The 246,096-nt window shown below is 35.9% G+C and overlaps 5 protein-coding genes across 5 annotated transcripts; 1 reads left to right on the top strand and 4 right to left on the bottom strand.

The window, feature by feature from the left end:
• Positions 1-6,909: 6,909 nt before the first annotated feature.
• LOC129245521 (uncharacterized) lies at positions 6,910-8,534 on the bottom strand. The gene is made up of 3 exons (XM_054883722.1): positions 8,350-8,534; positions 8,096-8,274; positions 6,910-7,481 (listed from the first exon to the last, which is right to left on the bottom strand). Exons 1-3 carry the CDS (start codon positions 8,411-8,413, stop codon positions 7,188-7,190), a joined length of 537 nt encoding a protein of 178 aa, XP_054739697.1. The 5' UTR covers positions 8,414-8,534; the 3' UTR covers positions 6,910-7,187.
• Positions 8,535-10,214: 1,680 nt separating this feature from the next.
• LOC129246142 (uncharacterized) lies at positions 10,215-13,317 on the bottom strand. The gene is made up of 5 exons (XM_054884711.1): positions 12,008-13,317; positions 11,636-11,919; positions 11,334-11,566; positions 10,870-11,269; positions 10,215-10,807 (listed from the first exon to the last, which is right to left on the bottom strand). Exons 1-5 carry the CDS (start codon positions 13,194-13,196, stop codon positions 10,298-10,300), a joined length of 2,616 nt encoding a protein of 871 aa, XP_054740686.1. The 5' UTR covers positions 13,197-13,317; the 3' UTR covers positions 10,215-10,297.
• A 5,703-nt stretch (positions 13,318-19,020) lies between these two features.
• LOC129243717 (activated Cdc42 kinase-like) lies at positions 19,021-44,374 on the bottom strand. Its single transcript, XM_054880962.1, has 12 exons — positions 44,002-44,374; positions 42,783-42,852; positions 42,330-42,723; positions 41,964-42,265; positions 41,757-41,897; positions 41,511-41,670; positions 41,118-41,440; positions 40,896-41,049; positions 40,053-40,834; positions 39,756-39,996; positions 22,296-24,260; positions 19,021-19,874 (listed from the first exon to the last, which is right to left on the bottom strand). Exons 1-12 carry the CDS (start codon positions 44,003-44,005, stop codon positions 19,680-19,682), a joined length of 4,731 nt encoding a protein of 1,576 aa, XP_054736937.1. The 5' UTR covers positions 44,006-44,374; the 3' UTR covers positions 19,021-19,679.
• An 882-nt stretch (positions 44,375-45,256) lies between these two features.
• Positions 45,257-48,723, top strand: LOC129244702 (alkylated DNA repair protein alkB homolog 8). The gene has a single exon (XM_054882490.1). The coding sequence runs from the start codon at positions 45,355-45,357 to the stop codon at positions 47,284-47,286; it is 1,932 nt and encodes a 643-aa protein (XP_054738465.1). The 5' UTR covers positions 45,257-45,354; the 3' UTR covers positions 47,287-48,723.
• Positions 48,724-60,253: 11,530 nt separating this feature from the next.
• On the bottom strand, positions 60,254-206,386 carry LOC129244190 (uncharacterized). Its single transcript, XM_054881803.1, is given in 9 exon segments — positions 60,254-61,525; positions 61,631-61,962; positions 78,755-79,790; positions 91,113-91,307; positions 93,583-93,665; positions 93,774-93,854; positions 99,373-99,512; positions 152,736-152,877; positions 206,144-206,386. Coding segments are annotated over 9 exon segments (2,757 nt in total). The 5' UTR covers positions 206,190-206,386; the 3' UTR covers positions 60,254-60,823.
• Between the last annotated feature and the right edge of the window lie 39,710 nt (positions 206,387-246,096).

Consider the following 246,096-nt stretch of genomic DNA (forward strand, 5'->3'; position numbering starts at 1 on the left):
TCCGAATCTGCTAGGAACGATGTTGGATATGAAATTGACTCGCCCTAACATATATATCATATAACAACTTTAAAACAGAAATGAAATACTCACTCAAAAATATTAAAAAAAGTAATGGCCCTCTAGGCGGCTTAGGGATTTATAGGTTTTGAAGAAATATGTAGGTACAGTTGCTTTATTTTATTATACACAGTTTCCTTTTTCCACAATTTTACACTTTTAGAAGTTTCATATCTTTATTAACCCTTTGCCGCATGTGGACCAGTATATGGTATTGTAATTTTGATTAAATTTTATTTCCAAATTAAGTATTATAAAATAATTCTAACTATTTTTATCTATTAAATATACATTTAGCAATACTAAAACGCAACAAAATTGGCTATTGGCGAGTGATTTATTTTCAAAACACGATAACAGAGTAAAACGTAAGTACTTTTTGAAAAAAAAAATATTATATTTTCATGGAGGCAGTATACTCATCTTTCTCGACGAATAATATTTTTTCCACTTTGTAAATGTTTTCTATACTTTTCAACTAGTTTTTATATAGAGTTCTATAAGCTGATGGCCTAGTCGCTAATGCTTTTAAATTCATTGTGATTGTAATTCATTACTTTTCCAATTTTTCAAATAAAAAAAAAATATTGTAAAACGTTTTCATTACTTTAATTTTAATATGTCTTATTGATAATTAAATAAATCATAAATTAAATCGTATTGATAAAAAATAAAAATTGTTCAACGCTTTTATTAAATCTGCAGTTCTATTCTAGTCTTCAGAAATACATCCCTATAAAAGTTTGAAAAGCGGCATTTCTTTTTACAGACGGAGAGTTTGAAGTGAAGAGTTGGAACTGAATCCGCTTTTTTGACAACATCTTTTTGCTTTTCATTTGTCAATTGAATTTGCGACAAAACGAAATTGGCTGAGGTGCCTTACAAATCGTAAACACCCCATTGACGACTCATCAGCACGTCGTTAAATAACACATTTATACACACATATGGGTATGTATGGATGTGTATGTCTATTCACAAACTCCTGATAATAACGCTAGGTACGTTTTTCTAGTCATGAAATGGACTTCGCATGGTCTGTGCCATATGACACATCATATTCAATAAGTACTACCTGACTGGCTGACTAACTCACTGACTTTCGTAGTATTTTTGCACATCGACTTGACCAACGCGTCGCTTCAATTCGTATGCGACGTGCATTTTACGATGTTGAAGACAATAAAATTTTATTATTTTAGAAATTACTTTGTCACTTTTTCAGTCATACGCCAAGGCAGAGTTGATGGGTTCAACAGCCGCTGGGAGGGTATTTCCAAACGGTGTGCCACGTTTTGTCAATGAGAGGAGGGTAGTAAAATTATTTGCCGCACACTGTAGCGCTTCCAAGAATAAATAGAGGGGTGAAAAGTGAATTTGTTGGGCAACTCATTTACTTTTCATTTGCTGCGTCTCTGCCCTGTTTGTTTACGTTCTTGGTTTATGTGAAGTTGTTACCACTTTTTATTGTATATTTTCTCATTTCCTTACTGAGATTTTCTTAAGCCACATAAACAAATATGAAAGCGCGCACGCACACATGTATGCACAGAAATTCACATACACACACATACACACACAAATCAAACACTTACCGGCCACACTTGCACTTCAAAGGACTCTTGGACAAATCCTTCCTATCACGGTGCGCCCCTTTTCTACGAAGTTTACGAGCTTCCTACTCGAACACTGCTGACATTCTTCTGGTGCTCGATTGTTATCTTGTTGAGGGCTGCCCCCCACCGCATTCGATCTGCCAGTGCACTCGTTTGCTTTCGATTGTCCGGGCCATTGCAATTACTTATGTGGCAAGAGACACAAACAAACGTCCTTGTTTGTTTTCGCCACTTACAGTTAAACAGCTGAACATATGAACGCACATTTAGAGGTATGCGTATGTATGTATGTAAGTGCATTTGGTTTAATATAATGGAATATAAGCACATTGTAAATTGGTTTGTAATTTTCGGGATTAGCAAAGACATGCAACATACAACATACCACACATACCCACATACCCCTTATCTTACTATATGCTGCATGCCACATGCCACATGCTCAACACCTACTTCCCTTGGGTTCTTTGTTTTTGCTGTATTTGTTAGTGCAAGTGTTCCCTGCTATTTTATTGCGTTCTGAATTGCTTGTTTTTCTCGGGGTGCATAGTTTAAAGTGACTAGGGCTAGTGCACTCGAGTTGCGTTGTAAATTCAAGTTAACTACCATACACACACATATGTATGTACGTATGCAGGCACATATGTATGTATGTATGTATGTATTCCCAGAAGATAGTCTGTCTCTGGCTTGTGCCGTGGCTGTTGATTTGACCAACCAACCAACAAGATGTTGTCGATAACGTCTTAAAACACGAATCTAATTTACTTTCCAAAAGAAATATTCCAATTCCACAAACACATGCGGGTGGTTCGAAGAAGCGGGTGATTCGCGTGTCATAAGCAGGAAAAATGTAACTCCTGACCTCCGTATGAAATATTCCAACACTAAAGACCAATTGGCTCAAGCAGACATCAAGTTGGGGCCAACTGATTTTTAGTCTAGTGAATGCAGATCGCAAGTTTTGGTTGAGGGCAAAAGCTGTGCCTTCCCTGTTTTAGACGTTCTCTGGTTGGTCCTATTCTATACCTCTGCATAAGTATAAAACGAACCGTTTTTAAAGTTCAAACCAATAAATGAAAATAAATTATTTTCGCTATGAAAGAGCAAAAATTCTCTTTTTTTTGGTTCAATGTCTGCCAGTTTTCTAAAACTCTGATGAAAGTTTCTGGCTCTATTTCACGAATGGCTTGCTCGATATTCATCTTCCGTATCTGAATCATAAATGACTTTTTCGCCATCAAATCTGCACTCCACAAAAAAAGTTTAACTGCGTCAAGCCGTAGCTCTGAGTAAATCGTGAATCGACATCGCCGAGATGGCTGAAAAAATGTTTACGGAACTAGGCGCGCAAAAGATCGATTGCAGCATGGGGCGCCATCTTGCTGAAAGCCAAAGATCGTCCAAGTTCAGGTCTTCAATTTTTGGCGGCAAAAAATAGTTTATTATGCCTCAGTAGCACTCGCTGTTGATCAAAATGATGTTTCGAGCAGCATTTCACACAAAAATGGGCCAATGATGCAACCGCCTAAAATCCCCACCAAACTCTACAAGGTGCATAGGTTTCTCAACAATCACGCGCGAGTTGCGGCTTGTTAACAAAGCCACCGAGATGAAAATACACTGCATCAGAAAATATCATTTCGACTTCTTTTGAATAAACGCACTGCTTGGGCTACACAACATTGACATTGAAAATAAATTTACAAGAAGGATTAAAAAAATACTGCATAGACGCACTGTATACCTATATGTATAATTGGCACACCCTTTTTTGGGTGTTTAGAGGAGCTCCTCTTCCAATTTATGTTGTGTGTCTTAATGTTTACCACAAATGCAAAGGCCCACAGTTTAACGCAGCCTCCCAACGATGTTTGCCCGTAAGAAAAGAATAGCGAAGCAATAAAGTCAGAACTTTTCTTTCCTACCTTCTTTACTTAATGTTGTCCAAACTCACCGGAATACTCACTAATTTTTGTGTGAGCAGCTAAGGTGTAGATTAGAAATTGAACAGGAGTGCCGGTCCATAGGTAATTTGTGTAAGCTTTCCAGTAAGGACACTTTCCAGTAAAACGGAGAATATCACAACAAAAACTATTGAAGGAAGTGTCAGTTCTGACACTGAGGACCAGTGAGTTTTGTATATACTTATAAATGAATTTATTTTCTATCACAAACCTAGTACCAGCCATAAATTTGAACTCTCCAGAAGATGTCATTTAATAAGGTAATACATGCTGAGGTAGTCGAAAGTTACAGACGAAGTTCACCTGAGTGAAAGCTAAATAACACTAATTTCCGCAAAATTTTGGGTGGATGATCAGCAAGATAATGCAACCTCGACGCAACATTTCCGCAAGCCTTTTCTCTGGCATTTTGCAACTGCATTGTGGTCATGTAAGCCTCAAAGTAGTTCAATAAGAGTTTAATGGTTGCCAGTATGTGTAAGGATTTTCAGACCAAAAGTTGGCACACGGGGAAACCGCGCAGAATACTCCAGGTGCAGCTTTCAGCAGCAGACGTAGTTCGTACTACTTATTAGAGTTCATGCGACGAAGATACGACGAGGAGAATCCATGAAAAAAATTTGTTTATGTAAGCATTTTAGTTTCTATTTAATTTCATGATAATCAAGACCTGCTGATAACAAAAAACCTACTATTTGTTAGTCCAAGTATATCTCTTGCTCAGAAAGCCACTCTAATCAAAATTGCCCGTATTGTATTGGAATAAATTTAAGAGCGCAGTTCAAAGAGTTGGAGGGGAGCGGTATAAAATTTAACTCGAAATGACTTTTTCTTTCAGATACCTATATAATATCGAATTCATATTTCGTTAAGGCAATCACAATATGCACAGGTTTCCCTTCGTCATATTTTCTTTTTTGGAAATAATTATAAATAATAATCTAAAGGAGCTAAATCTGGACTATGGGAGGATAGTTGAAGGGGCACTCGTTGTAACGTTAGTGTTGTGAGTAGGCGTATCGTCGTGTAAAGAAAGCACACTTGGAGTCCATTTTTTTCGTGGGCTCTTTTAGTTTTCCTAAATATTATTACTTATATATAAAGTATTCTCCCGTAGAAGTGACAGCTTTTAAAATTATATATAACCAGGTATTAAAATGCATTTTAAATTAATAAAAAACAGTAGCCACTTATGTATTTATTTCCAGTCAATTTTGACAGCATTAACCTCTGTATTAACTTTCGCCATTTGTTCATTATTTCCCGCTCAGTGATCAACTAGAAATTAAAACAAGCTCTTTTTCTGAGTGGCACCACTCAGCCACTCACAGATCGCTCATTCTGTAGCCACTTCAATAGGATTTCATATTTATTTAATTTCGAGTCGCTCATTGCGTGGTCTCGGCTTAAGACGGTGTTTCCTAATTGTTTGGTCAAAAGTTTAGACTGCTTATTAAAACTCGCCAAAACATGTATCACGAACTATGTTTAACACGACTCCAACAACACTGGTAAACCTATGGGCGCTTGGGCACCTGGGGTGAGATATATTCAGATCAGCCAGATATGCCTAACCTAACGTAACTTTTTGGGCATAGACCTCATTTTAGACTTTGACTCATAACATTGAACTATTGAGCAAATAATTCCTATTGAACTCAAGTCTCATCCCCAGTAGCAATCCGGTTTAAGAGCTCATCCCTGCTCTCGCTACACATACTAGAAAGCACGCGTATGGACACTTGGCGCGCTTATATTGCTTTTGAAATGGTGTGAAAATTATCGACACACATCTCGGGCAGAGTTTTGAAATGTACGTAGGTGATATAGCAATTATACCCGCGATTTTTTCTCTTTTCAAATAAGCAATTTCCAAGATGAGTTCCTAATTTTTTCAACAATGCCTCCAATTCAGCGTCTTCCAAAGTTTTTGGCCTTCCTTCACGCAGTCGGCCGTCAATATTAAAATCACCGTCTTTGAAGCGACGGAACCAATTTCGGCACGTTGTTTCACTAAAGCAGCATAAACTTTTTGTAGCTCTCGAGGCGCTTCAGCCGCCGTTTTTTTCGAATGAAAGAGGAAAATCAACACTTCCCGCAAATTACGAGTATTCGGCACAAAATTAGACATTTTCACAAAACCAAAAGTATATGATGCCAAAATAAAATCACTAATGTGTCGAAGCAGTTTGTTTACCATATGTCTAAGCTTGGTTTATGACGTTTAGGTTATGTTAATATAGAATCGACTACCAAACACTGCTGGCGGCATCTATTGACAAACAGCGGGAACTTAGTTGCGCATCTAATAAAAAATACTTATTTAGTCTTTAAATTTATATTTATAGTGAATTGCTGATTAGTGATGTATAAAAAAAATTTTGTCTCCCCACTAGAATCAATTCACCCTGCGTAGTTTTTGACCTCCCGTACTATTGAATTTTTCGTTCCAACCCAAGTATTTTAAACAAATGCAAGTTTGGCTTAATCGCCCAAATGTATGCAACGCCAGTCAACCCTTCAATTTACAAACTCATGGGGCCTCACATGCCACAGCCATAAATTTTCATGCATACGAGCATGTATTCATATAAACAACTGTAAAAGTAAGCAATGAGGGGAGTTGATTGGCAATACCCATTATAAACATGTCGCCAGCTGAAATTTTGTCTAGCTAATAAAAAGTACATACAATTTGCGACAAACCGGAAATAACTCACACCACTCATTCATACATACAAAGTATGTGAGTGTGTGTACGAAGATATTGTTTATAGATATGCATATAAAAGTAGGAAAGTGTTAGACATATGAATGGATGGGAGGAGTAAGTCGAATCGCAGAGCAACCAGCGGCTAAACCAACGGAAATTGCATGCATGCGTCAAATTCACACACAAGCCTTACAAGAAGAATGGGGCTTCAAGTTGGGTAAAACATTTTCAAAACCATTCAAATGGAGTTAATGCAGTTGGAATGAGCCAAGCGCTGTTGGTGTTCAAAATTGGGCTACCCTGAAATGCTGAGTTTGTAGTTTAATTAAAAATTTTAACGGCCCCGGCCAAGTTAAAATAGGCAAGGCAAGTGTCGGCGAGGGAGTAATTAACGGAACTACAAAATACGCGTACTTACTTGCAACACGACATAGTTTACTTACCTTAAAATGTTATACAAGAACACATATTCTCGTAAGGGATTTAGTACTAGACTTTAATAAGTAGGGAGGTACTTTATTTTATTATTAATTTTTATTTTCTAGTTTTTTGTTATCACAAAGGTGTTTGGCTACAGATTTGAATAGGAAAAGAATCTCAACTACTTCATAATTAATAATACTTATACTTATAATTGATTTCTATATTTTGTTTTGGCGCTTGTAGGAGAGTTTGCTTTCGAGCAGACCTTGAGCTTATTAGTTTGTTGCATAAATACCATTTGCTATTACTTTCAGTGCAGTATAGCCTTCTTATTCTTCTTTAGCCAACTTCTATTTAACTTTGTCTAGCTACTGCTTTCTTTGTTCGATATACCTTTTCAAAACTTTATTAATGTGTGTGATTACTCCGCAGGAGTAGTCGTTGCAACATTGTTGCCATCACTGCCGCATACCAACGCGTACCAATGCCTGTCTCTATGCGCTGAAAAGTGCTCATTGCTCGTCCACGTCCCGTATTGCAGAGAGACTTTTCACAGCAAGAAGTACAAGCGTATAGCTTCGTCCTTTCGCCAATCACAATGCAGCCCGCCTCACAGTTGACGGCACAGCGACGATCCAGCGACCACATTTTGGGGGCGCTTGTGGAATTCTCCGTGCTGGTAGTGTAGGAAAAACGTTTCACCTGCAAATGAAATAGAATGTTAATAACACTATGCTCAGATTTTCAACTTTCTTTGAGCAAAGGTCCTGGTAGTTGGGTCTTGCCAACTGGAACCTTCAAAATTCAACGGCGTGCCACTTGGCAGGTTGACACTAGCCTTCAACATAGATCACATGACAGAGAGCGCATATAGAAACAATCGTACATCATAAATTTTATATGGAATAATCTCTAATTTTTATTATATACTACATAATGCAGAAAACTATTTAATTAATTTGTTCTTAATTTTTTTTTAATTTCTTTCTAGCAGATTTGCTTAGTTTTATTATTTTTTTAAATAACTCAAACAGTTTTACAGCTAGACTGCTGAAACTGTGCACAGCACTAACCTCAGTTGCTTCTGAAAACTATTAAGATCGAATCACTTTTGATTATATTTTCAAAAACCATTATCTCGAAATCTGTAGCCAATCTAACAAACGGGAGACGCTATTGAATTTAGAAAATCCAAATTTGTACAATTTTTGAGCTTGCACAGTGTAATTAGAGCTGTCCGAATACTTGGTAACCACTCTGTAACTACTTTCATTACCAATTAGATATTTCTACACATAACTCCCCTTCACACTTACCATACAAATAAACTCCTCACCCTTGCATTTGCGTATGAAACTCGACAGATTGCGTGTCGTAACATCCACACACGATTCGCCATGGTCCATGGTATCGCATTCGTAACAGGATAAGTCATTGATGCGCTCCGTCGCAGCTTGGGTGCGATGCACTGTATTCGAAATCGATTGTCCATCAGCTGTAAGAAAGTGTGCCAATATTTATAGTATATTGATTTTTTCACCGTTCCAGGACAGCTGTGTGGCACGTTTACCTGGCTGCAGCACGTCCAGCGCGAGGCAAAGAAAATATATCGCTATTTGCTGTTTGTGCGGCATCTTTGTGCGATTTCATAAGATTTAGGAGATATCCTTGAAATACGTTTCACGTCTAAGTGTTACCAAAAACCAATTTTTCTTGAAGGTTTTCTATTTCAGGTGTCCTTTTCCCCGTGTATTATTTACACACTATATGACACTTCTACTTTTACATGGGAAAGGTTGACACAAGCAGCGAATGTCAAAAGAATTGGCAACGGGGCAAGCGCATGCGCACTAGCGGCTCGGTGCTTGGAGTAGAGTTTGAATAGGAGACAGAAGTTTGAATAGCTCAGAATTTAATTCATTTTAAATAATAACGATCAACAGTAGCAAAAATAAATTAGCGAGTGTTAATTGACTCTGGAGTGTAAGTTTCGTGGAAATTAAGAACATACATACAGACTCCTACCCATAACTAAATGCCATCAAATTTTTTTTTTATAACAATGCCGGTGAGCGAAATCATCTATTCGTTATTTAATTATTAATTTCACCTTAAACCCTAACTACTCCCAAAGAAGGGAGATGAGCTTGGGCATTAACTAAGACTCTTTCGACTGCTAATAAGATAATTCCACATCGAAAGCTAAGAACTCTGAATATTAGCCACGCAAAAGCAATCTAGCAGAGGAGACCACATGAGTGCTTCGAATTTACGTAAATTGAGTCTCACGCGACTATCTTCCACGCGATTAAGGCGCCCATAATTAACAGGAGTTGTGACATTATTGACAAATTTGAATACGCATTTTACTAAAAGGACCTAGAGACCTTGAGTGCCAATATTCTCGCGAAGCTAACTCTAGGCCGACCCATTCGACATCAAACCATAAATAGCCACGGAAACCCCCACTCTCTCTTTTGACGGAGAAATCCTCTTAAGGGTTCCCAACCTACCTACATATCTCATCAGCTATACAGTTTCCCACAACTACAAGAACACTCTGATAAACGTATGAGCCAGATATCAAAGTGTTCAGTGCGGCCGAAAACGCAATTCGAACGGGCTAATTTCGAATATACAGTTAGTCAGTCAGCCTAAAATCACCTGAGTGCCCGAAATAAATGTTTATTTCCATAAAGGGTATGGCATTAGTCAGCAACTAGTAGGCTGTATTTTGCATACCGCCCATCTCCGCTCAAAAATCAGCAACCTATTAGCTCAGAGAGAAGCATCTCACAGAAGGCTTCTACATCAACCTCTTCATCTGCCTTTGAACGATGCGAGAAAAGGTTCATTATGCCCCATTTGCTGAATACTTGCGATTTTGAGGACGCTTTTGATAGGAAGCAAAAGAGCTTTCTGTATGCTCCGTGGTCTGAATTTGGTACTTCAGCAAAGCTTATACGGCTAAGCAAAATTACGCTCGGCCAACAGTTTTGTCATATTTTGAGGTTTCAGTGAATTTTCGGGCAATGGTAGTTAGTCTGTTGTTGGAGAGGTTAATTTGGAACTGAAATACTCATCTTTGTATACAATATTGCACCTTTCCAAGGGCCGTGACTTCTGTGCAGAAAATAAGCAAACAGAAAAAAGAAGACTTAGCCGAATTGAAAGCCAATAATGAGGGAATAATTATTTCACACAAACTTTGTTTATTTTCTGTACTGACGTCACTCAATTGTCAAATTCGCCAAAAACAAAAATGCGATTTTCGGAATGCGTCACCTTCCGTGTTCTCTGGATCGTTGTTAAAATCGACATTTTCGGTAAGATTGAGTTAGGTTACACCACATTCCTACAGCTAGTCCCAGTTGAGCAAAAGATCTATTTTACAAATAACAATTTTTTCTAGAAAATTAATTTTTATTAAGTATATTTATAAAAATATAAACATAAACAGAAGGCAAGATATAAACCGTACCTCATCTCCCAGATAATCAACTTCCATCACAAGGCCCCTAGTACAGTCTTAAATACTGTAGCGCTTGTCGACTCTGAATTGGATATAGTTCTCCGATGTGAAACATCAAATCGACAATATGAGTGGGACGCAGCATACGCCAAGGCATGAATTTCATTGTGCTGTTGTCACAGTGAGGATCCTGCTCCATTTCTACCGGCAGTGGCACTTCATTGAACAATATACGACCATCGACGGCCCGCTGCAGTGTACACGGCAGACCAATTTGATCAGCGAGCGCCTTGAAAAGAATGGCGCGTTCAAACTGGCAACCAGTGCGCACTATACCAATGGGAATGAAGTTACAATGCAACATCCTCGCCAGTTCGGTCAAATGACATTTCACAGTGTGGTTACAGCACTCTTCAGTCGTGTTAAGATCGAGTGGCTTCAGATTATCACTAAGTGCGGCCTCCACAACCTCGGCTAGAACCTTAGCGCGTTTAGCCAAGTTGTCGAAATCAATATAGCGACTCATTTTCGCCGGATTTTGAAGCAAGCCGTACTTCTGAAAGTATGTGGCAAATTTATATATACATATACGTGAAAATACTCATATTTGGTACCTACTTCGAGTTGTTTGTTTAGGTGCGCAAGCATGCGCGGCAGCTCACTATCACCTGGTTTACGGCAGTAACACCATCTCACCCCACCACTGCCCAAGCGCTCCTCCATGGGAAAACATTCGATTGGCACCTCAATAACCAACTCGGGTGGGTTTAGGACGCGATTAAAATTTACCACTAAAATTGGATAGAGCGGTGAAACGTCTTCTTTCAGAATACTTTGGAAAATGCGAAAATCGTCAAATTTTTGCTTGGAAACAAGAAAGTCATTGCCAGCAGTGCTGTCGGTGAAACCGAGATGATTGCGTATGCAAAACTTGAGACTTGGACATTTGGAAAGAATGGCCTCAATAGCGGGTCCCCAAGTGGATACACACATGGCCAGCTTTTGATTCAAAATAAGTCTGCCAAAGGTGGCACACATTGTAGAAAGCGAGGTTAAGGTATATAAATAACTCAGTAACTCACACTTCCAAGACACCAGATTCGATATATTCGTGTACCATCTCGGGAAAACGTGTTGTTTGCATGATGAAATTCGTCACTGACGTCTTTACCAAGTTCGAGCGTGACTTAAGACCGCGTTTCATGGACAGAGCAAGGTAGTGTGGCAATAGAAGCTCACGTACTTGGTCCTCCTCGACTAGCGTACAGAGGCAACGGAAAATGTTGCTCACCAGTTTAGCTGTTGCGAAGGAGTTCTAAATTAAATGAAGAACATTATTAATGTAGAAACTTAGATGGTAGATGAAATTGGGTATAGAGCCCACCTTCAGCATGAGTGCAATATTCGTGGCAAGCAAAGCTGACTCGCCTAAAATTGCACGATACTCATCGTTTTGCGCCAGCTGTTCGATAATATTAAGTAACGAAAGTAAAAAATCAATGGAGATATCGACTTGTTGCTGACCAAATATTCTGCCCAAGACTTCAGAAATTTCTAGAGGCAGCAGTTGATGCGCGGTGGCATGGAATGCGAACTGCAACAAGTTGCCTATCAACTCTGCGGCGTGTTCGCGTGTACGTATGTCAATGCCTGGTTGTGATATGATATCTAAGCAATCAGAATAAATAGAGAAATTAAAAAAAAAAAAATTGTACATATTAACAAAAGAGTGGAAAAACAAAACTCGCACACATACACACAAGCCGCTTTATCACGCCGGCCTCATACACCTGCACTATGCGATTGGCCGCAGTGGCATGTTTCATCATTCGATTCAAACCGGCTAAGACATGTGGCGCCGGCCCATTCGGATCCGCTTGCAGTAGGCAGTCCAAGAGAAAATCTGTCACACTTGCATTGTAAATGCGTTCCAGGAATTGTTCATACTTGGCACTCTCGGCAAATATCCACATCACTTTGCACTTAACACTCGCCGGATAGTCCAACATATGCGCGTTCACATTCTGTATGATACGATCGAAAAGGTTATACTCGAAGAAGATTTGTGTCATCTTCTCGGTACGCATTGCTGTGGCCAATGCTTCGATCGCTTCGCCGCCATGCTTGATGGTGGCATGGTCGCAGAAAAGCTGCGTTAGCTGCTGCAACGCGAATATGCAACGACTAACGTCGGCGAAAACGGAGTTTTCACTCGTGTCTACTACCAGATCTTTAACGATTTTTAGTGCAGCGCTGCGTATTTCGGTAAATTCGTTTGAGAGATCGCAAAGCACACGATCGATGGGGAACAGTAGCAATGTGCTGAATGACTGCATAGTTGGAATGTCCAGTAGTTGCAGCAATTTGTGTATGGCCTCGAAAGACTGCCACAAAATATCTGGATTCTCAGTTCTGGCATTTATTGTGAAGAATTTTTCTAGGAACTCAGTCTTCTCAAGCATCGCATGTGCCACATGTGGGTCATCGAGGCATTTATTGATAATCACCGTTAAATACTCCAGACAAAAGTCGTCTACTTCCTTCATATACGCCTCCATACATGCGTCAAGTATAAACATTGTCTGCTCTGGCTCTAAATCCTGCAGCATATTCATGCTCTCGACTATGGCACAAGCCAGATACATAGCAAATCGTCTTATCATTACCGCTTCAGAAGACATATATAATTTCTTCTCCAACAGCAAATCGAGTAATTTTAGTTTTCTTAGTTCAGCTATATTTTCACTTTGTTGGCGTGCGAACTCTGTGATATTCTTGAATACGGTGGCAAGCACTGAGTCCTCTTGGGAGTGAAGCAAGAGCAGCGCCGTTTCAATGGCTTGTATCGGTACAATCACCTCCTTGAAGGTGTCGCTGTCCTTCTTAGCGCGATCCGAATATGGTGCGCGTGTGCTGTAGATGCTGTTTGTTTTGTTTTTCGACATTACCGATTACGATGTTAAAGCAACTGGTTTAGTCAAAAATAAATTGTACAAATATACCAGTACGTAGGTAAAAATATTTACTAAATCTTGTGTTGCAGTTATTTGCTTTATTTTCGATTTCTGGTTTTCTGGTATTTCTAGTCAATTATACGACAATTTGCGTCAGAAAATTTATTTGAAAATATGACTTGAAGAGTCATTAGGATAAAGTAAAAATATGGTTCTTGATTGTTTGATGGATTTTGATTGGTTACTGTTATATGCCAAGTTCGGGTATTAAATTATGAGACTGGTGCTGTTAAAGAAGTACGAATGCGCCAATCGCCAGTGGCTTACCGTGAAGTAGATATGTTAATTTTGAGATTCGCACCGGTACTATATATTTAGGTAATCACCGTTAGATAGTCATGGTTTTGCAACCACTTATATAAAGGGTGGTTAAATTTCAAGGGCCGATGTTGAATGTGAACCACACCCAAATGTAAAGCTTTTTTCTGCATTTCATTTGATATTTTTCAATTTCAGACTAATTCAATTTGAACCGTGGAACGATACACAATCGAGCAACGCGTTTAAGTTATTCAGACAGTGAATGACCAATTTTCGAATAAAGTCATTTTCAGTGATGAGGCACATTTTCACCTCAGTGGATTCGCCAATAAGCAGAATTTCCGCATTTGGGCAAATGATAATCCAAAAGTGATTGCCGAAAAACCAATGCACCCAGGTGCGGTTTATGGGCCGGCGGCATCATTGGGCCGTATTTTTTCCGAAATGAGGCCGGTCAGGCAGTTACTACGAATAGTGTTCGCTATCGTGAGATGATAACGAACTTTTTATGGCCCGAATTGGAAAATATGGATGTGGACGATGTGTGGTTTCAACAGGACGGTGCCACTTGTCACCCAGCTAACGAAACAATGGTTCTTTTGCGCGAAAAATTTGATGGCCGAATAATCTCACGTTGCGGCGATGTCAATTGGACGCCAAGATCATGTGATTTGACACCGTTGTACTTCTTTCTTTGGGGTTATTTGAAAGGAAAGATGTACGTCGATAAGCCAGCAACAATTCAAGAGATAAAGGATAAGATAATTCGGCACATTAACGGCATAGAACCTCAATTATGCCTCAGCGTCATCGAAAATTTGGACCATCGGATGGAAGTGTGCCGCCATTTGGCCAATATTTTATTCTATACGTAATTGAGCCATACCAATATTATCATAATAAAGAGAAATGACAATAATTTCTTAAAAAAATTGTATTTTATTCAAAATCAACACCGGCCTTTGAAACTTAACCACCCTTTATATGTATATATTTTCCCATAGTTCCTAGATGAAACATAGGCCCGCAATAAACAATTTATAATTTCGTTTGTTTAGAGTTAGATGTTTAATTTGACTCCAGAAACGGCCTGCTCTGTCCGCCTCTGGTGCTACTTGTCGCCTCCATGTGTTGGCTGGTCTTCCGCACCTACGGCTTTCTTGGGGATTCCAGTCTAGCGCTGTGCTTGCAATGTCATCCCGGGGTTTGCGCAATGTGTGTCCGATCCATTTCCACTTGCGACGCAACCAATTAAGTCGAAAAAAATATATCAATATTGATTAAGAGCTCTCCTGTCGCGTAATAAATAAATGTTTTTAAATGTACGTTTCAGTTGAAGTAAATATTTTTTTAATAAAAAATAGTTGCAAGTAAAATTTACAAACAATTTATAAGGGCAACTAGCTGATCTGGCATTCGTACTAAAAGTGAAAATGATTTCAAAAGTAATGAAACCAAATATAATAGAATCAGGCAGGTTCTGTAGTTCACTTCCAATTGAATTTCATTGGCATTTCCTGGTAGCTGCATTAAAATTCACTTGGAAGTGAATTACATAACCTACTCGAAATATTTAAATTTATACGCAGTAAATCACACTGTGCAACAAAAATCAGTTCTTTTGTTATCCAGAAAAAAATTAATACTCACGTGAAACTATAGGTTTTAGATAGTAAAACCGCATACTGAGTTTTTAATTTTCTCATCTATTTAATTTTATTGAAGAACTTTAAAGTTTCAAAGGGGAAAACGAGGTATCCATTGAGTATACTATTTTCGTAGGAGCAAAGCAGAACTATTTTTTACGTTTGTTCAAAGCAATAAGTACCCGAGTTTGATAGCATAAGGCGTTCCTGAGGGAAGTTGGTGTTAGCATCGTGTGCTATCAAACGACGGAAAAATAAATTTCAAACTGATTGATATGTAGTTTAGTTTGGATTTGGCAGCTATTTGACCAATACGTGTTTCGTGATTTTCGCAAAGATGGAAAAAGAGCAGTTCGCTTTTTGTTTTTGGATGGGAAAAATGCGAGGAGATAAAAGCAAAGTTAGATGTTGTCTATGGAGACGCTTCGCCATCTATATGACCCCAGTTAGATATTGTTCAATGAGCGAACAGGACGCCCGGGAACGGTGTTACCGAGGAAATCATTCAAGAAGTCCAAGACATGATTCTCGCTGATCGACGAACAAAACTGCGCGAAGTAACAGAGGCCATAGGTATGTCGACCGGAACGGCAATTAATATTTGACATGATAAATTGGCGATGATAAAATTGTCGGGCCGAAGAGTGTCGCGATTGCTCACGGTGAACTACATACAAACGGATGTGGCTGTTAACTTCAAAGCAGTGTTTGGAGCAATGTAAGCGAGATTCGAAGGAATTTTTGTACCGAGTTGTCACCATTGATGAAACCTGGATCATACTACACTGAGTTATTGACCGCTTTAATTTTTGAACATTCAGAAAATTCAAAATACAAACTTATAGGAAGCGATATTATCGCCTTCAAAGCACTCCCCATCAATTACAATGTTGCCAGCGTTTGATCCAGCTCTTGACACATTTTTTTAACTTAATTCCCGGCATAGCCACAAAGTCGCCTTGGATTTCTGCATTACTTCCTTCCGGCTGTTCAAACGCGTTCCCCGTGTGGTTTTTGGACTCAATCAGAAAAAAATCGCGGGGAGTCAGGGTGAATTCGATGGCTGTTGGATGGTATTCGATTCGTTCTTGGTAAAAAATTCACTGATAATGATTGCATTGCGCGACGTTGCGTTATATTGGTGTTAAATCCACGAGTTCATTTCCAACAAATCCTTTCTTTTTGGCGAATTGCTTCACGTAAACGTCTCATAACGCCCAAATATTAGTCCTTATTAACCGTCTGACCTTCTGGCTTATTAAATGTAAACGACATGGTTTGTTTGGTCTTGGTTCATTCGGAGCCCTCCACTCACTTGCCTGATAAGTCCAGTTTAAGTCCTCTGCCAGCTTTTAATGGTTAATTTGCGGCTATTAATTAAGTTTCATTTCACTTTATTGATGTTTTCATCAGTTTTTCATGTCATGCCACTCGTGAAAGACTGTTTTTTTTTTCAAGTATCATTACCGAAACTATTTCGCAAATGTCTAAGGTTTTCGCACTATTGAATCCATTTTTAACGCGGAATTTAATACAAGCCGACGTTGCCGAATGGGTTGGTGCGTGACTACCATTCGGAAACAGTTTTTTCTAATAGCGGTCCCCCCTCGGCAGGCACGGGCAAACCTCCGAGTGTACTTCTGCCATGAAAAGTCTCCTCATAAAAAATATCTGAATTCGAGTCGGTTAAAACTGTAGGGTCCCTTGTGGAAAAACATCAAGGTGCACGCCACAAATAGGAGGAGGAGCTCGGCCAAACACCTAAAAAAGGGTGTAAGAACCAAATATGTATGTATGTAAGTATTTATAAACACACTTCAGCTAAAACTTATAAACTAAAAGTGAAGTCTAAGTAACTCATAGTCGTAGTTGGAGTTCAGACCCCATCAAGTGAGAGGACGAAGCAAATGATTTTTAAAACACCTTCATTCTAATTTAGCGGAATATTGCAGAAAGACTTTTGACTTATTTGTTGAAAAGATGCAATTAGTTCCGAAATTGTAAGCTAGGAGTAATAACAATCCGTGTCGATATCACTTTTCTGTAAGAGCTTTGAAACAGCTGCAAAATCAAGGCTATTTTGCTCAAAACATCATAATTCCGGATAAAGCGCATTTGCAGCTCAGCTTCTACGTCAACAGGTAAAATTTGGATGAAGTATTTGTTGCTCGAAAACCACAAGTTTGGCGGAAGAGAAACGAATGCATTCTGGGGGTGTGGCAGTTTACTGGGATGAAGTTATTCGCTTATTTTTCTTCGGAAATGAAATCGGCAAAAATGTTACGCTATATTGAGCCTATAAAAGTACTTTCACATATGCAGTAAGTAGCAATAAATCTACAAAATTAATCCACTCGTTCAGATATGGCAGATTACCTGCAAAATTTACAATCAGTTGTCAATACTGTTTTGCAAGGTTTTTCTTCATAGAAATTGCTTTGATGGAATATGTTGGAGTTTTTGGTTTGCTTATTTATTATTAATGCAGAAAATAAGAACAGTCAATGGGAAGGAATAGCTAAATTAATTACACAATTGGCTGCTAGTAATAAACAGTTGGAGAAAATTCGTAAACGACGTTTACTGAGGTTTTAAAAATACGCATGCCAAATTCAATATTATAATAAGTAATAAGAGGACAAAGTGTTTAAGAATTCACGTTTTTCCTGTGCTATAAATGCATAATTAATAATTCCTAACAAAAATTGTATTAGAATTATTTCTACAGACCTGTTTTCTATGCCGGCGAACATTTCATTCAGTTTTTATTTTGATGTTTCTCCTTACATCCGTAATAATAATTATCGATAACACAGGGTTGTATTTCAAAAAGTATAGTTTTGGGAGAAATTGTGTATGGGAAATCTCGCTTTTTAATCACGGATTGGGAGTTAAGCACGAAAAAATAGATCATCTACTTATATGTGAACATATTATAAATTCGATAATCTTGTAATAAGCCGGTTTGGTGTTGCCAGTTGTCCGCCACGGGGCCGCAATGCCGTTAAATATCGATGGTATGCCGGCAATCTAGAAATTATTCAAATTCCTGAACGCAATGCCATTCGCGTTATTGTTGAAATTGGGATGAAAGCCTTCGGAAAAATGCCGCAAGATTGAGTTCGCTAGAGCCGCAGAGCCTGGTCAGGCCCTCATTTGAATTAAATTATATTTTACAATTCATTAGAAAATTTATTCTATCCTTAAACAAAACTACCTAAATCGTTGAATGAATGATGTTTGTTTAAAGCGATTAAAAACAGTCATTTGATGGCCTAGACTTCACAAGCCATCCAAAAGGCTACACTAATTCAGTTATTAAAGTATTACACGACTAGTTTAGTAATTATATTATATTTATTTTTTGTGTTTATATAAATGATATGGTTAAATAACAATTTCAATAGATAAACTTGAAATCATCGCAAGACGTTAGAACAGAAAAGTTTATATTTTTGTGTATAAAGGTAGGTATGTAATTGCTCATATAAAGATGTAAAGAAGTTTATATACTTATATATGTAATATATGTTTGTATTTATAATGTTGTAAATATGTATATTGAATAAAAATTTGTATTACAAATGCAGAGTATTCGAAATATTTTTCTGGATTGACATTAATATTTAATATTAAGACTTTTTGTGAAATATATGTATGTATGTCATGTATATGCACGTACATGTACGCATATATGTATGTATTATTGTAGATATGTATTACAATAAATTTTACACTTAATTAACTAAATGCGTGCTACGCGAAACAAAGGCGAGCAGAGGAATTACAAACAAAATGTTTAAAATATTTAAAATATTTAGTTAAAACAGTTATATGTAAATATATATGCACACATAAATTTAAAGTAAAGATATACATATATTTCTGTAGATAAAGTCGCGTCGACATTATTCATGGTGAAATGCAATGCATGCGAATGCTATAAGTACTTTTGATGAGATACACACTTGCAGTCGAGATGTGGCACAATGGCATACATAAATATAATGTATGTATTGTATGTTTGCATGAGCGAGTATATTATTTAAATATTTAGCGCAAATATTCCAAGGCACACTCGCAGATGTTTTCTTAGTATTCTTCTTTATTTTTAATTTATGATTCGCGGTGGCATCATCTGAGATGATTCAGCGTCGCTTGAAAGCGAAAAGGCACTGACAGACTTTTGATTAAAAAATTAATTATTATTTTTTGTTTGTTTTTCTTTTTTTTTTTGGTGCACACAAATTATTTTAAATGTTGAATGACGCGATTCATTAAAGGTATAGATGCGATTTCCATTAAAGGTGTAGACGAGTTGCGCATTCACATTCAATTTCATTGTTATTACATCTGGTATAAAAAATTAACCAAAAAAGTGGTTTTTCGAGCAAAAAGTAATCACAATCAATTTTAGTAGTCCCGAATATATATGAATAGTAAAAAAAGCTTAGTATTTAAATAAAATTTGTTGCTCTTGCCGATTAGTTCTGGTAGGCCGTGGGATTTAGCGTTTGCTGAATTTCATTTTGAGCGCAGTTGTATGCAAATCCCACTCGTATTTCTGCAACGCCTCCATCGAATCGGCGAAACTCAGTTCTTTTGCAGGCAAAATATTCTGCAGTTTGATAATTTTAATCGCTTTGTGTACATCCCAACCAATGAACTCGAGTGATTGCAGGCAGCGTGTTGGTTGGACGTTCTGTAAGGCAGACAAAATTTTTATTTACAGTACAAATAAATCGTAAGCTCGAACGTATGGGAAATACCTCTAAATATTCATTGTTTTCAAGCATTGTTGGCTTTTTATAAGCATTCATGCAGATTTCTTAAATTTATACATTTCTCTTAACAAAATCAGAACCATTTATTGAAAGAACTTGTGACACAGAACTGTTTTGAATTAAAGGGCAGTTCCATAGGAAAGGAAAATCGTAAACTACATATTTTTCTTAAACTTTCCTCCAATAGAAGATAATGGGAAACATATACAATATATATATATATATATTTGTAGTTTTGTAGTACTTGAGGTGCTAAATAAGTGGAGAAATAATTGAAAACGAAATTGAAAACATCAAATGGTTTTCTGGCTTTTTCTCGATAACAATAAGTCCTACAAGAAAAATTTATTGTGACAAAATGTGACTGCAAATGTAAAATTTTTACGTGGTATCATAAAATTAATTTTGAACTTGCCACAAATCAAAAATGACTCAACCTATTGAGTACTGGTTTTGGCTATAAAACTTTAAAATGTTTGCTTTCACCCTGTATTTATCATATTTTCTAATAATTTTCTTCAAAAAATTGCTGTTTGGCGCATGTCAGACGTTAAATATGTATACTAGGTTGCTCAATAAGTTTTGCGGTTCGATAAGAGCGCTTTGCAACTAACCTAAATTTTTGTTTGCTATGTTGGTAAAGTCTTCCTATGAACGTAGTGAAGTTTCATTTAAATCTGTCAATTCATTCTTTGTTTACAAGCCAATAGAAAAAATCAAGTATCATGCAGGATTGAATTTTTATTTCATTTTCATTTCAAAAACACATTCGAATACGACATTTAGAGCGTTTTCGAAAAGATAAAGGGATTTCGTGCGTCGATTCAACACTATGGATCAGACTTGGATCTTTCACCATGATCCAAAATCAAACCAAGAACTTGATTCTTTGGCTTCGAAATGAGATCGTATCCAGAAATCGGCCGAGAAGGTGTTAGCATCAGTTTTTTGGAATGCGAAAGGAATTTTCTTCGTGGATTACTAGCAAACTGGTAAAGCAATAAACGAATATTATTGTAACCTTTTAGACCAGCTGAAGGAAAAATTCGTGAAAAAATACCGAGTTAAAAAAAACAGAAATTACTTTTTCATCAGGACAATGCACCATGTCACAAGAGCAATTTCACAATGGCTAAAATCCATGAATTAAAGTTTGAATTGTTGGAGCATCCACCGTATTCGCCAGATTTGTCAAGTGTTTGATGTTCAGGGTGACTATACTGAATAATAAAGTGTTTTTCAAACCATAAAATTGTGTTATTCTTATCGAACCGCAAAACTTATTGAACATCCTAGTATATGCATGCACATTAAGGCGGGTCAAATTTTTTTTCTACTGAGTTTCAGCGACTAAAGTATTATACTGGCAATTCTGAACAAAAACGTACAAGCAGGCGTAACTCTAAGATGGATTTCAAGCCACTTTTTTAATTTTAGTAATTAACCTTCAATAAATTTACATATATTTTCTTGCTAAAATAATAATATAAAAAATTACTGGGGATTAATAATTGAAATAAAAGAGGCTCGAAATCCATTTTAGAACAATGCTCTCATGGGCTTTTTTGTCCAGAATTACTAGTAGAATACTACTGTCACCGAGAAAAAGTCGGATATATTTTTGGCTCGCCCTAATGTACTTGTACATACAGAAACATACGACAACGTGTGAATTTTCTTTAACGAGAACTGAATAATCCTTTAACTTGCACAACATGCTGAATAACTCTAAAGATTAAATGAAATTTCTTCTTTTTTTTTTTATTCCTCAAGTGAATGTGCAGGGCTCGCCTTTCAAATTGGAGTTCTTTTTTTAGCAGTATTTTGTTTTCACAGACGATGTGTTAATGGGGATATACACAATTTATTAATCAATTAAGCTGATTTGAATTGAAATTTGAAAAATAACGTTGATAGTCACAAGTATGGCGTGCTTATGTCAGTGATCATCAGACGTTTCCTCCAACAGATCGACATCTGTGACATTTGAAATATATAATTTATCAATCATTTTCATTCAAAACATTTCATTGTTAGATATTTGAATTTAAAAATAAACATCCTGTTTCACATTTTCGGAGCAGATGAAAACAATTTTATATATTGCCACTTAAATTACCAAGCTTGCTACACTGATATTCGTTACTTTACAGTTGGATTATTTTCAGCGGAAAAACAGAAATAAATCTGTAAAAATAACATATAACGAAATAACAACGTTCTTATGAATATCCTGATCTTTCCCTAGAGCGCTAAAACTACTTGGCACTAAATTCAATACAATTTGAAACTGAAAGGAAAACCATTACAAATACTTCAAAGCAATTGTTGCTACTCACATCTTTTCCAAGCACTTTCACCATGATGCGAACCTCATCGGAGTCCACGCCACGTTCACAACCCTTCGGTTTCATGTTGGAGAATTCCAGCAGATCTTCGCAGCTCACAGAGTTCGAGTCCTTTAGACGAGCAGTGGCTGCTGCAAAGTATTCCGCCTCGGTTTGAGGGCGTGTCGTTGCCACACTTGAGACTGAACGCGCAACTTTATGCGACGTAGTGACGTTGCTGCTGCTACTAGCACTGGCTAAAGTGGTAGAGCTGGATGCTTTTTTATCCATAGCTAAGTCAACGGATTCGCGTACCTTCTTAAAGAGAGCATTGCCCGCCAATTCGTTATCGGCAGTAAGACAACTCCTGCCGTGCTTCTCCCTGATAACTGCAGGTTCGGCGGACACTTTTGGTGCAGCGGCGGTTTCGCACTGCGGTGCACTGACAACTGTTGGAGTGGCCGTGGGCACAGGAGATACAACAGAAGCTGTTATTTTTACTGACCCTGTTAATATTGTTGTTGTTGTTGTTGTTGCTACTGTTGTTATTGTTGCTTCTGCTGTCGTTGTTATCACTGCTGTTGTTGTCGTTGCTACTTCTGTTGCTTTTTCTGCTACCGCTGTTGTTGTTGTTGCTTCTACTGTTTTTGTTGTTCCTACTGCTGTTGTCGTTGCTACTTCTGCTGTTGTTGCTACTGCTGCTGTTGTTACCGAAACAGCGGCCGCATCCTCCGAATTTTGTACCGCTGCTTGTGTTTTTGTAGTTGTAGCAGTAGTAACGGTTGTGACGGGCATTTTAGCGGCCTGTTTTAACTTGAGATTCCTTTCGATGTCCATATTGCGCAGCTCGTCCTCATTCACATATAAACCGGAAATTTTATTCGCATCGAAGTCGACTGCTTTGCCTTTGTTGTATTGTTCCTTTTGTATGGAAAAATTGTAGAAACCATCAGTAACGTCGGGTGACTGTAGTACATTGCTCTTGTCATAGTCCGCTTCCAGTATGGATTCGAATTGCAGTGACGCGGAGTCGGTTGCGTTGGTGCCCGCGCTCTCCGCGCTCCCTTTGTCCAAATTTTGATAAGTGTGCCCTTGTGGCTCACGCTGCGTTGTTGATCCTTTTGAAACTGTCACAGCTCCCGTAGCCGTCTTTGAGTGCGACTGTGACCGCGACTGTGATTGCATTTGTGGCTGCGATTGTGCCTGTGACTGTGATTGCATTTGTGACTCTGACTGTAACTGAGTCTGTGGCACTGCAAGCACACGTTGCACCACACCATTACTAAGTGTCAGCGCTGCAACTGGTTTCAAACCATCCTCTGTGGGCGTCGTCTCCGTCACCATGTTGAGCGTTCGCTGCAAGCCATTCACTGGTATAATCAGTGGATATTTGCGTACGTGCCGCTTTGCATTTGTCTTAATGTGTTTTTTACCATCGCGCGGCGGCAAAGGGATCGGATTCGTTGTTTCGCTCGTTGGTGTGCTTGTTGTTGTGCCTGGTTTCGCACCTTCAGGGAATTTATAAAAAGTATTCGTCATGTAGCTTGGACTTTCACAGGGCGAAGAACCATCGTTGGCATCGCCATTGCATGTTGGAGTTGTTGCACTTTGTTCGGCGGACTCATCAGCGGCGCTGATATTAGACGTACTTCCGCCAGGTAAACAATCCAACTTTTTAGCGCGTCCGGCGGCGCCACGCGTTGGCAATGTCATTGGACGTGGCGCATGGTGCAGCGGCACTACAATCGGATCCCCATTGTCACGGCAAGTAATGTTGCGCTTCGGTTCGGTGCGCTCTTGCAGTTGCATGGAACGTCGTGGTAACGTTTTAGCGGTAGTCAACTCAAATTCGTTCGTGTCGAGATGCCGTAACAAGGTCGCGGCGGGACTGAGACCCATATCAACGCCGATACCTAGTGAAGACTTCCGCTCGATTAGACTGTTGTAAGCTTCGCGACCTTCTGCGCCGATAATGGCCTGCAATGAATGAAGCATAGGAGCATGGGTTGGGGAGAGGGTGGAAAATAAGAATATGGATTGATAAAAGTAAAAATTAACTAAATTAAAGCAAAATGTAATTTATGAAATAAATATTTTCAGGAAATAAAGATGAAATATGAAACAAAATATTTAAGCACAAAAGAGATTTTCTGTATATCAAAAACAAATTCAATGCAGAAAAAAAGGTTAAAAATAACGATCGGTATGTAACCGATATTCTTTAACATTTAATAGAAATCCAAAAGAATTCAAATGATGAAAAAGCGCGAGTTCTATCAAAATCGAAACCAATGCTTATTTTCAGGGTATCAACAATTATGGCCGTCTCCAAAGTGAGCTTTACCAACCAAACCAATAAACTATTCATGGCTTTGAAGTGTTTCTTAACTCTCTTCTTTTTGTCAACTGTCAGCTAATGATTTTGCTACAGAAGGGCTGTAGAAAAAATCCGTAATGTTGCTGATCAAAACCAATTGTTTGTTTTTATTGAGACAACCGTAATTAATTTTACTTCCTTTTAGACGCAACTGAAAACTTTAACTTAACAATAAATATATCGACTTGAGAGTTTATCGGTAGGATGAAATGAGCTTTTGACATTTAGTATCAAGCTTCCTATGTAGAAACTGCCAATCCAGAAATCCCCAAAATGTATGCGAATGGTTTAGGCTGTTACAACACCAAACAGCGAAGGCAGAAGTTCCGTATAAATGTATCCTTTTGGTCAGCTACCGTAATCTAACCTTAAAAAGGTATACTCGTGAGAAGTATATATCACAAGTATGTGTGTATCAACCCAACGTTCAAAATATGATATCAGTTGAGTTATTTATAACAGAGACGCATATAACAGAAGAATACAGGGGGGGCTAACAAACGTTCGGTAAGTCGAGAGTATTTTTTATTTGTTTGAAAAATTTTAAAATGACATTAGTTTTAGTCTTACGATGTTTCAATAAAAATTTCAGAAAAATCGGTTAGAATGGAACCGAGGAAACGTAAACTAATTTATACAATGTCAGTAGAAATTCCGCCAACGACACAGCAGGAAATTCGTTACTCAATTCTTAACGGCTTTCGACGTCTACTAAAGCCTGTGGAAATTTTCCATGAGTTCCAAACTGCATACAAAATGGAACTCATCTCTTAAGACTATTTGTAAGTGGTATCAAAGATTCCAGACTGGAAATTTTTCTGTGGAGGACGAGCCTTGAGAAGAGGGCCAAAATCATCGACCGACGAGAAAAATTTAACTCTAATGAAGCGAAAGTCCCACGAATGACATATGAAATTATATGTAGTGACCGAATACTATGGCAGTATTGCGAATATTGCATAATAATTTGCAGTAAACAAACTGATCGATGGGTTCCAAGAATTTCGAGTGAGAGTCAAAGGAAGCTAGAGTAAATTAAGTAGACTATCCCTAGCTACTTTAATATGGCCGTAACTGGTGACGAAATTTGGTTTTTTAAGTTTGACCCGAAAGCCAAACAGCAGTCCAAGTATGGAGCCCGAAAACAGCAAATCCGCCTGTGAAAGCCAGGCCGCAAAAGTGATGATATCAGTTTATTTCACCAGCTTCTTCTCAGGCAGTAACTTCCAAAAGTTTTCAAAAATTTACTTGAAAATAGGAAAAGCAAGGAACTGCGCCGCTACGCTCACACTGCTCAAATGGCAAATAACTTCATTGCGCTTTTTGGCATTGAAGAAATTCGTTCATCGAAAAGTGGTTTCTGATTATTTTCAAAAAATAAAACAAAATGTAGAGGAAAAGTCTTTAGTAGCAATGAAGGTATTATGAAACTGATTAATTCTGAACTTAAGAAGCTGCAAAAACGTGTTTTTGAGAACTGTTTTCAACAGTGGATGTACAGATTAAAAAAAATGTATTGAAATTAATGATGATTATGTAGAGAAGATAAGAAATAATAGAGTTTAAGAATAAAAAAATAAAAATGTATCCTTTTTCGATTCAATTTACTGAACTTTTGTTAGTCCCGCCGTAGCGAATTATAAGCAATTGCTAATGCTGCTGATAAATAATACAAAGATTAGGAGACCTAAAACGCTGTAAGTTTTTAAAATGTGCACAGAGATTATATCTTGAGAATACCTGAATAAAATCTTCACAAAGTCTTTTGTCCAGTCCAATTCTGTATTGAATACCCTAAGCGAGAAATGTAATCTGTTTGATATTTTGAAAGAAACCTGGTATCAGCATATTTAAAACAAAACGAAGGTATTTCAAAAATATTCGCCACTTCCGCAATTGTAATAATTTTGGACACATAATTAAAAACCCGAAAATTTGTTGTATAGAAATACAATAATTTTTTATTTATTTTTTAAATTTTTTTTAGTTCATGCTTTTATTGTTTCTTTCGCTGTGGTTTATTTCTTTCATTATTATTTTGTATTTATTGTTATGTTTTGTAGATGTCAAATTGCAAACAACTGAGCACTTCGTAAACTGCATGCGAACTTTCTGTAATATTTTATTTCAATAGGTTTGAAACTTTGCTGATGCATTTGTTTCATTAAATTTCTTTTATTTTCACTTTTTTGTTTAATTTTAACATTTTAATTAATGCCGAAATTTAGCAACATTTTGATTCAACTCAACGGTCCAACTTGTTTTTGGTTTATTAGTTAGTTTTTCTCCTCAATTTTTTTGTTGTTTGGTTTGTATAATAAACATGAGTAGCATATATGTATGTATATGTGTGTATGCCATTACAGTATTAGTTTGATTATGTATTTATGCTTTTGTTTACTTTTCTTTATAATTTGTTTTTTTTTTTTTTCAATTAATAGAATAGAAAATACTGCAGATGTATATATATATATATATATATATATTGTATATATTTTTAATTCATTATTTTTTATTTTTTTCAATACCCCATATTTGGTTTTCTTTTATGAAACTTCATAAATGCAACCGGCAATGTAATGCATGCAAATACAATACAATAAATACAAATCCAGTTTTGCTTTTATTGCTTCTAAATGAAAATTTTAATTTTGATTTTTTTTTTTTTTTTTTTTTTTGTTTTTTTAAGAATATAAACGTTACGTTTTTTCGATTAGAATTAGATTTAGAAATAGACATTTGGCTTATCACGCAAGTTGTGATCTTTCCGATTTCGTTTTTTTTCGCCAAGAAACCAAGATACGAGTACATGTATGTATGTATGTACAAGTATGCGAGTGTGATGCTTATTAATTAGAGTTTATGTTTGCTCGTAAATTAGCAAATTGATGAAAAAATGCATGAATTTCGAAATTTCACGCATACATACAGCTTTGTGCAACTAATTAGAAACGACCCATGGAAAAGTGTATTAGAATTCGAACATTTAAACTAAATCAAGTAGGCTACGACTTTTCTGCGAATCATTAAGAAAATATTTTTCGCTACCAGAACAAAATTAAGATGAAATGGCGGAACGTGAGAAAAGTTTAATTCAGAAAGAATCAAATAATGGCCCTCTAAAGACAATAAACGAAATAAGAGCGGCTAGTTTCGGGCACAATTGCGACAGAGAGTTTGTAAACGCTATTAACACGTTGGGTGCCATAAGCACATAATAACTCACCTCAGACTTTTTATAATATTCGCAATATTGCTGCATTTTTTCGTAAACTCTTTTAGAAATATCGTATAATCGTACCGTATAACAAAAACCATATAAATCAAAATTCTAACCTTTTGAGAAAGCTGACAAAAAATTAACAAATTTCAAAAAAATTTCATAAACATTTTGAACTTTTTATCAGTATCTTTAGAAAACTTCTGGGTTTATAATAGTATAGCCCATTCAATTTTAGTATAACAAAAGCAAGTTTGAAGTCGCGCAAAAATCGCGTTGATTTTTCACATTTTTTTTTTTTTGTAAATAAAAAAATGTTCAACTTTCTTCCACATAAACAACTTGTGAACCTGTGCTCGGATTTATTGCTAATTTTAAAGAATAATGCTAAAATTGGGGTTCTACAACTAATCATAATTATGGGCCTGGACAATGAAAATTGTATATAGAAATCTGGCGGCACTCAACGTCCTCTGAGGGAATAGCAATTCTCGCGAAATAAGCAATTTCTCCCTGCGAAAAATAAAACAGTCACTTGGGAATCGCAAGCGTTCTCCGTCGGTTAAGAATAGGAAACAACTTCTGTTGCCAATTGAAACGAAGGTCAGTAAAATTTCAACTTCTAATAAAGCGTACTCAAGCCGACCAAAAAAACCAGTAGCTTTGATCCAAAGCGTTCGTCAAGCCAATGCACCTGAACACCTGCCACACTCTCAACTCTGCCGCCAATGTGATGTTCCTAAAAACTATTGCCTTTTCCTTTATATAAAAGTACTGCAGTCCAATCACAGAGTAGATACCTGATGGTTTCTGGCTTTTTTACAAGCCATTGTTGGAAACCCCTCGTCGCTTTGCGCGTCTCATTTGAAGTATATGGCCTATAAGTAGCCCCATGGCTATGGATAGTGCTCTTCTATTTGGCGTGCGTGGCTATAGCAAGGAGGTAGGCCTCCTAGGCGTCGGAAAGATCAGATGGAGAAGAACTTGGTTTCATTTGGTGTGCCCAACTGGCGCCGGTTAGCACGAGAAAGAAACGACTGGCGCGCTTTGTTAAACTCGGCCAAAATCGCGTAAGTGGTTATCGCGCCAATTAAGAAGAAGATGTGATTCGTTATTTAGGTATCATTTTATGATTGCTGTAAATTTGGGATGCCATTAGACGATGATACAAATACCCTGCTTTTCGGGGCACAGCTGCATATTGCTTGACTGACCATAACATTTTCCACATTCATCTGATTTTTGAAGTGAAAACTTCTTTAGAATCGTTGGGAGTGATTTGAGAAAAAGTGAAACGAAAAAAGCGACACTCTTGGCTACGAATATTACATATACACGTAGCGACGAACTAAATAACTTTTAGGCCAGCGCCGACAGCATGGCGCGATAGCCGAGCGGCTAGCAATGTGAGCTTCCGATCCAAAATCCTTGGTTCGAATCACAAGAAAAAAAATTTTTTTATACAGTTATTTTATTTTATTTTATGATATGTTTATGAGGAGCTTTTTTTCATGGCAGAAATACACTCGGTGTTTTGCCATTGCCTGCTGAGGGGTGAGCGCTATTAGAAAAATAGTTTTCCTTAATTTTGGTGTTTTCACCGAGATTCGAACTGACGTTCTCTCTGTGAATTCTGAATAGTAGTCACGCACCAACCCATTCGGCTACGGCGTTTGTTTAATTTTACTGATGCAAAAATGAGGAAAAATATATGAATAAAGTTTGCTTACTGTTTACACAGTTTCCAAAGGTGACGGAGAACCAAAAAAAAAAGTCGATTTTCAAACAAATACGAGTGCATATGTGTAATTGTGTTAGAGTTTCGGTCACGCCCCAGCAAAACCTGCGTGCATATGTGTTTGTAACATTCAAAAAAATGTAATTGTGTTAGAGTTTCGGTCACGCAGGTTTTGCTGGGGACGCTCATAATAGCAACCGCGTGTGTATTTTTATATTCGTAAATATTTTCATTTTTAAATATTTACCGCAATTATGCCGAAAAATAATGCAGAAAAGTGTCGTGAGTATCGACAGAAAAAAAAATCAATAAATAGCATCACGGAATTCATTCACGAAAATTTAATAAAGTATACACCAGAAGTATCGCGGATTCTTAGAAAAGATTACAATAAAGTTCCAATGATTTTAAGTGGCGATTTTAACGTAAATTTTGCATTGGACACAGCGGTTCCTTTAATTGACTTTCTCAATACAACATTCAATTTAAAAATGTGTACCAATCGCACTGAATCGACAACACGATCAAAAACAACCATTGACGCGGTATTTCAAAGACATGTTGACAACATCGAAACCAAAGCATTTGTATCATATTTTAGCTATCATAAGCCACTCGTATTATTTGTTGAAATTGAAAACATTGAGGATGAATAATAATAAAATGAAGAAAATAAAATATGAACTTTATAGCAATATTATAATGAACCTATAATTATCTTGCTCCTAATGCTGCTTTCATCTTATTCTCTCTCAGTTTGTTTTACGGAAGGTTTCACTTCTATCGCGTCTAACCGTTAGACTGGTGTTTTTTTTATATTTAAATTTTGACGAGGCTTTTCCCCGTTTATGTGTGACACAGATTTTGGCAATAAATGAAATGAAATGAAATGTGTGACTCAGAATTTTTGGCCAGGCAGTTGGTTAAAATCTAGTTTGACATATGTACATATATTTCATTCTCGATAATAATAAAGATTTAAAATTTTATTCGGACTTTGTTGCAAAAAAGTCCAGCGCATTGATTGTTTTTTGTTTTTTTGCTACTTAGTCCATCTTTTAAGTGTATTCGATGGGATGTGCTTCTGCCTTTTCTAAATTTCTAAAAAACAATACAGGGCTTTCTGTGATGCAAAGATTTTAACAGAGTCATGCTTCATAAGCCGGGATATCCCGAAAGCATGCGGTGCTACAGCTATTCTGAGTTCAGATTCGGGTTCCGTAAGTGTAGTCAGATTCTTGATTTAGAATTTATTGTTTTCTTTTCTTTTAAATATACAGTGAAGGTATACCTTCTACTCAAATATGAACGAGACGTTATCAATAAAACGGTCCGCAGATGACATATGGCAAAAATAATTTTTTTGTTTTTTGGTAGGACTTTTATAAGCTTACATGGCAAATTTCAGCGTGATATGTCACATAGTTTGTTTTCTGTGCTACTGTAAACAAGTCAAGCTCGAGTGTGTTCTTCGAATTTAACGATGGAAATTCAAGTTGAACAAAGAATTTGTTTGAAATTTTGTTATTCCAACAAAATTTCGGCTTCAGACGCCTTAAAAATGTTGCAGACAACCTATGGGGACTCTGCTCTATCGCGTGCACGTGTTTTCCAAGTGGTACAAATCGTTCAAAGAGGGCCGTACATCGGTTGAAAACTTGCCTCATGAACGTCGTCCAGCAACATTAGTAAACGACGAAAACATTGGAAAAGTAAAGGAAATTGTGCTTGAAAATCGCACAAATCGCAAAATCGGTTTACGCTGAATATTATTTAGACGTTTTAAAGCGTTTGCGCGAGAACATTCGTCTTAATAGGAAGGAATTGTGGGACAACAAGTCATGGTTCTTGCATCACGATAATGCACCAGCTCACACATCACGTCTTGTTCGCGATTATTTCAACAAAAATAATGTTAATATCGTTCCGCAAGCACCGTATTCGCCTGATATGGCTCCATGTGACTTTTTCCTGTTTCCCAAGCTCAAGTTGCCGCTCCGTGGAAAACATTTTGAGACAATTGAAGTCATAAAAGAGAATTCGAAGAACACACTCGAGCTTGACTTGTTTACAGTAGCACAGAAAACAAACTATGTGACATATCACGCTGAAATTTGCCATGTGAGCTTATAACAGTCCTACCAAAAAACAAAAAATTTATTTTTGCCATATGTCATCCGCGGACCGTTTTATTGATAACGTCTCGTTCATATTTGAGCAGAAGATAAGTGTTGTGATTTTTTTGACGATTTATTCCACCCTCTCAAGTCAGATACGTTAAACACCTCCCTCTAACGCGATCGTTGCTAATTAGTTGCAAGAAGATCATTTCATCTTCATCTGCTGTAATAAATATCGCACTAATGCTTAAAAGTGTGTGTGTGTGTGTGTGTGTGTGTGTGTGTGTGTGTAAGAGAGTAATACGTATGTATGTAAATATAAGTTTAATTTTTGCTTAATTACATCGCCAAATATACATACTATATATATATATTAAAATACATATGCAAGGATAGTTGAGTTGTATGTAAGCACATACTTACATACAAACTTTACACAAAGTCAAGTACGAGCTTACACATACTTGTTAGTGCATATGCATGTAACGTGTCAGCGCACTCTAGTAATCTCGCCTAATCAAAGTTTTCGAACCATTAACTTTTCAATCCTACACTAAAAACACTTAAATGTCAAGAGATCAATTTGTTTGTTTGTATATTTCTTTCCTTGTGTAAATTTATGTAGCTTCGAGAGCTGGTATGTAGGGTTCGTTTAGATTCGAGATTATACCTACCAAATTTTTCGTCGCATCTTATTTAGAAATGAACTACTTTAGCATATAGAAATTAGCGATTTTGAGAGCGTATTTTCCAAGAATATTGAAAGTCGTAAAAATCCATTTGTTTATTGTAGTAAAGTAGCATTAAAAATTGTAGCAGGAGGCTAGATTGTATGTACATATGTGGATAGGCAATAAAAGCGATTAAAAGCAGCATAATACACTAGGCTATTTTAAAAAGATTCGTGTTTTTTAAGCTACAGGCACTCAATATGCAGAGCCACAAATTTGGAATGTGCGTCGAGAATTTTTTCTGAAGAAATGGGCACCATTGTGCCTAAAATGCTCTCGGATGTTCCTAATCTCCGTTGGCTCAAGAAACGTAATGTTTAGATAGCGTTAAACCGTATGGACCGAATATATAAAACAAGTTGGTTTTAGGAGACTTAGAGGAGGCGATTAGTGCCATCAAAGATATTGTCAAATGCAGTGCATATATTGAGTATAGATATTACATATGTAAGAGCTTGAGCGTAATTGTGCCATGTCACTCGGATCTCACTTTCGTCTGCAGTTTGATAGTTTAGGGATATATTAATTGACTCTTGGTGAATTTCGTTTAAAACCTGCCAGTTGTCCATTGAGTCTTTGGACTGCTGTACGTACTATCTGACCTCAAAGGCAAGCGCAGAAATGCTTTCAGACATGTCTGTAAAATGGCTCAGCTTCTGTCGGCCGTCCACTATTGCTGTATTCTTTTGCAACCGACCTGCAAAAAGATGCCCGAAATCGGTTATATTTTAATATACATTTACTTACAGTTGCGCCATTTGGTTAACTTTTATTAGTGTATCCAGCTCTGGGACGTTTCGTTTCAATCAAGGCAAATCCAGAGGTGATAGCAGTAGTACAAAACCCAAATTTGGATTTTTTTTATCAAAATTTCTACCAAAATGTAAACAAACCAGCAAAAGAACAACAAAAAAGCAAATGACTTTGAAATTGAAACAAGCAAATCAACTATTCCACTGCTGTTATCTAATATGGATGTGCCTGTGTTTTAAGTGCGTATCCAGCAGTTTGACGTTTACCTGGAATTTCCCCAAGTACTTTCCAGCGGCTTATTCTCAAGCACTTTCAAGTCGGTTATATCAACTCGAGTAGGATATTTTGAGTTGTTGATTCCATAACGTAACTTACTAACTTTCCTAGTCGGATGCAAAACAGAATACAGCTAAAGATGATCACTGCGATAGCATTCATTGGTAATTATTTGCAAAGCATTGATTTATGCGCCTTGAGAGACAGACTAAGTTTTTAACTATATACAGTGACGTTCAAAACAATAGCAGAGTGACATATTGAAATGTTTGACTATTAATTTTTTATGTTATATTTACATATTTTTATAAAAATATGGTTGATACTACAACAAAAACCATACAGATCAAAGTTTCAAACTTGGTACATAATTAAAAAAAAATTTCAAATTTTTTGTTATATAATTATATGGTTATTCTGTAGTATATAATTTTAATAAAAAAAAACATAAAAAAAATAAAATAATAATTTAATCTAAACAGTTATAGTGGCTCAATTTTAACTCATTTCAGAAACTCTTGCCTGCGTCTGGTCGACCGAAATATCAACAAATAAATAAAAGAAAAGGTCTTGAGCCCACAAAATAAAAATTCGAAAATTAAAAAATTAATAAATAGTGAAAACTTCGCTGTATGTCGCGCTACTATTATTTTGATTGGTATGTAGGCTCATATACTCTGTTGAAGAGTTCATAAGGGTGCTATGTAGTTCAGAATCGACCGTCCGATCAACTTATACATTGCCAATGACATTTTCAGGGTTTGGTTGAAAAGTAATGAGCCTTATTTTTTTAAGCAGTTTTATTAAACCTTTTGGCTTATCCAACTAATATTCTTCAAAATAGGACCCTTGAGCGTCAATACACCGCTGGTATCGGTCCTTCCACTGCAGGAAACATTTTTTAAACTCATCCGCCGGAATCGCGTTCAATTCGGCTTTCACAGTTTTTTGGATCGCCTCGAGGGAGTCGAAACGCCTCCCCTTCAGCTTTCTTTTCAGGCGCGGGAACAAAAAGAAGTCCGGAGGGGACAGGTCTGGGCTGTAGGGAGGGTGGGGAAGCACCGGAACCCCCATTGTGGCCAATGCAGAGGTGCAGAGGAAGGCGGTGTGCGCCGGCGCATTGTCGTGATGAAGGGTCCAATTGTTGACGAGGTCGGGCCGAACCCGGGCGACGTGGTTTTTCAGCCGAAGGAGCACTTCTTTGTAAAATGCCGCCTTTACTGTGCTTCCTGGAGGTACAAACTGTTTAATTTTACGCAAAATTTGATCGAGTAACGTTGCTCCAACGATCGCTGCATTTTCGCCACAGCAAAATCCTAACACACTTTTAAAACAGCTTTCACGTGCGGAGCGATGTTGACTGCACCTCTGTTGCCAGCGAACTGGGACCGGTTTCTAGTGGAAGGGGAAGGTCCAACGATCATTTTCCCCCACTAGCCGATTCGATTGATCGCTTGGCAGACGCTCCGCACGGGAAGGCTCATTACTTTTCAATCAAACAGTGTATATTCCTCGGCTAAGCACGAAGTACTACCGGGTGGAGTCTGTGCTTGCACGCGAGAAAAAAGTGTCGGGTTGTTTCCAGCGGTGCGACCGCGCACGCAATAGTAAGCATATTTTTCTTGCGGTTTCTTGCAGTGAAGCGGTCAGAAATTGCGCTGTGATAACAATTTACTTTCGAACAAAATTAATCTGTGTCATAGATGTGCCTACTAATTGCGCAACCGGCAGCAGATGGAGTCAAAAAAACACGCGCTTCTGGCTTTGAGAGCTCGAAATCCTCTTATTAAATGCTTTTAGAACTGATGCGCCCAGTGCCTGTAGTTCAGTGCTGAGTTTCAAAGTTAGATTTTGTTACATAATGGGCTGCTTTACTACTACCAACTGTACAGTATAAGGCCGTTTCACAATCAAGTTTGCTCACAATCAAATCGAAAAGAGCTAATGCTATTTACTATGTAGGTATTTATGTATTTATGTATGTATGCTTATAATTTCTATTTATAAATGCTTGTTAGGTATTGCAACATTAAACTTTGTTTCTCAATTTTAGTACAATATTTTTGATTTGTTAATTTGTTCTTCAATTGTTTGTGTGCATGTGTGTGTGTGGCAACGAACCTGCGATTTTCATATACATTTTTAGTTTATTTAATTTCGGAAGATTTATGAATTCAAAACAAAATTATTTTAACAAGGTTTTGAATAAAAAGATAATCTTTAAGTAAATGGAAATTTTTCATAAGGGTCTAAAGTTCTAAAGTGAAAAAGCGCCAGCCGGTGATAATGTGTAGGCCGCATAATTTTTGTCACCAGTGTATAAATGTCGATTTCGAATGTTATTTCAAATTGGTTGTAGCTACAGGGTGCTTCAAGAAAAGGTTTCTTTCGTTTTAAATGCTGGAAACGAGGTATTATTTTCTTTTTTTTTATTCGTGGTATATCTTTTTAGACCCAGTGCAGTATTTTTTGTCTTAAGAAAACTTCTTTTTACCATAATTGTGGCCCTATGAATTAGTACACATTTCACTAAACCGGTACCGGTTTAAAACCCAAAAAATAAGCTCTAAAAAAATTCAAAAGGATACAAATAGTTGGCGTTATTTTTATAAGTATATTAAGTTAGGTAGAGATTTTTAATTTTTTTTTTGTTTTTTCGTCTGTATTTGAGGAACTTGTCCGTCATGTAGAATACAGGAATATTTTTTTTTTTTGTTCTTGCCTTCGTTTCTCAATTCTCTTCGTGATTATCCTTTGAATATCACTCAATCTTAATTGTGTTCAAAATTTTATTGTTTTTATCGGAGCTACTTAGCTCTTGCGTTATAAAAAGAAATACATATGTATGTATGTATGTAAATGCAAAAGTAATATTTTTTCGTAAAAATTTCATTAAGCTATTGATTGTTGCGCATAAAAAGTCTGCATAAAAGTTGTTTTGCGTTAGGGAACTTTTCACTTTGTATTTCTGTATGATGTAAATTTACATATTTGTGAATTATTGTTTGGATGTTTGCGTGTGAAACCGCGCATTCGAGTTGAGGGTGAGAAAATACAAAAACGAGAAAACCTTACGAAAAATGTTGCGCGTAAATATGTATGTGTGTATGTATGTATTTACGTATGTGTGTTTGTGAGTGGTGCAGAAAATAATTACTCTCGATAAGGCACTCCCTATGTTAAGAATTATCTGCGCTGTAAATATTTTGTCAATGAACCTTTGGGCAACAATTCCCACAACAGACATATACCGAACGTCCGACATAGCGCCGTTGTGACGCCAGTTGCGAACGTTTTGTTTCTTAATTAAAAATATTTCAATTCAAAATCGCGTAGTCTTGAACTCCTACCAACAATTATACAAATGAGTCTTCGTAAACCTGAAAAGCAACAGCTGATTCTGCTGGCTCAACGTGGTCGAGGTTACGACTTTTTCTGCTTACAACACTGAAATTCTGCTTATTTCTAATTCAATTCTTCTCATTTTACTTCTTTCAATTCTTGTCTCCCTTTCTTTGCATCTTTGCGTTAATGCTCATCCGTTAGATTACCAAAAAGTAAATTGAAAAAATATCTCAGCATTCTTCTTAGTTATGGAGCTGGACTTGGTGGAATGTGAGGTATGAATTCGGTGCGAAAAGCGAATTCATCGCTATCGCTGGAAGAACTGTCACTGGTGTAAGTCGGATCGCCGGGTCCACCGCCACCACCGCCTCCGCCGCCCAAACCAAGACCGAGACCGACGCCAGCAGTTGCGCTGCTAACCCGCATGCTGCCCAAAAACGCATTATGGGACTGATGCTTGGACGACGACTTTCCTTGCTGGCGTTGTTGCTGTTGTTGCTGCTGTCTCCACAACAGTTCATTCTGTTTCACCGTTGAGGCATGTATCTTCTCTGGCCAGTGAAATTCCATTAGTTGCTTACCGCTACCCAAATTCGCTTGAGCTGTCGTAACTGTGCCGCCCGTTACTACCTTCTGTGGTGCTGCGGTATTCAATAGTGGCAATGGTGGTAGCGGCAACGATTTAGGCGGTGATGGATGCGCGCGATTGCGTTCCTCGGGCGATGAGTTTGCAAAATTCGAAGTGGGACTTTTGCCAGTCAAACGACTGACATCGAATTCGTGGAAGACAGCGTTGCGCGCACTAATGCCGCTGAGAGCGCTGAAATTCCGTTCTCCTGCGCCACCCATGACTGGGTTGGTAACACCACCACCACCACTGTACGGTGGTGCCGATGATGTTGCCGAGGACGAACCTGATCCAGAGCCACCGGCACCGCCGCTTATACCCAAACCCATGCCAATGCTGCTGTTGCCAGCACAGTCATTACCACCATTCAAATCAAAACCTTTCATTGCGGCCGCAACTCCACCATAATTATTACCCGGTCCGCGCCCGCCACCGAAATCATATATGCGATCTTCGTAGGCAAATTGCTCCTCCAGCTGACGACTGTAGTGGTGCGACACGCTTCGCGTGCCGTAATTGTAGTGCGGCGCCGATTTTATGCTCACATTTGAGCCGTACAATTTTTTCTGTGTTGTCGTGGCTAACTCCGATGCATCATCGTCATGCCAACCGGGCGTTAATAAATTATGTGCAACACCGCTACTGCCACCAGCCGCTCGCCGACGCCGATAGAGTGATGAAACGCGTGTCCGTATGTCGCACTCAGAGCGCGCAATACTAGGATTGCAATCGCTGACCGGTTCATCATCGCTTGAGGAGCTCGAATTCAATATTATGGGATTGTAACTGAGACGTCGCAAAGTACGTGCGCGAATCGAACGTGGCTTATAAGAGGAAGCACTGCGCGTATGCGGTTTATTTGACGTCCGACTACTCATAGCCGAATGCGTTGAGCGGCGTTTCAAACGCTGTTGTGGTTCGGACAGCACAGGCGAAATTGGGTTAATAGGATTTTCAGTGAAAGACATGGAGCGCTGACGATGGGCGCTTTGAGTATACTGCTCCGCATCGCCAACGCCTAAGCCGCATGCGCCCTTCATCAGATTGCTAGAGTAAACAGATGTATTACTGGCATTGAGCGCGACGGTTTTACTTGGCGAAGCGCAGCTGCCGTATTTTCCGGCGCCAAAGCGCTCGGAAGCGAGCATGTTGCTCTCGTCCTTCTGGCCCATGTAACTACTACTGCTGGTGCTAGGGCCCATCGTCACTGTATCTTTGGGGCTGTAGTAGTTCTCTTGCGGACTGTAACTTGATTTTTGGCTGCTGCGACGCGAAAGCGATATGTTTGTATCGCGCGAAGCGAACCCGGTATCTGGTGTGCTAGAGCGCTTGTCTTCGGCCATTTTCTGGTCCTGCATTAAATCACCAAGCACCGATTGCGCTTGCGCATGGTTCTGTGTATTGATATACTGCAAATGCTTGTCCAAATGGCTGGTGGCAGCATTGAAGTCGAACATTGTTTGTACACCATTGCTGTAATTGTAAACGGCGGATTTGAGGCTGCCTGTGGCACTGCTGATTTCGTCCTCTATCGAAGAAACGATATTGGAGAACTGCTCGTTCAGCAGCGTCTCATCCGAGTCGGTTTTGTCCAACTCCGTGTAGGTGTGCATAAAATCGAGGTTAAGCGCTTTCAATGTGTTCTCTATGTCCATTATATTTTCGCTAATGCTTTTCTGATTGCGCGTCGAACGGTGCGATTGCGCATCAAGCGTAGAAATGGGCGGTGTGGTAATTTGAGTTATAGAGGGCGGCGGATCCAAACTCAGCGGACGACTTAGAATTTCACGCGATTTTTCAAAGCAAAAATCCGAACTTTCTTTATCGAAAATCGGTATACGCAAATCGGGCCCATTCACATTTTTTATTTCACTTAAGGAGCGAAATCGCTTTTTTAACAAACCATTGAAAGTGGATTTTAAAGCAAAAAATGTCAAAACCAATTATAAAAACAGAGAATAAAAGCAATCAAATCAAGCAAAAGAAAATGTGTTTTTAAATTAATGAGAGACATTAAGAGGAGAGAGAAGTATATATGTATGAATTTCGTTATTAGTAATATAGCATAGATGGACAACAGATTGTGAGAAATCGCCCCGAAATTCCGGTAGAAAAAGCACTGTCCGAAAACGATTTTCAGAACATTTTCAAATTAATTCTCACCGAGTCATCTACCACATTCTCTTACTAACACCGTTATTTTGAAGCGATTCCGCACTAATCATCTCGTACAGATTTTCAAACACAATTGCAAGTTACCAGATTTAATAAATTTAGCACTTACCTGCAGGTCGGGTATGCTCTCCAGTTCCTCGGTGAAATTCTTTTTTTTCGAGTATGGCGACAAAGATTTTTGAACTGCAGCATTAGCGCTCGCACTCCCACCTGCAGTTGAGCTTCCATTACTTGCTGACGCTTTGTCACTTGAACTGCCACCACTGCTCAAGTGCGGAAAACGGAAACTGAATTTACGTTTTGGACTTTGAGTGGTGGACGTTGGCTCGGAAACTAAATCGTTCATGGATCTAAAAATAAAAAAGAAATTAAATGGAGTCAATTAGATTGATTGGTAATTGCTCACCTCGCACTAATTTCATTTGCGATTTCAATTGCTTGATTCAGTATGCGTTCGTCTTTTACAGATATGGGTTTCACAGTGCCTGCTGACTTCTTTTTGGAGGAAGTACCAAACTTATTTCCATTAGTATCGCCCGAACTTCCACTCTTGCCCACCAATTTCGATGTGATTTCCACGAATTCGTTCTTTTTGTTCGTATGCTCGATATCAGATGGCTTTGGTTGTGCCACGCTGGCGCTGGCGCTGGCACTCATTGAGCCAAACATCGAATTTATTTCATCCAACAGCGAAGGGCCAAAGTCTAACTTATCAGCTGTGATTTCATCATCAGAGATCTCATGGTATTCGTGTTGATCCTCGCTGCTGCCGCCATGCTTTCCTACTTCTCGCCATTGCGCTGCTCCGGCCGCAACTATCTCGTCTTGAAAGCTTTGACTATCCAGACCATAGTTGTTATTTTGCATGGCGTATGAGCTACCAACCAAAACTTCACCATGGTTTTTATGTGTAAAGGGATTAGTGAACGATTTTGGTTGTGATTGCTGGCCAGGAAAGTCAAAAGACGGTTGTCCCCCATTACCGGTGTTGAAATGTTTGGGTGTATTTTCAGTTGAAGATATAAATGTGGGATTCATTGAAGTGCCATGGCCCTCATCGGCGAAGTAGCCACTGGCGGTTTGTAATGAATCCGGACTGGTTGGTGTTGGTGGCAATAAAAGCGGCGTTTGTTCGATATCCTCCGATGGCTTGTAAGGTGTGACAATTTGTCTTGGAACGTGATTATACTGTCAACATATGAAAAATTATATATGTATACAATTTTTAAGTGAAATGAAAAATAATCACATTTTGGGAATTGCCTAGGAAAGCGATGTCGCCAAATGAGTCACCATCAATGCCAACATGTCCAGTGTGTTTGAAATCGTTTTGTGGCTTTGAAATCATTTCCGTGCGCAATTTTCGCTTGCTAATTCGTTCAGTGGTGCGGCAAAATGAATCTCTAAGAGTAGTTAAAACATATTTGGGTCATAATTTTGAAAATATAAAGCTTTCACCTTTCATATTTACCTGTTAGCCGTCGGTAATCCCTCTAAATACGCAACAGTATTTGATGGATTGAAAAACCCCGTCTTGCCAGATGTGAGGACACCCTTCCAGAAGGGTGTGCCCGTATTACGATCAAGTACGGTTATGATATCGCCCTGCCGATACAATAAATGATCCTTTTTAGGCTCCAAACAATGCACAACCGCTTTTAATTGCTCAGGTTTCATATCGGGCAGCATCTCGTAAATCTCGCTGAACTTAGGACGTTTGGCAGGGTCATCATGCCAGCATTTCATCATGAGCGTATAATACTCCTGAGGGCAGCAATCCGGTTGCTCGAGTCGCTGTAAAATTTATCTCGCCAAATGTAAATTGATTCGTTGCATATGAAAAGTCTGCATTTGAAATGCTAACCTGATAATTTGGTGCATCTATTGCTTCAAGTATTTGCAACCCAGTAAGTGCTGCCCAAGGTTGAAATCCATAAGAAAACATTTCCCAAAGGCAAACTCCAAAGGCCCACGCGTCGGAAGAGTTGGTGAAACGCAAATAGTTTATGCATTCCGGTGCGCACCTGAGTGGAAATTTCGAAAAAACAAAATATAATAATAATTTGAACGGTTCGTTTAGTTATAATTTAAAGTCTATTAATGATCTTACCAGGCGATGGGAAGCTTTAGGTTGATATTAAAATTAGTTTTATAATAATCCTTGCCAACACCTAACGCACGTGACAGTCCAAAATCGGAAATTTTGACCTTATCTTTGCTAAAGACTAAAATATTGCGGGCCGCCAAGTCTCTAAAATGAAATGCCGTCGGATCCATTGTACTAAAGAAACTGTTAATGGGAGTAGCCTTTACGCACCTGTGTATCAGTCGTTTATTTTCCAAATAACGCATACCATTACAGATTTGTATTGCAAATTCACAAAGCGTTGGAATTGTAAGAAAGCTGATGCGCAAACCAGGATCTTTCAAACATTCGAGTAGCGAACGCAAATGTGCCAACTCCGTGACCAACATCAATGAATCCGAGGCCAATACAACACCATACAAACGCACAATATTCTCATGCTCAATCGAGTGCATTATGGCAGCTTCTTTGAGAAATTCCATAGGATTCGATTGCATGCGCTCGCGGCATAAGCACTTAATAGCCACTTGTATCTAAAAAAAAATGGAAAAAATAGAAATTGTTCGTGTTTATACTAATAAATGTATATTTATTTACTCTATCTGTGCCATTGGTCCAAACGCCCTGTTGCACAATGCCGAATTCGCCAGTGCCCAATTGCTTATTCACCGTTATAGAATCGGCTGGTATAATGTGCTTATTATTCGGCGCCTTGCTGGGCGAACTGGCTGTATGCGCAGTTGAAGGCGACTCCGTCGCGCTATGCAATGACGCGTTTGAAAGTGTTGAATTGCCTTCACTACCGTCACGCTTGACGATCGTGGCCGGCGCCTGTAGTAAGCGCTTAATTTTGCTCAAATAGCCATGTGGAAAGTGTTTTTCATAAAATTTACGGAGCCTGCGTATTTCCGGACGCGACAGCCCAATGTGTTTCAGGTCTTCATCAGTTGCATATTTCACGTGGGCAGCATTTGTAATTTTCAGTTCGTGTCTGCAAAAATATTTTAGTATTTTTATTAGTGCGACAATAAAATGTTTTTTTAGACTTACTTGATTGCATTGTAATAATGTTGCAGCTCCGCTTCGGTTAGGAATTCATACAAATCAATTTGCGGGCATTCTGGAAAAATTGGAAAAAATTCTATTTTTATATAAAATTTCTTAAACTGGGGCATTAAGTGATATTAGACTCCATTCATATATATGTACACATGGAGGCTGACGTATGTATGTCTATTTTAATTGCAAGAAAGCACCAGTTGGTTGCAACTTTACGAGCCTGTTTGCAATAGCCACACAAATGGACAAAAAAAAGTATTCTTGCTTCAACCAAAGCAAACAACAAAAGCATTCGTTTGGCCATACGCCCGCGTATATCCGTTCCATCTGCCCATGGAGACAAAAATCATTTCTTTTTTTTACTCGTTCGGTTTTTTGTTGCTTTTATTATTATCATTGCCTGCATGCCGCATGTGGGTGTGCAGTGGGAGCGCGCAACAAAAGTCAAGCTGTAGCACAATCTAGCATATGCTAGGCCGGCTGTCATGGCTACGGTGAATGCTTTGCTTTTTAGTGTTGGCGCTGCTGCCATTGCTGTTGTTGTTTGCTGCGAAAGTTGCTCTGGCCTAGTTTATCAGCAATGCCACACACATTCTACAATTTATTGTTCGCTGTGGGAATGACTTAAAAATAGCCAGTGGCGCTTATTCCGAAATATTTCATAGCATAGTATAACGAACGAAAGTGGTAGCAGAGCCCTTGCAGACTTGTTTGCTTACTGTTTGTCCGTTCGTCCCGCCGTGAGTCTCTGCCTCACGTACAGATGCCGAACATAATTACTTATCACACTTGAAATGAGCTGACTCAACCCTCTGTCATCCGGTCTGTTGGTAGATTATTAGTACAGTAGTTGTTTTTGCATTTTCATATGGACTCTGAAGTAGCGACTGCAACTCACATTGCACTCTACTTCACAGCTAGTTCACCCTGAACTATTGTCCGTGAATTCGCCAAAATCGATTCGAGTTAGTCTTTTTAACATTAAAACGGTGAGTGCAAAAATACAACATAACTCTTCAACGCTTTTGTAGAAAGAGCACGATGGTGACGAACAAACACCGTCGCAAAGGCATCAAATTGCAAATGCCTTTGAAACCAGAAATTTACTTAAATTCTTTTCATTTTGCATGGAAAGCATTTTTAATGTCTGTAATTTTCGCATTCACGAAATTTTTCCTTTGTTGCTCTGCTCCATTTATGTTCTGCTTACCCATTGTTGCTGCTGCTTTTGTTGTTGTTGTTGTTGCATTTAAGGAAGCTCTGGTGCTGCAAGTTCCGTCGACAAAAACTCTCCTCCCCTCCCCTCACAGATGTTGGTGTTTGCTGCTACCAGAAATAATCGGCAGCGACGCTTGCTGCTCCGACTAAAATCTCTGCCACTATTCTGCTTAGTATCTCCAATTTAGTGCGAAAGGTCTCAATCATTTCCTAAGACACACTTTATCACTTTACTTTTGATTTATGTGACACACAAATGCAATTTGCAATTTAATATACACATTTTCTCAATTAGTACATCAATTGTGAAGACCTTTTATCAACTTTTTCCGCGGTGCACTTGAAACACGAAGCACACTCTGAAACACAAGTAGACAAATGAAAACGAAAACGAATATATAAAAACAGTCGTAAAGTGTGGCCATACTGATTGACGAATTCTGCTGGACAGCACTAACACTAGGTTCAATACTCTGATTGGTATTTCTGGTACCTTAATCAGATAAATTGCAAGGTAGCGTAGCTTCTGATATATGCATAAAATGTTTTGTCTTATGTATTACATACAGTAGTAAATTTATTAATACGAATGCACACACAATATTACTACTGGTGTACTGTGTACTTATGTAATAATTATTTCGGCGGAATAATTATTTCTGGCCTATATTTTTTAAATAACACTCGTGTTTCTCCATTCCCCACAACTTTAGTGTAACTTACGGTTGGTGACGCATAGCTGGGGATTACCATGTTCGGATTTGTTATTTGAATTTACTCCAACATGTATCTTGAATTAAAGCTTATGATATAGACTACAAACAGTTCGATAAACAATTCCAATTACAAAAAATATTTTCAAGGAAATAATTATACATTTTTTAATAGTTTTCCGAAATTTCTATTTGCGGTACATCGATATATCCGGGACGCACCCAAAAACTTGCGTACTGCCCATTACTATGAGTCATTAATTAGCATACGCATACTTATATTGTTTTTATTTTAATATTTTCGTACTCCTTTCCATCAAAGACTCACTTTCAACTTGCTAATAGAATACATTTTATCATTCTTGATATCCAATTACCAAATTCAAACAAACAAAATACATTTAAATGTTGTTATTGCTCTAGCACCTTCTATGTCACCTTCTATGTTATTGCCTTGGCATTTCCACTTTAAAAAACTGGCAGCACCGCATTTGTTTTCATTCGCTACGAATTGACGTTTTAATTGTAAACAAACCACCCTCACACGTTTTAGCGCTTACGTTTTTATTAATTGGTTGTTGAACTGAAAATTAAAAGTTTTTGTGAAGGAAGTTATCTTTCAAATCTGCAGAATGTCGAAAGATTATAACTCGCGTAAATTGGAGCGCAAACAGCGCAGGTGTGAGGCAATAATACGTGCCGACTTTGGCATTGAGAGTAGTGCATCGCCTACATGCTTTCTTGCTATCTTGAATGCCGGTCTCTCCACAGGGCTCACAGAGGAGGCTGTGTTATGTGCTGCAGTTCAACACGGTTCCGTCCAGCAGGTAATAATGTTGCCAAATAAATCTTACTGCTTTCTGGAATGCAGCAGTGCGAATGCAGCGGAGCAAATCTATAAGAATATGCACGGCCAGGCAGGTTTGGAACAACGTGGTGGTGTTGCCTATTTGTCATATTTCAAATGCTTACCCGCATGCAGCAAGGAAAATATCTGGGATAAGCCACCACCGGAAGGACTGGTTTTGCTGCAGGATTTTGTGACAGATCATGAGGAAAAAATATTGTTGAAAGCTATTGCAGCCGAAGAATCCGAACAAAACGACTTAAAACATCGGCGCGTTAAACACTTTGGGTATCAGTTCATATATGGCGAAAATAACGTTGATATTTCTAAACCACTGAATGAGAAAATACCAAAAGCGTGCGATATACTCTGGCCACGTTTAAAATCAGAGATGGTTAGGCTGGGCCTACCGACATTGGAGTGGGAGGTGCCTGATCAATTGACTGTTAATATCTATGAACCTGGTCAGGGAATCCCACCGCATGTGGACACTCATAGTGCATTTCTCGATCCTATACTCGCGTTGTCGCTTTCAGGTGAAGTGGTTATGGATTTTCGGCGTTGCGTTGAGCGAAAGTCACTAACATTGTTGCGGCGCTCAATGCTGATAATGTCAGGTGCGTCGCGATACGATTGGACGCATGGCATTACTCCACGTACGCTGGATGTCGTGCCTTCGGAGACGGGTTTAACAGTGAAAGCGCGAACACGACGCATCTCACTCACATTTCGACGACTGCGACGCGGACCATGTGACTGTGCATTTCCAACGCTATGTGATACGCGTTTGAATGCAAAAAGCAATGCAGAATCTGTTATAACTGATGCGGTAGCTGTGTGCCTGGAGGAGCTGAACGTACACAGTGTTTATGAGCGCATCGCACCACACTTTAGTGAAACTCGTCATACACCTTGGCCGCGAGTTGCCGAGTTCTTACGCAGCTTTCCGACGGGTTCTGTATTGCTTGATGTCGGTTGTGGTAATGGGAAATATTTACAATGCAACGGCGATGCTTTAAATATCGGTTGCGACCGCAGTAAAGGTCTGCTTAGTGCATGTTTGATGCGTGCTAAAGCTGCCAACGAAAGCAGCAATGCGTGTTTGCCAAGTGCATTTCGATGCGATTGCTTGCAGGTACCTGTGCGCACACAATCTGTGGATGGGTGCATCAGCATTGCGGTAATACATCATTTAGCTACTGCCGAACGCCGTTTGGCGGCCGTACAGGAAATGGCGAGGCTGCTGCGTCCAGGTGGACGCGCACTTATATATGTTTGGGCGAAGGATCAACGTGCCAATAACAAGAAATCAGCCTATTTACTGCAAAACAAAGCGCTGAACAAAAATAAAAGTACTGTAGAACAACAACGACAGCGCGCAGCAGTGGAACTGCAGCAGCAGCAGCAACAGCAACAAGAACAACAGTTGCAGGAATCGGCGGTGCCTGGCGCATTTCAACTGCCCGTACACACAAATCGCACCGAATTTATGCAACAGGATGTGCTCGTGCCATGGAAGCTAAAAGCTGGCCGAACAACGGGAAAAGATAACATTGACGAACTGGGAACTGCCGCATTGCCAAGTACGTACTTGCGGTACTATCACGTTTTCGAAACTGGCGAATTGGAGGCAATGGTGGCGCTTGTACCAGAGGTAGAACTGCTCCAAACCTATTATGATCAAGGCAATCATTGCGCGATTTTCGTAAGACGATGACATGGAAGAAAACGCAATAAATCATATTTACTTTATTGTATTTTAATTTTAATTCCCATTAATTTTATTACAATTCTAATCTAGTAACCCAATGACGGGTCACTAAATAATATATATGTAAGTACATATTAATATTTCATAAGCAAAAGTAATTGTTTTGTAATAAGTCAATTAACATCTAGACATTGTGAAATAATCGTATTTGCAATTGACATTTGATTAATTACTTAAAATCGTGTTTCGGTAGTAAATAATTTGTATAACCGTTACAATTACATTTTCTTAAGACCAATTATTTTTTCTCAAACTAATTACTAACTATATATTAGTTTTTAAAACAGTAACTACTGCGTGAATTCTTAAATGATATTTAATTTTTATTCCTATTTTCAAATTCTTGCAATAAATTCAATGTGAAATACATTTTTGTGTATGTACATATGTAAATATCAAAATATTGGTTTCGTTTCATGCTTTGGCTCGGATGAACTTAGACAACGTGTCAACTAATGTGAAACGGTAAATTGGTATTGTTTGTGGTATTTTCAATTAAGACACTAATTCCTTCAAAAACCGATAGATTTTTAACTGAAGAACAAACTTTCACGTAAAACCATAGGTAACTTATGTATGTATGTATATATGTATGTTTATAAAAAATAGATTTGTGTGAATATGAAATATGAATCTGTGTATGAAATATGTTAGTACTTATTTTTTGGGATCATATAATAAGTATAATAATTTAATTAAATACTAAATTTTCTGTGTAGGTAATTAATTTACACTAAAGTGCTAAATGAATTGTCAGTTTTATCCAAAAATTTTGAATTCAATATTCAACAGTCAAAACATATTTTTAAAAAGCTTTTAAGATGTTTGTTTTAATATCAGGGTAAAAACATGTAAATTCATTTACCAATTAAGGGCAAAAAGTATTGTCTTAAATAATTTGCTATAAATATTTTATGGCATGAATTTACTTTTTTTGCTTGTACAAATTTTCGCGTTATTGAAACCCATCTATGAGGTCAAAGTTTAATTCAGTTAATATAACAAAATCATCATTTTTTAACATCTTCAAATAACTAAAAAAAACTGCTTACGTCTGCTCCTTTTTTGAATTTGAATTACTTACAATTCTTTATACGAGTAACCAAATATTTTAATATTATATAATTTTACATTTAAAATATTTTTACAAAGGTTATGTTGGACATGAGTAAAGCTATTTGGATAATTGTGGGTTCATTGATTTATTCTGCATACATAGCTTACAAATATACCATATGTAAATGTATCTATGTACTCATAAAATACTTGCAAAATTTTTAAAATGACACATTTATTATATATTTGTTATTAATTTGAGTGTTTAACTATTCGTTGAATAACTAAGAGACGGCTTTGTTATTGTTATATTTTACATTTATCATCTGAAAACAAATACGCAATTATTAAAAAATTGCGTAAAATAGAAAAAATTAAAAAAAAAAAAAAGAAAATTTATATATAATAATAATATATAAAATGCAAGAAAATAAAATAAAATAATACATTTTGTAGCTGAAGTTATTAATAAAATTTTTTTTTCTTGGACTTGTATTTATAAAACTTGTAAACTCTTAATTACGATATTAATATGCTGAAACGCACATTTTTACAGTGAATTGACAAATTCGCTTATACTCGTACCGATTGCATTATATTATACAAAATTGAGTATACTCTTGAGCTTAAGAAACACAAACTCAGAAAAATAAAAAAGGAGGTCCCGATCGCTCCTTTGAGTATATTACCGCGAGTATGCAAAAGGCTTACTACTTTGGTAGTCCACCTATCCGCTAGCATGCGCGCTTGTGGTACGATTTTGTTCATTAACCCGGGCGGTTGTTGTTGTTCTTGTAGCAGCATAAACATTCAAAATACCTACATAGGGGGAATGCTGCTGGAGTGACAGTCAGGGTCGTTTCGGTAAATGTGGAAACGATCTAATAAATTGCATAACATGGATAATTGTACTAATCCTGGTCTAACATGGATTGTTTTTGTTTCGAGTCACAGCAGCTTTGTTAGTCTGCCCTGGCATTATTTAATAACTCGTGGCTCAAGAACGTCTTTAAATTGTACATATATTAAATCCACCTTACGATTATGGGTTACGATTTCCCCACAAGCTCTTAGTTAGGCAAGAGAGATCCAGCTTTTTCATAGTGGATGCCTTTCGTCAAGGTCGATGAGTAAGGTTGCCGTTACCCCCACAGTCGGTTCTACGTTACTGGAAGGTTCTTGGTTCTTGGCAAGTAGGAATGAGTATTCGCCGCGCCGTATTTCTGTTTTAAGTCGTAATTTGCGATTAACCAGCAACAAATCATGCCCGCCCATAATCTATCTTGAATATTTGAGCAAATGATCGGTCGATTGCGTTGGAAAATTAAAGTGGTGACGCACTTCGCTTTTTCGGACTTTGTAATTCTAATTGGCGTTAAAAAACTGGCAGAAGGAAAACACGACTCTGTTGAACTCGGCTAAAGCGCCACACAGGGAAAAGGAGAACCCAGGCAGAATTTGGTAAAGCTTCTTTTTTTATATTAATAATTTCGGCTGCCCCCAGATGAGAATAAACTTTAAGGAAACTCTTTATTTTTTATTTTCATTATCAGTAACTATTTCTTAAGCTCAAGTGCCCACTGCATATCATAAGTGTTAATGCACACGATTTTACAGGACCCATTAAAGTAAATATTTAGTTAGATTTGTATGAGTACATTAGAGTTTCATGTATTTTAGGTAGTGCAGTTTCATTTTTTAGTACCTATAACTTTCGGGCCTTTAGATCGCTAAAGAAGTCAATAAAATATTCAATTTCAAAAATATGTATTTTTGGTCTAGATGGATTCGCTGTATGTGTGTAAACTTACAGGTAGGCATTAATCTAATGTATGTATTGTACTATATGTAAACATACACAGCTGCGGTCAAAAAAATGAGTATCGCTTTTTCCATACCATTTTTGAAGGGAAATTCCTTAGGCGTCGTTGGACGAGCGAGAATGGGGAGTAAAATTTCATGGCCATGCAACGTTTTGGGCATTTTCGTTCCGCGAGAGAGAAAAAAGATATAACGTAAGGGAGAAAAGGAGAGAGAGAGCTATATCTTATATATATCTTAGATACATTTTAGGCTATTTTTCCTGAGTTTTTCCTTGTGGTTGCTAATTTCTAGTGAGAAATAACACTGCCTACTTTTTGGCGCTTGGTTGTTGGAGCAAACTTGCAGGAAATCTATTTTTGGTGCCTACTTTTTGGCGTTATATTTCCTTGGTGCCTACTATTTGGGGCGTTTTTGTCCCAATTTTGTTGGCCTTTTTTTGGTGCCTACTTTTTGACGCTTATTTCCGTTTCCTGGTAAGTGCTTGTGCGTACTATAAGTGCCGTTGCTGCGGTGCTAGAATCGCTGCGTTTGTGGCGGTCATAAACGCTCGGAGTAGTGCGCGTTGTTGCCACGGTTTGTGTCCAGCGTTGACCTACACCGGTCGACCCTTCTCCGTTCTTTGTAAATTTTGTCTATTTGTATTCTTTGCAAATATTCTGAATTTATTTAGATATATATTCTTTCTCTCTCTCTCTCATTCTCTCTCAGGTCTCTCCCTCTTTCTTTGTCTGCCTTGAAAGTTTCACTTCTGTTATGTGTTCTACACTACACGCACTTTTTTTGTTTTAATGGCATCTATTGTAAGATGATCACGTCAGTTTGTGTGACGGTTACCTAATTCAGAGACTTCAACTCCAAATTAATACGTAAATTATCAAAGGGTTAAAGGGTAAAGCGTAAAAGGTCAAGTCGGACCAATTAACTGTTTCAAGAGGTCAAGAAGGAACGAATTTGATATAAACAGGGCTCAGCTGACACGGGAATGGAACTTTGCTTGATTTCTCACTTCTAGAAGTTTCACACTTTTCCCTACAAAGTCCAGAAGTTCCGGAGTTAATGATATTACGTCTTGGATGCAAATCGTATTTTTCTAGCGTGACTCAGCAATTCAATTTCCATTGTTTGAAGGATGGAAATTAAGCACCATGCGAGTTAAAGCTGGGCTATGTCAGACGGCGTTATTTGATGTACCCATAGCTGCTTCAACGGTGAAAAGCTAATCCAAACCTGAAAATACTGCAATGGGAAGTGTAGGAAGTGAAACCCGTCGGATAGCCCAGACAAAGCAAAGAAATCCATTATTTTCTCGGTAGATGGCTGTAGTGATCTATATCTCGTAAAGTATCGATCAAACAATATAAAGTTTCTGCTCGTTGCCAAGGTGATACTAAAAAAAATCGTTTGCTGTTTTCTGTTTGTTTCATTCAATTGTGAGTTACAGGGTGTTAGCAAAGGATGTCAACAAAGAGAAAATTCGGTACATTTCACAGTTTTTCTTTGATAAAGGCGAAAATGTAAGCCACTAATTATGCGCCATTTTGGTTTCGTCGATTCCGTTCAGACATTTTTGATGTTAAAGAAAATGTCGGTAATCTTGATAAAATCACAGAAATAATCGAAGTTGACCGGCAGTAGTCGTAGCATCGCCCAGATGCTGAAGATCGACCATAAGACAGTTTTAAACCATTTGCGAAAAATTTTTACTCAAAAATAATGGATTTCTATTTTCTCCAAACTAACGCAAGAAATAGGATTCAAACATATCTACAAGACGGGTTTGGTTTGCGGTTCCCAAGTTGAGGGGAAGGCTAGAGCAGCTAATCAAAACTCCAGGGACCAACACTTCTCTCGGAAATACTGCTCGACTAGATTCAAAGCGCTACATAACGATTTTCGTAGGAGCTTAGTAGATCAGGATATAGTCGAGGTCATTCAGCATCTTCTACGTCCATGTCAAAAAAATACATACAATATCCAGGGACCTCTTTCTTTGGTATCGGGATGGTTGAAGGGTATGTTTTAAAAGGATATGCAGGGATCAGGCTGTGATATTTTTTGGTTTTTCGCTGAATATACAGTAGCGCGCATAAATAAGCGCATGATGATTTTTTTAATATTTACAAAGTTTTTCAAGCAAAAATTTGTTATAATTTTTTTTTTTTGCTTTCAAAATATTGTTTATTCTTCAGTCCATTGAATTTTCGTATAATAAAGCGCAAGTTTTAAACGGCTAAAATATTGTTTTTTTCATTTCATTTCATTTCAATTTATAAAAACTGGAGTTGATTCATTTTAATTTTTCTTGTAAATGGTCTTGTGTATTTTGTTGCATTGGAAATTAATTTTTATACAGAATAAAGTGCAATATGTCGTCAGAAAGAAAAAAATTATAACAAATCCGAACGATATTTTAGGCGCTTAACTCAATGGGCTGTCAACCGCATACTCGAAATTTTTCTAAAAATTCATATTTAAAGGTTTAAAGTTTTCATGATAATGTTTGGAATTTTTTTACTTTTCGTATCAAGTTTGAAAGTTTCATTAATGTAATTCTGGTTAAAGACTGAACAATATTAAAAACAAAAAAATTATATACAAAAAAGTTTACTAACAAATAATCATGCATTCAGTTATGCTCGCTACTGCACAAGTAGGTTTTATTATTTTGACGGCAGCTGTATATATACATTTTTTAATACATTATATTTAGTTGAAAATCAAATCCTTCAGTGGCGTGTTGATATTCTGGGTCTCTAGATTTTTTATGCTCATAAGTATGTGCATACGAGCATCTAGCGCATATACATGCGAATATATGATTTTTACTATTGTATGTATGTAGATACATATGTAATAGAGAGAGTAAAGCTTATACCATATTTTCATTTACATTTCCGTATATGTATGTATACATTTATATAAATATACCTATGTGCCATTAAGGGCCTGATTAGGTCGCTAGTTTCGTTAATACATGTAGACGCATATTGTTTACCAAACATATATACTTATATATGTATAAGTGTGTATGAAGTCGATTTTGATGCAGGGTCCTATTCGGCTTCTAACGATTAAACGATTCAAGTTGAAATAAAAGAGTGATTCGGATGAAAAATTCTATCTATTTCTACATTTCTAGGTAAATGTAAGTGTATACATGTATTAGTGTGCATGTGTAAAACCTATTTACACTTATAATGATTTTTGAAATGCTTGAGCTTTGAATTTGGCCTGCCTTTCGAACCCTGACATTCCAATAAATTCCTCTGTTAGTACGAATATGCATACGTACATATTTATGTGCTTATTAAACTATTGGGATTCTTACAAATTTACATACACATACATACATGAAACGTATATTTAGTTTTATATTTTAATCTTACACTTGATTAGTTACGTTTCTAATTTGGTTGAAATTACCTTAGAACTCTTGCTACGTGCTAAGTAATATGTATGTTTATAGTCTGGCCTACATTTATGTTATAGGTATTTGTCTATGTAGTTGTAATAAAAGGTTCCAAGTCCGTAATGTACAACACAAACAGATTAGACTGTCTGCGTTGCCAGATTTGTTCAGGTTGCCATTATGTTCCTCGTGTCTCTGTACATTTCTGATATGCTCCAGTTGCTTTTGTTTTACTTTTGTGCTGATTCCTAATTACTGTTGTATAATTTTTACTTATTTTTTGTTTCATTGTGCTTTCTTTTTAACCTATACATAGAAACCAATTCTGCAGATCATTCTGGACAAGGATGCTCTTATCTATAAAACTTTGGGAAAAAAAACTCAAACACCAATTTTTGAATATTCAAAAGTTCTTTCAAAAATCCGCAGTCAGATTGTCTCAAATGGGTTTAAAAGTATAAATTCAAATCTTCTTATCATGCAACTTCAAACAATTATGTATTATAACCCTTAACGATACATCGGGACTCATTTTTAACTTAAGTTTTCACAGGTAGAGTGGCACATTTTAGATGAGCACGCATTTCAGAAATTTTCATCTCGCTGATTCAAATATAAAATTTGTTGGTTGGACTGTATTTTGAATTACTTCCTATATTCAACACGTTTCGATAAACCTTTTTTGGATACTCATACAAATGAGAACCGGAGTTAAAAATTTGAAAATAAATCCGAAACCATAAATAACGAAATTCTCGCAAGTTTCATTGAATATATTAAAACAACAAAATTTGTCGGCCAGAAGGATTCGATTTATAAAGTTATAAAAAAGTAGTACGCCGCACACTGGGGATTTTGCGGAAAAAAGTCAAATTTGCAACATACCACCTACGCAATGTTTAATGGTATTTCTAAATTCCTGAATAGAACCAACAATAAAATCAAAAATAATTACTAAACTCCGACTTACAGTTTTTTTTTATAGATATGTCGAAAGTATAATTTTTTTATAGTATTGAACTGACCAAGAAAAAACTTCAAAGCCCAAGGTGGTTTTTTTTCTTTTTGCTTGAGCCGACTTCCAATTTTTTATTTTTCATTTAGGGTACGATATTTTTATATATTTTAGCCGGAAGAACAAAGGCTATAAAGCATTTGATTATCTATTTATAATTAATTTTACGAAAAAAAAAAATCATATTCCTTCATATTCTTGGATCTGCAAGTTGAGCTACATTTACCTACGGTCAGAAACTAGTATCAACGTGTTGCTTAATAACGTCTCTTTCAGTTTTAATCAATTGCAGGTGCCACCAGGCGCCACTGATTATTTTTTGGCAATGATAATAACTAAACGCTTTCTAGTGTGTGCATAATTATAACGAAACACTTTTAATTTTGTTTTGACATTTTGAGGGTAATTCAGAATTATGAACTTACATGTATCCTGTGCGTAAATATTTGCTGGCTTATATTAATAAAAAAAAAAAAAAATTAAAATTTATGAATTAAAAAAAAAAAAAAAATTTTTAATTTTTTTAAAAAGTAGTTTTTAGACATGTTCTTTTCATACACAAATATATACAACTTCGTTAGTAGTAAAAATGTAAATATTTTTTGGGATGTATACTTTTTTCCGCATCTCTGTACAAAAATCCCCAGTGTGCGCCGGCTGTTATTCACACCAACTAAGAATATTGAGTACTCTTCTGGATGAAGATGTAAAACGATTCTGAATTTGATCTGAATGAAGTTTCTTAGCAACTCATTTAATGCTACATAGTAGAAAACTCCATTTATTTGTTAACTGATAAAAGAGAGAGCTAAAATGGAGACCACATAAATTAAATGATTATGGGCCTTTGTGTATTATTGATCCATCCCGAGCACAACATATTTTTTTTGGAAAGAGTGATGGGAATAGGAATGATTGGCAAAATATATTGAATGAGAAGTTCACTAATCCTGTGCGGTTCTTTACTATTTATTCTATTAGGATTTCTAAACCTCATTTGTGAATGGTAATACACTAAAGAGCCAGATAGGAAAATTTAAATTATGGAACTTTCATTGGGGCGCACAGGACAAGTGAATAAACCTATATCAGCATTTTCTGGCCCAGGGTCTGCAGATAGTTAAATGTGTATTTTTGCAATAAACAATTAGTATTTTATTTAATGATGCATTGTAGCCATTGGATAACTATTTTTCATTCGTGATGACATATCTTCTTGGTTACTTGTATGATTGTAGCAGGATGGGTGATAAAAAATATGCCATTTGTATATTAGCTCATTTGGTATTCACGCATTCATTCGGTGCTTACAACTTTCATTTGCAACTCGATTAACATTACTCAAATTGATACCTTTCAAGGATAGTCCCTTTTGGATCATTACCACATCTGTAGACAGTCAAACTTCTGTAACTCGAAAGAGTATTATCTAGTGAAAATGTTCAACTTTTAGAGACTTCGAGTTATAGAATATAACTTTTGTTTAACACGTTGTCTCAGATTAGACCTTATCGTTGGCTTTCGAGCGTCTCACCTAATATTTGCAAAAAAATTATGAAATTTTCCAGTTCCAGTTCCATCATTCAGGGCATGGGACATATAAAAACTGTTAGAAAATCGAAAACAAATTCATACCAACAAGCAGATCGTGAACTAAATACTCAGAAATTAATTAATACTACTTTCACAGCGTTTTCTACCAAGAAAAAAATACACTGTTTGGGCTCTAGTAAAGATTTCCCATAAATCCGCTTGGCACCCAATTTGTGTGTGACAGAGAGAGAGATTACCTCACATTATATAAGATAAATCTTAGTTCAGAGAAGTAGGTTCATTCTACATATATACATACATACTCGTTGCATTGAATAAAAATAATCAGAAATTAGTGACTGAAAACCTACTTCCTTTGGAGTTTCTCTTAAAAAGAGATTCTAATTTGTTCAAAGCCTTATAGTCATCATCAGTGGCAGTGCCATTCATTTTAAAATAGATATATATTAAAGCTTCCCAAGCAATCTTTTACAGCGTCATTGCAAGGCTGGTGAATAATTTCCTCCACTGAACCCTCATCATCCCATTCCATTTTGCTCAAACCTAAATCTGCTGTCCATTCTAAATAATTCGACTTAGAGAACTAATGGAACTAAAATTCGGTGCATATTACTCTCTAAACGCTTTTATATATATAGGTACACAGTAGAAACTCGATACTTTCACGCCTCTATACTTGTAGTATATTATTACTTCCGTACTCAGTACTTGCAACATTAGAAAATTGTTACCTCGATACTTGCAACATTTTTTTGTTTGTCTTTCTCTTTTCCTCCTTTCTGAGAATAAAAGTCGTGAAAGTACCGTCGATGTCATTCTGGTAATGACATTTTTTGAATTGAAATTAGGAGAACTACCGTCTAATTCATTTCCTGATGAAATTACAGTTTCGCGTTAACTTTTGCATGGTGAGGTCTCAAAATGGCAAAGAGAAAATTTATGCTGCTTACAATAAAAGAAAAAGCTGACATTTGAACAAATTAAATGCGTGAATTTCCATTAATGCATTAGATAAAAACTTTTACGTGCATAGAGCAACAATTTTACTCGTATTAAAGCAAAAAATGAGCAGTCAATAAAGAAGTTTGTTACGCGATCTGATTCCAGTCCAAGTAAAAGGAAAACTCTTAAGATTTCTGAGATCCCAAAAATGGAAAAGGCGTTGTCCCATTGATTTGCGGATCAAAAGGTCAAAAACTTACCAATTACAAGTGGTATACTAAAATAGAAAGGCGAAATTCAGGGAAAACCTGGAGGCTTTCACGCTAGTAATGGTTAAGTTGCAAACTTTAAAAAGAGGCATGGAATATGATGACTAAAAATTTGGAGACCAAAATTATTAATTCAAGTCAAACATTTTTAGATAAATTTAACAAAACAATAATGGATTTAAGTTTGACAAAAGAGCAGATACATCTACAATGCCGATGAGTCTGGCTTATTTAGGAAGCTCTTACCCGATAAAACTCTTGTGCGCTCGAAAGAAGCCTCGGCTCCGAAGCGTAAGATCAGTGAGCAGAGAATAACGTTCCTTGCTTGTACAAAAGCTGCTGGAAATTATAAAGTAAAAATTGGTTGTTGGGAAATCGGCGAATCTGCGTTCATTCCAAAACTTTACTGAAGAGCCTGTTGTCTAAAAGGAAATAAAAGTGCTGGAATGACCTTAGCTTTATTTAAGGAATACTTTCACAGAACATTTATTCCATTTGTCAAAACAAAGAATTGTGTTTTAATTAAAAATTGCTTAAATAAACCGGTAAAAGAGTTCCTTAGTGCGCAATATCTTCCTAAAAAAGCACTTCTTATTGACAATGCTCAATGTCATCCGAAAGAAGACGAGTTAAAGATCTAAAATGCCAAATTTGCTTTTTGAATCGGCTATAAAAAAAAAACTAATCAATATTTTTGGGGGCATGCCAAATTTGCTTTTTGAGTGCGGAGTCACACTGTGCGTTTTCACCGGAGCGGTTGAAATGCATGCGTTTTCACCGCACCGGATCGACATGTCACACTGTACGGTCAGTCAGCGTCAATCTGCGTCAGTCTGCTGCATTCTGTAAGCACAACAAGATGTCCCGGAAAATTTTGAGAAAAAAAAAATTGCAATTTCGCTATTGGAAGCGGAAGGATTATTGAGAGAGCCAGTGAATCGCCAACACTGGGCCCATCCATTCTTTTCTCATCGTGAATCAACTGAGAAATTTCGACGGTTTTTCGAAAATATTCGCCAACTTCTATCCACGCTTTTTCTCTTGCATTCTTATCACTATATTCTTTTGCACTTTTATCCCAAAGGGCCGGCTTTTCTTGAATGCAATTTATAAATTTATCCGTATCGAACATGATTGCAAAACGCTGCGTTTGAACCGCACAGTGTGACGGTATTCGTAAGAATACTTGTGTCGTCGATGTCTTCCGGTCTTGCGGTCAAGCCGCATCGCCGCAGCAAGTTGCGGCAACCGTCCGGTAGGTGCGGCGACAACGCATAGTGGGACAACTGTCATACAAACGCGTACGTCATTGCCATCCTTTCGCGCCGGAGCGTTTTCAACGCTCCGGTGAAAACGCACAGTGTGACTCCGCACTGAATCGGCTATAAAAAAAAAACTAATCAATATTTTTTCAAACTTTTTTTTTTATTTTGAAGATTGAACATTGTCATTTATGAATGAAAAATAATATCGTTCAAATGACTGCCACGACTGGCTTTATAGTAGGCCATTCGATCAACCCAATTTTTAAGCACATTTTCGATTGTTTCGAAGAAGACTCACCACTTTGGAAATAGGTTTTCAATATTTCCCAATTTTATTCAAGCGTAAAGCGTCCTCTTTCGTAAATGTCAAACCTTTGAGTAAATTATGAACACATTTGACATGTCATTTGTGTTACCATTCTCAAAAAAATAGGTGGCACAAAAAGCAAACGCTATATGGCCCACCCTGTACTCTATTTGGGTGTTCGGCCAAGCTCCTCCTCCTATTTGTGATAAATGGTTTTTTATGAGGACCTTCTTCATGGCAGATATACACTCGGTTGTTTTCCATTGCCTGTCGAGAAGCAACTGCCATTAGAAAATATTTGTTCTATTAATTGGTGTTCCATGCTCGGGATTTTGAGCCTGTGCACTTCCGAATGGTAGTCACGCACCAACTCATTTGGCTACGGCGTCCGCCACGCTATTGTCATTCGATTTAGTTTGAGTTAAAGAAAGTTCGAGTTGTAGAAAGTTCGAGTTATGGAAGTTTGACTGTACATATAGTATACTTTGTAGTTATATTTACAATATATATTTTATTATTTTCAATACATATGAGTAAAAACTTCACACACACACATATGTAAATACGACTATATTTAACACCTATTTTAGTACACATCTTTTAAAAAAACTAGTTGCTACAATGAGTTTGGATTCGAGAAATAAGTGAAGGCAATTCGAAAACCTACATTTTAAACTCCCTAATTTGTATGCACACACACACACGCATCCATAAGATTTTTTACTTGCTGTTTTTGCTTTTACTTGTTCGATCTCTTATTAAGTTTTACTGTTACCTTATTCTAATTTGCTGGTTTGTTGTTGGCTTTACATACGTGTACATACATATATACATGCAGTACTTACATAGGCATGATTTTATTTACATATGTATGTATGTATTACACTAATAGATAAATAGGTATTAGAGACAAACAAAAAAATTAAATCGCAATATTTACGTTATTTTTAATATTAAAGCTTGAAAGTTCTCAAGTGCCTTGTTAAAGCTTTTTGCCCATCTTCCAATGGCTCGGGTTATAATTTAAGTACTAGTAACTAGTAAAGCCTTCTCCAATAGGGACGGGTCATGTTGACAGCTGTCATATTTCACACTGATTTCTATAAACAGAAGGTCATCGAGGTACAACTACTTCTTAAATTTATTACCCATAGAATTATCCAATTCTAGATACATAGCTATTCAACTGGAAAATTAATTTTTACTTAAATAATATTAGCGTAATTTTTTGTGTTTATATATTTTACTTAATATAAGTCTATAATTGTCTAATCTGTTTGTAAGAATTAAATTCATGAATAAATGAAGTGAATTCAATTTCGTTAGTACTTCACACACATGGCTTGTTTTATACCATCTCAACAGCGACCCGCCCTAATTGGACAACCCTTTAATAAGACTTTACAGTTTTAGTAATAACAGACGTAATAATTGTTAGTTTTTCTAATATTTTTTAACGGTTTATCAGTATTTACGAGTAGTTCAGTCAATTTTGAGATTTTGTTTTGTATAGATTTCATTGAAGGCATATCCCATTAGTTGAGATTACCCCGAGGTTGTGCCAATTATAGCCGAAACATTTGCAAGTTGTGAGTTAAAATCGTGAGCTTGAAGTTAGGAAGAATATAGGACAGAAATTTGTTTGTTTTCCATTACAGACAGGCGCGCATATTTCATATGCAATACATACATATAAGTTCCGCTTCGCCCTCAAATCTTATCAAACTAATCGTCTACCAACCGCCGCCTGCTTCAGTCCTCTTATTAACATTTCTCTCCTACCTTTCATGCCATTGCTGCTTTCACTTTACTTACTTAAATAAATGTTTCGGCTGCCATTTGTTACAAACACTCCGTTGTCGGTTGTGGTAACGGCTTTTCGTGTGGTGGCGATGGTCCCGACACCGATACCATTGGCAGAGCCGTGATCTTTGGTCGTGCATTTTTTACCGGGAGCGATTTCGGGCTTGGGTGTGGTGAAACGGACGCGGTTGAGGAGCGTTGGCGCACCAGCGTACGCTGGCGACTAGTGCTGACAATTTCCGGCAACATTGCCGTGGCAGCGATAGTTGGTACGAGCACTAGCTCCTCAACGGTATCGGTGGAGTCTCGCGAGACAGAACTTTTCGTTGGCATGCCTGCAAATGTATTTGGACGCTGTCGCCTCTCCCCGTTGGGTAGCGCGACGATGGCCGCATTTGTTTTGTTTACTTTGACGCTGATGGTGTCATTGTGCAGCTCATCTTTGATATGCGAAGGTGGAGTTTCTAATGAGATGCTGCCCACTACTACGTTCGTTGCGGACATTGAAGCCGCTGCCGCCGCTGAGGTCGACGGGTGATCGCAGTTGGTGTTGGTAGTGAGCACGGATAGTGTATGTCATTCGGCACTACAGGCACCACTGAAATTGTTGGAGCTGCGACGGCATTCCCGCAGCTCAATGGCGCTACCGTTGCAATCGTCTTGTCTTCTATTCGGCGCGTTCGGATCGCTGTCATTATTTTCATCGGTGCACCATGATGGCTTATTATCCGAGAAGCTCTTCTGTGGGCAGAGCGAGTGTGAGACAAAAAAAGAAAAGGAAAAAAATGCATCAAATAGCAAACAAAAAAAAAAACACCATAGACTAAATTGGTTCTGTTAACTTACTTTGCGTTCATTGTCGGTAATATTTTCTGCGCTGCGCGCTTTCCGGCACAACACACTCTGCGAGCCGTGCCGACGCAGGAATTCAATGGAATCAAATCCTCTACCCTCGGACGACACAAAGATGGCTGAATTAATGCGACTACGTGTGCACCTTTCGGAAATGGACGCAGACCGCTCCTCGTGCATCATGTGAAAATGCTGAAAACAGAGACACAAGAACATTTCAATGTATGAGCGGACATTGTGTGGACGTGTTCTGACAGACGATTTACATGGAACGAAAACAAAGAAGAACATGACGCGTAGACTGACGACAAAAGCAAATGTTGCAACTGCTAACATTTATTGGACGTTTATTGAAAATTGAAATTCGTGCGATGACAAGAAATTTCAGCATTTTGAGTTTGCTTTTTTTCGTTTCTATACAAACAAACACTTCTAAAATAACGTACGCACACATGTTTAATAATTTCTAACAAAAAAAAAAAAGAGAAGAAAACAATTTGAAAAATTGGTGTAAAAACGGGTTAAGCAGGTGTGAGCATTTTAAATTAAAATGTTTTCTTCATTTTTTGTAGGTGTATATCAATGTGTATTAAGGCATGTACAACTGTGCTCGGTGCGATTTTCTCTTTGGCGTGTTTCACATTGATTTGTTCATCTATTATTTACAGTCTTACCAGAATTATTTTTTTTTTGCGTTAAAACTAATTTAAAACACCTATTTGTTTATAGCTGGCGCACGTTTTCTTTTTCTCACAATTTAGTCGCTTTCAAAATTTTATTATAATCTCATTCCATTCTGTGTTTTAATCGTTAAGTTTTTACTACTTATAAATTTTAGCACATTTCCTCTTTAGTTATGCAAATTGAGTACTCTTGACAATTTCTAAAATTATAGCTATGCTGAAGGACTATTTCGATGTCATTTCAAATGGCTACCACATGCCAAGAGTAGAAGGAAATGTGAGCGAGGTTTTGTGAAAATATTTCAAACGTCCCCAAAGTTAATGGTTGCAAAGACAGCTGGATGGACAGAAATGTGAATTTTATTTTTATGAGAGGTGGGAGTGATTTTTGTCAGATTTGAATAACTTTTAAAATAAACTTTTTTTCATAAAGCTAAATGCAATTTGTATGTCAAATGCTGTAGGAATTGTACTAAAGAAGTAAACTAAAAAAATTAAAAAAAGTATAATATTTGGAAAATGTTAAAGGTATTTAAAGCGAAAATATATTCGATCCTTTCTAACATGTTTACAATTTTTTTCACTTAAAACTTTTAAACTAAAAAAATTAAAAAAAGTATAATATTGGGAAAATGTAAAAGGTATTTAAAGCGAAAATTTATTCGATCCCTTCTAACATGTTTACAATTTTTTTCAAATTTTTTACAATTAAAAAAAAATATATAGAAATAAGTTTTTTTTTTAAATGGTTGAAAAAAAGCTATTTTTTATTGAAGCAAATCCTTCAGATTTTTTTATTAACAGCTGAGATTATGCTCAGCAATCCCTGCAAGTTTCATAGTGATATTCTTATAATTTTTGGGGTTATATTCAATTCACCAATTATGCCTATTGTAAACCTTTTTGTTACTCATGCAGCGAGCAGCAATATCCATCTCCACAGTTAAACAATGCCAAGCAGTAAGCAATTAACCTTTTTACACATGACGAGCGTGTGGTGTTTTTAAATTCGAAGAAAGTTAGTTTTCGTATTTTTAAAAAATTTAAATTGTTAAATTTAAAATTAACAGAGGTCGAAGAAACTTTTTCTAGTTTTCTACTTTCATACATGTATAATAATATACATATGTATAGTATAAATTCTGATAGTAGGCATCGAAAAACACCAAATTATCCATTCTTAGCTTATAAAGCTTGCTTTTGTCTTTTTACGTCGTTAAGGGTATAATACGAAATTTAAGGGGTTACATGGGTTTCGTCGAGTAAAAAAGGACCTATTTTCAATTTTTTTTTTCTAGGTAAAAAATTATCTATTTAATTCAAACTTTTTTCTGTCTTATAGATACATATTTAAAGAATAATTTCTGAAATTTTCAAAAAAAAAAAAAATTAAAACTCCTCCATTGTGACGTCATTTCCGGTGACCCCTCGAAAAAAAGGTGCGCCCGCGTTGTCAGCATAACTCCTGACAGGCTCATCAAAAATGAAAAAACAAAAATAAGTGTTTTAGTTAAGACCATAAACTCGTGCTTGAACGAAGGAAAGAAAAATAAGTAAAAATTGAAATTTTGGCAGACATTTTTCCAAAAAAATGAAAATTTCGGTCAAATTTGCTTGACATTTTTTTTTTTAAATAGTTGTAATTGAAAAAAAAAAAAACAAAATCCTTCGTTCAAGTTCGAGTAAATTGTATTTCGAACACCTGTGTAAAATTTCATCAAGATCGGTTGAGTAGTTTTCGAGAACATTTGACAACCGACTTTGAAAACACAGTTCCGAGAAAAACGCGTTTAAAGTTTTGAGTAACAAGTAACAGTATCTCCGAATTTATTATTCGGATCGACTTGAAAATTAAGAATAATATTCCTGAGATGTTTTAGAAATTAATAAGCCAAAAATAAAATAAATCGATTTTTTGAACCAACGAAACCCATGTAACCCCTTGATACGAGAAAATCCATACAAACTTTAAGAAACTACCAAGAATATTCACTTTTCAACATAATTTTGTATTAGTTTATTATAATGTATTGCCCATTTTGATCAATGACCTCTTGCCATCTTTCAGGCAGCATCATAATTCTACGTTCATAAAACTTCTGGTTTTTATTAGCAAGAAATTGAATCAGGTACGATTTGACATCATCATCATTATTGAAATTTTTACCATTCAAGGAGTTTTGAAAAGTTCGAAACAAAAAGTAATCAGATGGTGCAAGGTCAAGACTATATGGTGGATGTGCCAAAACATCCCAACCAAGCTCCAATGATTTTTGCCGAGTGGCCAAAAATGTGTGTGGCCTTGCATTGTCATGATGGAATACAATACTTTTTCGATTTGTTAATTCGGGCCGCTTTTCTTCAACTGCATTTTTTAATTTCGTTAGTTGTTCAATGTAGACAACAGAATTCATCGTTCGGTTGGGTGGTAAGAGCTCAAAGTAGACAATTCCTTTGTAATCCCACCAAACTGATAAGAAAACCTTCTTTTGATGAATATCAGCTTTTGATGTTGCTTGAGTTGGTTCACCTGGCCTTCTCCACGATCTTTTCCGCTTGATATTCTTGTAAACAACCCATTTTTCATCGCCAGTAAGTCGTTTTAAAAATGGATCATTTTCATTACGTCTTTTTAGGAATTCGCAGCTGTTGATGCGTTGCGTGAAATGGGTTTTTTTCAGTTTGTGAGGAACCCATGAATCGAGTTTTTGAACATAGCCAAGTTGTTTTAAGTGATTTTCAATGCATGGAAGTGATACATGAAGCTTCATTGCAATCTCGCGGTTTTCCCTTCGCGGAAATAAAAAAGCAAAATATGACGAAAATGTGCCTTTTGATTTTCCATTTTTCAGCGGACTCCAACGAAAACTACGCAACCGATCAAATAACATTTTTTTACTGATTAACAGCTGAATTGCCAACTACCAAATAACAAAATGTGTTTTACATTTGTACTACGTCTGCAAACCTAAAAATTCAACTGAAGCCATCTATGAGTGAAATCCGCAATTATTTAATTGCCAATCCAATATAATGTTTGTCTCTATTGTAACGAAAAAGCTGCTCATAAAAAACCATTTGCCGTTCGGAGGCGGCGTAAAGCTTGTAAGTCTCTCCATTTGTGCAAAAGCATCAAAAATCACAACAAAAATAAAAGGAGGAACTCGGCCAAACAACCAAAAACAGATCTAAACGCAACTTACATACATACATACACACATACTTATATATACTACATTCATATATGCATATCATATGACTATCATTCGGAATTCAGAGAGAGAACGTCGGTTCAAATCTCGGTGAAAGATCAAAAAATTAAGAAAACGTTTTTTCTAATAGCGGTCGCCCTTCGGCAGGCAATGACAAACCTCCGAGTGTATTTCTGCCATGAAAAAACTCCTCATAAAAAATATCTGCCGTTCGGAGTTGGCTTGAAACGGTAGGTCACTCCATTTGTGGAACAACATCAAGACACACACCACAAATAGGAGGAGGAGCTCGGCCAAACACCCAAAAAGGGTATACGCGCCAATTATATATATATTAGAGCGGGTCGATTTAAAAATCGCTTATTGCTCTGTGAAAATCGTATTCTAGGGATCAAAATAAGAAACTTTGCCGAAGGAATCATACCTCTAAAACGAATTCTGATGTCCCCCAATTTGGGTCGAACGAAAAATCCCACTTTGACCCACTTAAAGGGCTCCAATCGTGCCCAAATATATGACCGACTCCCACCCGACCCGACGGCCGATCCACCGATCCACCCATGCCAGTGGCACACCCCCTGGAACTCCCCTGGGAGGTTCCCCATACAATCATTTCAAAATATCACCATTTTTGGCCTTTACATGAGAAAAGAAACTAAAAAGTTCGACCCAAATTGGGGGACATCAGAATTCGTTTTAGAGGTATGGTTCCTTCGGCAAAGTTTCTTATTTTGATCCCTAGAATATGATTTTCACAGAGCAATGGGCGATTTTTTGCCTCCCCACAAATCGACCCGACCTAATATATATACAGGGTTGGCCATATTAAACTGACCCATTGAGTAATCCTATAACTTTTTACTGTAATTTGAAATCTAAGGTTTACGTCAACAAGCCAAAGACACTAGGCGCACTTAAGGCCAATATCCGACGGGAAATAGCCGCCATATCGGCCGAGACGCTGGCCAAAACTATGGAAAACGCCGAAAAACGGGCACATTACGCTATACGAGCTAAGGGCGACCACTTGCGCGATATCATATTCAAAAAGTGATGTAAACGAATCTCCTTGAACTAAATTAAATGTTTTTCACAATGAAACACAAAAAAATGTTTCTTTTTCCATATTTTTTTAATAATCACATGGGTCAGTTTAATATGGCCAACCCTGTATATGTATAAAGAAACCAAAATTTGGCATTCCAAAGCCAGACACAAAAATCGTGTCAATCGGTGTACAAATTTGATTACAATAAATTGAAAAATAAATAAAGAGACATTGAGACAATGGCATGGATATAATTCGTTGAATTTAACACTAGTTCAAAACGGTCAAAGAAGGGAAGCAAAACACATAAGACCCGTTTTGAACTATAGAAAAAGGAATGGAATGAGTTAAAATTGATATTTCCTATGACCTAGGAGTCAACAAAGCTGTCAACAAATCAACACGTGTGTGGCAAAGTGAGTTTCAACCGATTGTTTGGATTTGTTTTCCGTCTGTGCCCAGCTTAAGGCGAAGGCTGCACACTTCCTGAACGAGCTGACAAAAGAATGCTTTCCAATCGAAAATTCGTATGGAATGTTATAGGTATAGATAGGAAGTGTATCGAAAGTGATGATATGTAAATTTATAACTTTGGCTCTATTGGAGTTATAAATGTCTCCTTTGTGTGAAGTACAAGTGTATAAAATCAAAATATTTAAAAAAGATTTACAACACCAGTATCGCTACGAAATAGCCAAATCTCGAATTTACAACATGAAAAAGTGGCCGTTCGGAGGCGTAATTTTATTTCATTTTATTTATTAAGTCTATGTTTACAAAACCTTACAGACTAGAGGTACTTGACTTAAAGATTAGATTTGAAAATCATTTGATTCCAGCTTAGATAAAAATAGAGATATATGAAGGGCGAAAAAAAGATAGAGATTATTAAAACTTCTATTAATTTCATTAAGAGATCCAGTAATGGGTGCAAAGTTATATAATTTGATTTAAATTTTTAACATACAACGGAAAATAAAAGCGCAATACCCTTTGCAGGATATAAGCTTATCTGCTCCAGTAGTCGGTGAATGTATTATACGTCTTAAATATTAATAATAATACGTCTTTGAATCGATTAACATTCAAGGGGCTTCTTAAGATAGAAGTGGATCGTTCAAATAAAGAGACAAACCGGACAAAGCTACGTAGAACTCTTTCGATTCTTTGCGAATAAATGTAGAAATTGTACCCTAAATTATTAAGGTGTACTCTACCTTTGACCTCATTAAAGAATTAAAGCGTTTTCTAATATAGGGCTTAGTAATAATGAAAGTAATATATATAATAAAGGAAACCCCTGACTTAAAAAAGATCAGCACAGATCCGAAAATTCATTTATAGCGAATAGATGAGCATTAAAATTGGTATAAGTACATAGAGGCAATCGGAGTTATAATGTAGGTTCCTATTTGTGGAATTTAACATAAGCACGCATACCTCAAATGGATAAAGAAAGCGATGAAGGAGTCAGGGTTGAGGTTAAGGAGAGCAGCCCACAAGGCGGGGTACTCTCTCCCCTACTTTGGTGCTTCGTGGTGGACTCTCTTCTTAATGATCTGCAGGAAATTGGATAAATCCAAGCCTACGCAGACGATGCGTGCGTATTAATCTCAGGATGATCACTTGAAGCTATAAACAATAAAATGCAGGTAGCTCTAAATAAGATTGAGTATTGGTGCGACTTGCATGGCCTTTCGGTGAATCCTACAAAAAGTACCATAGGGCTTTTCACTAGGAAACGCATTGTGGAAGGCCTGACACTGCCCACATTGAAAGGGGTAACACTGCAACTGTCTTCTGAGGTTAAATATTTAGGAGTAGTCCTAGATAGTAAGCTTACCTGGAAGAAGCCCGTCGAGCAGAAGGTCTCTCGAACACTAAAAGTCTTCCAGCAGTGTAAGAGAACCTTTGGCAAGACGTGGGGTCTAAGACCGGCCTTGCCGTGGGGTTTAGTATGGTGGAAAGCTACAATGGTTAATTCCAAAGTGAAACCCCTAAACAGGCTGCAGAGAAGTGTGTGCTTGGGTATCACAGGTGCCATGAGTACGACGTCTGGTGATGCCCTTAATGCCATTCTGAACTTGCAACCTTTAGATCTTCAAATTCGAAAGTCGGAGTCGGAGGAAATGAAGTAAGCACTGGCCACTGTCAGATATACCACCAGTTGTCGGAGCGCTGCACACTGTTCTCAATGCCAGTGGACAATCGGGTGCCTGTCGTTAGTTTCAGTAGGAAGTATGATGTTTTGATCCCAGATAGAGATCAATGGTTAAGTCCAGAGAACCTATTAACGGGATATCAGCACACTTTCTACACCGAGAGATCCAAAACAAGTGATGGAAGCGGATCTGAATGGTACTTAGACGAATACACTAAGCACTCCTATGCCACCGGACAGATGGCCACGGTATTCCTTACGGAAGTCTAGGCCTTGAACCCTTTCTAGGTGTCAATTTCGCATCGATTCAACTATGGGTTGTAGACTACATGAGGTCTACCCATAGAGGACGTTAATCTGAGTTGAACTCGTGCAGAGTAGCCAAGTGGTTTATGAAAGAACCAAACAGGAAAACAGCGACCTTTCTCCTAAAACTAAGCAGACAGGACCTGAGAGTACTGGTGGGTGTAATCACAGGGCACAACGTCTGTGGTCAGCATATGGCTACCATGGGGGTCGTAGACAACCCGATATACCTATCATATCTTGAGAATGACGACATTGCAGAGCCTTTTTTCTGTAGCTGTCCTGCATTTTCCAGAATCAGATCTCTTCTGGATCTCTTAAAATTCATCAATGAACCCAAGAGATTTGTGGAAGAGTGGCCTCAAACTAATTTTGCCGTCTTACCACCCACCCTTTGTCTTTTCTATCTCTATTCTTCTACAATGGTCTACTGACTGAGTGCTTGGACTTGTCCAACCCAAATTGGAAAGAAGCTTGTCCAACCCCCTAATAACATAACTACAAATATTCCCTATATGCCCTTTAAAAGTGTTCGAAAAAACTCGCTTGTTCTCTTTCAATTAAATTGAAAGAGAGAGTTTCTTAAAGCTCTTTCCAAGCAACTTCCTTTATAAACTAATAGATTTAACTAAAGGCATCGTCACATTTTAACACAAACTCATCCGGTTTAACCACAGCCCAACAAACTGTTACAATGACCGGTCAGTCTACCTTATATTTTGTTACTTTTGCCGACGATGAGTTGCAGCAGGGCACCGGAACCGAATACTGTAATATTTAAGGACGTGTGTTGTCGTCATCCCTTTTTACTTTCCTGCTAATGCATCAAAGGATCTGACTGCAAGCGCTTTGCATTACATTGGTTTTCTTTAGGAACTGCTACAAAAGACTTATCACAGTGCATTTTGAAAAATGTATAAATTTTTTATGGATGCGAGAATTTTAGTTCTTTAAACTGCAGATGAGTTTTGTATTAAATAATAAATCTGTGAAAGCACTGAACGACTAATTCAGTTGCTGCAAAATAAACATTTACAGTTGCACACATCACACCCAGAAGTCATCAGCGGCACACATGCTGTGCCCACACTGAATGACAGGATGTGGATGCATCCTGTTGGCACAAGAACTACGACGCGTGAAATATTGACTTTGAGTGAATGTGTGCAAAATAGAGCCAACAAAGAAATTTCAGCACATATGTATATGTATGTATGTTTACACATGCACACATACCTACTCACACATGAGTACGGCAATTGACTTGTTTCGGAATGACATTTACTGCTTTTATGAGCATTCATTGGCAAGTGTATAGTATGTACATATGTATGCACATTAGGGCGGGTCAGTTTCCATGGATGGAATGCACAAAATTAAGTTGAACGTTAATTGTATTACTAAGGGGCGTGGATCAACTGGCGACTGTCGTTCAAACAAATTTTGACAGCTCCTTGTTGTTGTCATGTTGCAGTTATTTAAGGATGCCGTGCTTACACTATCTTTAATCAATACGAAAATAAAGAAGGAGCCATAATTTACATAATCATGGTGAAAATATTTTTAGAGGTGTGCTATTTAGCAGACCGTTATTGGGGGTTGAGTGAATTTAACAGAATCAGCTGATGGGCTGACGTCACTTGGGGTGTGTTTAACAAAATTTAGCTTGCCGTCTGCAAATTTCGGCTAGCGATAAGTTTGTGTGAGTGATATACGAAAAAATCAACACAGTCTACACTGATGTTAGTTCGTTGCCATCTGAACAACGGCAGATTGGACGAGTTTGCGAATACATGCTCGTGAATTTTTTTTTTCACAAAAGCTAAATAGCAATCCTGGAAATCTATCATCCTTGTCACATAATGATAGATAGAAAGTAAAAAAAAACTCCTCGTGTTGATAATAAAAAGGATTTAAACTGAAATAATTGTAAATACCTTGTTAGAAAAAAAATTATAAACACAATTTTTAAAATATTGTCAAATTTAATTGTTTGTGTGTTAACAAAATACTTAGTCACAAATATTAAAAAAATTACATCTGCAGTGGAATTGCTATAACCCGCAAGCTCAATAATTATAAAACGCAGCAATTTGTATCGAGTTCCGTTCCGGTCTCGTAGTTCCGCTAACTCGAAAGCCGTGATACAGTATTTTGATGGTCCCTTGTATTACAAATTATCGAAATTCCACTGTAATTTTATGTGTAGTGCCATCTAATGGCTCTTTATTTTTCTTCATATTAACTTGGTATTACTTAGAGATAGTTTCTTTTAAATTTAAAGTTTTAAAATTGACTTTAGAGCTATACTCTATCGGACTTTTTTTCTTAGAATTTTATGTACAGTTAGTAACAGAAGTAAGTATATACCGGATACGTTTCCAATTTTCCCCCAATCGATTCCTTCAAACAACCTAAGTTATAACAAAAATTGTGTTTTATTTACATGAATGAAATACAAAAATCATATTTAATCCAAATAATGACAAAATTTTAAGAAGGAACAAAATTATAGCTTTTTATATTAAACTTTATAAAAATTCATGTCTCAAAAGTAAGTATACAGTTCATCATATTATTAATTTGTGAAATCAAAAACATAATTAAAATCAAATCCTAGTATTTGGTAGGATAACCATTAGACTTTACAATCGCTTTAAGTCGTGATGGCATTGATTTCACCAAGTTTTCATTCCATTCCTCTTGAAGGACGTTTTTCAGTTGTTCCTTATTTCTAATGGGATGTTAACGTACTTGCCGCTTTAAATGTTCCGATAAAGGTTCGATTGGGTTGGTATCCGGGGACTGTGGGGGTGTTTTCAGCTGTTTTCGCACATTGTATAACAGCCAATGTTGGATGTGTGCTTGGGGTCATTATCCTGCTGAAAGATAAACGTTGCTCCAAGGCCCAATTTCGTAGCGCTTTCTTTTAAAATATTTTTCAAAATATTTAAGTAACCATATCGGCCCATAATATTTTCGATAAATACCAAGTTTCCAGCCCCGTTCGCAGCCATACATCCCCAAACCATCACAGAGCCCCCTCCATGCTTCACAGTGCCGGTCATATTGTTTGGATCCAATTCCGCGTTAACTTTTCTCCAAACTTTTTCACGGCCATCAGATCCACAGATAATGAACTTACACTCATCATAAAATATGACTTGGTTCCAAAACGTTTGGTCATATTTTTCATGATCTTTTGCGAATAAAATCCGTTTACTCCGATTGACACTACTCACGAAGGACTTTTTCCTAACATTGTGCCCATGATAACCAGCATTATGCAAAACCAGGCGAATAGTTTGGGTGCTAAATTGTTTTAAAGTCTCATTTTCAACTTCAGATTTCTCTTTTGCTGAATATCTGTATTCTAAGATAGATTGCAAATAAAGTATTTCCATTAAAAAAAAAAAGATTTCAATTTGGGGGCACTTATTTTGGGGTTTGTCCTGATTTTCAGTAGGACTAAGCTTTTTTCTTTGGGACTTAAGAGCGGCGGACGCCCACAACGCTCTTTATTAGTGGTGCTTCCTTCACTTTTATATTTTTTCACAATCTTTTGAACTGTAGCAAAACTCCTCTCTATCAAATGACCGATTTCTCGCAAGGATTTGTGTTCCTTGTGCTATTTTATAATCAGTTTTTTTAAATCATCAGAAAGCTCTTTTCCTCTTGGTGCCATTACTAAAAATGTCGCAAAATTTAATACAAAACGTACTTCCCTAAATTTTTATACCCACTTTAATTATTTCCTTTTAATAGCTTTAACTTTTTTAATCAATACGTATAAATAAATGTTGAATACTGACTTTTGTGACATAAATTTCGCTGGCATCAAAGACAAAGTAAAGCGTTGATAACGGTACTTAAAATTTACAGCTAAATTAAGGCGCATATGAAAGCTTATCCCAGTACACAATTACCATGTGTAAAATATTTTGATTACAAATTAAGGAAAGCATTAGCGTCAAACAATTCCATAAATCAGGCTCCTGTATACTTATTTATGTTACTAACTGTAGAATCCAAATATTATTATTGTTTGCTTCAGCGACGGTTATGAGGCGCATAGTGCCTATTATTATATGCGAATATGCTAGGAACAATGTCAAAAAAAAAATGTACCCACCCTAATGTATATAGTCTAGTATGTACACAGTTATAATATGCGTGTGTACATAGTTAAACCAATTTACTGTAAAACACATTGGACTACTGAAATTTTGTATCACATGCAGATGATAAGCCACCGGATGATGCAGATGGTGCATCGACCAATAGTCCATTGCCGCCGAACAACAGGCAGAGTGGACATTTCAAATTGGAAGAGATGAAAGGGGAGGGAGCATGTCCAGAGCAGGTAGAGGACGTCTGCGTGCGAAAAGACAAACAGTCATCACATCCGTGCTTATCGCCCATTGGGTTGCGTATACCCCTCTCGCAATACACTCTCAGTTGCAAGAAGCGAGCGCGGAAACTGAATTAGCGACTCGATATAGTTCGTCGCATAGGCAATTATGGGATAATAAATCGAGTTTACAACCTTCATTTATATAAATCATTGGTTAATAAAAGCCAATGACGGTGGCAGTGCTACGTTACTCACTTACATACATACTCGTATACCAATGACATTAACTCCATCCTCGGCTATTCATCACAAAATTGAGAGCGCAAGAACGTAAATAATTTGATGTGCGAATTTTTTCAAAGCATTTGCCGTAAATTCTATAATCCCTCTATTTATTTGTTTCCATGCAATTTATTCACAAATACAAAAGAGGCTATAAGCTTATACAAATATACAATTTTATATTTATTTGTTCAGTTTTTCGCCGAAATTCATGTTGTTTATTTAATTTTTGTAGATTCCTGCTGTTTAAATTTTCATTCATCTTCTATTCATTTGCCACTTTATGGCTTTTGTTTATCTATGGATTCGAAATGCATTAAAATATTAGTGCTAATAAATAAGAGCGCAGTTAGTGGAGACTTAATTTACGTAACTTAATATTTTGCCCTACCTGTTTATATGGAAAGCTGTGTTACTGGTTAGTTAAAACTAAACGTAACTTAAAATTTTAAGAAACTTTAGAACCTGTAGATTTCAGGTTCTTAAGTTTCGGCTTTCCGTAAATTGAGAGCGGCGGGAGTATCGGGCTTGCCAATCTTCGATTTTATAATTCTCAAAAATAATGTATGTAGAAATTATTTTCGAAAAGATGTAGCATTATAAGAGGCGAACTGTTAAACAGAAATACTAGAAGCCACAGTCAAACTTCAATACAACGCAGTTGAAAGGGTAGAAAAAAATCTTCTTTATATTTATGTAATATCCAAATCTCGACACAACGAAAAAGTAAAATTAAAAAAAAATCGTTAGCATAGTTCCGCGTTTTTAGTTTTTATTTCCAGATCCCACAATGAAGACTGATCTTTTATTATCAACTATAGAAACTTTGTCACATAGCAAATCGACTTGGCCCTACAGGGAAACTCATTTTGAGAAGAATTATTATCAGATTAACGTTGACCACTCTAAGCACTAAACTTCATTATACAGAGACTTTTGCTGACAGAATTTCGAAGATATAACGAGACTTTAACCGTCAATATATCTCGAAAGTTTTCTTGCTTAAAATTTCTTCGTTACATCTAGCGAGCAATTTTGTAAGGCAAATTTCGAAACAACAATTTTCAGGGGACTAAGCCAAAGTTTTGTTATTCTTAGTTTTTTGTTTTATCAAGTTTCGTTTTATCGAGATTTTACTGTATACAAATAATACACTTGTTGAGTAATCACTGCCAATTGCTTAAGGGGTCAGGGTGGTCTAGAGCTCGAAAATTTAGGGTATTTTCAGGAATTTTTTTTTTAATAAAAAAAATTAAAAATGATATTTTATTAAAATTAAACGATATTTTAATTTTTTAGACTTTTTATTTAACTTCTTTTACATACAAAAAAGAAAAATTTGTTTTTAATTTCAATAATATAAAAAATTGCCCTGAAGTTGACCTTCTCGAAATTGGACCTGGGTGTTGTCCATTTTGGCTCTTCTATTTATCTGGAACCCAAAATCCAAAAAAATTATTCATCAGTATGACTGTAGCTATGTCCCGCTACTATTGGGTTGTCCGGAAAGAAATTGCTGATTTTGTAAAAGAAAGTAAATACATTTTTATTAAAACTTAGAATGCACTTCAATCAATTATATATTTTCCATTTTGTTCGATAACCTTTTGCCGTCTTTCCGCGCTCATACAACTTCTGGCCTTTATGTGCAAAAAACTAACCAAGTGCGATTTTACAGCCTCGTCATTGCCGAAATGCGTAGCCGAATGGGTTGGTGCGTGACTACCATTCGGAATTCACAGAGAGAACGTTGGTTCGAATCTCGGTGAACCCAAATTAATAAAAACATTTTTCTAATAGCGGTCGCCCCTCGGCAGGCAATGGCAAACCTCCGAGTGTATTTCTGCCACGAAAAAGCTCCTCATAAAAATATCTGCCGTTCGGAGTCGGCTTAAAACTGTAGGTCCCTCCATTTGTGGAACAACATCAAGACGCACGCCACAAATATGAGGAGGAGCTCGGCCAAACACCCAAAAAGGGTATGATGGGTGTATATATATATATATTTAAAAATAAATGATATTAAAATATTTTTTTGCATTTGTGCAAATTTTCGCAACTTAATCTTTAGAAATGTAACAATTATCGATATTTGGTCCTTAAAACTCCTCTATTTCCATAGTGCGATGCTATGACTACTAACATGCCGGTCAACTGCGATTAATTCTATAATTTTATCGACATTTTCTTTAACATCAAAAATGCCTGAACGAATTCGACGAAACCAAAATTGCACGTAATTAGCTTTTACAGTATCGGCACTCTCAAATCCCTACACAATTTCAGCGGTCTGGCTTGTATTTTCGCCTTTGTCAAAGAAAAACCGAATTTTCTCTTTCTGGCCATAAACAAAGTACAATTCCCAGCAATTTGTGCATAGATCGCAGCACATACACTGTACACAAATCCGTAAGCCACGATTTCGTTGCGATCGTCGTGCTGTTAACATGCGAAACAAAAAAGCAGATGACGCGATTGCTCTTGCAGTTATTAAGAAAAAAACGAAAAAAGAAAAAACTTGTTTTGAATAATTCACTTTTTATTTGCCATAGGTTTATTTATTTTGAAACCCTATAAATTCTCTTAAAAATTTGTTATTAACACGTCTAATTTTTTCGCTTACACTTATCCCGACAACCGTCAGTAAAAAATGAGAAAATCCACAAAGTGCGCCACACACTGCCAACAAATCTCAGGTAAATGAAAATTTTCAATTACTTTGGATTTGTGTCCGCAATTCGCCATACATGAGCGATTTTCTCCGAACTGCAAAAAATCGCTGGGAATTGCGCCCTGTTTATGGCCAGCTTAACTCACAGCTGAATGGAAGAAACAAAAACACCAAAGAAATTTATTTAGTGTGAAATGTCACCTCGACAACGAGCATAAACTTTAAATTTACGAGATATCGATCACTAAAGCTATCTACCAAGAAAATAATGGGTTTCTTTTTCCCCAGAGTTTGTTCACTATGTTTCTTTATTTTGGTTTACATTTTAGTTTTGCACTAATTTATCTTTCGAGGCATATGCGGCGCTTGCGGCAACGCCTGAAAGCACGGGCTATCTCCAGAGCTTGTTCGAGCTGCAATAATTGTAGCAGTGCGGCATCATCTTCTGCCACTAAATTTCTGCAACAATGGCAGTGTCACCCGTTCTGTGAATGAAATTCTGACGATCTGATAGACAACACTAGCTAATCCAGCGCAATATCAAGTTTTCACTGCGGATTTGAAATGGAAGAGGAATAGTGAGTTTATATTTGATAAACACTACTTTGAAGTTTAATATTGTCTATCTATAGGGTTATTCAATAGGTGCGCTTCAACTTTTTTCCGATAGGGAGGGCGAACGACGCAATATTTTTTATTTTTCGCTTGTCATTTGTAAACTTCATTAGTATACATTTCATCATGGAACGCTACACACTTGAGCAACGATTGCAAATCGTGCAAATTTTTTTATGAAAATAATCGTTCTGTTGCTGCTACTTTAAGAGCATTACGGCCATTTTACGGTCCATTTAACAAGCCGTCCCGTTTTGGGGTTATGTGAAGTCATTGGTCCACAGTAACAAGCCAGCGACGATTTGTGAGCTCAGAGCCAATATTGAACGCGAAATTGCTGGAATTTCGGCCGATTTATGCAAAAGAGTGGTCGAAAATTGGGTTCAACGATTGGACTTCGTAAAACGTGCACGCGGTGGTCATGCAAAAGAAATCGAATTTCATACTTAAATGTATATGTTCAAACTCGATAATAAAAAAAAAAATTAGTTAAAAAAGTCAAACCGTTTGTGTTTTATTCAAAAAAGTTCAAAAGTTGAAGCGCTCTTACTGAAAAACCCTATATTCTTTTTAATCAAGTGCAATTCAAAAATTAAGTGAAAATGCAACTAAGTTATTGGTCTTTTTTTTGTTCAAACAACACGATTCTCGCGAAATAACTTCTACAACAGGCCATCAAAAAAGTAACAGCGTTGTAATATCGCTGTAATTATTGAGTAAGGCAAAAACATCCAAATTGGGCCCTATGAATCGAAAATCACAAAAAATCATGCGGCATCCGCGTTTGGTATATTTGTATATAATATATAATGTGGTTTTCTCCCGTAATACGGAATTTTATGTATCTCAATTATAAGTCATAAACATTTAATAAATCAGAGAATATTGGTTTTTAATCTTAAGGCAAGCACAACTTTTCTAAAAACATGAAAACTTAATAAAATTCACCAGAAAGTTTCAGCAAAATTCAGCAGGCATGAATTTTTAAAATGCTAAAATCAGTCAAAAGTCCTTTATAAAAGCGTAAAAAATAAATGCCCATATATATGTACAAAACTAGAAGTTATAGTAGGTATGAAAATTAAAAATAGTGATAAAATTATGAGCTAATATCTATCTGATATACATAGTTATTAGCTCATAATCATATCATAATCATAATTACAATCAAGTTTGTAAGCTTTACTTCAATAAAATTGCATTAGCGCATAAATTATGAATACAATATTTTCAAGCGAATAAACATCAGCCAAAATAAGAAAAGCGAAAAGAACTGAAGCCATAAACATTTCGTCTCCTAAAATGCAGAACTTTTACGCTAGCGTTAAATTGTATGCTTCAAACTTTTTAATAAAAATTGGAAGTAAGGGAAGAAAGAAATTTCACGCTACCGAAAGATTTTTGCTCCTTCCAACTACAGCGCATCGAATTGGAATACATCGGCATTTGGAAATACAGAATTTTAGCAAGCAAGCAATCAAGCAGGGGTTGGAGGCAACGAGCAGGGGAAGAATTCCTTTTGTGTTGGTTGTTAAGACGGACTTTTGTTTTGTAGCCTTTTGTACGGGGTGCAGTGCAGTGTAGTGCGGTGCTGGTGCTGGTGTCGTAGTCGTTGATGGTATGTTCAAGCGGTTAGATAACTGGATGCCACGTGTAATTTGCGCCTTTCAAATAACTTCTACAACTGGTTGTATTTATGTACAAAGGTGCAACTACTAAAACAACGCTACCAATAAACAGTTGTACAGGGTGCAGCTAGCTGACGGCCAACGTATGTACAAGGCACTTCCTTCGCAAACCGTCGTATGAGTGTCAGGTGTCTGGGTGCTTTCGTTGTGCTTTAGGAAGAGCTTTAAAATGGCACTTACACTACGCCGTCCCATTGGGGAGTAATATTCTATCATTTGTTGTTGCAACACTGCTTGTTCATGCTGATATTGTTGCTTTTTCTGTTGCTGCTGCTGTTGTTGTTGTTGTTGCTGTTGCTGCCGTTCTAGTCGATATTGCTCTTGTTGTTGATCATAACTACCAGTGTTAAACGAATCACTGGCTATCATGCTCTCGCCCTTGTAACGGTGCAGCGACGACGACTCACGACTCTCGCGCGAATCCTCACGCTCGGCACACGAGTACTGCCGCCTGTACTGGCGGCGGCGTCGGAACGCGCTTTGACCCTGACTGCTGTAGCCACCGGAATAATTGCTGTAGGTCGCTTGACCGATCGGCAGCGGTATGGCACGATAGTAGCATGGATCGTAACTGAATTGACGCCGACGCCACTGCTCGTACTGGCGGTAGTGGCTGAAGAGTCGCCGTCGCCGCAATATCAACTGCTTTTTAGCCTCAAGCAGATCCTGCTCTTCCTGGTTGCTCGAACGTTCTGTTGAATTCTTCAAAATGCTGCGCTGCTGTGTGAAACGCTTCTGCCTCTGCTTGTGTTCGCCACCACCGCTAGCGCCACCAACCTTCGATTTTGACTGTGTGAACAGTTGTTGTTGTTGTTGTTGCTGACGCTGCTGCTCGTGCAAAGAGCGATGATTGCATTGCAATCGACTATCTACGTCAACATCGCCATCATCGACAGCAATCTGATCGTCCACATCATTGGCGGCTTCCTCCTCGCTGTCGCTATTGCTATCGCGTAGGCCAACAGCGACGCCGCCATCGCCATCGCAACCACCACCAACTTCATTCTCCAAATGCAAACAACTGATGGCACCACAGCTATGCAAAGGGGTTGCCAATGCGGCAGTGGGGCTGTCGATGCTGCCGACCTTGACGTAGCCTTCCGATGATGCAACGCCATCACCGTGCGCTGGTTGCTAGCTCTCCACATCGGCCTTATGCAGCAGTGCAAATTGGCAGCCGCAGTCGCGTTCCAGCTCGCGACGCGGATACTGGAAGCAGCGATCGAAGAGTCCACAACCCTCGCAACGCGGCAAACACTGAACGTGTGTGCGTGTAAAGATATGTATGTGTGTGTGGGCGTGAGCAGCAGCGAATGGAGATACGCACACAAATGTAGTGGACACGCATACGCACACACGATCACACATATTTACGGCACGAATAGGAAGCGGAAAGAGGCGGAACAAAGAGAGAGAGAGAAAGAGAAGATATATGTAAGAAAGAAATAGGAGGAGAGATGTATACATTTTGGCTGTTGAGTGTTGACGCAGTGAATGCAAAGGACAATGGTTAAACTAATAACTACGTACATATGCATGTTTTGAATTGGTGAAAGGGCACTATTATATTTACTTAAGCTGCCAATAAACTAACGACTTAAGTTTACTTGATATTCATATTTGCCGTGAATTGATAACCAAATAAAGAGGAATATTTTTATACGCAAAATATTATTAGCTATAGTACATAAGTATTTACATACAATTTTTATTGATAGTTGTTCAAAAGGAAGTTTACTAATTTGGAACGAAAATTATTTAGTACTAAATTTAGTTGAAAATACAAGTAATTATAAAAAAAAATTTTTGTATATAAAAAAGTCTGGGAAATAAGCAAAAAATAGAATATAAAAAATTTCTATTTTCGTGGAAAGAAAATTGGCAGTAATACGATTGAGGGTACGATTAGGTATCATGAACTATCGCCTCAAATGCAAACGATACTTTTCATGCGTCTCTATTGAAAGGATTAGCGTGGGTGATTTCTGTAGCTCTCGATGGCAAGCATGCGCATTGAACGAGGCGAGGATAAGCGTGAATTGTTTAATGAGTGTAGTTTGATCGCTTGGAATATACTTAAATACATACACAACTATAATAAAATGTAATATCTGAGCACGCAAATAAGCCAATAAATTTGAATATGTTTTTTATAAGTACGATATACTTGTACTTATAATATTTATTGAACCATAATTTCTGTTAACAAAAGTGATAGATTGATAGAGCTCTAAGTGGTTATTATAATATAATTCCGTGTGAAAGTCATTAGCCTCATAAACTCCATTCTAGCTCGATATGTGCTGACTGAAGCATTAGTAAAATTTATCGAAATATATCATATCTTGATTTTCTTGTTCTTGTAGCAGCCTAAGAAAGCACTGCTCTTGTTATCGAGACTATCTTATTTTATCGAATATTTACCGTTCAAAAAATAATAAAGTCCCAAAAATGATACCAAAAATCTTCTTGTTTTTAAGTAAACCATAAACTCTCTAAACTAAGACTAAACTCTCTAATCAAAACTAAATCTAAAACTCTCAAAAACTAAAAAAAATGTATGCAATGTGTTTTGCACGTTTGTGAGTTAGAAACAGTTTGAAAAGCCTTATATATACTAGGTCAACAAACATGTTCGGAATAATTTTGCCCTTTAGATCGAATATATGTCATTTGCTGCGATAACTTTTGTACAATTCTTAAACAATTTCATAATCCGCGATTGGAAAAATATTTGTCCAGATTGGCAACGAAAACAATGCTGACCTTTTTCGTTTCATCGTCTGCTTCAATTTGGGTAGTTGTTGATAGCAGACGTTCCAATTTAGTGTTTGGCCCGATAGGAAGATCCCATAGTGAATAATTTCCTTACTTATAGCTAAACTTTCTGATTACCTTAGGGCGTGTTGGGAACCGAAGCTAGTGGGAATGAGAACTAAGTTTTTGGTTGAGCTCCTTTTGCGTGTTCATTTATTTTATAGTCATAAGATTTGTTAGCGCTCGTCAGAGCGGTACGGCTAAACACCTTTGGATATATTTATTGAGCCTTGTGACTCAGAGACTCGTGGAGTAGCTCTTACTTGCGGGGGCCCAGTCATCGCGTCACGCGTGTACGCACATGCGTGGTGTATGCTTCAAGTTTCCCAGCCCTTTGAAAGATGCAGCGATCTGCTCGATAAATTAAATGATAAACAAAAACTCAAACTGCTGCAAACTTACAACGCAGATACTTTTTGCACACGTAATACGAAACGATGCAATAAAAGATTTGGAACTTTTTACTTCACCTTATATTATGCTCTTTGTGGATTGTGGCTTATTGAACATTGAGAGCCAAAGCTGGACGCAAAATAAAAGCTATAATATTAGCTATTGGAGTTATAGTCGCCAAACTGCCTGAGAATTAAAAACAAGTGCATACACAGGTATGTACAGTAGGGTGCTCCTTAAATTGCAACTTAAATGTTTTTTTACGCATACCTTCTTAAAAGTTTCGTAATAACCCTATACTGTCTAGAGAAAAATAATAGCTTGATTTATAAGCACTAACCCGTGCCGACTTGCGATTATATGCCGTTATATATGTCGTTTCATACGTGATTATTCAGATTCTTAGAGCTCCATTGTTTAGTGCGTAAACACGTCGGTGGAATTACGGAGTGACTAACAAAATATTTTCCTTATCGGATTGCCTAGCTATCAAATAAATTATGCAAAATTACCATCTAATCGACAATTCTCTCAGTATTATTTTACAATATTCGTCAGGTTAACCTGACTGTTAGTGAAAGTGCAAATCTTGTGATTAGGGACGGCATTTCCTAACTGCGTAAAGAAACTTGTTGATTTATATCAGGTTTTAGAGAGATTCAATCAAATTGTAAGAAAACTCAGGCTACGTTCAAGAGCCGTAAGCACAATTTCAAAATTGATCTTGATAATTTGTTTGATATTGCATATGTTAACGTTTTCGAGAGAATGAAAATAGAGCAAGATAAACTATTTTTAATGAAACAGAGAGAGCCAGGTCGCCCGGAATGTTGAGGTGGTGGCGGACAAAGAAGAAAGATCTAAACGACGACGACTGGAAGAAGAGCAACGGATTGTAAAACAAAGAAAATCACTGACTGTTGTATCTACTTCTAGCAAAAATAACTTAGAAAGTGTAGAAGGATCAGATGAAGAACAGGTCTTGAATTTCGAACTCAGTTTGCCCGACGTTCCCTGCCATGAACAACCTTCAAAAAGAGGTAGAAAGAATCTCATAACACCTAAACTATTCCCAGCTTTAGGTCGATGCCAGTTAAGCATTAGCGACTCCCTTTACATTCTTAATGCGATGCTAGAAGCGCTTGGTCTGAGTAGCGATGATTCCCCTAATAAATCCTCGATTCAGCGAATTCGCACTGAAACTAGAAAATCAAACTGACTTTCAAAACAATGTACCAGGGTTGGATGTACGAAGTTCAAAAGAAAATCGCTTTCCAGTTATTGCTTCGTTTGACGATAGAGAACAGCTTCTTGCAGTGCCAAAACTAGAGAGGTCTTTTGGGAAACATGAAGTTAAGGCCGTCTCAACAGTTCACTTTGACTAAAACCTTCGCGATAAAGTACAAATAATGTGCTGCAACACAACAGCTTCTAATACTGGCCGTTTCAATGGAGCCTTTGCTATTTCGGAGCAAACTTTAGAAAGGTAAATGCTGATTTTCGACTGTCGTCATTATGCTTATGAATTGGTTCTAAAATCTATCTTTGAAACTAATATTGAGCAAATTACTAGTAGCCCAGATATTGCGATGTTCAAGAAGTTCAGAGAAAATTGGAAAAACATCGCACATATAAGAGACACAGAGGAAAAATTAAAACTAAGGCTCCGCGGAGCTATGCATTAGGCACGTTGGATGGCGAGAGCGATCTATTCTTTAACAATATTTTTACTTCAGTCACAATGCCGAATTACTGCGAAGGACAAAAAGGCTCTACAAGATGTTTGGTTATTTGTCGTGATGTTGTATGTTAAAGCTTGGCTCGAATGCACAGTGGCGATCAAAGCACCTAACCAAGATTTGCGCTTCTTGAAGATGTTAAAATAGTACGAAAAAGTGGATGCAACAATTTTTAAAGCTTCTATAAGGAAGTTAAGTCATGACCAGTGGAATTAATGTGAAGATACAGTCATTCTATTACTATTTGATGAAGTTGATAACTAAACGAAAAAAAAAATATTGCCACCTTCAACAGGGACAAACCTCAGATTTTAACAAACGCTATCGCCAGTGGAAGGAAGAGCTGACTTAAAAGTGGTTTGGTAAGTTAAGGTGATTTTTTGCGACATTCTTAAATCTTTTGTTGATTTTTTTTTGTTATTTAACTTATTATTTTTTTTTTTCAGACAAAACACTAGATGATTTTGTCTCGGAGAAGACAAAACAATTTCTATCACGATTGCAGATCGACGACAGTTTTCTAAAGGAAGATGCGTCTTCTTGGGATAATAATGCTGCTTTTCTGGAAGCTAAAAGAAGAATAAGTCATTTGAGAGCTGTGAGTAATACTGCTGAAAGGACTGTTAAATTGATACAAGTTCTTAACGGACTTATCATGACTGAAGAAGAGAATCAACAGTTCTTGCTGCGCTGTGTCCAGGAACATAGAAAATTGTATACGGACTGTAAAAAAATACTCTAAAAAGAAGTTGCCCTGACTGATTGATATTACTTTATGTTTTTAATGAAATATTAATGTTTATATCATTTAATTTTTATTCACTTAATTTGTTGCATTTATAGTGATTTTATAGGATACTGAAATATCAGGACAAAATACGATTTTTACTAAACTTTGAAGCCCGGTCGGCACTGGTTGCAATGGTGCTAGAAAGATGAAATTCTATATTTGAGCATCTTATAGCACTAGTACAAAATGTAGAGGGTATGTGTTTCGAAATTAGAAAAACAAAAATGTTGTCATATAAGGGGCACCCTAATGCACATATTTAAAAATTAATGGAAACAATTCAGAAATTCAAAAAAAAAAGAAATGTAGCATCTGCGTGGGTTTGGCAAATTACCAATTTATGCCATCATTTATAATAAAAATTGCTGTCCAACATAATAAACAGCGAACTTTATTGCTTTAGCATTTTTTCAATATTTATTTTGCTCGTAAGCTATATTTCAGCTGGATTAAACAGAAACCATATGGGTTTGCATTTGAGTATGTAAATATATATATATTAGGGGGCATACCTCTTCATACAAAAATCGTAATTATAAGTTTTATTATATTCTAAGGCATCCGCCAAAATATTCGGGAAAAATATTAAGATTTACCGATTTGAAACTACTTTCAAAAAATCTTATTACTCTTTTTTCTTTGACAAAGTTTTTAAACATTTTTAAGCTTACGCTCTTATATCAGCTGAGGTGACTTTTTAGAAAAGTTATTTTTATTACTATTTTATTATCAAAAACTAATCTTGTCGAAATATTTCCAAATCCTTCCAGCTCTCGTAAATTTTAAAGTTTTTCCAATGTATTTTGGCGGTAGTCTTAAATATAATAAAATTTGTAAGCCCGTTGTGAAACCCCCAAACTTGTGTTCTGAGGCACCTTAATGTGAATACGAATACGCGAGGCTTTCCAATGACTTATTTATATTTATATTGTTTTAGTAAAAAGTTCATACGTAATTGTTGAATATTTGTCTAACAGAAATTATGGTTCCATTGAATATTAAATGGTTTTATATTTGAATTGAACGGTAAATACGCCAAATGTGTAATTTATCAATTTCATTTCGTTTTTATGACTTTGGCAAGCACATTTTATTTAATTGGGTTGAAAAAAATCTTCGGCTAAGGGAGTGCGAATGCGAATTGCCGAAAAAGGAAAACTCGCTAAGCACTAACTACATGTAAATTTCGCATTGCTCGCATATATGTATGTGTGTGTGTATGTATGTAAATGTGTTTCATGATTGATAACTAAGTGGTTATTCACGAGTCAGTATTTATTAATAAAATGCTAGTAATAAAATTAATTGAATTGTATTAAATTTTGTAGATACCTTTACGAATATATCTGGGTGTAGGTTCTAAAAATATATAAAATACAACAACAGTAGAGAAATTTTATTTCAGTTAATGCTGTGGGTTAGTTAGTAGTTGTTTTTTTTTTGTTTGTTGTTTGATAAATACAAATACAGGGGATGAGGTTGGTTGAGCGAGAGAATGGTGAGTGGGTTAAGTGACTATGTACACATTTATACATAAATAGGTATTTCAAGTACAGTGGTGTGTATATTATTAGACTCATATGATTTTTTTCGAAATTTCCTCATTTGCTGAAATTTCTTATTAAAATATGTATGTACACATATGGAAGAAATTATTTACAAATGGTTAATAATTTGGTTTTCAAAACTATTTTTATTTTCCATGCCGAACTTTGTAGGCCTACTAAGCGAATTTTGGAGGATTTTCTAAATATTCGGTGTCTCGTACAGCTTCCTTTGCGTTTATATCTTGAGCAAAAATGAAATACTTATATATATCTAATTCATCTACTGTGTAGCCATCGCAGATAAATTTTGCAGAATAGAAAAATCTAAATAAGCGAACGATCTTAATTTTTAATGAAAAATCTGCTGCTATACACCTTGCAAAGGAAAAAATTATATAAATAAAGGCAAAGGCGGTTAAATATTTCACTAAGAGACTGGAAAGAATCTGGAGTAAAGAGGAGTTGAAAATGGAGTTAAAGAAGTGGAAGAGTTGAAGTCTTAAATCAAGAAGCTATTAAAGGGAACGTCTGAGCTGCCTTCAAATAATGGAAATATAATTAATTTTCGGTACATTTTTCTAGAAAACAAGTTTTTGAATTTTTTTTTGCTTTTATTTCAATGGGGGGAAATCTAATCCATTATTTATTTTAATAAAAAGCTCTAGCATATCAACTCAGGAATTTCTATAAACATTAATAACAAAATTAAAAAAAAAAATACAAATTCCCTAATTTTTTAAGTAATATTTAGCATTCATGTAAATTAACATGATTTGAAATTATTTGACTGGTATCGTGAAATATTATTGAAAAAAATTTAATACAAACTTTCAATTGGTAAATTTTTTTCGAAAAAAAAAATATAGAGTACTCAAGCTACTAAAAAGTTCCTAAAACTTGAAATGATAGGGTTTTTAGTCGTCGCTGATTACGATTTCAAAAATTCAAAACGGCGAATCCAATGTGGCGAGCAATATTTTCTTATCAAATGAATTTGATTGAAACTCAATGCACGCGGATTTTCGGGGACGCTGATTGTAAAGCCACTTCTATTTATCGGAAAAGATAGGGATTAGTTTGTTTTATTTCTAATTGGGTATATTTTTAAATTCTCAGATTGTTGAAAATCCGTTTTTTTATCATTTTTCGAATTAGGCGACCCTTTAGGAACCCCGGAGATGAGAAGAACCGTCAACAGAGCCACCCCTAAATGCGGTATACTGCCTCAACTCATCTGACTTCGGACAATGAATAAATTGCAGAAGAACCTTGAACACACTCTGTGAAATTATGCAGAGCATATTAAGTGAGGTAGACCAATGGTCGACGTCATGTGGACTAGGCGTAAACGCTAGGCAATGTTGAACTGGTTTCATTTACTAGAAAACATCATTTACCGTATGCAAGACCCCCGACATTGAAAAGAATCACCTTGTCTTTCAGCGAAACTGTTCGCTACTTAGGCTTGCTGTTAGATAGAAACCCTAAAGAAAGCCTCAGCAGCACTTTACTTACTTTATACCTCTTACCAATTGATTTATATGGTAAGCAATTAGCTGTCAAATCAACATTAAGGCTCAAAAAAATTGTCCTCGTAAAAATATGGTACTCAGTAAGAGTCATTCGACTATATTAAGAAAATTTCCCACTATTCCATCTACTACAGATTTTTGTATCAGTGTGGAGCTTTATTTAAATAAACTGATTCCCTTCAAAGGAGGACTGGGGTAGTGGTACGGTGGATGAGGAAAATAGAGTCAGTATATTTACTTACGGATCTAGGTTTGTTGAACTGGTAGGTAGAGGAGTTTACTCTGAAAATGAAAGCATCAGTGCATCCTTCCGCTCAACACTCTAATACCCGTTGAAGGCAATCACCTTTCTGTCAACTAAGCAGGAAAATTTGGCCAGAACAGAACAAATGCCATATAAAATAGCTACTGAATCTTAGGAGAAAGGATATGAAAAATACAGAGGGGTACTAACAGGACACTATCTAATGGGAGGTATCCAAATAAAATTCGAATGGCTAAAAAATATGAGAGCAGCGTGTAAAAGCCCTTTTCATTGGAAGCAAGGCCTTTGAAATGAAAGTATTGGCTTTCCTTATAATGCCTCCTATTCTTGGCTAGCACACTAATCACCCAAGAACTTGTGCTCGAGTTCAACAAAGCGCGGAAGTCATTTCTTTGTGAAATACCAATATCAAGCCCGTTCATTTACCATCTCTGTATTAATTTCATGTACTCCATTGAATATTTTCCAGACTTTGTACGACCTGGAAAGCGCAGAAAAGATGGAGCTCCATTACTTCACGTGCTATTTTAAAAAACCTTTGGTCCCAGTACAATATATGGAGGACTCAGAAAGTCCTTTGGACTCCTCGCGGTTTACCGGTCACGGGAGGATCGGCACACATGTGGAAAAACTAGGGTTACCATTTAACATCCATTGCAGAAACTGTGGGTAATGTAAATTTCCAGGTTTGGGTGCTCCTTTCTTCGACAGCCTCGGGCAGTGCGCCAACCTAAATTTTGAAGGTATCATAATGGTATCAAGACGGCGCTTTAGTGTGACCTAAGGAGTGCCAGACTGGAACTTCAACCATTTCACCTACCTACCTGCGGCCTGACCTAACCAGGGGAGCCATTAAACCTTTACTCACTCCACTATGTATATGTTTATATATAGTTCTACATTACAGATATAATCGTACATACTTAGCTCGTCAGGAAGAGAGATTTTTCAGCGTGTCAAGTCACCAATTACTACAATTAGCCACTTCTGTGCACTTCTTCTTCGACTATTATAATATTATACAAAGGCAGGAGTGTCTCGGTACGTCAAAAACTCGAGCATTTACAAAGATCTTCAAATATCCATGGCTCATGACGAAATCGAAAATAGCACCGAAAATAATCCTAAAAAATGCAAACCCATGCGAAATCTCTTGTTACTACTCTCGCGCACACAATCGGCATATCACGTCTAGGACGAAGCAGAAGAGATCGCCCCGCGTAAAACAGAGAACCGTAAATCAAAAAGAGATAATAAACAGTTAAAACAGATTAAGATTTAAAACTTGAAAGTTACAACTGTCATCAGTAAAGTGACCACTGACTGTTTATTTGATGGTAAGAGACTATTCGTTTTTTCCTCGTTCATATTTAAATTCAATCGCTTTGCTTCTTTCCCCAGTTAAAAAAACACAGAAATAGCCGCGTGGTTTTTGACGCTCTTATCAAAGACGATGCCTGAGTAGTTAAGCTTTGAAGATCGAATAATATTCTCTCATATCAGATTAAAGAATTCACTTGTCTAAAAGCACGCTTGGTATCAAAAAGATTTTTCGCGAGCAAAAACTCGAAATAGTTTGAACTCCTTTAACCAGTTTAAACTCCTGAACTTTATTTCATATTGTAGATAATGTATTCGTGTTAGTCCCTATTTTTTGTTGAAGAGAAAATTGCCGATTGAACAGGAAATAGTTGTTTTACAGTTTTTAAAGTGCATCGCTCTATCCAAGAAGCTGTAAAAGTATGAAGCTGCATTATAGTTATATGAGCTTACATTTGTATTGGAAAATAAAACTGGAAGCTCATGTACATATGTGACCGTGTCTGCGAAAAGGAGGCTAATCAGCAAAAAAATGGATTTGGAATTTGCAGGTTATCTTATAAATAGTTTGACACCCAATAAATGCAATGACATCTGTTCTAAGGGAAAAAATATTTTTGTTTTGCAATTACTTACACAAGCAAAAAAAGTTTTATTTTGAATAAATTTTTTTAAAAAAATATGGGTAGTTTTAAGACGAAAATTACTCTTGTATTTCCGTTTAAATTCAAATCTTCAAAAGTTATAAAACTTTAAAGACATTTTTTCTTATTGAAAAGTCGATCGTCGGCATATTACTTTTTGGTACAAAGTGCTGCCTCCGAACCGAAGCAATGATAATATATTAACTAGTTGATTTTCTTTATCGTAATTAAAAAAAAAGCAGGATGTTTGTTTTTCAAACTGATTTGAAATGCTGAACAGATGTGATATAGTATTGAGTTCTATGCGATGTGATCAGTACAAAAGATTTCATGAGAGCCACATTTCATCACAACTAAAGTCTGATTTATTACCAGTAATTTTACTTTATATAAGTTTATATAGTTCCCTAGCGTATTAAAAATCTTAACAAAAATGCTCTAGAATATTAACTAGCTACTACTGGGTAGAAAAAAAAACAATAAAACGCAAGGACCAATTATGCGCTGCTAATATGGGGTGTTGATGTATATATAGAAAATAGGCTTCTTAATCATTTATTCATGTTAAAATTAGTTGGTATATTTATTCGAGCCATACAAAATAATAACACCAATACAGTCGTAATATAATATATTAACAATCAACAGCGAATTAGAAAATGGGAAATAAGGAAATTGGATACTTATCTAATTTGTTTTTGAGTCTAATAATATAAATACCACAGTCACTATGTGGGTGAGTAACTAAGCACATACCTAAATAGATACATAAAAAAATTGGTAGTTAACACTATCTATTTTAGTTAAATGAGTGAATATGTGAAAGCATGAATTGCTCGAATATTTGTTATTTGCAAGGTGAGAGTTTCGCTCTCACAAACTACAAACAAATATTTTTCTTTTTATTTTAAATTCTTCAAGCGCTTATTTCCTACACTACTTGCTTCGCTTTCACACAAAAGCTACCTAATGAAAAGCCCCGTCTGAGCTGCCAAATTAATTGCACTACAACGCGCAAACAGCAAACAAAGCCCAGCACAACCACACAGTGCCTGCTATATTAGTATACTTATGTTGCGTATACGCAGTGTAAGACCAACAGTTGTTTTTCCGCCTACTTTTTGCGGCACCCTGGGCGTAAATATGTATGCATGTAGTCTTAGTTATTTAACATTTCGTGTGCATTAATTCCTTCTTTTTTAATTTCGCTGCACATATTTTAAATTACATATCTTTCAAAGGAATTTTTCCTTACTCAAGTATTCTCGGGAGAAATTCTTAGTGACTGTATTGGGACAAACGTGAGTCGCGCACCTGGTTACGCAATTACGCGTCAGCAACCAAAAGTAATGCAAAACCAAGCTATGAAAGGTGTACTTAAGCGCATAAAATATGAGTACAGAACGTACCTGATGCGAATGTTGGCCATTGCAGCCGGCACCTGTGCACACACCCGTGCCAGGCACCTTCAGCTGCTCATGCTTGTAGTCCGGTTGGTAGGGAAGCAGCATGCGTATTTTGCCCCAACGGTTGAAGAAGAGCGCAATGGCACCAGCCCATACCATCAATACGAGGAGAACAATGCCAATCTCGACGGCGCGTATCTGTGGGTGTGGAAGTGGAAGAGAGAGGGAGAGATAAGAAAAATTTGAATTGGAGGAGATGTAACACTTAATATATAATATTTTCTTATATAAAATATATCGTAATATATCTAATAAGTAATCCAAATAGTAAAGAAAAAAAATATAGGGTTCGATTACTTCACGGCTTACATGAGTTTCACCTATTGGGTTCAAATTCATGAACTCGTGGGTGAGGTGATGGGTATTTTCCCCACACAATGAATGGTTGATATTTTTTATATGAATTTTTAATTCAACTGGGCAACTCCTAAGCAAAAAAAAAAATGTCAAAAATCAAAGTCACTTGAAACTTACACCTTGTTATTCTAAAATACATTAAAATACAAAATCTTTACATAAGATTTTTCTAAAAATTTTGACTGTAAAGATTTACACAACCTTTTTCTAAATATTCTGACTATAAGGATTTTGTATTTTGAATAAAAATTTGCCACATTTTTATAAACTTAGTGCAAAGTTTGAAACTTTACTATATATTACTTTTGTTGTAGAATGAACTATATTTTTTTACAAAATTTTCTACAAAATTGCATAAATAGTCAAAACTTGTCAATATTTGATGTAGACTTTCTTTCGACGCTGAAATATTGTCGAAATTCCAAGCTCCTTTTAAGGTCTTTCGGTTAATGGTTAGTGGTTAATGGTTGATGGTAGTAAAGGGTTAAGGTATGGCCCTTTAGCACTGCGACCATATTGATCTATTGTGCACCCTATGCTGTCTATTGACTGTTAAGTATGCTTATGAATTGTACCAGCTCCTTCTGAGGGAGTGATTGAAGGTTTTCATCTGTAAGCATGAACTTGTTTAAAAACCTTTTCCTTCCATGCGTCAACTCCGGACATTCGATGATAAGATGTTCTATGGACTCCTCATCTTCGCAGCAAAAACTGCAGGTGCTGGTGTTAGTTATGCCTAATTTATGTATGTGTTTGTTGCAGGTGAAGTGTAAGGCCTTTCGGACCTCAATGAATAGTGCAAAGTGAAGAAAACATAGGCGACGTGACAACCAGTATCGAAAAAGACCCAGCAATTTCAATTTGGTGCCGATCAGCCGAATTGGGCACCGTCAAAGAGTCAACACGTAATTGATAAGATTCGGTCCTGCATCCGTATTCGAATGTGCGGAATTGGATCCAGATGATCATAGGAAACACTGTAAAGTCGCTAATTGGGCGCTGAAAAATTGATCGGAGATTCGGAATTTGGGCAAAAAATCGTTAACCATTTTTGGCTCAACGACGGTTTTGCCAGACAAGCGAAGCAACGTTCAAAGTTATGAAGGTGAGTTTTGACAAGCAAACATGTCACCGCAAGCGTTGATTAATTGGCTGCCGCGATCATGCGACTTGGCAATCCTCGTCGCCGCTTCGTTGGGAGTAAAATCATCATAAAGCCATCAAAAATTGGGCCCACTCCCAGCCGTTCCTATCTGTTCCTGTTGTTTCTATCTGGTCATCTTGTACTATATACGCATATACAACGCCTTGTGGTATGATGGCTGAGTTCAGAAACAATCAGCAAAAAAAAAAAAAAAATATCAAAAAATATTTGAAAAGATATTCGATGGGATTCCCTATATCACTCATTTACTTTAATAACATACTAACATAAAATAAATAAATAATTGGCCGATATTGTTCTATAAATGGAGGAACCTACAGTTTTATGCCGATTCCGTATGTCAGATATTTTTTATGCGGAGCTTTTTCAAGGCAGAAATACACTCTGAGGTTTGCCGTTGCCTGCCGAGGAGCGACCGCTATTAGAAACAACTTTTTATTCATTTTGGTATTTTGGTATTCGAATCTACGTTTTCCGAGTGGTAGTATCGCACCAACCCATTAGACTACGGCCGCCACCGTAAACTCAAAAACAAATTTTTAGATAGCAATCCTTGCACTTTTAGTAGCCGTTGAGTGATGTTCGGAAAAATATTTAAAGCTACTGCTTACAGACACAATTGCTTGCGCTTTCCATCTAACTGAAGCTAATCTCAGTGCTTTTGCTCAAGTATCAAACCGCTTTGGGTCTCTTTGTTGAAAAGATTAAAAAGAGAAATTGATTTAAATATATCATTTTGATGTACAGGTTACATGTTTTTCAATGTTAGAAAACATTCTTATTCTTTTCCAATGATCCATCTTTAATTTGCTTTCAATTTTACGATACACTTTATTCACAATCTCACACTCACACACTTCAAACTCTCACGGAATTGCTATTGACACTTACCGTTGGCAATTCTCGCGGCCTTTGTGATAGCGTATTCGTCGCCGTTGATGTTACATCTTCCCCATAAGTGCCATTACCATTTACTGCTGCTGCTGCACCAGCCAAATTACCGCCGATAAGTCCCACTCCACCTCCTCCAGCAGCAACATTACTTCCACCTCCCGCGCCGGTCGTGCTCCCTCCTGCGATACCAGCATTCATACTACCAATACTATTTTGGCCACCTAGCGTGCCAGGCGCGTAGTCCTGCTGCGATGATGTCTTTGGCATATCTGAAGTCGTTGTTTTGATTGAGCCACATATTTGTGGTGTTGTTATTTCGTGTATTGCGTGTCGATCAGTTATATGAGCGATGGCAATTTGTGGTGAAAAGTAATGAAATTACAGAAAAAAGAAAAACGTGAACGATTGAAGAGTGCAGAGAAAGAAAAGCAAAAATTCGATTAGTTTTATTATTGATTTGCTTGTAAATTGATAAAGTTCTCAAACATTCAATTACGGTGATGTAGATAAGTATTTATGTATGTATGTATATGGGCTTGTGTGTATGCACAATGATGGCTAAGGGGCAGCGAAAAAAACTTTTCGAATATGTTCCCAACTGGCAATGGCAGCAAGTGAAATCTGTTCTAGAAAATCTTCTGGTATTTGTTTTGGCGCACTAATTATTTTTTTATTTCAGATAGCCCACTTGGTAAGATCTTATATCTTTCTTTCCCTGAGAAGGGACTCCGTACAGTCTTTCACTAGAAATATTCTAGAACTCTTTCTTGAGCAGTATAATGGCTTTTTATTTCGTTTACTTTTTTCGTAAAATGTATGAAAGTTTGTTAAATTTAGAGAAAAAGGTTGTTAAGTAAATATAGCGCGCTTTTAATTTAGTACCAAAATACATTTAAAAGTATTTGAATGTTTTTAAAATTTTCATAAATTCTATAGAAAAATACAAAAAAAAAATCAAACAATAAGAAAGCAGTAAAAGCAAATTGAACAGAGGTGCATTTGGGCTAAAAACTTTCAATTGAGTTTCTCAAGAAGCCTAGTTAGCAAATCCTTCTGTGTGAAGGTACATCAAAAGACATTGTTGGAAAGACTTTTCTCTGTAATACACTGAGCATAAAAGAAAGCCGTACAAAGCACTAAGCATTTTTTCAGTTCAATAAAAAATAAAATAAATAATTGGCGCTTACAACCGAGCTCCTCCTTCTATTTGTAGCGGGCGTTTTAATGTTATTCCACAAATGGAGGAACCTACAGTATAAGCCGATCCGAACGGCAGATGGTGTTTTATGAGGAGTTTTTTTAGGGCAGAAATAGGCTCAGAAGTATGCCACTCAGAATAAAAAAATATAAGCACGCATTTCCATCATATCCCATCCAATTTTTGTATAGAAAGTTAAGTATTGACTGCAAGTTTGAAGTGCCTCTGAATTCTCGATAAAAACTGCCAAAAATTAAAGAAAATTTTGGGCGACTTCAAAGTAGCTATATTAAAATTTAATGGGCTATAAAATTGAGCAATAAAAATTATTTTTAAATCTTTACAAAATTTTGTCAAATTTTTATAAATATGGTGCTTCTTATAAAATAAACTATTTTTTTTTATAAAAAATAATTGAAATAAATAAATAAGCAACTAGTCAAAAGGAGTCAATATGTGGTGTCTTTGTAATACTTTTTGGAGGGGTGAAATATTCGATTATGGGGTTGTGTTTCGTGCAGTTATTTTAAGTATTGTAAGTATGTATGTGTATAATGTACGCATAGTACGTACAATTAGGGTATTCACATGGCCTCATTAAGGGGTAAATCGTGAAGTTGCAAGGTATAAATATAAATTAAAATAAATCAAACAGTTGAAATGTTAATATATTGCTCGTTTGCTCGAAAAGAAAAATTGTACTAAAAAGATAAAGTCGCTTATTTACTGCAAGAGCATCATAATCAAATGCAGAATTCCGTACTGATCTACATCCCGACTGGAGCTGTTAAGAATAAACGCCGGATGATTATTAAATTGCATGAAAAAGCAAAATCTTGCAGAGAAATCGACAATTTAATGAACAGGACTCACTCTACAGTGCAATACATAAAAAGAATACGCAATAGGTACTCTTCAATTGCTAATAAAAACAACCTAGGACAGGGAAATAAACTTAATGACCGCGAAAACGATGATTTTAAGTTAAAGTTAAACAAAATTCTTTTGTTTCAGTCGTAGAACTTAATAAAATGCTCAAGGAAAATACTAATAAAGTGGTGTGTGATAAAACAGTTCGAAATGTGTAGGAAAATCATAACTTCTGCAGGCGATTGCGCGAAAGATGCCATTTATCACACCAAAAAATAAGAGCGCCGCATGAAATTTGCCATTGAATATATGACTAAGGATGCATTCTTCGGGAAAACGATAGGATATTATAAGTATATAACTAAAGCACTTTAATTTACTCTATTATTTTACGGTAATACCCGAATGCACAGCTGCAAGCAAATATAATTTAAATGGGTAGGCTGGAAAGTGTCATGTCTGCCCAACACTGAATTTGAGCCGAAGAATAAAAAAGCTACTCTGAAGATGGCTACTTCTTCAGGTGGTTCTGTGATGGTGAGGTGTTGTTTTTCAGGTGTTGGAAATATTGATTTTGTAGAAGGCAAAATGAATAAATTCCATTATCTGAACATAGTTAAATCTAATTTTAAACAAAGTGCCAAAAGGTTGGGTGTATTGCACAATTTTGCTTTTTATCAGGGCGACGATCTGAAATACACCTCCATGATTGCCAAGATGTGACTCATCTACAAGTGCACTAAACTACTTCAAACAGCCACTCAATTGCCTGATCTCAATATAATCAAGCGTGTTGTGGAAGAGTTGCTCAAAAAAGTAATAAATTTACTTTGTCGGAACACAAACGCATTAAAGGGAGCTCTGGAAACGAATGGTGCAATATTTCACCTGGCATTTGTAAAAGCTTGGTAGAATCTATACTAAAGCATGCAAGTGCAGTAATAAAGGCCGTAGAATTAGCTACTAAATACTAACCAGGGAGTTTTGTATAATATTTGAGGTACATAAAATTATTTACGATTATTCATTTGGACATGAATTCTAGGGTTTCCCCAATTTTTATTTACTAGTATAAAAATGTTGAATGTAAATATAAGTTTTTATATAAGTAAATGGAGTAGACTCTAAATTAATGACAAATACGTTTATTATTTCTTTCTTTATGTATTTATATATTTAAACGAATTATTGTAATGTAAGATGAAATATTTATAAATAAAAATAATAAGAATACGTTTTTTATCGAAAATTAATTAATTTACTCTACCGAAATTCTGATTTAGAGTTGAACAGTGAGTATGAGTCACTGTAGATATTTGATTACATTTAAGCAGCTCTTGATTTTCCAATCTAATTCTTACAGCTAAGAAACCAAAATATCTAGAAAAACGACTTTAAAGTTCTCAATCTACAATGTCTCCATTACTCATAAAGAAAAATATTTGTAATTTTCTAGAGAACTTAAACTTAAATCTTTGTGTAGGAATTTAAAGCGAAACTGTATTCTTAAGTTCGAATGGGACATAAAATTAATTGCTAGTTCGTTCTGGCGACATGTTAAATCGAGGAAATTATAATGCATCCTTCCCTTGTCTATTATAATGAAACACAAACATATTCTTCTCTAGATGTAGCTAATCTTTTTAAAGATTTCTTCCGCACAAATTTTGAAGTAGACTTAGACTGGATTCATGAGTGTCGCTAGAACAAAAAATCCGCAGTTAATCTTAGCGCATTAACCTTAATGCTTTTTTATGTTAAAGAGGGAATTCGGCAACTTAAGGATAAGCAAAATCTGATGTAGACGGGCCATATTTGTATCTTTTTAAAAACTGCTCTGCAGTTGCCTACCCACTTTTATTAATGCTCAACAAATCCCTTGAATAGGGATAGTTTATAGATGCCTGGAAAGCAACAACTATTAGTCCTGATTCAAAACTGGCAATTATAAAAATATTGCCAATTTAAGCCCAATCTCCAAATTTTCTATGGTTTCAAAATTATTGTGAAAGATAAAATTTATTTTTCCAGTTAACATGGCTTCACGAGATATAAGCAAGTATTTGCATGTCTCTTACTCTAAATCTTCTTCCCTTCTACCAACTTTCTACCACATTGGTGATTCCAGATTGTCCAATCCAATAGAAATTATTGGCTTTGGTGTGGCATTTGACTCTATATTACTTTTTCAAAAGCATTTAAATTGCACCATTTCAAAGTCATATTTCGTATTTGCTTTTGCTCGACATTTTAGTTCGGACTTTGTTGATCCACGTACTCTAAAGTTGTGATACACCTCACTTGCACGCTCCATGCTGGAATATGCTGTCTTTATTTGGAGACCATATCAGGAATGTCATATGAGTATGTTTGTACGTGTCCAGAAAGTACGAGGACTTGTCCGTTATGCCTTGCATTCTTTGCATTTTACTTTTCTAATTCCGTCCTACAAAAGACGGTGATTGCTCATTAACCTAAAATCACTAAATAGTAGAACAACTATTCTCTCCCCTCTCTCTTTGTGTTCGATTTGATAAGTGGGGCGATTGACTCCCCATCGTTATTCGAGACAATTCATTTCAATTTTCTTCAGCGAATCTTACGAAATCTTGATACTTTCTGGTTAGGGACGGTTAGAACTAAATATGTTTCTAATGCTCCGATTTCTAGAACTTTGGGAGAATTTAATATGCTTTCCAACTATATTGATTCTAGATTTTTCTTCCAGTAAATACTACCTCAAAATATTACTAAATGAATTGTTTAGCTAGGTGCTAAGTATTATCTAATATTTTTCTTCTGTAAACCGTAAGACATGTGCCATTGGTTTCACTAAAGTAGACAAGTTAATTATAACATTAATTTATTTTTGATTTAATTGTTTTTCATAGGCTGTAACAAATATTGCATTTTTAGATTATTGACAATTAACCCCATAAAAAACACTCACTACATATTTTCATCTAGTGAGATTCTTTTAATAGATTTCGCCATGAATTTTTTACACCGCAATTTTTTTACCTGGAGTTGGCGCACAAGAAGAGCTGGGACCATTTCTGCATATTTTTATATACATATATATATATATAATTGGCGGGTACACCCTTTTTGGGTGTTTGGCAGATCTCCTCCTCCTATTTGTGGTGCGCGCGTCTTGATGCTGTTCCACAAATGGAGGGACCTAAAGTTTTAAGCCGACTCCGAACGGCAGATATTTTTATGAGGAGCTTTTTCATGGCAGAAATACACTCGGACGTTTGCCATTGCCTGCCGAGGGGCGACCGCTATTAGAAAAATGTTTTTCTTAATTTTGGTGTTTCACCGAGATTCGAACCTACATTCTCTCTGCAAATTGCGAATGGTAGTCGCGCACCGACCCATTCGGCTACGGCGGCCGAATGGGTTATGACATTCTGGCAGTAAATGAGACAAGTGAAAATGAAAAAAATAAAATAAAATATATTATTATATATATATATTACTATATTACTTAAAATAAATAACTGAATATTTATAATGAATGGAACATTCTGGCATGCGAAGATCTATTTTTTATAGCTTTCTTTCCAGTGCGAGCTAGAAATTTTTTGTTTTTAAACTATTGCAATATTTTATGATTTACAACATTTATCATATGAATATATCCTGTGAATACCCTAACTACAAAAAATTGTGTGTTATATGTACGTATGTATAGTAAATCAATTGAAAATATTTACCCAGTGTGCGAAATATTATCTGTCTGCTGCGATATTTCTTTCCAAGCCAAATAGCCGTCACTGCTATGGAGTACTGCGTGCTGGGCGATAGACGATCTAAAATGATTGCCTCGCTATTACCGGCGACATCCTGGACAACCCTGTAACTTAAATTAATTCAATTACCACTCTTTGCCACAAACTACAAGCGCGACACAAAAAACAAAGGATGCAGAGGGGTAGGCGAGCAGACGAACAGACGAGCGGGGAGACGAGCTAAGAAGTTAAAGAGCAAAGAGCAATGGATAATACATAGCCCGGAACATCTTTGTGGCTAGGATGCAGGTGCATGCATCTGTACACAGCTACTTATGTAGGGGAGAATAAATGAATATAAAATGCTAGCTAGCAGGCTAAAACCGTTACAACGCTGTGGCTTTGTAGGGGCAACGTATGCTAGGCGCATGCTGTGCTGGAGGGCAAGGGCTGTTTGGTACAATACTGCTACCAGGTTTACAGTGAGTGCAAAAGAATGCGTAAAAGGAATGCAGGAATAAGTGCAGTGTTGTACGTAGCTATGAATAAAAAAAGTTTATGATTAAGATAAAAAAGCGTCGTGTAACAATGGAGATGTGCCAGTGGATACAGTCGAGAACACAAATATTTATACGCAAATATACTCGCACATGCATACAATACGAATAACAACAATAAAGGCAAAGTGACACAGGAAGTGTTCGGCGTTGGCAGCGTTATTTTATACAGGCAATTGGAAAATTTTCCAAATACCCAGCAGTCAAATCTGCTGGTTGCGAAGTGAAGAATCACAGATGCAATTCGTAGTACATTTAAGGTGCTACCCAACTAATCTATTTAATTTGGATTTACTGATAGCAACCGGAAAACTGAACATAAATTTTTTAAAACACTTGAATGACAGACATTATCAATAGTATTTAATTATAACGTACTAATTCTTTGTAGACAAAACAAAAACTAAATTTAGTGCAAAAGTCACCAATTTCGATAAAAAATGGCCAACAAATATTAATAAAAATCAAGTAAAAAAGTGTTAACATATATTAACGATTCTATATATATAAGCAATCTATGCAAACAGTTTTCTATCATTTTGTGTTGCATGCACGTAGATTCGAATCTATACACTTCGAATGAACCTAGTCACTCACCAACCCATTACACTACGTCGGTCGTTTCTATAAGTGGACTAAAAAATAGAAAAATAATTTTTCTGATAGTTCTGATAATAAAATTCTAACAATAGTCATTCAAATCAACCGAAGCAATGCTGACGAAGCAGTAAGTAACTGAACATCTGCTGCTCCTTGAATTGTTTAGTGTACAGAACGTCGACTGACTATTTTAATTTTAAATAAATACATAACAATTTTAAAATATTAAAAGTTTTAAAATATTAAAAATTCAAAAATATTAAAAATTTGAAAGTAACAAAAATTTTAAAGTATTAAAAATTTCAAAATACTAAAAATTTTAAAATATTAAAACATTAAAAATACTAAAAATTTTAAAATATTAAAAACTCTAAAATATTAAAAATCAAAAAATATTTAAATAATAATAGGAATAATAGTTCTTCATAACAAACCACTGAGTTTTCGTTATTTTTGTTTGTTTTGATAATTAATAATCTCGCAATAACAAATTAATTGAGTGCTCAAGTGCTACAAAAAAATGAAAAATCGGAAACAAAAAAAAAATCATCCCTGATCGCGAAAAAATTGAAATGAACAAATGCATTTTCTGTGTACATCGCAACCATCTGTTTTCCGATATGTCTCCGGATATTCACTATCAATCGCTCAATTTCTAATATTGTGCAATGAAAACTGAAGAAAATAATTCCCAAATGTTGCACTACTGTATGGAAATTACCTTGTTAAACTAACTCTATCTGTATCGCCAAAAAATTGTAAAAATAATTCCATTATTACCGAATTAACCGAATTTCGTTTATTATAAATACGCCTGTTTCTATTATGAAGCCATCTTTTTACAATAAAAATATTGTATCAAGAATTCCTTTGCATACATTTTGTTCATTTTGCAGCTGTTACAATTTTAGTCACCTGAATGCACCAGAACAAATCTAGTTAATAAATTCAGGAATTGCATTTTTTATTCACCACCTCGCATTCTGACCTCAGGCTGTAAATAGGGATGTCATTGCAAAAGGTGTTTGTTTGTGTAATTAAGAATTTAATTAAAACAAGTGAATGAATGAGAATGAGCATTAAATGAGGCGTAAGGCGATGCTCAATGAATTGAAAAAGTTCACTTTGCTGCCAGCGGTGAATTGTGGCCAATTGTTTGCTGAGCGGATGGTGTCGCTTGAATGCGCGCAACACTTTTCATCCCATGAGAACGGACGGGCATTCCCACTTGAAAGCTGCGCGTGGCAGTGCACATCTACATTAAACGAATAGCGAGCATTTATTATTAATATATTATATTATACTAGGGGCTAATTTTGCAATTTAAATTTCATTTTGATAAGTACTTTCCGCGCTCGTGGCGATGACATCTATCAAAGTTAACGAGAATGCTGCTGCTACTGTGGCATTTTTAATGGAATTTGAGTTGCTCGTTTAGAAATGAATTCTATGGATTGCACCGTGCGACAAAAGTATTTTTTTTTGTTGCCCTTTAAAAATATAATAGCACGAGAAATTAAAGATTTTATATAATAGTGGAGCATCTAAAAATTTCATTTTCTCTTCAATTTTATTTTTTACAGGACTTTCAAAGGAAAAACGTAAACAGAGGTAACCATTGCGTATACTTTATTTTATAACGGGAAAGTTCAACTATTTTTTTACATTTTTATAAAACAGCAAGGAGAACAAAGTTGAGGTATGTATTGCATAATATATAATATACATAAGATTTATTTATTTTTTTAAATAATTTGTTAGGTCATTTCAAGAATATTTAAGGATATATTTTTCAAAAAACATTATTGCGCTATATTTGCCTGACGAACGGTAAAATTAATTCTTATTAATATATATAAATAATTTTACAATTTTATTTTTTACAATTGCACCCTTTTTATGGGTTTGACTAAGCTTCTCCTCCTATATGGAGAGTGAGTCTTCCTGTTTTTCCACAAATGGGGAGACTAATAGTTTTACGCCCCCTTCGAATGGTATCAGACGTTTTTTATGAAGAGATTTTTCATGGCAGAAACAAACTTTTTTTATCAATACAGGTTTCGAACCCGGGCACTTCCGATGGAAATTACGCACCAACCTATTCACCTACAACCATCGCTTTATTAATATCTGGATATATGTATATTCTTTAGTTTGATATGCACGTTGATATCATATCATTTAAAAACATTTGTTGAAGATTTAGTCCTTTGAAGCTTTAAAGTCCTTTAAAAACTTAAATTGATGAGCAAACGGAAAACTGAGTATACAGCATTATTATGTAAAAATCGTATATTATTTTACGTGCATATGAAATTTTCCTGGATAATTATCGTAGAGTGTTGTATGCTCCTTGAGGATGTCAATCCCGAGACCCTGGGTATTATCTACAAAAAATTACGAAATTTTCGGGATTTGTAATTTCTCACGAATCATATGAAATGGAAGCAGAAAAAATCCTTTTTATAGCAAAATTCCAAAGTTTTGACGTTATGCCATTAAAACTGTTTGGACATATTTAGGATTGCTAATACTCAAGTATTATGGGAGAAAGTTCAATCGAAATTCTACCTGGATGAAAATAAATCGATTATCGAAAATCAAAAGCCGAAAACCGAATAATTAGTCGAAATGGTCTTGTCAATTCACTATCTAGAAATTATGATTTCACTATGTACATTATCCTATTTTTTGACATATTAACCGCCAACCTTACAGAGGTGTTTGAAGAATTGAAACATGAAATCAATGTTGCCATTAGTGAGATGAGTGGCGAAGATTGTGCGATATAACGCCTTTAGATTTTTTTTTGTGGGGCTATGTTAAAGCTCATGTCTATTCAGACAAGCCTGCTTCAATAAACGGATTGGAGATACTGGCCGAAACATTGGAAAGAGTATGCCAAAATTGGACTAAGCGGATAGACCATTTGAAGCGCAGTCGTGGTCAACATTTGCATAAAATAATCCTCAAACATTAAATTATATGGACTGCTTTTTTGCATTCATTGCATTTTTCTGAATTTTGCGTGCGTTTGCTTGAAAAACTTTCCTATAGCTCTTAAAAAATCACCCTTTATAACGAACTTAACTTGTAACAGAACTTATGGCAGGACTAAGTAGTATTAGTAAATTTATGACTGTGAATACGATCCATATCGATATATACCAGCGTGAAATTAATTTTCATTTCAATCAACAGCATAAAATAAATACCCGCTTAAGTTGAAGCCATTGAGAAAAAAAAAATAAAAGTAAGTTTCTCTTAAAAATTCAAATTTTTTTATCTTTAATTTCTTACTCTTTATCCGCCCTAAGAAGATGGAATAGTTGCAAAACAAGGTGTCTAAAAATAATACATATACATATATAAAATAATATAAGTGGCGCTTACACCCTCTTTTGGGTGTTTGGCCGAGCTCCTCCTCCTAATTTGTGGTGTGCGACTTGATGCTGTTCCACTAATGGAGGGTCCTACAGTTTTAAGCCGACTCCGAACGGCAGATATTTTTATGAGGAGCCTTTTAATGGCAGAAATACACTCGGAGGCTTGCCATTGCCGAGGAACGGCCTCTATAAGAAGAAACGTTTTTTATCATTTGGTGATCGAAGCCGGGCACTTTCGAATGGTAGTCACGCACCAACACATACAGCTACGGCGGGCGTATAAAAATAACCTAAAACTAAAAAGTAAAGTGTCCCCAAAAAAATTAAATTTGAGTCTGCAGTGGTCTGTGAGGATGCTGTGAGTATTCTCAGATTATCCTTGGTGAGGGCTATAAATTTTTTAAACCTCTTTTGGTTGTACTCTCCCAGTAAGGATTTCACCTAGCATAGTCCCATAGGTTGGTGCCAGCCAACCTCCCTTAGCCCTAGTTCTTCACTCCTGAGCTTCTCCTTGATGGTGTGTTGTCTCATGGCAAGGAAGGGCTTGGGTTCTGTTAAAGGCGAGGCCGCAACCTCTCTCGCCAATGCGTCCGCTACTTCGTTCCCAGTTATACCCCTGTGTCCTGGGACCCAAATTAGTCGGATGCAATTGTGCATTCCTAGTAGATTAAGTTTCTTGATACACTCAAGTACCAAAGAAGATTTGATCTAACAGCACGATAGAGCCATGAGTGCCGCCTGACTACCACTCAGAATGGCAATTCGCTCATTCCTGTCTAAGGTTATCTCTGCATATAGACAGATGGTAAAGCTACTCATCGGCACAGACCGTTTGGTTTTGGGGCCTTAACACGTTCCCTGTCCGCTGAGCCACATATGGTTCAGTAAACGTGCGCCTGATATGCACTGATACGTTCCTGAGCCATATGTGCGTCAGGGGGTATATGAACCAAATGTGTTTCATGAACGTGCAGAAGCAAAAATGTCCCTCTACGCTCATGGACCATATGTGTTTCAGGTAGAAATGCCCTACATCCGTTTTTTTTTAATTATTATTATTACTAAAGCTATCCTATGACTACAAAAAAAACAAATTATTCAAAAAACCCTGTTGGACTTGTGGGTCAATTTTGCATTTTTGTATTGGGACAGGGAACGTGTTAAATTCCAACGCCTATGCCTTCTGTGGTCTTCGGGCCACCTGTGTACCAGTGCAGGGTACTCTCCTGGAGTTTCTTTTCCAATGCTGGTCTGCTCTAGTTCAACTTATTGCTCAGTTCAGTTCTGAACTTCTTTTCGAATTTGATCACCTTAGTGATATCACCTCTGGGTAGCTGAGTGGGAGCTGCAGCTTTAGCACTTCCATGTTTTTCAGATGACATCACTTTTCCTTTACCGAAGCCTTCCCTAGTAATATTCAGCAGAGTACGATTGGCTGATTGCCGAATGACTATATGGAGCGGTGACGGCTCGAGCATCACTTCCATAGCAGCTGTAGGACAGGTCCGCATAGCACACGCATGCTAAGCGCTGAAGATTAGTAAGCGCTGCCCGCATCGTCGAGAGAGTGACTCTCGATGCCCAAGCGATTTCTCCATACGTCACCGTTATTATCATCACCGCTGTCTTATTATCATGATGTACATCCATCTGCTAGACGTTTGCAGATCATGAGAACCTTTGTTGCCTTGGACAGGTTACAACGTCATTCGCTTATCCCTGACAGCCGATTTCGTTGTTTGTCGGCAAGTGGTCGTTTACTACTAGGCTCCGCAGGAGGGATGATAAAACTTTCCTTTCAATTTAAAGTGTAACGAATAGAACTCGGAAAAATTAGTAGAGTAATTGACGTGTTTTAGCCGCTTTTTAATATGCATAGAAGTGAGTGAGTCGTAAAACGGTCACAACTACATCGGACCATTTTTACTGAATACTATCTGTGACTGTGAAAAAAAGTTTCACGATTGGTAAATGTTATTCTGCTACAAGTCTTTGCAGATTTAGGAGGGATGTACTGAATAGAAATTTTCAAGAACATTTGTTTCGTTGACCTGCTATTTTGACAGATATCCCTATTGCGAATCGCCTGCTATTAAATAATATAATAGTCCATATAAACCAATTTTTATATAAATGATCAAAAAGCATTTAAGCGCGCAAGACATCTATTATAACTCAATTAAAGCTCCTTCTTCTTGCAATTTAATGGCAATGATGCAGACATTTTCTTTATTTAGAATGCTTGAAAAATTCAGTAATCATTTTATTAAACGATTGTATCAATTAATTTACTCCAAATGCTTTCCAAAATAAAGGCAATAAAAGTAGGTTATGGCAAAATGCCAGTTAATCCCCCAAGTGGCTGTAAAAAATCTACAAGCCCAAGATAAAACAGCCCTATAAAAATAAATAAATTAGAATTTTTCGTAACACATGCATATTAGATTGAATTAATGTGCGTATGCAGACGAATAAAAAAACATTCACATATATACGCACATAGAGACAAGTAATTATAGACGCGCTATAATAAAAATAATTGAGGAGGCAATATGTTGTGGGAAAGCCAGTGACCAGACACAATTAATACACTTACAGACATACATATGTGTATGTGTTCTGCAGCGAAAAGCCAAATTATTCAGCAAATATTATACCATATAATGGTTCATGAACTTTTATTTGATAGAAGTCGTACTAATTCCATAGCGACTAGAACTGAATATGCAATTTCGAAACGCGCACAGCTCGCATAATTTCACAAATACGCTTTCCAATATCAGTGGGTTCTAAATTTCACTCTGTACCTATTATGATCCAATAAGGACCACCTTCGGTATGGTGATGATCAATCGATATTTTCGGCACTCTTTCAATGATTGTGACATCAGTCATCAGAAGGAAAATTAGACGTGAGGATCAATCAACATCAACAATACATATGTTAATCTTATAGTATAGTCCAGTAACACTGAGAAATTTAGTATTAAAAAAGTAAATACAGGAGACATCATTGATTTCAAGGAATGGGTTCAACTATATTTCGAAGCTAATCTTAGTAAGAAGTTACGGAAAGAAGTACCTAAAAATCAAATTGTAAAATTTCAAGCATCATTTTATTATGACTTTTTTAGATCAAAAAAAAAAAAAAAGGTGAGGTAATCACAAAAAATGACATCTCAATCTCATCAATTTTCGTTCCTTCCAATCGGGCTCTCACATTGCCAAAGTGCCTATTAATAACACGGTGCTACAGTGAATTAGAACTTTTGAAGTGACATGATGAGCACTGTAGATCTAGCCGAGAACGACGCGGAACCGTGTTCAAAAAATTTTTAACACCCTCAAATTTTTTATTTTGGGTGTTTTCCGACACTTAAAAATTCGTAGCTCGTCTGCATTTTATTCGATTTCCAATCTTGAAACAGTTTTGTTGAGGTAAATGTTACTCCTTCTGACGTATGTTTTCTATTTTTCACGCCAAGCAAAAATAACCACTGATTTTTCAACACAATACTTAATTTTTAGTAAATTTTTCCAATTTTTGCGAGTTTTACTAGATGTTGTCGATAATATTGAAATGAAAGGTTTTTTTTATTAGTCGAAAATCTCATAGCTGTATATATTCCGAATGTAAAAAGCATTTCATTTCAAAAATAGATCAAAAAGTGTCGAAATAACGGATTTTTTTGTAAAACAAAAAAAAAAAGTAAACTGAAAGTTTTGTTCACTACTTTCATATTTGCAAACTTAATGCGGTTCTCCGTTATTATTCCCGAAATACGTATATAATTAAGTATATTTACTCATACCTCTGTCCATTCCGAATCTAGCAAGCATTATTTCATCAAAATTGATGAGAAATTTTCCAAGTGAAGAACGTTTTTGTAGAAATAAAATAAAAACAGAACATTCTCGAGTTGAACAGAGACCGTAGAAGAATATTATAACGGCAAAGAAAATAAAAAATAATGCAAAAATTAACGCAATTTGCTGACTTACTTCTACAATTTTCTGACCTGATCAGAACCTAACCTAACGTTACCTAACCTAGCCCTAACCTAACTCAATCGATTCTAGTCTAGTACTTTTCCTGGCCTGACCTAAGTTAACCTGATTTTACCCAAACCAAACTAATCTTACCTATCATTTTCTTGGCTTAGCTTAATTTAAATAAGGTTAGGTAATATTAGGCTAGATTAGGTTAGATGCACTTATACTAAGTTTTAATAGGTCTTGATCATTCAAGACTGATGATTTTTTACACTCATTAAATTGTACATGCTTGCCAGCAAATTGCAAGCGGTTCTGCTGTGTCATGCAAGCTTCGGTTGGTCAGTTTCGATTAGGTAAGCTTGGGTTATAATGAGTTTTGATATGTTAGATGTATTCATAGTTATGTAAACTTATTGCTGTCACTCAAAATTAGCCACAATGAACAGTAAAGCACTGTATTCATGCGGTATTCTCTCGCAGTCTCGGTTGAGCTGGATTTTTAAAGATATAGAAACAACTTTTTCAAAAAAAATCGTAACTTTTACAGTTTGCAATGTATGAAGATGAAAAATAGCTTCTTTCGAGCACATTTTATTGGAGTTTAAAAATATGTATATATTTGTGGGGCCCGTTGGAGAATAGTGGCCAAAAAACACTTCCCTTCTGAAGCCCGTATTGAAATAAAAAATCCGCTGAAAAATGGGTTAGTTATGTATTTTTACTTCATCAAAAACACCATAAATCAGTTTTTTAACAATAAATAAAAAAGTTGAGGGTGTTTTGTATTTTCTAAACACAGTTTTGTGTTGTACTGGTCTTGACCTAAAACGTGCACTATATGATTTGAAGAGTTCTTTTGATTTTTTTTATTTTGTAGCACCGTGTAATCTTTAATTTTCAGGCATTACAAAAGCGAAACAATGTGCACCAGCAGAATTTACAGAATGTTAAAACGAAGTACTACAATAACGCACTATCAACGAAAGAGAGCCTACAGAGAAAAAACTAAATTTTATTATATTTTATTTAACGTAGTGTAATACACCTTAAATGGGTATAACATAGGAGCTTATTGTGAAGCTTTGACAATTAATCTCCTAGAAAAATCATATAAATTTAAGTTTCAAGCCTTGTGCAAATTTAAAAAAAAAAATCATCAAATGTTCATCAAAACTTTCTGAATATTTTCGAGCATACAATCTCAACCTGAACTTGTCTTGTTCGCTGAAAACTTGGATTCTCTCTCGTTTGTCGTAACAAAGTTCCATTTTTTAGGCATTTCGACAAGAAAAAACTATTTATATCCGCTTGATAATGTTGCACTAAAGATTATTCACACATTGACTACCAAACTTAAAATGCCAAAATATTTGAAGTATACCTTTAAAAATACAACTTCTTAGACTTTACGCACCAAGTGTGCCATGTCTTTTCCCGCTATTAAAAATATTTAAAAATGAAAACTGAAATTTTGCGTTTCATGCGCGCAGTCATGCACTAATCCATTAAGGAAAATCGATTTTTTTTTGCATGTTATTGTAGTAAAACATTTCAAAAATACCGTGTTAAAATCTTAAGCCAATCCGAGCAAAACTTTTTAAGTTATAGAGCATAAAGCCGAGCCGCCTCAAACATCTGCCGAGACGCAGCAGACTTTAAACGCGGTTTTCTCGAACCTTTTTTTTTAAAGTGCGTAGTCATTGGCATTTGAAAACTACTCAACCGATCCTTTTGAAATTTTGCACACATATTTTACATATAAAAAACCTCCCCCCAACGTTTTTTTCGCCATTTTTTTTATTTTAAGGTGGTTTTACACCTACAAAATGGCGGCATTTTTTCGTCAAAAATCACTTTTTACTTCAAACGACTACCAAATGGCTGAAAATGAAAATAAATCGTCAAAATAAACGTTGGGGGGAAGTTTAACTCATGCTTTAACTAAATTATTCGATTTTTTTGATTTCAGATGATTCTACGCTGAGATATGCTGACTACTGCAAAATGTATTTTTGAAAAGACGTCTACGTAAATGTGCTCTCATTCGCTCATTTTGCAATATTTTTACATGAAAATTTTATCAAATATTCTTGAAATGTTACTTTATAATATGCAACAACTTCTAATAAACTGACTTGAACCGTTTCGCTACAATAAATTCATGAAAAAACTGTTTTTTTTTAGCGTTTATCCCTTTTTAAAAATAAAATCGTATTAAGTCGAAGATAAATCCATAAATGCTTAAACTTTTATTTACCAATTTTTATGTTCCTTTCCAGCTCAGCGAAATCTGTAAATCGCCAAAAAGTGGACTACATTTTTTTGTTTTCGTTATAAACTAGTTAATTAACTAGTGATGTACTGATACAGAGACCGACAATTTCATAGCACATCGCAATGTGACTAGTAGATTTGACTGCAGGGTATGTACATACATACTATGTATGCACATACATACATACGTGCAAACTCGCAATTAATTTCATTCGTAATGTTCGCAATTGAATAGAGTGGCTTTCACGCTTATCCTCAGTCGATGAGAATGCCAATATTTTTGAATTGACTTAATTAACTGGTTGACACCAAATGAAATGTGTGTTAGCCTGGATTATTGTGTTTATTTATGGTTGTGAGTGAGCGTGAAAATTCAATTCACATTTGACAACTATGTTATTTGTATTTGTATTAAGAACTTTCATAGAAAAGTCAGTGTGGCAGCAACCGCAACGGCAGCAATAACGAGGGTTTTGTTCACTGTAGCAACAACTACAGAAGTCTCTATGATAATATGAACTAAAAGCAACTCTATTTTAACGAGAGGTGCTCGCACGTAGCAGGAGAGATGGCTATTACGTTGAAAGGCATCGACTCGCACTTTACCTTTGGGCTGACGTGGTATTCCCCAAGGGCTCATCAGGATGGGTCAGAACATGTACGAGTAGAATGAGTAAATTACTACAGGTAGACACTGGTATTGGCATACATGTAAACCTTTACACATTAACACCAATACAAGTGCATACTTTTATGGTTGCTGGCTTCCGAACAGGTGCGCTGTCTGACAGATGGTTTAGCTATCAAGAGCTTGGTATCATCACCAGACGGTGAAGTGAGGTGTTTACGGCTGCGATAGTAAGCAAATATCTATGTCTAGCTTTGCTGAGGTATTAGTATGTATGCATATATGTTAATTTGTAGATGTGTGCATATTTGTTGGGATTTAATTCACCGTTGGTGAATGCACTTAAGCGCAATTTCCCTAGTGAGAGGGCCTGAGACTTTTGTCAAATGGCGAGAAAACCAAAACCATTCTATACTCACTCACGAAGAAAAGTCGACACTTTGTCTCAAGTTAAAGCAGATGATAAAAGCGCCACAGTAATGGCAGGGTAAATGCCCGCATTACTTTCGTTTACTGATGTTTATGTGTATCTAAATATGTACATATAAAAACTTACATTGTAAAAGAATTTAAGCTTGAACAGAGTAAGCGTCCTAGTGAGAAATTAGGTTGAAGCGGTTAGGTTAGATTAAATGGTAGCTTGAGGCTCACTTGGACGTAACATCGAGTTAGTCTTCTGTGATACCATTGCAGAGGAAAAAAGAGGGAAAGAAATAAGAAAGAGAAAATAGGGTCGGGGGTAGATTGAGACCGAAAGCATAGCGAAGCAGACAATTCGCTACAAATGTCATTAAACTAAAAAATAGTGAATTATTAGTGTTCAAAATGAGCACAGATGAATTGCTGAGAGAGATCAAGAATGATAGGTTACCAGGTTTGCATTTTACCTCTGGTGAAAAAGAAAATTTTGAGAGGAACCTTGGCTGCCACGTCACTTGGCAGATTCCGCACCCAAATTCTGTACGATGATTTCACAGGTATTCACACACTCGCCCAATCAGTCGTTGTTCAGATGGCAAGAAAGTGTCATTGGTTGATGTTTTTCGTAAATCGCTGACCAACTAAATTTTGTTAAGCACATCCCAAGTGACGTCACCCCATCGGCAGATTCTGTTAAATTTACTCACACCTGTAAAAATCTTTTCGCCATGGAAGGAGGATTGAACTGTAAATATTTGTTATGTGCTGACATTCTCATCAAAACGACGTATTAAAATTTAGATTAAGGCATTTTTATGTTAAAATCATTAGAGTTGCATTTACTAAGATTGAAGTACTATTAAAGCACCTAGGTCTTACTCTGTACTACTAATATAAGTAAAATCAAATGAAAAAATGAAATGAAATGTAACTTAACTTTAATTCTGAGATAATCGAAAAAATTCGAAGCATTCGAATTCCTGATATTCTTTGTACTTGCTGCACTTCCAGAAGTCATGGTGAGAAATCGTCGGCAATTTCCTATCTCTATAGTGACCTATTACACTGTGCTACAAAATTGAACTATTTTCATCACAAATGAGGAAATCGATATACGCGCGAAACGGGAGCACCAAAATACTAAATTCGAGTTTTTAATTTTTTCGCAACATGTCTGATTTGTTTTGTTTTTATATGTAAAGGGACTTAAAATTTCAACAAGGATAGTGGTTGCGGAAAAATCGTAAAAATTTAAAATTATGTAAGATAAGGAAATATGGATATCAAATAAAAGAGAACTGCACATACAATCTTATTAACTTTTTTATTCATATTTATTCTACAGAAAACCACTTCAAAAATGTCCTCCAAAGTTTTTATCCTTGAATATCCTTAACGATTTTCATTGAAATTCTTTAACAAAAGCATATTTTGTAAATGTTGTATGTTTTTTGTTGGTGATAAACCCAAGTTTCATCTCTCTACCTTCATTACTCCAGGATATATATAGAGGCTAAGGATCTTCCCAACAAGTGTCACCGTGCTTCATAAGTTCATATGTTTTGTCATTAAGGTATTTTTTTTAAATAACTTAAAGTTTCAATACCTTAATAGTTTTTCAATAGCGGCAGGCTAAGCGTCTAGCCTGTCAGAAATCAAAGCAGATTAACGAAAACAACGTAAGACTGAGTCTTATCGAGGCCCTATGCTCCCGAGAGGAGTGAACAAGAGAAAAAAACAAGTTTTGATAATAAATAGTTGTTTAAAAGAACGATTTTTTTCATAGTCATTCTGCAGCCAAATGCTGCTTAAAGTTGTTATCATTGAATATCCTTGACGACTTTTATTTAAATCGTTCAGTATTTGCTTATTGTCTTATGAAATTATTGTCTGCTGCTGGTGAGTTTCAGTTTGGTTTTAAAAACGTTATGACGAGAGAAGCCTTATTCAGTGTACAGATTTTAGTGCAAAATTGCAAAGAGGTACAAACGGATTTTTTTGTGCTTCTTCGATTACGAAATGGCCTTCGACACAGTAAAACATGATAAGCTGTTTACACATACTGAATATAGACGAAAAAGAAATCTGTTGCATAAAAAATGTTTACTGGAAGCAGACAGCAGCAGTAAAAGTTGATGATCAGCTGACCAGCGAAGTACGCATTTTTAAAGGAGACAGACAAAGTTGTATATTGCCACCCCTACTTTTTAACATTTACGCAGAACAAATTTTTAAGGGGCCTCCCAACGATGGTCATGGCGTTTCTATGGCGTTTCTATAAATAACATCAGATACGCCGATGATACCACCCTACTAGCAAGCAATATCGAAGACTTGCAAAATTTGACGTCGAAAGTAAATAGAATGGAAACTAACTAGAAGAATATGGCATCCAGTTAAACGTAAGCAAAATTAAGTTCATGGTTGCAGTTGCTACCCCAATCAATACAAAAAAAATGTATGTTGCATTCCACTACTATGCTTTAGACGAAATAAGGTGGAAGCAATTAACTATATTACATGTACTACAAAAAGAAGAATCTGGCCGTCGTACAACATACAGAGACGAATTACTCTTTAGGATGCTCTGCTTAAGCATTTCACGCATTACTGCAACCCTTCCAGGTCACTGGAAAGTAGGGGATCATGTAGCTAGACTCAACCTTCCATCTGCAGCAACGGTCAGATGGAAGGGGTGAAAGAAAGTCTTTTCCACTATTTATGCGAATGTCCAGGTTTAGTCTGAACAAGTCTTTGCTCTTTCGGTAAACCTTTCTTACTACAAATTAATGAAATCTATGGCATAGAGACAAAAAATTTCATGTTCTGAGTCTCATGAAATGGATCTGAAAAAAAAACAGTGGTAATAAAACGGCGCTAGTCGCTAATTAAGATTATTCAAGTAGAAATACTCAACCACTTCAACAACAACAAGGGAGTTTAAGTATCTAGGTTGCCGGTTAAATGAATACTGGGATTTCTACTCAGAGATTAAAACAATACTAGAAATCGCACGGCAATCGTTGTGTCAGTACAAAAAAGTTCTTAATACTCGTAGTCATGACTTTAACTTAAATCTTAAAATGTACTTTGTCAAATATTGTGTTTGGTCAATATTGTTGTACGCAGTGGAAACATGGACGCTAAAGGCCGCAGATAAAAACATGCTGGAAGCATTTAAATTTGACTCTTCAGGCGAATATTGATAATTCCATGGACTGATCATGTTTCTAACAATGAAGTGTTATTAGGAATAGGAAGAGACCGAGAGCTGCTAAAAACTATTAAACAGCGCACCCCGGCCATATTATGAGAAATCCGAAAATCCAACATCTATTGGAACTTAATTTGGAATAGATGGTAAGCGTGGCATTGGGAGCAAACAAATGTCTTGGATGCGAAATATACGTCATTGAGAGCTAGAGCAGAGAGATGTTTATAAAATCATTTTAAATAATATAAAATTGGTTAAGTTTTGAACTTTATGTTTATTCATTTAAGAAATGGACTCTGTCGAAATCGAAAAGGCATAATAAAAAAGAAGAAAAGATTCTATCTACAAATATATTACAATACGGCCGCCGTCGTAGCCGAATGGGTTGGAGCGTGATTACCATTCGGAATTCACAGAGAGATCGTTGGTTCGAATCTCGGTGAAAGCAAAATTAATAAGAACATTTTTCTAATAGCGGTCGCCCCTCGGCAGGCAATGGCAAACGTCCGAGTGTATTTCTGCCATGAAAAAGCTCCTCATAAAAATATCTGCCGTTCGGAGTCGGGCCCTCTATTTGTGGAACAACATCAAGACGCACACCACAAATAGGAGGAGGAGCTCGGCCAAGCACCTAACAGAAGTGTACGCGCCAATTATTATTTTTTTTTTAAGTATTCTCATAGTGCACATTAGTTCTACGCTTTCGATTGAAGTTTTGCACCCATTTTTATATATTAGCTATAAAAAAGTTTATAATCCCAAATTTTTCTAGATTCTTGCATACTTTCTTGAAAAATGCTTAGTCTAAACTTATACTTCAATATGTGCTTCACTCCTCTTGTTGATCCCCTGGAATCCCCGTCCCTCCACGTATGAGGGTTAAAAGTCGCCCACGAATGGTAAATAATTTCTTACGAGAAACTTTTTCAGCACAGAAATACACACGCGGATTTGTTATTGTCCGCTGAGAGACAACAACATATGAAAATACCTTTTGCTGCTTAATGTGCCCAGCCCGAATTGAACATATGGCCTACTACTCGCTGTATGTCACTCACAAACACACTAAGACCAACGCCCGGCGATTTTCCCCTCATTTTTCCCCTATTCAGTTCCCACAGGGTACTCTCGTGAATGCTCAATTTCAAAGGCAATCTGTGCATGTGAATGTCAACACTTGTCGCAATCGCAGGAGCAACAACAACAAAGCAACAACACTTCCAGCTGACACATAAATTGTTCATTTTTAAAAGACTTAAGACAAATGCCATATTTTACGAGAGAAGAATCATGGTGTCCAAGACTGTATTGATGGCAACTATGTACATACATACATAACCTGTTAAAAGTGATAAATGCACAAAATACAACAACATACAGCAACAAAGTGAAATTGATGTTCAAACAAATCAACACAAACTTTAAGAACAGCAGTTCATTTACTGCCTTCGAAGATAAAGTGAAAGCTGTATGGTGTGTATCGAAGATGTATATGTATATGTGCATACATACGCATACTGATATGCATATTTTAAACATAAACAAAAAATTATAAGTGAAGAACATTGAACAAAATCATAAAAAGTCGTTAAAAGCCACACACACACGAACTTGGCGTACAAGAATTTGGCTGGAAGGTTGCGAGTGTCGAGCGTTCAGTATTTGCGATAAATAATGTGCCATCAATGGCTTCAGCGACGACGAGTACGAATAAAGCCAGCTAAGATGGTATATCAAAAACATCACTATCAACACCACAAGCAACAAAAAGAAACAACAAATAACACACTGCAATGTAGTATGCACAAGACAACAAATGCGATAAAGAGCCAAACGAGCAGTGAACGCGGAAGGCAATCGTGACACTAGGAAGCGCATGACGATAAAGCAATGAATAATGAAGGTACAGAATCCTCCATGGAATTGCGGAAGTAGGTTGCAATGTACTGAATATTTACTACTAATAGATTCAACATAGCAGAGCTGCTAGGCAAATAAAGGTGTAGGAGCAGGGAGCAAGTGACAGCGTTCAGGGAGCCACATAGAACGATCAAACTCCTGCATGCTATATAAGCCAAGAGCAAACGTTAGCAGCAACGCTGTTGTTTAAGTGTCTGTCGACAAATACACGCGCAAGCTGGCTGGGTGATATGCTGCTGGTTGGGGCTACCCCTGACTTTTGCTTTGCTGCTTACAGCTTGATTGCACTCGGAAATATGGTGACATAAAGCGGAAAATCACTATGTTCCTCATTCGCTGTAACACTTTGCCGCTGCACTTTGCTTGTATGTGTGTGTAATTTTTTGTGTTTGTATGTTTGTAAGTGTTTCCTTGATAATGTTTATTTTATTGATTTATTATTTAAATGGGTTTTTCTTGTAAATTAATTGCATAGCAAATTGTATTGAGTATACGCAATGGCATGCACTCTCTGGGGTATTTACAAATACATACATACAAGCACATATCTGTGCACTTACATTCATACACATATTTGTATATGATAGTGCAGCCCTCAGTGTGAGTGCGCTCGAGCATTCGCAATGCGTTTTAAAAAAGACGAGACGGTTTGAAGGCCGCCATTGCCATTAGAAGGAGAAGTTGTGTGCTTCTGTTGTGTCTGTCTTTACTTTTGTATCGTAAATGCAAATCTGAATTTTGAATTAAATTTATTATTCACAGTGTTAAGAAATAATTTGTTCTGAAAACAAAAAAACATATTTATGCATGCCTCAACTTCACACATTTTTTTTTGCGATGCGGTCATCTATAATCAACTTAAAATATCCAAAGAACAAACGTCTGAGAAACCTAGAGCTTATTTTGTTTTTATTTATTTTAATTAATTTATTTAACCTATGAATTTCAATCTATACAGACTATAGTACAAAAGTAACTTAGTACAAACTATCAATATATTTCATAAATATCAATACTACATATTAAAATTTTCTCGCGAGCATAGCACCTCGACAAGACATTTGCCTTGCGTTAGTACCGTTAATCTATTTGAATTCTGACAGGGTGACTAGCCTGCCGTTGCAATACTACTAGAATACAGAATTCAAGAGATTAAAAAAACTACCCTTCAAAGCGAAATATCAAAAAGAATAGTATTATTAATGGAATCAATGCACGGAAAACGCGAATAATGGGAGCATTACTGGCGCACTGAGTTTTAAAGTTATCCTCATAAAAAGGACCTCCTAAGAGATCACTGCAAAACATTAAATCGAGTTCTTTCCAAAAGGTAAGAGGAATCAATGACTCCAATTATATTATTCCAATTGCACTATAAGTAAAGCACAAGCACAGTATAGATCTACGAATTTTTATGAACTTGAAACTAATAAGCATGAGACGAGTGGAAAAGGATGGCATGGGATATATAAGGTTCATGGACTGAAATGCATATTTGAGAAACATGTTTTGCACAAGTTCGTATCTATTCATGGCTAGCCGACTGCATGGTCTCCAAATAAAAACAGCCTATTCTAAATCAGGCCTAATAAATGATGCATAAGGTAACTTGTTGGTATGGGCATCAGGAAATTGTATGGTATTCTGTCTTACGAAACCCAACATGGAGAAAAATTTGGAAACAACATTTATATAGTTCTTTAAAGAAAATGTATTGTCAAAACAATGCCTAGGTGCTTAATCACAACAACAGACTGAAGCATACAAGACAATGTACCACCTTGATCAAAAAGTTCGAGGAACAACTGCCAGGTGACGCTCTAAATCAATTGATTTGAGTTCTGTTTTTTTGCTAAGTTGCCACATCTGTGATTAACATTCCAACCTAAACTTTACCGCCATTACTTGACATTTGTATTTACAATTTACGCGGTCTTTAGTAAGTCTAACTTTGCACGTGTTTTCGATTTTTTACAGTTTTAAAAATGGCTTGAATTTGCAACAACGAGCTTTGACACCTTACAGTTAATTAAATGTGTTTACGCCGTGTTGCTGCAAAAAAGGGACCACATCGATATCTCCAAAGGCATGATTTCCAAAGCTGAATTTGATCCAACATTCATCAAACATCAAACGCATCATTACTGGAGACGAGACGTAAGTTTATGAGTGCGAGCGATTAGAGAACTCCGAGTGAACCAAGCCCAAAAAGAACACGTTGTTTTCAGTCAAAAAAGAAAACCATCTTCACGGTTTTTATGGATTACAACGGTATTTTATGTTGCAGTATCATCATTATGCGCGATTTTCTGACCAAGAACCAAACGAATACCATCCAACAGGCATCGACTTCACCTGATATGGCTCGCAACAATTTTTTTCTGTTTCATGGAGATAAAAAACCAATACGGGGAACGCGTTTTAACAGCCGAAAGAAGTAATAAAAAAAATCGAGGACAGCTCTGATGGCTATAACGAAAATTGACTTCAAGAAATGTTTTAAGAGCTGGATCAAATGCTGGCATAAGGCGATAATATCACTTTTGAGGAAGATATTTGTATTTTGAATTTTCTGAATATATACCAAGAACTTTTCGATTAAGGTGTTATGGTACTTATTTTCGATATTTTCAAGTAAATCATTTGAAAACACTTAGAGAAGTTCAGCGAAAGACGTAACTGCTGACATTACAAGTAAAGCCTACCAATATTAGCTTAACGGCATTTTTTATCACTGAGAAGATCTCTAAATCTTCGGCATAGAGCACACATTTAGCAAATGAGCAGGATCTTTTGATATTGGTAATATATAGTACAAATAAACGCGTTTCCTAGACACTTCCTTGCGGAGCGTCAGATGAGGCCACAGAGTTTGTAGATGTTACCCCGCAACGTCTATTGCATAAATAAGAATTAATCTATTGCAGAAAATCAGAATGAAGGCCAAGAAAAACTAATTTTATAATTAAGAATATGCGAGAACTTATCGAAAGCATTCGAAAAATCAATGTAAATACAGTCAATCTGGAAATTAGCAGAGAAATACTTAATGCCGATTTCACTAAAAACCGCTAGGTTAAACTCTGTAGATCTATTGGGAACAAACCTTTGCTGATTTGAGCAAATTAAAGATTTAACCGCAAAACATATCGATAAATAAATATAAAAAAAAACAATCTATTTTTTACCAAATTTTAAAGAGAAAGTTTGTACCTCGGTAGACGCCTAGTCAAAAAGTTCGGACTTATACTCATTTCTCTACAATGGCTTATGGGAAGAAGATCAGTGCTGTCTCTAGAAAACAAATTTCTTCTGTAGAAAGCCGTACTTAAACCCATTTGGACTTATGGCAGCTAACTATGGGGAGCAGTGGCGAAAACGAGCATTCCCATCATAAAGAGGTTTCAGACAAAAACACTGCCAATAATCACTTGAGACTCCATTTACTCTAGCAATGAGCTACAGTACAGGTAGAAATAAAGCGATTCAGTGACAAATATAGCAGTCGTTTTTCGAGCAACCCCAATGCGTTGCCATAATTCAGCCAAATACCTACGTACCGCACCTCAAGCGGGGTACACCTCTTCAAACTATATAAAACATATAAAAAAATTATAAAATCAGTCTCAACATGTCACGGCTCTCACTTCATGTTCAGTAAGTTATTGCTATTAAGAGCATGCGGTGGGAAATTCTTTAGGTGGACTGGGGCTTCACCTTCAGTCGCAATTATAAAGTCGTGTTGGTATTGTTGAGTATTTATGCTTTAAAAAATTAGCACTGATCTGTCTGCAATTTCGCTATGGGCTTATGATAATTGCCTTTGCCAAATGCTGCCAAGTCACATGAGTTGCCCAGGAGTAACGTTGTAGGAAGAATTTTCAAAACTGTTTATTGGTAATAGTGTCCGAACGTTTACTGACAAGATAAGAAATTTAGGGTTTTGCTGTGAACTCTTTGCTGAGTTATTCTGATCACATTAATAAAGTTGTTAATAATGTATATGCGGTTTTACGACAGATTAGGAATGTCAGCCTAATTACTACTGTGGGCAAAAAGTAAGGTGAATTTATTTGTCAAACTTCGCGGGATTAAAATTTCGCTCTAGTTATTTTTTTCCTGAGTTGGCAGCACTGTTAATAACATCTGGGCCAACTTTCATGCGAATGTCATTATCAGTAATATATTTACGCTTGTGTTTACCAAACGACCAAGAGTGCATTTTTCGATTTTTACAATGTCTGATTTGATTGAGCAGAGAAGTGCCATCAAATTTTGTTTGCGGAATGAAATTTCGGCTGCGGAAACGTTTAGAATGTTGCAGAAGGCATTTGGTGATTCGACCATGTCGCAGAAAAATGTGTATAAGTGGTACAAAGACTTCAAAGAGGGTCGAGAACGTGCTGATGACTTGGAGCGCTCCGGACGACCATCGACGTCAACAGATGACCAACACGTCAATAAAGTGAAGGAGTTACTGCTCAAAATCGTCGGTTGACTGTTAAAGATCTTACTGATATGATCGGAATATCAGAAGGATCTGTGAAAACCATTTTGAAAGACCATTTGGGCCTACGAAAAGTAAAATCTCGTTTGGTACCGAAAACTCTCAATTTCTTGGAAACAAGTCGTCGCGTTGATGTGTGTGAAACAATGCTTTCAGACTATCAGGACAAGCTCAAATGCATCATTACAGGAGATGAGACTTGGATTTATGCTTACGACCCTGAAACAACCGACCAATCAAGCGAATATCGTGCTAAAGGCGAGGCCAGACCGAAAAGAGCACGTCAAAGTCGTTCAAAAATAAAGGTCATGATGACAGTTTTTTTCGATTTTCGTGGTGTGGTGCACTATGAATTCCTTCCACCTGGCCAAACTGTTAATAAGGAATATTATTTAAGCGTTATACGTCGTTTACGTGAAGCAATTCATCTAAAAGGACCAGAATTATGGGCCAACAACTCTTGGTTTTTGCATCACGATTATGCACCGTCTCACACTGCACTCGTTCTTCGTGACCATTTCGCCAAAAATTCCACGCATATCGTTCCACAACCACCGTATTCGCCTGATTTGGCTCCGTGTGACTTCTGACTATTCCCAAAACTCAAGAGACCACTCCGGGGAACGCGTTTCGAGTCGATTGAGGAGATAAAAGCTGAATCGAAGAAGGTGCTGATGGCTATACCGGAAATGGACTATTTGGCATGTTTCGGGGATTGGAAAAATCGTTGGCATAAGTGTATTTCATCGAGAGGGGATTATTTTGAAGAGGATGAAATTGATTTACAAGAATGAATAAAGATTTTTCATTTTACAACCAAATTCACCTTACTTTTTGCCCACAGTATATATCTTTAGAGACAAGAAGAGAGTTAGCTGCTCAATCAATCTTGCCGGACTTTACGTATTCTAAGCACGTAAAACAGAATCCAGTCTGTTTGATTTCACAAAGTTGTTTCGTTTCAACAATGTTACACCCCGAAAATATGACCCCATCTCTTCTTGAAAAATTATGATTCTTGATGCAGCTGCTCTGATTATCTTGCGACAAAAAATTTTATATTCATGTGCAAACTTATAGAACATAAAACTCCGAAATATCTATACGAGTGCACTTTGTGGTGTGGATCTTGATATTTTTCCACAATTACTGGGAATTACAGTTTTAAGCCATTTAAAAGTTCTTCGTTTTTGTAATATAAGTGTTTTGGATTTCATTATATTTACTAAATGTGGAAAATTTCTACGTCGAAAAAAATTAAGAAAATTGCCTTTTCTTAGCTCATTTCTCTCCCAATTTTGTCGTATGTTCGAGGCTACAAGAGCTTCAGTCCTATTTTGCTTCACACAAAAACAATTTTTTTAAACGAATTAAATAAAATTCAACAAAAAAATTGTCTAAGTCTACAGATATTACAATATTCCAGTCTGCATTGATATCTTAGGTAAGATTAGATTGAAGCGGTTGTCCTGTGGGACACACTCAGGCTCATAGCCCATTGTGATGCCGCGTAGGCAGCTTTCCCGATTTCTCCTAAAACGAGTGTGTGCTTTTCAAAAATTTTAGAATACCTCCTATTTCTGCAGAACTGAGATCTTCCAATTCGTAAAAAAATTGTCTGCCTAGAATAGCAAATCTCCGACTGGATAGAGCAGGGCAATGGCACAAAAGGTGCAAGATTGCCTCTTCCTCTTCCTCATCAAGACAACTTGTACAGTAGTCACGTGCGTGCACACCCATCCTTTGGGCGCGCCTACCTATTAGACAGTGTCCCGTTATGACTGAAATCAGTGTGCTAAGGCTGTGCTTATTTTGGCTTAGCAAAGATTATGTGGGTTTAGCATTGAGAGTCGGCCCCAGCTGACGGGCGATTTTGCAGGTAATAAAGCTACGCCATTTTTCGTTTGCTTTTCTTACGATTTCTTCAAGGATAAGACTCCACCGATTATAGTACTCTTTTTATTTTTTCTATAAAAAAAACTTCGAAATATTTACCATCATCCTGCATTCAACAAATTCATTAATTATTTCTCATTACTACTGAAATTAAAAAAAAAACTTCATACTCGAATGAAGTCTTATACAAATGAATCCCACGTTTTAGCTACTTAGATCAATATCAGCTTATATCTTTTTTAAAATAAAAAAATTCACAGAATTTCATGAGCAGAATGATTGAAAGTGTTAACAAAAGCTATTGTACTTGTGTGCTCATAAAAGTGAAGATTTGAATAGCTCACAAATCATTGAAACCCGTTTTCGCAATTCAGATGAATAGCACCCTAAAGTGTAATTTTACAAGATTGCTGTTGTTTATGTAGACCAATTAAATATAATATATGTATGTATAGATAGTATGTAGAAGAACTATCACAGCCTCGCATATTTTATTACACATCGTATAGATATGTAAGTATGTGTGTACACGTAGATTTAGAAATATAGCACAATATTTAATAATACTGTTTGTGAACACAACGGTTGTGGCGTAATAAGAAAACAAGTAAGTGACAATATTACAAAACCTAGTTAAAACACAATAACAATAGCAATAAACTGACACGTCATTAAACTGACGTCGTAATTATCCCACACCTGGCAATAAATATTTATATAGTACGAAAAATACTTACTTAAATTTAATATTCGGCGAAAGTGAGGGGGGGAAATTATAGTTCTAAGCGTCAACGAAAAAATTATACGAAAATTCACTTTTGGTAAACTCACAAAGTGGTCGTAAGAGCCGCCTACGCCTTGCTAATGGCGACGCACCACACTAATGCCCAACGGCACTAACACTGACCACAGGAGAAAGGTGCATACATACATACCATACGTAGCTTCAATTTTAATGAATATAAGTGTGCATAAACATAGGTATAAACCTTTATAAATTGTGTATATAGCATATGTTTTTAGTGGAAAAACCGTTACTCGTGTCCAGTGGATTGTGCTATTTAGCACCGAGGCAGTTGAATTTACTGTTTTGTTTTACACTAAGTTTTGTTGCTTTTTTTTGTGGTTTGTAAACGGTCGAGTGGGTTCCCATCGGTGCTGCAGGGGTAATTCCAACCGCATTTTGAAATACTAAGAGTGAACAAAATGAGGGGGTAGTGTTGGAATATAACGGCACATTGTAAGTAAGCAGGTGAAGTGTGTGGATGGGATGACAGCAAGGAGCACCGACAGTAAAATGAATTAATCATTCATTACTGCCATAAAAACAAAAAAAAAAAAACACGACTATCAGTCTGATGCAAGGGGAACAGGTGTACAAGTACAGGGTATTTTAATAGAAGCTCTGGAAATTTGCAATGTATAGCGGCCATATTGGTGATATTATAGCTATAAATTTTGTTAGTTATAGTAATCAATGCAGGTTAAATTATTCTGAAAAGTTTTGCTGCTCAAAGTGTGCGCTTAGTTTGAATTAAGTCGAGTGCGATATGTGATTGCGTATTTAGATTAGTGGCACTTTGCGCAATTTAAAGCAAAAATGAAATTGCACTTCTGTGGTGTGCAACTAAGTAATACTGGAGTTTTTGTTCCGTTAATGAAATATAAATAGAAATAAACAAAATATAAACAATTTGGAAATTTTAGTTAGTCATTTCGATAGCAAAGTGCAAGAAATTATTAACCATTACTATAGAATTATTAAATTTAATTATTAAAAATTAAATTATATTCATGGAAATAAAAAAATTTTGCTAAAATAAAAAAAAATAAAAACAGTAAAAGAACCAGCCGCCATTATTCGATGCAAATAATCGGAAGAAAGTGCTGCAATTTTTCTGTTCCAGCTAAGAAACTTAATGACTTTACTCACAAAAGTTAGTGGTCGATCGTGACGATTGGCATCTGCAGAGGTAAATGGTATTCTACACTTAACAAATTTAAAGCTAATATCAGTTAAATCATTCTGTAGGAATATAATGCTGAGCTATGCGAACATAAATTTGCTATGAACGAGATGTAATAATGCTAAAGAGTCACTGAGTTTAATTCGATGTTGCTTGCAAACGACAGTTTAGTACAAAATATGCCAGGACACGTTATAACTGTCAGTACTGAGAAGTGTCGGTTGATGGTACAGGTCAGTCCATAAGTTCGTGCGTTTTTTAAATTTGGTTTTAAAATTCATAAAGAAGATGTTTAAAGTATTTATTAATCAATAATATATTTTCCTTCATTATTTACAATGTCTTCCCAACGTTTAGGCAAATTTTTAATTCCCTGCTCAAAAAATTGTTTGTCCTTGGAGCCAAAATACGCTTCGATGTCCCTTTTTATAGCTTCTTTGGAGGAGTAGTTCTTGTTACTCATATGTGATTGAAGTCCACGGAAAATGATAAGTGATAATCACAAGATGCAATATCTGGAGAGTATGGTGGATGCGGCATTAGCTCCCATACGAGCTCGTTCAGCTTGCTTAATGTTTGCCTTGCGGTAAGAGGTCTTGCGTTGGCATGATGAAACAAAACTTTGCGTCTATTCACTAAAGACGGTCGATTTGTGTTAAGTGCCTCATTCAGGTTTGATAGCTGAAGGGAATAATAGTCCGCAGTTATCGTCTGATTTGGTTCCAGAAGTTCATAATAAACAATACCGGCCATATCCCACCAAATAGACAGGGGAATCTTCTTGCGGTGAAGGCCATCTCTAGGGGTCGGTTCTGGTGCTTCATCTTTATCTAACCATTGACGTTTGCGAACACGATTATTGTAAAGGACCCATTTTTCATCACCGGTAACGATACGGTTAAAAAAAATTTCATTTTCAAGCCGTTACAGCAGCTGAGAACACACTCACTCTCTGCTGAAGGTTGGCGACGGAAAGTCTGTGCGGAACCCATTTTCCCAGCTTTGAAACGTTTTCCAACTGAACCAGGTGCCTGTGAACTATTGCGATCAATTTAACCTCTGAGCTATACATATATCGACTGCCAAATTTGGCTCAGCTTTCACGAGTTCGAGCAAGGCGTCGGAGCTAAAGACTTCAGGACGACCAACGCGCGGGGCATCCTCCACGTCGCAGTTACCACTTCGGAATTTTGAAAACCACTTTTGCGCAGTCCTTACACTCACGGTACCTGTCCGTGAATAGTGTTTATTTCTGCAGCAGCAGTTGTTGCAGTTTTACCACTTTTATAAAAAAAATAGAAAATACGCGTTCGAAGATTCCATTTTATTTTTTAACAACACGTGCTTCTATCCACGATTAAAATCCCTTATTTTTTGTATGCAAAAATCGTACAAAAGTGAAATTATGGGTACGCACGAACTTATGGACTGCCCGATAGATACACGCTTGTGTGCTCCAAATTAGAATGAAAGTCTCCGGCTTCCATTTCGGTAGCATCTGAATAATTTTTTCATCCACAACTCCTAAAACTTCTAAAATCTTCTTTGGCACTTATTTTTCCCCCCACCTTTTTAGTTTAATAGCCGGGCTGTCAGCTACCCATTCAGGTGAGTCAAACTTCTCCCACATCTTTACCCCTAAGAGAGAGATAGGGATTCCAATGATAAATATATCTTACAAGGCTCTGTCAGATGCTTCAAACCACAAACAACAATGGATACATCGCATTAGAAATCTGACATTCGCCCAGGTTTCGTAATTTACTTCCGAAATTAAAATTAAAATTTTCTAGCAATAGCATTCAAATTGACTCGGAAGTGAATTACAGAACCTGTGCGAGTATTTCCAGTTTTAGTAGTTTGAGTTGGTTTTTTTTTTTTGTTGTAACAGCCATAAATAGCTGTTTTAATGCGCCATAATTTTGTTAAGAATGCTGCTGAGGTTACGTAGATGCGACTATCATGGAAATGAACATCAACTGGTCACAGAGGTCTTTGAATATAACTCCATTAGTATATTTCTTATTAATCCAACTTAAATCCCCATTTGATACAAAGAGGCCACCGAAAGTTAGTGTTCATAAATTTCTAAATTTCGTTCATATCCGTCTAAACAATTCTGTCGTCGAAGTGAATAAGTTTGTGGTCTACGTAGTTACTGGCTTTTCTCTGATATTAAATTTCACAATTAAAACAGCAAAAACTAACTTGTGCTTGTGTACAGTAGCTGTTAATAATGGATGCTAGCTCAAAATCAATTTCTTGTTTATGAAATGAAAAATAAAAAATTTATTTAGAATGCATAGGGAGCTCTTTGAAAGGTGGGGGTCACTGAAATTTCCAGAGACACAACGTATGGTAACATGGAAATTTGTATTTATTGGATATTATAGTTTATGGATGAAGTTATTGCATACTTTTTAAAATGAAAAAAGTTAATTTTTTTTACACAAAGATGATTTTGAATTTCAGACTCCTTCATAGGGACACCCTTTACACTTAAACGCAAAGAAGCATTTTAACAAAAAGTGATAAAATATAAACGAAGAAATACTGAAGTCTGCAAGTAAATAACGTAAGAACCAAGGCTCGCTAAAAGAATAAGTGAGCATGAAAAAATCGATAAGCCAAAAAACTAAAAAATACATAAAAAATAAAAGCAAAATGAGAATAACCGAACTGAATGCACTTAAAGAAGGCCAAAAAGAAATATATTACACGTAAAATTGAAGAGCAGCAAGGGGGGAAGCAGTTCATTTTGCTCGTATATCCGGCGCATGCTTTCAGTGAAATGCCAACAGAGTAAAATAAAATAAGATTTATATTTATAATTGCAATATAATTATTTTCAGGCTCTTCATTGAAGTAAGATACAAAAAGGAAAAGAGTAAAATTCTAAGACAATTTTCTTTCCGTTAATAAATTGCTTTCAACGAATTTTACGATTCTACACAACCTTAACCTATAATTAAAATTTGAATACTAGATATAGAGTAGAGTAACGGCCTTTGTAGCTACTGGCAATAACTTGGGTAGTAGAGGGGAATTACATATGAAATACACGAATGGTGGCGTATAACTTCTGATCAAAAAGTACCCAAAACTTGTCAATGATTGTCAAATTACTCTCCATGATAATAAATGCTTCCAACACTTCTTCAATCTTCAAAAAGCTCTTCATAGGATGACTTTTGAACCTCCTTCGGCTAAAATAATAATAAATTTCATTTTATCGTCTCTATCGTCTCCATCAAAACGCTTTCCGCAAAGTGCTAATTACAAGCGTGGATACAGTAAAGAGCCACAACCAACTCAACATGGAGCTTCTGAAACGGTAGAAAAAAGTTTCCACGACAAATAATCAGTTACCACATGAAAATTTCGCATACAATTATTAAGGGCATTACTTTGTATAAAAATAGTAAAGCCTGAAAGAATCTAAAGTTTTAGATGTTTTATTTTAAAACAACATCTAGACACGTCTTTTGACCCTGTTGAGTTCTCGTAAGCTACGCTTAACTTTGTCGGAAGCATTTCTGTCTACTATGCACCGATGGTTGGTTTAAAAAGCTTTCATGTACACTTTATCTGACATACTGGGCCTAAAACTTAGAACGAAAAAACGAGTTTGGATTTTCTCATACGAGAAATTCCTGGTACATTTTGAATAGAAGTTATGTAGGTTAATGTATATTTTTTTATGAAATATAATTGAATTAATTGTTTTATGCACATATGGCTGGGCACATACGGTTGGGTGTGCTCTGAAGCAAGACGCGGACTGTTGCCCAGGAGCGTTTTTCTCACATTACTTAAACATGCAAATGCTTATCGGTACCGTTGCTTAGGTAGTACTGTAAATTAAAATAAAATATCATAAGCAAACTTTTAAATTTTCAATAATTAATTGATCAACTCTTATAAAAAATCGACCTCTTTTATTTTCTAAAGGACTAAATTTTGACTTATTTTGTGAAACGATGTACAAATACTTATGTATCTCTGACCCGTAAGGCTGCCTCAACCACGTATTAAGCGAATTAAATTTGAAGTAGCCTAGCGCATTGAATTTAAAAATGAAAATGGTAAATGTGGCGAACAAAACCCAATAAAACCACCAAAATTTATAAACGTCACTTCTTAGATTAGCAGCTGATTCAACATGCAAAATAAATACAAGTTTTCTGAAATGGACGAGCCACCAGTTGAGATAGACCGTCAGTTGGTGGAAATATGTACGTGTAAGCGCAAAGCTGTTCACATACAGCCATTACAAGTGTTACCCCATAAACATTTGGGTTTGAGATCAATTTGAAATTGAGTATAGAACTATTTTCTGAAATCTCCAACGTTTATCTTCAATAGCACTTCCAATTGTGAATCATTAATTAAAAAAAAAATGTATGGGGCCAAACTTGTGTTTTTGAACCTGAGAGAAAGAGTTCACAACTTGATCTTAAATATATTGTGCAGTTAGTATCGTCATTGAAATTGAGTACAGCATAACTTTTTATTTATTTTCAATCGCTTGCTTTTGACTAAAAAATTGTGTTTGAATTTATGGCCAAGTTCTATTCTATATTAGCCTTCATCGTAGTTGGTTTCCAAAAAAAGGCATATAAAAATGTATATTCTTTCAGCTTCACTATTTTTATTCAAAACACGGCTCTTAACAGTTATATGTGAAAAATGAAATCATTTGAATGTTCATCAGCATGTCTACAGGTAAAATCCGCCAAATAGTCAATTCATGAGTGCCTATTTATTGAGAAAGTCAAGGTATCGATGTTGGAGTTTGTTCAACAATTCTTTGCGCTACGGCAGCAGAAGTATTCTCAACAGAACGTCCAGTTTTTGGTTTGGTAGTTCTTTTTCTATGCTAGAAAGAAACAGTTTGTTGACATTTTTTCACCAACCTTTGAACTGCCGACTCTTTCAGATGATATGTTGTTCTCAAAGATCGACAATTTTCATCGTGTAAAATTGTGTCTTTGTCTACCTGAAAAATATCAAAGCTAACATACAAAAAAATTTGCGTCTAGGAATTATTCAATATTTACATCTAGGCGTCACTTTTAAAATACCTTTACTTTAAAGCTGCTATATGACTTGATATAGGTCTAAGCTGGAATACCATATGAAGTCTCTCTATGGCGATCAAATGACATTTGCCATATTAAAAGGCTTGAATGGGTTCAAAAGTCCTTCGTTTTGCACTTAGCTACGAGTAAATCTTTGAAAGTCGAAAGAAAAAGAAGAAGGTCCAAATGCTTCTTATAATGCTCGACGCTTCATAATTCATTTAAAATCTATTCATAATAGGAGGTTTACCCTTTCACCCTTCTTTGTGTTTGATATTAGAAGTGGAGGATTTGATTTATCCTTCTTGCGCGCATTTATTTTCATACTCCTCAAAGAAACCTTCGATCTAGAGCGAGTTAAGACTGCGTATGCATCTTATATTTTGATATTATGAAGTTCAAAATAAATTCAATTGTTCTCAAATTCTTTGGGGGTTTATCTTTCTTCCTTTAAGCCTACTTTTAAGTTACTATTAAATTAAATATTTGTGTAACTCTTATTTATAAAATGCTTTGTAGATCTAAGAGCATAACATGTAAGAAATGTTGTGGATTTCTATATTATTATTTGAATAAAAATAAGTACAAGAGTAAAGCAATAACAGAAAAATAAATTATATTTTAAGATTCAGTCAATAACCGAAATAAATTTAAAAGAGTAGTAGTACAGTATCTCAAGGATAAAACCACCGTTATATAAGCGGGAGATGCTTATAACTGGGGTGATGATAAGCGGGAAATACTGCATATGAAAATATTTACCTTCATCTGTTTCACTAATCCCTACAAGACAGCTGACTATCATATAAGCACTCATATTATCATCATCACTATCCTCATTGAACTATACATTTTCTTTCTAGCTATGGAAAACTTCTGATCCCCTTGCCGGTTTGATATTCTATCTCTCTTTTACCAATAGAAATTTCTTATAACTGAGAAATATATTTATTATGCTCTCAAGACAAGGCAACTAATCATTTTTATTCTTACAATGTAATAACTGCTGACAATTAAACTTCTCATTGCTGTCATCACAGAGCACTAATAATCATAATTCTCATTTTTGCTATCAAAAAGTAATCAGCACTGATGGGCCAAACTAAGCACTTTCGTTATCAAAAAGTAATCAGCAAAAACTCCTCATTTTCATAAAAAGTAATCAAACTGATGACAAGAACTTCTCATTTTCGTTATCACAAAATGTTTTATTTATAATATACATATAATTGGCGTGTACACCCGTTTTGGGTATTTGGCCGAGCTCCTTCTCCTATTTGTGGCGTGCGTCTTGGAGGGACCTACAGTTTCAAGCCGACTCCGAACGGCAGATCATTTTATGAGAAGCTTTTTCATGCCAGAAATACACTCGGCGGTTTGCCATTGCCTGCCGAGGGGCGACGGGTATTAGAAAAAACTTTTTCTTAATTTTGGTGTTTCACCGAGATTGGAACCTACATTCTCTCTGTGAATTTCGAATGGTAGTCACGCACCAACCCGTTCGCCAAGGCGGAAATATATGAAACTTATATTTTTTGTTTTGATTAGAAAACTTTTACATATCAATTTTTCATACACGGAGATTCGAACTCACGAATTTTCAAATGTTAGCTAAGCATATACTAATTTGGCTATGGCGACCACAAAACAGATACAGCCAAATTTCACACTAGTACTTTTTTCAGAGTAGCCGCATTATAAGCATATAAATGAGTGGCCTTGCCGTTTAAAGTACAGTAGATTTTCACTTTTCTCCAATTTAAACTGATGTTAGTTATCAACGTGAGCATTTGAATTTTCTCAAAGGTTAGAGATCCAGTGAAAAGTGATGTAAGTTATGAATTTGAGCGTTATAAATTTCTCAGATGTTATAGAAAAACCATTTCGGCATTTGTTGGGTTGTGCTCATCCGTCGTATCTAAATGCTTGAGTGGCTTGCGGGTCGGAAGCTTTATTGCTAGAAATTATTGGCATAGAAGTGATGTCCGCCCAAAGCGAACTGAAACAATAAGACTGCTAGCACTTACGAATACATTTGCACACTGCCAATTAATACAACTACTGCCTACACACATCGCCAACTGCAGCTAGGCAGTTTACGCTAAAGTCGCGGCGAATCTTGAGAATATCACACTGGCCGGAAAAGGCAGTTTCGTTAAAGTTCACTGATAAATGGCCGAAACACAACTACACTAGACGCAGTAGTTGGTCGTGGAGTAGCCTCGTAAAAGAGCCGTTTACACGTAAATAAATTGTATCTGTGTTGGTACATACAAACTCTAAATGAATGCCTTCAAAACTACTTTGCAAACGGTTAAGTGGCAGAGCACACAAGCCGGCATATGTATGTAGCTGGCAGGTGGCTAAGGCGGGCGGAAGGTGTCGGAATGTTGCCACGACATTTTTCCATTAATTTTTAAGCTACTGCAAAGAAGCTTTTGCCTGTGAGCTAATTTTTTTGTGTGTTTCTTTTCTAGTTTTACTCATATAACTGTTTATTTCCTATGTCACTTTGTTTCGGTTAAATGAACGTGCCCAGCTTTGGGCTATGCGGCCATTGCTAAAACACAAGTACATGGGCCTTGCGCATATGGCCTTTTGAAATAGTGAAGAGGATAGTTATGCTTATACTATATATTTACACCAACATGTGTAGAACAAATGTATGCTTATAAGTATAAGTATACTCATACACGTACATATTCGCAAATCCTTTCCAAGCTCCACAGCTGCTGCTGGTACTAACCTGTTAGGAAATCCATTGCTTCCAAAGTAGAGACTATGATGCAGGTTACGAGTAATTCGCTTTATCCTTTTTACAATGCAAGAATCTGGTTTACCCTTCTGCTCCAATCTCCTAGCAATCCTCAATTATATTCTTACGCAGCGCTTGCTATCATGGTTTAGTAGAATTAGTAATGCTTAAAATAACCAACTCATGAATATGAAACACCGAAAATTATAGAAAAGAGTGCTTTTTTCACATGGCTGCCGTCAAAGGGCACCTGCATGTTATAGAGGGTGTATTTTTGCTGCCGAAAAGATTCTTGTAAAAGACAATGGCATGCAGAAGTGGCATGTCCCTTACATTGCATGCCTATTATTGATACTAGTATTGCTACTAAAAGTTGCGAGTACCCAAACTCAAAACACACCATTGTCATGAGACAGCAAATGTTAGGTAAAAAAGATTTTTTCTAATAGCGGTCGCCACTCGGCAGGCAATGGTAAACCTCCGTGTGTATTTCTGAAAAAGCTCTTATAAAATACCATCTGCCGTTCAGAGGCAGAGTAAAACTGTGGGTGTCTCCATTTGTGAAAGAATATCAAGATGCACACCATAAATCGGAGGGAAGCATTCAACACATAGGGAACTATTTCGGATAAGGTGATATTTTGCTTAATTAATTGCGGGTGAAGAGAGAGTATATTAATGTTATTGGTTGCCAAATGTGTGTCATTTAACTTTAAACCTTTTCTTACTTAGTAAATTTAGTAAATTTTTTTTTAAATTTAGTAAAGCTTTTACCGGAACCTTTGACTTAATGAATCAAGTTCATGGTGGTAATAATTAAGCCCGTGAAAAAGTTGACGTGTCTGATCGAAAGACGTTGAATAACCAAAATCCGTCGTTTCAGGATATTCTATAAAAAATGTGCCTCCTTTTATCGAAATTCAGTTAAAAGTTTCATTTGCAATTCATGGCCCGGATGATTGTAGTGTTTTCGTAGCGCGACATTGTGCCGGCACTTTAACTCTTTTACATATCATATTTATTGATAACGTGTGTTATGGATCCCCTTGTCTGTTACCAGCATCCCTACATACTTTTCAAGCGCCTATGCCTTAGATGCCACGACTTACACACGAAATGTTGGGTAATTTCCTCGCTACACAACTATCCCAACGGCAGAATCTGTAAAAGGATCCTGGGCACTATCTTACCATTCTTGTCTTGTAGAATATCTGATCATCTTTTTGTAGCAATGTCGGATTTCTCCGAAACACTCCTGTCTTAGTCCTCTTTTTCCGCTTGTGTTCTCATGTCCGGAGAGACCACAGAAAAAACGCAGATACTGACTAAATGATGCATTGAGTTTAATTATAATTTACATAGCTTAACTATTACTCTATGGTCTAACTCTTAACTATTACTGCTCTGTGGTCACTACTCAATTGGTAGCGCAATTTGTCAATACTCTTATATAGCCAGCATTTCTGCTTTGAAGAAACGCATGCAGTTTCCCAAGTGTCTGAGCGACTCCTTCAAATCTATAACGGGTTCAATATCCCAGTGCATCTTCGACCCGTCAGTGTAAAGGGAGATGGTTTATCGACTATTTAGCTTGCATTTTCATCCGAATAGAAAATATACCAAGAAATATTTGTCGCACTATAACCTTGCTAGTGTATAGGTAGGTAGTAGACTATCAAAGGATTATAATGCCTAAAAGCTGCACATTTATTATAGTTTCAAGTAACAGCAGATTTGCGACATACCTAAAACAGCATTTGATATGGTATTGGGCCTCGCAAACCGCTTTTTATAGTCAAAAGGTGACCAGCTTCAATAAAATGTATTATTTACTTATTCTTACAGCATCCCTAAAATTCAAGTTTACCTTGAACACACATTTTTATGCATGCCAAATTAAAAGATAAGCTCGTTCTTATCCTGCTGATGTTGTACAGGTACGTTGTTGAGGATTTTCAAATTAAATAAAAATAGTCTCGCCGACCAGCTCAAATATGCAGCGCTCCTACTGAGACCAGCAGTGAAGAGCAGCAGAGTAGTATTGATTAGAAGAAGTATTAAATATTGCAAAACGAGTGTCAACTTAATATTCCCACACTTCTATAGAAATCTGCGCGAAAATAGTTCGTATCTGCCGAAAAAGCAATAACTGAAATTAATAAATGTGCCTCGGGAGGATTTTCCAATTTCACCTAACATTACAAATATACCTGCATACATACATATGAATACAAATATGTACCTTTTATTTGTGGATTTGTGTGACTTTAATTGAAGAAAAATTGGGCGGCAGGGAATTTATTGTGATTCCTAGAAAATTACATTTTGAAATGTTGCGCTACCAGCTCACAAACGCACACGTATGTACTTACTCCCATTGATGTGCATGTTGTGTTTATCCACTTAAACATACTTACTCGTACGTGCATGATGCGAGTACAAATCGTAGATGACTTTTGCTAGTGGGCTTATCTAACATTTCCATATAGCTCGCCAGTTTTTGAAATTGGAGTTAAAAATCCTCTTACGTGGTTTGTAATTGGATTTTCACGAAATGCCTGTCATCATGATAAATTTAAGTCGGTTATTCCAAGCTTTTTAAAGAACTTAGAAAGGAGAAATGTGCCTGGAAGGAAGCACGGTATTATATTTTTGTACTTCATGGATTTTAAAGAGTTGTGTTATTCAAAACTAACTACATCATATGCGCATATGAACATGTATAGGTATGTTGATGATTAATACTTCAAATTATGGCTTTAAGAAAACATAACTGGCATTTTCATGTTACTGCTTATGATAGGCGTGGAATAAACTTTTTGATCCCGATCCCAAGCAGTATCTCGATCACGGCAATCCCGAATGCTAATTCGTAAAATATAATCTGCGACACTCGTATCGAGTTCGACATTTTTTTTTGCCAAAGCTAGTCCATCAGGTTATTTACTTACTATTGGGTTGGAGAATAAGCTCAAAGCGTTTTTATATTTTATTTTATTTTACAACGATTTGTTTGCTGTTTGGCAAAAGCAAGTAGGTATTCATTCACAGAACTCTTTCTGCTCTACAAAATTATGTTAATTGTATTTTTGAGTTATTTAATTTTTTTATTAATTTTCATTTACCATTAGAAATGGTATAGCCTGGAGGCAAAAATTAGCATTTTCGACACTTGCTCTTCTTTGATTTTCATCGAAGTCAAAAAGCTGCCGAAGTAGCCCGGGACATTTACGACGTACATGGAGAAGGTGCCATCCAGCACGGAAATGGTTTGTAAAATTCAAAAATGGCGATTTTGGCGTTGATGGCACGTCCCTCAGCGGAATGCTTTCTAAATTCCTCTGAGAACGTCTCAAATCACTCTTGAAGGAGAAACGGTCGCCAAGCCAGTCGTGAGTTTTCGGAAAAAATCAACTGCGATCATAAAAAGATTCTCAATCACCTTCACTTAATGGGATTTACCGAAAAGTTAAGAGCATGCGTGCTTCACGAGCTCAACGAAAAAAACAAATAAAGTCGCCTTCAAATTGTTTCTGAGCATCTCGCCCGCCTTCGCGCAACACGCGGCCATAAACAGTGCTCTTTGTACCGAATCATCACGGGAGATGAGAAATGATGCCTATAAATCATAATGAAGCAAAGAAAAGAGTGAATGACTTTTGGAGATATGCCAAAGTGGAGAGTCAAGCCGGATCTTCATCCAAGGAAGTGTTTGGTGGGACTGAGAGGGCATGATGCACTGGGAAATGCTCCAAAAGAATGCAACAGTCAACAAAAAGCTCTACATTGCTCAGCTACATCGCGTGAATGATGCTATTCGACTGAAAAGACCTGATCGAAATGTCAAACCATACTCCTTCACAACAGCGCCATGCCCCAAGTTGCACAAGTCGTCAAAGCCGCTCCAAGAGCTCAAATGGGAGGTCCTTTAGCATCCGCCGTATTCTCCGGACTTGCACCGACCAATTACCACATTTTCCGCTCACTGTCCAACCATATGAAAGGTAACAAAGAGGTCTTTAAAAACTGGCTCAACAACTTCTTTGACACCAGACCAGGCGATTTTTGGCGGAAAGGCATCAAAAAATTGGTTAAAATGCGGGAAGATGTTGTAAACAACGAATACATATGTAATTGATCAACTTATTGATGTAATTATTGTTTTTTGTGTAAATAAAAGTCTTCGGTAAAAACGCTACGAACTTATTCCCCAGCCTAATAAAGAGTTACTATATAAACATGGAGTACAATTTCATTCAAATGACTACCGCGACTAGTTTCGACATTCTGTTAACCCAATTTGTCAGCAGGTACATTTGCGTGACCTTCAGCACTTATCTCACCAATGGAAGCTAAGACTGCATGTTTCAACTCTTGAATCATATGTGGGTGGTAGGATTAACAATGGTGCCAAATCGCAACTTCTATGTTGCTAAAGGTCGGCTTCTTATTCGATTTTCGATATGCGATTTTTATGTTTTCCTACTTTGTTCTAGCTAAAAGCGTCCCATTTTGGAAATACTTAACCATAAACTAAATTTCTGATACATCATGAACCGTTTTTTAGCTGTCAAAGTAAACGAAATCGATAGGTCAAATTCCGAGCGTAAAAATATAGTTCATGTTGCCATAAAAGCAATGAGTTCAAAATTTCAAACTTTATACAGTATTAAAAAAAATTATAAAATCATAACAAAATTTAGAATTGTAATTTTTTTCCTGATATGAAGTTTTATATCTCATTTATTTCTAGTGCGCAAGTGCTAAATTGCTGAAAATCCTCTTTGAATGGTCGTATAGTAGTCGTATTCCTCCATTCTATGCTTCATTGTTTGAGCATTTATAAATTCCGAGTAAAAAATTGAATTGATTAAGAAATGAACTTTCTTGAATTTTATACAAAGTTTGAATTTTCGATTTGTATGGTTTTTATTATACTGAAAACTATTCCATACAAAATTAACGAAAAAAATTTAGCAAGAAAAACATTTTAGATATTGTAAAAGATTCACTGTGTCAAATTTTTTTGATTGACTGTACATAACCTTAACTAGTAAATAGCCAAATTATGGAAAATATTTTTGCGAAATTAAAAATTTCTGGCAAATGTAATAAATAATTATATCAACAAATTAATATAAACCTGTAATAATATTCTTCTAATGAAAGTAAATTTAAGGGGTGCTAGAACCTCCAATCAAATATTAAACAAAAGTTCAATCAACCTTATCAAATATTGATTTTCCCTTATGCCAACTGATGACATTGGGCCACATTTTTTTCTTATGCTTTCTAACGCAGGACACTTTTCCTTTCCCCTATCATAACCAGCAGATACGAGTAACGCATTGAATGCGAGTACTTTCAGGGCTGGAGCATCTGTATTCATTCGCACGACATTAAATAGTCGACCAAAGCCCTGGATCTTAGTTTTTTGTCATACCTTTCGTGTACGCCGAACTTTTCCAAACTTTTTCATAAAGTGTTCCTCATTTAACTCCACAGCCTTACGCTGCCTCCGATCGGTAATTGGTATAGCGAAAGCATTCGAGCCAAATAAGTACGCCCTTTAAAGAAGCTTTAGAAATTTAAGGTGTAAATGATGTCGTCTGGGGTGACCGTAATGTGGCATACGTGCAATGGAAAAGTTGTAAATATCAGCTTTTTGAAGTTAATTATTTAATGGATTTTCCATTAATAAAGCGATTGTGCTTATTTACTTATCCAATTACAAATTCTTTATAACAAGTTACATTTTTGTTTGATATCACCCTTACCCATCTATACATTTCATAAATCCGCTCTCTCTTATTTAATTGTCAGCCTTTCAAGGTCATAATGCTAATAATGAAGCGAGCCAATTACCATGAAATTATCGGCAGTTCATTAACCATGAAACATCGCTTTAATTTTGTGATTAATCAATTATAAGTACTGCAATAAATTTCTCCATAGTTCATCCTGGCGTGTAACCACATAAATGACAACCACAACTTTATCCTCTTTGCAGCGACGCCCGTACGGTGCGATTGCTTAAACCAATGCCCAGCTGGATTATTGAATATACAATTAGGATATAAAACAAATATATTGACACATTTTATTTTGATTTAATGCATATTTATTTATTATCACCTTCAAAATACATCTCACTCCGAACACTATTAACCCACATGCGAATCTTCCATTGTTCGAAACAGTAAAGTGAAAGTATTCTTCTGTCAACTGATGCTATTTTTGCCAGTAACCTATTGTTATAGCAGACAATGTGAAATCAGCCGACGCTTTCTCCACTGCTAAATTTCGAACGAAGCCCATGGCAATACTGATTTGCTTAGAGAAGCGAGAGGCACTGAATTCAAAAGAGAAGTTTCGCGTTTAGTGTATTAGAATTGACGACGGTGACGACAGACACCATCTGTCATATAGTAAAATACCCACATTCTCATGAACGCAATTAGTTTTACGACAGCACGCCTTCAGGCTGCAAAACTGACAATTGTCATTGGCGCCAAATTAAATCAATTTGTAATTTTGCTGGCGACAACTCGCAAAGGAAGTGTTCCCACTGAAGTAGGAAATATGACATTTTACAAAACTGTTTATGAATCTCACGTTATAAAAAATAAAATAAAATAACTACATATACATATACATTTAAATGTGATGTGACTCGATAATTCTAAATATGTATATAAAACAATATTATTTCCTCTTTTAAAATAAAAAATTTTTCTGGAAACAAGATTTTTTAATTTAAAAGAATAGGAATGTTATTATCTGTCATATCATAACAAGTTCCGGGTCGTTCATATTTAATGAATAAAAACGCAAAACTTCTAAATCTTTCTCTTTTGCCTGCTGTTGCCGCTTCCAAAATATTTATGAAACTGGCTTTACAACGATATTTGCAGACAAAAAAATTTGGCTATCGCTACTTCGTGAAGAGCCGTCGTCAGAGTGTTTATACTACATACATGTCTATTAATAGCGCGATAGTTGGTGCAGCGATGATTCGAGAGCAGGACATAAGTACTCCAGTACAGTAATCGATTCGTATCAACAAAAGTCCTAAGAAAATAATTGAGTGGATGAACCGTCTAGCCGCTGCAGAAAAATAAGTATTTCAGCAAGGCCTCGCAACTGTTCTCAAGGAAAATAAGACTCGTGCTAGGTAGCACAGCACTGATCTCTATCATTGGTCGCCAAATTTATGAAAACTTTCAAGCACAGATTACAACGCAATTAATTACACCGGGTTACACACATTCTGTCCTATGAACCAAATATACTTTTTCGGAAAGGGGATAAAAAATAAAAATACACGTGTATCGGCGATTTTCATGTACACGTAACAGTTTTTTTTTTTTTTGTATGTTATAACTTTAAACGAGCAATTCTTGTATGCATATCTGTATAGCCACACGATCTCAGGTTTAGCTTAACGGATTTGAATGAAATTGGGCACACAGATAGTGCATCACATTTCCAGACTTTTCACCTAGGTGTTGCTACTGACAATTTTTCACAGGGTTGCCACCTGTTCGAAAAAAAAATTGCATGAGATATGCCGATGTGGGTATCAAAAGAAAGGTATTTCACTCCGCATTACAATAGAGATATAAAACCCCGAATTTTTTTATTAATTTTATTATATTAAAATTAAAAATTGTTACATTAAAAATTTTAATGCTTTTAAAGAAACTATATTCCACTGCTTAAAGCGTGATGCAAAGAGTTCGGCTGTTCTCTTTGGCAAATTTTCTTCTCGTACAAGGTCATTGAAGTCGGCTTGCGTTACTAAATGCGGCACTGCAGTCCCAAGTTCACTGGGTGTTGGTACAAATTCCGATACTTCTGGTTCCCCGCATCTCGCATTCGATGCAAGAAATGTTGATAGCTTTGTTGATGCTACTGTTGGTTCTCCATCCCTTAATTCGGGAACATCATCAAAAATCTTGAAGCCGCTATACGTTCTTCTGGTGAGTACAGAACCGCTAGAATAACCGATTCTACATTAGCGTAGCGAATTTTGTTGCGGCGAAAGTATTGGTACCCTTTAGTTTGAGTAAAAGTTACGCAAAAGTAGCACAGTTCACTGCAGTGCTCCGTACATGGTAGCCAAATTGTTGGTACAGAGTACTTTATTGTTGACCTTCCATCAGTAAACTTGCATAAATTTCTATAGCAATAGTCGCACACGGCTTCCGGAGTATAGCACAAGTAAGGAACATAAGCAGTCTTGAATATTTTCTGAAACGAATTAACCACTGTTTTCGTAATATTTTTACAATTTTTACTTGGTGCGAATAAGCCACAAACGTAACAAAAGTTATTTCGAGTCGGGCACTGCATTTTTCGTAAGATGAAATATACAGAAAGACGTTTTCGCGCAACAGAACTTAAAACAATTGTCAAAATATACGTCTCCTAGTAGCGCAACTATCAGATGATCGGAACTTCCGGAACTGTAACAAACACACAAACGGCACACAGGGTTAAAAATTGATCCAAAGTTTTTCACACAGGCGGACTACGAGCTCTATATTTTATACATAAAAAAAATTCTGAAGTGTACATGAAAATCGCCGATACACGTGTGCATTAAGTGCATGCCCTGGTTGAAGCAAAGGTTTACGAAAAGCTTAAAAACCGTAAAAACGCACTGAAAATCACCAGCATGGAAGTAATGACCACAATGGACAAATAAGTGTTTACTCTAAGGAGAGCAAGTTATTGTAGCTGACGGTGGGTACATCGAATAAGTTTCTACTATGACATGTGAACTTCCATTGTATCAAGATGCGTTCTAATAGAATTATTTTTAAATGCACATAAATTGGTTTCATTTCCAATTTTAATATTCTGTATTTACCTCAGCAACACTTTTACATAGATATATTGCAATTGCGGCCGCCGTAGTCGAATGGGTTGGTGCGTGACCACCATTAGGAATTCAGAGAGAGGGTCGTTTCGAATCTCTGTGAAACACCAAAATTAAGAAAAAAATTGTCTTATAGCGGTCGCCCCTTGGCAGGCAATGGCAAACTTCCGAGTATATTTCTGCCATGAAAAAGCTCCTCATAAAAATATCTGCCGTTCGTAGTCGGCTTAAAACTGTAGGACCCTCCATTAGTGGAACAGCATCAAGACGCCACAAATAGGAAGATGAGCTAGGCCAAACACCCAAAAAGGGTGTACGTATATTGCAATTAGTTGCTAGGTCCTCTGATATCAGCCTTTTTGAATTCTGAAAGTCCCGAACGCAGTCGATCTAAATCCCGGGATTGTTGAGAAACATTTTCTTTCATCAGATAAAATTAGTCAATTTCCATCCGAAAAATCCTCCTTTTTGAGGAGGCAGAGCTTTATGAGCTTACAAGCGGAGCTTTCCGACTACTTCAGGCCCAGTCTCTGACTAGTCTACCACCACTTGATGTTTTCAACACAATGGGAATTGGTACGGCCCCTGTCCGGCATTGGATAACAGTGTAGCCATGGACTTGACTCCATGCCATCCAGAGTCGTGCTTGACAAGAGATACAGTGTGGTGCTGCCAGAGGCTAAACTGTGGTCAAACTCAGAAAATGAGCCCGGCAAACACTGTTTTCGCATTTCGCATTTTCGCATCACGGATGATTCAAGAACCAAGCACGGCTCCGGCTCTGGAGTTTACGTGGAATTCAGCGGGACAAAAGTGCACTCTGCTTTTGGAATGAATGCATATGTGTTTCAAGAGGAGGCGTATGTTGTTCAAGAAGCGATAAACTTTGTTGTGGAAAACAGATGGAGAAGCACATCTATATGTGTCTGCAGCGACAGCCAAGCTGAGCTCATGGTCTTAGACAACCCCCCAGCCACTTCAAGGGCAGTCGAATACTGTAAATCTAGGCTGAACTATGTCGTTAGACATAATAGCCTAATGCTAACATGGGTCCCGGGATACGTGGGTATCGCGGGTAACGAGATCTTTGACTCTTTAGCCAGAATGGGCTCTGAAGCTAACTTCCTTGGCCCGGAGCCCATTCTACCGTTCTCTTCTGCAGCCATCAAAGCCACAGCTGGCAAACGGGTTACTCTAACCCACAGGCTGTTGATGTTGCCGCTCATGTCCGTCCGACTGTCGCAGTTGCTCCTGTCCCTAAGCAGAGGGGACTGTAGGAGACTGGTTGGACTGATAACGGGCCACTTCGCTCGAATCAGGCTTGAGTTCTTTGGCACTGATGTGTTAAGAAGTGAGGCACCTTGGCACCACAAGATCTACTCAGATTTCGTCGGAGGTCGAGTAGATTTAAAGAAAATTAAAAAGGCAATCCGTGTGCAATACAATAGTCTTAATTGTGTCTGAGTGCTGCACTTCTAGTCTGTCCCGACAAAAAAAAAACTTGCAACACCTTTTTTATAAAACAGCTGAGTTTGTATTTAGCGGAGAATTGTGGTCTTAGCATGCGAAAAAATAACAGCCAAAAATTATCGCCACACACAACAGTTAGCCGAAGGGATAAATTGCATCGGCTTTAAGTAGCAGTTAGCAAACATCAGTTAATAGAGCGGCGTACTAGGTAGTATAATATGCTAGTAGATTAATTAGGAAATTGATCCTAGGTTTGTAGGAAATTGATATTCTTAGTAATGATGGTGATAGATGCTAGCCATCATATCCATTTCTATGAACTATCCAGTCAACAAGTGTTAGAGCAAAACGGTATTTCTCCTATGCTGGCTTTGTATGCAATGCTTTATTTTTTTAAGACCACCATTTAATCGAAACCAACAGTACTTTAATCTCAAAGGTAACTCGCTAACGTAAGATGTATAACTTTTGCAAATGGTGTCGCACGTTAATCAGATTCGACAAATGTGAACTAGACAGTTGCAGTATACAAACAGATAAGCAGTGGCATTTCTAACTGATGCATACATATGTATATTCCTTTGAAGCGGAATCGAAAATCGAAATTTGAAAAGGTCGAGCCAAGGAGCACCAGGAGATTTGGTGGCTCCTGAAACACTCAGGCTAAAGAGCCCATTGTATTTAAAGCTCCTGAAAGGGGGTAGATAGTCAAGGAGGGAAGGAGAAAAGTATCAGAGAAAGAGATAGGAAAAAATAGAGACAGAATTTGTCAAATCTGTAAATATCCTCCAGTTTTAGAGAACGAATAAGACTCATTCTCATAACATCGGAACCCAATACTCATAGCCGTGCTCTAGCAAAGGCAGGACACTCACAGAGAAAGTACTCAGTGCTATCCGCCTCCTCCAAGCATGACAGGCATGCCGGGTCCTCGATGATTCCAATGGTGGTCACATGCTGACCCCATGGGTTGTGTCCTGTAATGATGCCGACCATCAACCGAATGTCTTTCCTTCTAAGTTTTAGTAGAAAGTTTGACAGTTTTCTGTTCGGACTTGTCACAAAACACTTTGCAGTTCTGCAGCGTTCTAGACCGGACCATCGCTCTTTATGTAGATTGCCTACATAATCGCTGATCTAATTCTTGATTCCTGCGGAACTGATTCCGATTATTGGCTCTGGCGCCTGTGGGGTCATCGCTGATCCACGGTTGGCCAATTCGTCGGCAATTTCGTTTCCTTGAACACCGGAGTGTCCCGGAACCCATATAAGTACAAGCCTGTTTTGTCTTGCGACAGAATTAAGCTTCTTCTTACATTCTTGAACAATTTTTGAGGTTTGCTTCGCGTTCTCCAGGGCCTTCAATGCAGCCTGACTGTCACTGAAGACTCCAATCTGTTTCCCACTCCATCTCCTCTCGATTATCCATTCGGTTACTTTTAGAATGGCAAAAACTTCTGTTTGGAAAACAGTTGCCATTCCTCCCATAGCATAGTGATACTTAATACTATCGTTTAAGTACCATCCGTCTCCAGACCCTATTTTATTCTTGGACCCAAGAAAGACTAAAGAAAATGTCTGTCAAACCTCCCCGCATGCATTATGGATTGCTCACGCAGTGAAAATCCGACATCAAATTTTCTTCCAAATGAAAGTGTGGGTATCAGGTCATCTTTAGGTTCCAAAAACAGTGGATACTGCTCCGACAGCAACTTAAAGATTTCTCTGTGTCCCGAATTCCATCTTCGTGCCAGAAACCATATTTATGGAGTCTACACATTGCTTTTATTGCTTCCTGTTGTATCTTAAGATTCAGGGGGAGCAAATCAAGCATAGCATTTAGGGCATCACCAGAGGTTGTACTCATGGCACCCGTGATGCATAAACATATAGTACACTTTTTTGCAGCCTGTATAGTTACCGGATTGTGGACTTAACCATGCTCCGTCGCCACCAGACCACAGTAGCGTAAGTGATGATTGGTCTGATAAGTGCTGTGTATATCCATAGGACCACAGCAGGTTTCAGATCCCAGGTTTTGCCAAAGGCTCTACGGCATTGCTGAAAAATCTTCAATGCACGATTCACCTTCAGTGAAATGTGTCTCCCAAGTCAGCTTCTTATCCAAGATTACTCCTAGATATTTAACTTCGTTGGAAAGACCTAGTGTCACACCTTTCAGTGTTGGAAGACTGAGTCCATCCAATTTCCGTTTTCTTGTAAACAAGACCATGGTTGTTTTGTTCGGATTAACGGAAAGACCTTGTCTCATTGCACTTTCGTGCAAAGCCTCCTTAAGGAACAGCGGATAGTTTTTTTTTACTGATAAACTTTTCCATGGCAGGAAATTCATTCGGTTAAGGAAATCTTAAAAGGATGTATACATTTATACCATTGCTGTCTTTTTTCAGTGTAGCCCACTTCATCACCATTGTGGTGACAAATAAAAACTGCCGGAACCACGGAAAAGTTGAAAGTGTGTGGCAGCTACAATCGCAGGTTAAGATAAATAAGCGTATTGGCAAATATGATTACGAGGATTATAATTTTTAATATAAGAACAGTGATGATGACGAGTATTATGTTGGTGCTTACTAATATATAATTTTGTTGATAATGACTTTATGCATAAATAATACCGAGGAACGATGACGCTGATCATTTTATTGTGCAAAATTGCAAATTGCATTCTTTACTGAATAATAGGTTGTTGGTTGGGTGTGGATGAATACCAAAGAAATTGCATTCAAAATATTTGCATTTTACGGACACCCATCAAACGGCGTTTTGTTTGCCTGTTTGTGCTTGGCCAGCGTACAAGTTATAGTAGTTGCAGGGAGAACCATAGCGTTGAGTGTCCACTCTGTAGTTGGCATAGCTGAACTTTTTTTCGTTGAGGTTTCACTTTTACCTATGTGCGAGTAGTTAATAAGCAACAAAATACTCTTGCTCACCAATAAACTACAAGCGCTTGAATGAAGGACTACGCTTCTTCTTTTGCTTTTGCTCCTAAGTATAATATTTAGCTGCTTTTCTCATATCGTCTTAGTAAATATTGTGTTGCAATTGCAACTAACCAACCTCAAACCCTAACGACATTGTTGTTTTGTTTTTTGTTTGTTTTCAATTCCTTCTTCTATACCATCACACTGCCATTTGTCCCTTGATGGTAGTTAACACAAAACTTTTAAACCCCCATTGTCTGCTCGAACTTTTCGTCTTGTCTCCGTCTGTGCCTTTGTTGTGGCATTTCAGTTCAGGGTCTGCATGAAATTACATACACACATAGAGGACCTGCTAAAGTGAGTCACTAGTAAGTAAACAGAGAAGGTAGCGTAGGTACAAGTGTTTCAAAAATAGAATAAATAATCGGTCACCAGCGAATTGCCCATCATACGCTCATTCAGGCAGGCCAGGGGACTTCAAGTAAAAAGGAAAAATCTACACTAGTAATCTGTAAGCGTTGGTTTCATGCCCACTCAGTACTTTAATTCTCTGTTATCCTTGGTGCAATTTTGTCTTTCTATTATTTGAGTTACTTTGCCTTGTGTGTATGCATGTGTGTGTGTGGGTATGTTTTATTTTTGTTTTCTTGCTTTTTGCTGACTTCGGGCCAACAACTTGGAAAAGTTGTAATGCAAAGCGTTGGAAGTCAAATAGGAAACTCAAATTATTGCATATTGTATGTTCCTCTTTGGGCTTCTGTTGCGTCAATATTTGCAGGCTTTAGATGGGCACAAGACGAAACTTTCAACTTTTTAATTTTGTTCTTTGAGGTCGTGTTACTGCATTGTTGAAGCGATCAGCGGTTGTAAGTATTCTGGGATTTAACTTTTAACAACAAGAACCTTCCTATTTAGAAATATGTTGTCATGTATGGACATTCGTACGAAATTAAAAACATGGAAATTTAAGTAAAAGTAAAAATCAGGGTGGTAATTCTCAAGTGTTACAGTTCGTGTTTGTGCGTGCATAGCGAAATCTAGGTCAAGTAGTCCATAGACACTATTTAACTCAATAAAAGCCCACGTAATAGGATCAAAGTTATGGCAGTTTGATTTGACTGTTTTGAAGTTAAATGGATTTTAGGCCTCTTCTATTCGCCATTTTTCCTCTCGCTATCTTTAAATTCGATTAACTTAACGAAAAATTTGCAGGCGAAATCAACAACAAAGTTATCGAGCAAGATTCGTCGGTATCGAGTATGGCTATAGCTCATTAAACTGGTATAACTCACTGCCTTACCAACTCATGTAATTCAAGGCATCGAGAGGCACTCTCTCGACAGTGCGCGCAGCTCTAACTAAGCTTCAGCGCTTAGCATGCGTATGCATCCCGGGAACAATGTGGACCTGCCCTACAACTGCGACTGAGGTGACGCTTGAGCTGACATTGTTCCATATACATAGTCATTCAGCAATCAGCCAAGCATACTTTGTTGAATATTACTAGGGAAGGCTTCGGTAATGGAAAAGTGATGTCATCTAAGAACAATGAATTGCTGAGTCTGCAGCTCCCACTTACCCAGCTACTAAAGTCATCAAATTCAGAAAGAAGTTCAGAAAGGGCAGTTCAGTCAAGGTAAACTGGAATACATCAGCATTTGAAAGGAAACTCCTTCCCTGCACTGGTACACAGATAGCTTGATGACACCAGAAGGCATAGGCGGTGGAATATATAGCCCCGATGGGTAGTTTTCCAAGAATCTTCCAAGCGCAGGTGTGAGCATCAGTCTGAGCAACAGTCAGGTGGCACTCAAGGCTTTGTCATTCTGTGAGATTAAGTCCTCCCTGCTCCTTGAGTGTATCGAGAAACTGAATCTGTTAGGAACAGACAATCGCATCTGGCTAATTTGGGTTCAAGAGCCCAGGGTATAGCCAGGAATGAAGTAACGGATACATTGGCAAAAGAGGTTGCGGCCTCGTCATTAATAGGAGCCGAGCCCTTCCTTGCTACAACTAATAAAGGTTTAAAAAACTCATAACTCTCTCCAAGAATAAACTGAGAATGCCCACGTTCCAATGATTCTTCTCGCTTCTACGACCAAATCCCAGAAGACTACAATGAACCTTCTCCTTGAATGCAGTGCTATAACGCGGAGAAGTTTGAGACATCTCGGCCATTTGCTGCGGGAAGAAAGGCACATACGTTCAGCCTAACCAAGCTCTATTTTAAGTTCAATAAGGGAACTAGGTCTGGATGAAGTACTGTGATAAGTACGAGAAGAGCGCACAAAGTGAGGTCAAAGTACAAACCTCAAATAAAGTTAAACATCAAAGCATGATTTACGAATGTAAAACAAGAGTCAAATGTCTCGACCAGATCAGAAAACTGTTAAACTTTAGAGCGTACAACATTTGATAAAGTATAAGAGGAAGGAATAACAATCTCAATTTTAAAAAAGGTGAGATGAAAAATATTTCGTTATATTAAGTGAAAGGTTATTTTGGGCACTCGAAGCGAAAAGGTTGCTTTAATTTTGCTGCACTTAAGAAGCATCCGATTGGAAAGTTACTTGCTAAACAGTATTGGAGTAAAAACTCTCATTGGTTAAAACAGACCCCGATGGCATTAATAAAGAGGGAATAGGACCAATAATACTCCGCTGTGGACACTTGAAGAAGCTACAAAAGTATAGGATTTAGTGTATTCAATTGGCAAGAAGAGCTACAGTATTGTTAAAATACCATGAGATTGGTAACTGTGGAGCGCCTACAGACAAAATCATACTGACGCTGGTCTATTATTTTTTTTAGAAAAAACAGTAGTTTATTGTTGACTACCTTATCCAAGAGTTTGGAAATAGGTTTGTAATTTCTAACATCGTTTTTATTTCCATACTAATAGATTAAAAATGAGATTTAATGGCACGTAATTAGACGAGAAAAAATAAGGAAATCCCATCCAGGTCATTTTTCAATTACTGCTGAAGAGCAGCAATGCCATTAATGGTGCCTATTTCAGTCACATATATCGAACCAATTTCGACAGTTCGCGGAACATTAATATCGAAAGGCATGTCAGAAACTCAAAATTAGAAACAAAATTTGACTTGAAAAAATCTGCGAACATAGTTACGGAGTCGCATAAGGTCGCTGAGAAATTCCTATTGTAGGTCATGCAGGTAGGAATATTTATGCAGCCTCTCTTCGAACGTATATACTTCCAAAACGCTTTAGGGTTTGATTTCAGCTCTTCTTCAAAACGTTGTATATATCGATTACATAAAAACTTGAGAATGCGAAAAGTAGAAATGAAAAATGGGCAGAACTTCGCAACATAAATATGTTATTTATTCACTTTTAGTCACTAAAATAATGCACCAATTAAAAAAAAATTCCACTTTTATATATTTTACCTGCTTTTACAACTAGAGATAACTCAATTTTTCCAGTTTAACAAGAGTAAAATTTTTATGCATGATACCATAAGGTATAGACACTTCTTGAGGTCATCTGTTGTCAGAAAACCCTCCTATGAAGGAAAAATCATCTATCGGGATGCGTTGATCGTATTATCTTACCATAATGGGATAAAGACATACGAATGCAAGCGTGAATTTTCAATTCACAATAATTTTTAGGATCCCCAGCGTTTTGGATTGGATTTAGAAATTTCAAGGAAATTGGAGAAAAATTTACGAAGGTACATATTTGACTTCACGCAAAGCAAAATTTAAACCAGTTTTGTGGATTTAACGCTAAATATAGTAAAATATAGTAAATAGTAAAAATTAACACATCCATTCGGTCGCATAGTTAGTTTTTCTTCAGTTAATCTATTCTAATTAATCAGTTTTAGAAAATGGTATAAAAAGTGGAATCAGCCCTAAAGTTCTTCGTAAAAATTGGCTTCTATCATACTACGATATTTATTTTCATCTAGTGCTTTTCTTTGCATTCTCTCTCATTTTAAATGCGTACATGTTTGATTACGTATTAATAGATTGCAGCCACATTGAATTTGAAATAACATTGCACATGGTACCGTTATATAACATAACAGCTGAATTAATTCGTAACATATTTTTTAATAGTTGCGTGTCCGAAAAAATCGTCGCGGAAAAGCCCTAATGCTCGAATATAAGAACAGCGTTACCAAAATAAAAAGTAAATTCGAATAGGTGGCTCCAACGGTACACCCTTTATCATAACAAATGAGAAATTATAGCATATTGGAATTTTTTCCTACTGAAATCTATGCCATGAAAAGTTGAAAAAAAATTTAGATTAGTAATTTTCTGTGAGGCTAGCGAACCCATTAAACTCACCCGGAGCCCAGGATCTCAGCTCAAGAGAAGGATAGCTTATTTTAGAACTTTTTAATTTTTGAATTAATTGAATATTATTTCTTATTTGAATAAAAAAAATTGATATTATATCATTCAAACAAAAGTGTTCATATATTTTTTCAATATTGCGTATTTCATTTATGTGCATAAGTGCATATAAAGTAATAACGAAAATAAAAATAGTAATATATAATATATAAATATTACATTTCAGTTAATAAACTACATAAAACTAAATTTAGTAGCAGTCAAGTCGTCGTTGCGAAATCGCTTTAAGTTTTAAACTGCATTCAAAGCCGTCTCGTTTGATAAAATTTCATTCGATTTTTCGGTAATACTCTCCGTCTCAGTATTATTATCGTCCATAGTTTCCATGTTTTCATCAGTAGCAAAATCCTAGCCGAGATCTAGGTTTTCTATTATTATCTATTCTTATAAATTCCTCACAATTTGAATTAGGTTCCCCAAAAATTTTTGATAACTCAAATGACGAAGCCAGCGTTGTTAGCAGTAAGTCCCCTTCGGGCTTGACCTCAATAGACATTTTTCTGTTTTTGACAAGCCCTGCTTTGTGGAAAGAGTTTTTTATGGTCTCCGTTTGAACCTTTACGCAGAATTCTTTTACGAAATCTATTGCCTCTAAGACATTTATAATTCTTTTAGTCAAACCAGCCTTTAGGCTTACCAAGATATGCTTACCCTAAAGGTTTTGATAGTAAATTTTAAAATTTGGAATCATTTCTTGATCTAAAGGTTGGCAAACTGAAGTAGTACTAAATACTAGGTAGAAATATTAATTTGATATTCTTTAAACGTATATCACAAGAGGAAAACGCTGCGTTGTCCAAAAATAGTATCAAATCACTGCGCAAAGCAAACTAAATGTGTGCATGAAAAAACAACACACTTTACCCGGAAGTTTCTTTTTTCCATTTAGTAAGTATGTATGTAAGTAAGTAGCAGCTCACTCACATTTTTTATATTTTATACGCCTATGAGGAGTTCGCTCAACAGAGGTTTTTGTTTGACTTTTGATAAGATGTGTCAGATGTGTTTGTGTCAATTTTATGAAAAATAAATGTATGCGTCCTGCCAAGAGGGTGTCCACTTAAGAGAGTGTAATTTGTTCCAAAATGTATTCCTAAAACTTGGTATAGGAAAAAGTTTCCACACAAAGGAAATATCCGTCTAATAGAGGTGTTCGTTAGAAGAGATTTCACATTAGATGGTTCAAAAACTCGTTATTTTATTGCGTAAATATTGTAGTATTCTACTATACAATAGTATTTGTATAAAATGTGACATTTGGAAAAATAAAATAATTTTTCTTAGGTTTTTTTCGAAAAAGGCTATTTATTCTAATTTTCTTCAAAGTTTTCTAAATGGACTACATATCCAGCAAAAGAAAGCTCAGTTGTAAACAGAAATGTAAGCATTACAAATATATATTTCTTCTTTTAAGATGGAAATTGTGAACTGCAGTTTCCGCGCTTATTACGAACCTTAAGTAAACAGCAAGTCCAGTTAAACATAATTTTGCTACTTAAAAAAAATTCACTGAAAAAGCTTAAAACTTGGTGACCTCTTTAAATTAGAAATTCACGCACAGTACCCGCAAAATTAGCCAAGCTTACATTATTTCCATACGTGGCACATCAAGGGTTAATCCTGCTTAAACGACTTACATGAAAGTACCAACGCAAAAACAATGCTAAATGGGCATGACATGGTATCCGTTTGGCGTACCTTAAATGCGGCAAGTGGGTAAACGAAGTGAAATGCAATTTAAACAAAATTCGTGCACTCAAGTGCGACAAAGTATTTTCGTGGCTGTCGGGTCATAAAAGTGGCACTCGTGCCACAACAGCCAGTATCAGCGCCAATGTCAAGCCAAACAAATGCCAGCCAACAAAGCCAACAAAATTTGCTGTTTTCGGATATATGTAAGCAACAACAATAATAAGCTTTATATAAAAATATCACAAACGTGTTGCCACTTGTAAATGTCAGAGTAACAAATGAAAAAGGCAATTGCATGCAGTGACGACAAACAACAACTACGACACGCAAAAGCGTAACTACAATAAGGTGTATATGTATATGTATATGTATATGTATGCATATGTACACCATAACAAAGCACGATAAAAAGTGATAAAGCATTGAAAAGTTACTATAACAACAACAACAACAACAACAACGCTGCAACATATTACATGACAAATATAGTAGTGTTAATAGCAGGTGTACCAATAAACGGCTAAGAACAAACGGCGACACAGCACTCTCTACAACACATGCTAAAAATTAGTAAATATTTGGGTTAACTTCACTAGCAATGGCATTTTTTTTTTAATTTTTTTTTTTTACTGAAATACTGCATTTACACGTTGGCCATTTAAAATCTGCATTTCTACGAACTTTCTACATTTCAAAACCAAACAGCTGTCAGGTGCTTTGGGTAAAATTCTTCTCCTTCTACTGTTTGCCTAATTTACATACCTGTCATCCGTCGGTTTATATGTCACAATGTACTTCTCAATCGGATGCGCATTCAAATCGATCATCGTTTGCCAGGATACGCGTACGGTTGTGGGTGTGAGGAAAGTAACGGTTATATTCTCGGGAGTGGCCGGTATGGTGCCTGCAAATTGATTGAAAATAAAAAGACAATTTAATAAAAATTATATTATATTAAATTAACCTCTCAATGTAAGAGCGCAGTAGAAATACCAACACTTATATAAACCGCAATACAAATACAAATACATATAATTTTATAAATAAAACTAAGCACACGCTTAGTAGTTGCAAATAAAAATAGGGAAATTAAATTACTAATACGCCAAAGTGGGTCATGGCTGCAACATATTTACATATACTATACTTGTAGCAGGTCGCCAACGGGTTGTAGGCGAGGCGGGTATGGTGTATCGGTACAATACGAACGAACGAAGTAAACCAATGAGGGAAATAAATAAAATGAGTGCTTAAGCTTGCGCGCCAGTTACTGAAGCAGCGGGATCTGGCTACTTGCGAGGACAAATATACAAATATTTGTTTACACAACAAAAACGCCGCAAAGGACAGAACAAGGAAATCAAGGCAGGACAGCGTAACACAATCCGTTGCGACCCCGCTGAGTATATGCAATTTAATTGGCACAAAAATTGACGCTTGGAAAGTTGAATTGGTGGCCGCATATGGTCAATGCATAAGTGAATGGTAGGTATGGTTGTGTGAAGGACTGACTGCATGGACGAAAATATAATGCGAGCACTTATAATTGCATACATACATACATAGTAAAGTGCATACAAGTAAATGAGTGGTTGTGCGAAAGAAAATTCTGAAATCTAAAAATAACAAATATCTCACATACATCTAAATGAGTAGATATGTGCGTGTATAAGCAGGAAAACTGTACTTTGTCATTTGATTAAAAAAGAACAAATGATTGGCGCTTACACTTCTGGTAAGTGTTTGGCCGAGATCCTCCTCCTATTTGTGGCGCGCGTCTTAATGTTCTTCCCCAAATGGAGGCAAAATATGCTGATTCCGAACGGCCGATTCATTTACTCTAAGATTGTATAAACCTTACAGACTGGATTAACAAATTTGACTAACTAAAAATGTATGACTACGAGTCTAAAGATGCAAGCATTAAACCAAATCGAGACGTCAGGAGAACAGAATCTAAACTAACACTGCTGAATGTTCCATTGAATTCGTTGAGAGGACTTGCAATAGGGCCAAAAAATTATAGTTAGCTTTAATTAACTTCACGATAAATGGAAACTGCAGCGTAGTGTTCGTTGCACAACGTTAAAGCTTATCATTTCAAGTACTTCCGCCCAATCAATGAGATCAGAAATGGTATCATAAACAAATAACTGCAATTAAAGGGTTTTCTTCCATTCAAGTGACTTCATTCCAAAAAGCATACAACATGCAGTATAGATCGGATGTCAAAGGTACAAACAAATAAAGTGGCTTGAAAGCAAAATGAATGAAACTCTCAATTCGATAGGAAAAGTTGGATAGATTTAATTACTGATTATAGAAAACAATTCCAACTTCGATCGCACTAAAGACTTGAATAAAATGTGTCTTGCGTACGGATCTTTAGAGCCCCTACCATAGATTAGAGTACGATTTAGTGGTAACAAAGTTACTCTGTAGGCTGACCGCAAGGGTAATCTGCCTCATCAGAGAACTCCGAACTGGCAGTGCTTTACAATTGCACCATCAGCGACTCATTCAGCCTCAACGCAGGCGTAAGGCAAGGTTGTCCCCTGTCGCCCCTTCTCTTCGTCCTAGACGACGTTATGAGCAAACTGACCCTGCACAAAAGAGACGGACAGACTAGTCACGCTGGCGAGAACTGTCGAACTGGAGGTCAACATCGCCAAGACAAAGGCAATGAGGTCAACCACAATAAAGCAAGATATATAATCGTTGACGGGTGCCCGATGGAATTTGCCGAAAGCTTCTGCTACCTCGGCTGCACTTTAACGACAAACGGCGGAGCAGATGAAGATTCAGCTCATGTGGGAAGTCAGTATTGTTTTACAGAAGTGAAACATGGCTTGTCTCCAACACCATCACATAGAAGCTATAATATTTTGTCAACAAATACCTCCGCATCATCTGTATGATTCGCATACAGCAGATACTTGGAGTGATTTAAAAAAGTTCCTTTATCATTAATAAAAAAAAGAAAAATAATTTGACCAAGAATACTATATTGCGGTACCCCGGATGTGGCAAAAAAAGCATTTTCAATTTTTACAAAAATACGAAAACTGAGTCGAACTTTTCCGTTCTGAAATAATATAATATTACGAACTGCGAAAATGAAGCAAGATTCGTCCAACGTCCATAGTCAAATCCATGCTCTTGCAGGTCTACTATTTCCTTAAAATAATTTCCTTTGACAATTTATTCGAAAATTTTTGAGCAATTATAAAGTTTAGACATGAGTCTATAGTTCGTTACATCGTTTATTACCTGATTAACAAATCCGCGCAATCGGTGCAATCGATGCAACTTTTCAGTAATCTATAAAAACACCTTTAATAAGTGACGGGTTGAAAATGTAATGGCAAGGAGCGTAGCAGCTTCGCCTGAAATCGACCGAAGCTTGGTTCAGCCCTAAAATCGGGGCTCGGTCGCTCTCTCTCTCCCCCTTTTTACATCCGTAACAGTGGTAGTCGCCGTAGCCGAATGGGTTGGTGTATGACTATCATTCAGTAGTGATCAGATTTGAATCTCCGTGAATGAAATACCAAAATGATAGAAACAGTTTTTTCTAATAGCGGTCGCCCTCGGTAGGCTATCGCAAACTTCGTGGTGCATTTCTGAAAATGCCATGAAAAAGCTCGTCATAAGAAACCATCTGCCGCTTGGAGGCGGCTTAGAACTGTAGGTCTCTCCATTTGGGGAACAACAACTAAATGCACGCCACAAATAAGAGGAGGAGCTCGGCGAAATACCTAACAGAAGTGAACGCGCCAATTATTTATTTTTTTTTATAGTTAAATTAAAAATAAAAGTTATTTAAATTAGTTACATTCATTTTGCTACAAGGTTACCTTTTTTACAAAACAATTTTTATTTTTTTTAATTTTTCCAGCGGTACTTTTAAACCTTAAAAAAATATCTAAATAAATTAAATGGAAAACGAATTATAAACTTCTGTGCCGTCTCAACTTTGATAAGTCAGTATTTGTTGCCATACGACTCTAAATATGTTTAAATTTCAACATAACCGGGCATTAGCAAAGCATGCTGCGCTCTGCACCGAATTATATTTTTTTACTTTCCTTTCTAATAATTTCCAAGTTAATTTGGATAAATTGAAAAAAATACTAATTTATTACAATTACTGGAAAATATTTTTTTAAGAGTTTTCTATATAATTTATTAATAACACTTTCTGGTGGACAAAAATTTTGCATACTCCCACCGGTATCGGCACCTACAAATTAACTACCTTGCCAACAAAGTTTTGTCGTAACCTCCATCAACCCTAATTCACAGTTTTCTGTTTATTGGAAACCAGTATTCGATAATGTACAGCCAGGAAGTTGAAGGGGTGGCTGCGCTGGAGTCACGGTAAGCGTCAGTTAGTCAGTTATTGTATGACGGCTACAGGCATTTTAGCATAACTGAAGCTAAACAAAGAAAACTGAATTGAGCGAGTAACTATGTCACGAATGAATGCACAGAAGCGCTGAAATGGGAGCGGGCAGGACTGCGGAAGGACTGCAGAGTTTCCATACTAAAATCACTTAAATAATTCCAACCGCCGGCAGTCAATTCCATTAGCATTTTATGCCATGACAGCTGAATGGTTACAATGTGTGGCATACAATTACACAGCGTTGTGGGTAGACCCAGCAAGCACAGGAAAGAATATCCTACGACGCTTGATATACCTTTAGATTTCAAGTTGAGTTCCAGCGCTCTTTACCCGTATCATTTGATATTTCACTATTTTCTCAAGCCCTACGCCTCTTAGCACTTATATTTATTTCTCTTGCAATTTTATTTTGCATACAAAACTTTTACTCAAAAAAGTATAGATAATTAATTCAAAACGTGGTTAATATTTATTCTAGAGCGTGCCCTACTTGCCTACAGGGTGGCTGATGAATTTTGCTACATTAAAAAACTCAAATAACTTTTTTTTTAGTGTATGGAATTCATTTATTTTTTTTCAAGTTGAAGGTCATTAAATTTTATTAAATGTAGCTTAACTAGTTTTAAAAATAATTGAATTTAAATGCCCCCCATGCTCGTTGACACAAGTGCGGCATCTTAGTAAAAAGTTGTTCATTGCTGCTTTGAGAGTTGCGACAGGAATAGCCGCAATTGTTGCCCGAATGGATTGTTTTAGTTCATCCAAATTTGTTGGCTTTGTTTTATAAACTTCTTGTTTACATAAACCCCACAAGAAAAAGTCAGGGGGCCAACGAAATTCGGAGTTTCTTGAAATTAGTTTATTGGGAAATTTTCGTCGCAACTCTGTCATAACAGTTTGGGCTATGTGAGACGTTGCCCCATCTTGTTGAAACCACACAGAGTTGAAAGGAATTCTCTTTCGGCGTAGTTCTGGATAGAAAAATTCTTTCAGCATTTTCAAATAACGGTCTCCAGTAACCATAACGGTGTGACCATTTTCTTCAAAAAAATAAGGCCCGACAATACAGCGTGAAGAAACCGCACACCACACTGTCACGCGAAGAGGATGCAATTCCGTCTCGTGGAGTATCTGTGGGTTAGAAGTACTCCATATTCGACAATTTTGTTTGTTCGAAATGGGCCTCATCAGACATGAAAAGGCAGTTTAACATGTTTTGGTCTTCTTCCACCATTTGCAGGATCTTCTGGCAAAATTCCAAGCGAATCGGCAAGTCTGCTGCATTCAGTTTGTTAACCATTTGAATTTTGTAGGGAAATAAGTCTAAATCTTTATGCATTATTGTTTGCAAAGACTGTCGGCTGACACCAAGTTGAGCAGATAAGCTTCTTGTTGAAACCCTTGGATTGCTTTGTATAGCTGCAGCTACAGCAGCGATCGTTTCCTCCGTCCGAACTGGTGGGTTTCGATAATAAGGCCTTCTTGCGACTGTTCCTTGCTCAGTAAAATTATTCACCAGTCTCATTATGGTCCATCTGCTCGGGGGATCGCCGCCAAACATCCGCCTGTACCCTCTCTGTACCAAAACTACGGACTCCAGTGCGTGATAGCGGCGGACAATCCAAATTCTTGTTTGCGTGTCCCAGTTATCCATTTTAATAAATTCTAAAGATCAATCTGCAAATTAAAACAAAAATGGAATAGATAACTTAAAAAGAAAAAAAGTTATTCAATTTTTTTTTGGTAGCGGCTTTCATCAGCCACCCTGTATTTCATTTTAATTTTTTTGTGTCATTAAATAAATCTTTTTTTCCGTAACTTATAAGACTTCTTATCAATTAAATACAGCCAGGCATATATGTTTATACATAAATATTTCCAAATGCAATTAATTGAAAAGTAGCCGAAATATTGGCGATACCTAAATCAAATAAAAACGCTGCGCTAGCAGAACCTATTTCAAAAATCAACATCAACTATTTCAAAAATCTTTGAAAAGCTCCTTTATGATCTCATTGAGTCCATACCGACACAAATAAATCACCGGTTCGGATTTTTTTGTTTCGTTTTTTTAATAGGAGGTAAGGGTCAAAAGCCTACTTGGTCAGTTGTCCGCCGGTATGAAACTTTAACTAAAACCACCTCTCGTGCGAACCAGTTCAGAATTAGACGTAGCCATTTGATGATAGAACAAATTAACAACTTACACACAATCAAACTACGATATAGTCTAGAAGCAAGCTATCTTCCTTAATGTAGCCAAAGCCTTTGGAAAAGTTTTGCAACTTGTAAAGGCTTTAAAAGTTGAAAACTTCCCAAATGACTTCTACCAAATGTTGGAAAATTATGTAGAGGACAGGTTATATGTATGTAATGAACGCGGAAGCTCCTCAAGGAAGCGTGTTAGGTCCCATATTAAACTTCATACATATAGCTGCTATACCAAATCTGACTAAAAGAATCAGTATGATTGCTATATTCGCTAACAATACAGTTCTTATTGGTATCAGACAGCACTGGAAGACACGCCACTCAAAAGACACGCCTACAATCCGAGCTAAATAAATTACTTGACGGGCTTAAAAAGTAGAGAATCAATGTAAATAGTGACAAGACGGTCTAGGTTATCTGTAGTAAAATAAAAATTTATAACAGCTCCCTTAAAATATTTAATACTGAGAAATTACTATCGACGCAAAGTTAAATTAGACAATACATATTATTAAAACACGAAATGAGATTAAAAATTACAGACATCTCCGAAGGAAATCAAAATTATTCTTCTTCTTTTTCTCGATTTGCGCGATAACCGCGTACCGGATTTTGGCCGAGTTTAACAAAACTTTTTCTTTCTCGTGCTGACCGCCGCCAGTTGGGCACACCAAGAAAACCCAAGTCATTCTTCCACCATATCAAAGGAAGCCTTCCTCTTCCTCTCCTACCACCAGATGGTACCGCATCGAATACTTTCGGAACCAAAGCGTTGGTATCCAATCGGACGACATGACCCAGTCAGCGTAGCCGCTGGATCTTTATTCGCTGCGCTATGTCTATGTCGTCGTAAAGCTCATACAGCTCACCGTTCCATCGCCTGCGATACTCGCCGTTGCTAACGTGCAATGGTCCAAAAATCTTCCGCGAAATCTTTCTATAAAACATTTACAGGGACGCCTCATCGGATCTTGTCATAGTCCAAACTTCTGCGTCATACGATAGGACGGGCATGATGAGAACCTTATAAAGTGTTAGTTTTGTTCGTCGAGAGAGGACTTTACTACTCAACTGCCTACTTAGTCCAAAGCAGCACTTGTTGGCAAGGGATATTTTCCATTGGATTTCAAGGCTAAGAAGAATTACTCTGTAACTAGGAAAATTTTCATGTAAAAAAGTGCATTTTAAGTTGAAAATACCACAGTCCGCTTGTTGAACTATTTCATTTAAAATGCAGCTCAAAATTGACTTCAATCAAAGAGGTTTGTTGGGTATACGTAAACACATATACATACATATAACGGTATATGCATAGGCTTACAGCGGATATGTATTTTATGAGGCAAATTGAAGAGAAAATGCGAAGATATAGAAAGGATTTCATTTTTCTATTTTTGCCTTATTAATACGTTTTTTTTTTTGAACTATGTAACTTTGTAACTAACTTAAAATTTAGTACCGTTAAAGAAAATTACAATTAGACAACTTAGTCGAAAGTGTTAAATAAGCTAAAGATTTAATCTCTGCAAGTATTAAGACTTTTCAAGACTTACAGAGGCAGTGCAAAAATTCATGCTTTGTTACTTTTTTATTGAATTAGCAGTTGTTACCGTTGCCGTCACTGCATCACGCACGAGCTTACTTTGCCCTTGCCACTTTTCTCCTTACTCCTTCTCCAAACCTTACATTCAATTTTCTACCATTGTTCTTGAACTTATTGTCTTTCGCTAGCAGCTTTGTAACCTTTTTTCCTTGTTATTTTTGTTCCATATTGCTGCATGCTCGTGCCATATAGCCTCTATACACGTCAGCGCGCCCTCGGCAAAAATTCAAATTTCCACAATTTGTATAAATTTGATGAGTTGATAGCTCGTTTTGATGGTTGTCTGCTTGTCGGTTTGCCAGTCATTTTTGTTAGTTTGTTCGTTAGTGGTTTACCGTTGCACCGGTCACCCGTCTCTTCACGTATCCGGTTGTCGGTATAGCGGTTTGGCCATAAGGTTCTGCATAATTTGTGTGTTTAGCAATGTTTTTGATACTCGCTGGCTGTTGATTGCCTTACAAATTGGGTGCACAGTTTTGACATTCCTCCATAGCAGAGTAATGCATGCACATTAGGGTGCGTCACTCTCCATACAAAAAAAAAAGACTTGTATTATGTACAAGTATATTAAAACTTCACCAAAATATTTGGGAAAAATAATGAGATTTATGTATGGTGGAGCGATTTTAAAGTACTTTCAAAAACCTTGTTATTATTAAAATTTAATGCGGACTTTTTAAGCATGGGCCCCTTTATCATCTGAGGTGATATTTCAAAAAAAATATTTTTAAAAACTAATTTTATTTATAAAACAAACCTCGGTTTATGGAAGTAGAAATATTTTTGAGGACGTATAAAATTATAATAAATTCTAATTCCGATAATACACATTTTATGGTGAGGCACTCTAAAGTATATGCATATGTATGTATGTATGTATGTATGTTAGTTTTATAGGGTGTTTTTTTTAGAGGTTAGGTTTTCAAGATGAAATAAAATGTATACAATTTAATGTTATGGCCAAGAATTTAGCTTTATTATAAAGATAAGGGTTTGCCATTATGTTTTAAAAATGATTTCGGGCAAGTGGCCGCCGCGGCTGGCTCGAATAAATTCCAGCCGAGAGGCCCAATTTTCGACCACTTTTTGCAGCAATTGGGGCCGTATGTCAGCAATAACGCGCCGAATATTCTCTTCCAAGACGTCAATCGTCTCGGGCTTATCTGCGTAGACAAGCGACTTCACATAGCCCCACAAGAAATAGTCCAGCGGTGTTATATCGCACGATCTTGGAGGCCACGCCACAGGTCCACGGCGCGAGATAATGCGCTCACCAAAAGTTTCCTTCAATAAATCGATTGTTGCGTTGGCTGTATGGCATGTAGCGCCGTCTTGTTGGAACCAAAGGTCGTCCACATCAACATCGTCCAATTCAGGCACGAAAAAGTCATTAATCATGGCTCTATAGCGCTCTCCATTGACTGTAACATTATGGCCGTCTTCATTTTTAAAGAAATATGGACCAATGATTCCCTCTGCCCATAGAGCACACCAAACAGTGACTTTTTGAGGATGTAACGGCGTCTCAGCAATGGCTTGTGGATTATGTTCACTCCAAATGCGACAATTTTGCTTATTGACATACCCATTCAACCAAAAGTGAGCTTCATCGCTGAACAAAAACCATTATTTTCGAACCGCGCGAACCGAACCATTATTTTCGTAATAAATTTGCACGATTTGCAAACGTTGTTCAGGTGTAAGTCTATTCATTACGAAATGGCAAACCAAACTGAGCATAAATCAAGTGACAGCTGTCAAAAATACAATCTACGAAAAAAGTAGTGCCAACTTGAAAACCTAACCTCTAAAAAAACACCCTTTATATGCAACTTGCTTTGCAGCTTGCTTTCCACATTGGCTTTGTAGCTTTTTCCTTGGTGTTTTAGGCATTATATGGGCCTTCTATATTATGTATATAAAAAAAGAGAAATAATGTACGGCTTCATAATAAAATTTAGATGAGATCCAAACACCAATGCCCCTTAAACATTTTGCGTATTTCTTCTATACTAATATTATAAAGAGGAAAACTTTGTTTGTTTGTTTGTTTGTTTGTAACGAATATGCTCAAAAACTACTGGACCGATTTTAAAAATTCTTTCACCATTCGAAAACTACATTATCCACGAGTAACATGGATTACATTTTATTTTGAAAAAAAATAGGGTTCCGTAAGATATTTGGATTTTTCGGACACAAACTGAAAAAAATCTTATATATAAAATAAAGTCAACTTTCTGTGTGTGTTCGCTAACCGGCCGTGTCTGCACCGAATTAAACCAAACTTACACACATTGTTAAGAAGGTATTGAAGATGGTTTCCGTATAGTTTGGATACCTATTGGTGGATAGGGCTCGAGATATAGGTCAAAACGTGGACCCGGGTAACCTTCGGATGTGTATGTACAATATGGGTATCAAATTGAAGCCGTTGGTGAATGCTTTAGTACAGAGTATTTTTCATGCCGCTCCGTGACTGGGGTCTCGAGATATAGGTCAAAACGTGGACCCGGGTAACCTTTGGTTGTGTATGTACAATATGGATATCAAATGAAAGCTGTTGATAAGTGCTTTAATACGGGGTAATTTTCATACCTATTGATGACTAGGGTCTGGAAATATATGCCAAAACGTGGACCCGCCGTGTCTTTGCACCGAATTAAACCAAACTTACACACATTGTTAAGTAGGTATTGAAGATGGTTTCGGTATAGTTTGGATACCTATTGGTAGATAGAGTCTCGAGATATAGGTCAAAACGTGGACCCGGGTAACCTTCGGATGTATATGTACAATATGGGTATCAAATGGAAGCTGTTGGTGAATGCTTTAGTTCAGAGTATTTCCATCCGCTCCGTGACTAGGGTCTCGAGATAGAGACCAAGACGTGGACCCTAGAATGTGTTTGTACAATATGGATATCAAATGAAAGCTGTTGATAAGTGCTTTAATACGGGGTAATTTTCATACCTATTGATGACTAGGGTCTCGAAATATATGCCAAAACGTGGACCCGCCGTGTCTTTGAACCGAATTAAACCAAACTTACACACATTGTTAAGTAGGTATTGAAGATGATTTCCGTATAGTTTGAATACCTATTGGTAGATAGGGTCTCGAGATATAGGTCAAAACGTGGACCCGGGTAACCTTCGGATGTATATGTACAATATGGGTATCAAATGGAAGCTGTTGGTGAATGCTTTAGTTCAGAGTATTTCCATCCGCTCCGTGACTAGGGTCTCGAGATAGAGACCAAAACGTGGACCCTAGAATGTGTTTGTACAATATGGATATCAAATGAAAGCTGTTGATAAGTGCTTTAATACGGGGTAATTTTCATACCTATTGATGACTAAGGTCTCGAAATATATGCCAAAACGTGGACCCGCCGTGTCTTTGAACCGAATTAAACCAAACTTACACACATTGTTAAGTAGGTATTGAAGATGATTTCCGTATAGTTTGAATACCTATTGGTAGATAGGGTCTCGAGATATAGGTCAAAACGTGGACCCGGGTAACCTTCGGATGTATATGTACAATATGGGTATCAAATGGAAGCTGTTGGTGAATGCTTTAGTTCAGAGTATTTCCATCCGCTCCGTGACTAGGGTATCAAGATAGAGACCAAAACGTGGACCCTAGAATGTGTTTGTACAATATGGATATCAAATGAAAGCTGTTGATAAGTGCTTTAATACGGGTTAATTTTCATACCTATTGATGACTAGGGTCTCGAAATATATGCCAAAACGTGGACCCGCCGTGTCTTTGAACCGAATTAAACCAAACTTACACACATTGTTAAGTAGGTATTGAAGATGATTTCCGTATAGTTTGAATACCTATTGGTAGATAGGGTCTCGAGATATAGGTCAAACCGTGGACCCGGGTAACCTTCGGACGTGTATGTACAATATGGATATCAAATTGAAGTTGTTGGTGAATGCCTTAGTACAGAGTATTTTTCATGCCGCTACGTGACTGGGGTCTCGAGATATAGGTCAAAACGTGGACCCGGGTAACCTTTGGTTGTGTATGTACAATATGGGTATCAAATGAAAGTGCTTTAATACGGGATAATTTTCATACCTATTGATGACTAGGGTCTCGAAATATATGCCAAAACGTGAACCCGCCGTGTCTTTGCACCGAATTAAACCAAACTTACGCACATTGTTAAGTAAGTATTGAAAATGGGTTTCGTAAAGTTTGGTTGTAATTCGGAGCACTGGCAACGGGTACAGCGTTCTTTTGAACCAGCCATAATGTCGCTTACTTTTTTAACGCTTGGGGCGGAACTGAACTGTCAAATTGACAGTGTGAGTTACAATGTGTCAATATTTCTTTCTGATTTGGATGCCATAAGGAAAAAACGTAAGTGCAACATGTAAAAATTGTTTGTGCATTTTTTTGGAGTGGATTTTGGAACAGTGAATAATTTCTTACGAAATTTGAGAATTTAATGTGAAATCCGAATGAAATTATGTATTCGTGGAAAAAACAATTTTTTTCTTTTGTTTTTTTGAAAAATATAAATGGATAATGGTTAAAAAAGCTCCAATGCTTAATGAAACATATAAATTGAAACGAAAAATTCATGGATGATCAGGAAAAAAGACGATTGTTTATTCATATGCGTTGATTTGAAATTTAAAAACAATCTTCTTTTTTCCTGATTTTCAATTTATATTTTATATTTACTCAAAAACAAATAGAAAAAAAAAATATTGTTTATGCCAAAGCGCTTGAATAAAGAATAAAGAAATAAATAATATGAAAACCATATATTTTCTGTTCTAAACCATATCTATTCTATTTTAGTGTGCCCAGCGAAGGGGGCCGGGTTTGCTAGTATATTATATTTCCAATACTACAAGGCCAATTTTTGTGTCTAACTTAAAAAGAATATTACCCGAGAAGGGCGTGCACTCACATTTGTTGGAACTTAATTCAATGCACAATGAGTGTTTTTGTGGGCTGGCTGTAGCGCATCCTGAATTTTGGGATGGAATGTTGGCCAAAAGATCAGCCCATTTTGTGAGTAATCATCTTCATCATGATTCATCATGCAAAATTTAACTTTTTCCTCTCAATTAGGTTGGATTTCATTCTTCTTTTCCCCGTTGCAAAATTTTAGAAGGTCACACATAAGGGTCATGGTTAAAAAACAGTGTCACTATCCAATTCTTTAATTCACGTACAGGAGGGGGGTAACATACAGTGCAGAGAACTGCAGCGGTGTAATGCTACTGCTTACACACCGCTTCAATACTCTGTTTCAACTCACTACTCATACTCAAACGGCAAGTGATTTGAGCTGAAGCATTCATTTCCATGACGGTGTGTGTGCTGATCAATACCGCTATTACCGCGATTGTTGAGTGTATGAATATCTCGTATACTCGGGTGTTAGATTTGAAAGGAATCGTATATTCAACTTCGGCTAAGCGGTGTGACGTGTGAAATCTGTCAAATGAGGAAAACACCGCAAACACCGCGTCGTCATCCCTTGCAAATAGTGAGATTGTCTGCAGTATAATTCATAGCAGCGCACGGAAAAAAAGGATTTTTATACATATGTAGCAGTATTTTTAAATGAAAAGTTTTTTCTTTATCGAAGCAGTGATATTATTTTATTATATTATTGTACATTACTATTAATTATGACAGAAAATAAAATGAACTTTAAAATAAAAATTGAAAACCAAATTCATTATTTTACAAATTACTTATCGTACAAAAACAAATAATAATTTTTCTTTTAACTTACTTCTAAAGATACTTATGTATAAAGATATAAAGAAATTTTCTCAGCAATAAAATTTGAATTCTCCGTCATTATAAATCTTTTAAAAATAAACATATAATCACATGCACACATTAATATACATATCTGCAAGTAGAGTAATGCGTGTCCTTTGTTAATGCAACAAAGATAAAAAAACATAGATAAGAAAGTGGACTCCTTCGAGTGCTAATCATTTATGTATTGAGAGAACGCGCGATGGCATAGATATTTTTAAGCGGTACTCTTTTGCTTGTGTGTTATGATCTATTTGTGCAGGCGGTGTTTTCAGTATTGTTGTCATTCGGTAGCGGTCATATGCAGCACCGCATAGCCGAAGTGATCGAACAAGCGGTAGTTATAAACGAAGCAAAGACTGAACAAAGAAAGACTCGGATGTGCAAACGATATACATAGAACATTTACTGCTCTGTTGCGGTTCTGCTCAGCGCAAACACCGCTTAGTTTGCGTTGGTCGTACATATTGATACCGCTTTTTTTGTGAGTGGATCGCAAGTCAGAAAAATACAACCGCTTGCAGTTCTCTGATACAGTGCTACATTTTCGTTTAAACTCATTGCATTTTTTAAGATTACAACAATAACAACAATAAATATTCTTCCAAATTATTCGTTAAGGTAACAGTAAACCATCGTTGCATTTGTTTCTTATCTATTGCTTTTTGTTGTAAAATAACGGTACAAATGCAACGTGTTGTTGTTGTTATTGTTGTAATCTTAAAACAGTTCTAAAGTAAACGAAAAAAATGCAATGCGTTTAAACGAAAATGAAGCACTGTACATGTGATTTTAATGTTTTTTGTTTTGTTGAATTTAATTTGTTTTTGACAAATACGAAAGTTATACTTGTTTTGGTGTGGTCGGCAATATTCTGCTACCGTAAGAAATGGATTAAAAAATCTAAATTTTTTGGCTAAAAATAACACCGTAATCTTACTTCAACCAGAGTACTCGCCAAACTTCGATGCATGAGAAAAAATAAGAGGCAAATTAAATATTGATCAATAATAAATATTTCTTAAAAAAAGTCCTGATTCCCTTACATTGGATCAAAGGTGTGGCTTAGTGTTACAAAATCATCTTAATTTTTGAACACACCTCCAATATACACGTGGCATTATTTTACCACGCGATATTTAATTATAAAAGGAAGCAAATTATTTATTAAATTATTTTTAACCGAAAATCTGAAATTTATATTGATATGAAATTTTCTGATTTAATTGAAACTTTCAGCATGACAGCTCCTGATGAACAAATCAGATATTTAAAAAAATAACCTAAAATCAAATAATTTCCGAATGCATTTAAAATCACAATCTTATAATCTCAAGTTATTCCTACTTTTACTAAGTACGTTTATGCTTTATTTTAAGTTACTTATATTCAACACGAGCTATTAAACATAAAAAGTTAATTCAACTCGAATTGGAAACTTATTTCCTTTATTTCGCTTAATTTTTCTACGAAAATGCTTTTTTTATTTGATTTCATTTCTTCGCTCGGGCTAAAACTTGACATACGATTTTCGAGTTAAGTTAATTTCCAAATGCGCTCTTCAAAGCAGATATCATTTTATCGTGTACGCACAAGTTTTAACTCGAGTTAAAATTGTTTCATAACTATCAGCTAAATAACTAACACTTCTCAAAATAAGAATAATTTTTTTACCAAATAATAATTATGAATTTCTTATATTTAGAGTTTTTAGAGTCCGGATGATACGCTGCGACGGCATTTTAAACTTCCTCAACCGAAAAAAAAAATTTATAAAATTCCCAAAGTTATCATTAATCGAGAAGAAAAAAATAAATAGGCCAATAATCTTTGCTGCTTAATAGTGCAATATCATATAATAATTTAGAATGATATTTCAAGCAAGTAAATAAAAATACCACAGGCACGAAACAGCAAATGATAGAAAAAAAGTTTTTTCTAATAGCGGTCGTCCCTCGGCAGGCGATGGAAAATCTCCGAGGGTATTTCTGCCAGTGTATTTCTGTAGGTCCCTCCATGTGGGGAACAATATCAAGACGCACACCGCAAATTGGAGGAGGTCCCCAAACAGAACCCCAAACACCCAATAAAGGATATAAGTGCCAACTATGTATATAAAAATAAATAAATAAAAATAAAATAAATAAATAAATTCCTTGATTATGTTGTATGATAGAGCGGCCTGCATTAGTATGTACTTTCTGAAAGTACACCATACTACAGTAAAACCCCAGTTGAGTTTGTAAAAACTAGCTAGAGTTAATTTTTTTTGTCCCTTCAGTTTTATATAACATTTTTTTATCTCCAAGCCATTTTTGCATCACTGAATCTGACTACTAAATTGGATTGGATTGGTAACTTCAAATCTGTTATTGCGTAAATAAATATTTTTATAAGCAAAATAATAAATATTGTATATATAATAATATATTTTTTGTAAATAAATACAATAAATAAATGAATAAAAATATTTTTTGTGGTCAAATTAATAAGAAATTGCAATTTTGACATTTTTTCAGAAAAAAAATAAATGTGTTCTGCTGATATTTCATTTTATCAAAACGTATTTATTATAATATTAATTTTTTCTAGCCATATTTATATATAGCTAATAAAATGGTAGTAACCAACCATATGTTTTATGCAAAAAAAAAATTGCTCACAATTTTTTTGGAAGAAAATCAGTTTTTTTCACTTTAACTTCTCTGACATTCATAGATTTCCCTGGTTCGTAGTTCTGCTTATTTAACAAACAAAAACTTAAAATTTAGTTCTGTTTTTTAAGCCACCATCAACTATGTTTCATGACACAAGGGAATCGAAGGAAAATGGATATACAGTCTGTGTCAGCAGAAAATAACAGTTTTTTTTCTTGTAACTTCAAGATATATTTCGTTCTGCTTTTTGCTGCATAATAGTCCCCCACTCAAGGGCTACGACGCCAGTGCTAACTCAGATTAGTGTCGTTCGAAACTTACCCGTAAACGCCACCAAACAAAAATGGGTGAGAAGTACACGAAGCGTTCTGAGGCGGTATTTTTATGCACGCATTCGAAAGGGCCGAAATTATCTTACAATCGCGGTTCCTTTTTTCTGACACAGCCTGTACTAGCCAAAACAGGCGCAAATCTTCCTGTAGCAAGCACGGCCGGTATACAACCACCTCTCTGCAATCAACGACTGAATATAGATGCAACATTGATTCAAGAAGCGAACTCAAGATATGGAAGAACCAGCTCATGTAGAATCGCGAAAGTCATGCTACACAGGCCCAAAGATATACAAACTATATTTTATATCTTCTCAGGAAAGAGTGTAAATTTGAGAACTCTGGAGCCCATACTCTGTCACTGCCCTGCACTTAGCGAAACACGAATAAACTGCCTAGGTTCTGTATCATTTTCAATCTTAGAAAGCGTGGCAGATCAAAAAATTAAAAGTCTAACTTAAATTATCTAATCTGTGTATTAAAGACAAAATGTAAAGTTCTTGAACTCTCTATACCTTCTACTCAAATATGAACGAGACGTTATCAATAAAACGGTCCGCGGATGACATATGGCAAAAATAAATTTTTTGTTTTTTGGTAGGACTGTTATAAGCTTACATGGCAAATTTCAGCGTGATATGTCACATAGTTTGTTTTCTGTGCTACTGTAAGCAAGTCAAGCTCGAGCGTGTTCTTCGAATTTAACGATGGAAATTCAAGTTGAACAAAGAATTTGTTTGAAATTGTCATCCGCGGACCGTTTTATTGATAACGTCTCGTTCATATTTGAGCAGAAGGTACAAACACTTGGTATCATTATGGATCAATTTCAGGATCAGCCAAGTCCAACTCAACCTAACCATTGTAAGCAAAAATAAAGATGGCTCAGTATTGTCGATAATATACTAATATTTTTTTTTTTTTGCTTTTGTGTGGGCGTTTTACATGTATTAGTGATAAGCAAGGACCAATCAGTGAAAAGTTCTGTTAGGTTATGAAAATTATTTTAATCAAGATTTTATTTTGGATGAACTTTGGGTGCCAATATACATATGTAGTGTGCGTGGCTTACTACACCGGCCTTATTAAATGTATGAGGAAACAGCAAGATTCAATGGCAGAAGGCTCCGGTGACAATAGCACTTATTCATGTGGTGGTCACAATCAGGTATTACCCAATAATACAACCCCGCTCCTACAATAATACAACCACCATCAGACTTTTCTTTTAAAATGGAAAAGTAGTTTCAAACCTAAATTTCATATAATATAATATGTTTTGAACAAAGAAAGAAGTTATAACTTTTAAATACATTTAATACTTTAGCGAAAGAAAATTCAAATTCTCGCAGATCGGTTTTCGAAAAGCATACATGAAACACAAACCAAATATGCTGTCGGCTTTAACCATCACCACTATAAGTGTTTCAGATGTAGGCATGCTGTGTTGTCAATTCGCGAATTGTAACTAAGCCTCCCAAACTTAATTAGTGCACCACATATTTTACGTAGAGTAAGGATTTCCCCGGAAAGTGCAAGGTGGCGCAAAAGTAACCTTGCGATGTTTTTTGGCTGTAATTAAAAAAAATGAAAAACTTTGATTCTTCTTGTGGATTATTTTTATTTGGTCTTTTAATTTTTTTTACATCAAGTCGGGAATATGATGTCATGTAAATGGCCGCCGCCACAGTTGATTGCCATTTGAGCCCTTTTCATGGCATTTTCCATCACTTTGGCCAAAACTTCCGGCGATAGGTCCTCACATTCTTGACGGATATTGTCTTTAAGAGCTGCAAGAGTCTGAGGCTTGTTGACATAAGCCCGCACCTTCAAAAAGCTCCACAAAAAGAAGTCTGGAGCGCTCAAATCAGGCGATCTTGCTGGCCAGTGCAAATCGCCAAAACGGGGGATTAGGCGCCCGGGAAATGCATCCTTCAGCATATCGGTTGTGGCACGTGCAGTGTGTGCCGTTGCACCGTCCTGTTGGAACCACATGTTTTCCAATCCCAAATCATCAAGTTGCGGCAAAAAGAACTCGTTGATCATTACTCTGTAGCGCTCACCATTCACAGTAACCGTTTGTCCCGCGACGTCTTCGAAGAAAAAAGGTCCGAAGACTCCTCCAGGGAAACAGCACACCATACAGAGACTTTGAGCGGGTGTAATGGCTCTTCGTGGGTTACACGCGGATTTTCAGTGCCCCAGAAGTGTAAATTTTGCTTATTTACGTACCCGCTAAGATGGAAATGGGCCTCACCACTCATGATTATTTTTGATGAAAAATCATCTTCCTCTTGGTGGTGATTAAGGATGGCTTGAGCGTATGTTAGACGCGATTGGCGGTCAGCAGCTAACAGCTGATACACCGTCTGGACTTTGTACGGAAACATCTTCAAATCTTGTACCAAAATTCGCTGTAAAGACCGCCGACTGATACCCATTTGCGTGGCACGTCGTCTGGTCGATGTCGACGGCGCTTCCATGACATCCTCGGCTACAGCAGCAATATTCTCTGCAGAACGGCTACTCCGGGGTCTGCCACGCCTGGCAGCATCTCGTGTTGTGCCAGTCTCTTCGAGGCGAGCGGCTAAACGTCGCAGTGTTTCACCAGTAGTCGTTGGACGGCGAGGAAATCTGCCACGAAATTCACGTTGTGCCAAAGTCACCGACCGATTATTGGTCAAATAAATAGTCAGCAATATTCCGTGTTCTGGAGCAGTGTAGCGTAACATTGTTTATTAACGTGTATTTCGCATGTGTTTACTACACAAATGTCAAAACAGAATTGACATTAGGGGCCAATGATAGGAGGATTACTTTAGCGCCACCTGTTAGGTAACTTGAGGTTTTTTCGTTATTTCTTTATAGTTTAATTTCAAGTATTCATCTGTATTGAATAATAAATACAAAAAGCAAAACAAAGCAACATAAAGATATTTTAAAAATCATTTCATTTCAAAATTTATCGAAAAATAAAGGCTTCAATCATAAATTTATAAACAATGTAAACCAAAGCAAAAAAATAATTTAATTACGAAGAGTCTTGTTTATAAGTTTCTGAGATAAAAACAAACAAAAAAAAACATCTGAGTCCATTTCCTTGCCATTCATTAAATAAAAACTATGTAGGTGTACAATTTTAGCATAGTCGAAACTCACTGTATAGCGGCTTTTTATGTTTAATTTGATAATATTGAGTATAAATATTTGAATGTAGCAAGTTTTGACTTTCGCATTGTAACCCCGTAGGCAAGAATTCGAGTTCATTCATGCGAATCAACCAGCGCCTGCTCCATTGAATTTGCTGCTGATGTTCTGTGTGATGGTGTACGTTTGCTGTTTTTGCTCAATCAAGAAGTATGAAAACCTTTTTGTGGCACAGGAAAAGTCTGGCAACAAACTTGTCGCTGTTGCAACTAATCAAGTGGAAAAAGAGGAAGCAATGTAAATAAATTCCAATTCCAAGCAACTGAAATAAATTGGTAAATTGAGATGTTATGCATATGAGTTTTATGCTTTTTTTGAACCATCTCGTACAAATACAATAGAACAAAAGGGAACACGAAAAATTGCATACCAGTGTGCAGAATAAAATTAAATTGACTAGATTTTATTTATTTATTATATTTAAATTGAACTTTGGAGGCTGTACAAATTAAAAAACAAATTGTAAAATAAATAATAATCAAAACATTTCAATTCACATTCAGTTTCGCGCTCTGCTTGAATTTTAGTTTTAGATAAAATGTGACACAAAATTAATCACCCTATCGGTAGATGACTCGTGAAAAGAGATGCTCTGAGGGAGCAGATTGGCGACTTCCCGCCGACCAATATGAGCGGCAAGACGCTTGAACGTGAGGATAACTGGAATGCGGTTAAAAGATACGTTGAAGGTGTATTACGGAAAAAAAGATAAACCTCGACACAGTACAATAAAGCGAAGCCTCACAGACAGAGACATAGGAAGACGAGCCTATAGCATGAATCTGGCTACAAGCATAATCCACCCAGACGTGGGTGAATAGAACTGGTCCATTTCATTGCCGTCGTTCTGGGTCTTCCCGAAGTACTGAAAGAAGTCTCGGCAAGGAAGTATCCCCAGAAGAGGAGAAGAGATTGTATTAGTGGCCACACCACTTGACGCAGTAGACGACGGTCGCTGTAAGTGCGAAAGCATTTTGAACCCTACCTCACCCACCAAATCAAAAAAATCAGTAGATGTTTGCAAATGGCGTGGAACGTCAATCAGTATACCACAGTGTATACAGTGCGTCAAAACCAAAAATGTATACATGCTTATTTGACAATTCGTTTGAATGTATTAGTTGAAAATTTGCATTAAGTGTTCATTAATTAGTTTAGCCCAAATGATTGTTATGATTCCGCGTTCTTCTATTTTCTTGAAAACTAGCTTTTCCTCAGCAAGCCTCTGTAGTGTACCGCAGCTGCTTACTTTTCATATTACCATATAATGACTTCCCTGTACATTTTCCTCTCGAATGGTCCTACTCCAAAGCGCGTGAAACACCTGCAAGCTATAAGCGAACCTCTGCCAGCTTTCGTGGTTTCTGCTACTTCATTACTTGAGGTTGCTTTGCCAGTTTTTCATCAAAACATCGAATGTCAACTGAGTTTACTCTATTTATTTTGCATTTGTGTGACCATATCAACCGCTTTTATAGTGAAGAGCTTTTGGAGAGTGGTGTTAAAAGGCAGCGGAAATGTTATCTGCGCTTCGGGGCAAGCTCGTTTGCAGCTTATGAAGTTCAGCTTGATAGCTCGTGGATTTTGTTAGCGCGCACGAATGTAGTGCAGCTAATTGCCTCGTATCAAATTCATTGAGCCTCCAAGGCTTGGGGGAGTTTTGTAATGAATTATACTCGTAAGCATAGAGCTGTGATATGCATACTAGGATAAAAAAAACAACGCTATGGAAAACAACATAGTCAACTATATTTCCACTTTTTTATTTAATATTTACCCTGTCCCCAACGTTTTAAAATTACCATTGAATTTCCATGGAATAGAAGTGTTTACTATTTATTATAGTGACCCTGAAAGCGCCGAAAATATATAATATAAAGTCAAATATTAAAAAAAAAATAAAACAAAATTAATAATCTGATTTGTTACTTTCCATATTGTCCTATTTTTTAGGAATCATAAGGCATTGTCATGAGATATTCCCTTAAACATATTTCGTTACTTGTATATTTTCCATATAAATAGTCTGTAAGTAAGCATCTGGTTTGTTGCTTAAACAAATAGGTAAATAAATTTTAATTCTTCATCAATACAAATAACTTCATGAGACAATCAAATCAATCAAATCACAGCTGAACAACGCAATTAGTGAAAGGAGAATAGCTGCTTGCAATTTGCCAGCCACTTAGCGAAATGTGAAAAAACCCATAAATGTCCATAAAATAACAAGTCAGTGGTGCATGTTGAGTTATTTTCTGCCAAAAAAAAAATTTAATAAATAAATAACAAAATAAAATTAAAAAAAATTGGTAAGTAATAATAAGTAACAGCTCCCACTACACCTGTTTTTGCACAATATTTTGCTAAAAATTAAACAAATATCATTTTATAGCCACCATATCGACATAACTTGGCATCGTGTGACTTCAGTTTATTCCTTGCCACTCAGGAGTAGAGGGAAATGAAAGAGCGGATGTGTGTGCAAGGATAAACTCTGCGCTGGACCTTCAACGAGCAGTAGAGGACATACGCTTTCCTCTAAACGAATTATACACTGCGATTGACCTGAGTGTAAACGCGGAAACCTATGGAAGGGGGCATCTGACTACTAGCTGTAGGGTCTCCAAAGCGCTCTGAACAAAACTAAATCTTAAAAGGACAAAATGTCGGCTTGGATTCAACGGATCAACTACCAGCGTCCTCGCAGGTGTTACAACGGGCCACTGCACTATTATCACTCTAGCCAGTAGAATGGGTGTACCTTACAATGACATCTGCAAGAGCTGTGGAGATGAAGAAAAAAATAGACGGTACAACACCTCTTCTGTGAATGTCCTGCACTTCGAAGATGCCGTGCCAAATATCTTGGAGATTATTTCTATAAAGGCCGGGGAAATTTGTAAAATGTCTCACTGGAGAGACTAGTGACCTTCTTAAAAAGATCTAAGTGATTTAAGCAACTTAGGGGAAGGAAATCAAATTCAGGTATCACAATAGGCCTGTGTCACCGAGTGGACTTGACTAACCTTAGCTTGGTAAGAAATAATCTGATGTGTTGATATGTTTTAGAATATTTTTTTAACTCAAATATAATATCTTCGTTCTTTTTAACATTTAAACATTTTTAAAATATCATTTGTTAAAACCATCTCCATTCAGATTTTTGTTTTTTTTTTCGTCAATAGCTGAGACTATGCTAAGTAATCTCTGAAAATTTCATAAGTGGTCCAGCACAAAAAAAAAATTCCCAAAAAGTTTTAACAGCAAAAAATACATTTTTTCCAAGCACTTTTTTATCACAATACATTTTGTTCTAGATATGTAGGTGAAATGGTTGAAATATCATTGGCAGCCTCCAAGTAGCACCAAAGCGTCGTTTTGCTACCATTATGAGACCTTCAAACGCAGATATCTAAAGCCAAGAGCTGTTGATGTAACAGAGATGGTTGATTGGACTTAGGTTTGAGCACTGCCCAGGCTGTCGAAGAATGGAGCACCCCCAATGGCCTTAATCGTCCGGCTGTCAAATCCGGACATTTATAGAGAAAGTGCTCCCCCTTCAATGGGGATTAAATGGTAAATCCAGCTTTCCTGTGTGGGTGCTGATCGTCCAATAACCCGTAAGCACAGCCAAAAGTTTGAAAATTGAATGGAGTGGAATACCCAAGACTATCTGGATACTCTGTCTATTGTATTGGGGCCATAGAATTTTCAAAATAGCACACGAAGAAATGGAGCACCATCTGATCTGTGCTCTACGGAGAAGTACTGTAAGTTATCCAATTCCCCTTTAACAGTAGTCAGGGGAATGCCGATGACAGAATGATGGGCTTCTGAGGCGAATTCAGTCGGCCCCTTGCTGGCAAGCTCATCGCCAATTTCATTGTCTGTGTTCCTATGTCCTAGAACCAGATCAGAGAAATGTTACCTACCCAAGATATTTAATCTCCTTCTTACAGGAGTTGACCAATTTGGATCTACACCATGGCGTCGTCAGAGCCTTAATCGCAACTTGACTATCGGAAAAACTGCAATATCTCCACGCTCCCAAGCATTTTGCATGCCTGCAGGATCGCAAAGACTTCTGCCTGAGAAGTACGGGCAGTATTTGACAGTTTTAGGAAAATAGATAAATTGGCTGACTTAGAGAAAAACCCTGCCCTTACTTCCGATTCTATCGTGGAGCCGTCAGTGAAGACAGAGGTACCAGCATCGGTACAGATGTTCCCCTCATTCCAATCCTGCCTACTTGGAAAGATTTCTCTGAAAAAACAACTTATAGCAAAATTTAATATATATTTCTATTATATTCATATATAATTGGCGCTACACCCTTTTTGGGTATTCGGCCGAGCTTCTCCTCCTATTTGTAGTGTGCGTTTTAATGTTGTTCCACAAATGGAGGAACCTACAGTTTAAGCCGATCCGAACCGCAGATGGTTTTTTAAGAGGAACTTTTTAGGTCAGAAATAGACTCACAGGTTTGCCACTGCCTGCCGAGGGGCGATCTCTATTAGAAACAAACTTTTTCTATTATTTGATATTTCATGTCCGGAGATTCGGTAGTCACACACCAACCCATTCGGCTAAGGCGGCAAAATTTAATAGCGTGTCCAAAATATTTGAATCACTTACCACAGAATCACTCAAGTGCAAAAGGGACACATGTTGCTGTGCACATTTGATGCAGACAGAGGATTAAGTTATTCTTGTAATTTCCTTTCAGCTCAAAGTTCCAGCTACCGCAAATTAACTAACAACTTCGATTCAAATGGACATATACGAATTTCTTTGTGCATTGTGGCATATCAACAAAAACCTTTCTTGCTCACATTTTCTCCACTGCGTAGCTTACTCCTTTCTTTTAAACCCTTCGTAAGCTTTATTGCACTCTTCACTTTTCGTTCTTGTGGCAACTTGATTTTCTTTCAGTTCAGTTTACAAATTCTTAATTTAAGCTCCACCAATTCAGCAAAAAATCATTTTCTGTGTGTAAAAAACGTTAAGCAACTTTGTTGAAAACAAGTTTCTTTTTAGCGAAATTACCAAAATAAAACAAAGTAAATGAAACAAATTATTATCGTCTTAATAAATATGTGAAAAAGAGCTTTTTAGTCGCTGCTAATTGAAGCTGTAAAAGTACCGTAAAAGTTATGAATGTTGGTGAAGTGTTTTTGGGAGTGGGTGCCACTCAATTCATGAATATTCAAAATTCTAAACCACTCGTTCAATTATCATCAGAATTTTAGAATTAATTGAATTTTACTTTGATGTTTGCATGCATAATTAATTAAAATACAAATTCTGTTTTTTAGATCAAAAAGAAAGGAGAAGAAATTTCAGCTAAGCTATGAAAATTACTAAACGGGTTTAAATTATTTTTTATTATTTACCGGCGGAAAATGTTATTTCAGTAGTTTTAATGTAATTTAAAGTTTTTTCGCGCTACAACTTGTGGCTATTTTAGCAGTAGTGCCACTATGGCCATAAAATATGAAGATAAAAAATGTCTTCATATTAGTGGTAAACATTCGAGTATGTTTTTACAATGAGAAACTTTATCATAAAAACCAAACCATCTGTCATCAAAGTTGGTGTAAAACTAAATAATAATTATGCAAAAATGACCACCACCTCCTATTTTATGTTACGTAAAAACTTCATGGGGATATCTATTAATAGTAGTTCATTAGATTTAAACGTGAGTTTGCGTTTACTTAAAAACTTTCAAGCCATTTATTTCGCATTTTTAATTTTTAAAGTTATGACCTTCTTCTAGCAAACGCGTCTTAACACCCTTAACACATCAGACTTCAACTTTGAATAACTTTGACTTTGTTGCTCGACTTGCTTCTTCTCTGATGTTTTAGAAACGTCTATGTAGTATAATTTTACTCACCGTGCGGTTGATATCTGCGGCTATGAAATTATGCAATTTTATTTTGAAAATAACTTCAAATATCTTAACTATGCGCATACAAGCAAAAATACCGCAATCGTCTTTTGCCTTCTTCTTCTTAATTGGCGCGATAACCGCTTACGCGATTTTGGCCGAGATTAACAAAGCGCGCCAGTCGTTTCTTTCTCGTGCTAACCGGCGCCAATTGGACACACCAAGTGAAGCCAAGTCCTTCTCCACCTGATCTTTCCAACGCAGAGGAGGCCTTCCTCTTCCTCTGCTACCAGCAGCTGGTACCGCATCGAATACTTTCAAAGCCGGAGCGTTTGTATCCATTCGGACGACATGACCCAGCCAACGAAGCCGCTGGATCTTTATTCGCTGCGCTATGCCTATGTCGTCGTAAAGCTCATACAGCTCATCGTTCCATCGTCTGCTTTTGCCTTCAGTGAACACAATTAAATCTGTTCGAACGAGGCGAATTGTAGCGATTGAAGAGTAGTACAGTCAAGCAATATAAAGACTTCAAGGCGATGTTTAAATATTTTAATTGAATAATACCAAACGGTTTTTTAGTTTAAAAGGAGGGAGGCAGGGACTTCTTTTGCCATCGTTCATCGCAATTGAACTTTTTATGGAGAATTATGAAGAAAGATTTGCATTTGTTTCCCTATAAATCGCAATCGCAATACCTCTGGATAAGGCAATGTACCCTCGGCGAATCATCTCCATAAACGAGAATCTCAAGTGGTCTTCGGCCTGGCTCTAACTTACAGTGGTGGAAATTTCCCTGTAGTCGCTACTTAACGGAAAATTTGACACTAGTAAATCTCATACATGCAACTTTTTGAAGACCAAATGCCTGAAATGCTATAAAATATTATGAAAAAGAGGAAAAGCACAAATCTGCGCCGGTGGAAATGTTGATCCTCTTCTCGATATCGTTGATTATCATAGACCCAATAAACTGCAATATAATGTAAAAATCAAAGAAAATTTTATTCGAAGGAAGTGGAAATTGATGGATTTTTCACTAAATTATTATATTTCTCGTGTGTCAAGTATAGATGGAACGTACTGGGTGAACAAGCTATACTGTGTATATGGGAATGCAGTCGATTGTAACATATCTAACCAGCTAGTTACTTAATGCCATTTCAGCCTGACAGTTGGATTTAATTTAAATCGAAAGGATATCCGAGGGCTCCTATAAAGTACTTCAGTACTCACGTCGCGCTGAATGAACTCATTTGATGCTCAGCTAAGGGCGCAGTATATTTGTGGTCGCTTGAGCGAAGAAATATTCTAGCATTAGAGCTCTGGGTTCAAAGATGCACAGAGGTGCAAAAAGGCTTAGGTAAACGTTTGTCTTGAAATAAATGGTGATTAATTTAGAGGTGTTGGACTTTAAATTGAAATATAACAACGGACATTCAAATTGATTGGGCAATCTTTAATATTTTTTTGTAGAACCATTCACGACATTTATTTTTTAGAGATAATCCCTTTAAAATGTTGGCCGCAACTGCGCCGTAATTCCGCCAGCCGTAAACACCAATTTTGAATGACTCGCTGGGGGACTTCGGTCGGTATCTCGTTAATAACTTTAGTAATGTTGGCTTCCAATGCCTCAATTAAAGCTGGTTTATTCACAAAGCATTTAAATTTTGCATACATCGTAGACTTTATCACACGATTTTGGTGGCCAACCCACTGATCCGAGACGAGGGATAAATTGCTGTTACTTTGGCGCCAGCCTCGTTTTTGAATAGATATGGGTCGATGATTCCTTAAGTCCATAGGCCGCACCAAACTGTTGTATTCAATGGATGTAATGGCTGTTCTTGAATGGCTTCAGATTGTTCTTCTTCGTAATATAATTATACGACTTGTAAACGTTCCATGACGAAATGTCAATGAATACTATAAGAGAATATATATTTAGTTTAGCAGTAGTCACGCGTGATCTGTCAAAAAAACTATATTGGAAAAAGCGCCTCAAATCTGATCACCCTTTACTTCGGTTCAAAGTAAAGTATGAACCTAAAAACTATGGCTTACATATATAAAACTGACAAATTTGGAAAAAAAAACAAGTCTTAGAAATAAAATAATGGTCGAATGTAGATGTTGGTTTGGTTTTACGATAATTTGTCATTAATTTGACATAATCCGTTTATTTAATCCTGATTAATGCACACAATGAAGCGCCTTTGTGCAAACTAACTTACGCATATCCGTATTTTTTACAGCTGTTTTATACCACATGTGTGCGTATATAATATATATATACATATATGTGTATGTATATACACACGTTTGCGAATTTATTAAAATAATACATTGATTCATGGCAAATTATGATTCTCATTATCGCAACCCATAAAAGTGGTTAAACTTTTTTGCCGTGAAAGTTTGTTATTAAACTTTTACGTAACTTTAATTACTTTGCGGTGATTAAAAATTGCTTTACCACATGCATCTATTATAATTTAGCACATAGTTTCATCATAAAATAATTTACTACACGTGAAAAGCAATGCTTCATAGGCAAAAATATCTTTACAAAATTTTAAATTTGGTATTGTGGTAGGCTGAGTATAGGATTTTTTATTAAGAGCGCTCAAACTTTGACATTTTCTTTTTTCTTCCCATAGGTAATCGATGATTTTATGTATGGAATAAAATTTCCGGTAAATGACTATAACAACTTCGCAATCTGGACCACTTTTGGATGACATTTTAAGCTTAAATCAGGCTCAATTTTATGAAGAAGGTGAGTTATGTTGTCCTTCAAGGCGATAATTGGCCAGAATTTTCCCGTATTCTCACAAAAAATAGTCGAGCGATCTAAGTGAGATGTTGATCTCGGTGACCAGTGAAGATCGCCGCCATGCGAGATGACGGTGCCCTCGAACTTCTTATCCAATGAACTCAATGTTTTCTATGCAGCATGACAAGTGGCACCATCCATGTTGTTACTATTTACATATGCCTACAGTTTCATTCATATCTGTTTTTTGACAGATATAAAAGTTAGACGTGTTTTGGTAGGCTCGGCGTTTTACTGCTGCCGGTAAAACTTGATTAAAAATTTTTAATTTTTTGGCCAAAAAAAACGACTCAACAACCAATCTTACCTCAACCACAGTAGACTTACCTTACTTGACTTGAATATTTGCGACTTTTTCTTATTTCCTCAAAAAGACGAAGACTTTCTACAATTGTGGAGATGAAGTCCAGAGTATCGGAAGTGCTAAAGCCTTACCAAAGCGCTTTGTTATCAGAGATTGATCGAGGAATTGAAAAAGTGTTGATGCAAGTATACAGTTTGTCAAATAACTACTTCAATTCAAGTATATTTTATAAGAAAATATGTATATATGATATTTTTTCATGATTTTCTTCAATATTTGGTTTTATTTGACTAACAGAAATAGTTCCTGAGAAAATAGTAGAAAATACAGTAATTACAGTTAATAGAAAAAAAAAGAGGTTGTCTGCAAAGTCGGATTACTGACGATAGTTTAACGTGATAACGTCATAAGAAAATACTGATTGAATGGTTGCATTTTTCAAAAGAAAATTTTAATTTTATTTGTTTGATACATATTTTGTATGGATATAGAGAATGAGTTAACATTAACATAACATATACTTTAACATAACATAACATAACATAACATGACATAACATGACATAACACAACACAACACAACACAACACAACACAACACAACACAACACAACATAACATAACATAACATAACATAACATAACATAACATAACATAACATATTATAACATAACATAACATAACATAACATAACATAACATAACATAACATAACATAACATAACATAACATAACATAACATAACATAACATAACATAACATAACATAACATAACATAACATAACATAACATAACATAACATAACATAACATAACATAACATAACATAACATAACATAACATAACATAACATAACATAACATAACATAACATAACATAACATAACATAACATAACATAACATAACATAACATAACATAACATAACATAACATAACATAACATAACATAACATAACATAACATAACATAACATAACATAACATAACATAACATAACATAACATAACATAACATAACATAACATAACATAACATAACATAACATAACATAACATAACATAACATAACATAACATAACATAACATAACATAACATAACATAACATAACATAACATAACATAACATAACATAACATAACAAATTACCCCGTATTAAAGCACTTATCAACAGCTTTCATTTGATACCCATATTGTACATACACAACCAAAGGTTACCCGGGTCCACGTTTTGACCTATATCTCGAGACCCCAGTCACGGAGCGGCATGAAAAATACTCTGTACTAAAGCATTCACCAACAGCTTCCATTTGATACCCATATTGTACATACACATCCGAAGGTTACCCGGGTCAACGTTTTGACCTATATCTCGAGACCCTATCTACCAATAGGTATTCAAACTATACGGAAATCATCTTCAATACCTACTTAACAATGTGCGTAAGTTTGGTTTAATTCGGTTCAAAGACACGGCGGGTCCACGTTTTGGCATATATTTCGAGACCCTAGTCATCAATAGGTATGAAAATTACCCCGTATTAAAGCACTTATCAACAGCTTTCATTTGATATCCATATTGTATAAACACATTCTAGGGTCCACGTTTTGGTCTCTATCTCGAGACCCTAGTCACGGAACGGATGGAAATACTCTGAACTAAAGCATTCACCAACAGCTTCCATTTGATACCCATATTGTACATACACATCCGAAGGTTACCCGGGTCCACGTTTTGACCTATATCTCGAGACCATATCTACCAATATGTACCCAAACAATACGGAAACCATCTTCAATACCTCCTTAACAATGTGTGTAAGTTTGGTTTAATTCGGTGCAAAGACACGGCGGGTCCACGTTTTGGCATATATTTCCAGACCCTAGTCATCAATAGGTATGAAAATTACCCCGTATTAAAGCACTTATCAACAGCTTTCATTTGATATCCATATTGTACAAACACATTCTAGGGTCCACGTTTTGGTCTCTATCTCGAGATCCTAGTCAGGGAGCGGATGGAAATACTCTGAACTAAAGCTTTCACCAACAGCTTCCATTTGATACCCATATTGTACATACACATCCGAAGGTTACCCGGGTCCACGTTTTGACCTATATCTCGAGACCATATCTACCAATATGTACCCAAACAATACGGAAACCATCTTCAATACCTCCTTAACAATGTGTGTAAGTTTGGTTTAATTCGGTGCAAAGACACGGCGGGTCCACGTTTTGGCATATATTTCCAGACCCTAGTCATCAATAGGTATGAAAATTACCCCCTATTAAAGCACTTATCAACAGCTTTCATTTGATATCCATATTGTACAAACACATTCTAGGGTCCACGTTTTGGTCTCTATCTCGAGACCCTAGTCACGGAGCGGATGGAAATACTCTGAACTAAAGCATTCACCAACAGCTTCCATTTGATACCCATATTGTACATACACATCCGAAGGTTACCCGGGTCCACGTTTTGACCTATATCTCGAGCCCTATTTCCAAAATAAAATATAATCCTTGTTACTCGTGATGTAGCTTTCGAATGGTGAAAGAATTTTTAAAATCGGTCCAGTAGTTTTTGAGCCTATTCATTACAACCAAACAAACAAAGTTTTCCTCTTTGTAATATTAGTATAGATATGGTAAATATTACCATACATTTTTTCCTTCAGATATAATAAAAAAATAATAATAATAACATTAAAACAACAGGTATTATTAACAAACTTGGTTTTATTTGAAATTCTTCAAGTAAATCAAAATAATAATAATCAATAAGAAGGCATATGCCAATACAAATACGTGAATTTATATATGTACATATGCGCATATACATACATACATATATACGCTCACTTAAGTAGGGGAGAGCAAGATGTCGAACGTTGCCGTTCGTTTGCTTTGTTTGCTTTGTCGTTCCTTCCGCTCTTTCGCTTGCAGTTCATTCAATGCAATGAGCAAGGTAACTACATATGAGCAAGGTAACTACATATGAACAGTAATGAGCAAGGTAACACTAATATGAGCAAGGTAACTACATATGAACAGTAATGAGCAAGGTAACGACACATTTTTTCGTGCGTGCAGCCTGTTAAATCGAATTATAAGACGTTATCACGTCAAAAAGGAATAAATTATGTCTGGTAACTGTTGCACACTTTACCCTATTGCATAATTATAATAAATCAGCTGAATCTTCTCAAACAATGCCCGTTTCTCAAGCATTTTAGCGTTTTATACGCCCAGAATATGCCGATCGGCGTCACAAAGTAATTTTTCTTGATGACAATGCACCGTCACATCGAACAAGAGCGACCCCGGAATTGGTGGAGACGTATGATTGGAAACCGCTGGTGCATGTGGCTTACTCACCAGACTTGGCGCCTTCCGATTATCATTTGTTTGCATCGAAATTATAACACACCGTCGTCGTGATTGGAATGAACTTGATTCTTTATTTACAGTTACTCTTTTATATCATTTCTTACGCTTACTTATTACATACTTATATATCTACGTTTATACAAACAGACATAATATACAAAAATAATTGTAAACATTATTTGGTATTTTGCTTATTCTTTTCCTTAATGTTCTACTTAGGTACTAAAATTACTGATAATGCAATATGTCGAAATTGAATATTGGCTTTAGCTTATTATTTTTTTAGCATTGCGTATGCACTAATTTGCAAGTGCAAGCAACTTCAATTGCTCAACAACGGTTTCACATAACGTCTGTACGACTTCCGCTTAAAGTTAGTACGACGGAGTGTGAAGCAGTTGTTGTTGGATTTTTAGGAAGTGTTTACTGTGTGACCTACTTTTTAGTTTCTGCTAACCGTGCTAACTCCCCCCTTCTTAAGCATCAGCGTCTCGCTGATAAAATTGTATTACTTTACGGATATCTGCGGGTAATCTATTATTTGTGGGATAATAAATGAGTTTTTGTTTTTTGGTTTAAGTAGGATATACAGGCCAAGTGATAGAGTTATTGTTATAAAAATAGCTGTCAAGCTCGTGCTTACTGAGATAGTATTGTGTGATGATATTCTTTCTAATTTTTTTACGTTATTTAAGTGAAGTTTGTGTAGGTAGCTGAGGTCTAGCTTAATTTCGTTTTCTGTTAAATTACTTTGAAGGATTGCAGGTAGGACTTGGTAGGAGCTCGTTTGCCAGTTTGAGTAACTAATGTTGTTCAAGGTTATGGTTTCGTTATAAAAATTTACAAGAAATGTGCCATTTAATTTGTGCGATGTATTATTGTAAGTAATATTGCCAATAAAGTTAGAAAGAAATATTGTTCCTTCTTCGATTAATTCAACTATGGGTTTATTTTCATATTGGTAGTCGCATAACGCTTTTTCTCCGCTAAGAATTTGTGAAATGCAATGGGTTTTATTTAATTTCTGAAGTTGATTTCTTTTACATATTGTAATGTCGTCTATTTCAATACATTTCCCAATAATACCATATTTGTCGTTTTGGAATATGAAGAGATTGGTGAATTCTAAGTAGACTCTTTTATTATTTTTTACAGTCGATCGTATAAGTATGTTGCTAAATAAGTTATCTTCCGTTTTAGGTATTGAAATTACATATAAAAGAAGTGAATCTTTGATGATCATTGACGGTTCTGAGTATTTAAGGGCCTGAATCTCGTTTTTGAAAGGTAGTGTACTGGTTTGAGATATTACATTAGCGATATCTTCTTTGTTTAAAATTTGAGAGTGAATAATTCCTTGTTTTGCTAACTGCGCTGCCATGACTATTTTCGCAATTTCGTCTTTTACTATACCTAACTTATTATAAAGTGTTTGTGTGAATAACTTTTTGTCATCCATTTCTTCTTGGTCTATTATTCTATTATAAGTATCTAAAATCTTTGTATTCGTCTTAATGAGATATTGGTTAACAGTATATTGTCTGTCGCCGTTTTCAGCCAGTTCGTCTGTTTTTGAGAGGATTTGATCCCAGTCGGTTGCGTCGGGGTTCCCTGCCAACCATTTCCATGCGGATCCTATCCAGTTTATTGATCTTTTTTGTATGGTTGCGTTCTTTGTTCGTAGCTGGTCAAGTAAGTTGTCTATTTCTGAAAGTTGATGCTTTAGTTGAGGCAATAACATGCTCGTTTTACTGATGTCATGGTTTATAGTAAGTCGTATATTGTTTACTATTTTTTCATATTCGTCCAAGTTGATAGTATGAATAATTTTGTATGTTCCTTCGGTGATTTTCCCTAGTCCTTGTTTAATCGTTACAAGTGGGCTGTTATATTCGTATGTGTCAACCGTAGCGATAGTCGAGTATGGTAAAATGTAAATGTCCGTCAATTTTTTAGGTGGGATTTATGGATTTTCCTATTGTTAGCTGTTGTTATAGTAACCTTATCATTTTTTGCTACAGTTTCTTCTTTGAAAATAGGTTTTGTCTTTCCTTTTATTTGTTTATCCTTTTTTAGGACAATTTCCCCTGGTTCGTAACTTTTTGGTCTCAACCGTTTTTTATTATGATTTCTTAACATATTTTTTGTTTCCTAGCTATTTCATTACGAAGGTCGACATTCACTATGTCTCTAAAATTAGTTAGATTTTGATAATTTATTCTTTGGGTTCTGCCGAAAAAAATGTCGGCGGGTTTTTTCTTCGTAACAGAGTGTATTGTATTATTATACCTATCAACGGCAATATTAATAGTTTCCTTAAGTGAACAATCAGGATATTCTGATTGTAAACATCTAATTATTTCTATAATTGTAGAGTGTACACGCTCGATTGCACCATTAACTTCACTCTTTTGGGGTGGTGCTAAATAAATTTCAATGCCCAAACTTTCCAGGTAATTAAGTGTTATTGGGCTTATAAAACTGCCTTCGTTGTCCATCACTAGGATCCTCGGGACAGTAAAATAATGAAGTAGTTCAATTAATTTATCTCTGATATGTAATACAGACTTATTTTTTATTTTAAAAAATTTTACAAATTTAGAGAATTTATCGACACATGTAATATATTTTTCGCCAGACATTTCGATAATGTCAATGTGCAGTATTTCTGTTGGATATGAAGGTATGGGCGTTGCCTGTATTTCAGGCTTTTGAGGATGGCGATCGTATTTGTTGCATCCACAAGTTTTACATGCTTTTGTATATTTTTTGATAAGTTTACTCATTTGTGGAAAATAGTATTTCTCTAATATTTGCTCTTTATTTTCCCTTTCATTTCGGTGAGCTCTTCTGTGCTCCTGTTCTATTATTTTGAATTTAACTTCTTCGTCAGGAATATCGGTAACAAGTTTCTGTGTGATTCTAATACGAAATTTTGAAAATTTTTCCTGATAAACTTGTTGCAATAAAGAAATATACTTTTCAGGAATTTTGATTCCATTAAGAATATTTGGATTAAGAAATTCTTTAAGATGTTTAACTAATTTGGTTTTATCATAGACTTCGCTTTTAATTCGATGTCTATGATACCTTGGGTGAGGTTCTTCGTGAATAATTTCATCTTTTCCCTCCTGGAATATAATTTGGTTCTTGAATACATTAAGAGGTGCCTCGCAATGAGGTATGAGTTGTGAATTATCTTCTTCCGCACTATGCTGTGATATTTCATCGGAAGATGTCATTGTATTAACTTCTATTGGTAACCGTGATAACGCATCAGCGACTACGTTGGTCTTTCCAGGTTTATAAATTAGTTTATAATTATACTCTTCTATTCGACCTTTCCACCTTTTGAGTTTGGCATTGTTATTACTGTTGCTCAATGCAAACGTTAGTGGTTGGTGATCAGTAAGAATTTTTACTTCTTTTGCTCCATACAAGTAGGTCCTTAGCTTGTCAAGAGCCCAAACTATAGCGAGCATTTCTTTTTCTATTGTCGAGTAATTCTCTTCAGTTTTATTGATTGATCTCGATATATAAGTTATGGGTTTATCTTTACCGATTTCCCCTTGGGAAAGGACTGCTCCAATTGCTGTATTAGAAGCGTCCGTAGTTAAGATAAAAGATTTATTGAAATCAGGAAATGCCAAAATTTCAGAAGACATAAGCATCATTTTTAGGTCATTAAATGATTTCAATCCTTCATCTGTTAATGAAATTTTTACTTTTTTAGATTGACTCGCTTTTGTTTGCGCATTTTTACCCCTAGTCAAATTTGTAAGAGGTTTGGCAATTTTTGCGAAGTCTTTTATAAATCGTCTATAATATGACGATAAGCCTAAAAAGCTTTTTAGTTCTTTAAGATTTACGGGTGCAGGTATATTTTTTATAGCTGAAATTTTCTCAGGGTCAGGTAAAATACCATTCTCCGTTACAATATGCCCTAGAAATTCTACTCGGGTTCTGAAAAACTTAGATTTTTCCATATTTATTTTTAAATTCGCTTTCTGTAGAAGAGCAAACACGTCTTCAATATTTTTAAGATGTTCTTCTTTAGTTCTACCTACTATTATGATATCGTCTATGTAGACATAGCAGGATTTCCCTATGAGAGGTTTAAGGACGTCGTTTATCATCCTTTGAAATATAGAAGGGGCATTTTTCAGCCCAAATGGCAACCTAGTAAATTCATATTTACCATTTGTGGTTGAAAATGCTGTTTTTTCTATGTCCTTTTCTTTCATCCTGATTTGATGAAAACCGGATGTGAGGTCGAGTGTAGTGAAATACTTACACTCCCCGAGGCTAGCTAGAGTGCTATTTATATCGGGTATTGGATAAGAGTCAGGTGTCGTTACTGAATTTAATCTCTTAAAGTCAACGACAACTCTGTATTTCCTTTCCCCAGAAGGACCTGGCTTTTTCGGGACAATCCATAAAGGAGAATTATATGGGCTTTTTGAAGGCCTAATAATACCGTTATTTAAAAGTTCCGTTATCTGTGTTTCAACTTCACCGCGAAGATTGGTTGGATAAGGGTATGATTTTGTATAGATCGGTTCCTCGGTCGTTGTCCTTATTTCTGCTAGCACGGTTGTGTCTATTGTTCCACTGTCAGAGACTGGTCCGAAAATGTCCTTGTATTTATTAAATATTTCGTTAAGTTCATTTTCATAAAAGGTTTCTTCAAGATTATTAACTTGTTTTGAATTTTTCTGTTTCAATGGCAATACCACATCTCCGATAGTTAGCGTATCGTCCTTCCTATTTATAATTGCTCCTAATTGTTTAAGAGTATCATCGCCTATGATACCATCAAAGGATTTTAAATTTGGAAGTATAAAGAAATCGAAATCATTTTTTATACCAATGCTTTTAAAGAATGGTCCTGATAGTTTATGAGTGATTTCTATCTGACCAGCAGCTGATTGAACCTTAAAAGGATATTTTAGTTTTCTGGAATTGTTTGCGATCTTTTCGCAAGCAAAATTTTTGTTGGCACCTGTGTCTACGAGAAATTTTATGATGTCACCGTTTTTTAGGGTGAGTTCTAAATAGGGTAATGTAGACAGGCGTTTGTCATAAAATTTACTTCTTCAATTTCTTCGCCATGCTCGTAATCAGGATCCTGCGTTTCTAAGTTATATAATTTTGGGCTTTTCCTTGGAATATTAGAAGAAACATTTGATTCCCTTACCACTGGCGCACTTACTATTCGATTCATATAATTAACTCTTCTAGAATGAATCGAAGGGTCTACTTCCATTGGGACTGGAGGTTTCGGCTGTATTGGCCTTGGCGGAGGTGACATTTGATTTTCTCTATTCCTATTATATATTTGATTTTTTTCGGCGGGACCTAATTCTCTGGGTGGTGCAAATGCTTGCTTTTGCTTCACTTGATTTTTTTGCACTTGGCTAGGTGTGCTTATGTTCTTCGGGTGAATTGAGTAATTCCTTAAATTTAAATTTTGTATTTCTAAGCAGAAGGAGTACGCCTCCGGTAAGTTCTTGGGGCGCTGGATGACTAGCATCCTCGATAGCTCGCCATTTAGTCCTCTTATAAACACGTCAAGGGCTCTATTCCTATATGTTTCTAAGAGCGCATTGCTCGTTTCTCTGGAATAATCCTGACCTTTTATTTTGTTAATTATAAGGGATAACTGGTGATTAATCCTAGCATAGAATTGATCAACGCTATAATGTTTTTGTGATAAGGATCCTAATTCGTGTTCAAGGGTCCTTAGGTCCCGTTTGTCTGCGTAATGCAATGACAAACAGTTTTTTATTCTTCCCCAATCCTCATCGAATATATTATACGAAATCAAGGCTGTGTCTGCAGGACCTCTAACCTTTTGTCTAATGTGTCGAAGGATGGCCCTGTATATAGGTTTAGTTTTTACTATATCATAGTCTTGCAATATAGATTCAACATTGTGGATCCAGGAAATAAATTGGACGGGATTACCTTCAAAAGTGGGAAGGTTTTTGACACTATCAGGGAGCCTACATATTTCAAGCAGATCTTCCTCTGTTAGAATTATTGGGCTCTGTTGAGTTGCAGGTTCAGTGTGAGGACTAATTCTGGATTCTAGCTGACCAACCCTATTACTTATAGCCCTCATCTGTTCTATTTGTGCATTAATTGCACCAGTCAGTTGTGTTACTGCATCCTGTAATTGCTCCATTGAAGTTGCTTTTTTTTTTTTTTTACAGAATTTTAACTATTTATAAAAAATATATAATTTATTTTTACAAAGGATTAGGTTTTTTTTACAGAATTTTAAGTATATAATTTATTTTTACAAACGATTAGGTTTTTTGCTTCCGTATTGCGAAAAAAAAAATTTTTAATTTTTTGTATAACACTTTAAAACTCAAATTTTTCATTTATTTTGAAAGGTAAATAATTTATATAAAAATATCTTACTATATAAAAATGTCTTACATTATTACTATTATGCTGAAGTTCATTCTGCTTCCGGCTGGTCCGTATTGCTCCGTTTTAGAGTTGTCTTCTTCTCCTACTAAGGTACGTGTACTCAACACAGTAGTCTTCACTCAGGTGGTTTTAGTGCCGTATTTTTAAGCGAAAATCACTTTTTTTTGCACTAAATTGTTTTTTTGGTTAAGTGTTAAGTGTTTTTCTTGCACTTTTTTTTTTTTAAATCTGGTGCTTTATTGTTTGCACTAAAAACTTTGTTAGTGTTTTTTCTTTGCACTTTTTTTTTTCTTAAACGGAATGATTCCTTTGGTGCGTTTTATAAATTGCACTAAACTGTCTTTAAAAAGATTTCCTTTTTTTTAAAAAAATTGCTAGTGTTTTTCCTTGCACTTTAAACGGAATGATTCCTTTGGTGCTTCTTATAATTTGCACTAAAATTTTGTTAGCGTTTTTATATGCACGATATGATTTCTTTGGTGCTTCTAGCACTTAACTTTTTAACCGAAAGCTCGGGCGCCAATTATAACACACCGTCGTCGTGATTGGAATGAACTTGATTCTTTATTTACAGTTACTCTTTTATATCATTTCTTACGCTTACTTATTACATACTTATATATCTACGTTTATACAAACAGACATAATATACAAAAATAATTGTAAACATTATTTGGTATTTTGCTTATTCTTTTCCTTAATGTTCTACTTAGGTACTAAAATTACTGATAATGCAATATGTCGAAATTGAATATTGGCTTTAGCTTATTATTTTTTTAGCATTGCGTATGCACTAATTTGCAAGTGCAAGCAACTTCAATTGCTCAACAACGGTTTCACATAACGTCTGTACGACTTCCGCTTAAAGTTAGTACGACGGAGTGTGAAGCAGTTGTTGTTGGATTTTTAGGAAGTGTTTACTGTGTGACCTACTTTTTAGTTTCTGCTAACCGTGCTAACTTCGATGGGCCACGCACTTTTCGAGCAGCGCTTCAATTCTCACGAAGAAGCCAAAAAATAGCTCGATGATTGGTTTGCGACCAGAGACGGCCAATTTTTTTGGCGCGGCATCCACAAATTGCCTGAGAGATGGGAAAAATGTGTCGCTAGCGATGGCTATTATTTTGAAGATTAAATTTAAGACCATTTTTTGTTAATAAACGATTGAAATTGAAAAAAGTTTCATTTCATAGGTATACATATATAAAATGTTTGCTTTATAAATTACGTACGATTTGACTGATTGACGACTAACTTGTGTGTAGCAAATCAGTGAAATAACGGTATATCAGATTATCTTAGCAAATGATGCCGGAAGTAGACAGAGTGCAAACATTTTTAATGGTGTGTCTAATATCAGACCGTTAGTCGGCTCTCAGCTGAGAGGGCAAATGCGTTTCTCTAAATGCTGTCTGATATCAGTAGAAGTTATAGCATAAAAGACATATTCAACGCCGATCAAACTGGATTGTTGGTCAAAGCACTGTAAGTAAAATAACGATAATGCAAGTGGTTTTAAGAAAAGTAAAGATTGCTTGACGATTTGCTTTTTTTGTAATGCATCGAGCGATTACAAAAAGGCACATGAGTCCGCGATACTTGAAAATGCCGATTTTACCAGTCTAGAAAGATATATGGGCCAAGATTTTACCAGCTTTTGATAAAGAAATGAAACTTGAGAAAATAAAGGTTAACTTATTTGTAGACAATGCCGCACCTCATAAATTGGTGCATCTGAAAAGGTGGAACTGCATTACTTTCCGGCCAACACAACATCTATCCTAGAACCTCTCAATCAAGGCGTAATAAAAATAAAATAAATAAAGTAAATATTAACTGCATAATAATAATAGGGCATACTGCTTTTAAAACCAACCATCGCCAAGCTCTCATGCGAAGGCATGATTACTTTAGAAAGCGGTAAAACAAATCAGAATTTTAAAAAATCATTCAACTTATTGACATCACTGTAAATGATATATCGGGCCTAGTGGTTAGTAAAGCCCGAAACAATAGCCATCGTTTCCAGAAAGGTATGCCCTTCTTGATTTAAATGAACATGGTTTTAAGGTTTTTTTAATATACTTATAGTGCAAATTCATTAAAGAAAATTTCAATGTTGTCGAAGAGGAAGAAGATTTGACGACAGATTTCCAAAACTTTATTCCCATCGATGAAGGCCTGCATTACTGCGGAAAACCAACTGCCATTGGAAAATGCGATAAAAAAGCTGTCCGATATTGATTCTGAAGATGATGTTCCGAGCCATGAATTGAATTGACATTATCCGCAGAGAGCTTAAGCTTTCAAATAAATTTATTCTCGAAACAGATAATGTTGAGCAGTCCTTTTTCAAAATGACTATTGCTAACTTGCAATCCAAAATTACGGTTTTTTTTTCAAATCTAACCAAATGTAAATACACAGAACTCTGTGCGCTTCAAATTTATAGCACAAATATATATATTATATTTATTTCGTTGAAATATTATTAATTAGTATAAATGCATAGAGAGCTCTAGAGGTTTATTTGTTTTATATAAGTTAAGAATGTGTACATACTCCTACTTAAGTGTAAGCAGGTGAATGTATCTTAAAACAGTTTAACTGCATAAGATATTATAGATAAGAGACCCATTATTTTTGTTATAAACGGTTGTAAATTGTTTTATATGCAATTGTTATTCTGATGTCTTCAAATACTTATTTCAATTATACGTGCCCCCCTGTTTCTCAGCCTTTTGTCAGAATTCGTAAGAAAGAATTTTTCCACTTCAAATCTTTAGCAAACGTTTTCTCGCTTGTTGTTATGCGTAATTTGCCATGCACTCCTCTACTAAACTAGAATTGAAAGCTTAGGCAAATATGCCATATTACCAAAATTCGCATCTCACTATTCGATGGTTGCAGGAGTCATGCACAGAACACGTCGAAAGTATCTCTAAAAAGAAATTGCAAGTTTTTGGATTTCATCCCACTGTTGCACCGGGCCAAAATTTACCACGAATAACAAGTTTTTGAAGTGTGAAAGATCCTGATAAATCTCTTGTGGATTTTTCTCGTTCTAATTATTACAATTTTACTTATTTACAAAACCACTTACTACCACCACTTTGCCAGAATCGTAGCTCATCATTTCCACATGCAGCGCACGCAACGTTTGGAGAAAAGAGGACTAGGCTTGATAATAGGCGGCCGCCGTAGCCGAATGAGTTGGTGCGTGACTACCATTCGGAATTCACAGAGAGAACGTTGGTTCGAATGTCGGAGAAACCAAAAATTAATAAAAAAAAAAACATTTTTCTAATAGCGGTCGCCCCTCGGCAGGCAATGGCAAACCTCCGAGTGTATTTCTGCCATGAAAAAGCTCCTCATAAAATTATCTGCCGTTCGGAGTCGGCTTGAAACTGTAGGTCCCTCGGTCCCTCCATTTGTGGAACAACAACACACACCACAAATAGGAGGAGGAGTTCGGCCAAACACTAAAAAAGGGTGTACGAGCCAATTATATATATTTTAAGAAAATGTAGCGCTCATGGTTAAGTTTCAAAACTAAATAAAAATGGACGTTATGAAAGTGTTGAAGTGAAGTAAATTAGTTTGACTGACAATGGATCTGTAGAGAAATCTATGTATATAATAAGGATATGATAAAGATATTCATTATTTTGCAAGAACTTCAGTCGAAAATAATTGCATCAATATTGGTAATCTCCCTTAAAAAAACAAATAAATGGGTTTTAAATATCCTTTTTCATTTAAAGTGAAATTATTCCATTAGTAACAACACAAATATAAGATGATATTTCAATTTATAGGCACATTACTTAAGAGTGTACACACTTGATAAAAAAAACCCAAGGTATAACGAAAAACGCTCAATGGAAAAAACTGACAAACAGAGGAGGCATCTTCCGACTCCCTGTTTTGCAAGACAAAATCGTTGTAATTTGTTTTCAAATTAATTTTTTTCCCCGAGCCGATAGCCTTGAAGCACTGCAAGTTAAATAAATGATAATAACAATAACTTTATTATTTGTATACATAGCCTCTTCATACAGGATGAATGCTAATATTTCGGTCATTTTAAGAGTTCAGCATTTCACACAAAAATACCAACTGATTTTTACACCAAAAGAGTTGTTTACAATATTGCTTTTTCGCTGTAAAAGCCGATTTTTCTGTCTCAGCATTCCGTAAGAAATAACAAATCGCGAAAATCTCGGGATAGTTGACAAATAATTTTGAAATATTTGTGAGTTAAAAAAGAACGGGGTCCCGAAATTGACTTCCCTAGTATTTACTTATTCAGAATTGGCGCACTCCTAATGAATTCAGAATTATAACTAGCTCTTGTACCAGTCTCATTATAAGAATTTGATACATTTTCCACTGCGAAATCCAGTGCTGTAGACACTCAATCCTTCGAAAAAAAATTAGTTATTATTATTTTTTCGTTGATTTGATTTTTTTTTGTATTAGGAAATTATTTCCGTAACGGTTTGCTTATGTTCAAATTATATTTTTTTTTTTTGTAATTATTGTTCTTTGATTTGGAATATCATTTTTCAATCATTCATATTTTAATCCAATCCAAAGTAGCACAGCAGACTATATTTTTGCATTCGAGTGAAGCAGTGAAGTGCTGTCTTAAAGCAAAAACGTACTGCAGCAAAAACACTGCCGTTGTGTGTCGAATCGAGCATTTTTTCTTTTACTTTTTAGCTTTGACTCTTCTACACTTTAAAAGAGAAATCGCTACACTCAACATGTTTATCGACGTAGTTGACGTAGTTTGCAACTGACGAAGTAGTATTGGTGCTTAACTAGAAATTTGTTTCACTGGCTCAAGTTTTTCCTGCAGGAACCGAAGCAGTTTGGCTGACAATTTAAGAAGCATTTAAATTTCAATGCATTTGAATTACTTGGCATTCACTCAATTATAATTAAGCATTATTTGTACTACTGAATTCAAATTCAATTGTGTTGCTCCATTTTGCATAATCTCCTTTGTCTTGCTTCAAAATTATTTAAGTCTCCCTAAGCTTTACAAAACACTTTCAGTTGAATACGATAATAGACAACATTCTAACGCAATGAAATATCTATTCTGTTGTGAGCAGAAATTTATAATCACACAAACGATTTAGATACTTAATATTTGCATAATTGATGAGAATCTTCATAGTTGCATAATTCTTAGAGAGTGTCGAGGTATGCGTAAAACACGCATTCCCTGAGTAAATTCTGAAAACCTTCAAAATTTATTATTTAAAAAAATACTAAGTTTTAAGATCTACGAATCACTTATTATGCCAATGCTAAAGTAGTTTATGGCAATGCAACAGGGTCCATTCGAAAGTAAAATGAAATTATATGAGCTGCATTTGAAAGAATAGTTATCTGAGGAATATAAAGAACTAGTGACGAGAACTGGTGCAAGAGTTTCAACAACGAACTTTTGCAGTTCTAGAAGATGTCTGCTTTTCTTTCAATAATAAATCTGAGCCGTTCCAGATAGACTACACCACATGAAAAAATATAAGACCAGGATGATTATGATGACATCTACTTAAGCAATAATAGAAACATGTCCTAATATCGTTTCATTGATTGTATGTTTAAAACGGTATTTCATAACGGAAATTATTCCGCATTTATTGCTAGTATTTTAGTAAAACGCAAATTCTTATTCTTTAAAAAACGGCATAATTATAAGTCAAAAAGTTATTACGTTAAAATTATTATATTATATTAAAATTGCTTTTGATCGCTTTATCTCTTTCTTACATTTCTGTGGTTGTTTTGGTTTAAAAACAAAAAAATATGCCGCGCGGAAAAACTTTATCTGAATTTGAGCGGACACACATTTTTGCATGGAGTGAGAAAGGCCTTACAATGCGACAGATGGCTTCAAAATTACAAAAAGTGAGTGTAGCGTAGTACACATAACCGAAGTGAAACTTTCAAGGCAGACACAGAAAGAGGGAGATACCCGAGAGATAATGAGAGAGAAAGAGAAAGAAAGAATATATATTTAAATAAATTCACAACATTTGCAGAGAACACAAATAGACAAAATTTACAAAAAACGGAGAAGGGTCGACCGGTGTAGGTAAACGCCGAACACAAACCGTGGCAACAACACGCATTACTCAGAGCGTTTATCACCCGCACAAACGCAGCGATTCCAGGACCGCAGCAACGGCACAAATTACCGTCGGAATAGTACGCACAAGCACTTGCAAGGAAACGGAAATAAGCGCCAAACAGTAGGCAGCAAGGAAATATAACGCCAAAAAGTAGGCACCAAAAATATATTTCCTACAAGTTTGCACCAACAAGCAAGCGCCAAAAAGTAGGCAGTGTTATTTCTCACTAGAAATTAGCAACCACAAGGAAAAACTCAGGAAAAATAGCCTAAAGTGTATCTAAGGTATAGCTCTCTCTCCTTTTCCTCTACGTTATATCTTTTTTCCCTCTCGCGGAACGAAAATGCCCAAAATGTTGCATGGCCTTGAAACTTTACATCTGCGGATTCTAGTTTAGAATACGTAAAACGAGTACCTAAGCTTAAGTTAACCACACGACATAAACAAGCCAGATTGATATTTGCAGAAAAATACTAACTTTGAGAAAATGAATGGCTCCAAATTACTAAGCTCCAAATTACAAACTAACCCGAAGAATTATATTTGTTTAATTTAAATACAGTAACATTGGTCTCATACTTTTTTCTTTCTATAGATTTTACTTTTCTTAATAATTAATTTAAGTTTCGTGACATGTGTGCTTCTTTCTGGATATTTCTAAGTTCTTATTTCTCAATTTCTTATAGTTTTCGCGAAATAGGTTTTGGCAGCTAAAGAAAGGAGTATCCCACAAAAAAAAGGATATGTGGTATACGTAGACATAACGCTCATCACCGCAAGCTCAAAATATCATACAATAATAATATTATTTTTTCCAAAGCAACTGCAAAATGGAAGAACTTTGCCACCTGCAACATAACCAAACTCATATGGCCAGAATGAAACACGAAATTATCGCAGTAGCTGTTCATGCTCAGCAGAAAAGAATTCTACCTAACTTCGCAGCCATATGTATTATTATCGCAAGGTAAGACGAAGCTAATCACGGACTTAGGTGTGCTGGTGAAATACTAACCGCAGATACTTCGATTTAACCCAACTAAAGCAAAGGATTCGTTAAATATTATAATAATAATTAAACAAAAACCCATTCGCATTTGTAATTCAGTGATTGTGGGATTAGCCATACAGTCAGTGAAAAAAGATTTGGCACGGTGATTTTTTTACAATATTCACAATATTTTTCACGCTACATTTTGTTCGTTAATTTTTTAAGAAATTATAATTTTCATTATATTAAAAGCCGTATAAATCAAAGCTTTGCATATTGTTCATAATTCTAAGACAAATTTACAGCAAACGAAGTTATCATTGCAAATGATTTTGCATGATATTAGTCCATAAAATTTAAACAACAAAAAAATTTTACCTGTTTTATTTAAATTTTATTATAAAATTTGAAAGGCGCTACAATGTTTTTGAATGTTTTAAAATTAATATTCAGTATTTTTGATATCGCTTTCATCGCCATTAGAAGATTTACATTTTTTTGAAAGGTTGAGCATACTCAGATGTCAAATATATAGATTTAGCTTTTTCAATGTCAATGTCTTTCATCGGAGCGTAGCCTAAGAAATCAAGAAATGCCATTTTTGGTTGATGCCAGTAAACTTTATGACATCAAACGCGGGGACATAAGAGGGTTGTACAAGTTTTTCCATTTTCTTTCATCCAATTTTTTTCCATTGATCACCTTAACAGTTGGCGTAATTTTGACCCACGACTTGAGTCCTGAAAAGTTTTATATCGAATACATTTGGTTTTGTATTGCTCATATAAAAACTCGAGCCTGTAATGTGTTTCTTCTTCTTAATTGGCGCGATAACCGCTACGCGATTTTGGCCGAGTTTAACAAATCGCGCCAGTCGCGTCTTTCTCCTGCTAACCGGCGCCAGTTGGACATACCAAGTGATCCCAAGTCCTTCTCCACCTGATCTTTCCAACGCAGAGGAGGCCTTCCTCTTCCTCTGCTACCACCAGCTGGTACCGCATCGAATACTTTCAGAACCGGAGCGTTTGCATCCATTCGAACGACATGACCCAGCCAGCGTAGCCGCTGGATCTTTATTCGCTGCGCTATGTCTAGTCGTCGTAAAGCTCATACAGCTCATCGCTCCAGCGATATTCGCCGTTGCCAACGTGCAAAGGTCCAAAACTCTTAAGCTTAAGAATCTTTCTCTCGAACACTCCAAGCGTCGCTTCATCGGATGTTGTCGTCGTCCACGCTTCTGCGCCATACGTTAAAACGGGCATGATGAGAGTCTAGTAGAGTGTTAGTTTTGTTCGTCGAGAGAGGACTTTACTGCTCAGTTAGCTGAAAGTAGCACTTGTTGGCAAGAGAAATTCTACGTTGGACCCCTAGGCTGACATTGTTATAGGTGTTAATGTTGGTTTCTAAATATACGAAGTCTTTTACAACCTCGAAATTATAACTGTCTACAGTGACGTGGGTGCCGATACGCGTGATGTGCTTAGTACGCAGTTTTTACAAAATACCCATAACTTTATCCATTTCCCATAGATAAAACCTTCGAATATTGCCTTAAACAACTCAGCACTTTCCGCGTTCTAATTATATTGAACAGTTGCCAAAAAAATAAAGACCAGATGTTTGCCCTCTAAAGCGTAGATATTATGTATAATTCTGTTTGCGGTAAAATCCTCTGAATTACTCACACAAATACCGAACATGTGGCCAAAGTATGCAAATTTAAGTTGTTTTTTGTAACTGTATTGAATAAAATGCTGCCGCTTGGCGGCCGCCGTAGCTGAATGGATTGGTGCGTGACTACCATTCGGAATTCACAGAGAGAACGTAGGTTCGAATATATATATATAATAAATAAAATGGAAGCTCTTCATTACATTCTCTAAGGTTTCTGCTTTTATCTGCTTGTATCAATAACAACACTTAGATTTTTTGTCAAAATCTTCACTTTGTGGCTTTATGATATTACGTATTTGTTATTGTTATTAATTTCACTGGGCTCTCCATCTTCACTTACCGAAGAAGAATCGACGGTTTTTTCTAAACTATCTCTGACGTCTCTCTTACCCATTGCGTTCTTACTATGTATCAGGCGTGCGACTGAAAAATAAATATACGCATTATTTTTTAACGGCTCCAAATCTATATTTTTTACATCGCTCGGCATTTGATGTTATTGCCTTTTTATTGTTATTAATTGCTTTCTTCCTTCCTCTATATTGGCATGACCATTAGCCGATTTGGCACATGCAGTGTTTTCCAAACTTTCCGGTTTGGGTTTCCATCTAAATAATTTTATAATACTAAGATGGAATTTTCGCGATTTTCTGACACTTTTAATTATCAGATATCATATTTTAGATCTCCCAGGTAGGGTTTAATCTATTACTTATATTATAAACAGCATTTCTTAAGTAAAAAAATATGTTAATTTTAAGAACTTTATAGTTAGCATACAGTCACCGCAGACTAGCTATTCCTGTTAAAAATTAATTTTACCAATTTGCTAATTTTCTCTAAGATAGATTGCAATTAATAAATGAATACAAAAAGAAAGATCAGATTCTAATTTTTGATAGGTTTACATATTTTACTGGTGTGACGATTTTTATGTCGTGTCGCTTTTGCCTATTATTTTCATTTACTTCCTATTTCTATTGCTTAATCATTTTCAGTGATAAAATTCAATAAATATTCATCAGGATTTCGAACTTTCAATTCGTTTTCTGGCATCCAATTTTAAAGCTCATTTAATTTCCAGCAACTTTAAAGCTGCGCATTAAAATTAAATGAGCTATAAAACTTCATACCATTAAAAAATTTAAATGTTGAGTATAAATTGAATATTTCATGAATTTTTGTAATGTTGTATAAAGTGTAAAGCTTTCAAATAAGTTGTTGTTACGTAGTATAAAGTAAATTTTTATACAACATTAGCAAAAAAGAAAACTCATTTGAAAAACATTGTGAATATTGGGCCAAAAAAGTTTTGACTCTCCGTATGTATCAAGATACATATATATATACTGGCGGTTGCATGATTTATGCACATTTTATTTTATGCGTTCTTGAATTTGCGTATCTACATGCCTTTCTGCCTATGTGTCGCTCAAATGTAAAGAGAGGTCATGAAGGATATTCATAAATGTACCAAACAACACTTGATTCCACATATACACTTTTCCAAGAGAATGCCAAATGTACGACTTCTATCGTACAAACAGAAGCATCGTAGTGAGAAAAATCAAAAAGAGGATGAGCTTCTGACATAATGTCGGAAAGTGAAAAGGTGAGATGTTCAGCAGATGAGATGCAAGCACATAAGCTCATAAGACACGAGTTAAAACGCAGATGCACTGCTCGGTTGATGTAAAATAAAAGAAAGACTAATAAAACTGAGTGTTATTTGTGTGCAGTTTTGATAAAACGACAAAACAACTCATGTGGCTTTATAAGATTTGCTTCAAGGCAAATAAAATGTTTAGGTTTTACAAAGAAAATTAATATTTTTTTATTATTTGGATTTATTTGAGACATGGATTCAAAGCCATCAGTGAATAATATATGTACGTAGCATGAATATTGTACTAACCACCCAGCTATTCGGCGCTGAAAAAGTCGAAAGTGCTAAGACGACTTAAGTTATTTTACCAAAAGTGCCCAGATTTGTTTCTTTTTGATTAGTAATGTTTTTTGTATCTTTCAAGCAGCGATATACAAGCGTACAAACACGTACATACATACATATAATACCTGCATACACAAACCTTCGTAAATAAAGCTTAGAGATAATTAATTCAGATAAAATATCGCACATCTAAATAAAGTGGAGATGGAGTGAAGAAGTTTTGGAATATTCTATACATGAAAATTTTATAAAAACAAAGAAAAATCATCAAAAATGAACAAATATTCCACAGAGCAAAATAAAAGTTTGCTAAAACTGAAAATGAGTTTTGTTCGTCTCTACTGGTTGCTTCGTTGTGCATTTGAATGAGTGACTGAGCACATGCAAGTTTGAGTGGATAGCTGACTCAGTTTTGTTTATGTTGATATTTGCATTTTTGTTTTTGTTTATGTTATTTCTAATATGCACAAGTTTGCATGCCGGCAAGCAGGAAGTAGTAAATCTAATTCAAAATAGCTGAGTAAGCCATGAAAGAAAGCACCAAGTTTGCCAGAGTGGCACATTCTTTTGGAGAAAGGTGGAAATTGAAAACTTGGGATTAACCAGTTAAAGGAGAATTCAGCTTTTAAGTCATCAAGCGGCAAATCGGCATATTTTTTCATACACCTCTATCTTAACAAAATATATGCTTGTTGGTTTATGTGGTCAAAGTATAAAATATATGCATCAGAGACTCGAAATAATCACATCTTTAAACTTTCCAATAAAAAAGCATAAGTTTCCAAATATCGTAGAACAAATACGGCACCTGCACCCATATTGGGTATTTGGCCAAGCTTCTCCGCCTCTTGAAATATTTCACAAATGGAGGCACCTCCATACCTCCTTCGAACGGCAGCTTTTTCATGGCAGAAATACACTCTTAGAATTGCCATTGCTCGCCGAAGAGCGACCGCTATTAGAAAATCCGTTTGCCATCATTTGGTAATTCGTGCCCGGTGTTTCAAACCAGTGCACTTCCGAATGATAATCATTCACCAGCCCAGGCTACGGTGGTCGCATATTCTTTATTAATATTTCACGAATATAAATAATGTTATTAGAAACCACATTTTGATTTCAGATCATGATCAGAAAAATAATTTATCGAGCTATATTTTTTTTGTCAAAAATAAAACTTTTTATTCGAGTATTATTTTTTCTCTATGAAACAATCATTCTTTTTCCAGTTTCATTTGTTTTTTTTTTTCATTAAAAATAAAGACTATTTTTTCAGTTCTATTTATTTTTTTATTTTTTTCAAATCGAACCTTCCTTTTTATAGAAGAGAACATCGAATACTATGAACAAAATGATACTATAAAGCATTAACCCAAGCCACTTCAAGCTTGTACTCTGCTCCGTCTCTAAGTACATTAAAAACCATGCTACAACATGTGTCCCAATCCGTGTTCTTAGTTTACCGTTTAAAGCTCTATAGAGCTTATTGTACAGAAGACAGAGTAAAACTCATCGTCAATGAACTGATTGAACCTTTCACGAAAAATGTAGCACTATCCACATTTTCCCAATATGCCCGAAAAAAAGAGTGAAACCTTATTTGAATTTGATTTCCAAGCATAATATATATGATTAAACGGAATAACTTTAGCATAAACCACCAACTTCATTACATCCTTGGTAAGGACGCCTATGCACTGATAGAGAGAGAGAGAGAGAAAGAGAGAGAGAGAGAGAATATCATGTGGCACTAAGAGACCGGAGGGAACTGGTATCAAGTGAATGGAAAGCGAAGAATACTTCAGCTATAACTTTGTTTTTGTAGAAGGTTTCATATATAAGGCAGTATCAAATTGAAGTGACCAGTGGAGTATTTGAGAAAAATTTATTTTGGAAGGTTTGTGTGAAAATATCACGAGCAATAAAATAAGATCTGTATATGCTTTAAGTAACTCAGAGATAGGTAGTGCAGCACAAAACGACTCAGTGCTAGGTCAGGGAACATGACGTGGTTGAAATATTGCAGCTCTGAATGTATTTGATATGGAAAAAATAGTCCGCTACATCTCCAATATAAAGAGTTAAGTGCTCCTGTTAGGTAAAACGAGTATATAGAATTTTAAGAGTCATCCAATGGTGTGGGTAGCTCTTCTGAAGATGCAAGATGGCATTTTTATATGAATCTAAATAACAAGAGTGGGACTTTGAAATATTTACTTACATTACACAGATTCTACAGAGAGCTCAAAGTAGATAGTACTCTTTCTATAACAATAAAATGGGCGATGAGCATTAGGATTCTTACTTTAGAAGCTGATGATAAGCCTCCAGCACTGTTTCAGAGCTGAATCGATGTACAAAGTTATCTGAATTGATGTAACTCCTGATCTATTAAATTTGAGATATTTTTATTTGAGTCTACATTCCCCTCACTTATAAGTTGTTATGGGTTGTTACCCAATCAGCCCTTGAATTAACTTAATCATATAGATCGAGAGATTTAATCTATTTTAATTTAATTACTGAATGCACATACACAGCTCTTCCAGTCTGTTGCATAACACTTTGTTCGCTTTTATGAGACTGGAGCTAAAAAAATTATCTGGTAGGTAAAATCAAAGTTTCCCACGAGACTAGAGAGAAGTTTGGATGCGTTCTTTGACATCGGTGCCCATGAACTGCTTAAAGACCCAGTTTCGCGTACGTCAGTTCACTTCACCGTAGGCAGAATTATTGCAACGCTTTTCACTGCTTCTCTCAATATAGAAATCATAAAAACGTCATAGTGAATTGCCTCTTTTGCTGTGATCTCTTGAATGAGTACTTGAATACATTGGCGCAATGCCTTTCTTGAGTAGGACTCTCGATTGGATAGTTAGATATGTATGTATATAAAAGCTTCTTGCTGGCAGAAATTCACTCAGAGGTGTACCATTATCTGTCTAGAAGCGACCACTACTAAAAGAAACTTTTCCTACAATTTAATGTTTCATACCCAGGAATGCGACCTGCCGAGTTCCCTGAATTGGAATATATCAGAAAGTCTTAACCATGTGATTTCGTACGCTTACGTGAACAGATAGGGAAAAAATTAATGAGGGGCATGAGGTCTGTATAATTGGCGCTTACACCCTTTTGGGATGTTTATCCGAGCTCCTCCTCCTATTTATCGTGTGCTTCTTGATGTTTTCCGCAAACGGCAACTAAGGCCCTCAATTTTCAATTATTTACATTCCAGACTATTTAATTACATAATTACGCTTATGCAAGTAAGAGATATAGAACTACATCTACTTTAGTAGAGTTCGAACCACTGAAAAACAAAAGTTATTTTAATTTAGAAGGGTAAGTACCGGAATCCGATTAGGAAATTTCAAAAAATCGATTTTTTGCTTTTCGAGTATAGTATCTAAAGAAAATACTGTGAAATTTTCATACGGAAATTCCCAATATTATAGCTTCTACAGCTCATTGACTAGTTAGCGAGCGGTCCGCGCGCTCCTGTACCTCTAACTTTAAACTCATTTATCTCGAAAAGACTTTTTCCGGCCTGGTGTTGCCAAAAAAAAAAACTATTCAACCGAATAATCTGAAATTTTAATATGTTGTTCACAATATCAATGGCTATTGCCCACACTAGAATCATATTATTATTTCAATTATTTCGTATTTTCTTATTAAAAAACTGAAAAAACCCGATTTTTAGAGTGCCAAAATTAAAACCGTCAATATGTCAATTTGACACTCTGTTTTATCAAATTGTCAATTTGTTTTTATTTTATTTTGCAGCGATACATATAGTACCTACAGTCATACTGATTAATAATTTTTTTGTGTTTTCTGTTTCAGATAAATAGAAGAGCCAAAATGGACAACACCGTCCAGGGCCAATTTTTGGGGAAGATCAACTTTAAAATTATTAAAATTAAATTAAAATTAATTTTCAAATTAGGAAATTCAAAAAAGAAATTTTCTTTTTCATTTTTGTATGTAAAAGAAGTTAAATTAAAAGCCTAAAAAATTTAAATATCGTTTTCAATTTTTTTATTGTAAAAAAAGTGCTGAAAATACCCTCAATTTTCGAGCTATAGACCACCAGGACCCTTTAATAAAATGAAAGTTTCAAGTGGCTGCGAATCGCGTTGATACTAAATTCATAAAAAACACAGATATAAGTATGTATGTGTGTGAAGACATGTTGGGGGAAAAATATTTAATCATTGTCCTCGTTACGCCCTGATGCAGCGTTATCTGAGATATAAGCTTCAAATAATGCCATAAGAAATGCTTAATATACTTTCAGCCGTACTTACCCGCAATACAGGCGTTCGCAATCAAAATTGTGAAGAGCGTAAGCATTTTTTGTTCCATCACGCTGCTGCCAATGCTGTGGATGAGACGCTCACAACAAAGTATTTTGAGAATATTTTGCATAATTCGGTCGCCGTGTTTGTGTGCTTTAGATTGTGTGCGCGCCACAAATCAAGTTGTTTTTGTTTTCCTTTTGAATTTTCGTTGAAAGCTAACTAAGCAAAATCAGTCTTCTTTAAAATTGTCGTTCAAGTTGATGTGTGGCATTTTTGACTTTCATCGGTCGTAGCCTGATGGAGCTGCTACTTTTTCTACCAGTTTTTTGCGTTTTAAGCTCACCAGGGAGAAGAAATTTTTGGGTTAAAGTTCATTTTTACCGCATTTCATATGCATTAAAGCTTAGTGTGAGTGTTACTGATTTTTTTTTTTGTTTTTGCTGCATTAATTTTTCATGATATTCGCATTTTTATGTTCTTCGTTTCACAGATGAAAAATATGATTGCTTAATAGTTTAGTATTTAAGTTTGGTAAAATTATATATTAGTTATTTAATTTTTTAATTAGTTATGTTTCTTTGTGCAATATTTTTTTCGAAATGTATATTTAGTTGTAAATTTTTATATTATACATTCTTTATTCGACGTTCTCGTCAATTTCAGGCGAGTGATTACTTATGCTTCGCATTACTTAAATTTTTTTCACATATTTTATTTGGTTCTCGTTGATATCTGTTTTTTATTTTTATAACTGATTTCAATTTTTAAAAATATATTTACGAATTTCATTGCATAACTGAAATACTACATTTAGATGTTGTTTATTGTTTATTTATTTACGTTGTTCATTCAGTAGTTGTTACTCATCTGCTGCTGAAAAAGATTGCCGATCGTAAAAAATCTTCATTCATGACTCCACAAGTAAGATAAACCTTTCAGACAGTCTTTATTTTATTTTTTTATTATAAGTACAATAGTATAGTATTCACTATTTCCTAGTTTAACTATTCTTCTCTGATTTCATTTCCACTGATTAATCCATATAAGAATGCATACACTCGCTGCACAGCGCGCAGACAGCAAAAAAAAAATATAGTTCTGCAAAAGTTGTAATTTACACAACACGGATATTAGTACAAAAAAAGAGACTTATAAAATCTAAAAGGATTTTCAGTTTGCTGGTCGCCTTCATACTTTTCCAAAAAAAATTGTATCAAAAGGTGCTCCTCCAAAAATTAAAATTTTTACAGCAGAGAGTTTTCTATCGAACTGAATTATAATTCCTAAATATGAAAGGAGTTCGGGCTTAAGTCTGTTCGATTTGGAAGATATATTTTTTACGTCAGTCAATATTTGAACTTTCTTTCAACTTTTAATGAAACTCACATAAAATCTGGTTAAGAGCTTCATTTGCCTCTGTCTAGAAATTTATATACTTATAATATAGGAGGGCGGTTGGTGTTAGCATCGTATGCTGCCTTCTATCAGACGACGGCAAGACAAATTTCAGACTGATTGACAGGTTAGTTTGGATTTAGTTGCTATTCGAGTAAGACGTGTTTCATGATTTTCGCTAAGATGGAAAAGGAGCAGTATCATTAAGTAAAAAGTTGGATGCTGTCTATGGAGACGCTTTGCCATCTATGACCACATTAGTTCAACGAATTTAAACGTGGACGAACATCCGTTTGTGGAACAACATCAAGACGCACAAACAGGAGGAGGAGCTCGGCCAAACACCCAAAAAGCGTGGAATATCCGTTTTTGATGAGGAGTAACCAGGACGCCCGACAGACGTTGTTACTGAGGAAATCATTTAAAAAGTCCTCGACATGACTTTCGCTGATCGACGACCGAAAGTGCCCGAAGTAACAGAGGCCATAGGTGTGTCGACCGGAACGGCAAATAATATTTGACATGATAAGTTGACGATTAAAAAATTGTCGGTCCGATGGGTGCCGCGTTTGCTCACGGTGAACAACAAGCGGACGCTGCAGTTAACTTGGAAGCAGTGGTTGGAGCAATTTAAGCGAGATCCGAAAGAATTTTTGCGACGAGTTGTCACCGTTGATGAAACCTGGAATCATCATTATACACCAGAAACTAAACAACAATTAAAACAATGGATTTCTCCCGATGAATCTGCTCCAAAGAAAACGAAGACAGTCCTATCGACCGAAAAGGTATTGGCGACGATTTTTTGGGATGCGAGCGGTGTCATCCACATGTATTTTTTTAGAAAAAGGAAGAACGATCACTGGACAATACTACAGTGAGTTGTTGTTGTTGTGTCACCACGATAACGCACCAGCACATTCATCCGGAGTTGCCGCCGCCAAACTGCATGAATTGCTTTATGAATTGCTGTCCCAATCCCCGTACTCACCCGATCTGGCTCCCTGCGACTTTTTCTTGTTCGCTAACATAAAAAAATGGGTCGCAGGAAAAAATTTAGTTCAAACGAGACAGACGCGTATTTCGGAGAAATCGAGAAATCCTATTTTTTGGAGAGGTTAAAAAAGGCCAGAGCGTTGGGAGAAGTGTATCTTTCTAAAAGGGGAGTATTTTGAAAATAAAAATGAAATTTTTTGGAAAAATGGTGTCTTCATTTCTAACACGGGTACTTATTGAACTCCCCTTTTAATTTTATTTGCTAAAATACAGTGTAACCTCTCCTAACGGTCACTTCCGTTGAGCGGACATTTTTTTCTATACATATATATATTATATAAAAAGGCGCGTACACCCTTTTTGGGTGTTTGGCCGAGCTCCTCCTCCTATTTGTGGTGTGCGTCTTGATGTTGTTCCACAAATGGAGGGTTCTACAGTTTCAAGCCGACTCTGAACGGCAGATATTTTTATGAGGAGCTTTTTCACGGCAGAAATATGATACACGCGGAGGTTTGCCATTGTTTGCCGAGGGGCGGCCGCTATTAGAAAAAACTTTTTCTTAATTTTGGTTTTTCTCCGAGCTTCGAACCTACGTTCTCTCTGAATTCCAAATGGTAGTCGCCCACCAACTCATTCGGCTACGGCGGCCGCTAAACTGCCTAACTTAATATTCTGTGCGGTAATTATTTATGTGATTTGAGAGCTTGAGAACTTTAAATAATAATACAAAAAAGAAATATGTTCGCCGCGGCTCGATCAGTTCAATTGTTACTACTTTTTAGAATAATTCTGTATAAAAAAAAAAATAAATAATTGGCGCGTACACTTCCGTTAGGTGTTTGGCCGAGCTCCTCCTCCTATTTGTGGTGTGCGTTTTGGTGTTGTTCCACAAATGGAGGGACCTACAGTTTCAAGCCGACTCCGAACGGCAGATATTTTTATGAGGAGCTTTTTCATGGCAGAAATACACTCGGAGGTTTGCCATTGCCTGCCGAGGGGCGGCCGCTATTAGAAAAATGTTTTTCTTAAATTTGGTGTTTCACCGAGATTCGAACCGACGTTCTCTCTGTGAATTGCGAATGGTAGTCAAGCACCAACCCATTCGGCTACGGCGGCCGCCATTTTTTTCTATACCAAATCTTAATAATCAGAAGAAGTTACCCTCTTTTCAGTGCACACCTCTCTTGGACGGCGAATGTCCAAATTTTCAGCCGGAAACTTCTTCAAAAATTTGTTTGTAGTGAAGAAATTTGTTAGTTTTAGCATTTGCTTTGCTTTCCCCTTTGTACTGATTAACAAACTAGAGCAGTTGATACATTTTTTTGTACGTAAGACGCTATCAGTTACGAAGATCCTTTGAAAAATGCATAAGCTCAGTAATTCATTGAGTTCTATACATTTCGTTATTGTATTTTTTGTTGTTCTTACTAAAATTATTAGCCTATCAACCATTGTATATAATTGTCGAAAATTCACCGATTAGAAATGAAGACTTTGTCTTAGCCAGAGGACGCCCATTTTAAAGGTATAGCTCTAGCATTCTCATTTAGAGATTTGGGGACGGGAGTGTCGTTCACCTGCTGTAATGGCTTCAGTTTAATATAAGATATGGACACCGCGGTTGAATAACATGCCCATTTTCAAAAATTTTCCTTTTCCATTAAGCCCGCCCACAGTGCGCGTCAATTAACAGCATTTAAATTTTGTATAACAGAACTCTAAGTTTGAATTTTTCCGGTAAAACTTTTGTTAAACAAACTGTATGCACAACTTTTTTAAATTTTAGTTCATATTTATTTCAATATTATAGGTAAGTAATAAGCAAAAATTATTTTTACTTACAACTTAATCCGCAGGGAGTGTTCATTTTCTTACATGAAATATTATGCAATTATGCTGCTCCGTAAGGTTTCCAAAAAAATATGAAAATAGCGCTACAATAAAACTATATTTCATTCTATGTTTTTTCCAATACCGATTGTTTATTTTATTTATTTTTTTGTTTTTTTTTTTTTGGGACTTTGAAGATTTACAAGTGCTGACGAAAACTGTTCAAGAGGCGTGATGAGCAAATGAAAGTGTTAGTCCTTGAAAAATGGGGAAAAATCTTACTCAAATTTTCTACTTTTGTATGATGTCTTTTAATAATTTTATTAATTACTTGCTGGTAGACACTTCTTAAAAAGATCTAGGTGGTTTAAGCAACTTAGTTAGGGGATGGAAATCAAATGCAGATATTACAATGGGCTTTAGGGCTACCGAGTGTTTTGTCTCAGACAAACAACCTGGCTAACATAACCTATCCTAACCCTCTATCGACCTCGCATTTCCGACCATTTTCAATTAGAATTTCCAAAAAAAGGGATCTAAACGACTTTTCTGCTCTACAAAATTATTCCTCGTGAAATTTTATTATATGTACCCAAACCATATATTTCGGAACGATACGAATTTTAACCCATTTCCACTTATTTTAAAAACACTTAGCCAAAAGTTTTTCATCTCGAGTTGGAATCATTCTGCCCCCGAAAATGCTATTGCACTGCGTAATACGAGTAAATATTATTCTCACATATATTACATTAATTCGGAACATCATTTCCATCATTTGTTACACATAAATAGGAGGTTGCTAAATTTTATTGCGAAGACAGCTCTTGAGAATAATGTGCATCTCCCTTTTTCAATGGAGATTAAGCAGAGTAAATGTTGCATAAAAAGCTTCTTCGTGCAGACTTCTAATTGCACCGTGTTCGGATTGTCCACTTTTATTTTAGGTAAAGATTTTGATATTTGATCTAACTTAATTGAAGCCTTCTAAATTCAATGGCGTCCCCCCGGTTTGTAATTTTCGAGTTATCGATACTTGAAAATTTCCTTCGAGGACACTGGTTTCCAGATGTGAAATTGTCAGCGGTGGCAAGGGAAATTTTCAAATACCTGTATCCAGAAAACTGGGCCCATTATGGAAAACTGGGAGACGCCAATAAAATAAGTGTGATCAACTATCAAAACCTTTCCCATAGATTCAAAGTTGCATTGGCGGCTCTAGCGACTCACTCCGAAAATAAAGAGCAAGCAGCGATGAAGTAGCAGTGTTCTATCTGAGTGATATCAGAACTTTTGCCTATATCCGCATAAAAAGAATAAACATTGCCTCAAAAATTCCACCAAATTCATGACTTTTTTTTTAATTATTCTCCCTAAAGAGTTCTAAGTACATTAAAAGTTTAATTTCTTTCTCACTATAGAATTTTGCATTTTAAACAATTTGGCACCTGTTTCAGTCGAAAAATAATACTGCAGGCAGACTCAGAGACTGTGAATTTTTTTCATCCATGTAACACCGGGGCTGAAAAGTCCCGCGTCTAACTCATATATGGCATAGTTCTATTGTATTGGCTTAGTTTTATTGCATTCGCCTCTTTTTCAGTTAGCACTAACCCTAAAAAGATCGCTGTTAAAATTTCGTGATATTCTACATATTCATTAGTTCGTGAGTTATTGTGCTAAGAGTGACGCTACTTTTGTTATTTTCAAAACAATGGATTAAAAAGAATTTCGTGATTTAATTTTACACTGCTTCTTGATAGGAAGCAATACCGTTCAAGTGAAGCAATGGCTTGAAGAGTGTTATGAGAACTCTGTTCTATCAGAAACCACAATAAAACGATGGTTCGTTGACTTCAAACATGGTCGTAGAGACACCAAATGAGCCGGTTACACCAGAAAATGTCAAAGAAATTCTCAAAATTGTTTTTAATGATAGAAAAGTGAAGTTGCGTGAATTAGCTGACATCAGAAAGATATCAAAAGAATGTATTTATATTGCGTGAACATTTGATTATGAGAAATCTCTGTTCAAAGTGGGTGTCGCATTTGCTCAAAAACCAGAACGTGTTGATGATTCTGAACATCCAAAACTACATGAATTGAACATCGAACTGCTCAAACATATTCACCAGATTTGGCTCCCAGATTGAAGTGGAAAAATGAGGGGAAATTTGCCTGGATAGAACTAAGGAGAGAGTGCGAAAATAGCGAAGTTATCTCAACAAAAACAAATTAAAGGTTGGGTGAGGTTAATATAAATAAGAAAGATAATAGAAAGGATAATAAAAAAAACATTGCTTGTAAGCAAACAAAAAAGAAAAAGAAATTTTAAGAAAATCTCGAACTAAATACTTCTACTCAACAACTGATTCTGTCAAAGTCACTGAGAGCCAAGTAGCGGCACTGCGATATGCGCAAACTTTTGAAATCTCTCAACCGTACTTGTAACCCGTTTTGTATTGTTTTATTTTATTTTTGTTGTTATAAGCATCTTACAGTTGTGTTATTGTTTTTTTATGTTTGCATTCATTTTGTTATTGCTAGTGTTTACTGTTTACTATGGTACTTTGATAACTTTTTTTTTTGTTGTGCTGTGCTTCCGCTGGCGATTACTGCCGGCGCTTTTTACCAAAGTTTAATTTTATGTTTGTTTTCCTTGTATACCATTTGCATTGATTCTTTGATTTTTGCTTTTCTTCTGTGAGTTTACAATTCCAGCATCAGCCTCTGGTCGTTTTCAATTGCGTTTAAAGAAATATTTGCATTTACAACTTTTTCGTGTTTACATATTCTCGTATTTTTGGTTGCGCTTGACTTTATGAAGAATGCATCTATTTGTATGTACATTCACATGTATGCGTGTATACAAAAAGCATACACATGAAGCATACGTTATGGTAAAATGGATCAATAAATTGCTAATTGTTTATGGAAGCGAGTTACTTGTAGAGAGAGGAATGAGTTAATGTAGACAACGACCAAACATCGATTTTTAGGGCCGAACTGAGTTGATAATTTTCAAGAGCCCAAGTGATAAACCAGCAATGACTTTTTAAAAATTCAGTACTTTTATTTACTTATTTTTTGTACAGAATTAAAAAAATAAAAATTAAATAAAAAATAAAAAAATTAACGTTTAGTATGTATTAAGTCTCAATTACCTCAAAATGAAGAAGATATTAATATAGAGGTTGAAAGCGTAGGGCGAAAGTAAAGGTAATTAAATAAGTGTTCGGACTTAGTGAAAAAGTCTGGAGTTAGAGCCAATTTGAAGCGGTTTAGATTTACATCCTGTTTTAATTTGTTAGGTAAAGAATTCCATAACTGTACAGCCCTAAGGAAAAAAATTCTTGATGCAGCAGAAAACTTGAAGTAAAACAATAAGCTTGCGAGTATGGTCTGACTGTCAAATATTAATATAGTTTAGAAAAATAATACATAACGACTATCGAAATATTTTTATAAAATTTTCAAACGAAATTTTCGTTCAGAATATTCACACAAGGTGTCATAAGTCTACGCTCCTTTGTGGGTAGTTGAAAAAGTAACACTAAAAAATGTTTTAGTTTTTGAGTTAGTTAAAATTTTATTTTCTTATTTTTAAACTAAATATATAACGATATTGAGCTTATTAAATAAAATACATAGTTCATTTAAGATCATACCATTTAACAAATGCGTAATAGATTTTATTTCAACCGCTAAACTAGCAAATTACAAAAGTCTACGCTCATTTATAAAAAAATTAAAATATTCGAAAAACTATTAAAAAATATGCAATATATTGGCTATCCGCAAGATTTCAACACTTTACTGAGTATATTGGGCATAGAGTTTACCAATTTGATAGTCTCTCTCCTCCCATACAAAATCGTTCAATACTTCTTTGCTTGTATTTTGGTGTTTCCTTATATTTCTTTCCAAAAGCGCCCTTAAGTGTTGAATTGGGTTTAAATGAGGAGCCTTTTAGAGCAGCAATAACTTTACTATGCCATATGAGCCGTAGGCTTGGGTTCATTGTCCTGTTGAAAACAGTATTCATTCTATAACTACAGCTACTCAGCGCTTTGCTTTAAATTTTGTTTCAAAATATCGAAATGAGCAAACTTATCCATTATTGAATCAACAAAGTGCAATTTTCCTATGCTACTAGCTGCCTTACACCCCCACACCATCGGCCCAGCACCACCACGTCTCACTATTAATAATAAATTTGCTTTATTCTGATTTTGTAGCAGAGCTCCCCCATACAATTTTTCTTCTTTTGATACCAATAGCTGAAAGCTTGCTTGAGAATCTATTCCATTACACAACAGCTACATAAACTTCTTATAAGATCCCACACAATTGCTCAAAAATCTTTTCAAATTCTCATAATACTGTTCAGGCTTTGAAGGCCTTGTGCTAAACGTGCGGCTTTCATAAGAGTTCACAATCCCGCCGGCTCTCTTGAATATGCGCGAAAGGAACCTATCCAACCGCCCTCTTTCAGTGAAGAAAAGCACACCAGCTTGCAGATATATTTCACTCACTACACCAACTATCAGCCAACTTTGCAATTTCCGACAAGCAGAGCTCAAGAAGATGAGCCTATGACAAAGCTGGCCATAGCATCCGCCTAGGTTTCATGGCATTCTCTCTCTCGTTTGTCTTATCTGTATTTAAAGTAGAAATTGATTTAATTACAACACATTTACATACGCACGCATATGTAAGCATAAACATGTACTTGTAATAATTACCGTTGTAACTTTTTCTCTACTCTCCAAGCAGGTTAATTTCAATGTAAGCAAAGCCCCACGCAGCTGAAACAATTTGTGGAATGGACAGGCTAAAGCAAAAAACCAGAAAAGGAACACAAACAAGCCAATTACAACGCTGATTAAGGTATTTTTCCTTTCGCTACAATCCCAGAAAGACAGAGTCTTCGTAAACACATATGTCTGTGTGTGAGCGTTGCGGTGAAGCGTAAGATAATTCGTATTTAATGCGGCCATCCCTTAGCTCGAGAATTACAAAAGCTTGTTTATAAATATTCTTCCTTTTGTGATGCAATGCTCTGCCGTAATAATCGTTTATACGTACATACATACCCTGTAGTCAAATGTCTTAGTTGCAAACTATCACACAACTGGTATAAAAAGCAAACCCAACTAGTTAGGCCACTGTCTTTCCCACACAAGCAACTGGTATATTTCACATGGCGATGCCCTACGAGATGTGAATTATCACCAAAACCGCTAATTTGAGATTAAAAAGGGTAATTAAAAAAATAAAATAAATTCTGAATTACGCACTAAAAAAACCGTTTCATTAAGTATAATTTAAAATTTTTATTTAGCAGCTTTAGATTTGCTAATAATATCAGGCTTACTTTATTTCAGTTTTGATAGGAAGGAAAAATAAATACAAGAGTATTTCAAAATTCGTATCATTACACAGATTAAATAAAAGCATTTTCCTCATTACACGCTATCAAAAGGAAACGATTTCAATCACATTGAAAAATATGTTTTTACCTCTCCCAATAATTCATATAAAATATGTTTTCGTTAGCGACGTGACGATAAATATAAGTATAACTGCATACTTAATATATAATTGAATTTTGTATGAATTTAATGGTTAAAACATACCCAAATAAAAGTGAATTAAATCGGCACCAATCCGGTATTTTTCGGACTAGTTTGATTACAGTCAATTTTAAACTAGTATTTTTCTGACTAGTTTGTTGTTTCACTGTAGGCTACATACATACCAGCAAAGTTATTTGTTATTAGCTACTCAGTCATAATTATATATATATCATATAAATAAGTAAATATTTGTAAGTGTGCGAAAAGTTTATTTGCTCTGCAGGGAATAATGTCTCTTTTTCCGTGGATCCAATATATGTGACCTGGTCTACGAAAAGGTACCTTACGTGCGAAAACAAGTTTTCGAGAAAACAGCAGTTAAAGTTTAAACTTCTAAAAACCCTTGTAACTTTTTTAAATATTAATATTTTTCAATCCGGTTTGGCTTATTTTCTTCAGCATAGATCACAGTATCAATCAAATCACAGAAGCAGTGAAAAACATTTTTTATATATAAATAAATAAGAAAAAGTTAATGCAAATCGCAGAAATCATTTTAAACAATAAGTTAGCTTTTGTACCGACATCCATGCCAAAAAAAACTTATAAGACCCGGTGGCAAACATTTTTTGAAAACAGACTTCAGTATCGTATTCATTACACCTCAGACTGTCCAGGAATGGTTCAGTTTTTATTTTGCACAAATTATTGTCTTCGTTATTCTAATTTGTTTCATGACAAAAAAATCCATCTTTTTCGTATTTGTACTTTTCTTTTTTTTACTTTTAACAAACTTTTAAACAAATTATGACTTTCTGGTTTTCACCATTTAAAGAGCCTTTCACACACTATTCGAATCAACAAAAAAGTGAAAAGACACATAAGGTACCTTTTCATAGACCAGGTCACATGTATTGAACTTCATTATTTAATCGGTGCTAAACACGTTTTTAAGATTTTTGCTGACAGAATGCTGTAAGAGATTTTTTATTGCAGAAATCCGGCAAAGCTAAAGTTAAAACTTTACGCTCTGTATTTCTTCTGTGATCGAAAATAATACACACCATCATAGTAGGTACAGTTTTCTGGCATCAAGTTTTCATTCATTCTAATTAAGCCTTTTGTAGAGTTCAATCCTGTCGTAGAATCTTGCCGAACCAATATTCTCTAATCATCGCCATGCATTGACGCATTTATCTTAAAAAAATCAACTAATATGCAGACAAATTAATGATTTATAACTGGTACTTTTCTAGTCAATGAGAAACCATTTTGATTTCTTCTATTAAATGGCACTATCTGAAATAGCGGTCGCCGTAGCCGAACGGGTTGGTGCGTGACTACCGTTAGCAAATGCGCAGAATCGAATCTCCGTGCATGAAACACCAAATGATGGAAAAAGTTTTTCGAATAGCGGTCGCCCCTCGACTTCTGCCATGAAAAAGATCCTCATAAAAAGCCATCTGCCGTTCGGAGTCGGCTTAAATAAATAAATAAGTAAATACGAGTATATGCATATATCTCAATCAGAATGCTTACACACTAGTTTGTCTTTTCCCTGCAGGGTGGCAGTAAGGTTGCTAACAAAAGAGCTGTCATAGCCAATAACCAAGTTTATGACGCGAATGTATCCACTACGTGGGCATTGTTGGTTGATGTTGTGGGTCTGATTGTATGCGTTTTAATTGGAATTAGTTGGAATTACTTACGAATTATTTTTACAATTTTTTTTATTATAGTTTTTATGTGTTTATATACACACATATATGTTTATCTATTCCCATATGCAAGTAAACATAATTTATTTCATAATTATTTTTTATACACGTATATTCTGTCGAAAAAGTACCAAGAAATGATTATTTAAAAAGTCAAAACTCAAAATCCAAGACAGTTAGTAAATAAATATGTAGTCAGATCTATGAAAGTGTTCAGTGTAGTACGACTTTCATAGATTCTATGCAAACACGATAACTGAGTTCAAATATGTTAGTTAAGTCGTAAATTGTGCCATTACAGAATTCATTCATGGTTGTGGGAGAAACGTTTCGGAAGAAAATTCAGAGAGTATAACCACTTTTATTTGACGAAATTATAGAAATTCGATAAATCAGTAAAATGCTAGTATTAAATTTATTAAAAATGCATTTCTTAAATTTTCATTTACATGATTGCAAAAAACTTTAGACGTGGATCCTGTAAAACTCTAGCTGTCCTCATTTAGTATTAAATGCTGATCTGTTCAGTCAAAAATGTTAAGCAAATCTGTAAATTGAGACTTTTAATATTATGCAATTTTGCAACCAAGAGCCCGTCCATTTACAAAGGTTACATGCATATCTCAATGCTTCCACTTAAATTTTCCAATATAATTCATTTTACTCGCATTTCATTTCATATTCATTTTACTTAAAAAATAACGTAAAATAAAAATCTGTTAAGCTAAAATTTGTTTATTTACTTCGTGCCAGCTGGCGCTGAAGCATCAATATTTGATATTTGAGTTTGGCAGCAGTTCACTATTCTACAAATTTATAGAAATCGAGCAGATTAAAAAAAAAAAACATTATCACTGCCTCCACCAAGTCGCAAAATTATACACACATCATTGTCAACGGTCCAAAAACTCAGCCCATAAGTGAAGAATAATAGTTGAAAATAAGCCGGTTCTATATGGAATTTATTAAGGAGTGGTTTAAGAAAGACCATCTTCTTCTTCTGTAACCTAGCCTTATCCCATTTCGGGTCGGCTCTCCTTGTGCGAAACCTCCAGGTCACGCGGTCTTGAGTATTTTACCACGTTTTTGGTGGTCTGTCTGGCCCTCTTTTCGCTGCCTCCATCTGCAACACTTGTCTCACTGCATGATCCTCTCGTATGCTCATTACATGACCGTACCAGCGTACGGAGCATAGTACTGATTGGAACAACTTTATTGCTACAAAGGATAAAGGAGGTTTGAATCGTGTTCAGCAGTGTAACACCGCTGGCCCACCTCAGCATCCGCATTCTTGACGCGTGCAGTTTCAGCTGCAGTTTACGTGGTACAGCCTAGCATTCGGATGCATATGTTATAGGCGACCTAATCATGCTGTGGTAGGTTTTCCTTTTAATGCTTGTGGAATTTTCTTGTCCCACAGAATACCGTAGGCTGCTCTTCAGCTTTGCTATCCACATTGAATTCGGTGAGCGATTTCTCATTCATAGATGCCATCTTCGCTGAAATGCGCGCCCAGGTATTTAAAGCTATCATTTATTGAGAGGGGCATTATTTATTGTAAGACCTGCACTCTCACAACTCGCTGTTGCAAAATACAACTCGATTACTTCTGTCTTTGTGCGGCTTACTCGTAGCCCAATCCAATATATGTAATTGATACATATAGTAAACAATGAAAGATTATTAAGACACCCTTTGGTTTTCCCTTTGGTTTAGATGAAATTGTTTTCTATCAACAACAACAAAAATGTTTACAAATCAATGCGAGTTTTGAGCTACTCTAGACTGGCACTTTATTACATCAAAATTTGGATGAGAAAGTTTGAAATTTGTTAAATTTGTTTTTAAATTTTGTATTAGTGTGAAACTTTAAGTTATATGCTTTTTGTTCTAGTCTGAATAATATTTTTAATATATAAAAAAAAAAGAATAGTGCATTGCCATTATGTGAAAAACATCAATATTTTATCACATACATAATTAATCAACTTCAACAAACCCTCTACAGACTTAGCACAAGTTGGCTGAACAAATTCCAGTGAAAAAAATCAGCGCGAATAATTTTTACGCTCCGCAAGGATACTTGTCCTGCAGTGCATTTTAGCAACCGTCAGATATCTCAAACGGGTCACGCTAAGTGCTTAGGAATTCAACTGGATCGACGACTTAGGTGGCGATATCACATAGTTTCAAAGCGGAAAAAACCTTGGAATAAAACTTCGTTCTGTTTGTTGGTAACTTGGGGAAAAATCAATGCTTTCGCTGGATAATAAACTGCACTGCACGAATCAGCAAAACACCTGGAAAATGAAATCCCGACATCATACAGAGGTTTCAGTAAAAAATATTGCGCGTGTGGCACCACGCCATGGTTTTCCTTCAACCTATCAAACAAAACCAACGTCCCGGCACCAGATCTACCACAAAGATTTAATATGTAAACTTGAAGTAATAAACTCTATTGGCAGTTCTTACACAGTCATCTTTTCCAAATTGTAATTAAACGAAGTACTGAATGTTATGTTATGACGGAATGTACTTAAGGTGACAGATACCTGTAAAATTTCGAAAAACAAAATTTTTTTTCATAAAATGCGAATATAATCCCTTAAGAATGTGTCAAAAAATGTAAGTATTTCTTATATTATAGATCGTCAACCGTGACGACTCTATTCTTTGCGTTCGAGCGCTGGGAGAGGTATAGTTATGTTGTATTCAAACTTTAGACGCATTTTTCTCAAAACTATATTTTTTGAATTGGCGTACACGATAACTCGAAAAGTTGTTGAGCGATCTCTCTGATATTTTGCACACTTTTTTAATGATATTACTTTCTATGTAAATTTACAAGTTTTCGAAAATAATTTTTTCGAAGCAAAAATAGTAGGAAAAATCGCCCCAAAATTTATTTTTTGAAGCATTTTATTCCGCGATTTTTTTTTTTTTCATTTTTTTAAATCAGATAGAAATTACGACATTAATAAACAAAAAAATTTTGGTTTTTTGTGTTCAGGTCACCGACGCCGATGCTACAATGCCCGCCGATTGAGAAGCCTCGCTGCGACCTTCCTGGAAGAATTGAGTGTACATCCGCCATTTTAAATGATTAAAATAAAAAAAAAAATTATATTATTTTAAAGTATAAATAAACTGTATGCCAATTTTGAAAAAAATATATTGACTTCTTCATTTTAAATAATTAACTTTAATGAAAAGCAGCGAAAATATGGCCGCTTACAGGTATCTGTCCCCTTAATAAACACGATGAAGAGAATAATGAGGTGGCACGTTTACTTGGCTCCCAGCGAATTTGACAATATCAGCCGGCCCGTCACCCTAGTGCGATTGGTGGTCAGTGGACATTTTTCTAGCCTCTTTAATTAAAATGTAATGTTTATAATTATGTACAATACAATTTTTTTAAAAATTAGTTAGCTAATTAGTTTATTGTGTGGGTGACATTTCCTCGCTTTATTTTCACTTTTTTTTCAAAATGCTTTCTCTTATTTTCCTTCAAGCTGTCAAATCTCCCTCTCGTAACTGCAGCGTTGTCTAGTTTTCGATATAAAAAACACTAAAATATCCATTTAAAGAAAAGAAAATACCAATTTTTTTATTGAATTACTTTTTTTACTAGGAACTTTGTGTGCGTGACAGATTGTCCTTTGCTGCGTGCGTTTTTTTTTTAAATACATGTGTTGTGAATATGTACAATAGACTTTTGAAAAAACAGAATTTTAAAATCCTTCCTTATGTTTAAAACTTAATATTAAGAGAATTTCTTGAAAAAAAAATGCGGAAAAGGTTATGTAAAAAGACAAGGTACTCCGTTTTCAATTAGGTCGTTACGGTTTCTTCAGTATTTTCTGTTATTTTTTATTGTTCATTTATACTACGAATGCACCTCTGTGACTTTAATTCATTTTCAATAAATTCTAGGGATTTTTAAAATTTATAAAAACGTTTAAAATATTAGGAAGAGTTGAGAGAAAAAGATCCAATATTCTTGCATACCTTCAAAAGGAGCAAAGCATGAGATTTGCACTTTCAAACCATCAAACTTTATAACAATCGACAAACTTTCAATAGCACTGAAACCTTATCAGCATATGCTTTAAGTGACAGCGTGGCCTTTCTTGCGTTTTTTTTTTATTATACAATTTTGTTTTTTAATTTTAATTACAATTAATAAATTAAAGAAGAAATAAACACCAAACTCAAACAATTTCGCATTTTAAATTTTATTTTTTTACGAAAAGCAAAGAGTTGGCAACAATGCACTACAACATTAATGTGACATCACGCACTCTCTGATAGGCGCAATCTTGTTTCTATTATTCTTGTTTAATAAATAGAGTTAAAAAAACATAACTTTATTCGAAAGTTACTTGCTCTTTGCTCTTCAGCCGTTTTTAATTTACAAAGTTAACAGGGGAAACCGAAATATTATATTTAGCAAAACCTGGATTTAACGCAGAAATATGATTATACGCTTTTAGAATAGTTGATGACCTGAAATGACTCCGGCTACCTGTTTTCTCTATCCAAAACTCAAATTACAACTTCAAAGCAATCGAAGTCGATAGACGACATAAAAGAGAATTGGCGACGAGAACTGAAGTGCAATCAGAAAAGTGCGTTTGAAAAATATTTCTTTAATTATTGAATTAGTCGTTCGTATCAGCTTATATTACATGCATTTGGGAGGAGGTCAACTTTGAAGCCGATGCAATAAATTTGAATGAATAATAAATGTATCGAAACTCATCCTTGGCACTTTTCTTACAGAATTTTAGCATTAAATAAAGATGAGCAGACATGCGACACAATTTTGGCAACGATCGGAAATGTTTATTAATGAACGAAACTTTGAAATATTGCCATTTGCGAATTAATCGATTCGCATAAGTAAATAATTAGTTAAATGAACTCCGAGTACTTGAGGATTGTTACGTGCAAAAATAAGTAAAAACTAAATGAATTAAATAAGGCGCACGGCATCTGTAGGAAATAGATGAATATACACATATACATATATGCATACATATACCATAGTATGTATGTATGTGTGTATCCTTTATGTGTACGAAGAGTTATTACTTCGAAATATAAATAAATATGTCAACACACATACATGCCCATGTATTTATATATGTGTACAGGAACATAATTTGAGCGCACATTTATTTGCGAGGTGTTTGACCGCACTTCTCTTCCAATTTGTGGTTTGCCTCTTGATGCTGTCCCACAAATGGAGTGGTATAACTTTCGAAAACAAAAAAATGGCTTTCTGAATTTTTGAAATTCGGTATACTTACAAAACAACATTGAGCTTTCAATTACAACTATCTACTTGGAAATTTAAAGCATTGCTTTTGGAGAAAAAAGTAAATTTATTTTTCATATCGCCGTTTCAAAGTTCTAATATTCAAAATATTACACAAGTAAAATTCACAAATCGATAGAGCATACCAAAATCTGTAAACTTCACTTAGACTTGAATAATGTTTTGTATAAATTAAACTTATAGGAGATGTTTAACAAAATTCGTAATGTTTCAAATCCCTTACCTCGACAAATTTTATTAAAAGTTGAAGAATTCTTTTTGGGCAACATTACCACTAGATAAACCAATAATAAACTTATCGTTTCACTTGGATCCGAGATATTAAATTTTCGGCTTAGGAAACTTTACTATTTTTCATTATATAAAAATCCTCCATAACATCTTTCACAAAAAATTTTAATAATAAACCGAAAAAACAAAAAACATTCAATACATCTGGTTTTGAAAATCTTATGATATTTTACAGTAATGGCTGTGAATTAAGAAAGGCAATTTTAGGAAATCAGCAAATTATTTACAATATAAACAAGGTTACGCAGTCCGAAAATCCGACATTTTGTTGATGATGTCAAATCTTACCTTGTCTTCTTTTTTCATTTGCTTCAATATTCATTTTCGTACTGCTTATTTTGAATTTTAAGTATATATTTTTTTTAATTTTAACGTTCAATATCAAGAAAATTGCAAATACCAGCACAAAAATGAGGAGAACAGTTGAAGTTTTTTTTACTAAAACTAATTAACGCATTAGAAAATGTTGATTTGTTTTACTTCAAAAGCTTGTCAAAATGTATATTTAACGTATTTACTTTTCACGAATGACAGAGAATGACAAGAATGATATGTAAACAAATTTTTATTGAATGGGATCTGCCAATTAAAACGAAGTAATAATTATTTTATAATAAAAAACTTAAAACGTAAAAAATGGTTTTCCCTTTGTACAAACCCTTTCTTCACAAACTGCAAATTCAGAGGAATTTGAAAGGGCTCATATGACTACTATGATTGTTTAAAAGCACTGGAAAAGCTCATTTAAGCCAAAAAATTGTACCAAGCACAATTGCACTTTTGGAAATGTAAATAAGCACATTGATTATCCTTATATATACCTGTATATAATTGGCGCGTACACCCTTTTTGGGTGTTTGGCCGAGCTCCTCCACCTGTTTGTGGTGTGCGTCTTGATTTTGTTCCACAAATGGAGGGACCTACAGTTTCAAGCCGACTCCGAACGGCAGATATTTTTTATTTTTATGAGGAGCTTTTGCAAGGCAGAAATACACTCGGATGTTTGCCATTGCCTGTCGAGGGGCGACCGCTTTTAGAAAAAACTTTTTCTTCACTTTGGTCTTTCACCGAGATTCGTAGGTTCGAATTCCAACCCCCTCTGAATTCCAACCCATTCAGCTACGGCGGCCTTATGGTCGTCAAATTACACTTCGCGATAAAATGGGACCAAGAACTCCAAAACCAAAAAGGCAAGAACGCGGTATAACAATTTTGAAAGAGGAAGACTGTGGATTATTCGACCACACACCCTTTTGTTCTTATTTTATTACTTATTTTTATGTTTTTAGAATTAGTTATACTTATTTTTATTTCTCAGATTTTTTAAAACGGGAGTAACACGAGTAAGAAATATTAGGTAGAAAAATATGCGCCATTCGATTTTGATTTAGAGTTTTATCTTAAAGACAATATGTATTAACGGTATCTGTCTATTTACAAATATTTTCCAAATAATTTAGATACCCTTTAGATACCAAATTAGGAAAACTTCAATAAACTGAAAAAAATGTCGACTTCCAGAGATAAAACGGCAAGTGTTCTAAACCCGTTCCTCCTCGTTCATAAGACAAATTTCCTGTTCCTGTTATTAAGACAAATTTGTGAATTCACGAATGAGTGAATGAACTTTTACAGTGCGTTGTCTTTAGCAATCATATTTTTAAAAACACAAAGCAATAGACAAATTATGCACTTCTACCCAGCAAGCATTGTCTGGGTGCCTCACGAGCTTAACGAAAAAAACGAAGAAGTCACCTTCAAATTTCTTCTCAGCATCTTGCCCGCCATCGAGCAACAAGCGGTCATAAACAGCGCTTTTTGTACCGAATCGTAACGGGAGATGAGAATTGTGCCCATACTTCAATATGAAGCAAAGAAAGGAGTGGGTGACTCCAGGAGATACACCAAAGCCGAGAGTCAAGCCGGATCTTCATCCAAAGAAGTGTTTGGTGAGACTGGTAGGGCATGGTGCACTGGGAAGTGCTCCAAAAGAATGCAACGGTTAACAAGGAGCTCTACATTGCCTAGGTACACTGCGTGAATGAGGCTATTCGACTGATCGAAATGTCAAACCATACTCCTTCATGACCACGCTAGACCCCATGCTGCACAAGTCGTCAAAACCTCACTCCAAGAGCTCGAATGGGAGATCCTTCAGTATCCGCCGTATTCTCCGAACCTTTCATCGACCGATTACCATCTTTTCCACTCCCTGCCAAACTGTATAAAAGGCGTTACCTTCGATAACAAAGAGGTCCTTAAAAACTGGCTCAACAATTTCTTTGATACCAGACCAGGTCATTTTTGGCGGAGGTTGTAAACAGCAACGGCGAATATGTATTTGATTATCTTATTGATATAATTATTGTTTTTTGTTTAAATATAAGTCATCGGTAAAAACGCTACGAACTTATTCCCCAACCTAATATCTTTAATTAACTTAAAAATATGAGTAAGGTGCATGCAGACTTTCTATGTTCATTTATGAGCGATGTTTTTATTAATATTTCTCGATTTTTTCTTACATACGTTCGATTTATTTCGAACTCATAAACTCCAAGCATTCTGAATATGTTTGCTGGGTAGTGATATATGGCATATTATTATAAAAATCCACCTGATGCTGAGACATAAATACTTGGCAACGATAGTGACGCTTCATGGGCGCAACAATGCCGAACTTTGCACACACCACACCCCATTGCGCACTTCTCTACTATTTCACGCATTTGTTTACCAAATTTCGATTTCACCGAAACTGATACCGAGCGAAATGCTATTGTTCAATTTGCCAATATTCGATTTATCTTGATTATTTTTGTTGTATTTTGTGTATATTTCTTTAATTATCTAGACAGCCAAACAACTTTCAGCCAGGCAGCCAGTCAGGCAGCTAGCCAACAAGTGATTGAAAAATGCTGTAAACAGCATACGTAGCCATTTGTAGACTAGCACACACACATACATACATATGTATATACATCATGCACACGTACACAAACCATTTCTATAGCTATTTGCTTTCGGGCATTGTGTGTATGAGCAAATAGTGCAATGGCTACCTATCTGCCACCTGTCTGACGCATTTGCTTTCTCGGCGTATTTACGTGTGTGTGTGTCATATCTTGTATTGTTTGTGTCTGGTGCGTGTTTATATATTTTCTATTTTGAATCGATTACAGCAAACTCAATGCACTGGTTGGGAGAAAAATAAGCAAACAATATACAACAACAAGTAGGCAGCTCTACTAACAATGGAGTACTCGTATGGCTGTGAATAGCAAATATAGAATGACAAGCTGACATGCTGACATGCTGCAAAACTGATGAGATTTATTTTCTTTGCACATAATTTGGGCGCGAAACTAGTACAGACGTTTGACTATTTTTACGCAAGAGGAAGCAACACAGGTGAGACAGGAGCACGGAGAAAATACTTGAAGCAATGCAGAACAATCGAAGTTGTATGCTAAAAATTAAATTTCAGTATCAAATAGAAATAAAATTGAAAGATGACACTTTGGTTTGGCTAACGTTTGGCAAGTCGTTATGAATTGTGGAAATTTACTTTGAAAAAATATAATTTTTCCCCGAAATTCATGAGCACTAGCGGCATCATCGATACTTATTTCTTTCAAGATGAGGAAGGAGCTGCCGTTTTATTCAAAAACTGATTCCTATGAAATTATCTACCAGATTGTAATAAAAAAAAAATTAATTCAAGAATATTTCTGTTTTGTATTATCATTTTAAGCTCTTAAAAAAACACCCGGTATATAAAAATGCAAACCTATTTCCCTATGTCAATGCCATACCTTGAGAAAACCTTTTCCGATTTCATTCATCTTTTTTATTTTGTTTATTTCTGAAAGCTTTGTAAAGAAAAAACTTGAAAAAGGAGGTTGCCAGATTTTTGAATTATCAAAAACAAGTTTAAGTTAAATGAGCCACATTAACGATATTCCTCAAAGAATTTGCGGAAATATAAATAGAAAATGAAAAATATATATAAATGAAAAAAAGTATAAATAAAATATAACATCCAGGCCTCAAATAAAATTTGTTTCAAAAAATATTTAATATATCATTTTACGTAGGATTGCCACCTATCAAAAAGCTAATGACAATCAAATAAACCACCTTCTGCCATTGAATTTTTAAATTAAAATGTAGAACTTTTTACTTATTTTTCGTTATCTGCAGAAGAAATTGAGAGAAAAAAACGAGTATGCGAGTAAATTTTGCGTCGAAAGATTTTCTTTCATCTACACATAATTAATTAATATAGTGAGTATGAATAGAATGGTTGGTTTCGCCGTAGCCTAAAAGGTTGGTGCGTGACTACCATTCGGAATTTAGAGAGAGAACGTCGGTTCGAATCTCGGTGAAAGATCAAAATTAAGAAAAAGTGTTTTCTAATTACGGTCGCCCCTCGGCAGGCAATGGCAAACCTCCGAGTGTATTTCTGCCATGGAAAAGCTCCTCATAAAGGAATATCTGCCGTTCGGAGTCGGCTTGAAACTGTAGGTCCCTCCATTTGTGGAACACCCAAACACCCAAAAGAGGGTGTACACGCCAATTATATATGAATAGAAACGTATTACAAAATAACACCTTTGAAAACATTTGGAGTTCGGTGCCATCTATATGGGAATTTTTTACTATACCTATGCATTAAAAGCTCTAATAGGCTCAGTACTTTATAGTCTATAATATGAATAATAATTAGCGCTTACATCTTTCTGGTGTATTTTACAGAGCTCCTCCTCCTAACTACATATGGTATGCGTTTTGACGTTTACCCACAAATGGAGGGACTTACAGTTTTATGCCGCCTCTGAGTTTCTTACGAGGAGCTTTTTCATTCCAGAAATACACTTGGATGTTTGCCATTGCCAGCCGAGGAGAAAAAGCTAGAAAAGTTTTTTTCTATTATTTGGCATTTCATGTCCGAGGGTATAGGAAACACAAGAAAAGACATAATATAAATTTAATACCTAAGAATAAAATGAAATATTGAGCAAAATTTAAAAAACAAAATTCATAAGTAAAATTCAAGATTGAAACTTATTGGTACAAATAATGGAGTAAAATGATTCCATATAGAAAGTTTCAAAGGTGTCTAAAATAATTCATTGGTGGCTTGAAAAGAGCACAAGGGCAAAAAATATCGTATTCTCCGAAGAATAATTGTATTGAGTGTTTTTTAAAGGGATAAGAAATTTAAATAAAATTCAGAAATGTAAAATGATTAATTTAATACATGAAAGTATTTTTCTTGTTTATCATAACTTTTTTACTCTGATTTCCCACATATTATATTTCCACCTCTGGCTCCTCTAACGACCTGCAACCTATCACTGAAATTTTTAAGATGTTGTCAAGTAAATCTGATCTTATTTCCACTCTAACTCGATTTATGCTAGCTTCCAGATCATCAATTGTTGCTGGTTGTTTATCGAACGCCAATTGCCTAACATACGAGCACGTTCACAGAAAATAATCGAATGATGTTAACTCACATGATCTAAAAGGTTAGTTAACAATAACAAATCGAGAGGTAATACTCTCATCAAATTTCGTTTTTAACAAATGAATGATTTCACATGCTATATCGGTTTCAGTTTCATTCTGTTGAAATCACATTCCGTCTGTCGTTTTCGAAACAAAAAATTGTCAATCATGACTCGATAACACGTTTCATTGAACACAACGTTAACTCTATTGATGCTTCACGAATATATTAGAGTACAAGTTTTGCTTTGCTGATGAACCTGATGAGAATTTAAGAGATTATCGCAGACTAATGAAATAGCTATTTGTGTTTTTTTTAAGCAAAAGCTTATATGGGCTCAGTGACTCTGGAAGCCTTAGCTGCTGTTAAGCTTTTAATGGCTAACTTTACATTAATATAGTTTTCTTATAAAGCAGTTGGGCATTGCATATATACTTCCTAGGAAAATGAAATATAGGCAAAGAGCTTAATAATATTACAATAATAATAAACAAGATCTTAGCCAAATACCTTCCCTGATTAAGCGCCTAAGCTTTATAGTATGTACAATTGGAGCACCCTTCCACTTTGTGCAAATCTATTTCATAGCGAAATTGCATTCAGAGAGTTGCGATTAACTGCTATTAAAACAGAATGTTTTAGACATTTTTTATAGTCGCCATTTAAATTTTACTAAGTTCAAAGTTTCAAATACTCCATTTAGTAGCAATTTTCGGTTTAAATTAATTCAAAAGAGTTTCATATGTTCCCTTTTTCATGTAAGAGTCCTTGGCAGTGCCATTAAAGTTCGACCAATAGGCATGAATATCAAATGTGCTACCATGCCTAGGCAGATGAAACAAGTAAGAGTGGGGATATGATAAATACATTCCCTCTTTTTAAAAAAACAAACAGCCGATTCATTAATGCCTAATTGTTGGGATCGTATCGACTTTACGCTATAGCAACAAGATTCTTAACAGAACCTCCAGTATTTGGTCTGCCAGTCTTTTTCTATCCTCAATAGAATAAGAAAGATTATTTCTACCAATAAATCCCGAATTTCGCGTTATATTGATTTTAAAGATCGACCAAGCTTCAATGAAATATATTAATTTTTTGCTCGAGTTATTGTGCACTCAAACGGACACAATCTGAGCACCACCCCCGCCCCCCCTTCACAATCTCAATTTCTATCTCAATTCGTTGATGCTATTATATATTATACAATCATTAAGTGAACAAAATTATGTAATATATAATGCAGTGGACTCATTCGCCCATCATTTGATGTATATTAAAACCCTATTCCCACTCTCTCAATCTAACTTAACATCTATGTCCATAAATTTTTGATAGATTGTAATAAAAATTTATAAAATAAAAAAGGTCAACGCTTTAGGAGCGCAAAACATTTTATTTCAATGAAACTTTAGTGCCTGCAAATTATATTTATTCCATTCCGCGGTGCGTAATTTTTCATTAAGTCCCAATTAAAGTGTACGACAAAAATTATTTGTGGTCGAATTTTGAACACTGAGCCATACTATCAAATTAATATATGTGTGAGAATACCCATATTGTTTCAAATTGAGCACGTAAATCGAATTTACATATTTTTAAATACGTTGTAGTTTGAAAATTTATAGCGCCAACAAATCCTCACAATCCCGCTAGATGGCATAATTTAGGCAATAAATTTCAAAATGACTAGCCAGAAGCAGCACGCGCGCTATACGCAAACGTTGTAATGTAAAAAATGAAGATATGGTCGTATATTTGTGCATTTGAATGTATTTCTGTACATTCACTGGCTCTTGAAGCGAACATGAGTGCTGACACTAAGTCACAAGAGTACTCATACGCCCCAGCGGGCATACAAGTACGATATGCGCATGCACAATATGTCGAACGAGTGCCAATACCCGCTGTGCCACAAACAAGTATATGAAAAGGAAACGCCATAGGCTGCACATGTAATATATGCGCGTGTGAGTATACCTTCATGTGGACGTATTTTCAAATGTACATACATACATATATGCACATTTGGGTTTATGCAGTCGATATATTAATAATAATGGTGTATCCCTAATAATCTGCACTGAACGATTTACGAGTACTGCCACTTATAGTCGGCACTTTTATGATCCACTTTATGGAAGTAATAAATTACAAAAATACATATGCATTTCCACATACTGGCCCGCATAACTCGTAAATATTTGTCTCCTAGGACTTTTCAATAATCAAAAGCTAAGTAAACAAAGCAGAAAGAAAGCTACCGAAGGCATCGAAATGGTCATAAACGTAAATGCAAAAGGCTAAACCAAGGATGAGACATTTTTATTACTTATATGATATTTCATTGCAGATATCTATAATTAAACCATATACTTTGTATCTGATTTCATTCGCCTAGGCTTTAATGACTGATATTTCATGTTCTTATTTCTTCACTTTTCCTTCAGCTGTCAGCGTCAATAAGTCATTAAAACGTCGCGTCAAGAGATTTTCAATAATTCTGCGCTTCTATGTACGCTGTATGCATTAATAAATCATTAGCTGTTAAAACAACGAAAAATAGCAGCCAAAAAACTTATATGAGGCACAAGCGGAGTCTTACGACGACATGCGCGTGTACTAAGCCGTGTGTGGGAGCATTCATTTAGACACTGACAGGATACAAAGTACTGCACAATAACTTTGGGTAATTATTATTATCATGCAGGACTTATATAAAGGGAGTTTCGTTAAGAGCGTTCGAAATTTGTAATTAAGTAAAATAAATAGGACTCTTTTCTATTTCCATGTGCGGCAGAAACCACACGTGCGGCTCATAGTTCTTCGTAATTGAAATGGAAATGAGTTCCATTTAGTGTCCCGGCACATGATGAATAATCTGTGAATTTTCGTCTCCTTAAAGGCAACCTTCGTACCCGAATGATTTGGTGCGTGACTACCATTCGGAAGTGCGTAGGCTCGAAATCACGAGCACGCAACACCAACTGATAGAAAAAGTATTTTCTAACAGCGATCGCCCTTCGGCCGACAATGACAAATGTACGAATGTATTTCTGCCATGAAAAATCTCCTCACAAAAAACCATCCGCCGTGGCTCCATTAGTGGAAAACAATAAGACGCATACCACATATATGCATATATAGTTATTAGCATATACTTGTACATTACACTCGTTTAGCAACCAACCGAAGCATCGCTGTGTACTTAGATATGCAGATACACGGAATTTTTCACTGAGTTTCAGTACGTACTTTAATATAACTGGTAAAGCTATAAGAGTCCCACTACGAAACTCGCAGTGATCGCTGAAAAAAATATAAATAAAAACTGACGAAAGATGCTTTTCAAAAATTACAAAAAAGAAATTTTTACCAAAAATTTTTAAGAAAAAAATTTCATTTCATTTTTTTTACATACTTACATACTAATTTACTCATTTACTAATATAGTTATGCTCCAGGAGCAAATAAAAAGCTATAGCGCAGAATGCTTGATATGGAGTTTCAGCTTTTTTGATAGAAAGCTCAGTAAGCGAAAAATTGGCGTTTAATGGACTAGAAAGTAATAAAAACAAGTTAAAATTGTTTTTTTAATCGACTAGCGCGGGCGCTAGAAATGACATATCATATTTACAGCAATCGTAATATATTTACATATAACCGATTTAAATTGCTCATAAGGAAAATACATGAACGAGCAAAAAGTAAATGTTTTCGAAAAAATCAGTTCGCTAGGTTAATATTCAAGTATAAGGCAACTTAATGCAAATTGTAGGCGTAGTCTTAGGAATTTTATTTCGATCTTTCAAAAATTGCTTAGTTGAGACCAAGGGAAAGTTGAAATAATTTACTTTCAAGGCCGTATAAAAAAAAGGTTTAAGCCAATAAAACAAGAGCACTTCACACATGTAGCCAATTCTTGTAGGACAATTATAAATTCTTATTCTGTTGACCAATTTTCCAGTGAGAGAGTAGGACTTGAACTAAAAACATACAATCCAAATAAACTCTTTTTTGGATAGATCATTCCTTTCTGCATTTATATAAGCTTGAAATCAGCAATGCGAGGGATGCGGTTTATATTTTTGGTCTTTGGTAGTTCTGATGTTGTCAGGCTCCAACTGACGTTTACTTTGGAAAGTTTAGTATATTTCACTATAAACGCACTCAGAGCATTTTAATGTATAAACCATTTTTGTATTATTTACAGTAGCTGTAAAAATTCATCTCGATATTTTCGTGCAATTATTTTTAATAATTTTCGAAATGGATTAATAAGAAAAGAATGCATCGATGAACTAAAATCTCTATACCGCGAGCGAGTACCACACGTTAGCATCATAAAAAAATGAGATAATGAATGTCATGGTCGTTGTTCGCTCACCGACTAATTCCGGAACGTCGTCTAAAATCTGCTGTCGTGCCAGAAAATATCGGTGCTATGCACGCAATTTCTGATCGAGCAAGATCGTCATGTCACATACTCCCACACAATTTAAAAAACGCGACTGGGCAAAGTGTTTTGAGAATTGGTTCTAACGAAGGCAAAAAAGTATTAATCATCATAGAGAATATTTTAGAAAACAATAAAACCGTTTCCAACCACCAATGTTCAATTTTCCATTGTTCGGCCAAAAATAAATACCAAGCCTCACAGTTTGCAGTTTTGTTTATAACCAACCTTCATATAGTTTTAGATATTCCCTTTAAGTCGTAGTTAGCCCCTCCCCAAGAAGGCTTATTATTCTTAGTTTGGGCTTAATCCATCCCGTACCTTTCGTGAATCTCACAATATCTGTCCCCAGAAACCTAGGCGATCAACTCTCGGCTCTCTTAAAAACTTAAGCTTCGACACTGGCTGCTTATTATGCAGAGATTCCATTCGCTAGAGACATCACGGGCACCAGCGTCCATAATGACAACAACAACTCACCACGCTTAAGAGTTGTATGAATAGTTCCGGTAAGCTCGTGTATGCCCTTCACGTTGAGTTCATTTTGTTATGTGATATGCTTGTAATTCAATTCATTGTGCATTACTTGACATTTTTCTCTAAGTGTTTTAGTTAGAGTTTTAATAAGTGTAATACTACACTTTCGCTTTTCACCCTCACTCAAATGCAGGCAGACAGAACATAAATGCTATAGTTATTTACTTATTCGAGGCATGAATGTGAAAGTAACATTGTCCAGCCATAGTATCTAGTACAAGTAATTTTCCTATTTATTGATATACAATATATGTATATACAAGTATATAACACATGTAAGTGGGTTGCTCTTCTTTCACGGTATTTTCAAACATGTGTGGTATTTGACCTCTCGCACCACGCATACACCGCAAAGGATTAAAAGTAATTGTTCGCGGTTGTTTACCTCGATTGCCCACCGATGTTTTTTGTGAACTTCAATTCTTTGCATGCCTCCATTTTCCCCCTTTTATGTAACGGAATATATTTTATTGACTTTAAATCCCTGCGATGATGAGAATACATTTTATTGATTACTAGCTGTACGTACAACCACTTGTATAAGCCGATATTTTGTTCAATAAAATATTATGCGTACATGCGCCACTCCAAACTTTCACCTTTTTCTACAAGAGAAAAAATTCTGACTGAAAAGTTTGAAAAGTGGACGAAAATTTGTTGATTTTTATTTGCACAATGTTTGAACTTTGATATTATTGCTATTGAAGTAGAATGGACTATGTTTTCATAAAAAAATTATTAAAATTAAATAAGAAAGAAATAAGTTGAAAAAATGTGTCTACAAGTTCCTACGCTATAATTATGAAAGGCACTTTATGTATATAAAATTTTCTCTATAAGACTTAGGCTGATTAATATTAGAACTTGACAAACCGTACGGTACACTAATACAAAGCATTCCAGATAAAGAAGAAATATTGGGCTCTTAATTGTCTTTCTACCGATTTTTGGATCTCTTAATTTAAGGAGGTATAGTCGGGTGTGTTATTTGCAAAACTGAAATTGCTTTTTAACATATTCACCAATTGTTTTTGCAATAATATTTTGCTTATCAAATTCGTTCCAAAGTAAGAATGCGGATCCTATAGGCGTACTCGAATGCAATAAGTCCGCTTGAGCTTCCGAACGAGACAAACTGCATCCTTCAAAATATCTGTTACGGTATCCAATATTGGAATCAATCAGCTGCATTCAAAGTGCATTTCATTTCAAATCGTTTTTATATGGAATTGTGTCAATTTAAAAATGAAAAGGTTTTAAAAAAAATTACAAATCTACATTACTAAAAAATATATTTAATATTTTTCTTTACTTTCTCCTTCCAACTGGGAGCTACCGATAAAAATGGGTTACAGATAAAATTATCGATCTCCATTCTATAGGACAACTAGGCGCGTGGTAAATGCCGTGCAACTTTGTCTTTCTTTGGTACAACTATAATTCCAGACGTCAATTTGGCTATATATTTTTAAAGGAAAAAGTATGGAACTACGCAATATAAAGATGCGCTCACTCTAACCTTGAACGCAACTATATCAACTGGAGCATTGCTCTCCTTACTCATAGCCAGACAGCAATCAAAGCTGCCAGCTCCTTCCAGATTATATAAAAACTAGAGCTCGAGTGCCTTGATAAATTGAATATCTTAGACCAGAACAATCAGGTACGGATCTTAAGAGTTCCAGGGTATATAGGAATTACTGGAAATGAAATGGTTCATGAATTTGCTGGGAAAGGTGCGAAGTCCCCATTTATAGGTCCAGAGCCATTATGCGGCCCAAACTTACGTAACTTATTCCCTCTTAATCAGGAAGTAAAGGAAAGGCAAAGAGGATCGATCATACGTGTACATTCCACCCAGTTTATCACAATCAAAATCAATAATATGTCGATTTAACCTAAAACGGATTGAAGATAGTTTGGAATAAAATAAGAACAATTTTACAATCAGCACAGGAATTCTAACAGAGTGCTGTAGATTGAATCACCATCTTACTGACCTGGGAATACATTCGAATCGAACTTTTATGTTCTGTAGCGAGCAAGATGAAACCGCCAAACATGTGCTCAGCACGGAGTCATAAGCGACATAAGCACGTGGGTAGACATATTTTAACAGAGGTGAAAATAGAGCATATAAAAAAATAGAAAATAGAGCATATAAAAAAATATAATAAGTTATAATTAAAAAGAGAAGTGAGATATCCTCCATACAACAGCAATATTTTATAATTCTATATAAAATAACAAAATAAAAGAAACACTAAACACGAAAGGGTTAACACGACTTGCAGTTCGAAGGAGTCGTCGTGCTTGGTGAAAGTGTACCCCGCCTCGAGCGGTATGCGGGGAGAGTGGCGTGGGAATAATAATAATAATGAATGAACAGCTGAAAAATTACGAAATATATCTTTACGGTCGCCGTAGCCGAATTGATTGGTGCGTGCCTACCATTTGGAATGCAGAAAGAACGTTCGAATCTGGGTGAACGATTAAAATAAAGAAAGAAATGTCTAATAGCGGCAGGCAAACCGCCGAGTATATTTCAGCCATGAAAAAGCTTCTCATAAAAAATATCTACCGTTCGAAGTCGGCTTGAAATAAAAATATTATTTTTTTCGATCTAAAATTACCAAAAAATTGGAAAATAAGTCACACCAGAAAATATAATCGCAGAATCTAATATAGTACTCGTTGTGATTATAGGTTTTGCCATCCAGTTTCTTTTAATTTAATCAAAATAATTGTGAATAAAAATATAGTTCGTTCTTTAACAAAAGCCATAAATTATTCGTATATTTACATGAAATATAATTATAAATAATTACACAACAAGCAAGACAACTAACCTCTGAAGCTATCGGCCTGCCACAGGAATCATAGTTGTCTACTTTGTACGAAATTCTAAAAAAATACATCAAAATTTTACACTTTTTAAACAGAAACTTTAGACAAATTTTCGAGTATGCAGTTTTATTGAATTTCGGTATAATAAGCAGCAAGTTTCAGGAGGATCAAAAATTGCGTTGAGTTTTTACATTTCTTTGTTATTTTTGCTGACGATTTTGGTTGTTCATATAAAAAAATGTTAAGCATTTGAACAGCCGCTATAGCCGAATGGGTTAATGCGTGACTACCATTCGGAAGGCGTAGATTTGAATCGCCATGAAACACTAAAATGAATAAAAAGTTGTTTCTAATAGTAGTCGCGCCCCTTCAGGCAAAGACAAACCTCCGAGTGTATTTCTGATATGGAAAAGCTACTCGTAAAAAAATATCTGCTGTTCGGAGTTGGTTTAAAAATGTAGGTCCCTCCATTTGTGGAACAACATGAAGACGCACACCACAAATAGGAGTAGGAGCTCGACCAAACACCTAACAGAAGTATAAGCGCCAATTATTGTATATATACATATATAAGCGAAATAAATAAAGCGAAACAATTACACCGGAAATATAAGTTTTATTTTTTATCAAAAAATATATCTTGTTTGAGGTTTTCAAGCGTCTAATTAAATGATTTTTAATAATGTTTTTTAAAAATATTTTTCAAAAATGTTTCCTTCGTATAGAATTCATAAAGAGCATTACAAAATATGTATGTAAATATATTTGTGTATTCGAAACTGTTCTATGATTTTTGGAAACTTTGGATTTTTCTCATTGAAGATTTCAAAATAGTGATTATTTTCCGTCTGTAGTAGAAACTATTCTCTTCAGAGCGTATTCATGCCAAACATTTCCTTTCACATTCTATTCTTCTCCTTTCTGCTTCTTGCCGAAAATTTCGTCTTACAAATTTATATCTTCTATCAAATTTTGTATCGGCTCTATGAGTTTGCTGAAGTCTGCCCAATTTGCAACCCTTTGGCACAGCCCTTTTGACAAATATTATTGAAAATTTATTTGCATTACCAAAGGTGCACAAGCAACAACGAACAAGAAATTGCATTGCAATTAATCCCAACGTAGTTTTTCGATTAAACTAGGATTTAGAATATTTGATAACTAGCAAAATTTGCAAAGAAATAAATGCACAACAACTTCCATTTATCAAGTATTTTAGTGATTCCTTTAACTGGAAATACTTCCACTTTGTTTTGAATAGCAACAAAAATGTCAGTGTTAACAACCGTCCTGAGAGGTTTAGGCAATTAAGGTAACAAGCTTCAGGCAACGCAGTGGCGATGTTTAAGAGGTGGGGAATTCGGATGAGTCGCATTGCCTCTTCCTATGCCATTGATACGAAGCAAATAAACGCAGCAACAAATACATTGCTTTAACAAGTGTTTATACCAACGTGCATAGCTACAAGTAAGTATTTGTATTTATCTGCCATTGTATACAATGTTAATACGTTACAACAACCCAATCCTCTTTCCTGTCATTCAGTCGTTTGCTTCACGATTTCATGCCGCAAATATTGATTAAGTGACTTTTTTTCTCAATGTGCCCAATGTAGCGAACTACGGAAATGCAGGTAGACAAATGAACAGAAATTATATACCTGCATACATACATACATATATACGATGTGTGGCGTGTACGAGTAGGTATTAAAATTGTTTTAAGGCTTACGGGCACTCTACATATAATGACTTGTGGCATGGGAAGTGTAGTTGTTAGAGCAATAAAACGATTGTTGTGTCTTCAGTTCGCAGAACATTAGTGACTAAAATCGAAAAACAAAAAATGTGCGACACAGTATTAAAGTCATGGAAGTCATAGGAAGGAAAAACTAGGACCGACGTAAGCGGCTGACAGGTTAAAATGCTGAAATTTAAATTGATGGACAGCAGGTGGAAGGTGACATATACTCGTAATAATTGAAAAATTAATAGCTAAAAAAAGGATAAGAAATACAAAATCTTCAGTTTTTATGACTTGCCACATTATTATTGAAACAAGAAATACCTTTTTGTGGCATGTGTATCTGTAGCAGTGACAAAGTAATTTTGAACAGTTGTTAGTGGCATTTTATCATTGGCAATTCCCGCAGTCGTATGTATATTATAATTTTTATTACTTTCTTTGCGCATATACCGAAAACTTTTCATAACCAATATCCACTAGACAATTTCGCTTCGGATATAATAAATATTTCATTTTTAATCCAATTATACTTTTATCTATCCACTTGGTGAGCCGCGCTATATGCTTTAGCACTACATTCAATATTTATGTAGGTGTACGAGTATATGTATGTATTTGTAAGTGTAAGTGTATATAAACTTTAGCAAGGAGGCATTATTGGTATGGCTATGAGCTAAAGAAGTGCAGAGAATGAATAGAATTTGGGATGTTTCGAGTTTGGGCATTACTAATGAAAAAAGAAAGAATATCGTTTTGCCGGCTATACTATGGAAATGCGGCTCAACTGTACATGCATATGAGTAATCGACAAAAAAATGTACCAGGAATCACTCATTTAAAAAGATTCAACATAAAGATTACTTGCCAAAATTTAACAAAATATATTTATAACCTTACTATTCGCCTGATATGACCCGGACTGAGTATTTTCTGAGTCAATATAGAAAGCACCTTGTGGCGATAACTCAAATTAATAGAGGAAAATGCGTTTGACAAATATTTCGCTAATTGGATTATTTGCTGAGATCAGTGTTGTATTAAAATGCGGTAGAATTATTTAAATGAGAAACAATAGTTTGTTTCATTGGGCAATTCGCGATACTTTTTGTGCAAGGCGCAGAGGTACAAAATAGGCTATCATCATAAATAAATATTTAAGCTACATAAATATCGATAATATACGCGGTGACTGATGAAATGTGCTGCAAAAATAAAGTAGCAACTTTTTCCTCAATATTCAATTCCATTTTTTTTTTCTTAATTTATGGCAGCGTATTTCTGTCATGAAAAAGCTCCTTATAAAAACCATTTGCCGTTCGCAGTCGACTTACAACTGTAGGTTCCTCCATTTGCGGAACAACATTAAGGCGCTCATCACAAATAGGAGGAGGAGCTCAGCCAAATACTCAAGACGGGTGTATGCGCCAATTGTTTATTTAATTATTTTATGACATAATGTAATGATGTACAATGTTTTTCGTTTTTAGTATGCAGACTTGGCATTTTTTTCATTCTCACTCGCATTTCGTAAAATATTGAAGCCGCTTAGTGAATATATTTCCATTTTTAATTTATTATTAAATTAATAAAAAGAAGAACTAAAACAGCAGAATTAAGTATTTAAACCAAATTTATAAACAAAAAGAGTTATGTAAACAATTAATAAAGTAAAAAAATACTTGAAAACGGCTCTTAAATACAAGGTGGTGCAAAATTAATCACCCTACCAAATAATTTATAAGTTTTTTAAATGGCGCATAAAAGTCAAAATAAAGACTTCCATTACTTAAAAACTTTTTTTTTGTAAAACATTTATTCAAAAACAAAACTGGATGACTAATTTTGCGCCACCTTGTATGTGTATGCATATGTATAGGTTTTTTACATATATTATGAAACTTAAATAAAACATGGCGTACTTTATTGTATATTATAATATTACCAGGGCAACCAATTAAATATTCCAGTATAGTTTTTGTCCTGCATACTAACAACAAACTGAGGAAATGTGAACGCGCTTAAAAAAAAATTATTTGAGCTTTATTTCTTAGAGCATATTTTGGCATACTTTGCAATAAATGATTATCTCGTTCTTATATTTAGAACTAGTAATAAAAATTTCTGTTATGATTACAATATGGCAACACTGTGCCGAAAATGAAATGAATATCAAAGTGCACACACACAACGTTTTTATATAAAGCTTATTCTGCGTGAGAAAAGGAAAACAAGTTTCGACCGACAGATATAAAAATTCCAAAAATCAACGCGATTTTTGATCCACTTCAAACCATATAAAATAGCAAATACTTCAAGCAGATATGACAAGTAGTTTATCTAGGGGCTGCAGATAATTCCGCACAAAGATTTGAAAGTATTTTCTTCAAAGGTCTGAAGTATTTAAAAGGTATGTAAATTTTTTTTTTTAAGTTTTACTAGAAAAACAAAAGTCTTTCCAGGGATACCTTAAGAAACATCTCCTTTAAAAAATGCATTGAAATAGATTTTTTTGTTGCCGATGGATCTGTTCCGATCTGTTCGCCAAATTTCTATACGAGCAGGACCTTAAAGCGTTTTTCTGAAACTTGTTATTGTACTCGAAATCTACTGAACTAATCGCTTATGCACAGACCGTGCATAGTTTCACCAAGTTTCATTGTCGGACAATGTTTTTTTGAAGAAATTAATCGCACAGGAACTTTTGTTTCGAGCATCGTAAAAATAGAGAATTAAATGTATCGAAACTGGATAAGTTCATGCAAGTATGTAGCCAGATCTGTTATGGAAGCGTTGTTGCTAAAATTTTAAAATAAATCATTTCAAGAAAACCCATATTTTGATTTGACTGTATCGAATTTTTTTCCTGAGTTTATTGCAAACAGGAAAAGAGTTCCAAAAAAGCAATTTCTCTAAATATTTATATGCCGTTTTGTGGTCCTTTTCCATGTAATTATATACCCTGCTTTTGAAAAAAGTTTTTCGCAAATGGCACAGGAAGCTACGACAATACGCACGGGAATTTTATAAAGGGGCGGTAAAGATGTTTTCGAAGTTTTCCCATGCTAAAGGTATTGGAGGCAATGCAAAATTGCAACTTTTCAAAATTAATTACGCGCAGAAAGGACAAGAAAAGTAAAATAAATTCTTCAAGAAAAGAATCAATACCAACCACTAAACTCAAAAAAAAAAAGTATCAAATAAAAAAATTATTTGCCTCGGCGACTGAATCAAAAAGCGTGAATTACTGCATACTTACAGGCGCAAAAAGATAAGCGCAACTCACATAAGCAATAATTTCACCATGTTGCCTATTTTCCACATTCCTTGAAAATAGGATTTGGACGGGACACATTTCTATCTTTGTTGACAAACCGAGAAGCCAATGCAAACACAATTTTCCGAGTGATGGCAGATTTGAACTATTTTTTCGGAGCTCTTGGAAATGCCATCTGGGCCATCTTAGCCATAATTACCGGCTTTTTACGGATTGTTATAGAAAATTTGAGTTTTGTTTCAGCAAGGGGGCACAACACGCTCGCCGGTTATCTCTTAGTTACCTAGTCGATCTATCAACCATTTGCGCTATCAATTGGCTTTATCGGAACTGCGATTAGATCCTGTTGTAGAATTTGTTTGCGGGTTGTTGTTAAAATGTGTTGCCATAGTTAGTCCTTCTTTAGGTGTAGTGAGACATCTGGTTAGAAAATTGTGTCGATAGTACTTACTAAGATAGAGCCATAAACCATCAACATGCAGGAAATTTGAAATGCTGCACAGCCAGCAACTTTTGATTGAATTTAATGTATGTGAAAGAAAAAATCATTAAAAACTGCTAAGTGATATTTTTTTGTAGGATTTAAAAAAACAAAACATATGAATGGATCACCCTTCAGTTTGGAATTTACCAAAAATTCCCGATGAAATTCCAAATTAAACAACTTTTAAATATTTTTTTTTGTTTTTGTTTGTTTGTGAATTTCTGGTGCGGTTTTGCAAAATTCAAGTCGGAATGCTGTAAAATAAAAGTATGCATGACAATTTATGATATTTCTGGAATTTTCATAGCTCTGTACACATTCAAATATCAACTGGATATTCAATGAGGATACTATTTGCAGGAAGAAGCAACCACACTTGTGTATACCGCTTGCCATTTGTCGACTCTACGAGTATGCTGCCAAATAACCACAAGGAAAATTTGGTCTCTGCGTGTTTGCCATCGTTCCTAAATTCTCGTTATATTCGTTGGCATGCGAAGGTATTAAGTAAAACATGACTACTAAAATGGCATATTTCAAGGTATCACTACTGCAGAATTTGCTGCAAGAATGTCATAATCCAAAAAATTAAATTATATGAGTGTGTAGAAATGCCCACTTGCTTTTCTTTTATGTAGTGTAAATAATTCATTCCCATTTGAAGAAATTTCGTCTTTGCCTTTACTTAGGGAGACATAATAAATTGAAAACTTTCAAGCGTATTTCTTGGATTTTCGATTTTGTGAGTTATGGCGTTCTTCTGCAATGAGTTTAAAATTGAACCAGAAAAAAAAAGTTTGACAATCTATGAAGATTTGAGCTTTAAAATTGTACTTGTTTGTTTATATTTCGAATTCGAAACATGTTTCTCAGCATCGAATTAAATAATGCTCGTTATTCCGATTCCAAACTTATTTTTTGGTTTCACGAATATTGCATTTTCGTTTCCTGAATTGTAAGAATCTATTTAATATTACTCAGAATTGAAAAAAAAAATGCCGATCGTTTTGAAAAACGTTGCACCAATTTAATTGTTTTTTTTTATTATAGTACAAATAAAATTGATTCCTTGCTGTTCATTTAATTTTTACAATTTCATACTCAACGCTTGTGCGCTTTTAGCCAGTGAACATGCAGCACACGGCATGGCAAGTGGAAAGTGGACAGTGACGCAAAATGAGCGTCGAGTGCCAAGCGGCGAGTGTCATATGCATGTATGTAAGTATAAGTGTGTATAGCTATCACCAGTGCGTTAGCCACATTCTCTTTCAGGTCATTACAACCTTCCGCATGTTTCCACTTCTCATTCCTCCACTGGCGACGAAATTTCATTCCTTTTGGTTGACCAACACCAGACATTGTCAACCATTTTTATTTCTTTGTCTTTTACTATTTCACTAAACGCATACACGTACATATGTGTGTATGTATTAAATAAAATAAAACTGGCGCAACTAACGACTGTATTTATTTTTGCTGTTGCTTTTGTAATTGTAACTCTATTCTAATTGTATATTACTGCTGCTCATATATGTATGTCTATCATTATCCTGCTAGTCATTTTTAACGGCTTTAATATTCAGTTTGTTTTTAATGAAGCTTTCACATTTTCCACTAGTGTTGCTCCCAATTTTAATTGCTTCATAAAATGCAGAAAATTCTCTGGAATTTTCATGTCCCATGACAAATTGCTTGGAAGACGCGCAAAACAGCCAACACTTAAGTATGTATGCATGCCACACATGCACATTGGCGGAGCACACACACTTATACTCACACTACTTGAAAACTACACGCACAAACGCTTTAAAACGGTTAATAGTATTTTTATATATATGAGTATGCGTATGTATTATATTGAAGTATTTAATTGTTGTAAAGCATTTTACTTATTTCCGACGCTGCTGTTTGCATGACTGGGCTAGAATTTGAAATAAACTTTCAGTATTCTCACACGCACTTTGTGGTTTTGTACTTTTGGTTTTACAAATACGCCGCTTCCTGCTATAACACGTTGAATTTTTCACTCTAAAGTTTAAACAATTTTGTTTATTTGAAAGTAAATCGACTATGTGATTAGTTGAAATTTAATTTCTTAGTATATCTTTAACGCGAGCTCACTTGTATGTAAATAGAAAACATTCAAACACATGAACAAACACACACATGCACCGATCGCGTTGCTTAACAGTCAGCTGCAAATGACCGGGAATCGTTCAGTGTATTCACCTGTATCGCCGCCTAAATTCCAATTCTTTTTTTCTTACTTTCATTCCCACTTTTCCTCTATCCTGACAAAAACTTTCAGTTTCAACTTTTTCCGCTTCGCGTTGTGCTTACCATCGGTTCGTTGAGTTTACTGACAGGCCAAACAGTGTCGTTGCTCGCACGAAGCTCCACCAACCAGCTGAGTAGGAAAAGTAACAAAAGCAGCGAGCATAAGCAGCAACTGCGGCAGCGCTGCTTAAGTGTTGGCATAGTGAGGCCGGTCAGGCAGGTGAATTGTTACCATATATTCGTCGCATACGAATTCGCCAAGTGTGGGGTGGGGTAAAGAACAATTCCACTGCGTTGCATTGTAAATACCATAATATAAGAATGATGCGTAGTCGGTCGTGGAATACGCGATAGCTCACGAAGGGATGTTGGCAGCGTCGAAAGTAAAACACATTGCAGTATGTTTTTCATTGTTTTTGGTTTTTCTGTGTTTTCTCTTAATGACTGCGCTGCGCTTGCTCTCAGCTGCTTTTGCTCATATTTGGTTTCTACATATTTACATATAGCTATATGTATGTATGTACGTGCATATGGCTTGATATGGTACTGTTGTTTTTACATGTTGGTTTACGTTCCCCTCCTCTCTCACATGCCACAGCTGTGAAGCTTATCTCATTGTTTGTTGCTCGCTGTGGACACGCAGCGTTGCGTTGTCTCCAACACCCACTGCCTTCTATTACAGTAGTTCGCTTATCTGAAAATGTAGTACTAATTTCGAATTTCACGTAGAAATTTTCTGGATAACTTTTCAGGTTTTTATTTCATCCTGGTATTAGCACCATAGCAGAATGGATTGACGGGTCACTCTCATTCCGAAAAGCCCAGATTCGATATCCAACTAGGGTAGGAAACAACAAATGTTGTAGAATGTTTTTTAAAATATTATATTCAGCTAAAAATTAAACAAACGATTTTGCGAATTTTAAATCTGTTTGCAATTCATTGCTAAAACCATTTTAATCAAACTTCTTTTAGGGATTTTTATTTTAATTCTGGAAAAATAATTGCAGAAGAATTGGGAATGAACTAAAGTTTTAGAATATGTTATTTTAAATTAAAATAATAATTTTTTTTGTTATTTTTTTTGTCCCAAAGAAATAAATATGAGTTATAAAATTATACTTTTCTTGGAGTTAGAAATGTTCTTAAGAAATAATATTTTGAATTTTTGGCTATATGACTCGGTCAACATGTGTTGCGTGGTGGTGTCCGCGAATTATTGAAACTTTTTTACAAAACTGATTAATTTCGCGCCATCTTGTTAATTACAAATCTTATCAATGCACTACGTCTTGAAACAGGTATAAGTGATCAAATCAATGCTTGGCCGTTTTCTTAAAAACTGCAATAACAAATTCAATGCCGACGAGTTATAGCATTCTCTCAACACTGTAAAGACACAATAGCAGAGAGACGCTAAACCAGGAGTAATATTCACCCAATTCTAGTACACATTATCCATGTTAAAAAAACCTACAATAAGCATTGAAGGCGACAAAACGAAGGCAAGAAGCTGACAGCTGTTAAGGCATAACATTACCGAAGACTTTACTGCACTTGTCTTGTTGTCCCTTATCCTAACATGGCTGGTTTCACATAAATAGAGCACAGAAACGCACACAAATTCGCGCTCGTTTGCTATTTTCTTTGGTTTGGAAGTCGTTTTG

The sequence above is a fragment of the Anastrepha obliqua genome, chromosome 4, assembly GCF_027943255.1.
Source record: "Anastrepha obliqua isolate idAnaObli1 chromosome 4, idAnaObli1_1.0, whole genome shotgun sequence".
Classification (NCBI taxonomy): domain Eukaryota; kingdom Metazoa; phylum Arthropoda; class Insecta; order Diptera; family Tephritidae; genus Anastrepha; species Anastrepha obliqua.

Excerpts from the sequence above, each read along its gene's own strand:
- LOC129244702 (XM_054882490.1), top strand. The coding sequence starts at position 45,355 with ATGTCGAAAGATTATAACTCGCGTAAATTGGAGCGCAAACAGCGCAGG.
- LOC129243717 (XM_054880962.1), bottom strand. Across the intron at positions 41,898-41,963 it reads AATAAACGACTGATACACAG|AGACTTGGCGGCCCGCAATA; the intron begins GTGCGTAAAGGC and ends ATTTCATTTTAG. Across the intron at positions 24,261-39,755 it reads AGAGCATACCCGACCTGCAG|GCCATTATCGGCGCAGAAGG; the intron begins GTAAGTGCTAAA and ends CATTCATTGCAG.
- LOC129246142 (XM_054884711.1), bottom strand. The coding sequence starts at position 13,196 with ATGTCGAAAAACAAAACAAACAGCATCTACAGCACACGCGCACCATAT. Across the intron at positions 11,920-12,007 it reads CGTGATAAAGCGGCTTGTGT|ATATCATATCACAACCAGGC; the intron begins GTATGTGTGCGA and ends CTGATTGCTTAG. Across the intron at positions 10,808-10,869 it reads ACCTAAACAAACAACTCGAA|AAGTACGGCTTGCTTCAAAA; the intron begins GTAGGTACCAAA and ends ACATACTTTCAG.
- LOC129245521 (XM_054883722.1), bottom strand. The coding sequence starts at position 8,413 with ATGCCGCACAAACAGCAAATAGCGATATATTTTCTTTGCCTCGCGCTG. Across the intron at positions 8,275-8,349 it reads GCTGGACGTGCTGCAGCCAG|CTGATGGACAATCGATTTCG; the intron begins GTAAACGTGCCA and ends ACTTTCTTACAG. Across the intron at positions 7,482-8,095 it reads GTGAGGAGTTTATTTGTATG|GTGAAACGTTTTTCCTACAC; the intron begins GTAAGTGTGAAG and ends TTTCATTTGCAG.